Raw genomic sequence first — 288358 nt, 5'->3', positions numbered from 1 at the left:
CACAATGTTTTAAAAAGAATTTACCAGCTTTGATTGAAAGGGAAAGAGATGGTGAGAAATAAAAAGAGGTGTTTGGACTACTATAACCTATTTCTACAGATGATGTCACGGTTGTCCGGTTACACCTGTGGAAGTCCACCAATCCCTGAACTCCTTGCTTCAAAAAAGCCTATATAAGATCAGCAGGTGCAGTCTAAGTTTACTCAGCTATAAACACAGACAACTTCTTATAGAGAAGGAAGGATGATTCAAAAGGCAGAGGGAATGAAGCCATGACTCTAGGGGCAGAGCCAAGAGTCATGGAAAACAACTTCTAGGAAGTAGGACTGAGACCTATTCAAGGAATTCGTAACATGAGCCTGCTGGGTTTCAGGATTGCTAGGGAGCAGTGACTGTTGTGTGCTTTCTATTATATTTTCCTCCTTTACCTATAAGGGGTTCCCCTATGTCTATCCCACCACGGCATGTTGAGCATGTGGGGGATATATATAATCTCATTTACAGGTCTTCAGAGGGAACTACACCCAAGGAGCCTTATCTACACCTGGACCTGATTAGGTAGCAAGATCCTTTAGTGGCAAGATCCTTTCAAGCTGATGTTGTAGTGAAATAAAACCTGAGGAGATCCTAAGAGAGGGGATGAATAAGTGTTGCACATGGGAGGGATGTGAACTGTGACCAGAAGATGACCAGGGTGTGGACCTAGTGTTTCTCATGGATAAAATCACACACAAGTAAATTTGAAATTCATAATTCACATTAAGTTCAATTTGTTCCTTAGTATATCAATTGTATAAGCGTAAGTTCACATTTTCAAACCAGGTATTGTATCAGAATTGACTACCTGAAAGGAGAATTTGTAGTTTGAAAATTAATTGCTTAGCATGGTATTAGGGCAAAGAAAGGATTTATGCGAGGAACATAGTCTGATGAAATCTGATGAAGAGTTCCTGCCCTGTAGCAGAGAAAGACTCTAGAGACCTTGATGCTCATGTAATTCAGATTTTAAAACACTCTAGAAAATGCTGGATGCTCATTGCTATGTGTTTCTGTAAAGTCTGCTTTTTAATATGCTGGCTATATCCTTTTGGTAAGAGTTTTAAAATACACATTAATATCACTGATTAAGCAACAATCAAGTAAAGTAATTTTTCTCCATGGACCTAAGAGACATTTTGTAGTGCTCATAATGTGTTAGTTTGATTAGTTTAAATTTCAAAATAGTAAGCCTTATTTTCCTTAAGGCTTTGTACCAAGTATAATCTATACTGACACTTTATATTTTACAAGTTTATATGTAAATAAAACAAATAAGTAAAATGAGGTATATATATCTGACATATCACTCATCTAAAACTTAAGCCACTCCACTACAAAGCTTTTTAGCACTCCTCATTGCTGTCATCTGTAGACTTGCCACGCACCCCCTTATTAATGAAGATTATGAAATTTTAGTCACATTTTTTACCTGCCCTAACTTTTAGAATATTCCTACAACATCAACAGGAACAATTCATATAATGACCTTGTCATAAAATTGCTGGACCCTTAAATTGCAATAAGCTTAACTCTATTCCCAGGCTCTAAAGTGGATCTTGTCTTCAGTAGAACTTCCCCCCCTCAGGTACATTAAACTTTGACACTGCACTCTCTGACCACAACTTCCATCCTGCCACATCTCCTTCACTCCTGCTTCACCTAGTCTTTGGCCATGGAGAAATGTTGTTCCATTTTCTACCAGCCCAATCCTTTCCTGACCTCTCTTCCTTCCTAACCTCACCTAGACACTGCTGTTGATCATTTTGACCTCAGCTCTATTTGTTTATATACTACAATATGACCAAAAAGTTACAACACTGATTTCAAAAATAAAATTAATTTGGTTTTGCTTGCATGATTACAAAAGAAACACATGTGCATTGGGCAAATATTTAGGAAACAAAGAAAATGATAAAATTAAAATCACCATTAACCACATTAAAAAGAAATATCCAGTATTAACATTTTGATGTATATATCTTACCAGTTATTTCTATTCATATATATATAAATACAGATTTTTAAAAAAATATAGACTGGACTGTATATATTGGTTTCTTAAAGTCATGTGGGTTTTTCTTTAATTCCAATACTACTCCATAAATAATCAAGATTAAAAATTTTTACAAGATAATAGCATTTTTGAAAATATATTACAAAAGCCTTTAATATAGAGATTTAAGTTATAACTATGACATAATTTATGTAGCAGAGATCTTTTACGAATGTTATTACCAAAACTATTAAAATCTCACATTAGTTCCTGTGACATAATTTATGTAGCAGAGATCTTTTACGAATGTTATGACCAAATCTATTACAATCTCACATTAGTTCCTGTCACCCTTTAAAATTCTAATTGTGATTACATTTCTCTCTCTATTAAATATTTCTATATGTAGAGGTCATCTCTTATTTTAAACACTATTTGGCAGTAAGAATTTGACATAATTTTAAAACATAAATGTCTGTTTTCTTTTCAGTATTGCCATTTCTTCAAATAGAGTATATCACCATAAGTCCCTGTATACTAATTTTCAAGGGTACATATTTTCTTTTCATTATCACTACATTCCTATTTTTAAATACATATTATTATTATTAATTTTTTAAAAAACAGACATTGAAAGTATTTTATTTATTCTTAACAGAAAAACGGGAGTACAGGTTGTTCATATCCAAAATGGACTCCCTGGCCAAACACTATTTATGATTCTAGCCACCACTATTGAATTATATTTCTTTTTTTTTTTTTTAACATCTTTACTGGAATATAATTGCTTTACAATGGTGTGTTAGTTTCTGCTTTATAACAAATTGAATCAGTTATACATATACATATGTTTCCATATCTCTTCCCTCTTGCATCTCCCTCCCTCCCACCTTCCCCATCCCACCCCTCTAGTTGGTCACAAAGCACCGAGCTTATCTCCCTGTGCTATGCGGCTGCTTCCCACTAGCTATCTATTTTACGTTTGGTAGTGTATATATGTCCATGCCACTCTCTCACTTTGTCACAGATTACCCTTCCCCCTCCCCATATCCTCAAGTCCATTCTCTAGTAGGTCTGTGTCTTTATTCCCGTCTTATCCCTAGGTTCTTCATGACATTTTTTTCCATTAGATTCCATATATATGTGTTAGCATACGGTATTTGTCTTTCTCTTTCTGACTTACTTCATTCACTCTGTATGACAGACTCTAGGTCCATCCACCTCACTATAAATAACTCAATATCATTTCTTTTTATGGCTGAGTAATATTCCATTGTATATATGTGCCACATCTTCCTTATCCATTCATCCGATGATGGACACTTAGGTGGCTTCCATGTCCTGGCTATTGTAAATAGAGCTGCAATGAACATTTTGGTACATGACTCTTTTTGAATTATGGTTTTCTCAGGGTATATGCCCAGTAGTGGGATTGTTGGGTCATATGGTAGTTCTATTTGTAGTTTTATAAGGAACCTCCATAGTGTTCTCCATAGTGGCTATATCAACCTACATTCCCACCAGCAGTGCAAGAGTGTTCCCTTTTCTCCACACCCTATCCAGCATTTATTGTTTCTAGATTTTTTGATGATGGCCATTCTGACCGGTGTGAGATGATATCTCACTGTAGTTTTGATTTGCATTTCTCTAATGATTTATGACGTTGAGAATTTTTTCATGTGTTTCTTGGCAATCTGTATATATTCTTTGGAGAAATGTCTATTTAGGTCTTCTTCCCATTTTTGGATTGGGTTGTTTGTTTTTTTTGTTATTGAGCTGCATGGGCTACTTGTATACTTTGGTGATGAATCCTTTGTCAGTTGCTTCATTTGCAAATATTTTCTCCCATTCTTAGGGTTGTCTTTTGGTCTTGTTTATGGTTTCCTATGCTGTGCAAAAGCTTTTAAGTTTCATTAGGTCCCATTTGTTTATTTTTGTTTTTATTTCCATCTCTCTAGGAGGTGGGTCAAAAAGGATCTTGCTGTGATTTATGTCATAGAGTGTTCTGCCTATGTTTTCCTCTAAAAGTTTGATAGTTTCTGGCCTGGCATTTAGAGCTTATTTAATCCATTTAGCTGATAATCCATTTTGAGCTTATTTTTGTGTATGGTGTTAGGGAGTGTTCTAATCTCATACTTTTACATGTAGCTGTCCAGTTTTCCCAACACCACTTATTGAAGAGGCTTTCTTTTCTCCACTGTATATTCTTGCCTCCTTTATCAAAGATAAGGTGACAATATGTGCATGGGTTTATCTCTGGCCTTTCTATCCTGTTCCATTGATCTATCTTTCTGTTTTTGTGTCAGTACCATACTGTCTTGATTACTGTAGCTTTGTAGTATAGTCTGAAGTCAGGGAGCCTGATTCCTCCAGCTCCATTTTCTGTTCTCCAGATTGCTTTGGTTTTTTGGGGGTCTTTTGTGTTTCCATACAAATTGTGAAATTTTTTGTTCTAGCTCTGTGAACAATGCCAGTGGTAGTTTGATAGGGATTACATTGAATCTGTAGATTGCTTTGGGTAGTAGAGTCATTTTCACAATGTTAATTCTTCCAATCCAAGAACATAGTATATCTCTCCATCTATTTGTATCATCTTAAATTTCCTTCATCAGTGTCTTATAATTTTCTGCATACAGGTCTTTTGTTTCCTTAGGTAGGTTTATTCCTAGATATTTTATTCTTTTTGTTGCAGTGGTAAATGGGAGTGTTTTCTTGATTTCACTTTCAGATTTTTCATCAATAGTGTATAGGAATGCAAGAGATTTCTGTGCATTAATTTTGTATCCTGCTACTTTACCAAATTTATTGATTAGCTCTAGTAGTTTTCTGGTAGCATCTTTAGGATTCTCTATGTATAGTATCATGTCATCTGCAAACAGTGACAGCTTTACTTCTTCTTTTCTGATTTGGATTCCTTTTATTTCCTTTTCTTCTCTGATTGCTGTGGCTAATACTTCCAAAACTATGTTGAATAAGAGTGGTGAGAGTGGGCAACCTTGTCTTGTTCCTGATCTTAGTGGAAACGCTTTCAGTTTTTCACCATTGAGGATGATGTTGGCTGTGGGTTTGTCATATATGGCCTTTATTATGTTGAGGAAAGTTCCCTCTATGCCTACTTTCTGCAGGGGTTTTATCATAAATGGGTGTTGAATTTTGTCAAAAGCTTTCCCTGCATCTATTGAGATGATCATATGGTTTTTCTCCTTCAATTTGTTAATACGGTGTATCACGTTGATTGATTTGCATATATTGAAGAATCCTTGCATTCCTGGAATAAACCCCACTTGATCATGGTGTATGATCCTTTTAATGTGCTGTTGGATTCTGTTTGGTAGTATTTTGTTGAGGATTTTTGCGTCTATGTTCATCAGTGATATTGGCCTGTAGTTTTCTTTCTTTGTGACATCTTTGTCTGGTTTTGCATATTATTATTTTAAAAAGAAAAGTCTCCAGCCTAATAAAGCCATTTCAAAGCCCTCTCCCTGCATTTCATTTAAGTGGGTACAAAAAACAATAAAACTAATTCAGAAAAAGGAGAGGAAGGAAGAATCCAAAAAACCAACCTACTTTACAAGAGTTGAAAATATAAATGGTAGAATATTTTTAGATCCTGTTCTTTTTGCTTTAAAGTACAGTACAAGAGAACACTAGGCCAGTAGTTTTCAAATATTTTTAGCAGCATTTATTTTGCAAAAGGAAATGTTTATGCAAGAACAATACATAAAACACATGAAGTGGGCTGCTTCAGTTCAAGCCCGGGGGAGCAGGTCTGGACACACACTGGTTGGATGTGCCTCACCCTATGGGGGTCCTTGAAACACACCTACAACCCTCAGGGCTCTGGGGAAAAGCTGTAAACAAAAATTTATAATTAAACACCTATCAGCAACATGGTAACAGCAACAGAGAAGTCTCAGGAATTATTAACCTATGTGAATATATATCAAGTATAAATGTTCTGATTTACTTTGTAATGTTCAAACATCACTATATGGTAGTTCTAGTTTTAATTTTTTGAGGAACCTCTATACTATTTTCTGTAGTGGCAGCACCATTCTACATTACCACCAACAGTGTACAAGGGTTCTAATATCTCCACATCCTAGCCAACACTTAAAAAAATTTTTACAATAGCCATCCTAAAATGTATGAATGAGGTTATAAATTACTGTGGTCTTAATCTAGCAATCCCATTTTGGGTATATATCCAAAAGACTTGAAATCAGTATCTTGAAGAGGTATCTGCAACCCCATGTTCATATCCAAGTGGAAAATGAATCCAAGAAAACAACCAAAATATCCAAAAACAATGAATGAATAAAGAAAATGTAGTCTATATGTAAAATATTATTCAGCCTTAAAATGAAGGAAACCCTACCACTTATGACAACATGGATGAGTCTACAGGATATTATATTACATGAAGTAAGCCAGTCACAGAAGGACAAATACCACATGATTCCACTTACATGGCATATCTAAAATAGCTGATGGTGGTTTGCCAGGGGCTTGTGGGAGAGGAAATGGGAAATTGTTTTCAATGATATAAAGTTTCTGTTATGCAAAATGAGTAAGTTCTAGAAATCTGCTGTACAACATAGTACCTGTAGTTAACAGTATGGTATTATGCACTGTAAAATACATTAAGAGGATAGATGTCATGTAAGTGTTCTTACCGAAAAAAAGAACCAAGGAAATTTTTGGAGGTGATGAATATGTACAGTGCCTTGGTTTTGGTGATGGTATCATGGTTGTATGCATATGTCTAAACTCATCGGAATGTATAAATTAAATGTGTGACTTTTTTATATCAATCATACCTCACTAAAGCTAAAAATTCAATATAAAGACCTTTTACAATATAATTTTGTTTTCATGTAGAGAAATATGTGTTATTCTATATTTTTAGAAAGAATTTAACTTTTTAAAAAAGTTACTGGATAGAACTCTGTTCATCAACAAATACATAGCTCAAAATTTATATAAATTTTAGCACTTCCTTTCACTCTCAAATGTTTCCTGATCTGGATAAGAAAATAATATTTTATGGTTAAGAAATTTGAAGTGTTGACACCTTCAGTTGACTTTTTCTATAAGCCAAAATATTATCAATTGAAAAATTACTCTAAGGGTGCTGAAGTACCTGATAAGCTCAGAGCAAAAGCAAGTTACATATAAGTGAAGGATATTTTCAATTCTATGTTTTAAAATAAAATGTCGTGTGTTAGTCCCAGTTTTCTGAGAAGCAGATGCCAATATAGGATTAAATGTGGAAGGATTTTCTTAAGGGAATACTGTGAGAGGAAATGGGAAGGGATCTAGAGAAGGCTGGGAGAGTTGTCAGACTGCAATGGAAGTCTAACACTGAGTGAAGGAGGGAGGAAGGAACGTTGGGTGGAAGAGACATAAGCTGAGGTTGGAGTGCTGTCAGGCACATCTCACAGCCACCACAAATGTGTAAGTGTTTCAGCCCAAACATTTCCACAGAGCACTAGTTTTTGGCCACCATTCAGAGTACCTTTCTACAATTGTCAAAAAAGTTACCTATGGGACTTCCCTGGTGGTGCAGTGGTTAAGAATCCACCTGCCAATACAGGGGACACAGGTTTGAGCCCTAGTCCAGGAAGATCCCACATGCTGCGGAGCAACTAAGCCTGTGCACCACAACTACTGAGCCTGCATTCTAGAGCCCGCGAGCCACAACTACTGAGCCCTTGTGTCACAACTACTGAAGCCCACACACCTAGAACCCATGCTCCACAACGAGAGGCCACCTCAATGAGAAGCCCGTGCACCACAACTAAGAGTGGTCCCCACTCACCGCAACTAGAGAAAGCCCATGTGCAGCAACGAAGACCCAACGCAGCCAAAATTAAATAAATAAATAAATTTGTATTTTTTAAAAAGTCACCTGTTTCCTTTCAATGTTTCACCAAATTTAGATGCTGCAAATCTGTCTTCTAAATTTTATTCATTCCAGACATAATGTAAACGTATCCAGTTAAAAGTTCCTACAAATTGAATTTTACAAGGTGGAATTAGAGAATTTGGAAATCAAAGTTCATACACTTTATTCAATACTTCCTTGCTTGTGAGGATAAAGTTCAACATCTTCCGTTGTGTGAATTTTTATTTAATAATTGCAATTTTCTAAAAGCTTTAAAAACTGGAGGTGTTGGGTGTTCCATTCATTAAATATTTTCATTTAAGGTCTCAAACTGATTTTGAATAAATTCAACACAAATTTGGAGTACCTGTTTCTAAAAATAGCCCAATACCATTATGGTAGCTTAGGCTGATCTACAAAATACTTCTTCAAAGGCTCAAGTATTTCTACAGTCTGACTGGTTATGGATGAAGAGAGAAAGTGCATACTTTCTGAAATGTTTTATAATTCAACATAGGCTTCTTTGTTGAATTAACTGCAGTTAACTTTGTAAGTTAATTGTCCTATGTACATATGTATGTTTACATTTTGACAACCAAAGCTTCTATTTAGATTGGCTTCTATTTAAAATATCAGCTGTTTGGATTCAATTGCACATCATATGTGTTCCACAAACAATTCCTAGTACATTTCTATTCCATAGGTTTCTTAATTTACTAAGAACACTGTTTTTACCACAAGGCTGTGCTTCTTAATAAAATCTGTTTCATATTATCATTGTTAAACCCAATAATTTTCTTTTTAGTGAGAAACTTTATCACTGAACTTGTAATTACATTCAAAATATTAGCTGTTTCACTTTGACATAATAAATTCCCAAAAGTTTTACTTTGGTTCCATAAATTGGATGAAAAATTGAACCATCATTGGAATAAACTGACTTTATATTTGAATAATTTGATGACATTAATATAAAATTGGCAACATTTGACTATTTGTGAAGTTCTGCTGATGAAGCCAACATGTTCATATTCTTTAATAGTTTCTTACTTATCTGTCTCTAATGCTATTTATTCACTGGTAAAGTGAACTATCACTTCCCTTTCCTATCTATACATAAAAAGTTTGAATAAAAAATGAGCAAGAAATTACTTTTTAATTATTTTTTGATCTAGATGAAAAAAATCATGCTTTCCACTGTAATGTATAAATGTTTATTCTGAAAGTGCACTTATAAAATTATCAACTTTGGACACAGTCTTTTTCAGAAAACTGCTAATTTTGAAATAAATGATACTGCTTCTTCAGCAGATTTGTGTCTCTTGTTTTCCAAGTGACCAGATATGGCCCCCACGTGGGCTGCAGTATTGACAAATGTTTTGTGCAAAATACATTCTGCTCATCATCAGTTTCTTTGAGAAATGTAAATTCTGTATGAAATTTTTTACTAAATAAAGCATGCACTTTATTTAGATCATTACTGCTGAAAAAGTGTATTGGAAAACACAATACTGTTAATCAAATTATAAAGTAATTTCATTGTACAGTAAATAAAAAACAATTATAAGAAGAGTTTTTAATATATACGATGTGCTATAGAACAGGTGTGTTCAGCCTCTATTTTCTGCACATATTTCATGCACACTCAATCAATAATTTTCCTTGTTTCCCACTGACTCTGCCTACTAATGGCCTGGTAGCCTTGGGTGTCTTGAATGTTGTAGCACAAGCCACATCACAATGGCTGGAACAACAGGTGTTGTCAGGGACATCACCGTTGAATAAATCTACCACCACCTGCAGTCAGAGTTACCTGTTTCTAGGCTACAGGTAAATAAATTTAACCTCTGTGTTGAAATGCTTCATTTTACCAGTGAGCACCATTATGCTGTCTTTGAAAGGAAGGTATTGGTTTATTGCATCTGGGAGGGGTCAAGACACAGATTCAGGTTATCTTAAGGTCATCTTTCAGATCTCACCATGTGTCAAAGTGAGAAATCTGTTAACTGCACATACATTTCATATACTGCTAGATGAGACCATGGCAGTAGCTAGAAGTGAAAAGTGGAGATCTAATGTTACACAACAGGTTCCCCATAAAGCAGACTCAGAGATGGAGACTACACAAGAAGTTTGTAGGAGTGTGTCCTTGGATCAAAATATGTGGTAGGAGCAAAAGAAGTAGAACTGGGCAGAGGGAGAACTGAGTAGCAATGCAGTCACAACAAAGGCCCTTGCTGATCCCATGAGGAGCTCTGGAGCTGGGATGGTTCTTATAATTGCCCAAAATAGAAAGAGGATGGGACTTTAACTCCCTGCATTTATCAGTCATTAGATGAGACAATGTGGTTCTGAGGACAGGCTTTGGAATTAAATTAATAGACCATACATTTTAAGCATTTAGAGAAGAATTCAGTTGAGAGCTGTCTGCTGCCAGCCACTACCAGTAGCTGGAGAAATGAGTTCTTTGGTCTTTAGAAGAATCAGGGCAGCATACCTTGGCATCTACTATTTCTCCAAACACATCCCAGCTTATCTCAATGCAACTATTCATAACAACTTCTCATTAAAAGTGAAAAATCTGGAACAATGCTAAACTGGACAGGAGTCAGTATAGCAGCTGTAATTCAGTGCTGTCCTAGACAAACTAGCATGTATGACCAAGTACTTCCACTCTCTCTTAGTTCTACTCTTTGGAGAACCTTTGACCACCATTTGATTTCTCTTACCCAGTTTCATCCCCTGCCTACTTCTTAAATATTTATCTTTCCCTAAGAATCCAATCTTTGTCACCTTCTCTTATTACTCTATATTTAGATTAATCTTGTACATATTGATGACTTTATTCATTTAAAAACTTTTGAGTGGATTTTATATGATAAACACTGTGCTAGTGTCTGGGGGTTAAAAAAAAGATCTCATCTATGTTGTTGCACAGAGGTAAACACATAACCTAGGGGAGTATATAAAAGATTCATCAAGGGGCACCGAATCCAATCATCTGATTGCATTTTGGAAAATCAAACAGGCAGCAATGTGGAAATGGTTTGGACTGGACAAAATGTTATAATTAAAGAAGCTAGGAAGAAAATATGGGGCCTAATCTAAGTCAGTTCAAGTGATGCTGGAGAAAAGAGGACTAATTTGAAGACATTACAAAGATACATAATATATAGGAAATTGTATATGGAGGTAAAGAAAATGGAAGAGTTATGATGACGACTCTGAGGCTTCTCACTAGGGTAACTGGCTAGACAGTAGTGCCACTCACTAAGAAAGAAAATAATATAGGATAAGGAGTAATTTTAACTTGTTGCATCTGAAGTGCCTGTGAGACACCCAAGAGATAATGTGTAACAGGCAGCTGCATATACACTAGAGTTCAGAAAAGAAATATGGACTGAAGACATACATTCTGGGAGATCAGTATCATATAGTTGATGTGGAAGACATGCAAGGAGATAAGACTAACCACAAAAAGATTATACAGTAAGAAAAGAAAGATAAATTAATCCTAGGAGGACATCACAATTTATAAAGTAAGTAGAGGAAGAAAAGCCTTCCAAGAAGGCTAAGCACTCAGAGGAAACATCTGGAAAGTGAAATACCATGGAAATCAAGGGATTTGATTTGAAGGGTCTGGTTTGAAGAAGACGAGAGTGGCCAAAAAATTCCAGTGAGGCACTGAGTTTTAGAGTAGAAGAAATAAGATGTGTCCATCGATTTAACAACAAAGGGGGCACTGAAAATCTTGACAAGAGCAAGCAGTCTCAGTGGTGGGGCAGAAGCCAGACTTCAGTTGATTGAAGAGTGATTTGAAGAGAAGACATAGTAAATATGAATATAAGACACATGTTCAGGGATATAGGAAGGAGAAGGGATAGGAGGTAAAAAGAAATATAGGGTTGAGATAGGTAGGATTCATTGTTGCTTTTAAGATGAACATGACTTGAATATGTTTATATGATGATGAAACAGCCAGAAAAGAGATAAAGTTTGAAGATACACGAGAGGAAAATGATACCTAAAACAAGGTCACTAAGAAGAAAGAGGAGGACAAATCTGAGAGGAATATACTTAAACAGGAAGGCTATTGGGAGGTTGAAAAAATTAAAGGCAAGGATGGGTGCTATTGTGGGCTGAGTTGTATCCCTAAAAAAATATAGGGATACAAGTTCAAGTCCTAATCCTGGTACCTGTGAAAATGACCTTATTTGGAAATAGGGTCTTTACGGATGTAATCAAGTTAAAATGAGTCATATTGGATTAAGGGGGGCCCTAATCCAATGGCTGATATCCTTATAAGATAAAAATTTGGACATTAACACACAGATACAGAGGGGAGAAGACTGTGTGAATATGGAGATTATTTTAACAAAATATAATATTTTGGTTTGGAACTCAGTTTAGCTAAAGAAATTTTACATTTGTTTGAGGTGGGGGTAATATGCAATATTTGCTTTCAAGTCTCAGGTACTGATAGTGATTGGAAAGTTTGTTCTAGTGAATAGTTTAATCTTTCCTGTAAAATCTTATTGATTTCCATTGTAAATTATTTCATCCACTGTCTTTCATTCCCTATGCCTAGATGATCAGATATTCAAAAATAAGCGAGTTCAAATTAATAATGTTTTACTCTAGTCTTTCTTCAATATTTTTTGGTCAATTGCTTCATTCCCTTCAAACGATTTGTAATGCAAATGAAAGAATCTAATAAGTCACGAGTTAGATTCTGATTTCTTGAATTAACTTCATTTAATAGCTCCAACTACAGGAAAGAGCAGACCTTCTTGCTTTTCAGGTGAAAAGAGTCACAATTTGAAATGTCAGTTGCCTCAGGCAGGCACATCACATTGAGTTGTATTTAAACATAGCTTCACACTGAATTATAATAGAGAAGTCACTGAAGTCATCTCTTTTAATCTATAGCAGAAAAAGGATTTTAGTATTCCTTAACTTACGAAAAATGGTTCATATATATATATATAATAGTCCACTACAGTTACCTTATATAATGATAATTTTTCTCTGAAAAAATCTAAAAATGTGTACAGTTATCCAATAATTGATACAATTTGGTATAATATCAGCATATATATGAATTAATGTGATAAAAATATAGAGATAAAATATTAGTTCCATAATTATTTTAGTTGGCAACAGTGAAGATTTCCAGTTAATGATTATCTAAGGGAGATAGGACAAAAGCATTTTGAAGTCTAGAAGTATAACTTTGTGAAGAAAATAAAGCCATCCCAGACAGAACAGATTTTAAAAGAGGCTCTCTCCTATTTTAGGTAAATCCAGCTAAAGATCCACAAAACACTCCCAGGTTAGGCCAGCAATATCTTCTCACAATAAATTCTTTATAATACATATATTAACTTAAATTACTTGCTAAATATTTCTTAATCCAAAAAAGGAAATCAAGACTACAAATAGAAACAATTGAGAAAATAACAAAAATGCATCAAATTAAAAATTATTACAGCCTAAGTGATACTCAATAAAAAATGTATAACTTTAAATATTTTTAGTAAAATGAACTAAGAGATAATAGAGGAAAGAAAAATTAGCAGCTCTTTAAAAATGAAGAAAAAGGAATAATATTAATAAAAGCAGAAATTATTATTAGTGAAGGAAAACAATAGGACTTTGTTTATGCTTCAGCCATACTAGTGATTTTTAGTCTCCTTTTTCTGCCTCAGGGCATTTTCATAAGCTGTTTCCTCAAACTGCAATGATATCTGCCTCTTCTTCACCTAAATCACACGTACTAAATCAATAGAGATCTCAGTTTAAACATTATTTCTGCAGAGGTTTCCTTGACACCCATATGGGTTAACTCCTTCTTGTATATGCATCCACACACCCTAGCTCTTATCACAATTACATTACTTATTCACTGCTAGATTATAAGTATCACAAAGGCAAGGACCATATCTGATCATTTCACCACTGAATCTCTAGTGCCCAATACAGTGCTCTCCATATAAAGTGGGCTTGAAACATTTGTGTGAAATGAATGCATAAGTAAATAAATGAAAGAAAGATGTCTTGGGAGAAAATACAAACACACAATTTTCCAGAAATTTGAATCCACAAATAAAAAAGAACCACAAATACACAAAATTAAGCATGGGAAAAGGAAAGAACAGATATTAAGGAGACTTTAAACAGCCATATGGGTGTCAAGAAAACCTCTCTGAAGAAATGTTTAAACTGAAATCTCTATAAAGATTTAGTAAGTGTTATTAAGGTGAAAAGAAGAGGCAGTTTGAGGAAACAGCTTATGAAAATGCCCTGTGGCAGAAAAAGGAAGGTGGAGTGGGGAGAATCTGTGAGGCTGAAGCAGAAAAAAGTCCTCCTTGGTGCACCAGAAACATTTCCTTTAAAGACAATAACAAGGGACTTCCCTGTTGGCACAGTGGTTAAGACTCTGCGCTCCCAATACGGGAGGCGGGGGAGAGATCTAGATCCCACATGCATGCTGCAACTAAGTAAGCCTGCCTGTTGCAACTAAGACCTGGTGCAACCAAATAAATTTTTAAAAAAAGACATTATTTAAATAAATAAGTAAAGTCGGTAACAAGTCAGCAACAGTTATTAAACACTGACTAGAAATTTCAGTACAATAAATAGGTTAAGAAACAAAAATATGATGTACAGCTATTGTACCTGAAGGGTCAAAATTATTTTTATTTTCAGATGATACTGTTATCCAACTAATAATGTAAGAGAAGAAATGGAAAAAGCAAAGACTAAAACTAATAGGAGAGTTTAGTAAGATATCTAGTCACAAAACTACATACATTGTTTCATGTTAGTCTCAATCTACTGACAGCAATGCTATTGGCTAGGAATGCTTGGGGCACTGTACTACTTGTGGCAGCTCCCCAACACATTTCCTCCAACAGAGCCAATGTTGTGGCTGGATCTGCCCTTGTGGTTCTTATTATGATTGCAACACATACCTCAGCAACAACTATCAAGGAACATTGAAAAGACAAGGTTATTACTCACAGCTCTTAGAGAATACATGGCACACACCTGAGGGCCACGCAGGGAAGCTGCAGGTTGAGAGAGAGGGAGAAAGCGTGTATCTGGGGTTCTGCCTTTACTGGGGTCAAGGATGGGGTCCCTAGGGTTTCGTGGGCTTACTCTTTATTTAAAACATAAGAGCAGGAATTAGGGTGCAGGAAGGGAAAAGTTGGGTTACTGTTTTGCTAGCACCTGTGTCATATAGCTGATAATAAGTTGATTCGAGATGGATGTCTTTGAAACAGATGCCTCAGCAATCAAAAGTTAAATGTCAGGCATTTATATTACAATCAAAAAAGCTTACTGTCAGGCACTTATACTACATATATTTATATAGTATAATACTAATTTTTAAGAAGATATATATCCGATTACATTCAAACATTCATGAGTATCTATCTCTGGGTGGAAGAATTACAGATGATTTTCCTTTCCTTTACACCTTTCCTTTACACTTTGATAGAAACTAATTTTATAATCGAGTTATAAAGGTATAAAATAATTATAAACATACCTACTTGCCAAAAAGAGCCTACAAATATAATTATATTCATAAGTATCAGTTATTATACAGTATAAAATAGCCTCAAGTTCTAATATAATTGTGTTTTCCTCCAAAATAAACAACCCCAGCCTCTGTAATAACTGGAGACATTTACTTCATCTCTACCTGTATAAGGAGAACTTTCCAGTGGCACTTGCTTGGCTCCACCTTCTACTCCTTAATTTAATTTCCAATTTTGGGAAACACGTCAATCATGAGAGTTACCTGAGAAGAGCAAATAACCAATTTTAAGCCAATAGCCTTAACATTATGTATAAGAATTTATCTGGCCTTCCTCTATTTTAACGTACATCAGCTTTGTAAATGGCTCTTTTTTCCTTCTTTGATACTCAAAGACCTTTTTTTCATTTCATATTTGTGTTTTGGATTGGTCAGACTAGCAGCAGTTAAATAAGAATGAAAGGAAAGAGAGAGGAAAGAAGGAAGGGAGGGAGGGAGGGAGTGAGGGAGGAGAAAGAAATTCATGAACTTAAAATCAAAAGAATGATAATGGATTAAAGAATGAAAATTTAAACTACACACTTCCTCTGACTTACTGGAGTCTAAATCCCTCTCTATATGATGCATGTTCAAACTGAATATTCATATATTAAGACAGAACAGAGAGGTAAAATGATAATTCAAAAAGAGGGATAACGCTTTTAAAGGCATTTTAATACTTAAAATCAATTTTGTTACTGACACAGGAGTACAGAGGCTATAAAAAATGTTCTGAGTACTAAAGTAATTCTTAGCAACTGCCAATATTTCCAAGTTATTCAGTTTTATTGCCAAAACATATACTTGGATAATGTTGTCTAAGCTTGTTACAGACATGCCTTTATTACATTATTAATAAATATCATATCCTTTTCTTTTAGGGGATGAAGGGAATAGAATAATAGAAGAAATATCCAATAAAAGGTTTGGGGATTTTTATAAAACTCTAGCCAAAAACATGTTCATTATACTTTAAAAGAGTAAATATTATGGCATATGAATTATATCTCAATTTTTTAAAAAACATTGCTCATTTTGCTATTTAGTGTCCATTATCAAAAGGAGCAACATGACAGTGGCTTAACAAAAGATCTGTAAACTTTAATTCCTAATAATCTAATAATGCAGAAATAACATTAGCATAACCTAAAGAAATATATCATTAATTTGTCCCTTAGATTTTTCTCTCTTTTAAATATCAGCTCTCAACTGACCACTGATTAAGTGCAAGATTCCAATAATTTAATGCTTGAATTCTCTAAAATGCTTATTTATTATTATGAATGCTTGATATAAGACACAGAAGTAGGGGGTGATGAGCAAGACAGTAGAATAAGAAGCTCAAGACTCTCCCTCTCACACTGAGACACCAAATTAACTACAATACATAGACCAATTCCCTTTGTGAGAAAACCCAAAAGTTAAGAGGCTCCTGTGCCACAGGCAAGCATGAAACCAGCTGCATCAAAGCCAACAAGAAAATTCATGGCACCCACTCTCCAGAGCCTCCCTGCCCCAGGTATAGCATGATCAGGAGGAAACTCCCACTCGCCCCAGCTTCTTCCAGAGGAGGGGAAAAGTTGGAGCATGTGTCTAACATTCTGACTTTTCAGAGGCTGCCCGAGAGACTGGTTTCTGTCTGGTCTGTCTCAGAGGGCATACTTCCAATCTCATTTTATGAGGTCTACACTACCCTGATACCAAAGGCAAAGACAAGAAATAAGACTACAGGCCAGGCTTCCCTGGTGGCACAGTGGTTGAGAGTCTGCCTGCCGATGCAGGGGACACGGGTTCATGCCCCGGTCTGGGAAAATCCCACATGCCGTGGAGTGGCTGGGCTCGTGAGCCATGGCCGCTGAGCCTGCGCGTCCAGAGCCTGTGCTCCGCAACGGGAGAGGCCACAACAGTGAGAGGCCCGCGTACAGCAAAAAAAAAAAAAAAAAAAAAAAAGACTACAGGCCAATATCCCTGATGAATGTAGATGCAAAAATCCTCAGCAAAATACTAGCAAACTGGATCCAATAACACATTGAAAGGATTATACACCATGACCAAGTAGGACTCATCCTTGGGATGCAAGGATGTTTCAACATTAAAAAAAAAAAAATGATTCACCACATTAATAGAACAAAGTAGAAAAATATCGCATGATCATATTTGACAAAATTTAACACATTTCATGATAAAAACACTCAACAGACTAGAAATAAAAGGAAATTAATTCAACATAAAAGCCATGTATGACAAGCCCATAGTTAACATCATACTTAATGGTACAAAACTGAAAGCTTTTCCTCTAAGATCAGGAACAAGGCAAGAATGTCATGTTTGCCATTAATATTCAACATAATACTGTAGTCCTAGCTAGAGCAACTAGGAAAGAAAAAGAAAAGGCATCACAGTTTTAAAAAGGAAAAAGTAAAATTATCTCTGCTTGAAAATAACATAATCTTATATGTAGAAAACCCTAAAAGATTCCACCAAAAAGAAAATGTTAGAAATAATAAACAAGTTGAGTAAAGTTGCAGGATAAAAAAATCAGCGTACAAAAATCAGTAGTATTTCCATATATTAACAATGAAAAATCTTAGAAGGAAATTAAAAAAACAATCCCATTTAAATATATCATTAAAAAGAATAAAATACTTAGGAGGATCTCCCTGGTGGTGCAGTGGTTAAGAATCCGCCTGCCAATGCAGGGGACATGAGTTCGAGCCCTAGTCCAGGAAGATCCCACATGCCGTGGAGCAACTAAGCCCATGTGCCCCAACTATTGAGCCTGTGTTCTGGAGCCCACGAGCTACAACTACTGAGCCCACGTGCCACAACTACTGAAGCCCATGCACCTAGAGCCCAAGCTCCGCAACAAGAGAAGCCACCACCATGAGAAGCCTGTGCACCGCAACGAAGCGTAGCCCCTGCTTGCTGCAACTAGAGAAAGCCTGTGTGCAGCAACGAAGACCCAAAACAGCCAACAATACATAAATAAATAAATAAATAAATAAACAATTTAAAAAAAAATATTAAAATACTTAGGAATTAACTTAACCAAGGAAGTGAAAGACTTGTACATTGAAAACTATAAAACATTGCTGAAAGAAATTTAAAATAACACAAATAAATGGAAAGACATCTTGTGTTTATGGATTGGAAGACATAACATTGTTAAAGTATCTATACTACCAGAAGTAATTGACAGCTTCAATGCAATCCCTATCAAAATGCCAATGCCATTTTACATTATTCTGCCATTATTACAGAAATATAAAAACAAATCTGAAAATTCATATAGAACCACAGAGGACCTTGATTAGCCAAAACAATCTTGACAAAGAAGAACAAAGCTAGAAGCCTCATACGTCCTGATTTCAAAACATATTACAATATTACAGTATTCAAAACAGTATGGTACTGGCCTAAAGACAGACATATGGACCAATGGAACAGAATAGAGAGCCCAGAAATAAACCCATGCATACATGGTCAAATGGTCTTCAACAAGGGTGCCATGACTAAACAATGGGGAAAGGATAGTTTCTTCAACTAACAGTGCTGGGAAACCTGAATATCCACATGCAAAAAAAGAAAAAAAACTGGATCCTTATCTTATACCATACACAAAAATCAACTCAAAAGAGATCAAAGACTTAAATGTAAGACCTGAAACTATAAAACTTAGAAAAAACTATAGGGGAAAAGCTTCAAAACACTGACCTTGACAATGATTTCTTGGATTTAACACTGAAAAAACAGGCAACAAGAGCAAAAATAGACAAGTGGGACCACATCAAAATTGGAAGCTTCTGTGCAGCAAAGGAAACAATCACCAGAGTAAAAAGAAACCCTACAGAATGGAGAAAATATTTGCAAATCATATATCTGATAAGGAGTTAATATGCAAAGTATATAATGTACTCCTTACATACAACACAATAACATAAAAACAAATAAACTGATTTTTAAATGGGGCAAAGAACTTGAATAAACATTTATCTAAAGAAGGCATACAAATGGCCAACAGGTATATGAAAGGATGCTCAACATCATTAATTCTTAGGGAAATGCAAGACAAAACCACAGTGAGATATCTCACACCTGTTAGGATTGCCATTATCGAAACAATAGAAAACAACAAATGTTAGCAATGATGTGGAGAAACTGAAACTCTTGGGTGATGCTGGGAATGTAAAATGGTGCAACCACTGTGGAAAACAGTATGGAGGCTCCTCAAAAAATTAAGAAAGGAACTACCATGTAATCTAGCAATTCTACTTCTGGGTATTTATCCAAAAGAATTGAAAATAGTATCTCAAAGAGATATTCCATTCCTATAATCATTGCTGCATCATCCACAATAGCCAAGATGTGGAAACAATCTAATGGCCCATCCACAGACACATGGATAAAATGTGGTATGTACATACAGTTGAATGTTATTCAGCCCTAGAAAGGAAAGAAATCCTGCCACGTGTGACAATATGGATGAACCTTGAGGACATTAAGCTAAGAGAAATAAGCCAGTCACAGAAGAAAAACACTGTATGATTCCACTTATATGAGATAGCTAAAGTAGTTAAACCCATAGAAGTGGAAAATAAAATGGTGGTTGTCAGGGTCTGTGAGAAGGGGGAAATGGGAGTTGGCTGCTTCAATAGGCATAAAGTTTTAGTCATACAAGATGAAAAAGTTCTAGATATCTGTTGTACAACAATGTGTATATAATTAACAATACTGTACTGTATACTTAAAAGTTTGTTAAGAGGGCAAGTTTCATATTAAGTATATTCTTTTTTTTTTTTTTTTTGTGGTACGCGGGCCTCTCACTGCTGTGGCCTCTCCCGTTGTGGAGCACAGGCTCCGGACGCGCAGGCTCAGCGGCCACGGCTCACGGGCCCAGCTGCTCCACGGCATGTGGGATCCTCCCGGACCGGGGCACGAACCCATGTCCCCTGCATCGGCAGGCGCACTCGCAACCACTGCGCCACCAGGGAAGCCCTTAAGTATCTTTTTAATCACAATTAAAAAAAAAAACAGAGCCCATAAATGAGACCAAACTTAGAGGGGCAGTCCAAGACAAAGGAGGCAAGAATATACAATGGGGAAAAAACAGCCCCTTCAATGAATTGTGTTGAGAAAACTAGACAGCTACATGCAAAAGAATCAAATTGGACTACTTTTTCACACCATGCACAAAAATAAATTCAGAATGGATTAAAGACTTAAATTTAAAACCTGAAACCATAAATTTCTAGAATAAAATATAGGGAGCACACTCTTTGACATCGGTCTTAGTAACGTATTTTTGGATATGTCTCCTCAGGCAAGGGAAATAAAAGCAAAAATAAACAAATGGGACTACATCAAACTAAAAAGCTTTTGAACAGCAAAGGAAACTATCAACAAAATGAAAAGGCTGCCTACTGAATGGGAGAAGATTTTGCAAACAACATATCCAATAAGGGTTAATATACAAAATGTGCAAAAACTCATATAACTCAACATCAATAAAACAAAAAACCTGATTAAAAAATGGGCAGAGGATATGAATAGACATTCTTCCAAAGAAGATATACAGATGGCCAACAGGTACATGAAAAGATGCTCAATATCACAGAAATGCAAATCAAAACCACAATGAGATATCACCTCACACCTGTAAGAATGACTATTGTCAAAAAGACAACAAATAACAAGTGTTGGTAAGGATATGGAGAAAAGGGAAATCTTGTACACTATTGGTAGGGATATAAATTGGTGCAGCTACTACAGAAAACAGTATGAAGCTTCCTCAAAAAACTAAAAATAAAACTACCATACAATCTGGCAATTCCACTCCTGGTATTTGTCCAAAGAAAACAAATACACTAATTAGAAAAGATATATGCACCCCTATGTTCATTGCAGCATTATTTACAATAGCCAAGATATGAAACGAACCTAAGTGCCAATCAAAAGATGAATGAATAAGGAACATGTGGTATATGTATATATTTATACACAATGGAATATTAGTCATAAAAAAGAATGAAATCTTGCCATTTGCCACAGTGTGCATGAACCTAGAGGGAATTAAACCAAGTGAAATAAGTCAGACAGAGAAAGACAAATACTGTATGATTTCACTTACATGTGCAATCTAAAAAAACAAAACAAATGATCAAACATAACAAAACAGAAAGAGTTATAGATACGGAACAAACAGGTGGTTACCAGAGGGGAGGGAGGTGGGGGAAAGAAAGAAATAGGAAAGGGAGATTAAGAGGTACAAAATTCCACTTGCAAAATCAATGAGTCATGGGTACGAAATGTACAGCGTGGGGAACATAGTCAATAACTATGTAATATCTTTCTGTGGTGAGAGATCAAAACTAGACTTATTGTGGTGATCATTTTGAAATGCACTGAAATACTGCATCACTGTGCTGTGTAACAGGAACTGGCATAGCACTGTGGGTCAATTATACTTCAAAAACTAACTGACTCATAGAAAAAAAGATCAGATTTGTGGTTGCCAGAGGCAGCGGGTAAGAGAAGAAGGAATTGGATGAAGGCAGTCAAAAAGTACAAACTTTCAGTTATAAGATAAATATGTACTAGGAAAACAAACAAACAAACAGAAAGACACAGAAGTGGCAGAGGTGACATTCCATTGCAGAAGGGGAAGTTAAGAACCTTACCTGCATTCTTAGGAATGAAAGGCCAGGTGATTGCCGCACAGAAGAGTGAAGTCTGGATTTTAGGGTACTTTTGATTTTAATGTACTTCTGTTAGATATGTTCATCTGAAGGAGCCTTGCATAGCTGAACAGAAGAATGACAGATAAGAATCCCCTGGTAGCTCTCAGGTCCTAATCATTCTAGAACATCTATCATGGTGAAACTTTTAAGTATAAATTAGAGAGATTAGACATTACACGTTGGTTTTTAAATGTCTAAAAAATTTCATAGATGTGCTTACTATTCTTCTGTAAATAACTGTATTTCTAATATGCTTAATATAAATGACCTGTATGTTTATTTAAGATTTTTAATTGTAATACTAGATATTCTGTAGTGTCTGCCTCCCCTATAGCCACACCTGACTAGCCTGAGTGGGAGACGTTGTCCCAGGACAACTCACATACAAACTGGCCAGGGATCTACAACTTAAAATAACTTAGTTTAAAACTCAGGTTAAAAATTGAGTTAAGGGACTTCCCTGGTGGCGCAGTGGTTAAGAATCTGCCTGCCAATGCAGGGGACATGGGTCAGAGCCCTGGTCCGGGAAGATCCCACATGCCCCGGAGCATGTGGCATGCCCCGTGTGCCACAACTACTGAGACTGCGCTCTAGAGCCCATGCTCCGCAGCAAGAGAGCACACCACAAGGAGAAGCCTGCGAACCACAGCAAAGAGTAGTCCCTGCTCACCACAACTAGCGAAACCCTGCACTCAGCAATGAAGACCCAACACAGCCAAAAATAAATTAATTTTAAAAAATTGAGTCAAATTTTTGACTGGATGCCATGAGGTAGAGAGAAGTCTAACCAACTGTAGCTCTGTGCAAGCCAAAGTTCTGAGGGAACCAGAATTATGAGTCTAAGTGTTTCTGGAGGGTTGCCTCAGTCATAGATAGAAGAATAAAAAATTCAGTTTGCCATATCTTTTAGGATATCCCCTAAAACTGACATAGAGCTATTGTATTCACACTTAAGGCATCATACAATATATACACATACTTTTCATTCTTCTTTTGGAAATACATACAGTTCCTACCCATATTTAAAAGTCAGGAAAGCCCTCTTCTCTCAATTTTGCTTTTACTTTTAATTTTCTCTTAAATGTGTAAGTCAGTATTAAAGATCAATGGTACTGAGAATGGTAAAGCCTGGCAAAAGGGCTACTATAAACTTTATAGAGTAGATAGAATTTTTACAAACAGTAATTTAATATAATTATGTAGAAACTGTACTTTTAAAACCATCAAAAAGGCCATTCTCATCGAATGACATCTGTTTGACTGTTTACTGAGATTATACAAACATGTCCCTCACCAGTGACTTACCTGTAGAATTTATCTCTGGTGAAACTGCTTAGCAGGCCAAGTCTGTCCTTGGCGCCTTCCCTTACTCACCTCTCGGCCGTCCAGTACTGCTGTGCATCCTTTGTACTTCCCCAATCCTTAAGCCATTGCTCTAGGATTTTTCTAGATAAGCTTCCTCCTTAACAAAATGTAGCTGCCCTGAGCCCAGCCAGATTACAGACTTAGGCATCTAATAAAAATGAAATTACTTAAAAGATTTATGACTGATAATATCAGTAGTTTCAAGCGTAAGCCTTCCAGATAACACTTAGGCCTGAAATGCACAAACTTAAAGGAAAATCTGAGTGGGAATTTTAGGCAGCATTTGAGACCTATAAGCCTTTGGCCTACTCACAACACATAGAGGTCAACATGCAATCTATGTCTAGGGTACTATGTAGAGCAGTAAGATATTTATTTGAAACTCATACTTTTTCAATTATTAGTGTATAATGTATAGAACATTTTTCTTTAAATCGGGACATTTATAAAAGCTGTTGAATATATTTTCAGTGCCATTAGACTTCAAATGATTTTACTGAGGGATTTTCCATGAACATGAGAATGTATAAACTACACTCTGGCAAAGTTGTTACACTCAAGTCTGAAGGCAGCTGAGCACACAGACAAAGGATATGGACTGTGGATTCATCTTTGGTTCAAATCATTGCTACTCAGTAACTATATGACCTCTGGCAAGTGGCTTAACCAATCTAAACCTCAGGTTCCTCGACCATAAAACAGAGATTAAATAATAGAGAATTTTGAGGATTAAATGATAAAATGCATGTAAAGCACTCATCTAGTATAGTCGAAGTACATAAGAACTCAATATATATTAGTTATTATTATTAATCAGCAGATTGTGTACTGAATATGTTTTTAATGTTTACCATTCATAGTGGCTATAATTTAAAAATATTTTTTGAAACTAATGCAGCACCAATTTTGACTTAATATATTCTGGTTATTATATTCAAAATTAAAATGACTTTACTAGTTTTTTCGATTAAAAAACACCTAATCAGACATTCGAATCACAAAGAAAATTATAAAGGAAAAAATCACTCAAATTTATACATGTAGAGATATACCTCATTATTACTTTAATAATATTTTTTGCCAAAACAGGATTAATCTACCATCTGTTTCTGTTTTTGAGATATAATAGTAGAGCTCTTGTTTCTTGATTTCTATTCATAAACTAACCATGAAAATGGAAAGGTAGCCTCTCTTTTTGGAGACGCACAAGAGAGAAGTGAGGCCTCTGGTACCATCCTGCCTGGGTTCAAATTCCAGCTTTACTACTTACTAGACATAGCATTGTGGGTAAGTCACTTAAGTGCTGCATCTCAGCTTCCTTATCTGTGAAATGGAGTTATTGGAAGGATTAAAGGAGTTAATACAGAAAGTGCTTAAAATAGTGCCTGGTACATAGTAAGAAGTATATAGGAGTTAACTATTATTATATATGGTCGTTCAAAGGTACCTATGATATACTGTTATACAAATAAAAATCAGCTCATAGAACAAGTTGCATAAAATATTTCCCATTTGTATAAAAAGAACAAAGTATATAATAATACATCTATTTATATACATAAGCATAAAAATATTATAAAGTCTCTATATACAACTGCTAATGTGATTATCTTTTTTTTTTAGTTTTGTTTTATTTGACTATATCTTAAACTATTTTATTATATCTATTCAGGCACAATAATTATATAATTCTAAAACAAAACAAAACAAGTACTTTCTGAGAAATATAGTTTCCTCCTTTCTCCTCTATCCTCTTCCTTCTCCCCACGTCACAGTTGCCCACTTGTATAGTTTTAATTTTTCCATTAAGATATAAATGAATAAATATATAGAAGTGCATAAACTATATGAATTATATTCACTTACTTGCCAAAATAAAGCTAACTGCACGAAGTATTCTGATAGTCACTGACAATTTAGGTCTGCATAGTTAAAAGAAGTTACTCCTTATGTCACAGCTGCCCAGTGCTCTCTTAGGAGGATGCACTTGATTTATTCAATCCATGTCCTATTGACTGATGTTTCAATCTTATCACCAAAAATGCTGCAAAAATAGGTTTGTGTTTATGAAAAAATCTACTTTTAATCTTTATATAAAATTGGAATAATTATTAGGAAAGCAAACAAATTTCCCAGCCCTAATGACAGGTACTCAATATTTTATATTCTACAGAGTCCTCTGATTGCAATAATATCAAACTCCAACATTCCCTCTAAATTTAAAAATAATGCTTTTTACTAATCTAAATTTTTAATAGATCTTTATTGGACTATAATTTCTTCACCATACTATGTTAGTTTCTGTTGTACGACAAAATGAATCAGCCATATGCATACATATATCCCCATATCCCCTTGTTCCTAAGCCTCCCTCCCACCCTCCCTATCCCACGTCTCTAGGTCATTGCAAAGCACCAAGCTGACCTCCCTGTGCTATGCTGCTGCTTCCCACTAGCTATTTTATACTTGTTAGTGTATATATGTCCATGCTACTCTCACTTCACCCCAGCTTCCTACTCCACACCCTGGACCTTCAAGTCCATTCTTTATGTCTATGTCTTTATTCCTGTCCTGTCCCTAGGTTCTTCAGAACCACTTTTCTTTATTAGATTCCATATATATGCATTAGCATACGGTATTTTTTTTCTCTTTCTGACTTACTTCACTCTGTATGACAGACTCTAGGTCCATCCACCTCACTACAAATAACTCATTTTCGTTTCTTTTTATGGCTGAGTAATATTCCATTGTATACATGTGCCACATCTTCTTTATCCTTTCATCTGTCATTTGACATTTAGGTTGCTTCCATGTCTATGTCCTGGCTATTGTAAATAGTGGTGAAATGAACATTGTGGTACGTGTCTCTTTTTGAATTATGGTTTTATCAGGGTATATGCCCAGTAGTGGGATTGCTGGGTCATATGGTAGTTCTAATTTTAGTTTTTTAAGGAACCTCCATACTGTTCTCCATAGTGGTTGTACCAATTTACATTCCCACCAACAGTGCAAGAGGATTCCCTCTTGACCACACCCTTTCCAGCATTTATTGTTTCTAGAATTTTGATAATGGCCATTTTGACCAGTGTGAGGTGATACCTCACTGTAATTTTGATTTGCATTTCTCTAATAATTAGTGATGCTGAGCATCTTTTCATGTGCCTCTTGACCATCTGTATGTCTCCTTTGGAGAAATGTCTATTTAGGTCTTCTGCCCATTTTTTAATTGGATTGTTTGTTTTTTTGATATTGAACTCCATGAGCTGTTTGCATATTTTAGATATTAATCCTTTGTCCCTTGGTTCATTTGCAAATATTTTTTCCCATTCTGAGGATTGTCTTTTCATCTTGTTTATGGTTTCCTTTGCTGTGCAAAAGCTTTTAAGTTTCATTAGGTCCCATTTATTTTTTCTTCTATTTTCATTACTCTAGGAGGTGGGTCAAAAAAGATCTTGCTGTGGTTTATGTCAAAGAGTGTTTTTCCTATGTTTTCCTCTAAGAGTTTTATAGTATCTGGTCTTACATTTAGATCTTTAATCCATTTGGAGCTTATTTTTGTGTATGGTGTTAGGTAGTGTTCTAATTTCATTCTTTTACATGTAGCTGTCCAGTTTTCCCAGCACCACTTATTGAAGAGGCTGTCTTTCTCCATTGTATGTTCTCCTTCCTTTGTCATAAGTTAGGTGACCATATATGCGTGGGTCTATCTCTGGGCTTTCTATCCTGTACCATTGATCTATATTTCTATTTTTGTGCCAGTACCATACTGTCTTGATTACTGTAGCTTTGTAGTATAGTTTGATGTCTGAGAGCCTGTTCCTCCAGCTCCATTTTTCTTTTTGATTACTTTGGCTATTCAGGGTCTTTTGTGTTTCCATATGAATTGTAAATTTCTTGTTCTAATTCTGTGAAGAATGCCGTTGGTAGCTTGATAGGGATTGCATTGAAGCTGCAGATTGCTTTGGGTAGTATAGTCATTTTCACAATATTGATTCTTCCAATCTAAGAGCATGGCATATTTCCCCATCTGTTTATGCCATCTTTGATTTCTTTCATCAGTGTTTTATAGTTTTCTGGGTACAAGTCTTTTGCCTTTTTAGGTAGGTTTATTTGTAGGTATTTTATTCGTTTTTTTTGCAATGGTAAATGGGATTGTTTCCTTAATTTCTCTTTCTGATTTTTTGTTCCTAGTGTATAGGAATGCCAGAGATTTCTGTGCATTAATTTTGTATCCTGAAACCTTACCAAATTCATTGATTAGCTCTAGTAGTTTTCTGGTGGCATCTTTAGGATTTTCTATGTATAGGATCATGTCATTGGCAAACAGTGACAGTTTTACTTCTTCTTTTCCAATTTGTATTCCTTTTATTTCTTTTTCTCCTCTGATTGCCATGGCTAGGACTTCCAAAAGTATGTTGAATAAGAGTGGCTAGAGTGGACATCCTTGTCTTGTTCATGATCTTAGTGGAAATGCTTTCAGTTTTTCATCATTGAGTATGATGTTTGCTGTGGGTTTGTCATACATGGCCTTTATTATGTTGAGGTAGTTTCCCTCTATGCCCATTTTCTGTAGAGTTTTTATCATAAATGGGTGTTGAATTTTGCTTTTTCTGCATCTATTGAGATGATCATATGGGTTTTATTCCTTAATTTGTTGATATGGTGTATCACATTGATTGATTTGCATATATTGAAGAATCCTTGCATTCCTGGGATAAACCCCACTTGATCATGGTGTATGATCCTTTTAATATGTTGTTGGATTGTGTTTGCTAGTATTTTATTCAGGATTTTTGCATCTATGTTCATCAGTGTTATTGGTCTATAATGTTCTTTTTTTGTGATATCTTTTTTTGGTTTTGGTATCAGGGTGATGGTGACTTCATATAATGAATTTGGGAGTGTTCCTCCCTCTGCAACTTGTTTGAAGTTTGAGAAGGATCAGTGTTAGCTCTTCTCTAAATGTTTGATAGAATTCACCTCTGAAGCCATCCATTCCTGGACTTTTGTTTGTTGGAAGATTTTTTTTTTTTTTTTTTGCAGTATGCGGGCCTCTCACTGTTGTGGCCTCTCCCGTTGCGGAGCACAAGCTCCAGACGTGCAGGCTCAATGCCATGGCTCACGGGCCTAGCTGCTCCGCAGCATGTGGGATCTTCCCAGACCAGGGCACAAACCCGTATCCCCTGCATCAGCAGGCGGACTCTCAACCACTGCACCACCAGGGAAGCCCTGTTGGAAGATTTTTAATTACAGTCTCAATTTCATTACTTGTGATAGGTCTGTTTATATTTTCTAATTCTTCCTGATTCAGTCTTGGAAAATTGTACCTTTCCAAGAATTTGTCCATTTCTTCATGGTTGTCCATTTTATTAGTGTATAATTGTTTGTAGTAGTCTCTTATAATCCTTTGTATTTCTGTGGTGTTTGTTGTGATTTCTTCTTTTTCATTTCTAATTTTATTGATTTGCATCTGCTCCCTTCTTTTCTTGGTAAGTCTGGCTAAGGGTTTATCAATTTTGTTTATCTTCTTAAAGAAACGGTTTTAGTTTTATTGATCTTTGCTATTGTTTTCTTTGTTTCTATTTCATTTATTTCTGTTCTGATCTTTATGGTTACTTTCCTTCTACTGACTTTGGGTTTTCTTTGTTCTTTTTCTCTGGTTGCTTCAGGTGCAGGGTTAGATTGTTTATTTGAGATTTTCCTTGTTTCTTGAGGTGAGATTGAATTGCTATAAATTCCCCTCTTAGAACTGCTTTTGCTGCGTCCCATAGGATTTGGGGCGTCATGTTTTCGTTGTCACTTGTTTCTATGTATTTTTAAATTTCTTCTTTGATTTCTTCAGTGATATCTTGGTTAATTAGTAGAGCACCATTTAGCCTCCATGTATTTGTGTTTTTCTCAGTTTTTTTCCTGTAACTGATTACCATTCTCACAGCGTTGTGGTCAGAAAAGATGCTTGATACGATTTCAATTTTCTTAAATTTTCTGAGGCTTGATTTGTGACCCAAGATGTGATCTATCCTGAAGAATGTTCCATGTGCACTTGAGAAGAAAGTGTATTCTGCCACTTTCAGGTGGAATGTTCTATAAATATCAGTTAAATCTATCTGGCCTATTGTGTCATTTAAAGCTTGTGTTTCCTTATTGATTTTCTGTTTGAATGATCTGTCCATTGGTGTAAGTGGGGTGTTCAAGTCCCCTACTATTATTGTGTTACTGCCGATTTCCCCTTTCATGATTGTTAGCATTTGCCTTATGTATTTAGGTGCTCCTATGTTGGGTGCGTAAATATTTACAATTGTTATACCTTCTTCTTGGATTGATCCTTTGATCATTATGTAGTGTCCTTCCTTATCTGTTGTAACAGTCTTTATTTTAAAGTCTATTTTATCTGATACTAGTATTGCTATTCCAGCTTTCTTTTGATTTCCATTTGCATGGAATATCTTTTTCCATCCCTTCACTTTCAGTCTGTATGTGTCCCTAGGTCTGAAGTGGGTCTCTTGTAGACAGCATATATATGGGTCATGTTTTTGTATTCATTCACCGAGGCTGTGTCTTTTGCTTGGGACATTTAATCCATTTATATTCAAGGTTATTATCAATATGTATGTTCCTATCACCACTTTCTTAATTGTCTTGGGTTTGTTTTTGTGGGTCTTTTTCATCTCTTGTGTTTACCACCTAGAATAAGTTTCTTTAGCATTTGTTGTAAAGCTGCTTTGGTGGTGCTTAATTCTCTTAGCTTTTGCTTCTCTGAAAAACCTTTGATTTCTCAAATCAAATGAGATACTTGCTGGGTACAGTAATCTTGCTTGTAGGTTTTTCTCTTTCATCACTTTAAGTATATACTGCCACTCCCTTCTGGCCTGCAGTTTCTGCTGAAAAATCAGCTGATAACGTTATGGAGATTCCTTTATATGTTATTTTTTGTTTTTCCCTTAGTGCTTTTATATTTTTTCTTTGAATTTAATTTTTGTTAGTTTGATTAATATGTGTTGTGGATGTTTCTCCTAGGGTTTATCCTGTATGGGACTCTATGGGCTCCCTGGACTTGGGTGACTCTTTTCTTTCCCATGTTGGGGAAGTTTTACACTATAATCTCTTCAAATATTTTCTCAGACCATTTCTTTTTCTCTTCTTCTTCGGGGACCCTATACTTTGAATGTTGGTGTGTTTAGTGTTGCCCAGATGTCTCTGAGATTGCCTTCAATTATCTTCATTCTTTTTTCTTTATTCTGTTTCTTGGCAGTTATTTCCACCATTTCATCTTATAGCTCACTTATTCATTCTCCTGACTCAGTTATTCTGTTATTGCTTCCTTCTAGTGTATTTTTCATTTCAGTTATTGTGTTGTTCATCTCTGTTTGTTCTTTAGTTCTTCTAGATTTTTGTTAAACATTTCTTGTATTGTCTCAGTCCGTGCCTCCATGTTATTTTCGAGACTTTGGATCATCTCTACTATCATTACTCTGAATTATTTTTCAGGTAGATTGCCTATTTCCCCTTCATTTATTTGGTCTTGTAGGATTATACCTTGCTCCTTCATCTGTGAGATATGTTTTTGTCACCCCCCCTCTTTTTTTTTATGAGTGGGACTGTGTTCCTGTCTTACTGGTTGTTTGGCCTGAGGCTTCCAACAGTGGGGCTTGTAGGCTATTGGGTAGAGCTGGGTCTTGGTGCTGAGATGAAGACCTTCAGGAGACCTCACTCCAATGAATATTCCCTAGGGTCTGAGGTTCTCTGTTAGTCCAGTGGTTCGGACTCAGAGCTCCCACCACAGGAGCTTCAGCCTGACCCCTGGTTCATGAACCTAGATCCTGCAAGCTGTGCAGGGCAGCAAAAAAAAAAAAAAAAAAAAAGGAGAAAAATAACAAAGTAAAGAAAGAAAATTAGACTAGGTAATTAACAGATATGTTAGAAAGAATACAAAAATAAGGGCTTCCCTGGTGGCGCAGTGGTTGAGAGTCTGCCTGCCAATGCAGGGGACATGGGTTCATGCCCCAGTCTGGGAAGATCCCACATGCCGCGGAGCGGCTGGGTCTGTGAGCCATGGCCGCTGAGCCTGCGCATCCGGAGCCTGTGCTCGGCAACGGGAGAGGCCACAACAGTGAGAGGCCCGCGTACCAAAAAAAAAAGAATACAAAAATAAAAATATAGATGAAACAACAACCAGAAGGTAAAACAGAACCACAGTAGTTAAACAGAGGAGGAGGAAAAAAAAAAAAAAGGTGGACAGTCCTTGGCTGTGGAGGGCGTGGCCTAAGCAGGGGCGGGGTTTGGGCAGTGGGCATGGCCTATGCTTAGGACTAATGTGTTTATCTTAAGGAGGGAGTTTCACTGGTTCTATTATGTTTCAATTTTTTACAACCTTTATATTTGGTATTATTAAGAAATCAATAAAAATAGTTCAATTAAAAATGTGTTTTTTGAATTAGGGAAAAGAAGAAAAAGAAAGTAGAGGAAAACAACAAAATTCTTAGTTTTTACAAAGATGACAGTATTTATTAGGTTTTATGCTAAAAGAGAGTTTGGATTTTATAAAATACAATATTACTGGAAGTATATTACAGTAAACCTAAAGTTATAACTTCCCTTTACTAAAGAGACATCATTCATGTTATGTAAAGAAAAATATGCAAAAGGAAAAAGAAAATACTTAAATACCTTTAAAATTGCTAATAAATACACTCAAGGTTGTTAAATTTAACAAAGTTGGCTGAAGCATTAACTACAAAATAATGATAAAACAATCTTAACATATTTCTGCTTTATTTTACTGAGACAAGGATGCCATAATAAGCTTGAAGTACTTTTTAAAAAATTAATTAATTAATTAATTTTCAGCTGCATTAGGTTTTTGTTGCTGTGTGTGGGTTTTCTCTAGCTGCGGTGAGCAAGGGCTACTGTTCGTTGCAGTGCGTGGCCTTCTCATTGAGGTGGCTTCTCGTTGCAGAGCATGGGCTCTAGGCAAGTGGGCTTCAGTAGTTGTGGCACACAGGCTCAGTAGTTGTGGCTCGTGGGCTCTAGAGAGCAGGGTCAGTAGTTGTGGCGCACGGGCTTAGTTGCTCCATGGCATGTGGGATCTTGCCGGACCAGGGCTTGAACCTGTGTCCCCTGCATTGGCAGGCGGATTCTTAACCACTGCACCACCAGGGAAACCCCAGCTTGAAGTACTTTTAATGCCCCCACTGTATATATTCTGCCTTATATATAGAGGAATAATCTCTACAAAACTTACAATTCTAAAACAAAGTTTCCAAATTTTGTTTAATATTGTATGACATCTTTTCTCTCTGAGAATTAATACAGTGCCTATTGGCAGGTTTATTAACCCATCTAAGACTTAGTTTCCTCAACTATAACATAGGGAAAATATCCTATGAAGATTAAGTGAGAATGTGCAGTCCTCATGCAGAACATGAGAACAACAGTACTTGAATTTTTTCACTCTATCATTATCTCTTTGTTATATGATAGCCTAAGAAGAATAATCAGTCTGATTATTAATACTATTTTGTCTAATGTATAGACTGTACTTTTAGCACTTGATAAACATACATACTAGCTTGAGTTGAAGTCTTAGAAAGTTAAAAATATATCTTATTATATATATTATATATATAATATATTATATATATTATATATAATATACAATATATATTATATATATTATATATTAATATTATATAGCTCTCCCATGTACCATTTCTGTCCAATATGTCTTTCTCAAAGGTCACTAGTTACATATAATATCCCAAATTTCTGACCTATGCTGATGACAGATCTCCATCTATTGTGATGTCATCCAGTACTTGATGGTAATATTTCACATGATATTTATTTCTGGCTACAGTTTAAAGAGCACTTCCTGTTTGTAGAGTAACTCAAGGATTACAGTATGACTTCCTGTGATTTTATTTCTATATCGTTGCCTTAAGTAGCAATGAGTAAATCTTCTAAATTATGTCGAAAGACTTCTTGTCCACAAAGCAATATATTCTGAGATCTCATTGACAAAATTGTTGAAAGACCATCCTTGTAGTTTTTGGGTCAGTGGGGATATCACTGTTATGAACCCAGGATTTATAGAACACTGGCAAAAATTCTGAGGTACAGAGATTTGGATCGGTTTGACCTACTACTCACAGATTATATTGCATTTGTGGAAACATCAAGATACTGTTTTGAACTAAATTCTAATCTTGAATTTACTGAAATATGTGTGAATACAATTCTGTACTGGGTTTTCACCAGAAAAGGTAATCCTGACTTTGTGGAATTGCTCCTCAAGAGGGCAAAAGACTATGTTCAAGACAGAAGTTGTAACCTGGCACTGATATGGAGGTAATAATCTCATATGTTTTCAACATAAAAGGAGAAAATTTCTCTTTGGGAGGATATACTACTTCTTTTTTTCTAAAATGTATATGCATAGTGACTACATATGGATAAAGAATCCTGACTTGATTGCTCATTCATTTGTTCATTCCTTCATTATTTATTCAATAAAATTTTACCTATATGTAAATTATTATGTACCAATAAATTACTAGTGGTTTGCTCTATAAAACTTATATGTAAGTGTTCAAGGTAATGCAGTGTTACACAACCTAGATTTCTGTAACTAGTCAAGGACATTGTTTTTTGTAATACTGTGATCTCTTCTTTTTGAGAATACTGAGAATGTTTATCTATAAACTATCTAAATTGTCTTTCAAAGTATAATTCAGGATATACACACATATTCACTTAGTCATACTTGTTAAACATAATAATTCCCTATTTTTATGTTAAACATTATAAATTTGATTCCAAATTCTCCAGAATTGAACACAGTGAAAGTCAAATACCTGATTCAATCTGCTATAGAACGAAATTTTCACATTGTCTCAACATGTCAATCTAGCTAATGAATACTACTGAGGATCTTAGAATAAAATGTCCAATATGACCTCGTTGTAGTCTGTAATACAGATTTTAAAGTTACTTAGTTTGCACTAACTGCAATTTAGTCTTTGGTTTTAGGTATTAGTTTGATTAGAACAGTTGTGCATTTATTCATTCATTCAACAAAGTACTTATCACCTTACTATGCATGAGGCACTGTACTAGGCATGATGATAGAACCACGTATTCAATGAAAAACAAGACAGATAAGATCAGTTTAAGACTAAACCAATTTAGATTCTGCCTGAAGCAGAGTTGTTTTCTTGATTGTGTATCACTGTGGTGATGGAGAACCACTGGATTACTTTCCTTAATGATAACCCAAGTACAAAAACTGAGAGCTGAAGTCTTCAATATCAATAAATAAAACTCCAAGTAGTACTTTTTGGTTGTTTTACGACCATTATATTTGTAACTATAGCAGAGATCAGCAGCTTCTAACACTGAGTGTCACTAGCTGGGTTAATTAGTGCCTATGTGTATCCCTGGCAGGCCCATGGGAAAGAAAAATGAAGTAAAACAAAGGAAGAGAGGATAAGTTAAAAAAAAGATTAATGAGGGGCAAGAAGGGAAAACTGAAAGGAAAGAAAGGAAAATGAAAGAAAAACATATGGTGGGACATGATAGAGTGCCATTAACAACTGTCTTAATAAACTGTTTGAAGACTAACAGGTTTTGACTTAGATGCATCCACAAGGTAAAACACATTACAGGCCAATTCTAAGTACCACAATATCTTTAGGATCTTTCAGATTCACAGAATTTTAAATTCAGATGGAACCTAAGAATTCATCAGCAAACCTCCCCTAACCCCTCTTCCTGGGCAGCAACTCCCAGAGTGCATCTCTGGTTGGTGCTCACCTGGTCTCTGCTTGAACAACTCTAGTAGTAGTGAGTTAACTATTTCCTGAGGTAAATCATTCCTTTGCCAGGGACCCTTCTCTTTCCTAGCCACTCATTTTCCCTCAAAGATTTTACCCAGTCCCACGACTTTAAATATTACGATATGCCAATGACTCCCAAATCTTTATCTCCAGCCATGACCTCTCCTCTGAGCTCCAGACTCCTCCTATATGAGGCTGTCTGCTCAACATCTCCACAGTGCATCTCAAATTTAATAGAATCAAAACAGAATACTGATCTTACTCACACTATACCTGCCAACTTGCTCCTTCCCCTGAATTCTGCACTTGATTAATGGCCTCTGTTGCTCAGGCCAAAAATCTAGGATTTATGTTTGCTTCTTCTCTTTCTTTCACAACACATCAGCAAATCTTTTTTATTTTATCTCTAAAATATGTAACAATTAGTTATACTTTTCATCTTCTCTGTTTCCAACGTAGCTGAAGCCACCATTGTTCCTTGTCTAGACAACTCCAATAGACTCCTAAAGAGTCTTCCAGCTTCCACTCTTCCCTCTTACAATCCATTCTTGACTCAGAAGCCTGAGTGACCTTATAAAAATGTAAAATAGGCCATACTACCCACGCTTACAATCATCCAAAGTTTTCCTACTACAGGTGAAATAAAATTCAAACTCAATAACCATTTTTTAAAACTCCCATATGGGGACTTCTGTGATGGTGCAGTGGGTGAGAGTCTGCCTGCCAATGCAGGGGACACGGGTTCGAGTCCTGGTCCGGGAGGTCCCACGTGACACAGGGCAACTGGGCCCGTGGGCCACAGCTAACAAAGCCCACGTGCCTAGGGCCCATGCTCTGCAGCGGGAGAGGCCACCGCAGTGAGAGGCCCGCACACCCCAACGAGGAGTAGCCCTGGCTCGCCACAACTAGAGAAAGCCCACGCGCAGCAACTAAGACCCAACGCAGCCAAAAATTAAAAAAAAAACAAAAAAAACCTCCCATATGATATGTCCCCAAATCCAATCTCCCGAATTCTAATCTCACGTCATTCTCCCCCTTGAACACTATATTCCAACCACAACATTTGTTGTCCACTGTCTACTCTTGCTAAAAGTAAGCTCCATGAAAGGAGGAACTTTGACTATTGCTTCAGCTTTGAATCCTCATGTCTAGAACTATGCAGATACATAGTAAGTGGTTAATGAAGATTGTGTTGGATGAAAAAATGAATTTTTATACAGCTTTATTAGATTCTTCTTCCTCATAGTGCACTGAATTCTGTCTCCATTTCTCCAACTCTGCCCCCAGAGATATAGAATACAAAGTCTACTCATTCTCTGTCCTGTATGAAAACCTCTCAAATATTTGAACATAGCTATTATGTCCCCATAATAAATACCTTATGTTTCCTATTATCTGTTGTTCTTTATTTCCATAGCAGCATCATTCTTTGGTCACCTGCCCCTGTATACACTCCAGTTTGATAATTTCGCTAATCCAATAATGAGGTGTCTAAATAGGTCTCTGGAGGAGAAGAGACAGAATTAATGAGAGAAAGGAACTTAAGTTTGTTCATTTTTGCAATAAACCTGCAAAAATAAATGTCACAGTATGGAAGACTGTAAGTGGATAAAGAGAGATGACATCATTCAGTTAAAATAACAATAATCATTTATTAAGCATTTTCTAAATACCAGGCACTGTGTTATTTGCTGAGGATACAAAAACAAAGTAGACATATTTCCTGATTTTGGAGAGCTCACAGACTAGTACATAAGCCATAAAAAATTATAATTATACTATAAGTTCAAAAATAGAAGCATATAGAGGTAGAAAGAACAGAGGACGTCGTTAATATTGGGGAGGAGCTGGTATCGGAGAAGGCACTTTAGAAGAGGTGATGTCTTAAATTTATTTTTAAAATGTAAAAAGGAGTTTTCCCTGTCTTTCCCTTGAAGAAATGTAATCTAGGCAGAGAGAGGCTGACTAAAGCCAAGAGAAATACAAACATGTTGTATCCAGTGACTACAGGCAATTCAGCAATTGCTAGAGAGTGAGATGGAAATCAGGTAATAGTGACAGATAAGGCCTAAAAGAGAGCCCTTGAAGGACCTTTGTAGGCCATACCAAGGAATTTGAAATTTATACCATGGGTGATGCCCAATAAGTGAAGGTCTTTTCAGACTTGAAGTATGAAAAGATTCATCAGCTCCCATTTGAAGACTGGACTGTGGTAAGGGAGGGTGCAGCTAGAATTAGGGAGACTAGTTAGTAGACTGCTCAAACACTCCAGGTAGAATGGCAGGTCCAGAATTTCTGTAGAGGAAGGGTTGAGGGAAGCAATCTGATTGAAAAGAGGGAGGTGGTTAGAGGACGTGCTTGAAACTGAATTTGCATAGCATGCCCAGTGTGCTAACTAAGATTACATGTGTACTTATAATAGTTTTGGGGGAAGAACTAATCTGCTCTGCCACCATCCCCCACCCCAGTCCCTAGGTAAATCATAATGAGGACTTAAACTAAAAACAACAGCAATAGGGAAAAGAAGAGATATTACTAAATAGAATAACCAGGCATTACAGTAGGTGACTAGAAGTAGAAAATGCAAGAGAAGAGTTACTCTTCAAATTTCTAAATTTTGAGACTCGTTGATGATTGTATTAGCTTCCTTTTGCTGCTGTAACAAAGCTGCCACAAACTTAGTGGCTTAAAATAATATAAATTTATTATTTTATAGTTCTGAAGGTCAGAGTCCAAAATGAGGCTACAAGGGCTAAAATCAAGATGTCACAGGGTGGGTTCCTTCTGGAGGTTCTAAGGGAGAGCCTTAGAGGGCTCTAGCTAGATACTCTAGCTGCCTTTGCCAGCTTCTAGAGCTGCCTACATTCCTTGCTTCATGGTCTCTTCCTCCATCTTCAAAGCCAACACTGTAGTCCTATCTCCTTCACTGGCTCTGCTTCTGTCATTCTCTGACATCTCTTATAAGGACTCTTGTGATTATACTGGGCCCCCCTGGATAATCTCGCACCTCAAGATCCTTATCCTAATTATATCTGCAAAATCCCTTTTGCCATATTGAGAGGCTATTTCAGTCTACCACAATGGTCATGCCACAAATCTATCAAAATTATTACAAGAGGCTACAAAGTCAGTTTTGGATGCATGTCTTGCATTGCCTAAGGGATATCCAGGTAAAGATGTGCAGTAGGTAGCTATTATGTAGTGTCATCCTTGATGTCTCTCTTTTACATTGCACATCTTAGTCTGTCAGGACATCTGTTGAGTCTACCTTTAAACAATATACAGAATTTGATCATCTCCACTGTTATCACCTAAGTTAAGTGATTTCTCTCCTTCTATCCCATAACAAATTCTCAATAAAGGTGAGATCGTGCTGCTTTTTTTTACTCAAAATCTCCAGTGGCTCTTCCATTCCATTTAGAGTAAAAGATGAAGTTCTTACAGTGATCTGCAAGGCTTTACACGATGTGACATCCCATTATCTCTGTCCTCATTTCCTACTATCCCTCACCCTTTTCACACTTTTAGCTACACAGGCTCCCTTACTCTTCCTCCACCACCCCAGGCACACTCTCCTGCCTTAGGGTTCTTAAATGTCCAAATGGCTAACTTCTTCATCCCCTTCTTCTTTATCTAATGTCACATTTCAGTAGAGCCCTCTCCTATAATCCTATTTAAAATTGGAAAATGCCAAAAGTTCAGGACCAGACACTTTCATGAATTCTACCAAACATTCAAAAAGGACTTAATCCTTCTCAAACCATCCAAAAAACTGAAAAGGAAGGAATGCTCCCAAACTCATTCTATGAGGCCTACGTTAGCCTGATACCAAAAGTAGATAAACGCACTTTGAAAAAAATAATAAAATAAAGTAAAATAAAATTACAGGCCAATATCCCTGATGAACACAGATGCAAACATCCTCAACAAAAGAATAACAAACCAAATTCAACAATACATTAAAAGAATATACACCATGATCAAGTAGAATTTAGTCCAGGGATGCAAGAATGGTTCGATATGTGTAAATCAATCAACCTGATACACCACATTAACAAAACAAAGAATAACACCACATAATCATCTCAATAGAGGCAGAAAAAACATTTGACAAAATTCAACATCCATTTATGATATAAACTCTCAACAAAGTGGGTATAGAGGGAACATACCTCAACATAATAAAGGCTATATATGATAAACTCATTGTTAACATATTATTCAGTTGAAAACCTGCAAGCTTTTCCTCTAAGATCAGGAACAAGAAAAGGATGCCTACTATCACCACTTTTATTCAACATAGTATTGGAAGTCCTAGCCACAGCAAATCAAAAAAGAAAAAGAGACAAAATTGGAAAAATTGGAAAGAAAAAAGTAAAACCGTCAGTATTTGCAGATAACGTGATACTATACAGAGAAAACCCTAAAGAGTCCACAAAAAATTCATTAGAACTAATAAACAAATCCAGTAAAGTTGCAGGATAAAAAATCAATACAGAAATCTATTGCATTTCTAAATGTCACCAACTATTGAAAGAGAAATTAAGAAAACAATCCCATCTATAATTGTATCAAAAGAATAAAACATCTCGCAATAAATTTAACCAAGGAGGTGAAAGACCTGTACTCTGAAAACTATAAGATATTGGGACTTCCCTCGTGGTGCAGGGGTTAAGAATCCGCCTGCCAATGCAGGGAACATGGGTTTGAGCCCTGGTCTGGGAAGATCCCACATGCTGCGGAGCAACTAAGCCTGTGCGCCACAACTACTGAGCCCGCAAGCCACAACTACTGAAGCCCAAGCACCTAGAGCCCATGCTCCGCAACAAGAGAAGCCACTGCAATGAGAAGTCCGCACACTGCAACGAAGATTAGCTCCCTCTTGCTGCAACTAGAGAAAGCCTGTGTACAGCAACAAAGACCCAATGCAGCCAAAATAAATAAATAAACTTACCACAAAAAACCCTATAAAATATTGATGAAAGAAATTGAAGATATTGATGAAATAAATGGAAAGATATACCATGCTCATGGATTCAAAGAATTAACAGTTAAAATGTCCAAACTACGCAAAGCAATCTACAGATTCAATGCAACCCCTATCAGAATAACAATGGTATTCTTCATGAAACTGAAACCAATAATCCTAAAATTTGTATGGAATCTTGAAAGACCATAAACAGCCAAAGCAACCTTTATAAAGAAGAACAAAGCTGGAGGTATCATGCTCCCTGATTTCAAGCTATACTACAAAGCTATAGTCATCAAAAGTGTATAGTACTGGCACAAAAACAGACACATAGATCAATGGAACAGAATAGACAGTCCAAAAATAAACCCATGCTTATATTGTCAATCAATCTATAACAAAGGAGGCAAGAATATACAATGGGGAAAAAATAACATCTTCAATAAATGGTGTTGGGAAAACTGGACAGCTACACACAAGAGAATCAACCTGGACCACTTTCTTACACCATATACAAAAATACACTCAAAATGGTTACAGATCTAAATATAAGACCTGAAACCATAAAACTTCTAGATGAAAACATAGGCAGTATGCAATTTTACATCAGTCTTTGCAATATTTTTTTGGATATGTATCCTTAGGCAAGGGCAACAAAAGCAAAACTAAACGAATGGGACTACATCAAACTAAAAAGCTTTTGGATAGCAAAGGAAACCATCAAAACAATGAAAAGGCAACCTATTGAGTGGTGAGAGTTATGTGCAAACAATATATCCAACCAGTGGTTAATATCTAAAACATATAGGGCTTCCCTGGTGGCACAAGTGGTTGAGAGTCCGCCTGCCGATGCAGGGGACACAGGTTTGTGTCCCCGTCCGGGAAGATCCCACATGCCGCGGAGCAGCTGGGCCCATGAGCCATGGCTGCTGAGCCTGCGTGTTCGGAGCCTGTGCTCCGCAACGGGAGAGGCCACAACAGTGAGAGGCCTGCATACTGAAAAAAAAAAAAAAAAAAAAAAAATCTAAAACATATAAAGAACTCATACAACTCAATATTATAAAAATCAAATTTAAAGAGGTGCAGGGGACCTGAATAGGTATTTTTTTCCAAGGAAGATGTACAGATGGCCTATAGATATGTGAAAAGATGCTCAACATCACTAATCACCAGAGAACTGAAAATTAAAACCATAATGAGGGGGCTTCCCTGGTGGCGCAGCAGTTGAGAATCCTCCTGCCAATGCAAGGGACATGGGTTTGAGCCCTGGTCCGGGAAGGTCCCACATGCCGTGGAGCAACTAAGCCCCTGCACCACAACTACTGAGCCTGCGCTCTAGAGCCCACAAGCCACAACTACTGAGCATGTGTGCCACAACTACTAAAGCCCGCATGCCTAGAGCCTGCACTCCACAACAAGAGAAGCCACTGCAATGAGAAGCCTGTGCACCACAACCAAGAGTAGCCCCCGCTCACCACAACTAGAGAAAGCCCATGTGCAGCAACAAAGACCCAACTCAGCCATAAACAGATAAATAAATAAATAAATAAATAAATTTATAAAACCACAATGAGATATCACCTTCCCCCGTCAGAACACATATTATCATAAAGACCACCAATAAGTGTTAGTGAAGATATAGAGAAAAGGGAACCCTTGTGCACTGTTGGTGGGAATGTAAATTGGTGCAGCCACTATGGAAAATAGTATGTAGTTTCCTCAAAAAAATTAAAAATAGAGTTACCATATGATCCAGTAATTCTACTTCTGGGTATTTATGTGAAGAAAATGAAAATACTAATTAAAAAAGATACATGCACCCCTATGTTCCTTGCAGCATTATTTACAATAGCCAAGATATGGAAGCAACCTAAGTGTCCATCAATAGATGAATGGATAAAGAAGTGGTGTCTGTGCATATATACATATATACAATGTATTATTACTCAGCCATACAAAAAAATAAAATCTTGCTATTTGTGACAACATGGACAGATTTAGAGGGTATTATGCTAAGTGAAACAAGTCAGATAGAGAAAAACAAATACTGTATGATTTCACTTACATGTGGAATCTAAAAAACAAAACAAAAACCAAAAAGGAAACCGACTCATAGATACAAACTGTTGGTTTCACGGCAGGGGTAGTATGGAATTGGGAAAAATAGGTGAAGGAGATTAAGAGGTACAAACTTCTAGTTATAAAATAAATAGGTCATGGGGATGTAATTTACAGCATAGGGAATATAGTCAATAATATTGTAATAACTTTGTACGGTGATAGATTATTGTGGTGATCAATTCATATTGTGTATAAATATCAAGCCACTATGTTATACACCTGAAACCAATATAATATTGCATGTCAACTGAATTTAAATTAAAAAAATAAATAAAATAAAATTGAGAAATGCCCTCACTGCACCTTCCCAGCACTTCCACACTTCTAATCCTGCACTACTTTTTCTTTTTCCCAGAATACTTATCAAACCTTCTAACATATTATGAAATTGGTTTGTTTGCTATGTTCATTCTGTTATATATTGTCTGTTATCCCTCACTACTATATTAGCAAGAAGCGGCATCTTTGTTTTGTTCACTCATATATCCCAAGTACCCAAAAGGGTGCCTGGCATACAGTATGCATTCAGTAAGTATTTGTTGAATAAATTAACAGACAGTAGTTATCATGTTATGGTCATAGATGAAATTGCCTGAGAACAATTAATCAGATGAAAATTAGTCAAAACGCCAAATCTACTTTACCTAGATGTTGAGGGCAGAGGAAGAGGAATCAGTGAAAGAGGGTTGAGAATGAATAGTCAAAGAGGTAGATGCATAACTTGAAGAGAATGGTCCCACGGAGTCATGGGAAAACATCTCAAGAAAGTCAACTGTCAAATATCAAAGATAAAATTATTATGAAGAAAGGTCTATTAAATTGGCAGCTGGAAACCAGAAGAGAAATGCTAGGAAAATTTTTAGAAATAATTATTATAGCTACAAAATGGAATCATTCCCTGCATGTCTATATGGAAATATTATGTCCCATTTCATAAGTGCATATATGACAGGTTTTCAGATACAGAGGGTTCAGTTCATTAACCTCACATTTAAAAATTGATTCTTCCTTTGCTTGCCTCATTCCATCCATATAAGTACTGTAATAATTAACTGTCAGGACAGATTAAGCAAATTTTGGTTTACAATAACATGATCTTTAAACATGAGGATTAATTATATGTCATTTGGGTACAGACTAGACTTTTGAATCTCATTTTAAACCTATTTGAGTTTATACGTTTTCAACATTTTTGGTCCAAAATATCTTCTACAGTAATGTCAATCTTAATATCTTAAAATCAACTAATATCTCTAAATCTTAACAAGGGCCACTTACAGTATTTTTTTCCCCTAAGTCCCGTGAATTCCCATACTTGTAAGTCTCTTAAGGCAAATATCTTCTTAAGAGTTAGCAAGATGAATAAATTAGACTGCTTTTGAAAATGTTAAATGATTGTGCTTCACTAAAATTCTGACTAGGCCCGAAAGCTACAGAATAACTTTAAAATTAATAATAATTTTCAGGATAATGGTAAAAAAAAATCAATTAACATATATTTGAGTATGTACTATGGGCCAAGCATTGTTCTAGGCATTTAGGGATATAAAAGTGTATTAAACAGACAAAGAGTATTGCCCTGTAGAACTTAAAATTTTATAGTTTATCTTGCCCACGCATTGATTTTGAACATAAGAAAATGAAAGATTAGAGATATTAAGCAAGTTGTCCAAAATGATAAGAGCTTAATGGAGCTATGTACAAAATGCCATAGAGTTTATTAGACAGGGTCTTATATGATGAGCAAGACTTGTCCCAGAATTGAAAATGAAAGGGAAGAACATATACAAATCGAAGAAATGTAAAAGAGTTGAATGCAGTGGTGGTTTGGGAAAGTGAATACCAACAATCAGGAGAGGGAATGTAGAAGTAGTTTAGAAGTTCAATTTTGGATATGTGTTGGAAGTATTTGTGAAAAAGATGAGATGTTCAGGACAATAATGATCTGGAGATGACTCTAGGAGAGAGTGTATATATACTTTATACAGAGTTAGAAGGATATATATAGTGCCACTGGTAGAGTGATGACAAAAATCCCACTTCTTAATTTCTAAAACACTATTCTGCACTGCACCATACTATTTTTTTTTTAATCACAAAATCTTGGCATTTCAGAGCTCAGTGAAGCTTTGGAGATAAACTAGTTGGTCTAGTAATTTTCAAACTGTACTTTTTGGAGCTCCTGACAAGAGAATCACCATATGAGAGGTCTCTAGGACCCCAAATACACTTCAACCAAAGAACTCATCTAATACAAAAGATGTATTTTATATAGCTAGTTCTTGCATAACAATATTCCAGTGTTGGTTTATGTTTGTAAATGAAACATTCTTTCCAATCTTTTTATTGCCAAACACCTACTATGACCTTCAAGTATTAGATCCAGGATAACCTACAGGCAATGACTAACCCAGGTAGAGTTAGGTGTCCCTCCTTGGTGTTTCTACAGTTCCCCAAGCATGTTTCTATCGTAGCAATTATCACCTTGTAATGTATTTATTGAATTACTTGTTTGTTTCCCTTACTAGACTATAATAAGCATCTTGAGATCAAGGACTACATCTTCCATCTTTGCATATCTAGTACTCACTACACTCTGGACAAGCCAGTGTTAAATAAATTAGTTAATGAATGGATGAGCAAATGAATACATAAATGCATGAGGAAATGGAGACTCAAAGAAGCTGACTTATTAGTTAGGAGAACTAAAACCTAGAACCTAGAACCTTTAAATCTCTATTGTTTTTAACACTATACCATGTTGCTTCCCATCTTAATTATTTGAAATCTTAAAGTTCTTTTTGAATAATGCTTTTCTTGCTAGGCATAACTGTCCAAAACTAATATTTATAGTTTGTATATGCTGTTCTGCAGAATATATTAGTATTTTATTAGATCAATCAAGAGAATTCCAGAGACAAGGACCTTTAGTGCTAAAAGCCATGTCTACTTGGCCAAATCAAAGCTTGATAATTAATACAAAATTCCCTGTGGCTGATTCTATCATGTCCTATCTACATATAGTGACCAATTCAATAGCAAACATAAATGTCTATTAAATGAAACAATTGCAAGAACTATACACAATTAGAAAAAAATAACATTTTCATTTCTGTCATAAGGGAGGAGAAGTTTTCAAGTCCAGTCATCATATAGCACTCCAGGAAAAACAAGATTTCAGAGAACTCTCAAAACTCTACTGAAGAAGGCAAATTAAATTCTGTCCTTGAGGGACCTGATATGACCCTCATCATAATTTACATTTCTTCAACCTGAAAATACCAACTCTGATTTTATTAAAGTGAAAAAATAGAATTAAGGTAGTTGCACTTATTCCTTTTCAGTCTAATTTTCAAACTCAATTCAATCTCAAGCCTGATAAATGATCAAGAATAACAAAAACAAAAGGGTCACAGAATTCTGTTCTATTAATAAAGCGAAATAAAAAAGTCTGTCCCTCTTTTCCATTTTAGATTTTCCAGAGCTATATCAGTTTCCATATATCAATATTAGTTATTAGAACTATATCAATATTAGAACTATATCAATATTAGTTCTAATCACTATGGATTTCTCAAATGAGAAACAGAATTGCTATTACTAAAACTAAACACTTTCCACACATTGTAAATCTTTTTGTTTGTTTGTTTTTACAAGTGTAAACGGGATTTAAGTGTGTAGTACAGTTTTCTTATTTTTTGACCTTCAGGTTGGCCTAGGTTCGGAGTGGAAAACTCTTTTTAAGACATACTATATATAAAGGAGAAGTTACATTAATGTTATTTAAAATATTTACTATTTAAGATAATACTATTATTTTCCCTTTACTGTTAAGACAAAGTTTTTACCACATTTCTTAATTCTATATTCAATGAGGTTTTTCTTGTTTGTCTGATTCACAGAACTTTCACACCAGTATACTGTCCAAGCCCATTAAGTGGAATCACACCTCTACTTTACGTAGCTCAGATGAGACAATCCAGTATCTTAAAAATACTCCTGCAGTATGGAATCGTAGAAAGAGAAAAAAACCCTATCAACATTGTGTTAACAATATTGCTTTACTCCTCAAGAGTGAGAATAATGGTTGATCATGAACTGGTAGACGTCCAGGAAGATGCCAAAAAATGTTTAGTGATTTGTTCCAGAGTGCTTTCTGTCATTTCAACCAGGGAAATAGAGGTAAGCAAAGTACTGTACTTTGGGTGTGGGCTCAAATATTGATCAATTTTAAGATAAAATTGTGAGGCAAGAATAATTTTTCATCTATCAATCCAGTGAATCACTGAGTATATGCTTATAAATTAAAAATAGTCAAAATTCTAATTATCTTGAGCATTAGCTCCTTTATTTCATAATTTTATGTCTTCTAAATATGAAATAATTTTAAGTTAGTATAGTTTATTTTAGTAGTTATTAAGTAGATGTATGTTATTATATTCTAATTACATAATAACCTGTTTATTAGGATTTCTATGTCTCAAAAACAGAACAGTGCTTCCCTCGTGGCTCAGTGGTTAAGAATCTGCCTGCCAATGCAGGGGACACGGGTTTGAGCCCTGGTCCGGGAAGATCCCACATGCCGCGGAGCAACTAAGCCTGTGCACAACTACTGAGCCCGCGAGCCGCCACTACTGAGCCCACAAGCCTAGAGCCCATGCTCTGCAACAAGAGAAGCCACCGCGATGAGAAGTCCATGCACTGCAATGAAGAGTAGCCCTCACTCACCATAACTAGAGAAAGCCCACGCGCAGCAACAAAGACCCAACGCAGGCAAAAATAAATAAATTTAATTTAAAAACAAAAACAAAACAGAACAAATTAAACTTTTAACAGACTTCTTTTCCAATAGAATATTGTAAAATCAAAGTTACATTTCTCCCCACTATAATCACATACCAAGAAACATATTTTCCTTTTCAAAATTCCTGAACAATTTTAAGCATGAAAATATAAAGGCTTTAAATATTTGCTCAATTGAAAATATCTATCCCTCAGAAATGTGAAGAGTTTCTCCTTGATAAGGTTTAAAAAAAAAATCAAGCACATGAAGGGCATGTTTATCCTGTCAAAATGAACTGCAAGTTTCAGCATCAAATTGTATCATGTCTATTAGTATCAAGAAATAAGTCTAAGATAGACAACTGATGGGAACATACTGTACAGCACAGGGAACTCTACTTAATGCACTGTAGTGCCCTAAATGGAGGGGATATATGTATATGTATAACTGTTCCATTTTGCTGTGCAGTAGAAGCTAACACAACATTGTGAAGCAACTATACTCCAATAAAAATTAATTTTAAAAAAGAGAAATAAGTCTGCATAAGGTAAAGAAAGCTACCCCTATAAATTTAAACCAGTCAAAGTACCAAGGAATCTAGCAGTTCCCCTTATCTTTAAAGGTGTGACTTCAGAAATAAACTCCTAAGAAATATAGTTCTGTTGGGTCTTTAATTTTTTTAAGCTTTAACAATGCATATCAATCAACCATGCCTGGGCCAACTGTAAGGACAGCAAATTCGTCAAATTATTTTGGCAACCAATTTTTTTTTAAGCATTTTTTAAAAAAAATTATTTTATTTATCTATTTTTGTCTGCATTGGGTCTTCATTGCTGCGCATGGGCTTTCTCTAGTTGTGGCAAGCGGGGGCTACTCTTGGTTGTGGTCTGCGGACTTCTCATTGCGGTGGCTTCTCTTGTTGTGGAACACGGGCTCTAGGTGTGTGGGCTTCAATAATTGCAGCTCATGGGCTCAGTAGTTGTGACTCACAGGCTCTACAGCGCAGGCTCAGTAGTTGTGGCACACGGGCTTAGTTGCTCCACGGCATGTGGGATCTTCCCAGACCAGGGCTCGAAACTGTGTCCCCTGCATTGGCAGGCAGATTCTTAACCATTGTGCCACAAGGGAAGCCCTGGCACCAAATTTTGTGTTTTTGTTTTTATGGCTGCACCACATGGCATGTGGAATCTTAGTTTAGTTCGCTGACCAGGGATTGAACCCAGCCACCTGTACTGGAAGCACAGACTCTTAACCACTGGACTGCCAGAGAAGTCCTTGGCAACTAATTTTTAAAACAAAAAAATAAAAAAAATTTTTTTTGCTTCTTTACTTATACAATGGAATATTATTCAGCCATAAAAAGAAAAGAAATTGAGTTATTTGTAGTGAGGTGGATGGACCTAGAGTCTGTCATACAGAGTGAAGTAAGTCAGAAAGAGAAAAACAAATACCGTATGCTAACACATATATATGGAATCTAAAAAAAAAAGAAATGGTTCTGAAGAACCTAGGGGCAGGACAGGAATAAAGATGCAGACATAGAGAAGGGACTTGAGGACACGAGGAGGGGGAAGGGTAAGCTGGGACAAAGTGAGAGAGTGGCATGGACATATATAAACTACCAAATGTAAAACAGATAGCTAGTGGAAAGCAGCCACATAGCAGAGGGAGACCAGCTTGGTGCTTTGTGACCACCTAGATGGGTGGGATAGGGAGGGTGGGAGGGAGACACAAGAGGGAGGAGAAAGGGAGATGTACATACATGTATAGCTGATTCACTTTGTTATACAGCAGAAACTGACACACCATTGTAAAGCAATTATACTCCAATAAAAATGTTAAAAAATTTTTTTTGCTTCTTTAGTAATTTGCTTGTCCTTGTCCAGTGTTAGTCCTGCACATTTTTTATAGGACATATCGATTCTCAACCAGGTCCATGAATGCTATTGCTGAGGTACACTCAAAATAGCAGAGTACTAGGAGAGAATGAGTTGATCAAAATCACCTGAGTGGCAAAGAAGTTAAAGCTGGATTCCAATCAATTTCAGCTTAATAAGTGAAGTAGCATTGAGCAATAAGGTGAAAAATGGCATAAAAACCAGCTTAAAGAACTCTAAATAACCCTGCTTTTCATTTCCACATTTGCCAGTTTTATTGTAAATATATGTTTAGATATCTTTACTTCTAGACCACAGTTCTGTGATTGCAGAGGCTATGTCTATTTTGCGTAGCCTAGCAATTATCCCAAGCACCAAGGTCAATGCTGAGTATACATGAGATATTCTTTAAATAATTGTTTATTGAACAATGAAAAATTATATATCATTTAAGTTAAAGTGGCATGTAGTCTGTAGAGTGTAGGTTCTTCTGGAGAAGTACCTCTATAACACAGCAATGTCTTTTACTTCTAAATCAGCCTAATAACATTTGGCTTCTAGAACTAAATCTTTAAAAGGGTAGCTTAACTAAAACGTAAAAAGTTATCTTCGTGTGTTAGGTCTTCTCATGATTCAGCAGTATGTAGTTTTACTCTACAATGGTTGGAATCACCTGGTGGAACTTTTAGGATTTATGTTATCTGTGCCCAACCCCACACTAACTAAATCAGAAATTCTGGAGTAGAACCTCAGATTAATATTTTCTAAAGTCTCCTAGAAAATTCCAGTCAAACTGGTCAAATTGGCAACACTACTCTAGAAGAAGCTAATAAACCATAAGTGTATGATCTGTCTAAAATTAAAAACATACAGATTCATTGTTGTAAGAAATAATGTTTTGTGTCCTTAGACACATTAAACCTTATATATGATTGGGGGAATAAAATGGGAGTGAAAGTTCTTGCCTCGAGTGAAAATGTTTTAAAAAAATATTATAAGGGTTAAATAAATTTAAGATGCATCTTGTGAATTCAAATAAAACAATTAAAATGTTTATAATTTCCCTTTTCTTTAGACACAGCTAAGTTTAGGAAGACGTCCAATTATTTCAAATTGGCTGGACTACATTCCTTCAACAAGATACAAAGATCCATGTGAACCATTACATCTTTGCAGAATAACCATCAGGGCTCAACTACTGACCAACAGTATGCTCCCAAATGGAATATTTTCACTTCTAATTCCTGTTCGTCTACAGAACTACCTGAATTTAGAATGCTAATGCACGTCATTTTCTTCATTCTTTAAGGACGCTCACTGTTGTATGGTTTAGAAGTTAATAAACTATTAACTTCACACAAATTTTTACTGCATTGAACATTCCATTAGAAAATATATTTTCACATGACACCCTAAATGCATCACATTTAAATTAACATATGGCTCTACCCATTAACTTTCTATACAGTGTAACAAATTATATGCATTTAAAAAATATTTTAGATTTATGCTTTTATTCTGTTTTTAAAAGTTGTTTTCGGCCTTAGAGTATTCTTGTTACTTGTGGAAAATCTGGTCATATTAATATTCTGAACTCTGAAGCTCTTATTTTTAGTATGTCCTAAGTTAGGTAAATATTATTTTATATTTTGTATCCATAATAACAAATGTTTATTGAGTTATTTTGCAAATAAAACACTGTGTTTGGTAGTAGGGAATAATTAATGAAATTAAGAGGTGATCCCTTCCTTGAGAGAAGAATTTATAATTCTGTAGCATCTGTGGTCACAAATTACACAAGGGAATAGGATGACAGAAATGGATTATATTTGGACCTAATTAGCCTTAAGTTACAACGTGGAACTTGGGTGTTTTGGTATGTGATACCCCTAATACTAGCCCAGCAGTATTTTTTTAATGAGATATAATTGTGTAAACCAAAATAGTTTCAGGTATATAACAGAATGATTCAATAAATTTATATACCGTGAAATAATCACCACAATAAGTCTAGTTAACACCCATCATCACACATAGTTACAAGTTTTTTTTCTTGTGATGAGAACTCAAGATGTACTCCCTTAGTAACTTTCAAATATATAATAACAATATTATTAACTATAGTCACCATGCTGTACATTACATGCCCAGGACTTATGTATAACTGAAAGTTTGTATCTTTTGATCACCCATTTCATCTACCCCAAATTATATGTTTGTTTGTTTTTTTTCTGGTATGCGGGCCTCTCACTGCTGTGACCTCTCCCGTTGCAGAGCACAGGCTTTGGACGCACAGGCTCAGCGGCCATGGCTCACGGGCCCAACCGCTCCAAGGCACGCGGGATCTTCCCGGACCGGGGCATGAACCCGCGTCCCCTGCATCAGCAGGCGGACCCCCAACCACTGCGACACCAGGGAAGCCCTATATGTATTTTAATACAAAAAAAGAAACAGTTTTGACCCAACATCACATCAAAATGAAACTATTATCAGTTAAATCTGCATATCCTTTGGTTACAAAGAAATTTATCTTAAAAAAATTAGAATGTATTCTACAACAATTTTTTAGCTCTTTGCTTTTTGAATATCTAGGGTATTAGATTGTTCTCTATATAACTATGTGGTCAAACTGTTGCAACATAAAGATGAGAACTGGAAGATAATTCTCCATGGGTCTCTCATGTTTCCACCTGTCTTATGAGCAGAGGAACTGTCTTACTCTTGACTATCTTTTTAAGGATGTTTGTATAGTGAGCAGCCTTAGAAGATAGAGAGAGTGGCTCCCTCTGAGCAGAGGGCAGGTTTGCTCAATATCTAATATAATAAAGGCAATGTCTTCCTCTGGGGAAGTGGTCAAGGAGGTTTGCTTGAAGTTCATTTTAAAAGCCTGGAGTTTCCCAAGCTTGGGATTCTTCAGCTATAACACCAATCCACTGTGTGCACATCTACCTGGACAACTACACATCTTAGAGGATGGGAGTACGTGGAACCAACACAAACAAGAAGCTCATGTTGCATGCTGCGCCACTAGTAATAAAGTTCTTCGTTTCTGACCCAGTCTTTTGTCTTGACAGAAAACAGTATGGTAAGCTAAACTGCTAGTTTGCAAGTTAAGGTAAAAATCTTAGACACTTCACAGTCCTTGACAACGAGAATCTGTTCCCCACCTCATCACGGCATTTAGATTGATTTCAGTAGATTATGGTAGACAGTATCCATCCTCCCTATCTGCAATCTGGGGACTATCAAAATTTGACAATTCATATGAAAAGGGCATTCATTTTGGTCCTATAGTAAGACAATACAATTGTGTGATTTAACTTTCTAAAGAACAGAATGGAAATAGCCAAGTAACAATACAACTAGATCACTTGCTTTTCCTCTCCTTCCACATTCGTTCCCTTAACTGCATTACAGGGTTGGATTATAGAAATGCTTATTTATTACACTTAAACTACATTTAATTATGATTGAGCATATTTTAAGCTCATAAATAAGTATATAGGAAGTTCAAACAACATACAATGTATTAATATTTGAATATTTTACCAGTAGAATATGATAATTATTTTAGTTGGAAATATGTGTTAACATGAAGAAAGTTAAAAAAAAAAAACCTTAATCTAGCTTATAAAGAAAAACTAGATTGCTCATCCAGATGAAGTGATTCTTCTGGGCAAATATTTTAGCAAATCTTTTTACATATATTCCCTAATTTCCATCCACTCTAACAGAGCTTAATGAATTTTATCTAGTCATCACTTCTACTGAACATGGCTCATACCTATGCTAAAGAGTGGGCAACAAGCAGCACCTAAATTTCTGGAACTTCTTTCTTCTTCTTTTTTTTTTTTGGGGGGGGGGGCCATGTCACATGGTTTGTGGGATTTTAGTTCCCGGACCAGGGATCAAACCTGGGAACCTGGCAGTGAGAGTGCGGAGTCCTAACCACTGGACCGTCAGGGAATTCTTTGAAACTTCCTTCTACTGGAATTCTTATTATTTCCATATTTCTCAACATGGCTGATGGTATCACCACCTAGAATCATATTTAACTCTTCCCTTCTGTATTAATTTGCTAGGGCTGCCATAACAAAGTACAAAAATTAGGAGGCTAAAACAACAGTAATTTATTGTCTCACAGTTCTGGAGCCCAGAAGCCTAAAATTGAGGTGTTAGCGGAACCACACACCCTCTGAAAACTGTAGGGGAATCCTTCCTAATTTCTGGTGGTTTTCCAGCAATCTTTGGCATTCCTTGGCTTGTAGATGTATCACTCCAATCCTCTGTCTTCACATGGCATTCTCCCTGAGTCTCTGTGTCGTCACATGGCAATCTTCTTATAAGGACACCAGTCATATTGGATCGGGGCCCACCCTACTCCAGTATGACCTCATCTTAACTAATTATCAATACATTTGAAATGATCCTATTTCCAAATAAGGTCACATACTGAAGTACAGGGGGTTAGGACTTAACGAATCTTTTTCAAGGGGGCACAATTCAATCCATAACACCTTCCCCTCACTAAAAAATCGGATAAGTCATGAATCACTAAATCTGGTTAATCAGCACTAAATCTCCTTAATATCTTTCAAATCAATGTCTTCTCTCCTCCACCAGCCACTCCATCCTCTCCATTCTCCTCCTTTACACACACACACACACACACACACACGCACACACACACAACCCTGTTCCATTCTGTTTCTACCCTTAATCATCAATTCTCTTCTGCACTACTGAAAGAGTTTCTTAAACTATCTCGTCTCCTTGGTTTCAACCACACATCCCAAAACCATTTATGCTACCACCCAGATGATCTTTCTAAAATGTAAATCTTATCATGTTATTCCTCTACCACCACCACCACCCTCTTCCACTCTCCAGCAACAGACCTTAAAACTCTTCAGTCATCTAAAGGAGAAACTGATATAAAGCCCTTACTTCATCTTTTTGCCACTCTCTCATATGCACTCTATCCCCCAGCTAAACCAAGCTGCTTACTGTTTCACATCTCTTTGCTTTTACATACGCTGATCCTTATCTAAAATGCTCTTCCCTTCCTGAACACTTGACATATTTTACTACCTTTTAAACTCCCTTGACCCACAAAGAACTGTAAACATTTTTTGTGCTACTACCCTTCTTATGTTCCTCTATTATCATACTTATCACATGGTGTTCCAACCCTACTACATGCGTTTTTTTCTTAACTACACCTGAAAAGCCTACCTCAAGGTCAGACATCTTTTGTGCGCCTAGCACCTAGTACGTAGTCTGTTCCATAATAAATATTATTGAATTATATTTTTGGTAGTTTTTTACCAAACTCTGAAACTTTTGCTTGAAGTGAAAGATTTAAAAATGTGCTACCAGAGAGGTTAAACTAAAAAGCAGCTAAAAAATAATTTAGGAAAAAGAAAGATTTTTAAAAATCACTGCTTGCTAAAGAATGATCAGAATAGCTTTAAAGTATTTTAAATGCATTACTCACCACATATCTATTAGAATGGCTAAAAAAAATTTAAAAACTGACAATATACCAAGTACTAAAGAAGATGTGGGAAAACCGGACCTCTCATACATGGCTGACAGGAATGCAAAATGGTATAAGCCCTCTGGAAAAGAGTCTGCAGGCTTCTCATGAAGTTAAATATACACTTACAATATGACAGGGCCATTCCACTCCTATGTAACCTAGATAAATTAAAACTTAACACTCACACAAAAATCTGTACACAAATGTTTATAACAGCTTTATTCATAATCACCAAAAACTAGAAACCTAAATGTCCTTCGGTGAGTGAATGGATAAACTGTGGTACATACAAACAATGGAATACCAGGCAGTAATTAAAAGACTCAACCAAATGGATAAATTCTGAAGTACATTATGCTCAGTAAAAGAAGCCAGTCTCAAAAGGTTACATGCTATATGACTGGTAAAAACAAAACTATAGGGAAGGAATGCTTAACCATACTCAGTGATTGCTGGGTTAAAGTTAGGAGTCAGGGAAGAATTTGGCTACAAAGGGACAGTACTAAGGGAATCATCTGGTGGTGACAGAACTGTTCTGCATCTTGAATGTGGTAGTACCACGAATCCATAAATGTGCCAAAATTCATAAAATTGTAGACCAAAAAAGATTTAATTTTACTGTTATGCAAATTTTAAAATAAACAAATGTATTACTTCCTAGGCATGAGGATAAGCTGCCCTTTTCCTCTACTCCCATATACCTTACCCCTAGACTTAAAGATTACTTTATGTGAGGATAAAGGTGGAACAGACTAAAAGAATGGCTTTGAGATGGAAATTCAAGGAGTCTGCTAAAACATTATGGACATTTATCTTAAAAGACTGAATTATAAGATAATGATCTATAATTTTAGAGAAAGGCAAAGGCGAAGAGGTACTGAAGAGTAGAGCAAATAGACCTGAAAATTAAAGGATGGATTGTCTTCCTAGCATTCACCTCCATCCTATAGTACTACGACTTTATAATTATATCTGCATTTGATTTGCTTTTCCATATGTTTCAGCAACACACAAAATGACTGAAGAAAAAGTATTTAATTTTAAGAAGATATAAACCCATTTTTATCTCAGTATTCCAAATCTAAAATAAAAGGGATTAATTGGTTGGCTGCCATTTTTGCATCAAAAGCTGCAGAATGATGATGAAGAATTTCTTAAAAGTCTAGTGGAATTTAATATTAGGGTTAAATGTAAAGGGAAGTTAATACATTTGAGTAAATGATATTCAACATATTTAATACTTCACACCTGTCTCTGCTTGCCTGTTTTTCTTCCGCAGCCAGCTCCCCTTCTCCCTGGTATTGCTTTCTCCCTTTTCTTCCCTGCCCTCCCAAACAGTGTGCCATTCCCTTTTCCTCCTCAGTACCTTCTAGAAATTTGCCACAAACCTAAATTATCTAACTGCTTTTAGGAATGACTGCATAAAATATAATTCATTTCAAAGGCTGTGAATTTAAATGTGACTAATGGTCAAATTCAAATACTGTGGTGCTCTATTTCTAAAACATGAGAATAGGAAATAGAAGTAGTCTAATAAGACATTTAGTATATATCTAATGTAATTATTAACACTAATTTACAATTATTTTTCAAAAGAATTATGTGTGTCTTTCAAATTATAACTTTTTCAATATATCTGGCAACTAATGTGTACTTAGAATGCTGAATAAAGTAAAACATATTAGTATTACATTTTATAAAATAAAATATGTATATATTAACAAAAAATAGGGCCCTAATCAGTCTGTGAACAATTTTTTGTAACAGTAATTCACAGTAATACAAATAACTATGAATCTTACAGCTTACTGAATGTATACCCTGAGTTCCAGATACTTAAGTTTCCAAGAGTAATTTCCCTACCTTAGGCCTTTGGGCTGAGATTATGTGAGTAAGTCTTCTACTGAGACGTAACTATAGAAATAAGGTGTTTGAGAAGACAACAGCTCTTTGCAGTTACTGAACAACTGATGGTCTTCCATTTTCTTTTGTTCATTTATAAAACTAGAATAACCTTTGGGTTAACTCTAAAAGGTGGTGTGAGCCACATGCCTGTGGAAACACAATTTTATAAAATGCTCCCTTGTGAACCAAAAATTAAGGCAAACATATCAATATTACCTTTCTGCTGCCTTGTTTACTCACCTAAAAAAGATGGTCAAAAATGAAAATTTGGAAAAGGGAAAAGAGAAGAAGTTGGTGAGTAGAAAATGGAACACCTGGCTATTTGGTAACTACTCCTTGCAGAAACACTCTCTGTGTTACAAAATATCTATTTGTTGAATTTCACCTTTTAGAACTATACTGAATGCCAAAAAGAATACTTTAAAATTTTCGGTATCATTCTAACAAACTTCAGAAGCATCCAGTGTTGGAATTTGGGGGTATTAATTAAGAAATCATTGAGTCATAATAAGAATGTAAAAGAAATATTCCTTCTGAATAACAGTGTAAAAGAAAACCTCGCCTAAGTTTTCAGACCTGCAAAGAAAGATTTCTTTTAGCTAAACTATTTATGATAACATTTTAAACCATAACTTGTAAACATAAATAAACTTAACATGAAGTTTCATAAATGAGAAAAAAGCATCACGTTACACTTTTTTCTAACATAAAAATCAGTTCTTTAAATAGTTCTCATTTTTAAGTTATATAACAAATATTTTCTTATATAGAACATATAGATGATAATTCTGAGGTTAATATAATGTAATTTTCAATTAAAATACAAAATTTAGTAAATATTACTTTCTTTTGCTCTTGGGAAAAATGAATTCTAGGTTCCTCATATTAAGACATTATTTCATTAGTATAAGATGTGAGTTGTTATTATTCTTCAGTGTTTCCTGAAACTTGTTTAGCCCTGGGAAAATCTGCTTCATACTTCTTTTTGAGATTACTTAAATATGTTCGTAAACTGTCTGGATCCAATTGAGAGTTTCGAGCAGTTTGAACGAGCCTAGTAGCTAGATGGTACACAGCTCTCTGTCTTTCCATCTCAGGGGTACTCCTTTGGCTTTGCTGTTATTGAAAAAATATAGATAAAAATTAAAATATGAATACTATCATTTTTATTTTGGCAATATTCTATCTCCTTTCATAGAAATAAGAACTCAATGGTTAACCAATCCCTTTGGATAAGTCAGACCCATCCAACTAGCTAATCATGTACCAGAAGAAATATATGTTATTTTGGAGAATAACATTTCTCATGAGTATTTACTACTTTATGACAGATCCTTAATCCTTGAAAACCACTTCTCAATGAAAAAAAAATCTGCTAAATGGTCAAATATCTCAACACAACACCAAAGAGTAATAGAAAATCCACAGAGTTATGTTCTACAAACACTTTCTCATCAAAAAGGTATGGGAAAATAGCACTCTGCTCATTGCTATGCAGTATTCATAATTTTAAATGTCACTCAGAGTACTACTCTTTATCTCCTACTTTAATTCCCCAACAGATAAACTAGTGGACAGAATGGGTCATCAGTAAACTGCTTGTCCCTCAAAACAGTTCATATATAGGATTGCTAGAGCCTAAAAGAAAATACTGCCTGAGGGGTAAATTACATTTTTAAAATAAGCAACATAAATTGCTAGTTGAAATTATATCTTAATTATACTTACAAACTATACTTAAGGATACCTAAGAAATAATGTTTAAAATGGGAATCTTCTAATACTTTGGAAGACCTTTAGAATTCAGTCCTTGAATACCTGCCTTCAGGGCTGGGAGTATAGCTAGAAAATTCTTCATTCATTTCTTTGCCTGAGCTAGAAAGAGGAAGCAGCATTTTCAATCTTAACTATTTATGTAAAGACTTAGTTTCCATTCACTAAAGGAAATACAATCCCTTCAACTCCTCAATAGCCAAGAATTCCAGATATTTCTCTACTTTCACTATAGGAAAAATGAATACAACTCCGTGAGGTAGAATAAGATTATCATATATTGATCCATCCATCTATTTGATACACTGATTGATCAACTATCAGTTTATTATTTAAATGACAGTTATTGAATATCTATTATTATCTATATCCAGACCCTATAACTTGCATTCATGACTATGGGGGCATACAAAAATGTCATCCTGACATGATAATGGAAGTCAAAAAGCTCAGTCTTACAGTGAAACAGACATGTTTACAAGCAACTGATTAATCATGAAAAGTCCCATAAGAGGGATATAAAATGTTCAGAGGAAAGAAAGTTCACTTCCAGCTTGTGTCAAGAAAAGCTTAAATAGGATGGAGTACTTGAAATGAATCTTTTTGTTTTTTTTTTTGAAATGAATCTTGATGGACAGAAGAGCCTAGAAGGGAGGGCATTCCAGATGGAAGAAACAGAGACAGCAAACACATTAGAAAGTACGGTACACAAGCAGGTCAAAATGATGAAATGACAAGTAATTCAATGTGGCAGAAATGTACACTATAGTTAAATTGAGTAATGTTATATAACACTGAGGTAGTAAACAAAGGGAGATCATAAAGCAGTAGTTAACAAACTTTAGTTTGCTTAAAAATCATCTGAAGACTGGTTAAAAATGTAAATCCTTGAGCCACAGGAGACCCTTGAAAATCTGGGATGGTACCCAGTATCCCAGGTGATTCTAACGTAGGTAATCCTCAGATTACATTTTGAGAAATAATCATAGATGACTTTCAACATTAGGCTAAGGAGTTCAACTTTTATTTGGTAAGACACAACTGAAAATTTCCGAGCAGGAAACAACATAAGAACTATGCATTAGAAGACAATCTTGTAGAAGTATGTAGAATGGGTTGGAAAAGAGAGAGAACCTACTGCTTAGTCCTAATGAGAGGTAATTAAGAAGAAGGATTCATAGCTCTGATGGGTCACTGGGAGATCTGAAAGTGAAGAGATGAGAAGATTTTTCAAAAGATGATAAATTTAATTTTGAAACTACTGAAGAGTGAAAACATAAATTAAGATTTCAAGAAGAAATATGGATAAAAATATATAGATTCAGAGTCAAAAAGAAATGAAAGTGGAGGCTGAGGAAAGGTGAGATCAGCAAGAGTATAGAATTTTTTTTTTTTTTTTTTTTTTTGCGGTACGCGGGCCTCTTACTGTTGTGCCTCTCCCATTGCGGAGCACAGGCTCCGGACACACAGGCTCAGCGGCCATGGCTCACGGGCCCAGCCGCTCCGCGGCATGTGGGATCCTCCCAGATCGGGGCACGAACCCGTGTCCCCTGCATCGGCAAGCGGACTCTCAACCACTGCGTCACCAGGGAAGCCCAAGAGTATAGAATTTTAAACAAAGAAACAACGGTAAAATCTTAGGAATACTTCTGTTTGGTAGGTGGAATAATATAAAGCACTAGTGAAGAAAGGAAAGAAGTAATAATCAAAGGGGTAGGAGAATAAGAACATCCAGGAGAGGACAATTCCACAGTAGCCAAGACAGGGAAGAATTATGAAAAGGGAAAGAAGGGTAGTGGCAAATGCCGTAGAGGGAACAGGGAAGATGAGAAGTGAAAAAAAGGCCATACGATTTTATGAATAGTTAGTTTTTAAGAGGAAACTTTCTGTGGAGTGATGACAAGATCCAGTTTGCAAGTGGAAAATGGAAGAAGCAAGTATAGATTACTCTTGGGAAATTGGCAGTAAAAGGAAGAGAAATATAATTTGAGAAGGTAAAAAAAAAAAAAAGATTTATTGGGAAAAACCTAACCATATTCATAGGGAAAAACAAAAAGCCACTGAAAAAAACACTAAGAAGAAAAGAAACTGGTGAAGAAACTGATCTTAATCGAGATGGAAAGAAGGTAGAAAAGTTAACCTTAAAAAGGTTGAAAGGGGCTTCCCTGGTGGCGCAGTGGTTGAGCGTACGCCTGCTGATGCAGGGGATGCGGGTTCGTGCCCCGGTCCGGTAAGATCCCACATGCCGCGGAGCGGCTGGGCCCGTGAGTCATGGCCACTGAGCCTGCGCGTCCGGAGCCTGTGCTCCGCAACGGGAGAGGCCACAACAGTGAAAGGCCCGAGTACCGCAAAAAAAAAAAAAAAAAAAAAGGTTGAAAGGTAATCTCTTCCTCTGAAATAGGAAGGAAGAGAAATAGGTGAAAAACGGAAATTCCAAAATAGAATTCTGAAGGAGGAAAAGGTTCAAGGACTCACCAGGATGACCTCAAGTCTCTCAAAAAGTATAGGAGGTAAATTTTTTTGTAGAGAGTAAGGTTATTGAGGTCTCAGGAAGAGTAGAAACATTTTTAAAGAGTTACTATAAGAAACCACATAGATTAATGGGACAGAAGAAAAAACTATTCAGTAAAATATTCAACCAAAGTTAGTATATACAAATTTGCAGTGGCTAAAATTAGCCTGAATATATTTTGAGCAGCATCAGGAAATCCAAAACCTAGAAGGCTACTGGAGAGGTTGCCCATAATTGGAATTTGGCAAGAGGAATTCTGAAGAACTAGGTAATGAGAGGTTCTTTAGAAGTGAAGCACTGCCAAAATTACTGGCGAAGGAATTCCAATGGAGTAGTTAGGCAAGTAAAGTCATAAAAGCAGTCTAGGAGGTCAAAAGACTGAAGAATGCAAAAGAAAAATTGAAGGCAGGTTAAGAAAGAGTGAAAGACACAGGAAACTGTTAATACTGAGGAAAATTTCATACTGCACCTAGCATAGTTTACTGAACACACTGGATTCTTAAAACAATATAAGGCAACTTGATGTAAAAACCTGAAAAAGGATTTCCAAATTTTCAGTTAACAGATGTGAATTCAGTGTTGGATCTACTGCTTCCTAGCAAATCACTTAAGTTCTATGAACCTCAGCTGTAAAAATGCACATAAAAATAATACCTTTATTATTTATCTTTTATTAGACCTAACTGCTTCATGAAGAGTTATGAGGCTTATATATGATAATGGATAGAAGAGCTTTGAAAACTATTTAAAAAGACATGAAAATGTTGTGCATAGTGATTTTTATTTTTAATGCTTACTTTATAGAGATTTCTTTTCTTATCATAAAGTCAGTGTAGTAACAAGTAGGAACTGAACTGTTTAACTTTTGTTTCCTATCTTATTAGTAGGTATGCTGGGAAAAGTTATAATAGATCAAACCAAAAAAGTTTTGAGAAGTAAAAAGGATTTTCTTTAGGAATTAGGTTTTTGTTTTAAACATTTTAATTATTAATTATATATATTTAGATCCGAGGCCATAACAAAAATGTACACTAAAAGTATTTTCTTGAATTTGAAAAACAATTCTTATTGCTAAAGAGTTTCTTACCAAAATTTGTCTGGTTATTTGACTTGTGATTTCTTTGGCATCCAAGACAATTGATGGTGGGAGTGACGACACCTCTGCAGCTTTTAACCCTAAAATTATCAAGAATGGGGCTTCAATATTATTATTGCTGGTTTTGTTAAGTTTGTTTTAATCAGTATTAATCTTTTCTTCACAGATTTAAATTTCCTTTCTTAGGTATTTATGAACTACTTAATTCTCAAAATTAAGTTTCCCTAAGTTCTGGATGACAACTTACCAATTATGAGATTTAATTACTTGCTAAGACATGTAAGACAAATTAGAATATCAATTACCTCTGAAGATACCTCTGAGATAGCAGAAAACATGATAGGGAAAGGAAAAGAGGTAATAAAAAAATCAAATGGTAGTAATAACATTGAACTTCCAACTACAAATTCAGTTGGTTTATAGGTCAAAGGAAATAACAGGTTTTTCAGGGTAGAAGAAAGTGTAGTCAGAGATAAGCCTACAGCTGAATATTCATCTATCTAGCGGACCAACGAGGGAAGAATTTCTCTGAAGACATAATGGTAGGTGTTCATGCAAATTCAAATACCAACTAGTATTCTCATGTTCCCAGATTTTTATTGTGTAAATGCCTTATAGGCTTTCTACTATGTGCTAATAGTTTATTTATTGCTTTAGAGGCAACAGAAGCAACACTAACATTTATTTAGAAGTTACTAATTGCTAGGCACTATGCTAGGCAGTTTGTATTTGATAATTCATTTAATCTTCACAAATCCACATATATCACCATTTAATAGATGAAACTGAGGCTTATAAAGATTAAACATCTGATACAAATTAAGTTATCCATTTGATTTTCCCATTTCAAATAGCAAAACAAAGATGCTATTTTTACCCTCACAAATGTCACATTCATAGCTAAAATAAGTTTTGGAACTTTATGTGTAAAATTCAACTGAAAATTCCCTCAATCTGTGCCACTTTACATGTCACAAAATGATTTAGATAGAAAATATCTAACCAAGTTTATGAACACACATAATTTGGTAATACATTCCATTTTAAGACTTAAGATTTAGTTATCAAGTTCCCTGAATCTGAAGAAAACAGAGGGATGCTGTTACTGAAAGAGTGTCTAAGAAATACATAATTTTCAATTCATTATATAACTTGCAAATATAAACTAATTACATTTTTCTAAGGATAGAAACTATACTTCTGGGACTTTCATGTATTGTAATTCTACATAGTTACTGTTAATATGTTTTAAAATAAGCTTAATATATATAAAATGTGAGTTTGACATAGAAAATACAGTCTTAGATCATATAAGCACTCAAAAGAATGAAAAGGAAAGTTGCTTAGACTGACAGTCAGGTAAAGAGAAGAAAGTTTGTCTTACAAGAATATGTAGTGTTTCAGTGTATATATATAATTTCTATATGCAATACCATAATTTTTTTCTTCTGTAAGTCCCTTAGAAAGTTTGTAGGTATACAAGATTGCTTCTTTATTTCTTGAGGTGTTCTTTACATGTTGAACTTCAAAATGCACGTTTTCTACATTAGGATATAGAACATCTATATGGCATAGTTCCAGGAAATGTGTAGCGAACAGTGTAAATGCCTAGAATATACAACAATGAATATCAGTATTTTTAAATGAACTAGAAAATTTTATTTTAACTATTTAAACGTAAATTTTTAGTTTAACCTTCTAAGTAGCTTAGCAGAAATGTAGAAATGAAACTGATGAACTTTGACGCTAACATGGTCAATTCATCTTAAAATGTTTTGAAATTTTATATTCAATGAAGAAAAAATATTTATTATGATTACACACACACATATGTTATGCTATGGGAAAGAGAACAAATGCAAAAATCCTAAAAAAAGAAACCTGAAGATATTGAAAGGATGAAGCTTACCAGAAATAAAGCTACTAACTGAGGTAACCATTTATTAGAGAAGTAATCCACAAATGAAATAATAAAATTTCCCTCAACTTTTAAAAATCTTTACTTTAAAACTAGCTTCCTTCCATATAAGTAGTTTTGGGAAAGTGAAATCAATGGATTGTCTTAGGTATTTGAAATTGCAAAGGTTTTTGCTTTTATATTTGCATTGTGTTTGGGATGGGTGCTTAAGGGGAAAAAAGGTTGAGGACACTGCTTAGTACAATGATTCTTAAACTTTAGTAATCCCCTGGAGAGCTTGTTAAAGATGCAAATTCTTGGTGCTTATCCGGCTCACATTCTAACAATCAGCAGTGTAATTTAGGGCCCCAGGGAACTGCATTTTCCCTAAGTACTTTAGGTGATTTTGATGGAGGTGGTTCAAGTGACTTTTGACCAGCGCAGTGGCTTCCTGCCCAGAGTTACTGAAGCAGAAGGAGATATGACTCTAACTCGTTATGTTTTAAGATACAAGTGAGAAACTAAATAGGTGATTAGTGGAAATTTTAAATATTAAGACATTAAAAAGAAAATATCTGACTGGCAAATGGCTATCAACTATGGAAAGGGGGTAGTAAAGGGAGGAAAAATAATAAATCTCAAAAACTACTAAACAAACCAAAAGGTGGTATAAAACAAACCAAATTTACAAAGCAACAGGAAAATATTTAGAAACCCAGTAAACTATCAATATTTAGAAGCTAGAGACCATGTTCATAATAACAATAACATGCTCAAATTTTATATATCAAATCAATCTATTCTAGTAACTCTGTAAACTCTATTTCGGGTTAATTAGACTTAACGAATAATTATTCAGGACCTTTATATTGCAAGGATTGTGCTAGGCACTAAAGATACTAGATTAGAAATTAGGCTCCTTAAAACTCCTTAAAAGTAAGTAGCGGGCTTCCCTGGTGGCGCAGTGGTTGAGAGTCCGCCTGCCGATGCAGGGGACACGGTCTCGTGCCCAGGTCCAGGAAGATCCCACATGCCGCGGAGCGGCTGGGCCCGTGAGCCATGGCCGCTGAGCCTGCGCGTCCGGAGCCTGTGCTCCGCAGTGGGAGAGGCCACAACAGTGAGAGGCCCGCGTACCGAAAAAAAAAAAAGTAAGTAGCAATAATTATATTTTTACTATCAAGCCAGCTGCTTCAGGATGGTGGGGAACATGATAAGACAAGTGAATTCCATGAACATGGGCCCATTGCTGCATTGCATTTGTTAGGAAGTGAGTTCCTTAATCAAAAGCAATTCTGCAATTCTGTATGGAATACTGTGACGGTGGATAAAGCATTCTGTTAAGTTCATGGGTGGTAGTTTTTGCAGAAGCCACATATGCAGAAGCTACAAGGCAACTCTGTATCCACAGTAAGTATCTAGTCCAGTAAGAACAAGTTGCTGCCCTTTTCGTGATGGAAGTGGTCCAACATAATCAATCTGCCACCAGGCAGCTGGCTAGTCATCTTGGGGAATGGTGCTGTATCAAAGGCTCAGTGCAGACTGGGCACTCAGGGATGGCTGTGGCCAGGTTGGCCATGGTGAGTGGAAATTTATGTTGCTGAGCCCATACACAACCTCCATCCATGCTACCATGGCCACTTTGTTCATGAGCCCCATGGGTGATGGCAGGGGTGGCTGAGGAAAGAGGCCGACTGATATCCACAGAACAGGTCATCCTATCCAGTTGATTATTAAAATCCTCCTCTCCTGAGGCCACTCTTTGGTAAGCATTCACATGGGACACAAATATATTTACATTTTTTTGCTTATTCAGAGAGATTTATCCACATCCCTCTTCCCCAAACATCCTTGTCACCAATTTTCCAAAAATGTTCCTTCCAAGTCTCAGCCATACCATTGGCCACAGCCCATGAATTGATATATAATCACACAACCGGCCATTTCTCCTCACAAGCAAAATAACAACCAGGTACAATGCTTCAAGTTCTGCCCAGTCAGACAATTTTCCTTCACCAGTGTCCTTCAGGGACTATAAAGGGACTATAGTGCTAGAGCTGTCCACTTTTGGGTAGCACCTGAATATCATACAAAACGATCTGTAAACAAGGTAAGTCTTCTCTTCCCCTGTCAACTCTCTATAAGGCCACAGGTACAAGGTGAAAGAAAGTAGTTTAGTAGGAGTGGGGACCATGAGTACTTGGGCCATGCCTTCATGTAACTTACTTGTGCCTTCAGGGACTTCTCAGGTCCAATCATGTATATATCCCTTCCATTTGATGATGGAGTGCTGCTGTGCATGCCCAACGTTATGGCTGGTGGATCAGATAACACCCAGCTCATGATGGGCAGCTCAGGTCACATGAAAGCATGGTGGCCCGTGGTTAATCATTGTGTCTCTACTAAGGCACAGTAGCAGGCCATGAGCTGTTTCTCAGAAGGACAGTAGTTATCTACAGAGGATGGCAGGGCTTTGGGCTTTGCTCCAAAATCCTAATGCCCTGTGCTACAAGTCACCTACAAAGGGCCTGCCAAAGGGGCCAAATAGCATCTCTTATCTGTCACTGATACTTCAAACGCTATTGGACCTGCTTGATCATATGGCCTAAGTAGCAGAGCAGCTTGCAAGGCTGAACCTGTTGCAGAGCCTTCTCCTGCTCTGAGCCCCATGCAAAACTAGCAGTATTCAGGTCACTTGGTAAATGGGCTGGAGTAACACATCCAAATGAGAAATAGGTTGCTTCTAAAATCCAAAGAAGCCAACGATATATTTTGCCTCTTTTTAGCTGTAGGACAGGCCAGGTGTAACAACTTATATTTCACCTTAGAAGGGATAACTCAACATGCCCCATGTCACTGGACTCCTAGAAATTTCACTGAGGTAGAAGGCCCCTATACTTTTTCCCCTTTTTACATTTTTTAAAAATTGAAGTATAGTTAATTTACAAATATTGTGTTAGTTTTAATTGTATAGCAAAGTGATTGAGTTATACATATATGTATATTCTTTTCCAGATTATTTTCTATTATAGGTTATTATAAGATATTGAGTATACTTCCCTGTGCTATGTAAGAGGTCCTTGTTGTTTACCTATTTTATATACAGTAGCATATATATGTTAATCCTAAACTCCTGATTTATGTCTCCCCCAACCCCTGGTATCCCTTTGGTAACCATAAGTTTGTTTTCTATGTCTCTGAGTCTATTTCTGCTTTGTAAATAAGTTCATTTGTATCATTTTGTTTAGATTCTACAGGTGAGTGATATCATAGGATACTTGTCTTTCTCTGACTTACTTCACTTAATATGATAATCTCTAGGTCCATCCATGTTGCTGCAAATGGCATTATTTCATTCTTTTTTATGGTTGAGTAGTATTCCAGTGTGTGTGTGTGTGTGTGTGTGTGTGTGTGTGTGTGTGTGTGTGTGTGTGTGTGTGTATACACACACACACACATATACATACATCTTCTCTAGCCATTCATCTGTCTATGGACATTTAGCTTGCTCCCATGCCTTGGCTATTGTATATAGTGCTGCTATGAATACTGGGGTGCATGTATCTTTTCAAATTATAGTTTTCTCTGGATATATGCCCAGGAGTGGGATTTGGTGGATCATACAGTAGCTCTATTTTTGGTTTTTTAAGGAACCTCCATACTGTTCTCCAGAGTGGCCGCACCAATTTATATTCCCACCAACAGTGTAGGAGGGTTCCTTTTTCTCCACACCCTCTCTAGCATTTATTATTTGTAGACTTTTTAATGATGGACATCCTGACTGGTGAGAGGTAATACCTCATTGTAGTTTTGATTTGCATTTCTCTAATAATTGGCAATACTGAGCATCTTTTCATAGGAGCCTGTTGGCCATCTAGATGTCTTCTTTGGGGAAGTGTCTATTTAGATCTTCTGCCCGTTTTTTGATTGGGTTGTTTGTTTTTTTGATATTAAGCTGTATGAGCTGTTTGTGTATTTTGGAAATTAAGCCCTTGTATGTAGCATCATTTGCAAATATTTTCTCCCATTCTGTAGATTGTCTTTTTGTTTTGTTTACGATTTACTTTGCTGTGCAAAAGCTTTTAAATTTAATTAGGTCCCATTTGTTTATTTTTGGTTTTATTTCTATTACTCTAGGAGACAGATCCAAAAAGATATTGCTGCAATTTATGTCAGAGAGTATTCTGCCTATATTTTCCTCTAGGAGTTTTATAGTCTTACATTTATGTCTTTAATCCATTTTGAGTTTATTTTTGTTTATGGTGTTAGAGAATGGTCCAATTTCATTCTTTTACATGTAGCTGTCCAACTTTCCCAGTACCACTTATTGAAGAGACTGTCTTTTCTCCATTATATATTCTTGCCTCCTTTGTCATAGATTACTTGACCATAGGTGCGTGGGTTTATTTCTGGGCTTTCTATCCTGTTCCATTGATTGGTTTTTGTACCAGTACCATACTGTTTTAATTACTGTAGCTTTGTAGTATAGTCCAAAGTCAGGGAGGTTGATTCCTCCAGCTTCGTTCTCCTTTCTCAAGATTACTTTGGCTATTTGGGGTCTTTTGTGTTTCCATACAAATTAAAAAATTCTTTGTTCTACTTATGTAAAAAATGCAATTGGTAATTTGATAGGGATTGCACTGAATCTGTAGATTGCCTTGGAGTACAGTCATTTTAACAATATTGATTCATCCAATCCAAGAACAGGGTATATCTTTCAATCTGTTTGTGTTGTCTTCAATTTCTTTCATCATCTTCTAAGTTTTCAGAGTACAGGTCTTTAGGCCCCTGTACTCTTGTTGGATTTATCTCCCCTTTCTGACACACAGATGTCTTACCAATAAGTCTAGAGTAGTTGCTACTTTGTTCTCACTAGGTCCAATCAGCATAATGTTATCAATGTAATGGACCAGTGTGATATCCTGTTGAAAGGAAAGTAATCAAGATCCTTACAAACTAGATTATGACGGAGTTGGAGAGATGATATACCCTTGAAGATGATATACCCTTGATATACCCTTGAGAGATGATATACCCTTGAAGTTGGACAGTGAAGGGGTACTGCTGACCCTGCCAGCTGAAAGCAAACTGCTTCTGGTGATCTTTATTGACAGGTATGGAGAAAAATGCATTGGCTAGATCAATTAGCCACATACCAGGTACCAGGGGATATGTTAATATGCTCAAGCAATGAAATCTCATCTGGTACAAATAGCTGCAATTGCAGTCACCACCTGGTTAAGGTTACAATTATTCATTGTCATTCTCCAAGGTCCATCTGTCTTCTGCACAGGCAAAATAGATGAGTTAAATGGGAATGTGATGGGAATCACCACCCCTGCAACTTTCAAGTCCTTCATGGTGGCACTAATGTCTCCAATCTCTCTAGGAATGGGGTACTGCTTTGGGTTACTATTTTCCTACCAAGAAACAGTTCTAGTGGCTTCCATTTGCTCTCTCCTACCATAACAGTCCTCACTCCACAGGTCAGGGAACCAATGTGGGGATTTTACCAGCTGCTGAATACACATATCCCAATTATACATTCTAGAACTGGGAAAATAATCACAAGATGGGTTGCATACCCATTGGGCTCACTGTAAGATAGACCTGAGCTAAAACTCCACTGATCATCTGACTTCCATAAGCCCTACCCTGACTGGTAAACCACAGTGATGTTTTGGGTCTCTGTAATTAGAGTCAGTTCAGAGCCAGTGTCTAGTAGCCCTCAAAAAGCCTGATTATTTCCTCTTTCCCCAGTGCACAGTTACCCTGGTAAAAGGCTGTAGGTCCCTTTGGAGAAGGCTGGGAGAAAAATTAACATAATACATTTTTGGAGTGTACCAGAGTCCCTCCTCCTGGGGACCTGGCTTCCCCTTCATTTAAGAACTTCTAGATCTGTAAACTGGCTCAGATCTAGAAACTGGCTGAGGGGCCCTGACTCTCTTTTTTATGGTTCAGGCTAGACTTTTGTTCACCTGACCTAAAACTTTTCTGCTTATACAGATCACGTAAGAATTTAATAAGCTTCCTTTCTATTTCACTTCTAGGGACACCACAATCAACTAGCCAATGCCATATGACTGCCCAAGTCAAGACTATTCTGATTGCTGCTTGGACTGTGCTGTCTGTTTTGGTAACCACGCCTGTCTTGCCTTTGGTAGTAGAGTACCATCCATTGGTACATCCTGCTATGGCAAGATCCAATTACTCCCACTGTATTCAGGTTTCCTAATTCAGTGACTGCAGTTTCCACTGTAAGATATGACCTACAGAGAAGAGTGATCACAGAGCTCTTTAAGGATGCTGGGGCTCTCCTCACAAATTTATTTCTCACAGTCACGGTGAAAGGTATGTCTTCTGGACCCTTGCAGAGTAGGTGAGTAGCTCTTAAATGACAAATCCATAACATTCCAATCTCCCTAATCCTCTGAATCTTTTCCTTTACATTAAACCAAGGCAGATACAGCATTTGCAAGTCACTCACTATGGGCTACATTTTGGTTCATGTTTCAACTAACGAACCAAACATCCTGAGCTGCAACATGAAATTCAAAACCTCTGCTTAGTGAGTACATATCAATAAATTTGGCCTTATCCAACTTCATGTTCCTTCCATCATTATCCCACATCCTTAATATTCAGTTCCATACATGTTCCTCAGATTTCTATCTGTATTTATTAGAAAACTCAAGTAGTTCCTTTGAAGTGTAGTGTACCTCCTCATGGGCCACACTTCATACCTCACCTTTACGGGCCTGCTGGGACCTGAGTCTATTTATAGTTTAGAAGCATAGAAGGATGGTAAAGGTGGATCCTGAGGAGAATTAGCATTGTTTTACATGGCAACTGCCTTAGGGGAAGTCATTACAGTTTCTTCAGACAAAGCAGACTTAATCCCCTCATATGGGCTGGGGATGCTACTCACACTGAGAGTAGAGAAGCCTCTTCCACTGGCAAAGAAGACTCATTAGAACTTAGAGGTTCAATGTCCCCAGCTTTATTAGAGTCTTCCCACATGTCTCCACTCCAACCTTCAGGATCCCATTCCTTCCCAATCAATGTTTTGACTTTAAAAATAGAGTCGCTACTATGTGGCTGGGAGTTCAACTTGCATTGTAATTCAGCCAGTCAAAGAATGAGACTCTGGGTTTGATTTTCAGTAACCTCAGGCTATAGGAGATAAGAGTCTCCTTCATGACATACATAGAAGCTTTCAGGTCATTTAGGCACGGATTTACTCAGGAATTTGAATTCCTGAACTCATCTTTTTTTTCCCCACTTTGTTCAGCAAATTAGAAGCAACCAGCCAATTTCATTATATTTGTTAGTTTGCCCAAAACGTTTGAAAGTATCATATACACAGTTACCCAGCTCCTTGCTTCTTATAAGTGGTTGATTAAGAATATCCAATGGTGGGACTTTCGTGGTGGCACAGTAGTTAAGAATTCACCTGCAAATGCAGGTGACATGGGTTCGAGCCCTGGTCCAGGAAGATCCCACATGCCACGGAGCAACTAAGCCTGTGCACAACTACTAAGCCTGTGCTCTAGAGCCCGTGAGCCACAACTACCGAGCCTGCGTGCCACAACTACTGAAGCCCGTGCGCCTAAAGCCCATGCTCCGCAACAAGAGAAGCCATCGCAATGAGAAGCCCGCACACCACAGTGAAGAGTAGCCTCCACTTGCTGCAACTAGAGAAAGCCTGTGTGCAGCAACAAAGACCCAATGCAGCCAAAAATAAATTAATTAATAAATTATTAAAAAAATTAAAAAAAAAGAATATCCTATGGTGATATCTTGCATATTTCTATTGCTAGATCACACTATGGACTACCAGTGCTTTCTTTACTACTGGAAATAGAGTCATTAGTATCTTTAAATCTAATTAGCTTAGAAAATCGATTCTAGAAACTCCAAAACTAACTCAAAACATTCATCCTTAAAATTCTGTTCCCCTAGAACCACTCTTGATATTAAAATCTGTATTAGTCAGGGTTCTCCAGAGAAACCAAATTAACAGGATATATTTTTGTGCGTGTGTATGTGGGTGTGTGTCTGTGTCTCTGTCTGTCTGTAGAGAGAAAGAGAAAGATTTATTATAAGGAATTGGCTCACATGATTATGGAGACTGACAAGTCCCCAAATCTGCAATCATCAAGCTACAGACTCAGGAAAGCTAATGATGTAGTTCCACTCCAAGTCCAAAGGCCTGAGAACAACGAGGGTCAATGGTGTAGTTCTAGTCTAAATGTTAGCATGCTCAAGACCCAGAAAGAGCTGATGTTTCAGTTCCAGACTAAAGGCAGGAAAGAACCGATGTTCAAGACTGAAGGTAGTCAGGCAGGAGTTTCCTCCTACTCCAAGGGGTCAATCTTTTCATTCTATTCAGGCCTTCAACTGGGCCCCACTCAAAAGTGACTGGCTAAGGCTCCCCCACATTAGAAAGGGCAATCTGCTTTACTCATTCTACCAATTCAAATTCTAATCTCATTCAGAAACACCCTCACAGATACACTCAGAAAATGTCTGACCAAATGTCTGGGTACTCCATAGACCAGTCAAGCTGACATATAAAATTTAGCAACACTGTTACTAATTAGCCTTTAATCCCAATAAGTAATATATGCATCTTATTTATATGAGAAATTCTTATCGACTGAAAGAGATTCAGAATTACAAAGACTAATGTTATCTATTAACATTAGTTCTGATTCATCACATATCCTTCTTTAAGTATAAAATAAGATTTTTCTCAAAAAAGAAAAAAAACATGAAAATATTTTAAAAAAAAGAAAAAAAAGAAAAAAAGATTTTTCTCATTCTATATATAATAAATCACTGTGGACTCTTATTTAAGGTATAGAACCTCATCTTAGGGATATTTTAAGGTACTTTAAATATAGTAAAATATTTTTATTTGAGTTTCTTCATACCAGTATATATTTTGAGTGATTATCTAAAAAGATATTTTACAAGTTACCTTAATAATAGAGCAAAAATCATAGTTTAACATAGTTGATTTATGAAAAAAACATTTCCTTTAAAGAAGTGAAATCTCAGCTAAGTAGATTTTCCATAAAGTGACTTCAGACACATAGCTTACTTCATGTTGTGACATCACAGTCAATGTTATTACATATAGAGTCAATTATTGAAATGTTTTCATGTTTTGCTATTTAATTTGATTAAATTAAAGCCAAGTGACTAGTTTTGACATTATTTTTATTTCTTGATTTCCTCCTTTCCTTTTATACATCATGACTATCATATTAACTGTTCTTGCTTCCATCAGAAATGAAGAAAATATAAATGCTATGGTATGTTTTTATTAACTAAAATTGTTTAATGAGCCATTTTGTAGGTGCCTGTAAAATCCAATTGTGATGAATTTATAAAGGATACATCAAAAAAGGACTCAACGCATTTTATTTACAATAGCCAAGGTATGGAAGCAACCTAAGTGTCCATCAACAGGTATATGGAGGGCTTCCCTGGTGGCACAGTGGTTAAGAATCCACCGGCCAATGCAGGAGACACGGGTTCAAGCCCTGGTCCGGGAAGATCCCACATGCCATGGAGCAACTAAGCTCATGGACCACAACTACTGAGCCTGCACTCTAGAGCCTGTGGGCCACAACTACTGAGCATATGTGCCACAACTACTGAAGCCCACGCACCTAGAGCCTGTGCTCCCAACAAGGGAAGCCACCGCAATGAGAAGCCCGTGCACCACAGCCAAGAGTAGCCCCCGCTCACTGCAAGCACAGAAAAGCCCATGCAAAGCAACAAAGACCCAATGCAGCCAAAAACAAAATAAATAAAATAAAATAAATAAATTTATAAAAACAGATATGTGGATAAAGAAGATGTGGTGTGTATATATATATATATATATAAAATACATATATATATCACACATACACAGTGGAACACTACTCAGCCATTAATAAGAATGAAAATTCAATGTTTCAGATGTACAGCAAAAGAATATATATATATATATATATTATTTTTCAGATTCTTTTCCATTATAGGTTATTGCAAGATATTATAGTTCCCCGTGCTACGGTAGGTCCTTGTTGTTTATCTATTTTGTATACAGTAGTGTGTATCCGTTAATCCCTAGTTTACCCCTCCCCACTTTTCCTTGGTAACCTTAAGTTTGTTTTCCATGTCTGAAAAAAGAATGACATTTTGCCATTTGCAGCAACATGGATGGACTTGGAGGGCATTATGCTAAGTGAAATAAGTCAGACAGAGAAAGACAAATACTGTATGGTATCACTTTTATGTAGAATCTAAAACTACAACACAAAGTGAATAAAACAAAAAGAAACAGACTCACAGATATAGAGAACAAACTAGTGGCTACCAGTGGGGAGAGGGAAGGAGGCAGAGGCAATATATGGGCAGGGGAAAAAAGAAAAAGGGTTATTATGGGATTACATGAAATTATCTGGGTGAAACTTTTGAAAATTGTAAGGCACTGTACAATTTTTACATTTTTTCATTCAATAAAAGAAATTTTAAAAACGGGCTCAAAATTAATGTACTTAAAATAAATAGAGAAGAATACCTTTAATCTCAGCAGATATTCACAAACAGCGTAACAAATGCCAATACCTTCTTCTGTATTAGTACCTCTGCCAAGTTCATCAATTAATATGAGTGATTTGTCATTAGCATTATGTAGAATATATGCTATCTGAAAATATAATTTCAGTATTATTCATTGTGACCAAACAGCTGTCACTATTATAGGAAAAAATGAGGAAAAATCCAGTCTCATAATTAGTTCATTTGAAATATAGTTTTACAGAGAAATCCTGCTGAGCAGAAACTAACGCATTGCTTTTCTTTCTAAAAATCTCATTACTAGTAATTCCAATAGAATAAATGTATTAACAGAATATATTTTTGGAGTGGACATAGTCATATGCATATGTGTATGAGACAACAGGGTAATTAAACATTATCTAAAATATTGATATTTCAGATACAGTGAAATAAACCAATGAATTAAATGTTTAAATAAAGCACAAAGATGGTCGTTTTCTTCTCTACAAATGATTAATCAATTGTTGTCATAAAACGCTCGGAACTATCTCTCAAATTTATTTTACCATCTCTATAGCCAGTAAAAATGAAAAGAAAAATTTAGGGAAAAGCATCCAAGTCCATTGATTCCCAATTAAAGAAACTTAAACTCATGCCCAATAAAGACGTATGTCATGACACAATAGTAACCTTCGTGGCCATTTTACCTTTCCATAGGACTAAGCTTCTTGAGAGCTAGGACCACTTAAAAATACACCTCAAACACCTAGTATATTGCTATATTCTCCCATATATAGTCAACACATACTAAATAATTATATAAATATCATATACTGTGGGCAAATAACTTTATTCTCCCGCTATCTAAAGAAAAAAAGTTATCTGCATAGTGATCCAATAACTCCTACCTACTAAAGATAGCCCAAGAGCTATACTGAATTCCTTTAGCCATTCAAGCTTACTTGACATTTGCTCGGATCAAAAATAGGGCATGATACGTACTTTGTTAGAGGAAGTGAAAATTCTACAAGAGCACAGAAGAGGATGATTTTTAAAAGCCTTTTAACACAGTGATCTTTTATTTTAAAATCAAGCCTAACAGGAACAATAGATACTATGCAAAATGTTCCTGACTAGGTCATTGTTTTCTGAAGTCTTTTATATATTTCATACAGAAACATGAATGCGCATTTTTATCACTCAATAATACTAGCTTTTTCTTTAAAGCTGTATTTTTCATTAAAACATTTGGTTCCATTTCCACATAAGACAGAAATTAGGAAGCTGTCTTTGACTGCCCTCTGGCTCTTGTAGAGGAGTATAAACACATCTGCATGCTTTAGTATAAGAATACTTTCTTATGTTATAACTGACCATTAATAGGAGAATTCAATGATTTTAACAGAAGAAAAGTTGAGCTTGGGTACCTCTTTCATTTCCTTCATAAATGTTGATGAATTTGTTTCAATATCATCATCAGTACTTATTCTTGTAAAAATCTGTTCAGCAATTCTAAAAGAAGCATATTCTGCTGGAACATATGATCCTATAAAATATAAGGTCAAAGTAAACTGAGATGCTTTTATAAAACGTAAGTACTACTAACATTTTGCACTTTCCACCAACTCAGATTATTTACTAGGCTGTCTAAGAATTAATGTGGTGGAACGATCACTGGGTATGGAACTAGAAGATGTGGCCCCAGCTCTGTCATTTACTGTATAACCTTGGACAGCACTTAAGTCTCCCAGATTCATCTTCCTCACATAAAAAATGGAAATACTTACCCTACCTATTGTACAGTTATTTGGAAGTTGAAAATAGATAACATATATTCAAGTATATTAGAAAGATTTGTTATAAACTTGATAAAAATTTTATATAATATATTTAGATGATAAAGAATACTCAAAATACGTAAATCTGAAGGAAATGGTTATGAAGCTCAAGTTGATAAAATCATTATAGAAAGATATATTAGGAAATATCTCTTATTAGAAGAGTACAGAAATACCCACAATTAGAATGAATGCAAAACACTTAATTTTGTTTTTTAAGGTTAACAGCTGATCTTTATTTATTTTTTACATCATTATTGGAGTATAATTGCTTTACAATGGTGTGTTAGTTTCTGTATTATAGCAAAGTGAATCAGTTATACATATACATATGTTCCCATCTCTTCCCTCTTGTGTCTCCCTCCCTCCCACCCTCCCTATCCCACCCCTCTAGGTGGTCACAAAGCACCGAGCTGATCTCCCTGTGCAATGAGGCTGCTTCCCACTAGCTATTTTATGTTTGGTAGTGTATATATGTCCATGCCACTCTCTCACTTTGTCACAGCTTACCCTTTCCCCTCCCCATATCCTCAAGTCCATTCTCCAGTAGGTCTGTGTCTTTATTCCTGTCTTACCCCTAGGTTCTTCATGACATTTTTTTTTTCTTCGATTCCATATATATGTGTTAGCATACGGTATTTGTCTTTCTCCTTCTGACTTACTTCACTCTGTATAACAGACTCTAGGTCCATCCATCTCACTACAAATAACTCAATTTCGTTTCTTATTTTTTTTTTTTGCAGTACGCGGGCCCTCACTGTTGTGGCCTCTCCCGTTGCCGAGCACAGGCTCCGGACGCGCAGGCTCAGCGGCCATGGCTCACAGGCCCAGCCGCTCCGTGGCATGTGGGATCTTCCCGGACTCGTGCCCCCTACATCGGCAGGCAGACTCTCAACCACTGCGCCACCAGGGAAGCCCCAATTTCGTTTCCTTTTATGGCTGAGTAATATTCCATTGTATATATGTGACAAATCTTCTTTATCCATTCATCCGATGATGGGCTCTTAGGTTCTTTCCATCTCCTGGCTACTATAAATAGAGCTGCAATGAACATTTTGGTACATGGCTCTTATGAATTATGGTTTTCTCAGGGTATATGCCCAGTAGTGGGATTGTTGGGTCATATGGTAGTTCTATTTGTAGTTTTTTAAGGAACCTCCATACTGTTCTCCATAGTGGCTGTAACAACCTACATTCCCACCAGCAGTGCAAGAGTGTTCCCTTTTCTCCACACCCTCTCCAGCAATTATTGTTTCTAGATTTTTTGATGATGGACATTCTGACCAGTGTAAGATGATATGTCATTGTAGTTTTGATTTGCATTTTTCTAATGATTAATGATGTTGAGCATTCTTTCATGTGTTTGTTGGCACTCTGTATATCTTCTTTGCAGAAATGTCTATTTAGGTCTTCTGCCCATTTTTGGATTGGGTTGTTTGTTTTTTTGTTACTGAGCTGTATGAGCTGCTTGTAAATTTTGGAGATTAATCCTTTGCCAGGTGGTTCATTGGCAAATATTTTCTCCAAATCTCAGGCTTATCTTTCGGTCTTGTTTATGGTTTCCTTTGATGTGCAACAGCTTTGAAGTTTCATTAGGTCCCATTTGTTTATTTTTATTTCCATTTCTCTAGGAGGTGGGTCAAAAAGGATCTTGCTGTGATTTATGTCAGAGTGTTCTGCCTATGTTTTCCTCTAAGAGTTTGATAGTTTCTGGCCTTACATTTAGGTCTTTAATCTATTTTGAGCTTATTTTTGTGTATGGTGTTAGGGAGTGTTCTAAACTCATACTTTTACATGTATCTGTCCAGTTTTCCTAGCACCACTTACTGAAGAGGCTGTCCTTTTTCCACTGTACATTCCTGCCTCCTTTAGAAAAGATAAGGTGACCATATGTGTGTGGGTTCATCTCTGGGCTTTCTATCCTGTTCCATTGATCTATATTTCTGTTTTTATGCCAGTACCATACTGTCTTGATTACTGTAGCTTTGTAGTACAGGCTGAAGTCAGGGAGCCTGATTCCTCCAGCTCCGTTTTTCGTTCTCAAGATTACTTTGGCTATTCGGGGTCTTTTGTGTTTCCATATGAATTCTAAAATTTTTTGTTCTAGTTCTGTGAAAAATGCCAGTGGTAGTTTGATAGGGATTGCATTGAATCTGTAGATTGCTTTGGGTAGTAGAGTCATTTTCACAATATTGATTCTTCCAAGCCAAGAACATGGTATATCTCTCCATCTATTTGTATCATCTTTAATTTCTTTCATCAGTGTCTTATAATTTTCTGCATACAGGTCTTTTGTCTCCTTAGGTAGGTTTATTCTTAAATATTTTATTCTTTTTGTTGCAATGCTAAATGGGAGTGTTTCCTTAATTTCACTTTCAGATTTTTCATCATTAGTGTAAAGGAGTGCCAGAGACTTCTGTGCATTAATTTTGTATCCTGCTACTTTACCAAATATTGATTAGCTCTAGTAGTTTTCTGGTAGCATCTTTAGGATTCTCTATGTATAGTATCACGTCATCTGCAAACAGTAACAGCTTTACTTCTTCTTTCATGATTTGGATTCCTTTTTATTTCCTTTTCTTCTCTGATTGCTGTGGCTAAAACTTCCAAAACTATGTTGAATAAGAGTGGTGAGAGTGGGCAACCTTGTCTTGCTCCTGATCTTAGTGGAAATGCTTTCAGTTTTTCACCTTTGAGGACAATGTTGGCTGTGGGTTTGTCATATATGGCCTTTATTATGTTGAGGTAAGTTCCCTCTATGCCTACTTTCTGGAGGGTTTTTATCATAAATGGTGTTGAATTTTGTCAAAAGCTTTCTCTGCATCTAACGAGATGATATATGGTTTTTCTCCTTCAATTTGTTAATATGGTGTATCACATTGATTGATTTGCATATATTGAAGAATCCTTACATTCCTGGGGTAAACCCCACTTGATCACGGTGTATGATCCTTTTAATGTGCTGTTGGATTCTGTTTGCTAGTATTCTGTTGAGGATTTTTGTATCTATGTTCCTCAGCGATATTGGTCTGTAGTTTTCTTTCTTTATGACATCCTTGTCTGGTTTTGGTATCAGGGTGACGGTGGCCTCGTAGAATGAGTCTGGGAGTGTTCCTCCCTCTGCTATATTTTGGAAGAGTTTGAGAAAGATAGGTGTTACCTTTTCTCTAAATGTTTGATAGAATTCGCCTGTGAAGCCATCTGGTCCTGGACTTTTGTTTGTGGGAAGATTTTTAATCACATTTTCAATTTCAGTGCTCGTGATTGGTCTGTTCATATTTTCTATTTCTTCCTAATTCAGTCTTGGCAGGTTGTGCATTTCTAAGAATTTGTTCATTTCTCCCAGGTTGTCCATTTTATTGGCACATAGTTGCTTGTAGTAATCTCTCATGATCTTTTGTATTTCTGCAGTGTCAGTTGTTACTTCTCCTTTTTCATTTCTAATTCTATTGATTTCAGTCTTCTCCCTTTTTTTCTTGATGAGTCTGGCTAATGGTTTACCAATTATCTTCTCACAGAACCAGCTTTTAGTTTTATTGATCTTTGCTACTGTTTCCTTCATCTCTTTTTCATTTATTTCTGATCTGATCTTTATGATTTCTTTCCTTCTGCTAACTTTTCTTTTGTTCTTCTTTCTCTAATTGCTTTAGGTGCAAGGCTAGGTTGTTTATTCGAGATGTTTCCTGTTTCTTAAGGTAGGATTGTATTGCTATAAACTTCCCTCTTAGAACTGCTTTTGCTGCATTCCATAGGTTTTGGGTCATCGTGTCTCCATTGTCATTTGTTTCTAGGTATTTTTTGATTTCCTCTTTGATTTCTTCAGTGATCACTTCGTTATTAAGTAGTGTATTGTTTAGCCTCCATGTGTTTGTATTTTTTACATATCTTTTACTGTAATTGATATCTAGTCTCATAGCATTGTGGTAGGAAAAGATACTTGATAACATTTCAATTTTCTTAAATTTACCAAGGCTTAATTTGTTACCCAAGATATGATCTATCCTGGAGAATGTTCCATGAGCACTTGAGAAAAATGTGTATTCTGTTGTTTTTGGATGGAATGTCCTATAAATATCAAATAAGGACATCTTGTTTAATGTGTCATTTAAAGCTTGTGTTTCCTTATTTATTTTCATTTTGGATGATCTGTCCATGGGTGAAAGTGGGGTGTTAAAGTCCCCTACTATGAATGTGTTACTGTCGATTTCCCCTTTTATGGCTGTTAGTATTTGCCTTCTGTTTTGAGGTGCTCCTATGTTGGGTGCATAAATATTTACCATTGTTATATCTTCTTCTTGGATTGATCCCTTGATCATTATGTAGTGTCCTTCTTTGTCTCTTCAAATAGTCTTTATTTTACAGTCTATTTTGTCTGATATGAGAATTGCTACTGCAGCTTTCTTTTGGTTTCCATTTGCATGGAATATCTTTTTCCATCCCCTCACTTTCAGTCTGTATGTGTCTCTAGGTCTGAAGTGGGTCTCTTGTAGACAGCATATATATGGGTCTTGTTTTTGTATCCATTCAGCCAGTCTGTGTCTTTTGGTGGGAGCATTTAGTCCATTTACATTTAAGGTAATTATCGATATGTATGTTCCTATTCCCATTTTCTTAATTGTTTTGGGTTTGTTATTGTAGGTCTTTTCCTTCTCTTGTGTTTCTTGACTAGAGAAGATCCTTTAGCAGTTGTTGTAATCTGGTTTGGTGGTGCTGAACTCTCTCAGCTTTTGCTTGTCTGTAAAGGTTTTAGTTTTAATTTCTCCCTCAAATCTGAATCAGATCCTTGCTGGGTAGAGTAATCTTGGTTGTAGGTTTTTCTCCTTCATCACTTTAAATATGTCCTTTTTTTAATAAGGTAAATTTTCATCCACAAGACTTTCTGTCTGAGAAATTATCAGGCTAACTAATCTAAAATACTCATGTTTTGAAAACAAATCAATCTGATTAATGTACCTAACTCTACAAAATGGGATACAAAAGGCATTCTAAAACTATAGGAAGATAAAAATATACAAATAGTTGAATGGGAAAAGTATCAAGTATACAGAACTCTGTACAGACAAAATGGTGAAATAATGGGGGTGAAGAAACAAAGCCAGGTTAGTCCAGGATTTAAAACAAAGGCAGGGCTTCCCTGGTGGTGCAGTGGTTGAGGGTCCGCCTGCTGATGCAGAGGACACGGGTTCGTGCCCCGGTCTGGGAAGATCCCACATGCTGTGGAGCGGCTGGGCCCGTGAGCTATGGCCACTGAGCCTGCACGTCCGGAGCCTGTGCTCCGCAACGGGAGAGGCCACAACAGTGAGAGGCCCACGTACCGCAAAAAACCAAAAAACAAAAACAAACAAAATAAAATAAAATAAAACAAAGGCAAAGGTGAAGAACAGGATCTACCTCTGAATAATAAGGACTCACAGGAAGAGAAAGCAAAAGTCAGGATAATACTAATAAAAATAAAAGTAATGATAATAACAGTGGCAATTATAATTATTGCACCTCAGAAAGCAGATATCTTAAATACAACTTTCTCATAGGATTGCCAAAAGGATTAAATGGGAAAATAAATGTGAAAGTATCAAGTATAGAATATCGTGTATATGGTATATGTTAATATTTTCCCTTCTCTGTTATCTCCACCAAAAAGGCTCTCAACTTATCATCATATCAAAGAAATCTACTGGCTGGTATTTTGCTTCTAATCTGGCTCTCCTCTAACCATACATTAGCCAGAGTGAGCTAGCTAAAACTCAAATCCAATTATGCCATTCTCCTGCTTAAATTTCAATAGCTCTGTATAGATTTCTGGATAAAGTTCCAACTCTTCCATTAAGTACCTAAGGCCCTTCACAATCTGACTCCTGCCCATCTCTCCAGCTTTAAGCCTGCCACTTCTCACAGCCACTCTTTGTTCTACAAAGCAAAAGAACCACTAAGCCTCTGGATTCCTTGTGGTTCCTTGGGAACATCATACTGTTTTTTGCTTCTGTGCTTTGGAACATTCTCTTACCTCTATCTGGAAAGTCTCCTTCTTTCTCATACCCTTCCCTTAAGTCCACAGGATTTTATATATATTATCTCGCTTAATCTTTACAACACTTCTTAGATGTAGGTACTATTATAATTTTTATTTACAGATAGAAAAACTAAGGAGGTTAAATAATTTGCCTAAGATCATACAGCCAGTAACTAGACAAGCTAGGTCTAGCTCCAAAGCCTATATTCTTAACTTCGGTGCCTTTCAAGTCCTACTGTTTCCTTTATGATCAGATCATATATATACTTTTAGGTATTTCAGAGGCTGAAGATGGACAGTGACAAGAGAAGTAGAGTAATAGTAATTTTCTTCAAATATTTGAGAGGCTATTTTCAGGAGATACTAGATGATTCTGAAATGCATAGACAATAAGAATTAGGACTAATGAGTATAAGTTATAGGAAGTCAAATTTCAATTCAGTATAATGAATGTTCTAACAATTACAGCTATCCAACAATTAGATAGCCTGTTTTTTTAAAGGATAGAACTCCTTATAACAATTCAAACAGAAGTAAGATTATCACATAACATATGAATCAGTATTCTTATAAGGGGAGGGAAGTTATCTAAGATGGCCTTTTAAACTATAAACTCAATAAAATATTTACTCTTTATTCATTCATTCGTTCATCTCTAATTTTCTTTCCTGGTAATAAGGGTAAATTTGCACTGTATGATCAATATTGCTATTGCTGTATTTCTCTTACAATCCATTACACTAGACCAAGGTTTTTCAACCACATCTTGGGCTGGATAAATCTTTCTTGTGTATGTGTGTGGACTGGGGTGGGTGAAATGGAGAAGGTGGTTGTTCTGTGCATTGCAGGATATTTAGCAGCATCTCTGGATTTAATACTCCCCTCAGTTGTTACAATTAAAAATGTCTCCAGACATTGCCAAATTCCAGGGGATGAGGGGAACCAAAATCATCCCTGCTTGAGAACCACTGCATTAGGACCAATCATCTCATCTCTGATTCATATAGTCCTCAAGGAACCCAGTTTTCAGAGATAAGCAGTGAGTATGCCTCTATGATAAGAAATATGTAACAATGTTAGGCCAGTGATAGCCATTTACATGTGTGTACATACACACATGTGTGTAATATATCAGTTGCTGTAGCCAAGTTATTGGTACCCCTTAAATTAAGTAAGGGAAATGTTTCTGTGCCCAATGTTATAATTTTGGGAAAATCTTACTTGGGTTATTAGAATCAGCAGTTTATCCTACTTATTTCACTTTTCCTCCCAACAAACTTTTTGAATCTCAGATAATTATATGATTCAGTTTAGCAATAGTTGATGCAACATTAATAGCTATTGTAAGGAAATTTCTACTTTAGTTATATCCCACAAAATTTTCAGTACAATGTAATCCAAACTGGATGGAGCTTAATAAATACCAAATAGTAAAACTTATGGTGTGTGTGTGTGTGTATATATATATATATATATATATATATATTAGACACTATTATACTTTTAGGTAAGAAAATCTACTCCAAACTGTTCTTGGGTTAATTACGCACCTAGATCTAAAATACTGGACACAGGCGGAGTCAAGATGGTGGACTAGGAGGATGTAGAATTCGTGTCTCCGCACAACTAGGGCACCTACCAGGCACCACTGGGGGACCACGGACACCTAAGGGGATGGGAGGAACCCCCAGCGACCGGGTAGGATGTGGGGCATGTGGGGAGTGAAGGGGGAGGAGAAGTGGAGGTGGGATGGGACTGGTGCTCCTGAGGGGCAGCTGGGGGAGGGGAAGGGATCCCACACCTGAAGGGGGAAATTGGGGGACCATTGGGAGGGCAGAGAATCAAAAGGGAGTGTGGTCAGGTTTCCCCTGCCCACTTGGGCCCCTGGGACACTGCTGAGATCCAAGGCCTGATCCTCTGCCTACCAAGGCCCCCTCCAGCCTGGCGGGTCCTGAGGGAGTGGGAGGGAGGGAGGGGAGCAAAAGTAAAGGCCAGACCTCTGAGACTGGCACCCCTGAGGGGTGGCTGGGGGAGGAGAGGAATTCCTACACCCAATGGGACCCACCCACAGTTAGGAGTCCAGCAGGGATGGGGGAGACCCTGGAGGAGACACTGGAGGGGACGGTCGGGGGGGGCCGCAGGCAGAGGAGGAAGGGAACACGGCCAGTGCTTTCCCTGTCCACTTAGGCACCGGGGAGCCTGTTGGGTTCCCAGGACTAATCCTCTGCCTTCGGAGGCTCCCTCCTGACATGCAGAGCCCAAGCCCCGCCCCTACACTCCCACCCAGGGCCCTACCTCTACACTCAGAGACACCCTCCAATGCGCTGGGCATAAACCCCACCCACACACCCTCCCTCAGGGCCTTATCTCCAAACTCCAGAACCCCAGAGGCCCTCCTTTCCACGTGCTGCCTCTCCCCTTCAGCACAGGTCCTAAGTAGAGGCTCCACCCCACACTTGAATGTCACCGTACCTAGGCCCCACCACCAAGGCCTTTTCTGGCTGCATGGGTCCTCAGCCTAGTCACCGCCCCATGCTCAAACGTCACCCCCCCACTGGCCTAGGTGCTGTCCTGCCCTAAACTCCACCCCTTGCTAAGTTCCACCCCCCCACACCAAACTCCACCCTCAAAGCCAAGACATTTTTTTCCCCCTCTTTTAGATTTGGGTTCTGTTTTACCTTGTTGATTCATTGTTGTTGATTCATTTATATTTTTATTTTTCCTAATAAATATTTTATTTTTCTAATTTTCTTTTATTCTTTATACTTTGTTATTGTTCTCTCCTTTTGGCCTCTTCCCCCCGGAGGCCCTCCTTTTTTTTTTTTTTTTCTGTTGTGGTTTTATTTTACCTTGTTGCAGTTGTTTCAATTATATTTTTATTTTTCCTAATATATTTTTTATCTTTCTAACTTTATTTTATTATTCTTTGATATTGTACTGCTCCTTTCTTTTCTTTCTTTTTTTTCCGTGCCATGCAGCTTGCGGAATCTTGGTTCCTAGGCTGGAGGTCAGGCCCGAGCTCCTGTGGTGGGAGCTCCAAATCCAAATCACTGGACTAACAGAGAACCTCAGACCCCAGGGAATAATCAATTGGAGTGAGGCCTCCTGGAGGTCCTCATATCAGCACCAAGACCCAGCTCTATCCAACTGCCTGCGGAATTCTGGTGCTGGACGCCTCAGGCCAAAAAACCAGTAAGATAGGAATGCAGCACAACCCATCAAAAAAAAAAAAAAAGAAAAAGAAATGACAAAAAAGTATGTTACAGATGAAGGAGCAAAGTAAAAACCGACAAGACCAAATAAATGAAGCCAAAATACGCAAACTACCTGAAAAAGAATTCAGAGAAATGATAGTAAAGATGATCCAAACTCTTAGAAACAGAATGGAGAAAATACAAGAACATTTAAAAAGGATCTAGAAGAACTAAAGAGCAAACAAGCAGTGACGAACAACACAATAACTGAAATTAAAAATACTCTAGAAGGAATCAATAGCAGAATACCTGAGGCAGAAGTACATATAAGTGAGCTAGAAGATAAAATGGTGGAAATTGCCAGGGAGCAGAATAAAGAAAAAGAATGAGAAGAATTCAGGACAGGCTCAGAGGCCTCTGGGACATTAAACATGGGAACATTCGAATTACAGGGGTCCCAGAAGAAGACAAAAAGAAAGGGTCTGAGAAAATTTCTGAAGAGATTAGAGTCGAAAATTTCCATAACATGGTAAAGGAAATAATCAATCAAGTCCAGGAAGTGCAGAGAGTCCCATACAGGATAAACCCAAAGAGAAACACACCAAGACACATATTAATCAAACTATCAAAAATTAAATATAAAGAAAAAAATATTAAAAGCAGCAAGGGAAAAGCAACAAATAATATAGGGATTCCCCATCAGGTTAACAGCTGATCTTTCAGAAGAAACTCTGCAAGCCAGAAGGGAGTGGCAGGATGTATTTAAAGTGATGAAAGGGAAAAACCTACAACCAAGATTTCTCTACCCAGCAAGGATCTCATTCAGATTCGATGGAGAAATTAAAACCTTTACAGACAAGGGATTTCCCTGGTAGTGTACTGGTTAAGAATCCACCTGCCAAGGCAGGGGACATGGGTTTGAGCCCTGGTCTGGGAAGACCCACATGTTGTGGAGCAACTAAGCCAGTGTGCCACAACTACTGAGCCTGCGCTCTAGAGCCCATGAGCCACAACTACTGAACCCATGTGCCACAACTACTGAAGCTCACACACCTAGAGCCCGTGCTCACAACAATAGAAGCCACCACAATGAGAAGCCGCACACCACAATGAAGAGTAGCCCCCACACGCCATAATTAGAGAAACCCCTGCGTGCAGCAATGAAGATCCAACACAGCCAAAAATAAATAAATTTTAAAAATAATCTTTAAAATAAAACCTTTATAGATAGCAAAAGATAATAGAATTCAGCACCACCAAACCAGCTTTACAACAAATGCTAAAGGAACTTCTCTTGGCAGGAAACACAAGAGAAGGAAAAAACCTACAGAAACAAAGCCAAAACAATTAAGAAAATGGTAATAGGACCATACATATCTATAATATCCTTAAACGTAAATGGGTTAAGTGCTCCAACCAAAAGATACAGATTGGCTTAATAGATACAAAAACAAGACCTGTACATATGCTCTCGACAAGAGACCCACTTCAGATCTAGGGACACATACAGACTGAAAATGAGGGGATGGGAAAAAAGATACTGCATGCAGATGGAAAACAAAAGAAAGCTGGAGTAGCAATTCTCATATCAGAAAAATAGACTGTAAAATAAAGACTATTTGAAGAGACAAAGAAGGACACTACATAATGATCAAGGGATCAATCCAAGAAGAAGATATAACAATGGTAAATATTTATGCACCCAACATAGGAGCACCTCAAAACAGAAGGCAAATACTAACAGCCATAAAAGGGGAAATCGACAGTAACACATTCATAGTAGGGGACTTTAACACCCCACTTTCACCAATGGACAGATCATCCAAAATGAAAATAAATAAGGAAACACAAGCTTTAAATGACACATTAAACAAGATGGCCTTAATTGATATTTATAGGACATTTCATCCAAAAACAACAGAATACACATTTTTCTCAAGTGCTCATGGAACATTCTCCAGGATAGATCATATCTTGGGTCACAAATTAAGCCTTGGTAAATTTAAGAAAATTGAAATGTTATCAAGTATCTTTTCCTACCACAATGCTATGAGACTAGATATCAATTACAGTAAAAGATATGTAAAAAATACAAACACATGGAGGCTAAACAATACACTACTTAATAACGAAGTGATCACTGAAGAAATCAATGAGGAAATCAAAAAGTATCTAGAAACAAATGACAATGAAAACACGACAACCCAAAACCTATAGGATGCAGCAAAAGCAGTTCTAAGAGGGAAGTTTATAGCAATACAATCCTACCTCAAGAAACAAGAAAAATCTCAAATAAACAACCTAACTTTACACCTAACGCAATTACAGAAAGAAGAACAAAAAAACCCCAAAGTTAGCAGAAGGAAAGAAATCATAAAGATCAGATCAGAAATAAATGAAAAAGAAATGAAGGAAACAGTAGTAAAGATCAATAAAACTAAAAGCTGGTTCTGGGAGAAGATAAACAAAATTGATAAACCATTAGCCAGACTCAACAGGAAAAAAAGGGAGAAGACTCAAATCAACAGAATTAGAAATGAAAAAGGAGAAGTAACAACTGAAACTGCAGAAATACAAAGGATCATGAGAGACTACTACGAGCAACTATATGTCAATAAATGGGACAACCTAGAAGAAATGGACAAATTCTTAGAAATGCACAAACTTTCAAGACTGAACCAGGAAGAATTAGACAACATGAACAAGCCAATCACAAGCACTGAAATAGAAACTGTGATTAAAAATCTTCCAACAAACAAAAGTCCAGGACCAGATGGCTTCACAGGCGAATTCTATCAAACATTTAGAGAAAAGCTAACACCTATCTTTCTCAAACTCTTCCAAAATATAGCAGAGGGAGGAACACTCCCAAACTCATTCTACGAGGCCACCATCACCCTGATACCAAAACCAGAAAAAGATGTCACAAAGAGAGAAAACTACAGGCCAATATCACTGAGGAACACAGATGCAAAAATCCTCAACAAAATACTAGCAAACAGAATCCAACAGCACATTAAAAGGGTCATACACCATGATCAAGTGGGGTTTATCCCTGGAATGCAAGGATTCTTCAATATATGCAAATCAATCAATGTGATACACCATATTAACAAATTGAAGAAGAAAAACCATATGATAATCTCAATAGATGCAGGAAAAGCTTCTGAAAACATTCAGCACCCATTTACGATAAAAACTCTCCAGAAAGTGGGCATAGAGGGAACCTACCTCAACATGATAAAAGCCATATATGACAAACCTACAGCCAACATCATTCTCAATGGTGAAAAACTGAAAGCATTTCCTCTAAGATCAGGAAAAAGACAAGGTTGCCCACTCTCACCACTATTACTCAACATACTTTTGGAAGTTTTAGCCACTGCTGTCAGAGAAAAAAACAAAATGAAATGAATCTAAGGATAAGAAGAAGTAAAACTGTCACCGTTTACAGGTGACATGATACTATACATAGAAAATCCTAAAGATGCCACCAGAAAACTACTAGAGCTAATCAGTGAATTTGGTAAAGTAGCAGGATACAAAATTAATGCACAGAAATCTCTTGCATTCCTATACACTAACAACAAAAAAACAGAAAGAGAAATCAAGGAAACACTTGCATTTACCATAACAACAAAAACATAAAATACCTAGGAATAAACATACCTAAGGAGGCAAAAGACCTGTATGCAGAAAACTACAAGACACTGATGAAAGAAATCAAAGATGATACAAACAGATGGAAAGATATACCATGTTCTTGGATTGGAAGAATCAATATTGTGAAAGTGACTATATTACCCAAAGCAGCTACAGATTCAAAGTAATCCCCATCAAATTACCAGTGGCATTTTTCACAGAACTAGAACAAAAAATCTGACAATTTGTATGGAAACACAAAAGACCTCAAATAGCCAAAGCAATCTTGAGAAAGAAAAATCAAACTGGAGGAATCAGGCTCCCTGACTTCAGACATACTACAAAGCTATAGTAATCAAGACAGTATGGTACTGGCACAAAAACAGAAATATAGATCAATGGAACAGGACAGAAAGCCCAGAGATAAACCCATGCACATATAGTCACCTTATCTTTGACAAAGGAGGAAAGAATATACAATGTAGAAAACACAGCCTCTTCAATAAGTGGACCTGGGAAAACTGGACAGCTACAAGTAAAAGAATGAAATTAGAACACTCCCTAACACCATACACAAAAATAAACTTCAAATGGATTAAGTAAAATATTTGCAAACAAAGCAACTGACAAATGATTAACCTCCAGAATATACAAGCAGCTCATGCAGCTCAATATCAAAAAAACAAAGAACCCAATCCACAATGGCAGAAGACCTAAACAGACATTTCTCCAAAGAAGATATACAGAGTGCCAACAAACACATGAAAGGATGCTCAACATCAGTAATCATTAGAGAAATGCAAATCAAAACTACAGTGAGGTATTACCTCACTCTGGTCATAATGGCCATCATCAAAAAATGTACAAATAATAAATGCTGGAGAGGGTGTGGAGAAAAGGGAACCCTCCTACACCGTTTGTGGGCATGTAAATTGATACAGCCACTATGGAGAACAGTATGGAGGTTCCTTAAAAAACTAAAAAGAGAACTACCAAATGACCCAGCAATCCCACTACTGGGCACATACCCTGAGAAAACCATAATTCAAAAAGAGTCATGTACCACAATGTTCATTGCAGCACTATTTACAATAGCCAGGATATGGAAGCAACCTAAGTGTCCATTCACAGATGAATGGATAAAGAAGATGTGGCACATATATACAATGGAATATTATTGAGCCATAAAAAGAAATGAAATTGTGTTATTTGTAGTGAGGTGGATGAACCTAGAGTCTGTCATGCAGAGTGAAGTAATTCAGAAAGAGAAAAACGAATACTGTATGCTAACACATATATATGGAATCTAAAAAAAAAAAAAAATGGTTCTGATGAACCTAGGGGCAGGACAGGAAAAAAGATGCTGACGTAGAGAATGGACTTGAGGACACGGGAAGGGGGAAGGGTAAGCTGGGACAAAGTGAGAGAGCAGCACTGACATATACACACTAACAAATGTAAAACAGATAGCTAGTGGGAAGCAGCTGCATAGCACAGGAAGATCAGGTCGGTGCTTTGTGACCACCCAGAAGGGTGGATAGGGAGGGTGCAAGGGAGATGCAAGAGGGAGTGGATATGGAGATATATGTAAGCATATAGCTGATTCACTTTGTTATACAGCAGAAACTAACAGAACATTGTAAAGCAATTATACTCCAATAAAGATGTTAAAAAAAATAAAAATAAAACACTGGGCACAAAATGTTTTAAATAGGGAGCAGAATTGGTAATTATAAAGTAAATCTACAACTTACCAATCTGGGCCATAATCTGACAAAGAGCAATCTGTTTCAAATATGTGGATTTCCCACTCATATTTGGTCCAGTTATGATAAAAAAATTACTGCCTTCTGTAATATAGGTATTGTTGGCAACAGGTTTTTCCACAGATATTTTTTCAAGTATGGGGTGCCATCCATGTTTGATTGCTAAAGTATCAGTAAACTCTGGCCGAACTAAAGAGAAAAATGTTTTTGAAAGATTAATATATTTATACTTAAAGATTTTGTGGTATGTACATACTGTTTATACTTCAGTGATTTTACTTGGGTCAATTTGGAACAATATCATTAAGGTATTATTTTATCTCCAATCCTTCTAAATTATAATTTACATAGTCTAATCACATCACAACTTTTATTCATTTCCAGAAAAATCTAAGACTTAGCTCCCTGTCATTGTGCTGGGCTCCAAAAGAGTTCATAAGTTTTTCAGATTTGCATAAATTAAAATGAATCAACCAACCACTGATAACACTTTTAAAATAATTTACAAGTACTCTAAAATTGCACATTTACTTAATCCTTGTCTTAAGCATTATTTCAAATTTGATATACTTAGCTTTCTGAATGAGGTCTAAAAATAGAGTAAAACCAAATAAAAACATAATTTTATGTCCAAAGTTATAGAAGTTTTGTGTAAAAAGAAATCTCAGAGGGTAGAGAAAACAGACACAAAAGATTTGTTAATTTATAGCAAGAAACAACGATCAGGTCTGTATAGATAATTTCTGAGGTGAAGAGGGTGGGAGGACAAGTAAAAGTTAAAATGCTACATGCTTCTAGATGAAACACATGGATAAACTTGAAAGCATTCATTATAAAAGTGAGGCTGGGGCTTCCCTGGTGGCGCAGTGGTTGACAGTCTGCCTGCCAATGCAGGGGACACGGGTTCAAGCCCTGGTCTGGGAAGATCCCACGTGCCACGGAGCAGCTGGGCCCGTGAGCTACAAATACTGAGCTCTGCGCGTCTGGAGCCTGTGCTCCGCAGCAAAGAGAGGCCGCGACAGTGAGAGGCCCGCGCACCGCGATGAAGAGTGGCCCCCGCTTGCCACAACTAGAGAAAAGCCCTCGCACAGAAACGAAGACCCAACACAGCCAAAAATAAATAAATGAATAAATAAATTTATAAAAAAAAAAAAAAAAAAAAAAAAAAAAGTGAGGCTGATTAGAAAAAATTTGGTTTACTATTTTTAAATCATTTTTAACATAAAAAATTCACTATTTATAAGTTTTGAGTTTTAGAATGGTCCCTCTCAAAATGGAGCAACATCAAATATCTTAATAGTTAAGAAAACTACTATTAAAATAGCTGATCTCTAATGTAAGGTTTTAACCCCAAAAGAGACATAAAAGATTGAAGTTTTGGCCTATATAATACCAACTGAAAATTTTAACATTTCCATAAGAAATACAGAAATATCAAAAAGGAAAAAAATCTTTGTGAAATACCTTTTCCCATCATACAGTCTTTCTTATTTGGGGAAACTTTAAAGTTTCTTGCTGTTTTTTTTCTTTGTGATTTCTCAATTTCTCAGTAAATAATTTTCTGACTTTTAAAAGAAAATTTAAGGATAATTTCACTTCCTCTATTTTGAGTCTTAGTCTAGGACCATAAGCAAGACATTGTATTTCAGGTAAAAAAAAAAAATGTAAACCATTCATAATTGTTACATAAAATTGCTTGAACGGAATACAAATTTCAGTATGCAATGTATTTATCCCAAAGAAAATAACTTACCATAGTCAGAAAGAGTGCAGGCATGAGCAAATGACAGTAGCATATCCAGCATTGACACAGTGTCAGACAGTTTATGTAAGCAATGAATATGTTCATAAATCTCACTAAGCAGTTTGCACACTATCCTGAAAGTACATGTTTGGTAAGACAAGTAGTGCCTTTTACAGAGACACATACAATGCAATTGTAAAACAATATTAAATTCATTGTCTGAGGTAAAATAACATTCACATTTGAGTTGTACACTGCAGGTAAAGTCTATTGTTCTATTGCCTCATTTTAGAGATGAGGAAATTGAAGCTTATACTCAAGGTCACAGTTACTTAGTAGCAAAGAATCCATCTTCTAGTGTGTTAACACCAAGTTTTTAAAATAACTCCTTTTATTAAATATTAATACAATAAATTCTTATTAATAGAAATATTTTATATAGGTCAAAGCAAGCCCTCACTATACTTCAACAGGTCCCATCTGCTAATAATTTTGTTTTTGCAATGTTAAATTCAACACAAAAGCTATTATGTATTTTCTCTCACCCATTCTCTCTCTCCCTCTCTCTCTCTCTTCACACACACACACACACACACACACACACATATCCTAACAACATAATTATTTAAGCTTTTATGTTGCAGTTATCATATTGTGACATAATATAAAAGTTTTTCCCTTACATGGAGAAACATGTTCCCCAGCTTACTATATCTTATAATCTTTTTGGTCTATGCTCTGAAATTGTTTTGAAAGCCCAACATTTATCTTTATCATCTCAGCTTACCAATGTCCTAGTTCTTATTTCTAGACACATTGCTACTGTTTCATGAACAGCAAAAGATTGGCATTATTGTGATATTGTTATGTAAGTACTAAGGCATGAGAATTTGAGGGCTTACATACTAAAGAAAAAGAATAAACCTAATGAAACTTATCTGGGCCCAAGATAAGCGCAGATGTGCCAAGTTCTACATCATGGTGGAATATATACTACAAAAGTATCAGTGGTACTACAGGTATTTCAAGCTCATGTCATTATGACATTTCTTAAAACTTTATGGAAAGAATAAATGAAGTACTGCTGAAATGTAGAAATTTGGTTGGGTATCAAACTTTTTCTATAACACAGTATAATGTGTTTGTTTGGTTTGGTTTTGTAATTAAGATTTGCCCTGAATGTTCTGTGAGGCTCAGTGATCCCAATCACAATGACAGACTTTAAAGTTTTAAATGGTTTTCCAGAAAATGGTCTTTCCTTGCTAACATTTGTAACTATAATTTTCCACAACCAGACAAAAACTCAATTAATGAAACTTATAGTACCTCAAATTAAACAAATTTAATTCAGTATTCAAAAATTTCAAGTGCTCTTACATGTAAGTCATGTGATAGATTTCTCTCAAAGACTCTTGGCATCTTTCATTCATTTTAATTAAATCTGCTGATGTAAAGCTGTAAGAATTTTTCACTTTAGAAATCTGCTAGGAGATTAAAAAATAAATGTCAAGATACATATATACTCTTATGAAATAAAACATACAGATTTAAAACAATAGAAGTATAGGTACTTCGGTTAATCACTTTAATTTTTCAGGTAATAATCTCACAAAAAATCCCAAATAATGTTTGTGAAAGAGAAAAGGAAGATCACTTCTAAAGTTAAAGCAGAATTTTTTAACCTGGTCCATCTGACATGACTATTTTTACAGGCCTTAAAGTAGCAATGTAGAAATGTTAAAACACTACATCTTATTACCAAGTAATAATATGCATGGTAGATAGTAATCCGCACTCCCTCTCTGATCCCTCCCGTCTTAGCCCTTGGCCCATATCCAAACCTCACTCAATCTCTCAGCCCATTCTTTACTTCATCCATCCCTCATTACTTGGTAATACAATAGGTATTTTAAAGACCCAAAAGTTGAATGGTTTGTTTTTGTCAAAAGGTACTCCCTGGGGGCAGAGAAAACAAAGTGGGTTAGACGTTCCCAAACTGGTATATTGTGGAGGAGTTAACATGTATATAGAAAAAAATATCACCCTGGCCCAAAGGTTTGGCAATACGAGATTTTAAAAAATCAAGCAAATTTCTCTACTTTAGGACTTTCATTAAACCTTTAATAGGCAGATGTGCATTGAGAAGAGATAGTACAGTACTTTCCAAACTTCTTTGATCAAAACTTCCTTTTGGACTTTCTTCATTTTCCTTTTTTTAGCCATACCAAGCTCCCAGAGCTGTGGGAAACACTGTGTTTGGTATTTCTCTAAAAAAATCTTCTCAATCGCTTTTCGATTAGTAAAGCTATTAGGTGGGTGAGTAGTAGTAAGAGAAGCAATACACAAAACATTCAGAAATTTGTCATGTAATACTCAAGAAGTGCCTGAAAATATGTAAATGCAATTCTGTAAAATCAGAAACAATAATTTCCTAGCCAAAACTCTAGAATGAACCTTAATAAACTCTGAAGGAAGCTGATCATTGGGTAGGGCTGTACAATCTGTAGTCATCTGAATGAAAAATCCTCGAGCAGAGCTAAAACTTGTCCTTAAAGGAAGACTATATTTTTCTGCAAGCTGCGATATCATTCCTAGTGACCAGAAACAAGAAAAACAAAGAAATTTAATGAGAAAAAATACTCTTCATGTTTAAAAAAATCATATAACTTGTTCTTATTTTATATATAAGTAGGAAGGTCTTGTTACCTTTTTCTTTTTTTTTTGAAGTATAGTTGTTTTACAACATTGCATTTGTTTCATGTGTGCAACATAGTGATCCAGTGGGATTTTTTTGCACATTATATTCCATTATAGGTTATTACAAGATATTGAATATAATTCCATGTTATATAGTAAATCCTTATCACTTATCTATTTTATGTATACTAGTTTGTATCTGTTAATTCCATACTCTAAATTTGTCCCTCCCTCCCTCTCTCCTGTGGTAACCATGAGTTTGTGTTCTATGTGATTCTGTTCCCGTTTTGTATATAGATTCATTTGTATTATTTTTTATTTTTTTCAACTTTGAAGGCAGGAAAGATTTTTTTAATGACATTTTATACAAGAGACCCACTGTCTACTCCTGGATATCTCTGTGTCTCCTAAGAGAAGACACTTGTGAGTCCAATTAAAACTCAACTTAAGCAACTAACTTGTGGTCACAACTGTGTCATTCATCTGTGTTTGCCCCACCGTGGTGTCGAGCCCACTGCTCTGTTCAGGGCTGGTTGGTGTTCTACCAATGTCTGCCAATTTAATAAATGACTGAATAAATGAAAAAGTGAATGAGAAAAACTTAGAGCCTTAGCCAGGGTCTCCTTCTGATCATTTAGATGGTGCTTACTTCCAAATTAAATGAGAAGGACCTGGTGCTAGAATAAAAATAAATAGCTTACTAAAAAGTAAAAAAGTTTAAAAAAGTAAAAAGTAAAAACTAGTTTTTTTTTTTAAAAAGGCCAATAAAAACAAAACCAGAAAATCAAAGAAATTATAGAAGGTTCCACTTTCAGCTAGGATATTAAAAAGTCACAAAAAACCATCAGTGCCACTGTAACCATGAGAAAACAATAAATTTAGAAATCTTCTGTCATAAAAGATATTGCAAGAGATCCAGACACAAGTCTAAATGAATGGAATTCCAAAGAGAGACAAGCCCTAGATGACTGGGCATGAGTAAGTGGGAGGCAGCTGCTGTTGGTAAAGAAACTCTGATGGGATGAGGAGGAATGAGCCACATTTCAACCAGCCAGGCCTGGCTGCTTGGCAGACTGGAAAACAGAGAGACAGCCAGCTCTCACTGTAGCCCATTCTCCCTCCCAATATTTTTTTAAGTTAATTTTTATTGTAGTACAGTTGCTTTACAATGTTGTGTAAGTTTCTACTGTACAGCAAAATGAATCAGCTATACATACACATATATCCCCTTTCTTGGATTTCCTTCCCATTTAGGTCACCACAGTGCATTAAGTAGAGTTCCCTGTGCTACACAGTATGTTCTCATTAATTATCTATTTTACATATAGTATCAATAGTGTATAGTGTCAATCCCAATCTACTAATCATCCCACCACCCCCACTCTCCCTCTTGGTATCCCTACGTTCGTTCTCTACATCAGTGTCTCTATTTCTGCTTTACAAATAAAATCATCTATACCATTTTTCTAGATTCTATGTACATGCATTAATATACAATATTTGTTTCTCTCTTTCTGACTTACTCCACTCTAGGTCCATCCACATCTCTACAAATGACCCAATTTTGTTCCTTTTTATGGCTGAGTAATATTCCATTGTATATATGGACCACACCTTCTTTACCCATTCCTCTGTTGATGGACATTTCGGCTGCTTCCATGTCCTTGCTATTGTAAATAGTGCTGCAGTGAACATTGGGGTGCGTCTTTTTGAATTATTGTTTTCTCTGGGTATATGCCCTGTAGTGGGATTGCTGGGTCATACAGTAGCTCTATTTTTCATTTTTTAAGGAACAGACATACTGTTTTCCATAGTGGCTGTATCAATTTACATTCCCACCAACAGTGCAAGAGGGTTCCCTTTTCTCCACACCCTCTCCAGCATTTATTTTTTATAGATTTTTTGGTGATGGCCATTCTGACCTGTGTGAGGTGATCTCATTGTAGCTTTTTTTTTTTTTTTGCAGTACACGGGCCTCTCACTGTTGTGGCCTCTCCCGTTGCAGAGCACAGGCTCTGGACACACAGGCTTAGAGGCCGTGGCTCATGGGCCCAGCCGCTCCACGCACGTGGGATCTTCCCGGACCAGGGCATGAACCTGTGTCCCCTGCATCGGCAGGCGGACTCTCAACCACTGCGCCACCAGGGAAGGCCCTCATTGTAGTTTTGATTCACATTTCTCTAATAATTAGTGACGATGAGCATCTTTTCATGTGTCTCTTGGCCATCTGTATGTTCTCCTGGAGAAATGTCTGTTTAGGTCTTCTGCCCATTTTTTGTTTGGGTTGTTTGTTTCTTTGATATTGAGCAGCATGAGCTGCTTGCATATTTTGGAGATTAAATCTTTGTCAATTGCTTCATTTGCAAATATTTTCTCACATTCTGAGGGTTGTCTTTTCATCTTGTTTTTTGTTTCCTTTGCTATGCAAAGGCTTTTAAGTTTCATTAGGTCCCATTTGGTTTTGTTTTTATTTTCATTACTCTAAGAGGTGAGTCAAAAAAGATCTTGCTGTGATTTATGTCAAAGAATGTTCTGCCTATGTTTTCCTGTAAGAGTTTTATAGTGTCTGGCCTTACATTTAGGTCTTTAATCCATTTTGAGTTCAATGATTAACTCTTATCAATTCTTCCTTCAACCTCTGCATCTCTCTCTTCTCATATACACCCAAAATAATGCTTTGTTAACTTGTAATAGCTTAAAATAGTTCCTCTTTCCATTGCTCCACTCAAATTCACTCAACATATCTTCTTGATCAATTTCACTCCATAGAGCAAAAACATCTCAGTGCCTCTTCATTCTCCTTGGGAAACATCTCCAATCTGGCCTTCGAAAATTAAATTCTGATCCCCAGTCTACATTTCTGACCTTATCTCTTAGTAGCTCTGTAAGGAAATGCCCTATACCATCCTAACAAATTTCCTTAAGGTTTCCTCAGGCCATTGTGCTTAAGTGTATACCACTGCCAGAGGGCAGAATTCCTTTTTAGGCTATTCTACTAAAAATATTCCCATCCTCTATGCCTCCACACCCAGTCACACTCTGACCCCTCTGACCTACTATTTTTTTCTTCATATATCTTAAATCCATGTGAAATTATGTACTATATATGATTGATATACTTTATATATCAATATGAATATATATATCCATATATATCAATGGAGATATATATATATATATATATATACACACACACACATACATATGTGTGTATGTTTATTATCTGTCTCTACTACTATTATAGCTCCATGAGGACAGGGACTTTGTTCTGTTCACTATGTATTCCCAGTACCTAGGACAGTGTCTGTATTAACTAGGAGATTAGTAAATTCACAAAATGAATTACTGTACTAGCTGAAATGCTACCTCTTCTAGACAAAAATGATATCTCTTCCTCCAATGAAACCCTTTAGCACTGATAGCCAGTATTTTTCATGCAAGTTATACTCAACATTGTATGAAGGTAAACTACTCTCCTAGCCTTCATGTAACCCTATATTTAAATTTGAATGAACTCTAAATTTAAGTTTGTAGAAAAGAAGGGACACATTATAACACTGTGAGATCTTTTTTTTTTAAAGGCTCCTTAAATGATAGTATCTGTTAACATTATCTGTTATTTGTTTTGGTAACAAAAAATAAATTTAAAATATGCATCGTTAATATAATCAGCAAAAAAAGCATAACATGTCCTAAAAAAATTTGTTTTATTTCTAAAAAAACAGAATAAATATGTTCAAGTAATTACATTACCTGCTATGTCATCTACAATCTCTGTATATGTTCTTCTGGCTATGTCAAGAAATTCATTTATGTTAGACCTCACTGCATAGCACTTCTGAGTCCTCATGTTCAGGCATCCTTTCATGTATCTTGCATCATCATTAATTACTGTTTTAATCTTGTCAAGTATGATTACAAACCTAAAAAAGAACATTATAGGCAATAAGTCAAACAGTTATGTTAATTGATAATTTGAATAACAGTTAACGATAGCAAATAACATTTTCTTAAAATTATTGCTGAAAATTATTTTGCAAATAAATAAACAATATATATAAAATTACATAAATTAGGACTGTGACTACATCAATTGTAAACTATTTCATCAGTCATAACTACTCTCCTAAAATAACATGAGACCACCAAGAACAATCCTACAACTGATGATAAATAGATCTCCTAAATTACACATACTGTGTCTGTGAATATAAAATATATCCTTGAAGCACTTTATAAAAATTCTGGCTTCATGCTCATTGACTCAATAAACATTTACTTATACCATGTAGCAATCACTGTGTTAGGTGCAGGGATTCAAAGAAGGATTAACATATGGTCCTTGCCCTCAGCTGGTGCAAGGGAGATTAAGCATATTATGAGACAGTATAACAGGAACATTTCAATCATCAGTGTCTAAGTGCAGTGATCATGCAGACCAGGAGTCTGGTAACACCTATTTTCCTAACCTTTTATTTTACAGTATTCTGTTCTGTATTTATCTGTAATAATTCGGTTTTATTAACCTCATTTTGTGACCTCACATAAGGTGTGAATCTTGAATCAATAAAATAACAGCTTTTAAGTATCACAAGCCATTTTGTTCAAGAACCAAGGTGCCACTGCTAAAAGCAATACTAAAATTAAACTGTAATTAGATCTTATTCAGTATTCATATAGACTATTTTTCGGTTACATTAAGTCCTTCATGATTTAACACAAAAGAATAATATATTTTTATATTTGCAAGTCTTTCCATGGAGAATAATTAAAAAGAAATATTAAAATTTTTTATGATTTCAATTTTTAATGCTATTATAATTGTCCATTAACACAAACCCTCAATGTGCTGTTACCCTATTTATTGGTATTTATAAAATATAATATATAAATAAATTTTTAATGAACAGCTTAAAATTTCTGTTAACCAAAGCTCAATTAATTGTTCTATAGAATATAATTAGAGTTCTTAAAATCAGTTATGATCAGGAAGAAAGAAATAATATGCTATTTTATTAACAGTTGAATGACAAAGACCTCTTATCTTCCAAGGAACCATAGTAAGCTCTTAATAAAGGTGTGTTACAGTTCTTCAGAGTAATCTATTAAAGAATAAAGAAAAAGATAGTTAAGGATAATAAATTATGACATTATTCAAACAAAGCATTTTAGACTTGTTTGGTACTTTACATTTTACCAAGTATTTTCTTGCTTCATCTTCTCATTTATATACTCATAACAGAAATTTTAGGTATGCAGGTGAAGACAGATTGTATCTGGCCCATTTTTCAGATAAAGAGCACATGGCTAAACAGTGGCATCCACTGCTTTACTATTATGACTTTTATTTTTCTTGCTGCCCAACTAACATTAACATTAAACTACTTATTAATGTAGCTTAACTAGTTTAATTAACTACTTATTAATGCAGTTAAACAGTTATCATTGTACATTCAGAGTACTTTACATATAACTCCAAAATTTGGGTTAAATGTATTAATACATTAAACTAAAAAAGTGTTTTGTATATTTGTAAACAGAGCAACTTCTCCATTCTTATATGGCAAAAGTAGGGATTTTATTTTGCTTAATTGAAACTATGAGTGATCACTATTTGAATAAACAGAAAAGAGAGAAAACATAGGTAACCTGACTTTTACCTCCTATTTTAGTTTTGTTATGAGGCAATGGCAATAACTTTTTTGCTTATTAATAGAAAAATAATACTTACATACAAATAAAAACTAGAAATGCATAAGAGCATAAAGAAAAACATTTAAATCACTCATTATTCTACCACCCTTCCAAAGATAAATACTCTAAGTATTATGACATATTTCCTGTCCCTTTTTCAAATCAAAAAATTTATATGATTACATGCTCCTTTTCTCCCCCATCTATTTAAAAATAGATGAAAAAAATCACCATTCTGTAACCATTGGAGTTACTTCAGGTTAGTCATTAATAAATAACAAAATCAATGGGTGAAAATTTGACAAGAAACAGTATATTTACACAGTCTCATGGTATCTCTCCACAAATTACTTATAAATTTATAGTGAAGTAACTAATCGAAGTTATTATCACCAAGAAGGGAAAGAAAAATGACATCATGTGCCTCCTGATGTAATACACTGAGAAAGATACAACATTGCTCATAGAGTATTATTGCCAAATACGTGTAAGCAGAATTTAATCATGAGGAAACAATCATGCAAACTGAGGAATATCTTATTAAACAACTGACCCGGCACCTGTGGCCGCTGGTTTTCCTGCACATTTGGCACCGCCAGGGCTCTTGTGATCCAAGCAGTCATACCACCTCTGCACCTAGTCCTCACAGGGGCAGACCAAGAGCTCCAAGGCAGCCTCAGGAGCAGACTCCTGTAGGTGGACCACATGCAGAGGTGGGGATAAAACCAAAGCTGAACCCCAGGGATGGGGTGACTAAGGAAGAAGATCTAAAATCTTTCTACCAGTTGTACAAGCTGCAGATCAAACCCCCACGATCAGCTAGGAAGACCCTGTTTTTATGGAATATCTGAGTAGATAATGAGTGTTCCCACAAATGAAAACGGTCTAGCTCTGGCAGCTGTGGACTTTGGGGGCAAGCACACGCAGGAACTGGGCCAGATCAGAGATAGAGTGGTCCCCACAGGGCACACAGCAGGTCCAGAGACCAGCCCAGAGGCAGAGGAGGGCCTCTTGGGGAGGCAGAGGTGAGCTGTGGCTCACAGCATGTAAGGACACTAACAGCGGAGACTCCAGGAAAACATAATTATTACTATTAATTTTATTACATTTTGATTCATTCTGTTGTTGCCTCTAGCTTTTTTTTCTTTCTTTCATTTTGTTTGTTGTTGTTTTAGTTTTTTGTTTTTTAAATTCAGTCTTCTGGGATCTCCATGGTTTATAAAATATTTTTATTTTTTTATACATTTCTATTTTTACTTTGCTTTTATGTTGTTCTGTGTTCTTTTCCCTTATTTTCTTCCTTCCTCTTTTTCTTTAATATTTTTTTCTGTTTTTCTTTTTTTTATATTTCCATTTCTACTTTGTTTTTCTGTTGCCTGTGTTTTTTCCCTTTTTATTATTTTTAAATCATTTTTATCAGTTTATTCTGTTTCCTTGCTTTATTCTTCATTGGCACACTGTTTTGTTTTTGTTTTTAGGTTATGTATTTATGTTAGTTTTAATCCTAATTGTTTGATTTCATTTTTGAGTTCTTGTATTTCTCTGGTTGTTCTCTTGATTTTTGTTTTATTTGGCTCTGTTTTGTTTCTTGCACGTGTGTGTATGTGTTTCCTTGTTTCTGTTTTTGTTTGTTTGATTTTGTTTTTACAATTTCTCCAGGGTTCTGTTTGCCTTTTTTCTTTAATATATTTTCTATTTGTTAAAATATATTTTTATTTCTACATTGCTTTTCTGTTGTTCTGTCTTTTTTCCCTTTTCTCTTTTTCTTTTTTTTTTAATATCATTTTTGTCAGTTTGTTTTGTTTCTTTGCTTCATTCTTCAGTTAGAATTCTGCTTCAGTTTTATTTTTTGGTTTTGGGTTTTTGTCAGCTTTCCTCTTAATTGTTTGATTGCATTCTTTGGTTCTTCTGTTTGTCTGGTTGTTCTCTTGCTATTTGATTTATTTGGTTCTGTTTTTGTTTCTTTTCTGTGTGTGCAGCATGTTTCCTTGTTTCTGTTTCCATTTGTTTGATTTTACTTTTTACCATTTGTCTGGGATTTTGTTAGTCTTTTTTTTTTTTTTTTCATCCCCTTTATTGCCAGGACGAGATACTTGCAGTGTCCTGGTTCCTCAACCAGAAGATGGGCCTGAGGCTCTGGAGTAGCAGCACTGAGTCCAGGATGCTGGACCACCAGAGAATTCCCGGTCCCAGGGAAGATTAACTGCCCAGAGCTCTCACTGAGGCCTCTATCTGAATCCAAGACCCAGGTCCACCCAAGTGCCAGCAGCTCCCAGCACTGGACATGTCATACCAAACAACAAACAAGACAGGAACACAAACCCACCCAGCAGCACACAGACTACGTCAAGTCATACTAAGCTAACAGACAGCCCAAAACAAATCACCTGACGTGGCCCTGCTCATCAGAGGGAAAAGACGCAGCTCCACCCACTAGAATGCAAGCACCAGTCCCTCCCATCAGGAAGCCTACACAAGACACTGGACCAACACCACCACTGGGGACAGAGAACAGAAGTAAGAGGAACTGTGACCCTGTAGCCTAGGGAAAAGAGACCTTAAATACTGTATATTAGACAAAATAAGAAGACAGAGAAATATATTACAAAGGAGCAAGATAAATATGCACAAGACCAAGTAAATGAAGGGGAAGTAGGCAAACTAACTGAAAAAGAATTAAGAGTAATGATAGTAAACATGATCCAAAATCTTGAAAATAGAAGACAGAAAATACAAGAAACGTTTAACAAGGACCTAGAAGAACTAAAGAGCAAACAAACATTAATGAACAACACAAAAACTGAAATAAAATACACTCTAGAAGGAATCAATAACAGAATAACTGAGGGAGAAGAATGGACTAGAGAGCTGGAAGATAAAATGGTGGAAATAAATGTCGCAGAGCAGAGTAAAGAAAAAAGAATGAAAAGAATGGAGGACAGTCTCCAAGACCTCTGGGACAACATTAAGCACACCAACATTCAAATTATAGGCGTCCCAGAAGAAGAAGAAAAAAGAAATGGGGCTGAAAATATTTGAAGAGATTATAGTTGAAAAATTCCCCAACATGGGACAGGAAATAGCCACCCAAGTACAGGAACCACAGAGAGTCCCATACAGGATAAACAAGGAGAAACATGCCGAGACACATATTAATCGAGCTAACAAAACTTAAACACAAAGAAAAAATATTAAAAGCAACAAGGGAAAAGCAACAAAAAACATACAAGGGAATCCGCATAAGATTAACAGCTGATATTTCAGCAGAAATTCTACAGGCCAGAAGGCAGTGGGAAGATATATTTAAAGTGGTGAAAGGGAAAAACCTACAACCAAGATTACCCAGCAAGGATCACATTCAGAATCGATGGAGAAATCAAAAGCTTTACAGACAAGCAAGTTAAGAGAATTCAGCACCACCAAACCAGCTTTACAACAAATGCTAAAGGAACTTCTCTAGGCAAGAAACACAAGAGGAGGAAATGACTTACAAGAACAAACCCAGAACAATTAAGATAATGGTACTAGGAACAAACATTTCAATAATTACCTTAAATGTAAATGGATTAAATGCCCCAACCAAAGGACCCAGACTTGCTGAAAGGATACAAAAATGAGACCCATATAAATGCTGTCTACAAGAGACACACTTCAGAACAAGGGACACATACAGACTGAAAGTAAAGGGATGGAAAAAAGATATTCCATGAAAATGGAAATCAAAAGATAGCTGGAGTAGCAATACTCATATCAGACAAAATAAACTTTAAAATAAAGACTATTACAAGAGATAAGGAAGGACACTACATAATGATCAAGGGAACAATCCAAGAAGAAGATTTAACAATTGCAAATATCTAAGAACCCAACATAGGAGCACCTCGATACATAAAGCAAATGCTGACAGCCATAAAAGGGGAAATCAACAGTAACACAATCATAGTAGGTGACTTTAACACCCCACTTACACCAATCAACAGATCATCCAAACAGAAAATAAATAAGGAAAGAAAAGCTTTAAATGACACATTAAACAAGATGGACTTAATTGATATTTATAGGACATTCCATCCAAAAACAATAGAATACACTTTCTTCTCAAGTGCTCATGGAACATTCTCCAGGATAAACCGTATCTTGAGTCACAAATCAAGCCTTGGTAAATTTAAGAAAATTGAAATCGTATCAAGTGTCTTTTCCAACCACAATGCTATGAGACTAGATATCAATTATGGGAAAAAATTTGCAAAAAATACAAACACATGGAGGCTAAGCAATATGTTATTAAACGACCAAGAGATCACTGAAGAAATCAAAGAGGAAATCAAAAAATACCTGGAAACAAATGACAATGAAAACACGACGACCCAAAACCAATGGGATGCAGCAAAAGCTGTTCTAAGAGGGAAGTTTATAGCAATACAATCCTACCTCAAGAAACAAGAAAAATCTCAAACAAACAACCTAACCTTACACCTAAAGCAATCAGAGAAAGAAGAGCCAAAAAAACTCAAAGTTAGCAGAAGGAAAGAAATCATAAAGGTCAGATCAGATATAAATGAAAAAGAAATGAAGGAAACAATAGAAAGATCAATAAAACTAAAAGCCGGTTCTGGGAGAAGATAAACAAAATTGATAAACCATTAGCCAGACTCATCAGGAAAAAAAGGGAGAAGACTCAAATCAACAGAATTAGAAATGAAAAAGGAGAAGTAACAACTGAAACTGCAGAAATACAAAGGATCATGAGAGACTACTACGAGCAACTATATGTCAATAAATGGGACAACCTAGAAGAAATGGACAAATTCTTAGAAATGCACAAACTTTCAAGACTGAACCAGGAAGAATTAGACAACATGAACAGGCCAATCACAAGCACTGAAATAGAAACTGTGATTAAAAATCTTCCAACAAACAAAAGTCCAGGACCAGATGGCTTCACAGGCGAATTCTATCAAACATTTAGAGAAAAGCTAACACCTATCTTTCTCAAACTCTTCCAAAATATAGCAGAGGGAGGAACACTCCCAAACTCATTCTACGAGGCCACCATCACCCTGATACCAAAACCAGAAAAAGATGTCACAAAGAGAGAAAACTACAGGCCAATATCACTGAGGAACACAGATGCAAAAATCCTCAACAAAATACTAGCAAACAGAATCCAACAGCACATTAAAAGGGTCATACACCATGATCAAGTGGGGTTTATCCCTGGAATGCAAGGATTCTTCAATATATGCAAATCAATCAATGTGATATACCATATTAAGAAACTGAAGTATAAAAACCGTATGATAATCTCAATAGATGCAGGAAAAGCTTTTGACAACATTTAGCACCCATTTACGATAAAAACTCTCCAGAAAGTGGGCATAGAGGGAACCTACCTCAACATGATAAAAGCCATATATGACAAACCTACAGCCAACATCATTCTCAATGGTGAAAAACTGAAAGCATTTCCTCTAAGATCAGGAAAAAGACAAGGTTGCCCACTCTCACCACTATTACTCAAAATACTTTTGGAAGTTTTAGCCACAACAATCAGAGAAGAAAAAAAATGAAATGAATCCAAATAGGATAAGAAGTAAAACTGTCACTGTTTACAGATGACATGATACTATACATAGAAAATCCTAAAGATGCTACCAGAAAACTACTAGAGCTAATCAGTGAATTTGGTAAAGTAGCAGGATACAAAATTAATGCACAGAAATCTCTTGCATTCCTATACACTAACAACAAAAAATCAGAAAGAGAAATCAAGGAAACACTCCCATTTACCATTGCAAGAAAAACATAAATTACCAAGGAATAAACTTACCTAAGGAGGCCAAAGACTTGTATGTAGAAAACTATATGACACTGATGAATGAAATCAAAGATGATACAAACAGATGGAAAGATATACCATGTTCTTGGATTGGAAGAATCAATATTGTGAAAGTGACTATACTACCCAAAGCATCAACAGATTCAGTGCAATCCCTGTCAAATTACCAATGGCATTTTTCACAGAACTAGAACAAAAAATCTGACAATTTGTATGGAAACACAAAAGACCTCGAATAGCCAAAGCAATCTTGAGGAAGAAAAACAGAACTGTAGGAATCAGTCTCCTTGACTTCAGATATACTACAAAGCTATAGTAATCAAGACAGTATGGTACTGGTATGAAACAGAAATATAGATCAATGGAACAGGACCAAAAGCCCTGAGGTAAACCCACGGACATACAGTCACCTTATCTTTGGCAAAGGAGGCAAGAATATACAATGTAGAAAAGACAGGCTCTTCAATAAGTGGAGCTAGGAAAAGTGGACAGCTACATGTAAAAGAATGAAATTAGAACACTCCCTAACACCATACACAAAAATAAACTCAAAATGGATTAAAGACCTAAATGTAAGGCCAGACACTATAAAACTCTTAGAGGAAAACATAGGCAGAACACTCTATGACATAAATCACAGCAAGATCTTTTTTGACCCACCTCCTGGAGTAATGGAAATAAAATCAAAAGTAAACAAATGGGATCTAATTAAACTTCAAGCTTTGCACAGCAAAGGAAACCATAATAAGATGAAAAGATAACCCTCAGAATGGGAGAAAATATTTGCAAATGAAGCAAATGACAAAGGATTAATCTCCAAAATATACAAGCAGCTCTCTAGCTCAATGTCAAAAAAAGAAAGAACCCAATCCAAAAATGAGCAGAAGACTAAATAGACATTTCTCCAAGGAAGACATACAGATTGCCAAGAAACACATGAAAAGATGCTCAACATCACTAATCATTAGAGAAGTGCAAACAACCACAATGAGGTATCTCTTCACACTGGTCACAATGGTCATCATCAAAAAATGTACAAACAATAAATGCTAGAGCGGGTGTGGAGAAAAAGGTTTCCTCCTACACTGTTGGTGGGAATGTAAATTGATACAGCCACTATGGAGGACAATATGGAGGTCCCTTAGAAAGCTAAAAATAGAATTACCATATGACCCAGAAATCCCACTACTGGGCATATACCCTGAGAAAACCATAATTCAAAAAGATACACGCACCACAATGTTCACTGCAGCATTGTTTACAATTGCCAGGACATGGAAGCAAGCTAAATGTCCATCAACACATGAATGGATAAAGATGATGTGGCACATATACACAATGGAATATTACTCAGCCATAAAAAGGAGCAAAATTGAGTTATGTGTACTGAGGTGGATGGACCTAGAGTGTCATACAGAGTGAAGCAAGTTAGTAAGAAAACAAGAAATATCGTATGCTAACACACATATATGGGATCTAAATAAATGGTATTGATGAAACTAGAGGCAGGGCAGGAATAAAGGTGTAGAGAATGGACTTGAGGACAGAGAGGGGGAAGGGGAAGCTGAGACCAAGAGAGGGAGTAGCACTGACATATATACACTACCAAATGTATAATGGATGGCTAGTGGGAAGCTGCTGCATAGCACAGGGAGATCAGCTCGATGCTTTGTGACCACCTAGAGGGGTGAGATAGGGAGAGTGGGAGGGAGGCACAAGAGGGAGGGGGTATGGGGATATATGTACACTTATAGCTGATTCACTTTGTTGCACAACAGAAGCTAACACAACACTGGAAAGCAATTATATTCCAATAAAGATATTTTTTTAAAAAACTGACCCTTACTCTTCAAGATGTCAATATCACAAAAGGCAAAGAAAGGCTGAGAAACTTTTCACTTTAAAAAAGTGTAAAGGGGCTTCCCTGGTGGCGCAGTGGTTGACAGTCCGCCTGCCGATGCAGGGGACATGGGTTCGTGCCCCGGTCCAGGAAGATCCCATGCCGCGAAGCGGCTGGGCCCGTGAGCCATGGTCACTGAGCCTGCACGTCCGGAGCCTGTGCTCCGCAACGGGAGAAGCCACAACAGTGAGAGGCCCACATACCGCAAAAAAAAAAAAAAAAAAAAAGTGTAAAGAAACATGACGTTAAATACAATGCATGGTCCTTGACTGGATCATGTACCAGGAAAAAAAAAAAAATACCATAAAGAACAGTATTAGGACAACTGAAAAAATGTGAATATAGGCTATATATAATATGCAGTTGATCCTTGAACAACACGGGTTTGAACTGTGAGGGTCCAGTTATGGGTGGATTTTTTTCAATAGTACAATAAATACCACAGTACTACGTGATCTGCGGTTAGTTGAATCTGCAGATATGGAACTGCAGATGCAGAGGAACTGTGGATGTGGAGGAACTAAATATTCAAAGGGCCAACAATAAGTTATATGCAGAATTTCCACTACACGCAGTGTTGATGTTCCTGACCCTCATGTTGTTCAAGGGTCAACTTAATAGTATTTTACCAATGTTAAATATCCTGAATTTTTAAATCATATTGTGGTTATGCAAGAGAACATCTTTGTTCTTAGGAGATATGCACTTTAGTATTTAGGTACTGCAACTTATTCTCAAATAGTTCAGTAAGGTAATAATAAGGACAATAATATGTGTGTGTGCTGTGTGTGGAAAGAGAGAGAATATGAGAATTCACTATACTATTCTTGCAACTTACTGTGTGAAATTTTTTCAAAACAAAAAGTTTAAAAACCTGATGCTAGACATGTTTTAAACAACATATACACATAAAAATTACCTTTAAAGGATCCACGAGTTCCAAGGTATGTTTTAGGTATATTAAATTTGTTATCTTTGATTCAGCTGCATTAATCTATTAAGATAAAAATCCAAATGTGGACACCATAAATATTTAACACATTAATGGGTTTTCCTCTTGAACATTCTACACTTACATTTCCCATACATTTTTATTTATCAACCTAGGCAGGATAACAGCCTAGACAATGATTACAAATTACTGACCCATCATGATAAGCCTAATGCACTAGTCTCCTGTGAGTCTGACAGTGAGAAGAGTTCACCTCACTGTACCCAACTTTCATTTCTATATAAAACCCTTTGTGTCCAGCTTAACCCACAGTAGCAACAGGAGATACAATTCAATACTGACCAGCACTAAGAGACTAAGATTAATTTTAAAATGCAGAAAAGACACTGATAAATGGATGATACTTGAAAAACTGAATCCAAACCTCCCAGATAGTTATAGAACATGAATTTCCCTCATTGGTTCCTGTTTATGCAAGTAAAACAATTTTCATAATTCCAGTGGTCCAAACTAATTATAGTTTTTCAAAATAAAGCAACATCAACATTCTAAATTTTATAAATACATTTTTTGAAAATCAAATCATACCATCTCCAAAGCCAAACACTGGTACTAAACCTGGGGAAATGATGAATGTTTGTGAATGGACTAATTTACCAATACTGACAAGGAGTTTTAGGATATTACAATTATGATGTAATATGCTTGATATAGAGCTGTTTTATTTTTAATGAAATATAGTTGATTTATAAGGTTATACTAGTTTCAAGTATACAGCAAAGTGATTCAGTTTTACAAATATATAAATATATCAAGAATATATAAAGATTAAATAATATGTAATACATATTCTTTTTTTACATTCTCTTCCATTATAGGTTATTACAAGATATTGAGTATAGTTCCGTGTGCTATTATAAGTAGGCCCTTGCTGGTTTTCTATTTTATATATATTAATGTGTATATTTTAATACCAAACTCCTAATTTATCTCTCTCCCTCTCCCACTTAGTAACCACAATTTTGTTTTTTATGTTTGTGAGTCCATTTCTGTTTTGTAAATAAGTTCATTGTGTCATTCTTTAGATTCCACATAAGCGATATCATATGTATTTTTCTTTCTCTGTCTTGCTTACTTCACTTATCTTGATAATCTCTAGGTCCATCCATGTTGCAAATGGCGTAATTTCATTCTTTTTTATGGTTAATATTCCATTGTGTGTGTGTGTGTGTGTGTGTGTGTATGCGTGTGTATACATGACATCTTCTTTATCCATTCATCTGTCAATGGACACTTAGGTTGCTTCCATGTCTTGGCTACTGTTTTGTTTTTTTTTCTTTAAAATATTTATTTATTTATTTTTGGCTGCATTGGGTCTTCACTGCTGCACGTGGGCTCTCTCTAGCTGCAGCGAGTAGGGGTAACTCTGTTGCGGTGCATGGGCTTCTCATTGCAGTGGTTTATCTTGTTGCGGAGCACGGGCTCTAGGTGCGTGGGCTTCAGTAGTTGTGGCTTGCAGGCTCTAGAGCACAGGCTCAGTAGTTGTGGCGCACAGGCTTAGTTGCTCTGCGGCATGTGGGATCTTCCCGGACCAGGGCTCGAACCCATGTCCTCTGCACTGGCAGGTGGATTCTTAACCACTGTGCCACCAGGGAAGTCCCTTGGTGCATGTATCTTTTTTGAATTGTTTTTCTTCAGATATACGCCTAGTAGTGGGATTGCAGGATCATATGGTAGCTCTATTTTTAGTTTTTTAAGGAACCGCCATACTGTTCTCCATAGCGGCTGTACCAATTCACATTCCCACCAACTGTGTAGGAGGGTTCCCTTTCCTCCACACCCTCTCCAGCATTTATTATTTGTAGACTTTCAATCATGGCCATTCTGACTGGTGTGAGGTGATACCTCATTGAAGTTTTGATTTCCATTTCTCTAATTAGCAACGTAATTAGCAACGCTCACGTGCTTTTTGGCCATCTGTACGTCTTCTTTGAGAAAATGTCTTTTTAGATCTTCTGCCCATTTTTTAAAAATATATTTATTTATTTATTTAGTCTGTGTTGGGTGTTAGTTGCGGCATGCAGGATATTTCATTGCAGCATGCAGGTTCTTCATTGCAGTGCACAGGCTTCTCTCTAGTTGTGGCGTGTGGGCTCCAGAGCATGTGGGCTCTGTAGTTGTGGTGCATGGGCTCCAGAGAGCATGGGCTCTGTAGTTGCGGCACACGGGCTCTCTAGGTGTGGCGTGCAAGCCTAGCTGCCCTGCAGCGTGTGCGATCTTAGTTCCCTGACCAGGGATCAAACTGGCATCCCCTGCATTGTAAGGTGGATTCTTAACCACTGGACCACAAGGGAAGTCCCATTCTGCCCATTTTTTGATGGAGCTGTTTGTTTTTTGATATTGAGCTGTATGAGCTGTTTGTATATTTTGGAGATTAATCCCTTGTCAGTCGCATCATTTGCAAATATTTTTCTCCCATTCTGTAAGTTGTCTTTTTTTTCATGGTTCCCTTTACTGCACAAAAACTTTTAAATTTAATTAGGTCCCATTATTTATTTTTGGTTTTACTTCCATTACTCTAGGAGATGGATCCACAAAGATACTGCTGTGATTTATGTCAAAGTGTGTTCTGCCTATGTTTTCCTCTAAGAGTTTTATGGTACCTGGTCTTACATTTAGGTCTTTAATCCATTTTGAGTTTATTTTTCTATATGGTGTTAGAGAATATTCTAATTTCATTCTTTTACATGTAGGTGTCCAGTTTTCCCAGCACCACTTATTATTAAAAGACAGAAGAGACCGTCTTTTGTGCATTACATATTCCTGCCTCCTCTGTCATAGATTAATTGACCATAAGTGCGTGGGTTTATCTCTGGGCTTTCTATCCTGTTCCATTGATCTATATATCTCTATTTTTGTACCAGTACCACACTGTTTTGATTACTGTAGCTTTGTAGTACAGTCTGAAGTCAGGGAACCTGATTTCTCCAGCTCCACTTTTCTTTCTCAAGATTGCTTTGGCTATTCGGGGTCTTTTGTGTTTCCATACAAAATTTTAAAAATTTTGTTCTAGTTCTGTGAAAAATGCCATTGGTAATATGATAAGGATTGCACTGAATTTGCAGATTGCCTTGGGTAGTATAACTATTTTGACAATATTGATTTTTCCAATCCAAGAACATGGATATCTTTCCATCTGTTTGTGTCATCTTCAGTTTCTTTCATCAGTGTCTCATAGTTTTTGGAGTACAGGTCTGTTGCCTCCTTAGAAAGGTTTATTCCTGGTATTTTATCCTTTTTGATGTGATGGTAAATGGGACTGTTTCCTTAATTTCTCTTTCTGAACTTTCATTGTTAGTGTATAGAAATGCAACAGATTTCTGTGTATTACTTTTGTATACTACAACTTTAACAAATTCATTGATGAGCTCTAGTATCGTCAGGATTTTCTATGTCTGCTATCATGTCATCTGCAAACAGTGACAGTTTTACTTCTTCTTTTCCAATTTGGATTCCTTTTATTTCTTTTTCTTCTCTGATTGCCATGGCTAGGACTTCCAAAATGATGTTGAACAGAAGTGGTGAGAGTTGACATCCTTGTCTTGTTCCTGATCTTAGAGGAAATGCTTTCAGCTTTTCACCAGCTGTGGATTTGTCATATATGGCCTTTATAATATGTTGAGGTAGGTTCTCTCTATGCCCACTTTCTGGAGAATTTCTATCATAAATGGATGTTGAATTTTATCAAAAGCTTTTTGTGCATCTATTGAGATGATCACATGGTTTTTATTCTTCATTTTGTTAATGTGGTATCTCATACTGAATGACTTGTGGATACTGAAAAATTCTTGCATCCCTGGGATAAATCCTACTTGAATATGGTGTATGATCCTTTTAATGTATTGTTGGATTTGGTGTGCTAGAATTTTGTTGAGGATTTTTGCATCTATGTTCATAAGAGATACAGGCCTGTAATTTTCTTTCTTTATGGTATTGTTGTCTGGTTTTGATATCAGGGTGATGGTGGCTTTATAGAATGAGTTTGGAAGTGTTCCTTCCTCTGAAATTTTTTGGAATAGTTTCAGAAGGACAGCTGTTAACTCTTCTCTAAATGTTTGATAGAATTCCCCTGTGAAGCCATCTGGTCCTGGACTTTTGTTTGAGCGGAGTTTTTTAATCTCAGATTCAATTTCAGTACTTTTTGGGTTTTTTGGGGGTTTTTTTGTTTTTTGCGGTACGTGGGCCTCCCACCACTGCAGCCTCTCCCGCTGCGGAGCACAGGCTCTGGACGCACAGGCCCAGCGGCCATGGCCCATGGGCCCAGCCGCTCCACGGCATGTGGGATCTTCCCGGACCGGGGCACGAACCTGTGTCCCCTGCATCGGCAGGCAGACCCTCAACCACTGCGCCACCAGGGAAGCCCAATTTCAGTACTTGTAACTGGTCTGTTAATGTTTTCTACTTCTTGCTGGTACAGTCTTGGGAGATTGTATCTTTCTAAGAATGTGTCCATTTCTTATCTTTCTAAGAATTTGTCCATTTCTTCTAGGTTGTCCATTTTATTGGCATATAGTCGCTTGTAGTAGTCTCTTATTGCCCTTTGTATTTCTGTGGTGTCGGTTGTAACTTCTTTTTCATTTCTAATTTTATTGATTTGAGCCCTCTCCCTTTTTTTCTTGATGAGTCTGGCTAAAGATTTATCAATTTTGTTTATCTTTTCAAAGAACCAGCTTTTAGTTTGGTTGATCTTTTCTACTGTTTTTTTGGTCTCTATTTCATTTATTTCTGCTCTTCCATTAACTTTGGGTTTTGTTTGTTCTTCTTTCTCTAGTTGCTCTAGGTGTAATGTTAGGTTATTTATTTGAGATTTTTCTTGTTTCCTGAGGTAAGCTTGTATTGCTATGAGCGATTTCTCTTTGAAGCCTCCTAACCTATATCCCCATTGCACAATACCTGGACTTTTCCAAGACTATATGGATCAATTTAGAAGAAATACTCAAATGAATGTTGTTAGCCCCAAAACAAGTTATCTCATGCTCTCTTATAATGAATTTCTGAAACTAACTGGAATATTAAAAATAAATAAAATTCACCGAACATAAGACAATTATCATCACTATTACTAAAGGAGAACATCTTCCAAAAATAGCCAAGATACTCTTGAAGAAGAACAGCATGGAACGACTAACTCTAATGAATATCAACTTATAATAGAGTAATTAAGAAACTGTGGTATCAGCACAAGGGCAGACAGAGAGACCAATGGTATACAATAGAGTCTAGAAAGAAAATCATATATGGGCACTTGATTTATGACAAAGGTTGACTGTGGAGCAGTAGGCAAAGGAAAGTCTTCTCCATGAATGGTACCAATACGATTATGAATCCGTACAAGAAAAAATTAAATATGGCCCCTTCTTCACACCACATACAAATATCAATTCCAGGTGGACTGTAAATCTAAACATAAAACAATAAAGCATCTGGAATATAACAAAGAAGAGTATCTTCATTACCTTGGATATTCTAACCAAACCTTTATAAGTTTCATAATTGATGATTTAGCACACATTAATCACAGGTTCAAACTAATGGCCAAGTTGTTTACATCTCCCTCATGGTCTGGTTTTTGTGGGCACACAAAAATCACATTACAAATACTCCAACCACAAATCCCACCATCTGTGTTTTGCTTCTTACTAAATAGGGGACGTTTTCACCTAACAAGTTCCTACTACTGCAGTAATTTAGGGTTTTGAAATATTTTCCCCCCAGTCCTCCACCTCCTGAGTAATCCTGGTACCTCCCCATGTAATTCTGCATGACGTACTTCTTTCTCTCAGGAATTGTAAGTAATAAGAATATCCTTTGGACTTCCCTGGTGGTGCAGTGGTTAAGAACCCACCTGCCAACACAGAGGACATGGGTTCGAGCCCTGGTCCGGGAAGATCCCACATGCTGCGGAGCAACTAAGTCCATGTGCCACAACTACTGAGCCTGTGCTCCACAACAGGAGAAGCCACCGCAATGAGAAGGCCGCACACCACAACAAAGAGTAGCCTCCACTCACCGCAAGTAGAGAAAGCCTGCGCACAGCAACAAAGATGCAATGCAGCCAAAAATAAATATATAAATAAATTTAGATTAAAAAAAAATATATATATATATATACACATATAGCCTTTAAATGGCATTAGCCTCTCCATGTCATCACTCAGTGATCTCCATAAATTAAAGTCCCATGGGTACAATCAAGACACTGGGGTAGGTAAAGAATTCTTAAGCAGAATACAACAAACACTAACTATAAAGGAAAAAAATAAAGTAGACTACATTTAAATTAAAGACTTCTAATAAGTCAGACAGAGACAAATACCACATGATCTCACTTATACATGGATCTAAAAACAAACAAAAAACCAAACTCATAAATACAGGGAACAGATTGGTGGTTGCCAGAGTTAGGATGTGGGGGAGAGGCAAAATGGGAGAAGAAGGTCAAAAGGTACAAACTTCCAGCTATAAAATAAGTAAGTCATGGGGATGTAATATACAGCATGGTGACTATAGTTAATGACACTGTATTGCATATTTGAAAGTTACTAAGAGTGTAGATCTTAAAGTCCTCGTCACGAGAAAAATATTTAAAACTATGCATGGGGATGGATGTTAACTAGACTTACTGTGGTGATTGTTTCATAATATATACAAAATAATGAATCATAAAAAAAGAATTTCTATTCATCAAAAGACACCACTGATACAGGATAGGTTCTCCAAAAACCAATTTTTAGAAACCAAATAATTTATTTGAAAAGTAATTCCAGGAAGTATAGGCAAGAAGAGTGGGGAAGTAAGGAGGCAAGGGAAGAACATCAATATAGGATGTAATGATGATCCGGTTACCAGTGTATGGTTCCGTGGCTCAATCCTGCTGGAGACCTCTGAGAGATAGTGTAAAGTAAGCTTCAGAAACTACTTCCAGAGGTAAGGAAAATGGGGCATTTATTCACCAACTTCAGCTCAGTATTCATCAAGACCTATCACTGGGTCAGCAACTCCCTGATTACTCTCTAGTCTCTCCTGTGGCCAGAGAAAGTCCTCAGGCAGAAAGTTTCAGCTTGCTTGCTGTGAGATGCCATCCATACGCAAAAGTGAATGCCAAGGGGATGTGGGTGGCACACCAACAATGTCTACCCCACAATACTGAACAAAAAAAGTCAATTACAAAGTGGGAGAAGATATTCGTAACACAGAAGCAACAAAGGGCTTATATAAACAGCTCTACAAATCATAAAAGATAACTCAATAGAAAAATGGGCAAGATCTTCACAAAAGAAGATAGTCAAATGGTCAATATACATATGAAAGGGTGTTCAACCTCATTAACAGGAAAATGCAAATTAAAACCAAAATGAAATACTACTATCTACCAACCACTATGGCTAAGATATTTCAACTGACAATATCAGGTTTTGGATAAGAGCAATGGGACTTCTCATACCCTCCTGATGGGACTGTAAATTAGTACAATCATTTTGAAAAACATTTTGGCAAACATCATGTTTGCCAAAAGTTCAACTAAAGTTGAAGATACACCTCAAGACTCAGAAGTTCCATTCCTATGTACCCAATAAAAATATGTCCAAAATTTTATTAAGAAGCAGGTATAAAATGATTAAGCAGTATTATTTCTAATTGCCAAGACCTGCCCACAACTCAGAAGTCCAACAACAGTGAACTGAATAATGGCATACTCATACGGTGGAATATTATATAGCAATGGAAATAAATGAGCTACAGCTACATGCAACAACATGAATAATCTTACAAACACAATGTTGGATAGAAGAAGCCAGATATAAAAAATACACACTGAATGATTCCTTACATTTAAAGTTTTTAAAAGAACAAGTAAAACTAAGTTATAAAGAAAAACAAAAAAGTAATTAATAAAAAGTGGTTTCTTTTTGGAGGGAGGTAGAGAATAATGAACAGGAAGGAACAGAAGGGGAGTTCTGAAGTACTGGCAATATCTGTTCCTTTACCTGAGTGGTCATCACACGGGTGTTCACTGTTGTAATGCCTGAATACATTTCTGGCTGTAATAATTGGGTATAACAATTGGATTCTACTGGCATCTAGTGGGTAGAAGCTATGAATACTGCTAAACATTTTAGAATGCACAGAACAGTAAAAGAATTATCCATCCCAACATGTCAACAGTGCCAAGTTTGAGAAATCCTGCTGTGGAGGAGTTGTCTTACTATATTTACACAGGTACTCTCTTAACCTCTTATATCACTAGTGATTTCCTGTTTCTTCTTTCTCTGTCTCTCCTTCCAATCTCTTCCTACCTTAATGGCTTTGAAAAAGTAAATAGCAATGAATCTTACAGTTGCAAGGTACTAAGTGTTGCCCATACCACATGAGCAGAGAGGCAGACCCTTCCCTAGGTGAGTATTCCAGATGAGTATCCAGCCCTGAATGACACCTTAACTGCAGTTTGTAAGACCCTAAGCAGAGAACCAAGCTAAGATATGCATAGACTCCTAACTGACAGAAACTGTGAGATAATAAATATGTGTAGTTTTAAGCTGCTATAGTTGAGGTCATTTGTTATGCAGCAATAGAACACTAATACAGTCTCTTTACAGCTTGCTTCTTCAAAGCCAAGAAAAGGGTTTCTTCGTGGAGAACTGGGAGAAAATTCTCTACTGGCCTTTTGCATATCTTATAAGCAAAGGCACTGACTGCCTTTGTTCTGGACAGACTTTTCAAGGATGTTTATATAGTGAATAGCCTTGAAAGATATAGTGTCTCCTTCTACAGCAAAGGGCAGGTTTGCTTACAGTCTCAGAAGATAAAGATGGTGCCTCCCTGCATAATAGCAGGCAACTATGCTTACCGCCCATTATAAGAGATTCAGGTTCCCTAAGATCAGCAATTCTCTCCTGTAAAACTCTGTATGTGCAGGTACCACCTAGCCCTCTTCACATCGCCCTGTGGGAAAAGGAGTTTGGGGAATCAGTGCAAGAAAATGTTGATACTCTGGATATTGCTATTGTGGGTATAAAGTCCTTTCTCTCTGATCTAGGAGTCTGTGTCTTCTGTCAGCATTTATGAAACTGTGGCAGGCTAACTTGTTAGCTTGCAAGTAGGGTAGAATATCAGATACCTTACAGTTCCTGATAATACTATGCTGTAATTGCTTTTTTTTAACCAAAATCTCAAAATGAATTATAAATTCCTTTGGGTTAGAGATTCACTTCTTACTGTATCCCTAGCACTCATTACAATGCTTGGTAAAATAACTTGTTGAATTAATTAAAGAAGGAGCCATGTACTACATACTCTATATGGCAGTCTGAAATCAATTGGAAAAAATTAAAAGTTATTCAAAACAAAGCAAAGAAACTTGGGTAAAAACTAGAAAAAAATTCTTTGATATCAAAGTTTTCAAATGTTGCAGGAAGTATTTTGGATATTTATAATGGAAAACACAAACATTCTTAACGCAATACATTAAATTGTAAGGTTATAAACACTGCATAAAAAGAAAAGACATTTGGATTAATTAAAATAATAAATTTAAGTTTTATTCTCAATGAATACTTATGATCAGAAAATATGCATTTTATAAAATCAATATTCTTAAAGAAAAAAATTAGAATTCACCTTAGGCAAACAATTCCATACTGGAAATTTTCAGAGAACATTTAGTTCATTCAGAAGTTTAAGCAAATAATGCAATTTAACCAGCACAAGTCTGAACTAATTTAGTAAATATATTTAAGATATATATATATGCTTATATTAAATGAAGGAAAAGCCTCATTTAAAATATATCTCCAGATGGTTAAGGAAACAGCAACTGAGAAACAGTATAAGGAATACTGAAATTCATGAATTATGTTATCAAGTCAATATATTGTGCATCTCATCTGAAAAGTACTTTTTTTACTTTATATTTTTCCTTTTTTTAAAATGTTTTATTGGAGTATAGTTGATTTACAACATTGTGTTAGTTTCAGGTGTGGAAAGTATTTTTTAAAAAGCCTCCACAAAGGACAGATGTGCTGGTTAAGTAAAAAATGTACAGCTATGACTGATCCCTCCAAAACTAAAAAGGGTGGGAAGTAACACTGGCCCATAAAAACCTTATGGAGCTAGTTACAGATTGCCTTTTCTAGACTGGAAAAAAGATTCCAGATTCTCAGTTTACAGAATTACCTTACACTTAGCCCACTGGGCTTTTCTAAAATCTGACAGTCAAACTGATTACAGCAGCTGGTTATTTAATCACAGATACTTCCCAGAGAGCTAGTTGGCTAAATTGATATTCCTTTCTTAATATAACCAGAAACAGTCTAATGCAAAAACATGTACAGCTGATCCTTGAACAACACAGGTCTGAACTGCATGGGTCCACTTAAATGCAGATTTTTTTCAATAAATGCACATATGTACCGGAGATGTATTTTCTTTTCCTTATGATTTTCTTAATAATGTTTTCTTTTCTCTAGCTTACTTTATTGTACGAATACAGTATAAAAATATATAACATACAAAATATGTATTAATGAGCTGTTTATGTTATCAGTAAGGACTCCAGTCAACAGTAGGCTATCAATAGTTAAGTTTGGAGGAAGTCAAAAATTATATGAGGATTTTCAATTTGCAGGGGGTCAGCACCCTTCAGCCTCATGTTGTTCAAGGGTCAATGGTATATTACTAATTCTTATAGCCAGAGAAACTAAATCATGAATATGTATGACTGTGTAATACTACACATTACACAAGGTGACAACAAAGAGACTGCTCTCAGGTATAATCTGATAATTAATTCTTTCCTATAATAAAATATTACCTGAATCTAATGATGAGGAAACATCAGACAAACCCAAATTGAGCGAAAATACATACCCGTAATTTTCAAGTGTCATGGTCATGACTGAAGACTAAATAGATACAAAAACTAAAGGCAATGCTTGATTCTTAACTGAATCCTTTTTCTATAAAGGGCATTGTTGGCAGGACTTCCCTGGTGGTCTAGTTGTAAAGAATCCACCTTACAATGCAGGGGACGCCGGTTCGATCCCTGGTCAGGGAACTAAGATCCCACATGCCGCAGGGCAACTAAGCTCGTGCACGCCTCAACTAGAGAGCCTGCATGCTGTAAACTACAGAGCCCACACGCTCTGGAACCCGCGTGCCATAACTACAGAGCCCACATGCCCTGGAGCCTGCATGCCACAACTAGAGAGAAGCCTGTGCGTCGCAACAGCCTGTGTGCCACAACAAAAGATCCCGCATGCCTCAACAAAGATCCCACATGCCACAACTAAGACCCGATGCAGCCAAAAATTAAAAAAATAAATAAATAATAAATACATCTTAAAAAATAATAATAAGGGATATTATTGACAAAACTTGAATGAGGTCTGAGGATTAAATGTTATTAAATGGTATTATCGTTAATTTCCTTATTTTGAAGGTTTACTGTGGTTGAATAGGAAAATATCCTTGTTGTAAGAAATACTAATGTATTTGAGAGTGACAGAGCATCATGTCAGCAACTAACTCTTAAAATTTTCAGGAAAATAAGTTCTTTGTAATGTACTTGCAAATTTTCTGAAGATTTCAGATTTTATTTAATTTTTATTTTCACTTTCTAAAGATGCTGAAACCAAAAGGTCTTACATGCTTCCAGAGAATGGAGGGGGAAAATATGTCAGTCATATCCAAAATTCAGGAGTCTCAATGGTTTCAACTTCTCAATAGGAACATTATAAGCTACAAGACAGTGGGGAAATGCCTCCTAAATTCTGAAGAAAAATTACTTCCTGACAAATTCTAGTTTCAGCAAAACTATCAATCAATCATGAGGAAATGAGAAAACATTTTAGACATATAAAGTCTCACTCTTTCTCAAAGAGTTACTAAAAACTGTGCTCCATGAAAAGAAGAGAGTAAGTGAAAACAGAGGAAGACTTGGGATATAAAAAACAAGAGATCCAGGACTTCCCTGATGGTCCAGTGGTTAAGAATCCACCCTCCAATGCAGGGGATGTGAGTTGGATCCCTGGTCGGGGAACTAAGATCCCACATGCTGAGAGGCAACTAAGCCCATGCACCACAACTACTGACCATGTGGGCCACAACCAGAGAGAAGCCCATGTGCTGCAACAAGGAGCCCACGCGCCACAGTGGAGGATCCTGCGTGCTGCAGCTAAGACCCAATGTAGCCAAAAATAAAATAAATAAACAAACATTTTTCTAAAAAAAGAGAGATCCAACACAGGAAAGACAAACAATGATGATGAAGAGAAATCTGGGGTCATAGCTGTATTCTAGCGAAAGAGAGGTAACCAATCCAGATTGGAACAAGTTTGAAACCTGTGGGAGAGACATCTTCCAGAGGTTGAAATTGACTGAGTACCTGAAGTGAATGAATGAATACTGAGAGGATATTTAGAATATACTGAAAGGATATTTATATAATTGGTGAAAATGTCTATGCTTGAATTAGTGAAAGTACAAGGTAAACCACACACAAAAAAAGTTATTAATTCTGGGGGAAAAATGTAGAAAGTTGTGCATGCTCAGTTCTGTGTAGCATGGATAGTCATAATCATTTTGATCTAACTAAAATTATGTTATAACCTTACTGGGTGAGGGGAAGTAGGGAAGTGTCCATGTTTATAGAAGGAAAAGGAAAAAAAGCTAAATAGTCATCCTTCTGGAAGGGAATTAACATGTAATATCAAAGGATATATGAAGAAAATGAAAAGACAACCCAATAAATGGTAGAAAATATTTGTAAATCATATATACAATAAGGGACTTATATCCAGAATATATAAAGAACTCTTACAACTCAATAATAAAACGACAATCCAATCAAAAATTAGCAAAGGATATGAGTAAACATTTCTGCAAGGAAGATATACAAATGGCCAATAAGCACAAGAAAAGGTGCTCAACATCATTAGTCATATCAGTGAAATGCAAATAAAAACCACAAGAGACTACTTCATACCCACTAGGATGACTAGAATCAAAAAGTCAGATAATAACAAATGTTGGCAAGGATGTGGAGAAGTTGGGACCCTCATAGACTGCTGGTGGAAATGTAGAATGATAGTCACTTTGGAAAACAGTCTGGCAGTTTTTCAAACAATTAAACATAGAGTTACCATATGAGCCAGCAATTCCACTCTAGGTATAGATCCAAGATAAACAAAAACTTACATCCACACAAAAACTTGTATATAAATATTCATAGCAGCATTATCAATAATCAAAAGTGCGAACAACTCAAATGTTCATCAACTGATGAACAGATAAACAAAATGTGCTATATCTATACAATAGAATATTATTTATCAATAAAAAGAATCAGGGCTTCTCTGGTGGCACAGTGGTTGAGAGTCCGCCTGCCGATGCAGGGGACACGGGTTCGTGCCCCGGTCCAGGAAGATCCCACATGCCGTGGAGCGGCTGGGCCCGTGAGCCGTGGCCGCTGAGTCTGCGCGTCCGGAGCCTGTGCTCCGCAACAGGAGAGGCCACAACAGTGAGAGGCCCGTGTACCACAAAGAAAAAGAAAAAAAAAAAGAATCAAATATTGATGTATGCTACAATATGAATTAACCTGAAACATTATGCTAAGTGAAAAAAGCCAAACATAAGAGACTACATATTGTATGATTCTATTTATATGAAATGTCAAGAATAGGCAAATCTAAAGGAACAGATAGATTAGAAATGCCAAGCACTGGGGGGAAGAGGATTGGAAGGGATGGAAAGTGATTGCTAACAGGTACAGTGTTGCTTTTTGGGGTGATGAATACGTTCTAAAATTGACTGTAGTGTTTGTTGTACAACGATGAATATACAAAACATGGTTAACTTGTATACTTCAAATGGGTGAAGTGTATGCTTTGTGAATTCTACCTTGATAAAGCTGTTATATTTTAAAAAATAAACTGTGTGATATATGTAGAAATAAAATATATGACAATAGCCCAGTGGGAAGAATGGGGGGAATGGCAGCATACTACCATAAGGTTTTCTTTTTCAGCTTTACTGAGGTATAACTGACATATAAAATTGTAAGATATTTAAAGTGTACATTGTGGTGATTTGATGTACATACACATTGCAAAAGGATCCCCCCATCTAGTTAATTAATGCATCCATCACCTCACATATTTATCTTTCTTTTTGTATGTGAGAACATTTAAGATTTACTCTCTTGGCAAATTTCAATTATACAATACAGTGTTATAAACTATAGTCACATGTTTTATATTTGATCTGCAGATCTTATTCATCTTATAGTTGAAAGTTTGTACCCTTTAACCAACTTCTTCCTATTTCCCTGATCTGTAAGCCCTGGCAACAACTTTTCTACTCTTTCTGTGAGTTTGCTTTTTTTTTTAGATTTCTCATACACGAAACCATGCAGTATTTATCTTTTTCTGTCTGGCTTATTTCACTTAGCATAATGCCCTCAATGCTACCCCTGTTGCCACAAATGGAAGTATTTCCTTCTTTCTCATGACTGCATAATATTCCACTGTGTGTCTGTGTGTGTGTCTGTATCTTGGCTATTGTGAATAATGCTGCAATGAACATGGGAGTACAGATATCTCTTCGACATCCTGCTTCTATTTCATTTGGATATATACTTAGAAGTGGGATTGCTAGATCATATGGTAGTTCTATTTTTTTAATTTTTTGAGGAACTGCTATACTCTTTTCCATAAATTTAGCTGCACTAATTTACATTCCATCAATAATGTACAAGGGTTCCTTTTTCTCCACATTCTCACCAACACTTGCTATCTTACATCCTTTTGATGACAGGCATTCTAAAAAAGTGATATCTCATTGTGGTTTTGATTTGCATTTCCCTGATTATTAGTGATGCTGAACACCTTTTCACGCACCTGCTAGTCATTCATATGTCTTCTTTGGAAAAATATCTATTTGGTTCCTCTGACCATTTTTTAATCAGATTGTTTATTTTTTTGCTATTGAGTTATGAGTTCTTTATATATTTTGAATATTAACTCCTTATCAGATATATGATTTGCAAATATTTTCTCCAATTCTGGAGTTACATTTTAATTTTATTGGTTATTTCTTTTGCTGTGCCGAAGTTTTTTAGTTGGATATACTCCCAACTTGTATTATTTTTGCTTCTGTTGCCAGTACTCTATGGTTCTTATACCACGTGTGAAGTGACATAATATTATTTGAAGGTAGACTGAAGTCAGCTAAAGATGTAATCAATAAACCTGAAAGCAACCATTAAAATAACAAAACAATGAGTTCTATCCAATAAATCAACAGAGGAGTAAAATGGGATCATAAAAAATATTCAATTAATCCAAAAGAAGGCAGAAGAAAAGGAAAAGAAAGCAAATAGAAAAAAAGTACCATGATGGCAGATTTATGCTGTACGCGGGCCTCTCACTGTTGTGGCTTCTCCCGTTGCGGAGCACAGGCTCCGGACGCGCAGGCTCAGCGGCCATGGCTCACGGGCCCAGCCGCTCCGCGGCATGTGGGATCCTCCCCGACCGGGGCACGAACCCGCGTCCCCTGCATCGGCAGGCGGACTCGCAACCACTGCGCCACCAGGGAAGCCCCATGATGGCAGATTTAAATCAAAACATATCAATAATCTCATTAAGTACAAATGAAATAAACACCCTAATTAAAAGTAAGATATTCTGGGAATTCCCTGGTGGTTCAGTGGTTAGGACTCTGCACTTTCACTTCTGAGGTTGTAGGTTCAAATCCCTGGTCAGGGAACTAAGATCCCACAGGCTGCGTGGCCAAAAAAAAAAAAAAAAGAAGAAGAAGAAACAGGTAACCTGAATAGCATCATATCTATTAAATATTTAAGAAGTTGAATTTAGAGTCAAAAACATTCCTACAAAGAAAATTCCAAGTTTTAATGGCTTCATTTGTGAATTCTACCAATCATTTAAGGAAGAAATAGTACCAGTTCTACACAAACACTATGAGAAAATTGAAGAGGAAGGAATGCTTCTAACCTCATTGTATGAAACCAACTAATTTTGTTCCAGACATCAGTTGTTCTAGGTTACCTCTCATTTGCATATATTGAATTTTAAGGTGTTTCAATTATTTAAGGAAACTTCTAATTCTCTGCCTGCCCAACAGCCAAAACTTTTCCATATAATGTTTTTATTGTAAATGAACCTTAAGAGCAATTATCTCTACAATATGGAAAGGCTTCTTAAACATAGATAAGCCTTCAATGGATTTGCAAAGTAATCAAATTTTAAATCAAATATTACTGATGTACAAGACGTCTTTCCTTTTTAAGCACACAAGCAAAAATATACAGGTGACCCTTGAACAACATGGGTTTGAATGGTGCAGGTCCACTCATAGGTGGATTTTATTCAAAAAATACAGTATGACACAATCCAGTTGCAGAACCCTCCTATGCAGAGGGCTGACTGTAATGTTACACACCTGCGTGGGTTTTCAACTGTATGGGGGGCGGGGAGGGGGACACTCCAAACCCTGCATTGTTCAACAGTCAACTGTACATGTATTTCATTAAAGTAAATATTTTTCAATTCACCTTAAATGGAAGAATGAAAACCATCTATTACTTTCTTTATAGAATGTGCCTATAGGCACTAAGTATTTACTTATTATTTTTTAAATAGATCTTTATTGGAGTATAATTGCTTCATAATACTGTGTTAGTTTCTGTTGTACAATAAAGTGAATCAGCCATATGCATACATAAATCCCCATATCCCCTCCCTCTTGAGCCTCCCTCCCACCCTACCTATCCCATCCCTCTAGGTCATCGCAAAGCACCAAGCTGATCTCCCTGTGCTATGCAGCAGCTTCCCACTAGCTAACTATTTTACATTTGGTAGTGTATATATGTTGATGCTTCTCTCACTTCATCCCAGCTTACCCTTCCCCCACCATGTTCTCAAGTCCATTCTCTATGTCTACCTCTTAATTCCTACCCTGCCACTAGGTTCATCAGTACCACTTTTTTTTTTAGATTCCACATATATGTGTTCCACATATATGTGTTTCTCTCTTTCTGACTTACTTCACTCTGTATGACAGACTCTAGGTCCATCCACCTCACTACAAATAACTCAATTTCGTTTCTTTTTATGGCTGAGTAATATTCCATTGTATATATGGCACTAAGTATTTAAATTTGTAAAATATCCAAAGACTTTGTTTCATTCCTAAATGTTAAGCATATTTGAAAACTAATCAAACTTCACATAATGATCACCTTTTAAAGGACCTTTGGAACTAAAACAATTTTTCTCTATTTATTAAGCAAATTATTGTCATCTAAGGTTTTTGAAAACTATATCCAAATTCTTTAAGTAAATATTTGATAAATGAAAATATACCAATTCCTCACCTAAGAAACTTTTAATTTTAAATATATCATATATGATAATACATTGAGGAAAAAAGTTTCCTTTAAAAAGGTATAATACTCCAGATATTAATAATGATGTACATTTCCAAAAGATTTTCATATTTTCCAATTGTTACATCATATTAAGACAAGTTATATCACATAAGGTATAACAATATAACATATAATTTATACATAAACATACCGTGTCTTGCTTTGGAATTTGGACTAAAACAGAAAGAAGCTGCTCTGTATCAAGAAATCTTGCTAAAACTGAAACAAACAAACAGAAACTATGAGCAGTTAAACTTTGTTACATTTTAAAAATATACACTATGTAAAATATTATCCTCAAGTAATAGAACAGAACAGTTTTACCTGAAAATATTACTTGTTTGAATTATCTTCAACTATCTTACATTTACCAGGAGTAAACTAATAAATTCTAGTGGTCTTTTCCTAATTTTGATTACTCAGAACTTGTCTTCAAATTTTGCCACTGTTGATCACCCCTTCCTTCTTGAAACTCTACTTCTTTGACTTTTAGATGTTGCTTATCATAATTTTCTTCCCACCTTTTTGACTTCTAACTTTTCTACATGATACTTAAAAGATCAGAGAAGATTAGTTTAAAAGCATAGTTCAACCACTAACCATATAACCTTCCAAAAGTTACATAACTTCTCTGAACTTTAGTTGTTCTCATCTTTTAAATGTGGATAATAACATCTTCCTCCTAGGGTTGTAGTGAGGATTAAGTGCAATAACATGTGCATAGGGGTACCTTGCACATACCAGAGCTCAAAACTGTTATTTTATTCTTCTCAACTCATTTTCCAGCTTCAAGTACACTATAAAAGTATATGTATAGATAATTGGAATCTATCCCTTTTAAATGTCTCCAGGTTTTTTTTCTTTACCTTAAACTATAGTAACTATTTCTTAATGACTCATGGTTATTATCATCATTGTAATATGTGATCTCAAAAGTTTTTGTGTAAACGTATTGATACTTTCACAAAGTGGCCCCAAACTGTTATCCTTTAAAAAAAAGAACTAAATACAAAAATTTTATGTCACTTCTTTCTTGTTCAAATTTTTGATGTTCTTCAGTTTGCCTACCTCTAGAGCTGTGCCTCTTTCTAAATTACCACTTCTATGGTAATTATGTTAAAACTGTGGTTAAAAAATTAGAGTAAATAGGCTGAGTATACTATTATACTATTATATTATACTACCATGACATTTTATATGTGAGTCCACTAGTCAGACTCTCTTAAGCCCTCACATAGATTGGCCTTTCTCTTTTTCAGTCTCTTCCTTCTTCCTCTCCCCAAATCTACTGTAACAAACAAACAATGTTTCTAAAATAAGGATTTGACCATATATATTACTCTCTTGGTTTAGAATCATCACCTCCCTATTGATATCAGGATAAAATCCAAACTTCTTAGCATTATATAAAGGCTTTTCATAAACCAGCCTCAATTCTCATTTCCTGCCATTCCCCAAGGCTTCAAGTCATAAATAACTACTGGCCATGCCTTAAATACAGCAAGTTCTTTTATAACAATGTAAGTATAACTGCAGAAGCTTATGTTAACTCTATCTTTCTCAACTTCCCAGAAAAAGAAGTGTACCCTAGAAAGTAATGACTGCTCAGGATCACAGCAGCACCCATACCGGATCTTTATCCCAGCCACCGCATCCAAAACACATTTTTGTTACCCCTATGCACATCAACATACCTTGCTCAGGCATGTTCCCTTTGTCTTGAGTATCATTTCTAGAATTCTCCTGTTGTCAAAATCCTACTCATTCCCTTAAGACAGAGCTAAAATATTATCTCTGTGAATCCTGGATACTATATTTATCCCAGCTCCCTCCTCTATGTTTCCACAAAATATTAAATTATTACTGTGTTTTTCACACTGTATCATATTTATTTATTTAGAGTTCTGTGTCTCTAACATGAATGTAAGATCCCTGAGGACAAAAACTTATAACTTAATCTTCATGTTTTCATCCCTGTTGTAGAATGCCTACAAGAAAGTACGTACTGTACTTTTTATGAGGTTCACATTCTCATATTTTAATAAACTATAAAAATTACCCTTGTTCTGTATTCCTGCTCTCCTACTTTATTACATGTTAAGATAAATTATAAACTGTCAAGATAAAGAAAATATAGAAATATTTAACATTTGTAGATGCCAATTTAAAACTTTCTATTATAAGGAATTATAAAACTTAAAATATATGAAACTAAAGCTTCAAATAAAATCCAAGTTTTTCATTAAAATCTCATCATATTGAACATTATAATCTTTGGAACAACAGAATACAATTTTCAACATGTTTAATAATAAATCAATAGCTTAACAAATATGAACACCCATTATGTTCTAGACTCATATGGGAATCATCCAACAAAACATTCACTTACAATACTGTAAGATAAGTGCCATAACAAGATACTATAGACAACATATAGAAAAGATACCTAACATAGACTTGGGGAGTCAGAGAGGCTTCTAGAAGAAGTGACATCTAAACTAGGATGGTAAATTATGAACTGCAGTTGGCTAAAGAGTAGCTTGGGAGAAGAGGTTACAGAGAAGAAAGAGAAAAGATTCTAGACAAATATTACAGAGTACAAAAGCCAGAACATGATACACACTAAAACAGACACACAGATCAATGGAACAGAAATAAACCCATGCACATATGATCAATTAATCTATGACAAAGGAGGCAAGAATACACCATGGGGAAAAGACAGTCTCTTCAATAAATGGTGCTGGGAAAACTGGACAGCTACATGTAAAAGAATGAAATTAGAATATTTTCTCACACCATATACAAAAATAAACGCAAAATAGATTAAACACCTAAATGTAAGACCTGATACCATAGAACTCCTAGAAGATAGCATAGACAGAACACTCTTTGACATGAACGGTCAATATTTTTTTGGATCTGTTTTCTAAGGCAAAGGAAATAAAAATAAACAAATAAGACCTAATGAAACTTAAAAGCTTTTGCACAGCAAAGGAAACCACTGACAAAATGAAAAGACAGTCTACTGAATGGGAGAAAATATTTGCAAATGATATACTCGGGAAGGGGTTAATATCCAAAATATATAAACAGCTCAAATAATTCAATATCAAAAAAACAAATAATCCAATTAAAAAGTAGGCACAAGAACTGAATAGACATTTTTCCAAAGAAGACATACAGATGGCCAACAGGCACACGAAAAGATGCTCAACACTGCTAATCATCAGAGAAGCGCAAATCAAAACCATAATGAGATACCACCTGACACCTGTCAGAATGGCTATCATCAAAAAGACCACAAATAACAAATGTTGGCAAGGTTGTCAAGAAGAGGGAACCTTCATACACTGATGGTGGAAATGTAAATTGGTGCAGTCACTGTAGAAAACAATATGGAGGTTTCTCAAAAAACTAAAAATAGAACTACCATATGACTCAGCAATTCTACTCCTGGGTATATATCTGAAAAAAACAAAAACACTAATTTGAAAAGATGCATGCACCCCAATGTTCACAGCAGCATTACTGACAATTGCCAAGATATGGAAGCAACTTAAGTGTCCATCAACAGATGAGTGAATAAAGAAGATGTGGTATATGTGTGTGTACATATATATGGAATACTACTCAGCCATAAAAGAAGGATGAAATTTTGCCATTTGCGAAAACATGGATGGGTCCTGGAGGGTATTATGTTTAGTGAAATAAGTCAGGCAGAGAAAGACAAACACTTATACATGGAATCTAAAAAATAAAACAAACGAAAGAGTATAGCAAAACAGAAACAGACTCACAGATACAGAGAACCACCTAGTGGTTAACAATGAGGAGAGAGCAGGGAGGAGGGTCAAGAAAGGGGTAGGGGATTAAGCGGTACAAATTACTATGTATAAAATAAGTGAGCTACAAGGATATATTATACAGCATAAGGAATATAGTCATTATTTTGTAATAACTTTAAATGGAGTATAATCTATACAAATTTTGAATCATTATGTTGTACAACTGACGCTAATATTGTAAATCAACTATACCCCAATGGAAATAAATTAAATTAAAAAAATTTTAAAAGCCAGAACATGAGATAGGATATGTTCAAGTAACTAAAAGAAGTTCAATTATACTAGAAGGCAGAATGACAAGTGACGAGTAACAAGAGATGCTGTGGGAGATGATAAAGAAATAGCCATCCAGAAGAGTTTGGATTTTATCCTAAAAGTAATGAGAAGAGAATGAAGGATTTTATGCACGTGGATATGTGGTAGCCCCACAAAGATGTCCACATCTTAATCCCTGGAACCTTTGAATATGTTATCTGGTAAAGGGGACTTTGAAGATGGGATTAAGTTAAGCATCTTGAAATGGAGAGATTATTCTGGATTATTTGTTAGTCCCAAAGTAATCACAAGGGTCCTTATAAGAAGGAGGCAAGGAAATTCCCTGGCAGTCCAGTGGTTAGGGCTCTGTGCTCTCACAGCCAGGGGCCCAGGTTCTATCCCTGGTCAGGGAACTAAGATCCCACAAGCTGCGTGGCCAAAAAAGAAAAAAAAAAAAGAGGGAGGTAGGAGGATCAGTCAAAGAGAGAAGATATAAGGACAAAAGCAGAGGTCAGAAAGTAGAGAAGAAACTATTCTGCTGGCTTTGAAGATGGAGGAAGGGCCATAAGCCAAGGAATGTAGATGGCCTCTAGGAACTGGAAAGGCAAGGAAACAGTTTTGCCCCTAGAGCCTCCAGAAGAAACGGTGGACTTGCTAACACATTGATTTTAGCCCAGCAAAACTGATTTCTGACTTCCAGAACTGTAAGATAATAAATTCATGTTGTTTTAAGCCACTAAATTTGTGGTACTTTGTTACATCAACAACAAGAAACTAATGAAGAGTAATATGCTCAGATTTATATTTTCAAAAGATCTCTCAGGCTCTCATATAGAGAAGAGACTGTAAAGAACAAGATTGGAGGAGGAAGCCAAACAGAAGGCTGCTGCAATAAATCAGATTATAGATAAATGGTACCCCAGGCTGGAGCAGCAGCATTGGGAACAGAAGCTAAACATGCAAGAGATATATGGAAAAGAGACTTTGCAAAATTTGATGATTAATTTCAGGGAAGGGAAGTGTCGAGAATGACTTCCAGGTATCTGGTTTGGTAAACAGCTTGGATGTAGAGCTATTCTCTGAAATCAGAAGGGATTGATTTAGAAGGGAAGATGGCACAGTTTGGACACATTAAATGTGAGGTGATTAAGGAACATCTAATAAATGCTCAGTAGGCAATAAGATATATGGGGCTGAAGGTCTATAGAGATATCTGGACATAAGATGTAAATTTGGAAGTTACGAATACGTGAATGATAATTATAAGACCAAGATGGTGGGTAAATCATATAATAAGAATATACAGGGTAAAAAGACAACCCAGGACATACCTTTGAAGAGCCATAGCATTTAGGGAACGAGCAAAGGAAAACAAGCCTAAAAAGAAGACTCAGAAGTCATTCTCACTTCCATTTGAAAGAAAGGACTCTGGGGTTTTTACTGTGTTACCTGATCAATGACAGAGCTTTCTGAAGATATTCCAAGACAGTATACAGTCCTGTAGTCTATTTGGAAATAGTAAAGATAACATTACAAGGGAGATACCCCATTGGTTTTGACTGGATAGTCATAAACTCGTTAAAGAAATGAGTGACAGAGCTTAAAAAAAAGGAAACTCCAAAGAAATAGGAAGAAAACTAGGAACTGTATAATCACAGAAGCAAAGAAAGGCAGTAATTCAATAAGGAGAGATTTTTGGCAGCACCAAAGAAGCTGGATTTCAAATAGGAGAACTAATATGTGTCCATTAAATTTCAAAACAATGAGACTATGGGTGAACGTTTTAGGCTGGGTGCTCCAGAAGCAGAGGCTGAGATGAAGATTCATGTGCAAGTAATATATTAAGAATTTGCTTCCACGAGAAACCAATAAAGAAGACAAGAAGGACAGGAAAGAGAAAAAAAGCCAAACAAAAATATAATTTCAGGCAAACTCCTATGGAAGGTAACTTCAACCGATCCTGTAGAAGGCTTGTGGACTTTAAGTTACATTCGTGGTTTTTGCCAAAACAGTGTGAGACAGCTGGGCTTTCATACTCCCACAACATTCAATCATTTAAGGTCCACAAGGCACTTTTGGCACTCCGTGCCTGAGAGCAAAGCCCTCTAATAGCCTGAGGGCAGGCCTCTCAAGAGAGTCCAGGTATAGGCCATTAGAAGCAAAAGCACACATAGCAGGGAAAAGGGGCACAAAGAAAGGTAAAAGAGACCCAAGAAGATCTGGACAGAGAACCAACAATATCTGCTATAGTGACCCTGACAAGAGCAGTCTCAGTGCAGGAGTGAGCACAGAAACAAGACTGATTAAGATGTAGTGATGAACAGAAGATAGTGTGTGCAGAAAATTTGTTTTTCAACAAGATGTTTAATGGAACAAGAGAGATAAGGTGCTGCTGTGAACAAGGCTGACCAGTTAAAAAGTAGCCTTTTTGTACCTTTCCCAAAGCCTCACAAAATACACAGGAATATATAGAAAAAAATGAATATACAAAACAACATTGGAAATGCAGAGTCACAGTCAGTATAATGTCAGAATTTTGAAGAAATTATACTAATTAAAAGGTATTTAGAATTGGACTTAGGAAAACCTAAAGGCTGTAAAAGCCTTCTAGATTTTCAAGTACGACTTCCGTTTAGACCTCCAGAGCAACATGAGGGGAGGTTGGGGAAGTGAGGTTATGGAAGACAGATCAAGTTGCTAGAAACCAGGAATTGGACTCAGATCAGTGCATATAAACTGCCCCTCCACCTACAGATTTAAAAAGAAAATTGCACTGCCATGCCAGTGAACAGATGCCAAGGGCAATTCTCTTACCTCATGTTATGAGTTGGATTGTATCCTCCAAAAAGAAACTTTGAAATTCTAAACCCTAGTATCTGAATGTGATATTACTTGGAAATTGGACCTTTGCTGATGTCATCAAGTTAAGATAAGGTCATTAGGATGAGCCTTAATCCAACAGGACTGGTATCTTTTCAAGAAGACAATGTATTTTGTTAAAAAATTTGTATTTGGGCTTCCCTGGTGGCGCAGTGGTTGGGAGTCCACCTGCGGATGCAGGGGACAAGGGTTCGTGCCCCAGTCTGGGAGGATTCCACATGCCGCGGAGCGGCTGGGCCTGTGAGCCATGTCTGCTGAGCCTGCGTGTCCGGAGCCTGTGCTCCGCAACAGGAGAGGCCACAACAGTGAGAGGCCCGCGTACCGCAAAAAAAAAATTGTATTTGTAAAAGTAGATGATATTCATTTACCTGACTGAAGTCCAAAAAAGAGTTCCTCATCTTGAAGCAGTTCTTGAACACAATCTAACCTCATGTTAATGGTTTCAACATCAATTAGAGGTTCTAATATATTAGAACGAAGTCTTCTACTTCCTCCAGGAGTCTTAGTGTAATTTAGAACACCAAAGAGTGTGTGATTGCTCCTTTAAAAACACAAGTTAGGAAAATTTCATTAAGTATACTAAGGAAAATCCAATAAAACTGTAATTTAACTTTTAAAATAATCCTATAATCTACGGTAGTGATTCTCAAACTTTAATATGCATACAAATCACATGAGGATTCTGATTCAGTAGGTCTGGGATGAGGCTTGAGAATCTACGTTTCAAATACACTCTCAGGTATGCTGTCAGTCAGTGAAGCACACTTTAATTAACAAGATCGACAGAATCTTCCTGCATTTAGTTCATGGCTTTTTTCATAGATCAGTTAACAATACTCAGACTAATATAAAATATTCTAGTCCATGGCATTCCATCAATAATAGCAAGATATCAACAACACATCCTTAAGGGGAGAACTTTTACACTGATAAAATGAGTAATATAATCACTCTGTTCTAACTTAAGAAGTTAGAGAATTATAAGTAAAAGAGAAAGAAAGAAAATAATATCAGGTACAGAAACTGTTAAAAACAAACAAACAAACAAACAAACAGAACTGTACAGAGAATGACCAGGAGGGTTGATTTAGTTAGGCTGGTTGAGAAAGACCTGTATGTATATTCAGCAGTTGAGTTAAGAAGGCATCCAGGCCAAGATGATGATGAGATGGGAATACTGATGACAATTGATGGTGAGTATAGCTAACATATAGTGAACACAAAGTATGTGCCAGGCCTTATTCTAAGCACTTTACATATATTGACTTACTTAATTCTAACAATGATGGTATGAGATAGATACTATTATTAACATTTTACAAGGGAAGAAACTGAAACACAAAGAAATTAAGTAACTTGCCCAAGGTTTCCAAATAAGTGAACATGAAAAGAGTTACTGTTTAAAAGGGCAAAACAGAACAGCAATTTAAGCCCAGGTAGTCTTTCTGGCTCCAGAACCAGAAAGAAGACCAAAGTTGGTGGAGCACTGCAAGTGAGGATAAGAATTAAGGGAGATGAATGAAGAAGTTGAAAGAGACCAGAACACATAAGTCCTTGTAGGCCACGGTAAAGAGTCTGAATTATATTCTAAATATAATAGGAGCTCTGGAAGATTTTAAGCAGGAAAGTTCTAAGATCTAATTTCTGGTTTAAAAGGATCACACTCTGGCCACTAGGTTGAGAACAGACTAACTGTAGGAGGGGAAGAAAGCAGAGAGACGAGTTAGGGGCTATTACACTATACAGCAGTCTAGGCTAAAATGATGGAGGTATGGGTTAGGGTTGTAGCACCGGAAATGCTAAGAAGTGATCCAGAATATGTATGTACTCTAAAGGTTGAGTCAGGAGGATTTACTGACATACTGAATCTGGGTTAAGAGAGGAAAGGAAATAAAAATGACTCAAGTAATCAGACTGCCAAATTTTTGGTATATCAATTTAAACAAATTTTTGGGAACTATTCAAATCAAGTCCTGGCTGGGAGTGGGGGTCATCATAGGTAAGTCACAGGCACAATTTTGAGAACTTGTCTTCTGCAGGAACAAAGGAGGTGGGGAGCATACCTAAATCTGCCATTTGCTATAGAAATCAATGGGTGAAACAGTACGCTGAACAAGTAACAAATCCATAGAAGCATTAGAGCTATTCAGACAGTTCAGTAGATAGCATGCCCATCTTTTAACCTAATATTCTTTGGTTCAAGTCTGTGAAAAGACCTCAATTTCTTCTTTCAACTATAATATGAACTCTTGGAGATCAAATATCCTATCATTTAATATATAGCAGGAACTCAAGCAATGTTTGACAATGATAATGGTAAACAATGATTAACTATGAAATGTGACAAAGTAAAACTGAGTACAAAACCTTCTGTAATAATTACCAGCCTTGGTTATTGACTGTCTACGTTACCCCATGTTATTTTAATTTATAAAGTCAATGACAGAGTACTTTATCCAGATATTATTTTATCCCTTTTTTCCTAGCAATAGAAAAAATATTATTTATTCACTAAGCTGAAAAGGAATAATTACAATTAATTATAAACTCCTTTAAAACGTTATAATTTTAGACCATCATTATTCAGTGGAACTACAAAGGTGTTGAGGTCACTACACTGACAATGACAAATAGTATACACAGTACTATTCTTACCTTTACTAAAAGTAGTGCCAACAGTACCTAGATAGATCTAAACTGTTCTTGATGATTAAAGTAAATAATTTAAAAAATTAGATATTATAGGTTTCTAAGTTTGTAACTGTAAATAATGTCTGGAGATTTCACATAATTAAAAGTGAAGCCAAGATAAGAGCACACAAAGTGACAGAAATACTTAAACACTATGGCTCTGAAATTGGCAGTGAGCACCTTAAGGTTTCAATTGTATAAAGTACTCTTTATTCTGTTCAGTACTCTTAATACTAAAATTTATTATTATTTTAAGTTTATCCGTTTCATTGATATCCAAAGTTATATTTAAGTACTGAAAGCTGAGATTTTACTCCAAGCTTACTTACTCCCAACTTGTACTTTACCAAAGTAAATAGCTTATGGTTTCCTTGCACATACCATATTGCTATATTGAAAATCATGCTTTCAAGACTTTGTTATTCACTGTCTTACTATCTTTTCTACTTCTTAATCTGGATAACTTCTTTTTTTAAAAATTATTTATTTATTTTTGGCTGCATTGGGTCTTCGTTGCTGCGTGTGGGCTTTTCTCTAGTTGCGGAAAGCGGGGGCTACTCTTCGTTGTGGTGCACGGGCTTCTCGTTGCAGTGGCTTCTCTTGTTGTGGAGCATGGGCTCTAGGAATGTGGGCTTCAGTAGTTGTGGCTCGTGAGCTTTAGAGCACTGGCTCAGTAGTTGTGGCGCACGGGCTTAGTTGCTCCACAGCATGTGGGATCTTCCCGGGCCAGCGCTCGAACCTGTGTCCCCTGCATTGGCAGGTGGATTCTTAACCACTGCGCCACCAGGGAAGCCCATGGATAACTTCTATTTATACTTCAAATCTCATATCAGGGAAAAAAAACCCTCATGTCAGGTATTATCTTCTCTAGAAAGCCTTTTCTAATTACTTCCCTTTTACTCCTTAACTAAGCCCAGTTAACTTTCTTTCTCTGCTATGATCCCATCATTTTTTTATGCAAACTTTCATATCACTATACAGTTGTCCCTTGGTACCTGTAGGGGATTGATTCTAAGACCTCTAGCGGATACCAAAATCCGAGGATGCTTAAGTCCCTTATATAAAGTGGCCTACTACAGTGGGCCCTCCATATCCACAGGTTCCATATCTGTGGTTTCAACCAACTGTGGGTCGCTAGGCTACGGAGGGCCTGATGTACTTAGTACATGTTAATGATACTATGATACTATGCATCTCCTCCTTTAGACTGTAATTCCTCAAGGAGAAAAACCATTACTCACTAATTCTTTGTACCAAATTTAACTCATATTAAACTATATAGGTTTATGCCTACTATAAGCACCACCAAAGGTTGATTACATTATCTTCTAATAACATTTTGATTCTAGTTTAGGTATCCCAACCACTATGAAATCTTATAAACACTGTGTGTTTGTGTGTGTGTGTGCACACACATGGGCAATCTCCCATTCTCGCTCTTATTCATGCTTACCATAAATATTCCTCTAAAGCTAACAGTAAACCAATAAAACGAGCAATCTAGTTATACACAAAGACCAAGTTGATTCAACTATTTTCACCTTCTCAAATGATTATGTAGTCCCTTGAATTTCCTGTATTTAATGCTTTTAAAACTTGTTATTTTAACTTTGTAGTATTCTGCACACAACTTTTTTTATTATGGTAAAACATAAAACACAAACTTTAGCACTTTAACCATATTAAGCACACAAGTCAGTGTCATTAGGTATACTTGCAATATTGTGCAACCATTACCATCATTCATTTCTCATCATCCCAAACAGAAACTCTGAATCCATTAAACAATAACTCTCCCATTCCCCACTTCCCCCAGCCCTGGAAACCTGTCTACTTTCTGTCTCTATAAATTTGCCTATTCTAGGTACTTCATATAAATGGAATCATAAAATATTCTTCCTTTTGTGTCTGGCATATTTCACTTAACATGATGTTTTCAAGGTTCATACATCTCGTGGCATGTATCAGAATTTCATTCCTTTTTAAGGCCGAATGATATTCCACTGTATGTATACACCTTATCTGTAGACATCTTATTTTATCAGTCACTCATTGATGGTTTGTTTCCACATTTTGGCTACTATGAATAATGCTGCTATGAATATTTGTGTGCAAGTATCTGTTTGAGTCCCCATTCTCAATTCTTTCAGGTATATACCAAGAAGTAGAATGTCTGGATCATATGGTAATGTTATGTTTAACTTTTTGAGGAACCACCATGTGATTTTCCAAAGTGAATGCACCATTGTACATTCCCACCATAAATGAATTAGGATCCTAATTTCTCCATAGACTCACCAACAATTATTTTCCATTTACTTAATAATAACCATCCTAATGGGTGTGAAGTGGTAATTGTGGTTTTGATTTGCATTTCCCTAATGACTAGTGACGTTGAGCAACTTCTTAAGTGCTTATTGAACCTCTGTATATCTTCTTTGGAGAAATGTCTGTTCAAGTCTTCTACCTAGTTTTGAAATGGGTTGTTACTTTTTTTTTCTTGTTTAGTACAAATATATTTTTAAAACCTGATTTTGGTGAAACATCTGAGCAGCTTACCAACAATGGTGTAAGGGTTAAAAATATGTTTATTCAATATTTCTCCATCAAACGATTTAAAGAAATGTAAAGTAACTATTCATAGAAAAATATGACATAATATACTGATACATTTTCTAAGAAAAAAATAGATGATCTTACCTAGAGTCTTGATTATTAATTATTAATTCGAGGTTTTGGGTTGATGATGAATCTATCATAGCTGTCTGTTCACTACCCTGGAAACAAATCTTCAGCGATTTTGGTGCGTAAACTGAATTTTGAATAAATTCAACATATTTTAATAAAGCTGCAACAGCTGCAAGGCAGTAATACCTGTAAAGTGACCGAAGATACATCACTATAAATCTTTGGAATAAAAAAAAGTATTGCTATAAAAGAAAACATTTATTTCACTTTAATATTAGCAAAATTATAAATATTTGCATAGCATTGCTTAAAATCAAAGGGAAAAAGCACACCAAGTGTTCCTGATTTTTGATAACTAGTTAAATTACCTCTAAAACATAAAAGTTGATAAAAAGAGACAATTTTCTGAAGTCTGAGACTTAAGGGATATTAGACTCCCAATAGGTCACATGTTAGAAGTCAACATTCAATGGTAATTTGTGTCAATTTTTGATGTACCATTCTAAGTACACATTCAAATAATGTTGAAAAAGTCTGAGAGTTGTAAAGGTACAGTCAGGAGGTCCCAATGTATAGGAAAGCATGTTTTGATCTCCGTGACAGTAGTTGTCATGATTAACTGAGCGAACAAGTTGTCCAACCTGGATCAAAGTAAGTATCTGTTCAGCATGTTATAAGAAATATCCATTCCAAAAATATCATTCCCTGTCTCATTCGGAAGGAGTAAAGGTATGAAGTAACAGGAACACAGCTTTAACTGTGTTTCATTTCTGTACCCTCACATTTCTAGTTTGCAGTAGCTACTTGAGCTTTTCAATTCAAAGTAAAGTGAGCAGGAACCATTAAGGCAGTAGATTATGACTAATTTGGAGAAATTCCATAAAAGTTTAGTTAGCAAGATACGCCTTGTATATAAATTTTAGTTAACTATTTTACTATTTCAATAATTACTGAGTGTGTTTTATAAGCCAGGCACTTTTCTAAGTGGTAGGGAATATAGCAAAGAATAAAACACACAAAAGACCTTTCCGTCCTGGAATACACACCAGAGATTTACTACTTGCCCTAAATTTTAACTTACTTGGATTGAACCTCCATTAGGACACTGTTGAATTCTGTTATGCATAATTGTTCAATGTACTCTAATCCTTTTGTTTCATTGAAGTATTTCCTTTGGACAGTAGTGAAATTAACGTTCTGAAAAGAATTTTTAATTTCAAAATAAATTTTAAGTTTCATGCACTTGCCCAAAGCTGCTTTCTTAAATACATGCTCATACATGGGTAGATGACTTAAATATTGAATAAAGTTTATTTTTCATTATTTATTGTTTTCTAGAGTTAAATAAGAAGTTTTCTTAGTTATTTACAAAAAGAATGATGGTCTGTCTTGCTAAGTGAATTATAGCAGTCTGCAGCTCTTATTAAGCCATATTTACATGAAATTTAAGTAAATAAAAAATAAACATGAGAGTCTCTGACTCCTATTAATTTTATTCTACAGCAACAACAGCAACAAAGGTTTTATATTCAGCCTCATATACACTATCATAATTTAGAGAGGGTAAATCTTTGTAATACACTAGCTGGGGAAGCCAAAAATACCAATTCCAGCTATCAAATCTATGAAATGCTATCTATATAAGGTGAATTTAATTTATAGAATAAAGAAAAGCAGATAATGGAACTTTTTTTAAAAGAGAAAAAAAAATGCATGCAGCTGCAGAGTACAAGGTCTGCCTACTTTGAATAAAAGTAATAGGTAAGAAAGGTATTAATAATATAATAACAATGGACCGTGAAAGAGCTGCAAGGCTGCAAAAAAAAGTCATAATCGGGTAGGGAATTTGTTATGTGCCAAGATTGTTTGAAGAGTTATCTCATTCAATCTTCCCAATAACCCTATGATGTAAGTTTTGTATCAATATTAAGTACAATCTTCCTCTAAGTCAAATTCTGAGAAGTCAAGCAACTTTTCTAATATACAATTGATATGTTCCAGAGCTGAGACTTGAATTTGGATTTCTTTGACTAAAAAGTCCATGTTCCTTACATTTCATATTGCTTCTTATTTAATTGAGGTCTTTTTATGGTAAGTGTGATGATAATGATAACAATAACATTGATTTTCCCCCGTTTATAATGCTTTTATATCAAATATTTCTATGGCTCTCTCTCTCACTCCTATCAGGACTTTGCCCAAATGTAACCTCATCAGTGAGACCATTTCTGATTACCTTATATAAAATATCAATTCTCTAGGAGGTAGATACTATTATTGTCCCTATTTTACTGACGAATAAAAACTGAAGCTTAGAGAGGTTAACTTAATTTGCACACAGTCATTTAGAATCAGGATTTGAGACCACAACAGTATAGCTCCTCTATTCTTTTTCTTTTTTTAATTTATTTATTTATGTATTTATTTATTTTGGGCTGCGCTGGGTCTTCGTTGCCGCCCACGTGCTTCCCCTAGTTGTGGCGAGCGGGGGCTACTCTTCGTTGTGGTGCGCTGGCTTCTCATTGCGGTGGATTCTCTTACTGTGGAGCACGGGCAGTAGGCACACGGGCTTCAGTAGTTATGGCACGCGGCCTCAGCAGTTTCGACGTGCAGGCTCTAGAGCGCAGGTTCAGTAGTTGTGGGGCACGGGCTTAGCTGCTCCATGGCATGTGGGATGTTCCCAGACCAGGGCTCAAACCTGTGTCTCCTGCACTGGCAGGCGGATTCTTAACCACTGCGCCACCAGGGAAGTCCCTGGCTCCTTTACTCTTAAGCACTATGCTACATTGCCTTACATCTCAAGCGTAGTAAATGTAGGTTGTTTTCGCCTTTGGAGGATTCATCTATCCCACATTCTATGTTGGTCTGTCCATGTAGGACTGTCAATTACAGTACTCTGTGCCCCACAGCAAAAAGCAAATGACCTGGGATTAATCAATCATAGTGCTTTTACCCCCAGAAACAGTGATTAATCTAACATGTGGGAACACGAACAAAGCAGGAACAGTCGGGGTCCTTCTCTTGAATTCATATGTGGACACTGGAAGGAAGAAGTCAGTTTTTACTCTCAGTTGACTAAGCTGAGTTGACATCAGCCTGGAGCCATGAGCAATCATTTTATTAAACCTCATAGAAAGATGGCAGTAGAGATGAGAGTAAGGATAGGATCTATCCAACCATTTGGCTTCCCAGTTACATAAGCCAACAAATTTACTTTTTCACTTAAGCTACTTTAAGTTGAATTTCTGTTATTCACAACCAAAGGACTTAGAATGCTTAATCAGTACAAAATAATGAAGGTATATGGAAAGGTATACATAAATAAGGGTGATGAAAAGAAGTCTAAAGTCATGAATGAAAGAGATAAAGAGTCCTGTCTAATAGAGACAGTAGGTTTACAATAGGAACCATTTCTGGCAATGAGTCAAAGACAGCTGAGCTACATTGGATCTCTAAGAGCACAAGAAATCTTATATGACTGTAGATGCTGAATATATTAAGAACTATAAAGAACTCATTGGACCATAATCTCAACTTGGTTTCAAATGGTTAAAGATTAAGTCTACAATGAAATATAATATTCTGAAAATAATTTGCACTTCTCAAGAACTATTCTAACTGCAATGCTGCCTACTTGGTTCAGAACCACAGCCTCCATTCCACAAAGCAGGGAGATGTGCTAAAGGGAAGAAATAAACCAGATGGTAGACAGGCCCTTACTGAGAGGGAGAGCGTTGGCTGGATAAGGTTCCAGAGCACTTCCCTGTCACAGTCCCACAGACGGTGAGACAGTATGTGTTGCCAGGGGAAGCTGTAACAATTCTATAATATAAATCAAATTCTCCAAAAGAAAAAGTACTTGCTGATAGTTGCTATCCCCTAGAAGAATAAGAACTTCACTTTCAACCAGTCTGGCAGCACAATAACTACTTTCCAGGAAGCTATACCTAAGGAAATCCATGCTTTCTCTAAGTGTCTGCTTCCTGTATACTCTGGGAAACCTCCTTATTACCTAAAAGATTTTTCCTTTTTTGCAAAGTATATCAAGGGTACCAAATCAAATAAGTGAATTCCTTGTCATTTTTATTATATGTATTAATAGTCCCTAAGCTTAGGATTTGTACTTAGTGAGTACTTTAGGGTAAAGATACCCAAATTATTGTTCTTTAGGATGATATTATAAAATGGATTTTAAATAAGACAATCTTGAATGTTACTACTGAGAATAAAAATCACTTACCTTGAAATTTTCTGTGATGAGAGTAAACAACTTGGTTGACTTCCCCACAACACAAGCAGTATTTGACATTATTATTTCCAAAGGTGATAAAATTTTGAGTTTAGTGATCACCTAAAATTGTTTGAATAATTTCTTAAATGTAAGCTTAGGATTCTCTAAAACCAAAAAAGTTTCGTATTTTTCTGAGAGATAAAATTAAGTCAGAGACATACAAAATCACAACTGGTCTAATTATATGTTTCAATTAAATATACTTCTAATGGTAATATGTCAAACATACATCCTATAAAATTATCAATACAAAATATTATCATAAGCATAGGCTATATTTTACTCACAATAGTTTGTATCAGCTCTAAGCCCCCAAATAATTTGAACATATCAAATATGTATTCCTAAAAGAAATTTTTTTAAATAAATTCATCTACTCGGTATTTTATTCATCTCCATGAAAAACATAAACATTCAATAGCGTAACTATGGTGATTCAATCAATATGGCCACATGGGTACAGCTTAGAAGTTGAAAAGTACAGAAACACAGATGAGAAACATCTGCTTTATGACTGATGCTTTTCACAGTCTAAGATGCATTTCTTAGAACTATTCTAGACACAGAAATACTTTATCAATATACTGAACATTCCCATTTTTTAAAAAAACTTTTATCCTATTCTTTTTAAATTGCACAGAAATGTGAAATACCCAGATATGCAGTACTAATATCATTTAGATTGTTAGGTATATTAAAAAATTAATTATTAGGTAGGGAAAGGAAGTCTACATACTGGGAAACATAAAGGGGAATTAGGGAAAAAATAAAGAATAAAACATTAAAAATAACATAGCATTTAATATGTTTTAATAATAGTAATGGGGTCAAATAACTTTTTTGAATTAGGAGTAGAGTACCTCTACCTGATAAGTCACACAAATTCCCATAACAACAGGCCAGTGGCCCAAGTTAATGATGAGTGATAGGAAGTGAAGGCAAGAAGTTGAGAGACTTAAATTATGACTGGTCTAAGACACCAGTTTCCCTTATCTCTGGAAAATAAAATTCAAATACAGTTCAGTGGAAACAACCCTCTGGAGATAGCATTATTACATATGTTATCTTTGGAATGAGTCCAAGATTTATTAATTTGAAGCTATTAATTTTAGAAACTAATATTAATAGTAATTTGGAATATTTAAGTAACACCAAAATATGTTATTTTAGAACAAAATAATATTAAAAAATTAAAATCAGATGTAAAACTTTATTGTTATTCAGAGTAACCTACATTGGTGCAATAATGAATAACCATTATTCTACCAAAAAGTAAACCAATTAGGAAAGCACTGACTTGAAAATCTGCGAAGTGCCCTCTAGATGAACCATTTTCTAGGAGTATAAATACTTACCTTTGCATATGTTGTGTTGTCTGCAAACTGAGATAATATAATTTGTGGGCTTTTTAAATCAATACTTGCCATTCCTATTTCACCTCTGGCAAGTCCTCTCCCTTCTACAACAGCTACAATAACTGATGGAGAGTGTGCAGAAACTGCAGATGAGGATGTAGCTATTAAAAAAAATGTTTAAAGAAAATGTATAAACATTAACAATACTTTCTAGTTCTTTCTCATAAAATCTCAAAGCACCAAGTCTAGGACACAGCTATTACTAACCAAGAAAAAAAATCTCGTTTTGCTCATCAAAATATATCTTTCCATATATCCAGACCAAATAAAAATGTTAATTCTCTATTTTGCCAAAACTTAACTTCACATTTAGAAATAATAAACTTATACATTGTCTTATTTTGCATTTTATTGGAATGGAATGAAGTCATAAAGAAACACTAAATTTGCGATCAGAAAACATATTATTTATCTTACCTTGTCATTTGAGAGCTATATGAATTTGGGCAAATTATTTCATAATAAATAATCATATATCACAAAATATAATATTAATACCTGCCCTACCTAACTCAAGAGGTAGCTGAAACGCTCAAATGGGATAATAATATATATCAATGCATTTTATAAAGTATAAAACATTATATGACTATAAACTCCATTTATGAGATATCTGTGTAATGCTGGATATTTTATTAATGTGCCAAGAATGTTCCAAGTTCTTTACTTGAATTAACTTTACTTCTCATGATTCTATCAACAGACATCATTATTTTCTCCATTTGCTTTTCAGGAGACTGAAGCATGAATGGAACTGGTAGAACTTGTATACAGGCAGCCTGGTTCCAGACCTGGTGCTCTTAACCACTACATATATTAGTGATTTTGAGATCTATGCCTGACAAACCATAAATATTCAGGTAAGTAGTTTAACCTTTCTAAATTTACCATTTCTTTATCTGTAAAGTGGAAATACCAAACCTTTTTAATAAAGTTGTTATATAAGAATTAAACATAATATAGAAAGGTTTTATAAAGTATTTGAAATTATAAGGCATTATTCATGGATAACAAAAAGACTACTAAACATACCTAAAATTTTATTTTCAAAGAAGCAAAATTGTCTTTTATCCCCTTTGCAACCTTTCAATATACCTTTTCTCCCCTCCTCACCCTCCCTAACCTAGAATCCTTTTTTGTTTTCTATTCTGTTATAACACCTACAAAATTATTTTTACATTTATGCTATCTTAGTCAGTAGTCAACTTAAGAGTTCATTTAAAAATCTATTGTGTCTAGATCTCAGAACCTTTTTTGCCATTAAAGCCTTGTTATACATGGTGATTGAGTTTATATTAGATCTATAGAAGTCAATTTAAGTTCTGCAATTGAATATGACCTTCCCATTCTTAACTGGAAACTTAATATCAAGTTTCAGTACTTGGAAATTCAGTACACACAGAAGACATCTCCCTTAAACTTTAAAAGAACATTTACGCTGTTATCCCTCTGTTATAAGTAATACTAAAATAAGCATCATAGTACATAAAGCTTTTTTCTGGGTCTCTTATTATTTCCCTAAATTGGCTCCTTATAAGTCAAATTACTGAAAAAAGGAAAACCATCACTTTTAAAGGATCTCACATATATTGCCACATTTCTTTTCAGGATTGTACCAACTTTTAATTCCATCATTAGTATATGAGAAAAACCAATCTTACTGAATCCTTACCATTACTAACTTCTGCAATGTATTATTATTGTTGTTATTATTATTATTAGCTAGTTTAATGGACTGGTGCTTTAAATGTGTATTTTTTTTAATTACTATCAAAATTGAACTTCACTTAATATATCCATTTGTTTTCTATATTTTGAGATGTTTACATCCTTTTTGCACAATTTTTACTAGGTCTTAATGTTTTTCAACCTGTTTCTTTGAGAATCTTGTAAATCAATGACAACAACTTATAGTTGCTACCAATCTTGCTATTTTTGATGTCACAAAGATTTTTGTTTTTGTATAGAAAGTCTTTTCCTTTATAATTTCTTCCATTACTTTTCTGCTACGAAACTCCTCCTTCATTGAGACATTTGATATTCACTACTATTTTCTTCTAACTTTTTGAGTTGTTTAGTTCATTTTGATCTCTCATTTGGGCAGAACTTTGAGCAGTACATTTGGTTCTCCACCTTGTCTGGCTTGTCTGGAATGAAAGATAACCAGAAGTACAGACTTAGACTCATTCATAAGCAGTTGCTAATGGTTTAGCTGAATGGTCAGGGACTTGGAAGGAACGAAACTGGAAGATAGTGACAAGGAAAGTTGGGGAAGAGGTATGTGGATGGATCTCTTAGAACGGGCATAGACTTTGAAAATATTTGTCTCATGTGAATGCTCACCAAAGGGCATCCACTGTAAAGGAGACTCTTGATAACAGTGGACAAAATGATACACCCTATGATGTCAATTAGCCTCTTTTCCCAGCCACCAGTGTTTCCTTAATAGACCCATGAACAAATCGGCCATGGTGGCATGGTGGCCATGGTGGCAAGAATGGAAACTATGCATCAGCTCAACAACGTGAACTTCCTCTTACGAAGGCTGACCTGGTTAACCCCTCTGCTGGCCAGCAGCAGAGATCAACATAAATGCCCCATACAGTACCATTCCCCAGAGGAACAACATACCACCTGATGGTAGGTTGATTACACTGCATTTCTTCCATCAGGAGGGAGCAGATATTTGTCCCCACTGGAAAAAACACATATTTTAGATGCAGATTTGCCTTCCTTGCCCACAGTGCCTCTGCCAGCATCACAATCTATGAACTTACAGAGTGCCTTATCCACCATCATGGCATTTCACACAGTATTGCATCTGATCAAGGAACTCACTTCACAGCAAAAGAAAAAAATGCATCAATGGACTCTGGCCCATTGAAACAACTGGTTTTACCACATACCCCATCACATAGAAATGCCTGGCTTAGCTGAAAGGCAGAATGACTTACTGAAGACTTAATGCCAATTGGAAGACAATATCCTAAAAGAATGGGGCTCTGTCTTACAGGATGCAGTTTATACTTTGAATCACAGATGCTGTATTCCTCATAACCAGAATACACAGGTCCAAGAAACAAGAGGAGGAAATAGGAGTGACTATTCTCACTTCACTATTATCCTGATCAACCCACCCAAAGAATATTTGCTTCCCATTCTGGCAACTTTGAGCTCTGCTGATTTGGAGATCTTGGTCTCCACAAGGTTATTTGTTCCACCAAGTGACACAGCAATGATTCCACTGAATTGGAAGATGAGACTGCCAACTGTCCATTTTAGGCTCCTTATTTATGCTACTGAACCAATAGGCAAAAAAAGGGGGGGAGGGGTATCTATGGATGGGGTGGTTGCTCCTAACTGCCAAGGGGATATCATGTCGCTATACACAATGGAGGCAAAGTGGACTATATATGGAGCTCAGGGGGTTCTCTAAGGCAGCGGTCCCCAACCTCTTTTGGCACTGGGGACTGGTTTCGTGGAAGACAATTTTTCCATGGATGGGGGAGGGGGTAGGTTCAGGCGGTAATGCAAGCGATGGGGAGTGATGGGGAGCGGCTGTAAATATAAGTAAAGCTTCGCTTGCTCACTCGCCACTCACCTCCTGCTGTGCGGCCCAGTTCCTAACAGGCCATGGACAGGTACTGGTCCACGACCCGGGAGTTGGGAACCCCTGCTCTAAGGCACCCCTTAGTATTTCCAATAGTAAATGTTAATGGAAAACTACAGCAACCAATAAGAGGCAGAATGACCAAGGACTCAGACCCTTCAGGAATGAAGGTCTGGATCATTCCACCCGTATTGCTGCAGGTAAGGGAAATATAGAATGGGTAGTGGAAGGAAGCCATAGATATCAGCTATAACCTCGTGACCAATTACAGAAATACAAACTGCAGGGCTTCCCTGGTGGTGCAGTGGTTGAGAGTCCGCCTGCCAATGCGGGGGACACGGGTTCGTGCCCCAGTCCAGGAAGATCCCACGTGCCGTGGAGCGGCTGGGCCCGTGAGCCATGGCCGCTGAGCCTGCGCGTCCAGGGCCTGTGCTCCGCAGCGGGAGAGGCCACAACGGTGAGGGGCCCATGTACCCACCACCGCAAAAAAAAAAAAAAATACAAACTGCAGTAGCTTTGGATATTTTCTCTATGCTTTGTTATATGCATGTTTATTTGTATAAACTAACCATTTTTCTCTTTTCACTTTTAAAAATTTATACACAAGTTATTGGAGGTTAACTTTACAACTTAGTCTTTAAGTAACACAATATTCAGTGGGACCACGACTGAATTTGAGATAATTAATATGCAATGACTGTTGGGACTATGAATCTTCTCATTTTGGGAAAGAGTGAGAACCCCCTCACTTGTAAGTACAGATGTATACATCCTGTTAGGTAGAAACACAGAGTTATTTTGTTGTTGTAAAGGAATCCAAATGTGTGTAGAATGACATATATGGACATTGAATAGCCAAAGGAGTTATGCCAGTTATCAATTTATTGTCACTCGGCTCCAAATTCACACTTCAATGTAAGCTCTGCAACAGTGGACAGAATTGCTGTATATTTCTCCTTTAAAGTGTGCATAATGTATACTCCAATAAAGATGTTTAAAAGAAAAGTGTGCATAATGTTAAGTTTTCTCAATTGAGGGCACTGGAGGGACCTTGCATGATGAAGGGCTCTCTGGCAGTTTCCACTGGGTCAGCAGTGTAGGTATGAGGACATCTGGTGGTGATGTGCCCAGCTACATACCCAGAATGTGCTGTCCTCTGGCAATCACACAGCCGCAGCATGGCACGGTAACAATCATCTTACAGCCCTCTCAACAGAGATATCCTGCGTTCCAGGCCTCCTGCCCATACTAATTCCTTCAGCTCTTTCACTCTCTATTCAGTCTGTCTCCCATAGTCCTCTTGATGCCACCACTCCTCCTAACAGGGAGACTGTGCGCTCCAGGCCTCCAACCCACACCAGAGCCCACTCCCATTGTACAGCCATGTTCTAGCCACCAGCTATAGTTCACCCACCCTGCCCGCTTCCTGTTTGCCTGGCCTGGCAAATCTGCGGTCACTACTGAAATTGCCATTCAGTATTCACCTTCTCCAAAGAGGTCAGTACCCCAGCGTTGGAAATGGGACCCAAAAGGGGGCCACTTCCAAGTAGGACCTCTGAGGAGTCCCCTTAGCCCTAGGGTGCCTCATAGAGTTTCCTTATATACTATAGTTACTCTTTTATGAGTTTAATAATTCTTCATATTAAATCTTCCCTGTTTAAATTATTGTATGGTTCTACTTCAGATTGTATCTTCACTGCTACAGTCTCTGTCTTCATGGAGTTTATAGTCCAGCAAAAAAGATGGACAACTTAAAAAAGATAATCAACCTCATTTATAACCAGGAAAATGCAAATTCATACTATAGTTAGGTAGTATTTTACAACTGCTAGACTGGTAAATATTAAGGAGTTTGACAGCACCAAATACTGGATAGGATACAGAGCAACAAGAACGCTCATATATTGCTAGTAAGAGTGTATGTTGGTAGAACCACTCAGAAAAACAAGTTTTCATTATTTTGCAAATGTATACATTCATATATCTTTGAACCAAGAGATGTTTATACATGTAGACCTATTTCACCCATTTTCCCCTCAAGAAAATCTACATTTAGATAAATTCTAAAATTTAAGTATTAAAAAATCATTCAATAGTATTATCAGGATCAACTTTTAGATTTAAGCAAACGTATAGAAGGAAGGGCTTTCTTTCTTGTGCTTTTTTTGTCAGAATGATAAAATAATGTAGACCTGCATTTTTTAACAAACAATATCACAAACTATGTAGACTTATTAATCCAGCTTCAAATTGTAGATATGGCTAAATTGATGTATTTATCATTCAGTCTTCCATATTAGTTACAAGTAACTTCATATTAACTTAACTACTCTAATATATAATTTTTAAAAGTTTCAAAAGATCAATTAGGCCAATATTCCACTCACTTTACCTGAATATTCCATTTGCAGTGTCCAACTTTTATAACCTGGTCTCTGGGGATTTCCAGCAGATAATGGAGTTTTTAGTATTTGAGGATAATTACTATCTTGCGCAGAGGATGAGCTTGTACCGAGAGTAAAATGTGATGCAAGTGTGTTTTCTGCATAAGATCTTTTGTTTGTAAAGTATGAATCTAAATTCAAAAAAAATTAAATATCAGTTCTTAAAGATTCCAAATTATGCAATGTTGTACTAATTCTTATAATCTCTATAAAACTTCATCTGATGATTTTTTAGTGTAACAAATTATGACAAGTTTAACATTACTGATAAATAATCTTGTACTAAAGTATAATGAAAAGTGCTTGCTAATATGTCTTTTTCTTATACAAGTTGACTGAGACTATTCTTGCTAAAATCACAAACTACCTTCTAATCTTCAAATATACCAGATATATTTTCTTTGTATAGTAATTATAACACATCTTTTCCTCTGTTGACCTCTTCATTGAAACTGTCTCCTCCCAGGTAACTGGTGTAAAGAGTTTTAGGCTCACTTTGATTCAGTTCCTTGTTTAGTTACTTACCTGCTGATATAAGACATTACCTATTTTATAGGGTTGTCATAAAATATGAAGGAATGTACATAAACAGCCTAGCATAGTGACTTGGCACATAAGAGGTTTTTTTGTTTGTTTTTTACTTGAAGTATAGCTGATTTACAATGTTGTGGGCACACACAGAAGTTCTTAAAAGTATATATTGGGTCTCTTTTCTCCTCTTCCCCTTGATTTCCATGACAATTCTCTAACTTGATTCTCCTTAAACCACTTCTTTTTAGTTTCCTTTGCCAGGTCCTTTTTCCCTCTGTCTGACTCTTGACTGTTGGCTTCCCAAGGTTCCATACTTTTTCACTTTCTCTCAAAATCAAAATTATACATTTTCTCTGGGCATCTCATCTATTATTTTGGTTTCTATTAATATCTATTTCCTGACAATTCTCAAACCTTCATATACAGCCCTAACTCCTCTCCAACATTATAAACCATGGGGTGGCAAACTCCCTCTGTAAAATTGGGACAAAAGAAAAATCTACCTTGCAGAATTATTGTGAGGATCAGAGATACAAAATGCCAAGTAAGAAGCTAGAACAGAGTAGTGCTCGTTGATTAGTGGATGTTATTACTGTTGAAAAAGCATTTCACAAAGGGGGGATTATACTGACAACATAAACATGTATGTTGCCTTGGAGGAACTGCAAGTAGGTCAGTTAGGTTAGAAAGTAGGGTAATTATTAAGAAATGATAAGAGATAAGACTGCAAAAATTGAAAACAGATCCCAAATGGCCTTGGATGTCCTAATAAAGAATATGATTTAAAAAAAAAAAAAGTATGATTTTTTTAACTGCAAATACAGAGTCACGGACTGAAGTGCCAAGGGACATAAGATTTTCATTTTCTGGGACCTCCCTGGTGGTGCAGTGGTTAAGGATCCACCTGCCAAGGCAGGGGACACAGGTTCAAGCCCTGGTGCGGGAAGATCCCACATGCCGCGGAACAACTAAGCCCATGCACCACAACTACTGAGCCTGTGCTCTAGAGCCCATGAGCCGCAACTACTGAGCCCGCGTACTGCAACTACTGAAGCTTGTATGCCTAGAGCCCATGCTCCACAAGAGAAGCCACTGCAATGAGAAGCCTGCACACCTCAACGAAGAGTAGCCCCTGCTCGCCACAACTAGAGAAAATCCGGCGTGCAGCAACGAAGACCCAATGCAACCAAAAATAAATTAATTAATTTTAAAAAAGAGAGAATTAAAAAAAGATTTTCATTTTCCATATAACTCTAGTGACACTGTAAGTAAGCTTGAAAGAAAGAATACTTAGGAGTATGAGGCAATAACTCAGACATAAAATCGTAAGGGCCTGTAATGGCACAGAGATAGAAAAGTACATAATTATTTAAAAGATAAAGTCAGATGGAATTTAACTATTTGGATGTTATGAGTGAGGGAATACTCGAATTATTGGTCTCCTAGGTTTAAGATTTAGAAAACCCAATGACTGAGATAAGTAAGAGAAACAGGTTGAGGAGCTGCAGAGAGGTGAATTAAATTAATCATATAGAGAGTCTGAGGATTTCCACTGGTTCCTCACCAGAAACTTCAGAACAGACTGAAATAGGAATCTGGAGCACAGATGAGATCTGGGCTGTGGTGATAGTCACATCCAGACAGAAGTGGCATAGGAAAAAACCTCCAAGGACAAACCAATAATTTGGGAACTAACAAAGGTAAGCATAGTTCCCTGGAAGGCAGGAGAAAAACAGGGGAGAGTGGAATCAACGAAAGCAAATTAAGACGGTTTAAGAGAAGACCCGTCAAGAACATTAAACACAGTGGAAAGGTCACACAAGATGAACCGAAAAGTGACCACTGAATTTGGCATTTGTTACCTTATCATTGACTTGCAATGCTGTCTGGAAAAAAAAGGTGATTGTTTTGCCATGGAGAGTGACTGAGTATAAAGTAAACGAGTTGAACTCTCCTTGAAAGACATTTTTCAGACTAAACGTATCATTCACCTCAATTAGATAAAATGTTAAATCTGGTCTGTTTTCACGGCATCCTAGAAGGACTTGGTGAGTTAAGCTCAGGAGCCGAGAGGTTCACCACTTCTATCATCAAACTCATGCACAAATTCAGGCATCTGTCATCAGGGGCAGAGAGCTGGGACATCACACCGGACGTTAATGCAACCCGCCTCAGAACCAAGCCACCCGCCATCACAGCCTTGTAATGAAACTAATTTGAAGTAGAGTCCAGCCCTTTAGTCACTCAGAAACACTAAATTCCCGGAGCATCCCATTCTCATCTTCCAAACAAACCCCAACCGATACTTCTCTGTGGTAACCACCAACCACAGCTCCCTGAGCCTCCGGGAATTCACACAACCGCTCCTTACCTTGAGCTGGCCGCGCGCTGGGCGGGTGCCGAGGAAGGCTGCTGCTGCCGCTCCGGTCGCCCGCCGCTCCAGACGTGCCTGGAGGGGAGGACGAAGAGGCGGCCTGGGCTGAAGGACATCTCTGAGGAGTCTCCTGGAGTCCGAAATTGTAGCGGGGACCCTGGGACCGAGCCTCTACCAAGGAAGGGGAAACTGCAGGGGCAGAAGGCGAAGTTGGTGGGACCTCAGGACTCAGCATGCTCATAAGCCCTCTCAGAACACACCTCCGCAGGTCCCAAAGGCAGAAGCGACGCCGGGAAAAGTGCGAGTATGGTGCGCAGGCGCACGAAGCTGCACGGCGCAGGCGCAGAGCCCGCAAGGCACAGGCGCAGAGCCCGTGCAGCAACCGCCCACCTTCCCCGCCCCTCTCCCCCCATCCACACAGAGGAATGTACTTCCACGCGTTCCGGTCCCGTCACCTCCCACAGGATTTGGTCGAGCTAAATGTAAGGTACAGACCTCCTCAGCTGAAAGGAATTCTGGGCCCATCAATCCAACTTGGCAGACCCATTATTCGCACTGCACCTTATTTCCTTATCACAAGGTATTTGGGGCTAACATTCCGCACATACCTCCAAATACACTAGTTTCTTTTTAATCACATAAACTGTCACCACTGCACGCAGTGCCTGTGATAGTGGAAACAAATTTAATGCTCACACAGTAGTACAAACCATTTAACATTGGTTTCCTGGCTAAAGAGCCACTAACCCCTTACAGCTTAAATATTCACAGGGCTGTTATCACTGCAAGATTGCCCTTCACCCAGTAAGCATATGGCTGTGTGCACAGTATAGGAGGAACCAGGTTAAGAAGAGTTATTTCTTGGACAGTTTCCTCTCAATTTCTAGTACTGGGTTTTCACACATAGGTATGAACTGGTTAAGAGCAGACTACAAAAACTCAAACTAGCTTTACAACAAATGACCTTTGGGAAATTTTGTGCCTGCTTACTTTTCTTGAATACACAGTAATACCAACTTCGTAGAGATGCCAGGATTGAAAACAGAATACTCTGGATACTATTAGAAGAAATGCATTACTCAATTTGTGCAATTGTTAATATGTCAATAAATCAGGTATTCATAGAACAGTTCATCCACATGCAATGACTGCAGTCCTCAAAACTCCAACTTCCAATGACAACACTTAAATAAAATTATGTTCCATCCAATGACTTCCAAACCTTCAGAAACAAAATACTGGCAAATGCAACTCAAACCCTTTAAATTAGTGAACTGGTAAAAAAAACAATGCTAGGGCTTCCCTGGTGGCACAGTGGTTGAGAGTCCACCTGCCGATGCAGGGGACACGGGTTCGTGCCCCGGTCCACCCGGTCCGGGAAGATCCCACATGCCACGGAGCGGCTAGGCCCGTGAGCCATGGCCGCTGAGTCTACGTGTTTGGAGCCTGTGCTCCGCAATGGGAGAGGCCACAACAGTGAGAGGCCCGCGTACCACAAAAAACAAACAAACAAACAAAAAAACAACAATGCTAGACATTTCAATCTCACATTGGCCAAGTGTTGAGAATCATCACTACACACATGTAAGAAGATTCTCTAACTCTTACACAGGGTATTGCAAAGACACTCGAGCAAATTTCAACTTCCATCAAGAAAAATGTTCATTAAAATACTTCATTTTCACCAAGAACATAAAACTCTTATAAGAGATTAGCTGTGGTCTCATCTTTCTGAAAACACAGTTAACAAAAAAATACTGTGGCAACTATCAACTTGTGTTTCCTTACTCCGCAGGGAAAAAAGCCAACAATCTCCCTTGGCATTCTGACATAAAATATTAGAAAGTGAGAATATAGTCCAGATTGCAATCCTATTCCAAGATGGTGAATTGTCACTTACTTAAATCACTTTGTAACCAGCTCAGTAACCACAAACATATGAAATATTCCCAAATTTCAGCCATTTATTTTTTTTCATCTTTTAATTTCTATGGGGTTCATCAATTCTTTATCAGTTAACATTCTCATTGACAAAGACCAATTTATATTAACTATAGTTATATATAACATATCAAGGGAGTACATGGGAAAATCAGAACACAAGACTTCATCAGCTAGAGTTCAACTCAGTTTGCTGTTATGGAGACAAACAAGATAAATACACTGAAGCATAAACAAAATATTACGCTCAGAATAACAGCATTCCAGAAGAAAACGGAAAGCTGAAGGTACAATAAAGGTCTCTAATTTACAGTATGTATAATTATATAATTTATTAAAATCAACACAATTCATGTACAAAATATTAACATGGCAGCCATTAAGTTTGTTAAGCACTTCAAATACTGAAATGTTAAGACAGTAAAACTACACTAAGCAACTTTTGCATCAAGGGATCTAATCTAGCTCACTAGTTCAGGCTGAACATTCACTCTCCGAAGTATTTCTTCAGGCATGCAAAAAACAGGGCTAACAGGTTTAATCTGTTCTTCTCCCAAAAGTGACAATCCAGCAATTCCAAATAGAGTATGAAAAGGATCTACCTATTAAAAAAATAAGAATTTATAGAGTATTACAAAATGAAAACTTCTAAAACCCTGCTTCTGAACAATGATTATACTGGAGCCTACTGTATTCTCTTTATTTGAACATATGCTTAAAGTTTTCTGAAATAATGATGGTTTCAAATTGTGTTTTTAAACACAGAACCTGGTCCACACACTCATTTCTTGGCAATAAGTGACCAGAAATTTCTGTAAACTTGTTTTAGATCTTTCATATATTCTTAAATGACAATTATTTAAAAAGCATCCCTTCAAAGCAACACTTGGAAATACCATCCTTTCCCCCCACCCCCCTATTCCTAATTCTGGAAACTTAGAACCCTTAAAACACAAAGCAACACTGAAAATTTTAACTGTTACATAAACAGTCACAAATATACTTGCCATATCTCCTGGCCTGTCCGCAAATCCTCCCGTTTCTTCATCTTGACATGCTAAAATGAAACTGCGCAGTTTCTCTCTGTCAATCCAGTGAAGCCTTCCAATTATCTTTAGGGAAGCCAACACCCACCAAGAATAGCACACATCTGGTAACTAGGAGGAAAAAGCCACAAGTTGCCTCAATTTTACTTTCTGGCCCAAATATTGGGGGTGGGAAGGGAATCAAGGGATATATTGACAATGTAGTGTTTGAAACACTGAAGTCCATGAATACAATTGCTTAGAATTAAAGATAATCACTGTTAAAAAGAAGACCAAACACTCCATTCCATAGAAAACCATGCTGAATGTTTCAGTTTCAGTACTCAGTGATAACCATCCATCTACCTTATCTTCTATTTGCAATGAATACCTAAATAAGCCCCTTAATCCAAGAATCTGGTGGTAAGGCTCATGAGATCTATGGTACTATATGTTCCACTGCCTTAGGTAGAGCATTTTCAGTAAGTGCTGTCCAAGCAGTGCACAACATGCTTAAAAAAAAAAAAAAATCACCCTGGCTCCTCAAATAATGGTAACTTAAGAAATGCAGACGTTCCCACCTCAGACCGAATTTCAACAAGATCCTTAGGTGATTCACAGGCACATTAAAAGCTGTCCTAGGGCTTCCCTGGCGGCCCAGTGGTTGAGTCCGCCTGCTGATGCAGGGGACTGGGGTTCGCGCCCCGGTCCAGGAAGATCCCACATACCGCGGAGCGGCTGGGCCCGTGAGCCATGGCCACTGAGCCTGCGTGTCCGGAGCCTGTGCTCCGCAACAGGAGAGGCCACAGCAGTGAGAGGCCTGCGAACCGCAAAAAAAAAAAAAAAAAAAAAAAAAGCTGTCCTAGATTTTAAGTGCAATCCTCACCCCCAACCATCTTCTACTTATTGAAAAGCTGCCCAGGTTTTTCATTGGATCTTAACTAGAAACCACTTGTGGTTATTTTCCTACCCATTAACTTATTCAGAAATACTGAGCAAGCAAAATTAAACAAAAATACAATGACCCAGATAAAAGCATCACCATGCTCTATCATATTTTAGGTCAGGGGCTCAGCAGGCTACAGCCACTGAGTCAAATCTAGACCACAGGAATAGCTTTTAGTATGTGTAAATGATTTTTTAAAATAATAGTTTGGCGATGGGAAAATTATGAAATTCGTATGTGTAACAAGACCATAGGTCAAAGCTAAAAATATTTACTACCTGGTCGTTACAGACCCAATTCAGAGTGTGTGAAAGCTAAACAAATTTGGTTTTTCTTTAAAAATTAACAAAGATTTTAAATAAAAATGTTGTAATCCAATTTTTTAAAAAAATCTTTCATTTGGCAAATCCACTGTCCTTCCCCACCCCCCATAAGTAGGCATGGAGATTTCTGTACAAGATGCATGTGTTACTAGAAGCCTTTGACTCCCAGATATACATAATGCAAAGTAGTTAAGGTGAAAAGCTCATTATCAATTTACAAGAGCAATACTGAGATATATAAGACAAAAATTTAAGTGCTCAATCCAGGTTATAAAACTTAAAAAGTTAATCTTGGGCTTCCCTGGTGGCACAGTGGTTGAGAGTCCGGCTGGCGATGCAGGGTACACAGGTTCGCGCCCCAGTCCGGGAAGATCCCACACGCCGCGGAGCGGCTGGGCCTGTGAGCCATGGACACTGAGCCTGGGCGTCCGGAGCCTGTGCTCCGCAATGGGAGAGACCACAACACTGAGAGGCCCGCGTACCGCCAAAAAAAAAAAAAAAAAAAGTTAATCTTATGAAACGATAGATACCTTCTCTGGCCTTCCATTGAGTCCACCTGATGGAAGCTGTCGTTCACAAAGCCACCAACCAAGTAAATCAGAATTTACTCGATGCAACTGACTAGTAATAGCCAGGAATCCTGTGCAACAATAGATCTAAAATTACAGACATAAAGTACATGTGTATAATAGTTTTTCAACAGTAACATGGTGATAAAAACTACTTAAATTATTAAAGCTCCATTTTCTATCTAAAAATTTGCTGACAGTAAGAATTGCAAACAAGAACACAATTATTTGAACAAATTCAACACTACTAGGATGCAACTTTGCAATGCAAGACTACTGTCACAATTTCTTCATGGCTAAAAGCAAGCTTTATTTGACAACCATTTACATATACAACATCCTCTGGCACAAGCAAACAGGTCTTGGGGATAGGCAGGGAATGTTTTCACCTGGTTAAAAACTAATTGAAAATCAAAATATATTTTTGGTAATTACAAAACTACTTACGTTTACCTGGGTCAGAGGATTTCACCAACAGGGGACTGCATACAAAGTACACTACTGTAAAAAACGCCTTCCTTAATCAGCAATTAATTCTTATATAACATCCCACATTATATTACATTCAGTCAAATTAACTTGTTATTTTCCCAATTACACGGGTTATCCCTTCAAAACTGACACTACATTTTAATCTAGATTGATAAATTACCTGCCCAGCATGGGATTCAGAACCTGGCCTGCAACCAAATCCACCATCAAAGTTCATACATGATAAAACAAATTCGATTGCCTTTTCCACATTAATAGCATCCAGCTTCCCCTGTAAACAAAATATACCTATTAAATTCCAGAATAATCATGGAAGCTTAATCATTCCAATACAACATTTAAAACTTACCAATAGAGCCAAGGTTGCCACCGCACAAAAAGAGAATCTTGTGTCGATTTCTCCTACAAATAAAGGGATCAAGCCAAAACATTTTGTTGTCAGAGGCTTCTGATCATATTATGTAGTAAAAGTTAATTAAAAACATCATCTGTACAACTACCATGGTTAAATTTCCAAGAGTTCAGGCTTAGCATGTAAGTACATGTTAGTCACCAGGAGGAAAGCTAAATCTTTAAAAAGTGATCCATAATCACTTACTTTATTTCAAAGGAAACTAAGAACTAGAAAACTGCTTTGTGAAAAATATAAACAAATAAATTGCTTTCAAAGCCCCAGAAAGGTGACAGAAAGAAAGACTAGTCAATTTCTCAGAATAATAAACTTACCCTATTATATAAAAGTAGATTTTCACATCCCATGAAGCAGCTGGTCTCTCCTGCCTGCACTGTATTCAGCCCTAAAGCAGAGATTATCTACATTTATCAAGTCAAATACTATTCCCTCCCTCCACTCAAATATTCAGTAAGTTTGTAAAGTTTTTTGAATATTTTCCCCTTGCCAGAAAGTTTTTAAAAAACTTTACAAAGCCACCAAATATTGGGGAAAAAAGTTTCACCTACCTTATCTTTTAGACTGGCCCCCTCTGTTCCAGTACTCCTGTATGCTGATATAACTAGCACAGTGCATGCTGGAACTTCCAGCAGACCATTAACTCCAGTTAGACCAGCTGCTTAGTGGGACCTGAAAAGATGAAAAACTTAAAAATCTCCTGGTAAGTTATTAGCAAAGCCCCCAATTCGCTGAACTTTAAAATTTGCAACAAAGCTTATCACTACAATAAACACCAAAGCAGAACATTTTTGGATTGGTATTTTGGGTGCCATGGATTAAAGGGACATTACCCCAAATATCTCCAGCGAAAGAACCATCTTCTTTCTGTAGACTCTGAACATATTCCACAACTTTATTTACATCAATAACATTAATACTATCATAGAGAGTAAGAATCTGTAACAAAAACAAACCATGGTAAGTAAATACCTCTTCAACACTGGTAAGGTTGTCCTAACAATGTTCTTCCTCAACTACCTTTTAAGTTGTCAAGCAAGCATGTCCTTTTGTTTATGTACATTGTGAACTTTTCTCAAATGTTTACTTCTACTATGTATTCAAATTATAGATATTACCAACAAACAAACCTTTAACCACAAAGCATTATTTTTCCATTTATAAATTGTTAACTTAGCACCCTAAGAATCATATATACTAAACTTACATAGACTTTAAACCCTTATTTGTGGATTTTCACTAATATCAAAATCAAAGCTAACTCCAAGGAGGGAATTCCCTGATGGTCCAGTGGTTAGGACTTGGCGCTTTCACTGCCACGGGCCTGGGTTCAATCCCTGGTCTGGGAACTAAGATACCGCAAGCGCAGTTCGTCCAAAAATGTAAAAATAAATAAAAATTTTAAAACTCCACGGAAAACAGCAGAGTTGTGAAATGACAGAGTATAAACAGGGAACCACAAGCAGCTTGGTATTTCCAGATATTAGATGAAAAGCAAGATGAGACAAAAGGGAGGAAATGGCCAGGCCATGGAGAGAAGCAAATGCCATGCAGAAGTTTGACCGATACAAGAAACAGATGAAGGAGGCTTCTACACATGTGGTAAACAGGCTTTGAGCAGTTTATGTAATCCATTGTGCTATTTGCTGTTCTCTGAATAATGTTCCACATGACATTTCTATTATCAGACAAGACTTATGTAACGTAATCTATTGGGATAGGACAGGTCATGCTGTCTAATAAATAAAAGATTTCAGTGGCTTAACTTCAAAGGATTTTTCTTGCTCAGAACAAACCAACCTAACTCCACCAAGTGATTTTCAAATATTTACATATTCTGAAGATAAACATAATTACCATCCAAGGTCTCAGTGTAATTTTAGAATTTACATCAACTTTGGATTCTGCTAATACATGCCATCACATCATTGACCTTGTACAACATATACTTCATTTGAAAAGGTGAGTAACTTTTTAACATAGATACTGATTTTGTCACGTTCCTGATACCTAGTTTCAATTTCCCCACTCTCACGGAAGAGAATACATCACCAAGACTGCTGAATTTTTATTAGTATTTACCTGGACAGCACTAAGAGTGTACAAAAGATGAGGATCATGTCCAATACTAGCACTTATTCCACCACACTCGTGTTGACAAGACTTAATAAATGTCAGAATCTCTTCTCTATTCATGCGATGTAGCTGTCCCATGAGATCCATTACAGTCAGACCCCAATAGATGCCACTCATTCTCAAATATTCAGACATACAGTATTCCTAAAATACAGAATTACTTTAATGCGTCAGTTTGAATTGATGCCAGGTTAAAGATACTGAACACATGAAGCTAAATAGTCATGGTGTTACATGGCCCTAACTCCATAGCTACAAGGTTATGGGAATTCATCAGTACTAGATTATTTCCCAACATGGTAAATTTCAGCTCTTTGTATCCTACAGGGGAAAATATTTACTTCCAATTAAGTTGTTCATTTAATTTTTTCTAAGATTTTCCCACAGAGGAAAACTGGGAACACCATTCTTCAAGGTTAAACTTTTTCAAGGTCTCAGCGTAATTCTAGAGCTTAAGTGTTATCCCACATCACCGTAAACTCAGGTAATACATGCCAACACATCATTGACCTTGAAAGCATTACCTCAACTACAAAAGTAAATCTATTCCATGCCTCAAAATTCTTACCAATCTGGGCAGGAAGGGAAATCTACTTTGTCTGCCAAAGCCTCTAAATAAGTGTTGGTACGGACCATGGTTAATTCCATTGCCCCATAACCACAGATACCAGTCCTTGGCACACAGGAGTTGGATACCATTTTTAAGAAACATGGGCCATACTAACCTTATGCAGAATGGCCAACACCTTTAAAAATAAACTTTTCAACATAAAAGTATACATACGTAATCATCTTTCTTTGAGCCATAGGATGCTATATAATCTGCATGCTTCTCCACTAATAGGGTGTCGGGTGCATCTGACTTGATAATAACATCCTTCTGCGGTGTGCCCTTTCACACAAAAAGTGATTTCATACATTTTTATCTTTTAACGTTTGACCCCGGAGCATATAATCAATACACATTTGAATTCTGATTTCATCTTGCCATATAAAAACTTTCAATTTTAAAAGTATCTGACTAAAAAAGAACTAAAGCCCTCATAAAGATGCAGGTATTTTTCAGGTCTCAGGGTAATTCTAGAGCTAAAGCAGTAATAATCAACTTTAGATTCAGAATACATGCCAGCTCATCATCGACCCAAAAAATTACCTCCGTCTTCATCACTCTTTGCTTATCTTTCACCCAAACAGTTAGGTAAAATAAACATACACTATCAAACTTTACGAATTTAAGACAACATATGGCTTACATGTGGCAAAAAGTTGAAGCATTAAAATAAAAATCTTGCTAGCCCATAATTTTCAGTTAACTTCTTTAATGAGATTTTATTAATCCTAGAAACTCAGGTTTCAAAGCACCTTCCATGTTCCCCAAAAGTTATTTATCAAGCAAGCAGTCCCTTTAGCCTAATCTTCTCCAGCGTTAGTCTTAGTTTCTACAAGCCCCCAGGTGATGAGGATGCTGCTCTAGTTCTTATTTTAAGTAGGTCACGATCACTACCAATAAGAACAAAGCAGTTAATTTCCTTCACATCCCTTTAATATTTACTAGATCAAGACCACACTATTAATAATTATAAAGATTCTGAACCATATATTCATGGCCAAATGGAAGGAAATATATATGTGCGTGTATATATAGAAGAAAAAGAGAACTAGCCGGCTTTTTTGAGAGATTAAGTAACCGGGTCGTTGAACCCTGAGGCCCGCCGGATAGGAGGAAGTCTGGCCGCATGTGCAGCCGCGAGATCTGCAGAAAACGCTAAGTAATACTTCACCCTGTCTGACTCCTCAAAAAATCTTCCAAGGCCTGTGTCTTAACTCAACCATTCTCCAATACCTAGAAAATAACCCACTGGTGCCTGATCTGCTTAAACATTAGCCTACCCAGTCTCCTCCCGACCCATCTACACAGCAACCCAAAACACTACCACACTCACCATGTCTGAGACCGAAAAGAGAACTAGTCTTGTCGCTGGGCGGATTTAGGCGGCAAGCGCCTGCGCAGAGGCGTCCTTCTGGTCCCCCCCACCCCCACCCCGCACCCGACATAGCTGACCACACTCCCGCCTGAAGGAAGGAGCAGTTCCATGGCTGCCCTAGGACCCCACCGATTGCTCATAGCTGTCCTCGCTGCCTGCGCCTAAAGTCTCTGGCGCCAATTTTCTCGTCTCGTAAGGTCCGCGGTTTTGTCTACAAGGGTTTTAAGTAATGTGTAAATACCTGAATAACTTTTTTTTTTTAATGTATTTATTTATTTATTTATGGCCGTGTTGGGTCTTCGTTTCTGTGCAAGGGCTTTCTCTAGTTGTGGCAAGCGGGGGTCACTCTTCATCGCGGTGCGCGGGCCTCTCACTATCGCGGCCTCTGTTGTTGCGGAGCACAGGCTCCAGACGCGCAGGCTCAGTAATTGTCGCTCACGGGCCCAGTTGCCCCGCGGCATGTGGGATCTTCCTAGACCAGGGCTCGAACTCGTCCCTTGCATTGGCAGGCAGATTCTCAACCCCTGCGCCACCAGGGAAGCCCCTGAATAACGTTTAAGAAATCGTTTATTCTTGAGACTCTTTGAACTTCGAAGATCTGAAATGGCTGGTAATTAATAGAGTTGCACGTAGTTAAGTGTTCAATAAATGTTTTTGAGTGAATGTTAATGAAGTGTTCACATTCCCCTCTTGTTTGCCTTGGCCATTACGACCGACTCCCTCACCTACTCCCCCCACTTCTTTAGGAAGTACTAATATCTGAAATATTTGGAACTGAATTTTCAACAAAGAAACACCAATGTGCCTTTTATGAGCTTTCCACAGAAATCGGATTTACTAGGTGTGTTAACACAGCTGTTTTCAATTGTGCTTTCTTTAGGACTGTCATACTTAAGCATTTTTGAGCACGCATTAGAAAATAATGGCACCACACATCCTTGCATTCCGTAACGATTTGGAGAAGGGTTCCTGACACAGTGACTTATGTGGGTTATCAGTAATTGAGAGAATGTTGGATCTACTGTGATGATAGATTTCATTATTTCGCCCTGTAGTTCTGTTGATATTCGCATTTCTAGGTTGAGGCCACTTTATTAAATGCATGTAAGTTTAGAATTATCTATTTCTGCTGAGTTGAGCCTTTTATCATTACGTGATGATTGTCTCTAGCCCTAATAATTTTTATTTTAAAAAGTCTGCCTTGTTAAATAGTGTCGATGAAAAATTAATCCGTTGCTCCCAGAAAGAAATGGAAATTTTTATCCGAGCCAAATTTGAGGATTATAACCTGGGAAGAGCATCTCAGAAAGCTCTGAGGACTGTTCCGCGGGTTACAAGTGAAGGTACAGTTATATGTTTTTTGAGACAAAGGACTGTACATCAAATGACATATTATTGACAGTTTACATAATCCAGATATAAGTGTCATCGTGGTAGGTCGTGTGACCCCTTACAAGATCAGGAAAGAATGTTATCTTTTAAGGAGCTGTCTTGTTGATGCTGGGAGAATGTTGCTCTTTATGGTTGAGCAGGTATTCCTGCTGATGGGGGAGGTTTGGTTGATGCATAATGCAGATACACAATGCACAGTGGGGGCACAGCGGAGGCCAAAGGACAGAGAAGAATATCTTTATGTTTAAAATTTTCTTGTCTTGCCTTAAAATATGAATTTTATTTCACAATAGTAATGTAATTTCCCAGCTTTCTTTTGCCTCTAAATCAGATGGGAGAGGAGTGTTGTAGAGTGAGAAAAACCAAGGCAGAGAGAGAGAGGTCATGTCTCCTGGGAAAAGTAATACTCAAAATAAGAATAAGACAAGCATCCTATCCAAAATATAACATTCAGGTCGAGGCAATAACTGCTGAAGTAATGAAAAGTAAGCCTCTCTTCCTACTTTATTAATTCATTCATCAGATATGTATTGGATGCCAAATATTATTTATTCTAGGTTTTGGGGGTACGATGGTGAGCAAAATGGAAATATTTATAGGGAGTATCTGTTCTAGCAATTCTTGTAATCACATTCAGCAATTCTATTTCTAGCTATTTATCCTACAAATATATTCCCTTGGCTATGAAGTGACATGTGCCAGAATATTCATAGCAGCAGTCTTCATAATAGCAAAAAATAACAAATATTTTAACCATCAAAAGGTGAAATAGGGTTTCCCTGGTGGCACAGTGGTTGAGAGTCCGCCTGCCGATGCAGGGGACACGGGTTCGTGCCCCGGTCTGGGAAGATCCCACATGCCACGGAGCGGCTAGGCCCGTGAGCCATGGCCGCTGAGCCTGCGCGTTTGGAGCCTGTGGTCTGCAATGGGAGAGGCCACAACAGTGAGAGGCCCGCGTACCGCAAAAAAAAAAAAAAGGTGAAATAAACTACGGTGTATTCATTATGCAGCCATTAAAAAGAATGAGGAAACTCTGCAAACATTGTGTGGAAAGATTTACAAAATATGTTAAGTGAATACAAAAACAGAATGTACCAAACGATGTACCGATGTGCCATATGCTACTACTATTTGTGTGGGAAACAAAGGGAAAAAAATATATGGATATATTTGGGAATGCACAGAACCAAAGCAGTCACCTACTGGAGGAGAAATGGGTGGCTGTGGACAGGATTTAAGGAAAGCTTCTCACTGAGTACTCTGATACTTTTGAAACTTGGTATGTTTTACCTCTTCAAAAAAATAAAAATATCTCCCCTCCAAAGAAAAGTAGCTACATATATATATATATATATATAAAACAAGTTCATCTCTGCCTCTAGACCTCTGCTGTCCAATATAGCCACATGGAGCACTTGAAATGTGACCACTCTGATTTGAGATGTGTTGTAAGTATAAAATACACACACCCCATTTCAAAGACTTAGTAAGAAAAATAGAAATATCTCATTAATAATTTAAAAGTATTGATTGCTGAAATATTTTGGATATATTGGGTTAAAGTATTTTCTTAAACTTAATTTCATCTGTTACTTTTTACTTTTTTAATGTGACTATTAGAAAATTTTAAATTACACATGTAGATCACCTTATGTTTCCACTGGACAATGCTGCTGTAGTCTATAAGCTTTATGAGAGCTGTAGTGTCTGCTTTGTTCACCATTTCATATATTACACATATCATTTTGTAAATAAAAGGATTCCTCTTTACCTACAATTTTGTTCAAAGACCATATTGTGACTGACTACAACTATGAACGTAGTTTCATTAACATTCAGTATCTAAACTGTTTCTACTCTGGTTTAACATCTTTATTATGTCACGGAATAGCATTTCCAGGGGACAACAGTATCATATTTTACCTAAGATGCCACTAACTATAAGACACATCCCAATTGCAAAAACATCAAAAGTAGAAAAAAATAGCCAATGGCTATTAACATAAAACTTACCCAGATTTCTGAGATGTTAAATAAGAAGAAATATGCATTTTGGAATCAATGAAACATAGTAACTGAGTCATTTTTTTAAATGAAGTATATCTTATTTACAATGTTTCAAATTTACAGAAAAGTGTTTCAGTTTTATATATATATTATTTTTCAGATTATTTTCAATTATAGGTGATTACAAGATATTGAGTATAGTTCCCTATGCTATAAAGTAGGTCCTTTTTGTTTACCTATTTCATATATAGTAGTGTGTATTTGTTAATGCTGAACTCCTAATTTATCTCCACCCCCTCCCCCTGCTATAACCTTTGGTAACCATAAGTTTGTTTTCTATGTCTAATTCTGTTTTGTAAATAAGTTCATTTGTATCATCCTTTTAGATTCCACATATAAGTGATATCATATGACATTTGTCTTTGACTCACTTCACTTAATACGGTAATCTCTAGGTCCATCCATGTTGCTGCAAATAGCATTATTTCATTCTTTTTTATGGCTGAGTAATATTCCAGTGTGTGTGTGTGTGTGTGTACACACGCACACATATGCATTTTCTTGATCCATTCATCTGTCAATAGACATTTAGGTTGCTTCCATGTCTCCACTATGAGTCATTTATTTCTGAAATGGCAAATGTAGAAGCAGAATATTACATGCTCCATGCTGCATATTACACTTGTAAAATTATAACCTTCTATATATTTTATGACATCCCTGATTTTTTTTATTCCTCCATTTTTGTATTCACTTCAAGCAAATGAAATCTTGTCTAAAGTCTTAGAATTGCAGACCTTCTTAACTAAGTAGTTCCAATAATAAAAGGAACTCTGATAGGAAAGATGCGGGTATATAAGGACTGGAATTCTGGAGCGATTTAAGAGAAACTTTCTAAACAAAGTTGTAGATAAAAAACATTTTAAAATGTAAAATCCTGTCTAAGGGACTTCCCTGGTGGTCCAATGGCTAAGACTCCATGCTCCCAGTGCAGGGGACCCCGGTTCGATCCCTGATCAGGGAACTAGATCCCTCATGCCACACCTAAAAGGTCCCGCGTGCCACGTCTAATACCCCGTGCAGCCAAATAAATAAATATTTAAAACAAATAAATAAATAAAATGTAAAATCCTGTCCTTTAATTTTGAACTATAAAAAAGAGCTTGAAGCTTTAAAAAAAAAAAGATACATTGAGACATCTAGGTTTTAAGATTTAAATTGGTTGCTAGAAATTGGTTTTAATATATTGGTTCCCTCCTTTTATAATGAGTTAAATAAAACTTTTGACATGTATTCACTTTATATTTATATGCGTCATGATTTTACCATTTTGAAAAGTATACATTTCCTTAGATACCCAAGTACACTCAACAGATAGAGCTAAGTAAACTGCATTGCTTGAGAATGGCACCTCAAGATCTACCCAAGCCAAGGCAGGTCTTTTCTTGGCTCTCACAGCCACTCCACAGCCTTAACTTTTTTGGACTCTATTTATGTAGGTTTTGCCCTCCTTACTGATTTTTTTTTTTTCACCTCCTTACTGATTTTGTGTCTTGTTATTGTTTCTGCTTCAGGCACAGTTCATAATTTAATCTCATTGGTGGCAATGATTAAGACTATGTTTTTATGACCCACTTGGTGATCTCTGTCTGCTATAGAAGTCTATTTCTCTCATGGGTGAGAAATGACAGAAAATCTGGTTTATTCACTCTTGTCTATGTGTGAGAGCTCTAATCAGTTAAGAATTTAAAGCCCACTGAAAAGAAAAACAGCTTTGAGATCTGGACTGTTGAGTTTATTTTGGCCTGTGACTGAAGTTGTTGTAGATCTGAAACTTTTAAGTTCTCAGTGTGTCTGTTTGTCTATAATTGAGGACGGCTTTGCCCTCTTATTGCACATCTATGAAATACTTTCCCACTTCTGAGCAGTGTAAACTAATAAATCAGATTATGCTTCATATTAAGGAACTCTATTCTGATTAGTTTATAGAGATAAATAGGCACTTATATAAATGGGTTAGTCCCCAAATTAACAGAAAAATTGTAAAAATTAACTTCTAATACTTTGAATGAGCTAGACTTTAAAGGAAAACAGTCATTCTGATAAAAACTACTAGCTCAAAAAACATTTTTAAAAATTCAAGTTCACATAGTAAGATGAATCTGTGGACAAATTAGAGAGGTTTGTAATTTGGGTTAAAGAGAAAAACAGCTATGTGTCTTTTTCTCTAATTATCAGTATAATACAAGTATAGTACTATATGTTTAAGTGCAGTTTATTTTTAAATGAAGAGACTAATTAGTCTGGATTTCCTGAACTTTTTATAATGATTTATTGGTCAAATTAGCTAACCTAACACCTAAATGAAGTTTAAGATTTTTGAAAATGTAATTTTGGGTTCCACCATATTGAATCATAAGTCTAACAAAATTTGTTTATTCCAACAGTAATTATGTTTTGAATTATGTCAGATTATAGATAATTTCCATGATCTTTAGGAAATGTAAAACCTTGGACTGATATTGAATTAATTAATGAATAATCAAATATGCCTGGATTGTTTCTTGGATAGAATATTAAATCATTGATTACTGAACATAATTTTAAGCTTATATACTTTTGTTTCTTACTTTGATATGCTATGGAATAAGTTACATTTGGGTCAAGTTAATAAATATGTTTCTTTTTGCCACTTCAAGGTGTAAAGGGATATGCATAGATATATAAAGTTGTGTTAATATTCATGAGCTTTGCTAAAATGTTCGTGTGTGAAAAACAGTTCTCAATGACCTGCTTCCCAGCTTTCTCTGAAGCAGAAGTTAGTTTCTACAATTAAGTCATAATAATAAGGATTATTATATCACTAGAGTTGGACCAATAGTGATAGAGAAATACAACTATGTATGTGTTTTTATTTTTCAAGAGAAAATGAGTAGTTTTGTTCCAAGTATCGGCTTGTTCTAGAATATGAAAAAGCATTGTGAAGGACAAAACTTTAGGAAAGTGAATTTTATTTGCCTTGGTGTGTAATACCTGAATCTGAGAAAAACACTGGAAGGTGCTAAAATTTTGGCAAAGTTCACTCAGTTTTATGGGGCTTGCTTACTTGGTTTACTGATTGACCCCTTCACCAAAGGTAAAAGGTTACTCTTTACCGTCTGCCTACATACCAGAGATTTTGTCTTAACAGAATAAATTTTCTGTGTTCTATGTGTTGAAATTTTAATACCCTTAATTATTTTAAAAAAAGGAACAAAGTTTCCTCATTTGAGAAACAAAGTTCTGTATAATCATGTTATATTTTTCTGTGTTTATTTTTATTTATTGTCCCTTTAATTAAATAGGTAAACAAGTGTTCTTTCTCAGGTACCTATAATCCTATTTTAAGCAAGTGATCAGATCATCTGACATCTCTTGATTTTACCTTCTCAAGGTTAAATCTTGAATTTAGAAAAATAAAAATTTCAGGATATATTTTACATCTAAATATATCTTTGAAACTTCCTGGAGTAGAGGGATTGGGAGGCTGGAAAATAAAAAATCTATTCTTTCACCTCATAAAAAGAAAGATATTAGAAATAATTAAGTTTATTTCATGTGCCCCATATTTCTTATTTACCAACACTACTGTGGGAGCTTTATAGAAAAATTTAGTAAATATTTCAGATCAACTCAGCCTTCCATAGCTTAAATTTGTATAGGTAAAATATTATTAATATAAATATGTCCAAAATTGTATACTTTATGAGAAGGCCCTGGAGATTTGTCAATTCTCTTTGTTTCCCTCAGGGGAAATAATGGTTAAATTCTTATGAAATAATTATGCACTATGCTGTAATAGAGATTTGAACTCAATTCCATTCTGATATTATTGGGTATCTATACAACTTTCAGTCTTGGTCATTACAATGGACTGAATGTTTCTGTCCCCCCACAAATTCATATGTTGAAATCCGAATCCCCAGTGTGATGGTATTAGTAAGTGGGGCCTTTAGGAGGTAATTAGGTCATAAGGGTACAGTCCTCATGAATGGGATTAGTGCCCTTATAAAAGGGACCCCAGAGAGCTCTCTCACCCTATTTCTGCCATGTTAGTGTAAAAGAAGTTAGAAGTCTGCAACACAGAAGAGGGCAGGCATCTTGATCTTAGACTTCCTAGCCTCTAGAACCATGAGAAATACATTGTTGTTTAAACCACTCAGTCTATGGTGTCAACTGAAAAAAAACGTATGACAGAAAAACTGCGAGTTGTGTTTATTCAATGTCTCACTGAGGACTATAGCCCAGGAGACAGACTCTCAAATAGCTCTGAGAAACTGTTCTGAAGAGGTAACGGGGGAGGTCAGTATACATGTGATTGTGGTGAAGGGAGTATGTGCAACCCAGCACACATCTCTATAGAAGTTTGCTGCTAGACATGAAGAACAGATATCTTAATTAATGGTTTTAGTGCTTTTCTAAGTATGGGAAGATGCAAGAATCCAGGTTCATAAAAAATTTCTCCTGAAAATACCTATTTTTCCTGAAGGTCTGTTCTGTCAGTTTTCCCAGAGCATAGAATGCTTCATTCTACCCTGAATTCCTTTCAGGCTGTGTTGAAGGTCAGTGACTGCAGGGGCTAATAGCTTAATTCTTAACAGAACTGGATGGTAAGTAACATTCTTTAGTTGGCAGTGGTATTGTTGTAGCAGCCTGAACTAAAACGGTTATCTACAGATAGTTTCTGTTTTACTCTGATGCTAGCTTGAGGGCTCTGCCTATAGATCTACAGGCCAAAGTTTGTGCATTCAGGAACGGACAGTCGCAGAGCCTCATGGGAAGAATCAGGTGCTTTGAACTGTCAATAGAGACGTCAAAGAATAGTTTTGTGGGTACACATTTCCAAACTGACATAGCTTAGACACATTTCACACCATACCAATGGACTGAGTCAGGATTTCTAGAACTCTTTTGTCTAGAAGCAGACAGTTCTTTTTTTTTTTTTTTTAATCAATTTTGGTTCATCTTTCTATTATTTATTTACTTTTAAAATTTATTTTTTTTTGGCTGCGTTGGGTCTTTGTTGCTGTGCATGGGCTTTCTCTAGTTGTGGCCAGCAGGGGCTACTCTTCGTTGCAGTGCGCGGGCTTCTCACTGCGGTGGATTCTCTTGTTGCAGAGCACAGGCTCTAGGCACGTGGGCTTCAGTAGTTGTGGCATGCCGGCTCTAGAGCACAGGCTCAGTAGTTGTGGTGCATGGGCTTAGTTGCTCCATGGCATTTGGGATCTTCCTGGACCAGAGCTTGAACCTGTGTCCCTTGCATTGGCAGGCAGATTCTTAACCACTAGAAGCAGACAGCTTCTTGAAAGTAGTTTACTGATCCAAGATCCAACAGAGCAATTACAGAGAACTGAAGGGACCAACGAGGGAAATTTAATCATGGTTACTTGTTTGGAATATTATTTATGCAGTTGTTATGTTCTATTTTTATGGATATGTAAGGAAGCCCTTTTTAATTCTTAGGCTATCTCTAGTCTTCAATTTAGTAGATTCTGCTTTTGTAAACTGGAATTTTAAAATGGTATCTGATTCTCACTGTGTCCCCAGAATTTAGAAACATTTACTGAGTCTCCTTACATTTCATGGCAATAATCAAAAGGAATCTTTACTCGTGTTTACCAGCATATAATTGAACAAATTGATTGTGTAACCAAAGCCATACCTGGAGTGTCATAATTGAGACCAATTCACATTTACTCATGTATGACAAACCCATTATTAAAAAAACAAGTTGACTTTATACGTAGAGTCAGTGCCTACAGAGCTGCCCCAGTAAAACTGGAATGGTACCTGGCTTACAAGGTTCTAGTCTTACAGATGGTAAGGAAGGTCCCTTCTATAGTAAATTTTAGAGATGCTGAGGAAGAAATTTACCTAAAGTCTTAGGTACTACTGGAGAAATCTGGTAGAGAGTTTCTTGAGCTTGGTTCCAGAGGCTTTTAGAAGTCCAATTTCAGTGTCCTTATGAAAACTTTCATACAGAGGTTAATCCTGCAGCTTTAATAATTGTTCAGTATTGCACATCTCTGGATTTGCAAAGTAAATCTGAGGAGGCCTGCATAGTTAACACCCTTACTGTACAAAGGTAATCAGGCCAAACCTAATGAAACCTGTGTTTTTGTATCAAGAGTAATCTTGGCAGATTATTTATGCTCACACGAAAAGAGACTGTCAAAACACATTGTCAAAGACTTGGAAATGTATAAAAGAAATTACTGAGTGTCCTTTTAGTGGACTGCTAGGTATTATCTCATGGATCCTCTAAAGAGGTATATACCTGTGATTGTCTATTGGCTGGCTGAACTGTTTTACAACTCTGTTAAAAGTTAAATTATAGAAAATGGACAGTAATGAAAATGAGCCATGAACTACAAGTGGTTTCTCCTGTATAGAAAAGATGACCCCCCTGGGACTTCCCAGGCTGTCCAGTGGTTAAGACTCCGTGCTCCCAATGCAGAGGGCATGGGTTTGGTCCCTGGTCAGGGAAATATGATCCTGCATGCCACACAGTGTGGCCTAAAAAAAAAAAAGAGAAGATGACCCCCTCTTTAGGTTTTTTGCCCTACCAGGTTTACATCTATTAGCAAATTCTTTTAAGCATTTCTAACTGCCGATATGTCTGTTTTTCAAATTCTCCCTTATACTAGTTTTAACACCTTGTTAGTTCTCTCATTCATTAATTAGTTATATGAAACCTTTAAAAAAAAAAAAAACCTGTTGCCTATAGAGTTCAATCTTCAATCTCCAAAGAACTTTTGTATTATCTGGTTACAGGGTATATATTCAAATCAATGGGTGTCATTCTAGAAGCCATGTAAACAGCCTTTTTTTTTTTTTTAATTCAGAGGAGTCTTGGAATAAACTCTTCTCCCTATATGCAAATTGATGACTCTGGTAGATTCCTTAAACATTCAATAAATTTGCCATAAACATATCAGATCTTTTATAAAATTATGTCTTTTCCAGGAACCATCAAGTCACAGATGTAGGCAACTAACAATCATGTTTGTAGTCTGACTCTACCTATCCTCCTGGCTGTAATGGCCCCCACCAGTCAGCTTTTATAAGTGGCGGGAAATCTAATATATAAGTATTAGGTCTTATTCCATCATGGGATCAAAGAAGCAGAGGAAGAAGCTAGGCTATAGAACAAGAAAGAATGAAACATGACAGGGAAAATAGAAAGGTACTATTTCATGGGTTCCTAAAGACTATTTGGGTTCTAGATCCTTCCTAAAACTGACTCTGTTCCAGCCTTCAGATCCATGAGGCACTTCGATATACTTAAAATATATTTGTCCATATTTTGCCTAAGTAGCTTAAGTTCATTTGTGTTACTTGTGACTAAAAGCTCTTAACTGATAGTTATATAATTGCTTAATACTTATCAAAGGTACTTTAATATTCTCATTATGTAGCTTTGGAATACAGTTACATGTCTAGAAACTTTATATTTACAATATGTAGGTGAATTTTTGAACTTGTGTAAATTCAAATTTGCATTTGGAATGTATATATTCCATTTAACTTGTAATTTCTATGTAACATCCAATTTATTTAGAAATCTCCTACCAATCTTGAGCTGTACCATTAAAACACAGTTTCATAATTGAGCATGAAAAAGCCATTTAAACTTTCTTGGTAAAAGATTAGATTTTTATTTTCATAATTTAGTGAGGTGTAAGAGGAAATGGATTTAGTTTTTGTCCCCAGTCCCTGGGTGAGCCTGTAAGTGAAAGTGGGGTCTGGCTGCTCACCCCTCAAAAGCTAATAAAGAGGCAAGGTTGGTGGAAAAGAAAGTTTGCTTTATTTTGGATGCCGGCAACGGGGGGCGGGGGCAGGGGAAGAAGGGCAGATGCCTGTCCAAAGGCTGGCTCCCCCCCAAGCCTGACAGTCAGGAAGCAAGAGCTTTTATACAGAGGGAGGGGGCTACATGCAGAAATGGCATAGTCAGCTCTGACAGTCATCTTGAAATTGGTCATGTAGTGGTCTGACCAGTGTCATCCTGATTGTTTTAAGTACAGTTAATTTTCAGTTCCAGGGTCAGTTTGTTCCCATTTCCTTGAGGCCAGTTCTCAGAATTGTAGCAGCTTATGTCATGGCTACAGTCTGGTCATCATGTAGTTAACTTCTTCCACCTGGTGGGGCTTTCAGTGTCTGTAAGACAGCTCACATGATATGGCTCAGAATATTATCTATAGCCCTTGAGGAGGAGCTAAAGGTCCTTGGCTTTGCTTACTGCCTAAACTATTATTGTTTTGTCCTGTTTGACTTTTCTTTGCTTCTGCATTTTCTCACTTCTCTGATTAAACTTATGCTTTGGCTAAAGTTTTTCCACAGACAAAAGGCAGGTGAAGGACATGAGGTTGGGGAAGAAGGACCATAGGGTCCTGCTCCGTTTCAAGCTCATCCAATCCTTGGAATTTCCTGAGCAACAGGAGTATCTTTTATTATTTTTAAAAAATAAATTTTAGGGACTTCCCTGGTGGCACAGTGGTTAAGAATCCACCTGCCAATGCAGGGGACACGGGTTCAAGCCCTGGTCCGGGAAGATCCCACATGCCGTGGAGCAACTAAGCCCATGCACCACAACTACTGAGCCTGCACTCTAGAGCCTGCAAGCCACAACTACTGAGCCCACGCGCCACAACTGCTGAAGCCTGTGCACCTAGAAGCCCGTGCTCCACAACAAGAGAAGGCACTACAATAAGAAGCCGGCGCAGCACAACAAAGAGTAGCCCCCGACCGCCACAATGAGAGCGCAGCAACAAAGACCCAACGCAGCCAAAAAATAAATGAATAAATAAATAATAAAATAAAATTTTAAAAAATTTACTTATTTGGTTGCACCAGGTCTTAGTTGCAGCACACAGGATCTTCATTGCAGCATGCAGGATCTTTAGTTGCAGCGTGTGGGATTTTTTTTGTGCCATGTGGGATCAAGTTCCCTGACCAGGGATTGAACCCAGGCCTGCACTGGAAGCATGGAGTCTTAACTGCTGGACAACCAGGGAAGTCCCTCTTTTATTATTCATAATGAACCCCTTTCAAAAGATCATAGTAGAGTTTGTGCTAATGAGGTGACTTAGGGTGGAGCCCCTAAAGAGGCTCAGGGTGGGGCCAATCACCAGAAAGACCAAGTAATTAGAGGGTAGTGTTGTGGTCTAAACTGCCCCCCCACCCTCGCCCCAAATTCATATGTTGAAGCCCTAACCATTCCCATGTGACCATGTTTGAAGATAGGGACTTAAGAGAAGTAATTGAATTAAATGAGGTCATAAGGGTATGGCTCTAATCTAATAAAACTGGTGTCTTTGTAAGAAGAAGAGACACCGGAGCTCACTCTCTCCCTATGCATGTGCACAGACAAGAGGCCATGTGAGAACAGAGTGAGAATGTAGCTGTCTACAAGCCAGGATGAGAGGCCTCACCAGAAACCAACCCAGATGGTACCTTGATCTTGGGACTTCTAGCCTCCAGAACTATGAAAAAATAAATTTCTGTTGTTTAAGCCACCCAGTTTGTGGCATTTTCTTATGGCAACCTTAGCTGACTAATGCAGGTGGGAACTTAAACCCCACCCTTGACATCTGGGCAGGAGAGGGAGGCTGTAAATTCTCTACCGAAACTTGAACGATGAGATTCAGGAGTTTCCAGATTAGTGAACACACTGAGGTACTGGGAGGGTGGTACATTGGGAGAAGTTATGAAAGCTCGGTCTCTCTCCTTATACCTTGCCCTTTGCATCTCCTCCTTTGTAAAAAACCAGTAAATGTATTTTACCTGAGTTCTGTGAGCCATTCTAGCAAATTATCAAACCCAAGGGCAAGGTCATGGGAATACCCGAATTTGTAGCCAAAGTGGTCAGAAGTGTGGGTAGCCTGGGGATCCAGGACTTATAGTGGTGTTTCTGAAGTGAGATACCACTTCAGACGGAGTGGGCGGAGCCCTTACACCTGTGGAGTCTGATGCTAACTATTCTGAGTTACTGTCAGAATAGGATTGAACTATGGATTCCCAGTTGGTATCAGAATTGGAAAATCATAAGTGATGTCAGAAACACCATTTAGTATAACATATTTTAGCAGTATTTGATGTTTAGAATTACAAAGAAATAGTAAATTCACATTTGGTTCTTTCATTATTTCATACTGATATTTTCTGAAGTATCTAATAATGCAATCTAGTGAACAAATGGACAGGTAATTATGCAGTTCAAAATCAAAACATGAATTTTTTTCTATCACAGTAAATAAACCAAGTACACACTATTGCATGAAGTAATAAGACGTCTTGAAAAGAATACAGATACACAAATTGAACAGATACACAACACTGAACAATTTTAGTTAAGTTCATTTTTAGAATGTATATGCATGGAATGAGACTGTACAGTAGCCCAAACATTAACCAGAGACCAACAGAGTCATATAAAAATAATTTAAGGGAAAGTTTATTGATTTATTTTAAATAAGGCAAGTGAAATGTGGGCTCAGAATTAAACAAGATTTTCAAGTAACTTTTGGTCATTGTATAAAGGGAGAATATGAACATCAAATTTTTGGTTATTACTGTACAAAATGGAAAACAAATGCTTTCCAAATTGCAGTAAAATTAACTCCTCTAACACAAATACCACTAAGTCTACAAAGTCACTGGCAAGTTATTTAAATCCCAGAATATTTTCTCAATGTAAATTTTGGAACATTCTGAATACTTTTATAAACCTTCCTGTCATTGGAAAAACACTGAAATTCCAAGAAATTTCTGTTACTTTAATTATAAGAGGTCAAAACAACAAGCCAAATGTATCTTTCTAGGTTAATGTGATTCAGGTACAATGGAACTAAAGGACAACACATAATTTTAATAAAACCAAATCTATTATAGAAAAGGCAAGTCATAAAGCTAAACAAAAATAGAAAACTACTATTAGCATCAGTTGCATAGGTTTAGTATAAGAGTACTTATTTTAAAATTTTTACTGGAAAAAACCTTAAAGCCTGCTCTTTCTCTTTCCTGGAGTTTAAGTAGTAGATCATGTTCTAAATACTCAACAATTACTAACATGGTGATCTGGTTAATTTTTATACCTGCCAATGTGTTCACGGGCTATAATAATCCTTTGAATTTGTGCTGTACCTTCATAAATCTGCAAAAAATAAGAAAATACATGTAGGTTAAATATATTCCGTATGTAAACACCCAGTATTTTGGACAGTACTCTAAGCTCCACTGCAATACCAAACTGAATCAAACCACATATAAGGTCTGTAGTCTACAGTGATTCTGAAACTTGATTTTCTGAACCCCATGAAAACACATAAATTCTCTAAAGATTAGTTAAAATTATTATAAAAACTCATTTACCAAAATTTTGGAGGACAGTCTTAAAACATCAAAAAAAAGGATATTAACATTTCAAAAAGTGTTTGGGAAATCTAAGTTCAATGTTGCTAAAATATTTTAACCAACTTTTTTGAACTGTTTTTAGCTAGTTGTCGCCTTCAGTCATTTTCTGTTCTTACTCTTAAACCTGATTTCTATCTCTTGTTGCCTAAGGAACACAGTTGCTAAAGAAAAAGATGCTGAAAGGATTTGTTTTTGTTCATTTAGGTAGCCCTAGTAGCCAGCCCTCACTTCCAGTTTAAACTTCTAACCATTTATTAGTTCAGATGGCAGAGAAAAGCTAAAACGTAATAATTACAAGCTCCAGGGAAGGGAGAGTATTACCAGATAAACCCGTAACTTTGGATAAGGCACAAATTCTGGTTCTCAGTTTTTTCAAGTCTAAATTGAGGGGCTGCACTGTCTAAATTTCTTTCTCTAACATTCTATGATTCTACCTCTGGATTTCAAATGACTGGATTTGTCAAATAATTTGCTGGGGGTTGAGGAAAGCAAGGGAAGAGATATTGAGAATCATGGCTTATAATTACTTAAACTACATGTGGACATGAGCATTTATATCTTATTCACTAAATTACTCCTATCTCTAAGTTTTTCTAACCATCAATTTAATTTATAAGACAGAGTCATCTATATCACTTTCTCCTCATGTTTTTTTTATCTCCCAAATATGACTTTAAGAGTTGTCAGGTAAGAGTCAAAATAAAATAACTTAATTAATTTAAATGATACACATACTTTTAGGAGAGCAAAGAGTGAGTTACAATTAGCTAGGATGTTAAGAATCAAAGAAGGCTGATCCAGACATCCTGTACATGTCTGCACCATTTACTCTGTTAGCCTGTTCTCTCTCAAGGAATACACTTCAATGTAACATTCTTCCTTGTGTTAACTAGTTCCAAAAATTTAGGCTCACAGCCATTTATTATAATGATTTATTATTACCTGTGACATAAAAATCTATAATCAGAAATCTACTATGTCATTTATGAATATTATGTTCCTTAAAAATCATTTTTAACATTACCTGATAGATCTTGGCATCCCTCATTAGTTTTTCTACAGGATATTCTGTATTATATCCGTTGCCTCCGAAAATCTGAACAGCATCAGTAGCTACCTGATTTGCAATATCTCCAGCATATGCCTTTGCAATAGAGGCAAAATAGGTATTTCGGCGACCAGAATCAACCTCCCAAGCTGCTCTCTGGTAACTCAATCTAGCTAGTTCAACCTTCATTGCCATGTCAGCCAGCAAAAATGATATTCCTTGGTGCTAGAATTAAACAGAAAAAAGTTTAAGGATATTTATTGACTAAAAGTTTTTTCCCTGGAACTTTTTTTTTAACTTTTAAAACTAATTTTAGACTTAAAAAGTTACATTCTGCTTCCTCCAGTGGTAACATATTACAAAACCATAGTATAATAAACATTGGTAAAATGTTGTCAGCTAAACTATATATTTTATTCAAATTTGGCCAAGTTTTCCACCAATGTCCTTCTTCTGTTGAAAGATCCCATCCAGGATTCCAACTGAATTAAACTGCTATTTCTTCCTAGTCTTTCCTTCTGTTTCATGACCATGGTGCACTTTTGAATAATACTGATTGGTTATTTTTTTGTAGAATGTCCCTCAATTTGGGTTTGCCTGATGTTTTCTCAGGAGTGGAATGAGGTTATAATTTTTGACAAAAATACCACAAAAATTATATGGATCCTTCAGAGTATCTCCTGGGACTTTTTAAAGAAAATTGCCATAGATAGTGAAAAATAATGTGGCACTGTATCAGGTGCTGATGGGAAAGTGACAAAGACAAATAAAAGATGTTTCTTATCCTCTACAGGTTCATAATTAAATAGGAGACTTAGACAAATACTTTCAAGAGGAGACAGTAAGCTTTCTATGAGTTATATGGCCAAGATATGTTATAAGATGGAAATATGTTCACCATACCTTGTGAACATATTTCACATGTGTTTTGTGAAATATTTCACATTTGAAATATTTCACATATTTCACATGTGAAAATTTCAAATATGTAGTATGCTTACAGCTTTGAAAAAATATATTCATGACCACAAAAGAGCAGAACACACATTCTGTTCAAGAGCACATGGAACATTCTGCGGGATAGGTAACATGTTAGGCCACAAAAAAAAGTCTCAATAAATGTAACAGGGTTGAAATCATGTCAAACATCTTTTTTGACCACAATGGTAGAGACTATAAATCAACTACAAAAACAAAAAAATCCTGCAAAAACACCAACATGTGGAATCTAAACAACATGCTACTAAAAAACCCAATGGTTCACTGAAGAAATCAAAGAGGAAATTAAAAAATACCTGGAGACAAATGAAAATGGAAGCACAATGTTCTAAAATCTATGGGACATAACAAAGGCAGTTCTAAGAAGTTTATAGCAATACAGGCCTTCCTCAAGAAACAAGAAAAATCTCAAATAGACAATTAACCTTACACATAAAGAAACTAGAAAAGAAAAATAAGTCCAAAGTTAATAGAACAAAGGAAATAATACAGCTCAGAGTGGAAATAAATGAAATCAAGACAAAAAAATACAAAAGAGATCAATGAAACTAACAGCTGATTCTTTGAAAAGATTTTTAAAAATTGATAAATCTTTAGCCAGACTCATAAAAAGAAGTCAGGACCCAAACAAATAAAATCAGAAACAAAAGAGGACAAGATGCAACCAATATCACAGACACACAAAATATCATGAGAGATTACTACAAAAATTACATGCCAACAAATTAGACAACCTAGAAGAAATGGCTAAATTCATTTAGACATATAACCTAAGAAGACTAAATAAGGAAGAAAAATTTGAACAGACCAATTACTAGTAGTGAAATTGAATCAGTAATAAAAAACTCCCAAGAAACAAAAGTCCAGGACCAGACAGCTTCACAGGTGAATTCTACCAGACATTTAACAAAGACTTAGCACCTATCCTTCTCAAACTATTCCAAAAAATTGAGAAAGGAATGCTCCCAAACTCACTCTACAAAGACAGCATTCCTCTGATACCAAAAACAAATCACTACCAAAAACAAAAAGTAAAAATACATAAAAATTACAGGCCAATATCCCAGATGAACATAGATGCTAAAATCCTCAACAAATAATAGCAAACCAAATTTATTAATAGCTTAAAAAGATCATATACCATGAGATCAAAAGGGATTTATCCCAGGGATGCAAGGATGGTTAAATAGCCGCAAGTCAGTCAACGTGATAAACCACATTAACGAAATGAAGGATAAAAACCATATAAACATTTCAATAGATGCAGAAAAAGCTTTTGACAAAATTCAACACCCATTTATGATAAAAACACTCAACTAAGTGTGTGCAGAGGGAACATACCTCAACATAATTAAGGACATAAATGACAAAAACCACAGCTAACATCATACTCAATGGCAAAAAGCTGAAAGCATTTCCTCTAAGATCAGGAACAAGATAAGGATGCCCACTCCCACCACTTTTATTCAACATAGAATTGGGAGTCCTATCCACAACAATCGGACAAGAAAAAGAGGTAAAAAGCATCCACACTAGAAAGGAAGAAGTAAAACTGTCACTGTTTGCAGATGATGATATAGAAAACCCTATAGACTCCACAAAAAAGCTATCAGAATGCTGTAGCGTTTTCATACACTAATAATGATCTGTCAGAGAAAAGAAAACGATCCCATTTACAACTGCATCAAAAAGAATACCTAGGAATAAAAGTAATCAAGGAAGTAAAAGACCTGTACTCTGAAAACTGTGAGACATTGATGAAAGAAACAAAAGATGATACAAATAGAGAGTCCATGCTAATAGATTGGAAGAATTAATATTGTTAAAATACCCATACTATCCAAAGCAATCTACAGATTCATAACAATATGAATATCAAAATACCAACAGAATTTTTCACAGAACTAGAACAAATAATCCTATAATTTGTATGGAACCAAAAAGACGCTGAATAAACAAAGAAATCTTGAGAAAGAACAAAGCTGGAGGTATCATGCTTCCTGATTTCAAATTATACTACAAAGCCATAGGAATCAAAACAGTATGATAAAAAAAAAAAAAAAACAGTATGATACTGGCACAAAAACAGACACATAGATCAATGGAACAGAATAGAAAGCCCAGAAATAAATGCACACTTATATGATCAATTAATCTTCAACAAAGAAGGTAAGAATATACAATGGGGAAAAGACAGCCAGTTTAAAAAAAAGGTCAGCTACATGCAAAACACAAAACTGGACCATTTCTTTACACCATATACAAAAATAAACTCAAAATGGATGAAAGAATTAAAAGTAAGACCAGAAACCATAGAACTCCTAGAAGGAAACAGAGGCAGTATGCTTTTTTACATTGGTCTTATCAATATTTTTTGGATCTGTCTCCTCAGGCAAGGGCAACAAAAGCAAAAATAAACAAATGGGAGTAGATAAAAGTAAAAACTAAAAAGCTTTTGCACAGTGAAGGAAATCATCAACAAAATGAAAAAGTAACCTACTGAATGGGAGAAGATATTTGTAAATGATATATTTGATAAGGGTTAATATCCAAATTACATTAAAAAATGCAACTTATCAAAAAAAGAAATCCAATAAAAAATGGGCAGAGGACTTGATTAGATATTTTTCCAAAAACACAAAGATGGCCAGTAGACACATGAAAGATGCTCAAAGTCACTAATCATCAGGAAAATGCAAATCAAAACCACAATGAAATATTGCCTCACACCTGTCAGAAAGGCTGTTATCAAAAAGACAACAAATAACAAGTGTTGGCAACAATGTGGAGAAAATGAAACCCTCGTGTACTGCTGGTGGGAATGTAAATTGGTGCAGCCACTATGGAAAACAATACATAGGTTCCTCAAAAAATTAAAAATAGTACTATCATATGATCCAGCAATTCCACTTCTGGGTTTACCTGAAAAGAAAAACACTAATTCAAAAAGATATATGCACTCTGATGTTATATACAGCATAAGGAATATAGTCAATAATACTACAGTAATTTAGTATGCTGAAAGATGGTTACTAGACTTATAGTGATGATCATTTCTTTTTTTTTTTTTTTTTTTTTTGTGGTACGCGGGCTTCTCACTGTTGCAGCCTCTCCCACAACAGAGCACAGGCTCCGGTCGTGCAGGCCCAGTGGCCATGGCTCACGGGCCCAGCCGCTCCGTGGCATGTGGGATCCTCCCGGACCAGGACACGAACCCGTGTCCTCTGCATTGGCAGGCGGACTCTCAACCACTGTGCCACCAGGGAAGCCCAGATGATCATTTCTTAATGTGTTTGCCTGTCAATCACTATGTTGTACACCTGAAACCAATATATTGTATGTCAACTATACATCAATTAAAAAAACACAGACACATGCACTATATATATATATTTTTTTTTTTTTTTGATAAAGGGAATATAGAGCAAAATGAAAAAAATCACAGTAATTTTCTCTGGACAATGGGATTATGAATAACTTTTTAAACTTAATTTTACTTATATTGTATCACATAAATTATTCTACAATGGATGTGGAATGGAACATATCCTTTAATATACATTCAAAGAAGTCGTAAAGACATTCAGAAACAAGAATACTAAGATTATTAGAAAGGTGCTTTGTGTAGTATGCAACACCAAAATGGGTTTTGAAGACCGATTGGTTATAACAAAGACCCCACACATTCTATGACTGTGTACAAACTAATAGGAACTAAAGGTCACAAAAAATAAAACAAAAAACTGAGGTGTTCAATTTCATATATTTACTCTATTTAGTACTTTAGAACGTGACAAGTTGCTTGAGACTGGTGTGGTAATTAAGTCTTAGAGGAGGCATTATTAACCAATGTGAATAATTCCTATGTAGGATAAGGAAAGTAATAGCTTCCCTTATCACTATCTGCCTGAATTGTGTCCATTCTTCTAAGTCAATGATTCTTTCAGTTTTTTGTTTTTGGTTTCATTTTTGAATAGGTAATACAACCACCAGTTCAAAGTTCAAATTTTCTTCCTACTTGTATCATCCCTGCCCTTCCCCACCCCATTTAATTCCCCCTCCTGGAGGTAATCAGGTTAACAGTTTGTTTTTCATTCTCTCAGAGATATTATATACACACATAAGCAAATACATCTATTGTCTATCCCTCATTTTTTCCCCGCCCCCCCATTGTCTCTCCCTCTTTTACACATATGGTAGCCTACCATGTTGATGGGTTTTCATTTTGCTTTTCTTACTTATCAATAAATCTAAGCACTCTATATATCAATACATAGATAACTTCTTTATTCTTTTTTAGAACTGCAGGATATTCCACTGTATTGATGATCAAAATCTTGGCTGTTTCTAGTATTAGGCTGTTTCCACACAATGCTGAAATAAACAACGTATAAATATGTCATGCTGCACATAATGGGAATATATCTGAAAGATAAATATTATATGAAATATAGCTGAAGGATAACCATTGCAATGTGGGCCCAAAGGTAGGTACTTTAGATATATATTGCCAAAATGTGGTTCATAAAAGTTACACCAATTTATATTCCCATTGGCATTAGGCAGAATCACTTATTTCACTACAGCCTCAGCAACCTGGTATAACATGCCCATGTTTCTCTTGAAAGATTTTGATTTAAAAATCTAGGGTGGGGCTTCCCTGGTGGCGCAGTGGTTGGGAGTCTGCCTGCCGATGAGGGGGACACGGGTTCGTGCCCCGGTCTGGGAGGATCCCGCATGCTGCAGAGCGGCTGGGCCCGTGGGCCGTGGCTGCTGGGCCTGTGCGTCCAGAGCCTGTGCTCCGCAGCGGGGGAGGCCACAGCAGTGAGAGGCCCGCGTATCGCAAAAAACAAACAAACAAACAAAAAAAAAAAAATCTAGGGTGGTACCCAGTTTACGTTTTTAATTAATACTCCCAAAGAGTCTCATTCACTTCCATTTCAGCCCATGCTTTGAGAAACTCTGTTGTAAATCCAGCTCAGATACCCTGTAATGCATCTAGCCCAAGACAGTCTCTCCTTTTGGTTCTGTAACCTGTCTGTAGCTCTCATTTTGGGACTTAATGTTATACTGCTCTATATTATTTCTTAATATTTCTTTTCTGATATGTATCTTTTCTCCAAAGTCAAAGGCTCCTGAAGGCAGAGGCTATATCAAACTTCTTTTATATCTCTGGAAATAGCACATGTAGAGTATGCAAAGAGGACAGACTCTTTAATAAGTGACTACTTGGGTTCACATCTATTTTTTCTTTTTTTAAACATCATTATTGGAATATAATTGCTTCACAATGGTGTGTTAGTTTCTGCTTTATAACAAAGTGAACCAGTTATACATATGTGCCCATATCTCCTCCCTCTTGCATCTCCCTCCCACCCCCCCACCCCTCTAGGGGGTCAAAAAGCAACAAGCTGAACTCCCTGTGCTATGTGGCTGCTTCCCACTAGCTATCTATTTTACATTTGGTAGTATATATTAGTGATGCCACTCTCTCACTTCCTCCCAGCATACCCTTCCCCCTACCCCATGTCCTCAAGTCTGTTCTCTACACCTGCATCTTTATTCCTGTCCTGCCCCTAGATTCTTCAGAACCATTATTTTTATATATTCCATATATATATGTTAGCATACGGTATTTGTTTTTCTTTCTGACTTACTTCACTCTGTATGACAGACTCTAGGTCCATCCACCTCACTACGAATAACTCAAGTTCATTTCTTCTTATGGATGAGTAATATTCCACTGTATATATGCGCCACATCTTCTTTATCCATTCATCTGTCAGTGGACATTTAGGTTGCTTCCATGTCCTGCCTATTGTACATAAAGCTGCAATGTACATTGTGGTACATGACTCTTTTTGAATTATGGTTTTCTCAGTGTATATGCCCAGTAGTGACATTGCTGGGTTGTATGGAGGTTCTATTTTTACTTTTTTAAGGAACCTCCATACTGTTCTCCATAGTGGCTATATCAATTTACATTCCCACCAACAGTGCAAGAGGGTTCCCTTTTCGCCAAACCCTCTCCAGCATTTATTGTTTGTAGATTTTTTGATGAGGGCCATTCTGACTGGTGTGAGGTGACACCTCATTGTAGTTTTGATATGCATTTCTCTAATGATTAGTGATGTTGAGCAACCATTCAGGTGCTTGTTGGCAAACTGTATATTTTCTTTGAAGAAATGTTTATTTAGGGCTTCTGCCCATTTATGGATTGTGTTGTTTACTTTTTTGACATTGAGCTGAATGAGCTGCTTGTATATTTTGGAGATTAATCCTTTGTGAGTTGCTCCAATTGCAAATATTTTCTCCCATTCTGAGGGTTGTCTTTTCACCTTTTTTATGGTTTCCTTTGCTGTGCAAAGACATTTAAGTTCCATTAGGTCCATTTGTTTATTTTTGTTTTTATTTCCATTTCTCTAGGAGGTGGGTCCAAAAAGATCTTGCTGTGATTTATGTCATAGAATGTTCTGCCTATGTTTTCCTCTAAGAGTTTTATAGTGTCTGGATTTACATTTAGGTCTTTATTACATTTTGAGTTTATTGTTGTGTATGGTGTTAGGCAGTGTTCTAATTTCATTCTTTTACATGTAGCTGTACAGTTCTCCCAGCACCACGTATTCCAGAGGCTGTCTTTTCTCCATTGTATATTCTTGCATCCTTTATCAAAGATAACGTGACCATATGTGCATGGGTTTATCTCTGGGCATTCTATCCTGTACAACTGATATATATTTCCCTTTTTGTGCCAGTACCATAGTGTCTTGATTACTGTAGCTTTGTGGTAGACTCTGAAGTCAGTGAGCCTGATTCGTCCAACTTTGTTTGTCTTTCTCGAGATTGCTTTGGCTATTCAGGGTCTTTTGTGTCTCCATACGAATTTTAAGATGTTTTGTTCTAGTTCTGTAAAAAATTCCACTGGTAATTTGTTAGGGATTGCACTGAATTTGTAGATTGCTTTGGGTAGTAGAGTCATTTTCACAATGTTGATTCTTCCAATCCAAGAACATGGTATATCTCTCCATCTGTTTGTATCATCTTTAATTTCTTTCATCAGTGTCTTATAGTTTTCTGCATATAGGTCTTTCGTCTCCTTAGGTATTTTATTCCTTTTGTTGCAATGGTAAATGGGAGTGTTTCCTTAATTTCTCTTTCAGATTTTACATCATTAGTGTATAGGAATACAAGAGATTTCTGTGCATTAATTTGTATCCTGCTACTTTACCAAATTCATTGATTAGCTCTAGTAGTTTTCTGGTAGCATCTTTAGGATTCTCTATGTATAGTATCATGTCATTTGCAAACAGTGACAGCTTTACTTCTTCTTTTCCGATTTGGATTCCTTTTATTTCTTTTTCTTCTCTGATTGCTGTGGCTAAAACTTCCAAAACTATGTTGAATAAGAGTGCTGAGAGTGGGCAACCATGTCTTGTTCCTGATCTTAGTGGAAATGGTTTCAGTTTTTTAACATTGAGAACGATGTTGGCTATGGGTTTGTCATATATGGCCTTTATTATGTTGAGGTAAGTTCCCTCTATGCCTACTTTCTGGAGGGTTTTTAAGATAAATGGGTATTGAATTTTGTCGAAAGCTTTTTCTGCACCTGTTGAGATGATCATATGGTTTTTCTCCTTCAGTTTGTTAATATGGTGTATCACATTGATTGATTTGCATATATTGAAGAATCCTTGCATTCCTGGGATAAACCCCACTTGATCATGGTGTATGATCCTTTTAATTTGCTGTTGGATTCTGTTTACTAGTATTTTGTTGAGGATTTTTGCACCTATGTTCATCAGTGATATTGGCCTGTAGTTTTCTTTCTTTGTGACATCTTTGTCTGGTTTTGGTATCAGGATGATGGTGGTCTTGTAGAATGAGTTTCGGAGTGTTCCTCCCTCTGCTATATTTTGGAAGAGTTTGAGAAGGATAGGTGTTAGCTTTTCTCTAAATGTTTGACAGAATTTGCCTGTGAATCTATCTGGTCCTGGGCTTTGGTTGTTGGAAGGTTTTTAATCACAATTTCAATTTTAGTGCTTGTGATTGATCTGTTTATATTTTCTATTTCTTCCTGGTTCAGTCTCAGAAGGTTGTGCTTTTCTAAGAATTTGTCCATTTCTTCCAGGTTGTCCATTTTATTGTAATACAGCTGCTTGTAGTAATCTCTCATGATCCTTTGTATTTCTGCAGTGTCAGTAGTTACTTCTCCTTTTTCATTTCTTATTCTATTGATGACTCTTACCCTTTTTTTCTTGATGAGTCTGGCTAATGGCTTATCAATTTTGTTTATCTTCTCCAAGAACCAGCTTTTAGTTTCACTGATCTTTGCTACTGTTTCCTTATTTTTCATTTATTTCTGAACTGATCTTTATGAGTTCTTTCCTTCTACTAACTTTGGGGCTTTTTTATTCTTCTTTCTCTAATTGCTTTAGGTGTAAGGTTAGGTTGTTTATTTGAGATGTTTCTTGAGGTAGGACTGTATTGCTATAAACTTCCCTCTTAGAACTACTTTTGCTGCATCCCATAGGTTTTGGGTAGTTGTGTTTTCATTGTCATTTGTCTCTAGGTATTTTTTGATTTCTTATTTGATTTCTTCAGTGATCTCTTGGTTATTAAGTAGTGTATTGTTTAGCCTCCATGTATTTGTATTTTTTACAGATTTTTTCCCATGATTCATATCTAATCTCATAGCATTGTGGTAGGAAAAGATACCTGACATGATTTCAATTTTCTTAAATTTACCAAGGCTTGATTTGTGACCCAAGATATGATCTATCCTGGAGAATGTTCCATGAGCACATGAGAAGAAAGTATATTCTGTTGCTTTCTGGATGGAATGTCTTATAAATATCAGTTAAGTCCATCTTTAAATGTATCATTTAAAGCTTGTGTTTTCTTATTTATTTTCATTTTGGATGATCTGTCCATTGGTTAAAGTGGCGTGTTCAATTTCCCTACTATTATTGTGTTACTGTCAATTTCCCCTTTTATGGCTGTTAGCATTTGTGTTATGTATTGAGATGCTTCTATGTTGGGTGCATAAATATTTACAATTGTTATATTTTATTCTTGGATTGGTCCCTTGATCATTATGCAGTGTCTTTGTCTCTTGTAATAGTCTTTATTTTAAAGCCTATTTCGTCTGATATGAGAATTGCTACTGCAGCTTTCTTTTGATTTCCATTTGCATGGAATATCTTTTTCCATCCCCTCACTTTCAGTCCATATGTATCCCTAGGTCTGAAGTGGGTCTCTTGTATACAGCATATTTTAATGGGTCTTGTTTTTGTATCCATTCAGCCAGTCTGTCTTTTGTTTGGAGCATTTAATCCATTTACATTTAAGGTAATTATCGATATGTATGTTCCTATTACCATTTTCTTAATTGTTTCGGGTTTGTTAGTGTAACTCTTTTCCTTCTCTTGTGTCTCCTGCCTAGAGAAATTCCTTTAGCATTTGTTGTAAAGCTGGTTTGGTGGTGCTGAATTCTCTTAGCTCTTGCTTGTCTATAAAGGTTTTAATTTCTCTGTCGAATCTGAATGAGATCCTTCCTGGGTAGAGTAATCTTGGTTTTAAGTTTTTCCCTTTCATCACTTTAAATATGTCCTGCCACTCCCTTCTGGCTTGCAGAGTTTCTGCTGAAAGATCAGCTGTTAACCTTATGAGGATTCCCTTGTATTTTATTTGTTGCTTTTCCCTTGCGGCTTTTAATATATTTTCTTTGTATTAGATTTTCTTTTTTTCCAGTACGCGGGCCTCTCACTGTTGTGGCCTCTCCCGTTGTGGAGCACAGGCTCCAGACACGCAGGCTCAGCGGTCATGGCTCACGGGCCCAGCCGCTCCGCGGCATGTGGGATCTTCCTGGACCAGGGCACGAACCCGTGACCCCTGCATCGGCAGGTGGACTCTCAACCACTGCGCCACCAGGGAAGCCGTCTGTATTTGATTTTTGATTTTGATTAATATGTGTCTTGGTGTGTTTCTTCTTGGATTTTCCTGTATGGGACTCTCTGTGCTTTCTGGGCTTGATTAACTATTTCCTTTCCCATATTAGGGAAGTTTTCAACTATAATCTCTTCAAATATTTTCTCAGTCCCGTTCTTTTTCTCTTCTTCTTCTGGGACCCCTATAATTCAAATGTTGGTGCATTTAATGTTGTCCCAGAGGTCTCTAAGACTGTCCTAAATTCTTTTCATTCTTTTCTCTTTATTCTGCTCTGCAGTAGGCATTTCCACTATTTTATCTTCCAGGTCACTTATCCGTTCTTCTGCCTCAGTTATTCTGCTCTTGATTCCTTCTAGAGAAATTTTAATTTCATTTATTGTGTTGTTCATCACTGTTTGTTTGCTCTTTAGTTCTTCTAGGTCCTTGTTAAACGTTTCTTGTTTTCTCTCCATTCTATTTCCAAGATTTTGGATCATCTTTACTATTATTACTCTGAATTCTTTTTCAGGTAGACTGCCTATTTCCTCATTTGTTTGGTCTGGTGGGTTTTTGCCTTGCTCTTTCATCTGCTGTGTTTTTCTTTTCTTCTCATTTTGCTTAACTTACTGTGTTTGGGGTCTCCTTTTCGCAGGCTGTAGGTTCATAGTTTCTGTTGTTTGTGGTGTCTGCCCCCAGTGGCTAAGTCTGGTTCAGTGGGTTGTGTAGGCTTCCTTGTGGAGGGGACTGGTGCCTGTGTTCTGGAGGATGAGGCTGGATCTTGTCTTTCTGGTAGGCAGGACCGCATCCAGTGTGTGTTTTGGGGTGTCTGTGACTTTATTATGATTTTAGGCAGCATCTCTGCTAATGGGTGGGGTTGTATTCCTGTCTTGCTAGTTGTTTGGCATAGGGTTTCTAGCACTGCAGCTTGCTGGTTGTTGAGTGGAGCTGGGCCTTAGTGTTGAGATGGAGATCTCTGGGAGAGCTTTCACCATTTAATATTACATGGAACCGAGAGACCTCTGGTGGACCAATGTCCTGAACTCGGCTCTCCCACCTCAGAGGCACAAGCGTGACACCTGGCCAGAGCACCAAGACCCTGTCAGCCACACGGCTCAGATGAAAAGGGAGAAAAAAAGAAAGAAGGAAAGAAAGAAAAAATAAAATAAAGTTATTAAAATAAAAAATTAAAGTTATTATTAAAAATAAATTAAAAAGTGATAAGAAACAAAGAAAGAAGAGAGCAACCAAACCAAAAACAAATCCACTAATGATAACAGGCACTAAAAACTATACTAAAAAAAAAATAAATAAATAAATAAACCAGACAGACAGAACCCTAGGATAAATGGTAAAAGCAAAGCTATACAGACAAAGGCACACAAAGAAGCATACACATGCACACTCACAAAAAGAGAAAAAGTAAAAAAATATATATCATTGCTCCCAAAGTCTACCTCCTCAATTTTGGGATTATTCGTTGTCTATTCAGGTATTCCACAGATGCAGGGTACATCAAGTTGATTGTGGAGATTTAATCCACTGCTCCAGAGGCTACTGGGAGAGATTTCCCTTTCTCTTCTTTGTTCACACAGCTCCTGGGGTTCAGCTTTGGATTTGGCCCCGCCTCCACATGTAGGTCACCTGAGAGCGTCTGTTCTTCACTCAGACAGGAGGGGGTTAAAGTAGCAGCTGATTAGGGGGCTGTGGCTCACTCAGGGCGGGGGGAGGGAGGGGTACGGAATGAGGGGCGAGCCTGCATTGGCAGAGGCCGGCATGACATTGCAACAGCGTGAGGCATGCCATGTGTTCTCCTGGGGAAGGTGTCCCTGGATCACGGGACCCTGGCAGTGGTGGGCTGCACAGGCTCCCAGGAGGGGAGGTGTGGATAGTGACCTGTGCTTGCACACAGGCTTCTTGGTGGCTGCAGCAGCAGCCTTAGCATTTCAGCCCGTCTTGGTGTCCGCGCTAATAGCAGCGGCTCGTGCCCATCTCTGTAGCTCGTTTAGACGGTGCTCTGAATCTCCTCTCCTCGCGCACCCCGGAATAATGGTCTCTTGCCTCTTAGGCAGGTCCAGACATTTTCCCGGACTCCCTCTCGGCTAGCTGTGGCACACTAGCCCCCTTCAGGCTGTGTTCACTCAGCCGACCCCAGTCCTCTCCCTGGGATCCGACCGAAGCCGAGCCTCAGCTCTCAGCCCCCGCCTCAGCTCTCAGCCCCCGCCCACACCAGAGGGTGAGCAAACAAGCCTCTCAGGCTGGTGGGTGCTGGTTGGCACTGATGCTCTGTGCGGGAATCTCTCTGCTTTGTCCTCTGCACCCCGGTTGCTACACTCTCCTCCATGGCTCTGAAGCTTTCCCCGCCCCGCCACCCCTGTCTCCACCAGTGAAGGGGCTTCCTAGTGTATGGAAACCTTTCCTCCTTCACAGCTCCCTCCCAGAGGTGCAGGTCCCATCCCTGTCCTTTTGTCTCTGTTTCTTCTTTTTTCTTTTGCCCCACCCAGGTACGTGGGGAGTTTCTTGCCTTTTGGAAAGTCTGAGGTCTTCTGCAAGCATTCAGAAGGTGTTCTGTAGGAGTTGTTCCACATGTAGATGTATTTCTGATGTATTTGTGGGGAGGAAGGCAATCTCCACGTCTCACTCCTCCACCATCTTGAAGTTCCTCCCCGGGTTCAAATCTTGATTTCATCATTAACTGATGTTCTTACATATAATAAATAAGACTACCAGTACTTACTCTATAGTATTTTGTGGATTAAATTAATTAATACATGTAGAGCACTTAGGATAGTGCCTAGAACAAAGAAAGCAGCTATTTATTAATATTTTAATATAGTAGTAGTTCAATTACTACTATTTGTTGAGATGTTCACACTGCAAAACATACCATAAATGCTAGAAATCTAAAGGTTTCCAACACAGAAATTTACTACTTTTATGGATATTACATTCTAGTGAGGCAGTAAAGAAAGACAATAAACAAACACATACATGGTATAATGTTGGGCAGTGCTAAGACGAAGAAAAAAAGTGGGAATACTATATAGAATGTTGGAGGTGTTTTTTTACACAGGGTAATCAAGGGTACATTCTTTAGTGAAATGAATGAGCAAGTGGATATCTAGGGGGAAGAGTAAAGTTAAAAACAACAACAAAAGGTCACTGTGGATGACAGTTGACCATTTTAAGGACTCTGGATTTTAATTTGAGTATGATGAGAAGATATGAAAGAATTTTGAGCATAAAATGGTTACGTAACAGGGAGATATAAGTATATTTCTTTCTAAGTATATCTTATTTCAGTCTTAAGTCCCCAATAACATTTTCCCTCATCCATTTTCCCCTCAAGAAAAGTTACTGCTAACTAGCAATAATAATCAATACAAATGGGAATTATTCTCAACAGATTTTTTTCATATCATCCCAAACCACTCCAACTTCACCTGGATGGAGGGTTTTAACTAGACAAAGGAGTAGGCAGTTATTGCCATTAAGAGATTCTACCATCCCGTAATTTGTTATCAATGTTCCTAGTTCTACTCATTGGTTAAAAAAAGTACCATTCTCTGTTTTTGGCAGCTTTCTTTAGCCACATCAAGTTAAGCACTGTGAGGATAAGTAGTGACATAGTGTTCTCTTAAAGAGAGAAGTGATAATAACAACAATAATAAACATGGTAGTGAATAGGAGAGCTGTGATTAGAGTACTACACTCTATAATGTCTCTTAAGACAAAACAAAACAAAATCTATTCTTTCTTTTTGGAAATAACAGAACAAAGCTATATATAAATCAGCCCTTTAGTGTTACCTTTGTTTAGCCTAGAAAAGTAGTAAGCAAAAACAAAGATTTTTCTACACTTAACAGTAAGAGCCATGAGGAAAAAATATCAACTTCAGAGTCTGTAAGAAGTGGAACATAAAAGATTCCATATTGAGTTGAAAATAGCCAGAAGAGTTATCATCAGATACTTGGTGGGGAGGACCTGGAAATTATGTTATCTGTTTACAATTAAACTAAACTAATATTTAGTAATAAATATACATTCCACTAATCTGTATACATATAGTTCTGGCAACATAAATGAGCTAATGTAGAGTCTCTCTTTGGTGACAAACACAAAGAAATACTTGATTTAAAAACAGCTCTTAGGGGCTTCCCTGGTGGCGCAGTGGTTGAGAGTCCGCCTGCCGATGCAGGGGACACGGGTTCGTGCCCCGGTCTGGGAGGATCCCACATGCCGCGGAGCGGCTGGGCCCGTGGGCCATGGCTGCTGAGCCTGCGCGTCCGGAGCCTGTGCTCCGCAACGGGAGAGGCCACCACAGTGAGAGGCCCGCATACCTCAAAAAAAAAAAAACAGCTCTTAGAATGCTGAAACCTCTGGACTACCTGATAAAAGTACAAAAACCAATTCCCCTGGATGCTTCCACAATGCATTGAAGGAAAATAATACCTGCTGCAGATAAACTTACAAGCAAAAATTAAGAGAGGAAATAACTGGTCATGACAGAGAGAACACATGCAACAGACCAAAAAAATAATCACCCTAATAACTTGAGATAACAGAAAAATATCAGAAAATGACTATAACTTAAGTATTATATAATTAAGGAGATAAAAGGAGAATAAGAAGCTATGTTAAAAAAACAGGCTACCATAAAAGAAAGGGTGGAGATGAAAAAGAACCAAACATAAATTCTAGAAATGAAAAAAGTCATTAAACGGATTAAGTAGCAGATTAGACACAGGGTAAGAAAAACTGAAAAGCAAATCTGAGAAAATTATCTAGAATACAGCAAAGATAAATTACAAAATTGAGGTTAAGAGATACAGAGCAGTACTAATCCAAGTTTGATCTGTGGATCACTGCCAGTCCACAAATTGTTACTGGACTAGTTCATGATACAGAAAGTGAGAGTAAGCATTTGCAACAATTTGATATTATTGTGACATTCTTATATTTTACAAGAATAATGGTTCACAATTGATTGGAAATTAAAAACAATCTTTCACCACAGATAGTTTGAGAACCACTGACACACAGAGGTAGAAATAGGGAGTGTTCACTGTACAACCTGTAGTTAACAGGAGTTACAGGAGAGAATATAGACAATGGGGGAGCATCAACATTTGAAAAGATAAGATTAAAAATGTCCTGGGAATTCCCTGATGGTCCAGTGGTTAGGACTCTGAGCTTTCACTGCCCCAAGGGCCTGGGTTCAATCCCTGGTTGGGGAACTAAGATCCTATAGGCCGTGTGGTGCAGCCAAAAAATAATAATAATAAAAAAATAATAAATAGTACTAAAATTATTTGATACTCAAGAAGACATGAGAAGTAACATGAATTAAGAACATGAAATGGAATCCTGGACCTATGACTTCTAAATTGTGTGTCCTTGGAGAAATTATTTATTCTCTCTGAGTTGCTGTTTCCTGATCTTTAATAGAAATTATAGTACTACCAAAACAAGAGTGTAATGGGGGAAATGCATAATATATTTTAAATGTGTAGCACAGTGTCAGGTACACCACAGGCACTCAAATATTAGCTGTTCTTTTTCTTCTTAATTAACAGAATCCCCAAAGTGGACAATAGTTAGTAGCAGAGTCTAAAGAAAATCTATTCTTAAAACCCACCCTGGGGATTTCCCTGGTGGCCCAGTGGTTAACACTCCACGCTCCCAATACAGGGGGCCTGGGTTGGATCCCTGGTCTGGGAACTAGATCCCACATGCATGCCGCAACTAAGATTTCGCATGTCACAACTAAGGAGCCCACCTGCCGCAACTAAGGAGCCCGCCTGCCAGAATGAAGACCTGGCACAACCAAATAAATAAATAAATATTTAAAATAAATAAATAAACAAATAAATAAATTAAAACCCACCCTGACAGTTCACATTATCTTCTTGCTACCAAAGCAGAAATAAATTATTTTGTACTTAAAAGATAATTTTCAAATATTTAGATGAAAATCAATGTCTTTACATTTGAACAAAGCAAGTACAGTATTAAAATTACCTCTACAAGCAGCTTTCCAAAAGTCTTCCTCTCCAGGGCATACTTGGTAGCTTCATCCAAAGCTCTTTGTGCTAGTCCCACAGCACCAGCTGCTACCTAGTATTTTAACATTTTACAAAGCAAAAGTTCATGTTGTCTTTAAAACACACGTATAATGGCTATTTGCCTAAAATCTAAGTTAAGGATTATACAAAGAGAAGCTGACCTATACCTTAAGGCAATAAAGGGTGGGGGAGATAACAAGCATTTAAATTTATATTATTTATGAATTAAAGGTTAATGGAAGGTATTTGTAAGGCACAGGATCATAGCCTAGAGACAAGTCATTCTTTCTGTTTAACAAGGGAAAACTTCTGGGGGGGCGCGGAATACTCCTAATGAGTGAGGGAAGAGGAATGAGTACACATCAGCAGGAATGATTAAGTGTCAAATGCTTCTTTGTAAATCAAACAGCTATAGTAATTCTGTATTTACTAAAATAACTTCTGTAACAGCAAGAGTGTTGAAGAATTCTAAAACAAACAAAAAATAATATCCTTCCATCCTTATAAAAGAAGCAGATATTAAAAAAGAAATACAGACCAAGAATACAGTGTCAAAATAAAACTACTCAGTGTAATAAATGAAAAATCCTATAAAAGTTATTAAGTCATATTACTTACTAGAGGTCTGGTTTTATCAAAAGCTCCCATTGCAATTTTGAAACCAGCTCCCTCACCAATTAAAACATTTTCCTTAGGTATTCTCACATCTTCAAAGACAATTCCTCTTGTATCTGAACATCGCTGGCCCATATTTAATTCCTAATAAGGAAAACAAACAATATATATTAAGGAACATTTTTTGAGCTAGCATGTATTCTTGCTTTAACCACTGTTTTATGACTTTTCTGCAATTGTCTTAAACAGAGGTGGACAAACTATGGCCTGCAATGCCTGTTTTGTAAAGATAGCTTTATTGGACTACAGTTGTTACTGAGTCCAAGCACTCTGCTCGCCGCACGACAGGCCAATGAATCAGAGACGAGGTGTTGGTAGGAATGTAAATTGGTGCAGCCACTATAGAAAACAGTATGGAGGTTCCTCAAAAAACAAAAAAATAGGGTTACCATATGATCCAGCAATTCCACTCCTGGGCATGTACCCAGAAAAAACTATAATTCGAAAAGATACATGCACCCCTATGTTAAGAGCAGCACTATTCACAATAGCCAAGACATGGAAACAACCTAAATGTCCATTGACAGATGAATGGATAAAGATGTGTGTGTGTGTGTGTGTGAGTGTGTGTGTGTATTATATATACATATATATAATACACACAATGGAATATTACTCAGCCATAAAAAGAATGAAATAATGCCACTTTCAGTAACATGGATGGACCTAGAGATTATCATACTAAGTGAAGTAAGTCAGAAACAGAAAGGCAAATATGATATCACTTATATGTGGAATCTAAAATATATGACAAATGAACATATCTACTAAACAGAAACAGATTCACAGACATAGAGAACAAACCTGTGGTTGCCAAGGAGGGGGTGGAGGTGGGGGAGGGAAGGACTGGGAGTTTGGGATTAGCAGATGCAAACTCATATATATATATATATATATATATATATATGAGATGGATAAACAACAAGGTCCTACTGTATAGCACAGGGAACTATATTCAATATCCTGTGATAAAACATAATGGAAAAGAATATGAAAAAGAATATATATATGTATAACTGAATCACCTTTCTGTATAGCAGAAATTAACACACTATAAATCAACTACACTTCAGTAAAATATATATATGAAAAAAGAAATTGCCAAGGTAGCTATATCCCCTCAACATTTCATTAAAAAATTTTTCAAACCAACAGAAGAACTGCAAGAGTAGTAAAATGAATACCTCATCTTTACCTAGATTTGCCAATTTTGGCACATTTCCTTTATTTCTGTGTTTTGTGGGTGTGTATAACTATTAGCATTATTTGAGAGGAAGTTGCAGATACCATGACCCATCTTAACAATTTAATCTTGTTTTTAATAAGCAGCGTGAGAAGCAGGGGCAATGGGAACATAGAGCTGTAAACAAATTCTTTAATTTACTTGATTTAATATTAATAATCTGCTTCCAGGCTTGAAAAAATAGTGACAGTAATATATAGTTTGACTGAGAAAAAAACCAACATCTCTTTGTCTTTATAAGTTGATAAACTCTAGTACCTTAGACCCTCACTCAGACATAATGAGAAAACACTGGATTTACGAAAACAGTTTTACTCTATCCTGTTTCCCTGACTCATCCCAAACACCAGAACATTTAAAACCAAAATGCTTCCTGGACTCATCTCAAGCCATATAATTTCTAAAACACAAAACATTTTGAAAAACATCAGATTTCACAAATTTGTAAAATTCTGATAATTTCAAAAAAGACTTAAGGAGATTTAAATATATATAATATAACTATCTATCTCTCTCACTAGAAAATTAGATCCTCAAGGGCAGGATCTAATTTTTTCTGTTTTGATCAATACAGTATCCTCAATACCTTGAATAATGCCTAGCATATAGTATGAACTCAATAATAAATATTTATTGAATCAGAGATTTTTTTTTAAAGTTAGAATATGGGAAAAAGGAAAGGGAGACTAGACATAGCAAGATAAAATCAGAAATCGGTTTACTATGTAATAAAATATAATCTGGGGCTTCCCTGGTGGTGCAGTGGTTGAGAGTCTGCCTGCCGATGCAGGGGACACGGGTTCGTGCCCCGGTCTGGGAGGGTCCCGCATGCCGCGGAGCGGCTGGGCCCGTGAGCCATGGCCGCTGAGCCTGCGTGTCTGGAGCCTGTGCTCCGCAACGGGAGAGGCCACAACGGTGAGAGGCCTGCGTACCGCCAAAAAAAAAAAAAAAAAAAAAAAAAAAAAAACTGTCAGGACCTTTACGTTTTCTAGAGACGGCCATAAATTTGGCCCTGAGTTTTCTAGCCACCATCCCTAAAAAGGAACAACAAATAAAACATGAATAAAAACAAACTAATTGCTTGGAAGAAGCACAACCATTCTTAGTACTTCTATTTTGTTATATACAATAATCTCATTATATTTTTATTTGTAAAGTGCAGTCTACCTTTAATATCTATCTTAAAAGAAAGTATAGAATAATACAGTGTAGGAAACTGCACTAGCCAAGTTTCTAGGACACGTTAGCACTGATCTCAACTCTGCCTCTTAAGTATGTAACCTTGAGTAAATCATTTCACTTGGATTTCAGTTTCAGTGTTCAGCAAACAGACCATAAAAAATGTGTAGGGTATCTTCCACTTTTAACATTCTACAGCCTAAAGGGGAAAGTACCCCTCTTACATACATTAGCAACATGGTTCCATTTTGAAGAGGCTTTGGTACAAAAGAGAGATTCTCATGGCTTTTAATAAAACATACAAATACATATGATTGGTTTAGAAGTTTGCATAACTTGGTCAACTCAAAGTAGCCTTTCCAGTTCAGGTTATGTCACCCTTAGTCTAATATCTGACAAGATAATCAGAACCTTTACCCATTTGGAAGAAAATTCATGTAACTCTTAATTAACTTCCATAATCCCTCCTTTGCCTTAGATATAGACATCATTTAGTCATTAATAGGTTTTCTTTTTTACAAATTCACTTTGAAAAAAAAGAGCTTTACATTTGTAAAACTGCATCTCCTCTTCCTTTTCTCAGAGTTATAATCTTAAATCATGCTTCCTTAGCTCTCACTAGGACTACTTTAATGACTTCATTTCTTTCCTTCTTTGATTTACTAAATTTTAAACTCTTTTCTCTTTAATCTACTTTAAATGCTACTGCTTAATTATATCCACGCATTCAGGTTACTATGCTTTTGTTTCTCTTTTTTTAAAATATATTATTTTTATTTTTGGCTGTGTTGGGTCTTCATTGCTGCACGCAGACTTTCTCTAGTTGTAGCGAGCAGGGGCCACTCTTCGTTGCGGTGCATAGGCTTCTCATTGTGGTGGCTTCTCTTGCTGCGCAGCATGGGCTCTAGGCGCACTGGCTTCAGTAGGTACAGCACATGGGCTCAGTAGTTGCAGCACGCGGGCCCTAGAGCATGTGGGCTCAGTAGTTCCAGCGCGTGGGCTCTAGAGCGCAGGCTCAGTAGTTGTGGCACACGGGCTTAGTTGCTCCGTGGCACGTGGGATCTTCCTGGACCAGGGATCGAACCCGTGTCTCCTGCATTGGCAGGTGGATTCTTAAGCACTGCGCCACCAGGGAAGTTCCCCATATTACTATCCTTTTCAAATATGTTAAATTACCTTTTCTTGTTCAAATAAAATTTTTCTTGCCTTCTCACATTCAAGGCTCTTTGCCATTTCTAAACTTTCTCAGGAACAGCTTTTTATCTTAGTGTTGTATGAACCTGGGTAATCAACTTATGTCACACTGTTTTAATCCATAAAATGGGCATAATGCTACTTATCCTACATGAAAGGTTGCTGTGAGCAAAGAAAAAGAATGGCGAAGTGTTTTGAAATATCTAAAACTCTATTACTGGGCAGGCCATACAAATGATAGTTTGATTTCTGCTTCATTATCCCTCACAGCTGTTATTGGCATTCTCCATAGACTGGCACCAAGAATGGCTACTCTTTCAAATAATTACTTGACACAACTATTCTCAACTTAAAAATCTTTAACAAGGACTATTTCACCCAATAATATCAAAAGCAGATTTATTTTTATTGCAACTTAATACAACCAAAATGTTTTCAATAAAGGAAACTGAAATTAGTAATTTTGAAATTTATAGTTAAAATAATATTGGAGGCCTTAATCACTGATAAATACACACTTTACCTTTCTTCCAATCTGTACTCCTGGGGTGTCTGCTTCCACAATAAATCCAGTAAAGGCTTTACTAGCAGGAGCCTTAGGATCCAGATCAGAACGAGCCAATAAAAAATACCTAATACACATATACATACATGATGATAGATAATAGTATCAGCAGATAACATATGGTGACTCCCATCTCAGTTAATCCTCCCAACAATCCCAATTATTATTACTCCCATTTTATAGATGAAGAAATGAAGAATCAGAGAGGTTTAAAAGTTCACCCAGGCCACATACTTACAACACGGCAGAGCTAGTATTTCACCCCACATTTACTTCTTAACTAATATGGTATCTAACTTTTTTGTAGTTTGATTGACAAGTAAAAATTCCTTGTATCAAGATGACATAAAATAAAGTATGTGTGTGTTGGAACTGTCACTTTTTCTTTCCCAAAACTAGTTTAAGTATTTAAGGGACAAGTTATCTGGAAAAGGAGGATAAATGGGGCTGCCTGTGAAAAGAAATGAGATAGTGACCCCTATGTTCTGACTACTGTCCTCTTCATGCAGCAAAATCAGAGTTTGTGTTACAGCTGAATTATGAATATCTCCTGGGTTTTCTCTCCAGAAGAATTCTTCCCAGGAAGATTTAAAAATAAAACATGAGGAAAAAAGGCAAAACATCCAAATATCCATGTAACCCATGTTCTAAATAGCCTGATATAGGAGAAATTTTTTTTAAATTTCTTAAACAACTAATTTATTTTCTATGCTTAAAACTAATAAACTGGGCTTCTCTGGTGGCACAGTGGTTGAGAGTCCGTCTGCCGATGCAGGGGACACAGGTTCGTGCCCTGGTCCGGGAGGATCCCACATGCTGCTGAGCGGCTGGGCCTGTGCGTCCAGAGCCTGTGCTCCGCAACGGGAGAGGCCACAACAGCGAGAGGCCCGTGTACCGAAAAAAAAAAAAAAAAAAAAAACGAATAAACTATCATCTACTCTACAGTTTCACTTAATAGTTTAAAAAATAGTAAAAATTGTTTTCTAGTTTCATATATTACCTAATTTGTCTTACTACATGATGCGTTGTACTTAATTCTTAAAATTGTGAAAGCTTCTACTTGCATTGTTGGATTTCCCTCAACTTGTTACATTTTAATCATTTCTTCACTTTTTTTATTACTTGTGATATTATGATAACTTACTTAAAGATAATGATATAGCACTCCATAATACTGGACACTCATAAAGTGATTGACATATTTAAAATAAACAGTAAACTCACTCTCAGGAATAATGCTTTTCTTGCCAAAAAATAGCACCGAAGAGCACACATATATAATCAGAATTTTTGCAGACAAGGAAAGATAGCCCATTTTTAGTTCATTATACCAATCACCAGGTCCTTCTTCTGTAAGTTTCTATTTATATACTTGTAGTGATGAGTAAATACATTTTACCCATGACCACTTAACACACACTAGATAGAACTGTTGTTGAAATTCTTGTGTTTATGTTGAGCTATACATTTTTCTCACTTTAACACACTTATTCTAAACTGACTTTTGAAGCAAACATACAAGCCTACTCTTCCATGTATGAGACATTATTTTAAAAATTTTTAAATTCTTCCTACACAACCAAATCTAATTCCTTTACTCTTCATAGGACATGTTTTCTGTGCTCACCCTAATGAAGGACATTTACTTGCTTCTGAATTTATTTCATTTTGTCAATGCATGTCTTAAAAAGTGTCACCCAGAACTGTTACCATTTTTTTCCTACTTGTTTGATGCTATACTTCTATTACTTCAGCAAGAAATTACATTTGCTTCTTAAAGGCAGATACATCACACTGTTGATTCCTATAGAACCTTTCTTCATCTTTTGTGGATTTTTTTTTTTTTTTTTTTGCGGTACGCGGGCCTGTCACTGCTGTGGCCTCTCCCGTTGCAGAGCACAGGCTCCGGACACGCAGGCTCAGCAGCCACAGCTCACGGGCCCAGCCGCTCCGCGGCATGTGGGATCCTCCCGGACCGGGGCACGAACCCCCGTCCCCTGCATCGGGAGGCAGACTCCCAACCACTGCGCCACAAGGGAAGCCCCCTTTCTTCATCTTTTTTCCACAAATAATGCTATCAAATATGTTTTCCTTCAACATTTTATATTAATACAAAGGATTTTATGATCCTTTGTTGAACTTCATGTCATTATTTTTGGACCTATATATTTGGACCTTTTAGATTTTATTAAAGTAAAATTCTGTCCTCTCTAAACTTATTGCTCAGAAGCAGAGAAATGTGCTATACCAATGGCTTTCCTTTTTCCTCAGAATCTTAGGGGAATGGTTCCAAGAAGATCCTGGTATGGGCTAGGGAGAGTGGGGGTAGTAAGCCAAGTAGAGGGAACTCTAGCTTTCCTAATCAGATTCAACCAGAGCAGGTGTTTTTGTTTTATTTTATTTTACAAATTAAACTTCTGATACAATTTGAAGGAATAGTTTAGAACTTAAGAATAGTTTGTGAAAATCACTGAACTATTTATAATCCTTTATGGACCCTCCAGTTCCATGAATAAAACTTGTCTTAATTGTGGTAGTTTAATAATAAAGGAAGGAGAGAGGGGGAGATTCTGAATATAAAGCATTTAAGAATCAATATAGAGAGGTTTTAAGCAACATACCAATTAGCTTTTCCTCCATTGGTTATCCACATCTTCTGACCATTAATAATATACTCATCTCCTTTTTTTTCTGCTTTGGTCTTTATAGCAGCTACATCAGAGCCTGCTCCAGGTTCTGTTACACAGTAGGCCTTGAATATATGGAAACAAGAGAAAATAATTATATGTTAATTATTAAATTATGAACATTTAGAACCAGGAGGGTATTTTATTTTTTAAGTCAGTATTTTAAATACTTTAAAATACTTAACAATAAAATGTTCTTACAGAACCAAACTACTCAAATGTAAAAACATTTAATATGTAATTTAAAACTAGATGTAGGATACCAATAAACCATATCAAAAATTACAATGTTAGGTATCTTCAACAAAGTTAAATAAATTTCACACGAACTCATTCATCCAAACATTTATTGAGTAGTATCTACCATTTACCAGGTTATGAAGGAGGTGATGGAAAAGCCAGAGATGAAAGACATCCTGTCTTCAAGATTTTTACAATGTAGCAGTGGAGATGAATATTATATTGTAATTATATATCTAAGTATTAAAGTCACACACAATGGGCTTAAGAAACTATCTTAGCTTTAGGGTGTCAGAAAGTTTCCCAGAGGTGATGTTTAAATTAGGTCTCAAAAAGGAAAAGGAATTCTTAGGGGGTAAGGAAAAGGGGGAATGTGTATTCCAGGAAGAAGTAATACATATGCAATGATGCCGAGATAAGAAGCAGGGTTACTCAGTGTTTGTGATACAAAAGTACCAGATTCTATGCATTCTGTGCATGTAAGGGAATGGTAGAAATTAGTCTGGAAAGAAAAGAAGGGAACAGATGACAAAGAACACTTTATATTACACTAAGAAGTTAAATTTTTATCTGGTGGAAAAAGGGAAGCCTCTTAAGGCTCTTCAACAGATGTGTGACAAGATGTAAGCAGAATGGATAAAGGGAGTGGTGGAAGGCAAGCAATGGGTAGCTGAAGTTCATTCAAGTTTACTGAGTGACAGGTACTGGGAATACAAGGCCTAAAGACACAAGTTCCTTACCCTTAAGGTACTTATAGTCCAAAGAGAGAAACCTTAACAGTTAATTTTAATTCAAAGTAGTAAGGGTACATAGCGACATTAGAAATGACCACTTAGACCTGTAGGGGGTGGGAGGTGATGAGTGGTAAGGAAGATGAAAAGAAGAATAATAAGTAATACTCGTTGAAGGAGATAAGTCTTGAAGGACAAATAAGTGAGGCAAGCAGATCTAGGCATGGAAGAATGAAACAGCAGTTGTACAAGGCAAAGTACTAGCAGTTCAGTACTAGAATGTAAAGTATGAAACTGAAAGCCATGAAAACAGGCTAAAAAGGCAGGCAGGGACCTGGTCCTGGAGGCTGAGGTGTATGCCATGCTAAGGAGAGCAGACTTTTATGCATTCAACAAAAGTTTATCAAACACTTGCTATTGTGCCACAGAACCTGGGCTTCAGGGAAATCCAGAGCAGCCTAGTGCGCAAAAGTGAGGAATATACATGCATTTTTCTGAGGATGTCAGATTCTAAAACGGGTTCACAAACTAAAAAAAATATATTAGATACCACTGCTATTGATGAAATGGAAACACAATGTTTTTGTAAATGCAGGAAAGTGACAGATTTACATTTTAGATAGTTTATTACTACAGAAGTATAAAGGACAGATTTAAGGGGAGATAATAATAATAACTTTTTACTATCTTCCAGGTGCTGTTCTGAGTGCTTGACTCATTTAAACCTCACAATAATCCTTATGACACAAGTACTAGGTATCTACATTTTATAAATAAGGAAACTGAGACAGTGAGGTTAAGTAATTTTCCCAAGTTCACAGATCTAGTAAGTGGCATAAATACCTACATAAGACTGGAGTTAGGGACACAAATTATGCAAGAAAGAAAGCTTAAACTAAGAAGCAAGATAAGGCAAGAAGATAAGATGAAGTTTAGAATTGTGGTGTGAAATCCACAGGACACAATGACTGAATAGGATGTTGGGGAGCTAAAGAGGATGTTATGACTCAATTTTTTAGTTTAGGAAGCTTCCAATTAGGGATAATCTCTAAGAGAAGCAGTACTATAGAGTGGGAAGAAAATAATTTGGTTTGGGACACACTACGCTTAAGATATTTGAGTCTAGGGCTTCCCTGGTGGCGCAGTGGTTGAGAATCTGCCTGCCAATGCAGGGGACATGGGTTCGAGCCCTGGTCTGGGAAGATCCCACTTGCCGCGGAGCAACTAGGGCCGTGAGCCACACTACTGAGCCTGCGCGTCTGGAGCCTGTGCTCTGCAATGAGAGTCCGTGACAGTGAGAGACCCACACACCGCGATGAAGAGTGGCCCCCACTCACTGCAACTGGAGGAAGCCCTCGCATAGAAACGAAGACCCAACACAGCCAAAAATAAGTAAAATAAATAAATAAATAAAAATACAAGTTGAAAAAAAACCATATTTGAGTCTAGCTAGGAAGAAATGTCTAATAGATAAGTTCATATAGGAGGGTAAAGGTCAGGGGAGAGATAAGGGCTGGAACTGGAGACTTAATAGACTACTCAGTGAATATACCAAAACTTAACACGAGACAGGGAGACTGATTGGCCAATTTAAGTCAAGAGTAAGCTTTATGTAAATCAACAGTGCTAATGCTATAAGATATATTTACAAAAGAATAGTATCTACCTCTTCCTATCTTTGTGCTCTTTACACAATTCTTGGATGACACCTTTGGTCCAGAAGACCTTAATTAAGAAGAAAATACAGATTTATGGGAAAGAGACCTGGAAAATCTCAAAGAGACACATCTTTATTGCAACCCTCTGGATCTGTGAGAGAGAACAGGGCCCAGAAGGATCCGCTCTGGACTTGCTCCAACCCGAGGCTTTCAGTAACTCCCTTCTCTTCAAGCTCCCCACTCAGCCCAACATTTTAATCTTTCAGTCTTTCTCCCTCCTTCATCATCCTCTGTTTATTCACCTTTTCCATTCCCTTGTCTCATTTTCTCATGATTTCTTTCTGATTGCCCTGCTCTCTCACACTCATATCCCCTTGCAGATCATCTTTCTGTTGGAGACTATACTGATGGCCTACTTCCAAGAGCAGCAGGTTTGAATCAGCTCCAGTTTAAAATGAAGGTGGGAGGTGGGGGCAAGGCCAGGAGGGGATATTATAAAAAAAAAAAAAAAGTATCTAAAATAAGAGTGATGGAACCATGCTACTCTGTACTCATCAGACCATACTAGAGTACTATATTTAGCTCTATAATAATATTTTTGAGTCAATGATTACTAAGAAGGCGGTGGGACTTTACTGTGTTGTATGAAGAAAAGATGAAAAAATTGGGGCTAGTTTGCTTAGAAAAAAGTAAGATCCACATGACACCCATATTAAAATACCTGAAGGGCTATACAGCCAAGGGAGAGGATTTGAATTGATAGGAGAAAACTAGTGTGAAATTATTCAAACTTATTGAACACCTATTATGGTATCAGGTGGTGAAGTTATAAAAGGAAATGACACAATCCTTTCCCTCAGGAGCATGCAATCTAGAAGAGCTTTCTAACAGTCAGGGACACTCCCAAATGGAGCTGCTTCAGGAAGTTGAGACTCCTAGACATGAAAACATGAGCTAGACGGCCTTTTCACAGGTGTGCTATAGAGGAGATTCAGGTGTCATGTAGGTTAACTGCATTACTCTTCTACCTAGATGTTCAAAGATGTTTTCAGCATCACAACAAAAAAAGTATTATACAAATGAACTGCCCAGAAAAGATAACTCTTTAAAGTACCAAAATTTTATTTTAAGTAACTTTGGGAATTTCTTTTCCTCTGAAATATGCTATTAGACATTCCTCTGCTTTATAATAAGGCATAGTTTTTATTTTTTTTTTAACTTTTTCATAAATTTATTTTATTCTTACTTATTTTGGGCTGTGTTGGGTCTTTGTTGCTGCACGCGGGCTTTCTCTAGTTGCGGCAAGCGGGGGCTACTCTTCGCTGCAGTGCGTGGGCTTCTCATTGCGGTGGCTTCTCTTGTTGCGGAGCACGGGCTCTAGGCACGAGGGCTTCAGTAGTCGTGGCTCGCAGGCTCGAGAGTGCAGGCTCAGTAGTTGCGGCGCACGGGCTTAATTGTTCCACGGCATGTGGGATCTTCCCAGACCACGGCTCAAACTCCTGTCCCCTGCGTTGGCAGGTGGATTCTTAACCAACGTGCCACCAGTGAAGCCCAAGGCATAGTTTTTAGAACTTATGAAGTGTATGAGTTTGTGTGTTTCTATGCACAATGGCTGGCTCTTCAGAGTTGTTCTTGTCTTATTTGATTGTTTCCTAGTAAGTAAAATTAATTTTATAATGCTCTTTCAGCAGAAGCCATTTTTGTTTCCAGTGCAACTTGTTCTCTTAAGTCAAGCAAATTAATAACATTCTTTTATGCATAATTATTTATGAAGAATTTATTAATTTGCATAATTCTATGAATTCTATAATTCTATGAATAATACATTTTGGGTAAGGATCTAAGGGTCTACCAGATTGTTAACCTATGAGCAGGAACCCAGTTGTGGTGGGTTTTTTATTTATTTTTTTTTTTTTTTGTGGGGGGCTGTGTTGGGTCTTCGTTGCTGTGCATGGGCTTTCTCCAGTTGCAGCGAGCGGGGGCTACTCTTTGTTGCAGTGTGCGGGCTTCTCATTGCAGTGGCTTCTCTTTCTTGTGGAGCACAGGCCCTAGGCACATGGGCTGCAGTAGTTGTGGCATGCGGGCTCAGTAGTTGTGGCTCACTGGCTCTAGAGCGCAGGCTCAGTAGTTGTGGCACACAGGCTTAGCTGCTCCGCGGCATGTGGGATCTTCCCAGACCAGGGCTCGAACCCGTGTCCCCTGCATTGGCAGGCAGATTCTTAACCACTGTGCTACCAGGGAAGTCCCAAGAGCCCAGATTTATTCATTGTTTTATTCCAAGTCCACCTGGTACACAGTATTCAAATATTTAAAAGAATGAGTAGAACATTATACTTTTCTTTATTAGTGATGATACCACCACCTTATCTTAAACAATTTTGCATTCATTCTCTACTAATTTTTTCTTTTTTGCCTTACACTCTAAAGTGACTGGAGGTAGTTCATATAACGCATGCTTTTTAAAAAGTCAGGAATGAAGTGAAAATAAAGATAAACCGGAAATAATAATATACTACAACACACGCTTCGAGGTTCAAATAATTACTAATGGAGGACTATAAAACTGTCTCTGTGCTTCCTACTTACCAAGACAAACTGCCTATAAGCTGAAGTCTGGCATATAGCAGGGAATTCAGATATTGAGTAAATGAATGGATGAATGAATGACAGTTAAGGAAAACAAAGTATCCCCTGGCCATGAGGTATGAAAGAAATTACTATATTTTTGCAAAAGGGACACTATGTGAAGATATTCTTATAAAAACTTAAGCATTTTGTTTTATGTTTACTATATACTTTTTAGATGTTATATGACCAAAATAGGTGTGTATAACAATACAGAAGAAAATACAGAAGAGACTTTGAGGCTAAGTAACTATATAAGATCATATTGCTATTATATGGCTTGAAGCCAGGTCTTAGGACCCCAAGTTCAATGTTCAGTTACATTTCAGCTACTTCTCAGTTCCACTGGAAATACATGGTTTTATGACAAGAGTTTTCTTTACCACTGTTACGCTTTTTCAGACACTTATGAGTTCTTAGACCAAGTAAGTTTACTGAATGTCTTGCCCATAACAAGCTTGTCCTAGTAGTCTAATACTTGTTTCCAGTTGTCTAATACTGCATATATTTTAGGTATATACTTTTTAAAATATATACTATATTTTAGGTATATACTTTTTGAAAGATTTAATCTAATCTTTGAAAAATAAATATGGTTTCTAACTTATTATTGATATTTTAATACTATATGTGTAATATATATGCAATAATACAATTAGTTTTGATTTTTAGAAAATGTTTTTGCACTAAGTGGTATTAAAAAATAATTATAGTATCATCCTGATTTATTTCTGTACTCACTTTCCTCCGCAAGAGTATAACTGATCACATGATCTGGTAAGAGATTAAGTCTTACGAACATGCACTAACACTGTAACTGTAAATTAAATCCAAAAACTTATCATCTTTTTCTGTATCAATTTTTACCATGACATTATTATTATTATTATTTTTTTTTTTTATTGGCTGCTTCAGGTCTTAGTTGTGGTATGTGGGATCTTCGTTGAGGCATGCAGGATCTTTCATTATGGCACATGGGCTTCTCTCTTGTTGTGGCGTACAGGTTTTCTCTTCTCCAGTTGTGGAGCACAGGCCCCAGGACGTCTGGGCTCTGTCGTTGAGGCACGTGGGTTCCAGAGCACATGGGCTCTGTAGTTTGCAGCACGCAGGCTCTCTAGTTGAGGCACACGAGCTCAGTAGTTATGTCGCACGGGCTCAGTGGCCCTGCGGCACATGGGATCTTAGTTCCCTGACCAGGGATCAAACCCACGTTCCCTGCATTGTAAGGTGGATTCTTTACCACTGGACCACCAGGGAAGTCCCTTACCATGACATTATTATTATTTTTTTAATAAATTTATTTATTTATTTTTGGCTGCGTTGGGTCTTCGTTGCTACGTGTGGGCTTTTCTCTAGTTGCGTCGAGGAGGGGCTACTCTTCGTTGCAGTGCATGGGCTTCTCATCGCAGTGGCTTCTCTTGCTGCGGAGCATGGGCTCTAGGCACGTGGGCTTCAGTAGTTGTGATGCACGGGCTCAGTAGTTGGCTCGTGGGCTCTAGAGCGCAGGTTCAGTAGTTGTGGCGCACGGGCTTAGCTGTACCGCAGCATGTGGAATCTTCCCAAACCAGGGCTTGAACCCATGTCCCCTGCACTGGCAGGTGGATTCCTAACCACTGCACCACCAGGGAAGTCTGACATTATTTTTAAAAGCAAAAATATAAGGTATTTAAATATTCAACAATAGGGAATAGTGAAATAATATATAGTACATCAATTAGATAGCATATTATGTAGTCATAAATATCACAGTATTTAAAAAGTAGAACATAAGAAAATGCTCGTTATGTTAAAAAGGATGTAAAACTGCATATATAATATGACATTAATTGTGAAAAATACATCTATATGTATTAAAAAATCTAATAGAGTATACAATAAGACAGTTATAGCAGTTAACTTCATATCTGAGGGATTACAGATGTTTTTGTTCTTCTTCATACTTTTCTAAATCTTCTATACTATTTTAACAATCTGAAAGTTTTTAAAATATTAATTCTAAAAAGTTTAAATAAAACATATTATATGTAGTATAATTTTATAAATATTATTGAGAGTCAACTGACTCTCAGTAGAAATTAATCAATATTTTTCATTAATATACTTATTGACTATTTTCATTTTTACCCTTGGCTTCATATTTTGAGTACATCAATTGCACTAGATACATATTTGAATAATATTATGCACTAGAAGGGGGAAAATGTACAGTAAACCTTTATTAATTCAGAAGTTAGAATAATTTAGGGACTAGAGTGAATGTATTTTTACATATACTGAAGATATTAATAACAAAACTGCCAAAGAAATGTTTAAAATACTTGAACTACTTTTAAAGACTCTAATATTTTAGAAATACCTATTTATAAACAGTAAGATAATTACAAATATTCATATCAGTGTATAAGTTAGGTTCTCCAAAGCATCTCTATGCTACAATTTTTTAGCCTATTTCTAATATTATATACATTACAAGAAAAGAATCGGATGTTTCACACAATTCTTAGACAATATTGAGAATTAGCCTACTAAGTAACTCCCACCTGTTAAAACAAATTGACAACTAAGTAGGAAATACATATAAATGTCTTCATAAGTTTACCTGAAATTTAGGTACCTGAAATAAATAAAAAACATTTATTTTCAAATACTACTTTCTACTCTTTCAGACCAATTCTCAGTTAGCTCAAAATGATAACAATTTACTATATTTTGGTATCACAATCACACCCTAGACTGAAATCTATTTGACTAATAACCAAAAGAAAGAAAAATCCTATGTAAAGTCACTTTCAGTATAGAACTGCAGCATGCATGTGTGTAAAATGTATAAGAATATCTTACATAAAAAAATCCAATTTAGGGACTTCCCTGGCAGTCCAGTGGTTAAGACTCTGTGCTTCTACTGCAAGGGGCACAGATTTGATCCCTGGTTGGGGAACTAAGATCCCGCATGCCTCACGGCACAGCCAAAATTAATTACAATTTAAAAATTTGTTGAAGGCTTCCCTGGTGGTGCAGTGGTTGAGAGTCCACCTGCCGATGCAGGGGACATGGGTTCATGCCCCGGTCCGGGAAGATCCCACATGCTGCGGAGCGTCTGGGCCCGTGAGCCATGGCCGCTGAGCCTGCGCGTCCTGACCCTGTGCTCCGCAACGGGAGAGGCCACAACAGTGAGAGGCCCACGTACTGCAAAAGGAAAAAAAAATTGTTGAGTAGTTCTCAGAAAATTAAATAAAATCTATAAATATCCTCCTGAAGTCACTCAGTGATTCAACAAACTAAACTGCTATCTTTTCAGTCATATTAATTTCTTATTAGTTCAAGAAACTACTAGTTCAAACACCTACTGCCATGTATTCCATCTGAACTTCCTGACACAACTGCTCAGTTCTAGAGCTCTGGAGTGCTCCATTAAGTAGCTATTACTCTCCTGGAAATAAGCAAGAGGATTATTTTATGACACTTTCTGGCATCCCAGAAACATCATTGTACCTAAATATGTTGCTTTTGCCTTAATGTGCTGTAGCCCAGTGTATACATACAGACTGAAAAGGAAAAAGAGCACACTTATTCACTTCTTTAAATGTGAAATAAAGCAGCAGCTACACATACTCACACACATCATTGGCTCCTCAGTCAGTCTCCCCAAATATTTCTTTTGTTGTTGATCATTTCCAGCAATAATAACAGGCATTTGCTATCAACCAAAGAAAAGTGATATTAAAAAAGCAAGATATTTTAAAATTAGGTATGTAAATTGAAATACTTAATTCAAAACATGAGAACTATTTTTCCCCAAGGGTAAGTCCAAAGAATTGGCCTTTATTCTGCCTCTAAGTTAGAGAGCTAAAACCACAAGGATATAAATCTATTAATCCAAGTATTTTCATAAAACAAAGTTATACAGAACTTGTTGGTAATATAATATATAAAAATCTACTGTAATAAGATACACAAGTAGAGAATTAAATTTACGGACTTCCCTGGTGGCACAGTGGATAAGAATCCACCTGCCAATGCAGGGGACACGGGTTCGAGCCCTGGTCCGGGAAGATCTGACATGCCGCGGAGCAACTAAGCCCGTGTGCCACAACTACTGACCCTGCGCTCTAGAGCTCGTGAGTCATAACTACTGAGCCCATGCACCACAACTACTGAAGCCCACGTGCCTAGAGCCCATGCTCCACAACAAGAGAAGCCACGCAATGAGAAGCCTGCGTGCTGCAATGAAGAGCAGCCCCCACTCGCTGCAACTAGAGAAAGCCTGCACGCAGCAACGAAGACCCAATGCAGACAAAAATAAACAAACAAAAAAAGAATTAAATTTACAATAAATGACATGGTATATATGATCAGATGTCCTAAGAATTACTCACTAAATTTCAGCATTGCCAGCAGTGGCAGCAAGCCATTCCAATCCTTCTCCTGAATGCCCTTACATAAGAATTGCCACTGAAGCCACAGCCAAAGTGTACAGTTTCCCACAGAGACAGCTAGGACTCCAAGTACTAAATACAACAGCCAAAATGATCAACTCATGGAAAAGAACTCCAGGCTTCACTGCAGAATCTTGTGTTCCTTTTTAAAGAAAACTGTGTTCCACCAGCTAACCTAACTTAGCAGTACTGTTTCATTAACAACAGCTCAGTTAAGCAATTCATTTTCTAGGTAACTTACCCCCAGAGAATTTCCTTCAATAGCAGTCTGAACCCCTGTACATCCATAAGCCATTTCTTCAGTAATTAGACAGCTATCAAAAGTTCCAAGTCCAAGACCTCCTACAGTATCAAAATGTTTTAAGAGCCCATTATAATATATAGCACACCTCAACAGAAATAAGGGTCAACTATTTAAATTACTTCCAATATAACCTAATTGATTTTAACAGCAAATTTGCAAAAACAGTATCTATAACACTAGAAACTAGAAGTTTTCTGGCTAGTACAGTAACAAAGTATACTTCTCTAAAATAAGTTTTAAAATTTCAAAAAATTCTCTTACTATTTGTAATCTGGACCTGTCTTCCTGTTTCAGCTTGATTTTGTAAAAACTTGATTCAACTCTGCTAAAATTTTAACCTTTTGACTGACGAAAGGAGTGAAAGGAAAGTCTCAATAAAATGTAAAATCAAAGGTAGAATTAAAATGCAACAAATCAACTAACTGTAGAGGTAGACGTTACCAAGGATTAGGATCAAGTTAACATCGGAACCAGTTATAAAGAAGGAAGAATGCCTCTAAGTGTTGAGTACAAGGCTTCTAAAAGCTGACAAATACTGAAGTCTGAACAGTGGCACAAAGGTAGAAAACCATTTAATGGCAACAAATATCTGAAAGAATGACTGAATAGAATTTCAAAATTCTTCTTGTACATAGGCATTCTAGAATTAAAAATGTAAAGAAAGCTTACCACAACTTTCTGGAATGTGTGTATTCAATAAACCAAGTTCCCAGGCTCTTTTAATTAGTGGGACAGGGTACTGAAAGAAAAAAAAAATAATAAAGATAAAAGCCAGTTACATTTAAAATCTATTTATATTTAAAATCTTGTAAAATATGTCAAAGACTTTTCTCTCCTTAAAATGCATAAACCTACCTCGCCAGTCTTATCGTATTCTGCAGCAACTGGGATTATTTCCTCCCTGGCAAATTTACGAGCAGTAGCTTGAAATTCTTTCTGCTGTTCAGTGAACGCTAAGGGAAAGTTATTTAGAAAACATTAAAATAGGACAATGAGTTGAGGGAAATGAAGTATGTGGAAATTTATATTTATAATGGAGACTTTAAACCTTGATAACAAGAAAGTCAGACTACAATGTGCCTTCAGACTAATCAAGATTTCACTGTGCTATGTGAATAAATCTATATCGATACTCATGCCAAAAAAGTAGGTAAGATTTCTAGCTTTTACAAATGAGTAACAGATATAAACTTGAGTTTTCCTCTTCCAAGTGTTAAGGTAAAAACAATTTTTCTTACTTATTATTAGTTCCAAAGCAGACTCATCAAACTTTGACTAACACTGAAATAAAACTAATACATATGACAATGCCCTGATCTCAAGAATCAATCTAATTAGGGAGATAAGATATGACCAGTGACCATAAACCAATAAAACTTGTTCCAAAATGTCATATAATACTAATATCATAATTTCAATTTTACTCCTCCTTTAAACTCAGATAATTTAAGCTTATAAATTAGCACAAAGCAACTGGCAAAAGTGGTGGGAAAGCTTCTCAAATTAATGAAGTGAATAGGGTGACTGGACCGAGGACAGAAGCCAACTACCACCATACTTTTAAAAATCCATACTATCAAAGGATAGGTAAAATTTTAAAAAGATACAGGGTATTTCAGGTAAGAAGAATGAGAAAAAAGGCAGAAAGGCAAGAATGAGCAAGAATGTTTAGGAGTATAGTAATCATTTCTATAGGGATATATGAAATAAAATGTAAAAGACATTAGAAATTCGGTGTTGAATCTCTCATCGTATAAATAAGGAAACAAAAGCCCAGACTAAGGAAACGATAGCTCCAGAGCCTTACAATGAATTAGCAATAAAAGTATACTTAGCGTTTCAGTCTAGTGTTCTCTACATCACAACTTTACTTCTAAAATTGGGGCCAATTCATATCAAAATTGTGAGTGGGTAAAGAGGAGGGAAGGCAAGGATCTATTACGTATTATTTGAGAACCTACTTTGATCCAGTTACTATGTGCTAGGACTTCACATATGTCATATAATTTAATCTTCAAATAAATCCTCTGTTGTAGATATTATCCCCATTTTATAGCTAAACAACCAGGTGCAACTGGTCATAGGTGTTATCCCTATTCCTTTTCTTGAGCTCCACAATCTCCCTCCTAAACACTTGTATCCATCTCATCTTCTGTCAGTCAGCGAACAACCATAGATTTCTCCTGCTAGTCTCTTACTATTGAGTATGAATCTGTACGTGACAAACTGAAACTAAGGAGCAACCATACCAAACCTATGCTAACATCTCAATAAGAAAATAAGATCCAGTGTCCCAAACTGCTATCCTCAGGCTGTTTCAAATTTTTCACTTAATTCTGTTAAAAAAACTTTATAAAGATGTTAACAATCTTAAAAAATAAAACAAAAACCAAAAATGATAACCTTAGGGAGTTTTGAGTTTGTTATTTCTACCTGGGTGTGAGTTAATTATCTCAGCTGCCTTTTAACTATTTTCTGAGACCAAGTGAACTGAGAAAATGGGTTTTCAACTAGAGGAAAGGTAATAATTTTGAAGCAAAAAGCACTTTAGGGGGCAAAGGATGCTGAAGAAAGGGATTATTTTTCAAATTTTTTGCCTGGGTGGGGCTCTTCATTTTAGAGAGAAAAGGGAAGCAAAATCTTATTCCTTTTCCCTCCGACACCACATGGCTCCCTGATCCCAAAACTGAGAACCACATGTACTAGCACCAAACTGCAGTTCAGATATATTATGGACAAACCAGGCTCTGGCTTATTAGCAGGCACCTAGCACCTTGTAACTAATAAGTGTTTAAGAAGTATTTGTTGCATTCATTTCTAAGTTGAAGACTAGTCATATGTAGCAGTGAATTTGTTATTTATTTGGGGATATATACTTAAGAAAAATGGCAGAAATATATATGTATGCTGCTAATACAGATTTATGTATAGAGTATTATGATGGAGAAGAAAACAAGATCAGGAAGAATGGGTATGACTAACTGTGAACAACCTGTGGATGGTGATTGGTTCTATTCACTTACAGACATTACTAAGTTTGTTTACAAACATGTTTCAGATAAATACATATAAAAAGCTGCAAACATACAACAAACAAAAGTTTAAAATCAAAACACAGAACAAAACATATACCAAAACTAAATCCTGATCCAGGTTCACGGTGTTGGACAGCTTTCGTATGTTGTGATCTCCAGTCAAAGCGAGAAAGACTTCTCAGTACCTACAAAGAACAATTTTATTACAATAAATTTGATAAATTAAACATGAGTCAAGTAGAATACTGACAACACAAGTGAGTAGAACAGCTTCTTTGACCATATTCAAGAAAACAGTTTAAGTCATTACTTAAATGCCCTCAACAATAATTTGACTTCTGTATTAAGCCAATTATCAGATATTTGAACACCTATCATAAAGGAAATTCTTTTTTAAAAAAATGCAATGTGGAGAGATTGGTTCAAGATGGCAGAGTAGAAGGATGTGCGCTTACTCCCTCTTGTGAGAGCACCAGAATCACAACTGCTGAACAATCATCGACAGGAAGACACTGGAACTCACCAAAAAAGATAGCCCACTACCAAAGACAAAGGAGAAGCCGCAATAAGATGGGAGGAGGGGCGCAAGTACAATAAAATCAAATCCCATAACCACTGGGTGGGTGACTCACAAACTGGAGAAAAATTATACCTCAGAAGTCCACCTACTGGAGTGAAGGTTCTGAGCCCCATGTCAGGCTTCCCAACCTGGGGGTCCAGCAATGGGAGGAGGAATTCCCAGAGAATCAGACTTTGAAGGCTAGTGGGATTTGATTGCAAGATTTCAACAGGACTGGGTGAAACAGAGACTCCACTCTTGGAGGGCACAAAGTAGTGTGCACATCAGGAACCGGTGAAGGAGCAGTGACCCTGTAGCAGACTGAACCAGACCTACCTGCTAGTGTTGGAGGGTCTCCTGCAGAGGTGGGGGGTGGTTGTGGCTCACCACGGGGACAAGGACACTGGCAGCAGTTCTGGGAAGTACACCTTGGTGTGAGCCCTCCTGGAGTCCTCATTAGCCCCACCAAAGAGCCAGGTAGGTGCAAGTGCTGAGTCGCCTCAGGCCAAACACCCAACGGGGAGGGAACTCAGCCACACCCATCAGCAGACAAGTGGATTAAAGTTTTACTGAGCTCTGCCCAACAGAGCAACAGCCAGCTCTACCCACCACCAGTCCCTCCCATCAGAAAGCTGGCACAGCTTAGATAGACTCATCCATCAGAGGGCAGACAGCAGAAGCAAGAAAAACTACAATTCTGTAGCCTGTGGAACAAAAACCACATTCACAGAAAGACAGACAAAATGAAAAGGCAGAAGACTATGTACCAGATGAAGGAACAAGACAAAACCCCAGAAAAACAACTAAATGAAGTGGAGATAGGCAACCTTCCAGAAAAAGAATTCAGAATAATGATAGTGAAGATGATCTAGGACCTTGGAAAAATAATGGCAGCAAAGATCAAGAAGATGCAAGAAATGTTTAGCAAAGACCTAAAAGAATTAAAAAACAAACACCTAGGAGAAATAAAGAACAAACAAACAGAGATGAACAATACAATAACTGAAATGAAGACTACACTAGAAGGAATCAATAGCAGAATAACTGAGGCAGAAGAACGGATAAGTGACCTGAAAAACAGAATGGTGGAATTCACTGCAGCAGAAAGAATTAAAAAAAAGAATGAAAAGAAATGAAGACAGCCTTAGAGACCTCTGGGACAACATTAAACGCAACAACATTCATGTTATAGGGGTATGAGAAGGAGAAGAGAGAGAGAAAGGACCCAAGAAAATATTTGAAGAGATTATAGTCGAAAACTTCCCTAACATGGGAAAGGAAATAGCCACCCAAGTCCAGGAAGCCACCCAAGTCCAGGAAATAGCCACCCAAGTCCAGGGAGCACCCAAGTCCCAGGCAGGATAAACCTAAGGAGAAACACACCAAGACACACAGTAATCAAACTGACAAAAATTAAAGACAAAGAAAAATTATTAAAAGGAACAAGGGAAAAAGGACAAACAATATACAAGGGAACTCCCATAAGCTTAACAGCTGATTTCTTAGCATAAACTCTACAAGCCAAAAGGGAGTGGCATGATATATTTAAAGTGATGAAAGGGAAGCACCTATAACCAAGATTACTCTACCCAGCAAGGATCTCATTCAGATTCGATGGAGAAAACAAAAGCTTCAGACAAGCAAAAGCTAAGAGAATTCAGCAGCACCAAACCAGCTCTACAACAAATGCTAAAGGAACTTCTCTAAGTGGGAAACACACAAAAGAAAAGGTACTACAAAAACAAACTCAAAACAATTAAGAAAATGGTGATAGGAACATACATTTCAATAATCACCTTAAATGTGAATGGATTTAATGCTCCAACCAAAAGACACAGGCTTGTTGAATGGATACAAAAACAAGGCCCATGTACATGCTGTCTGCAAGAGAGCCAGTTCAGAACTAGGGATGCATACAGACTGAAAGTGAGGGGATGGAAAAAGATATTCCATGCAAATGGAAATCAAAAGAAAGCTGGAGTAGCAACAATCATATCAGATAAAATAGACTTTAAAACAAAGAATGTTACAAGAGACAAGGAAGGACACTACATAATGATCAAGGGATCAATCCAAGAAGAAGATATAACAATTATAAATATATATGCACCCAACATAGGAGCACCTCAACACATAAGGCAAATGCTAACACCTATAAAAGAGAAAATCCACAGTAACACAATAATAGTGGGGGACTTTAACACCTCACTTACACAAATGGACAGATCATCCAGAAAATTAATAAGGAAACACAAGATTTAAAAGACACCATAGACCAGATAGATTCAATTGATATTTACAGGACCATCTGAAAACAGCAGATTACACTTTCTTCTCAAGTGCACATGAAACATTCTCCAGGACAGATCACATCCTGGGTCACAAATCAAGCCTCAGTAAATTTAAGAAAACTGAAATCATATCAAGCATCTTTTCCGACCACAACACTATGAAATTAGAAATAAATTACAGGGGAAAAGAAAAGTAAAAAACACAAACACATGGAGGCTAAACAATACATTACTAAATAACCAAGAGATCACTGAAGAAATCAAATAGGAAATCAAAAAACACCTAGAGACAAATGACAATGAACACATGACGAAACAAAACCTATGGGATGCAGCAAAAGCAGTTCTAAGAGGGAAGTTTTTTTTTTTTTTTTTTTCTAAGAGGGAAGTTTATAGCAATACAATCCTACCTCAAGAAACAAGAAAAAATTTCAAATAAACAATCTAACCTTACACCTAAAGAAACTAGAGAAAGAAGAACAAAGAAAACCCAAAGTTAATAGAAGGAAAGAAATCATAGATCAGAGCAGAAATAAATGAAATAGAAACAAAGAAAACAATAGCAAAGATCAATAAAACTAAAAGCTGGTTCTTTGAGAAGATAAACAAAATTGATAAACCTTTAGCCAGACTCATCAAGAAAAAGATGACACAAACAGATAGAGAGATATACCATGTTCTTAGATTGGAAGAATCAATATTGTGAAAATAACTCTACTACCCAAAGGAATCTACAGATTCAATGCAATCCCTATCAAATTACCAATGGCATTTTTTACAGAACTAGAACAAAAATCGTAAAATTTGTATGGAGACACAAAAGACCCCCAAGAGCCAAAGTACTCTTAAGGGAAAAAAAATGGAGCTGGAGGAATCAGACTCCCTGACTTCAGACTATACTACAAAGCTCTAGTAATCAAGACAGTATGATACTGGCACAAAAACAGAAATACAGATCAATGGAACAGGATACAAAGCCCAGAGGTAGACACACAAATATGGTCAACTAATCTATGACAATGGAGGCAAGGATATACAATGGAGAAAAGACAGTCTCTTCAGTAAGTGGTGCTGGGAAAACTGGACAGCTACATGTAGCAGAATAAAATTAGAACACTCCCTAACACCATACACAAAAATAAACTCAAAATGGATTAAAGACCTAAATGTAAGACCGAACACTATAAAACTCTTAGAGGAAAACATAGGAAGAACACTCTGACATAAATCACAGCAAGATGTTTTTTGACCCTCCTCCTAGAGTAATGGAAATAAAAACAAAAATAAACAAATGGGACCTAATGAAACTTAAAAACGTTTGCACAGCAAAGGAAACTATAAACAAGACAAAAAGACAGCCCTCAGAATGGGAGAAAATATTTGCAAATGAATCAATAGGCAAAGGATTAATCTCCAAAATATATACACAGCTCATGCAGCTCAATATTAAAAAAACAAACAACCCAATCCAAAAATGGGCAGAAGGCCTAAATAGACATTTCTCCAAAGAAGACATACAGATGGCCAAGAGGCACATGAAAAGCTGCTTAACATCACTAATTATTAGAGAAATGAAAATCAAAACTACAATGAGGTATCACCTCACACCCGTTAGAATGGGCATCATCTGAAAATCTACAAACAACAAATGCTGGAGAGGGTGTGGAGAAAAGGGAACCCTCTTGCACTGCTGGTGGGAATGCAAACTGATACAGCCACTATGGAGAGCAGTATGGAGGTTCCTTAAAAAAACTAAAAATAGAATTACCACATGACCCAGCAACCCCACTGCTGGGCACACAGCCAGAGAAAACAATAATTCAAAAAGACACATGCACCCCAATGTTCACTGCAGCACTATTTACAATAGCCAGGTCATGGAAGCAACCTAAATGCTCACTGACAGATTAATGAATAAAGAAGATGTGGTACATATATACAATGGAATATTACTCGGCCATAAAAAGGAACAAAATTGGGTCATTTGTAGAGACATGGATGGACCTAGAGACTGTCATACAGAGTGAAGTCAGAAAGAGAAAAACAAATATCGTATATTAACACATATATGGAGAACCCAGAAAAATGGTACAGATGAACCATTTGCAAGGCAGAAATAGAGACACAGACGTAGAGAACAAATGTATGGACACCAAGGGGGGGAATGCTGTGGAGGGGGGGATGAATTGTGAGATTGGGATTGACATGTATACACTAATATGTATGAAATAGATAACTAATAAGAACCTGCTGTATAAAAAATAAATAAATAAAATAAAATTTTTTAAAAATGTAATGCAGGGCTTCCCTGGTGGCGCAGTGGTTGAGAGTCCGCCAGCCGATGCGGGGGACGCGGGTTCGTGCCCCAGTCCGGGAAGATCCCACATGCCACGGAGTGGCTGGGCCCGTGAGCCATGGCCGCTGAGCCTGCACGTCTGGAGGCTGTGCTCCGCAACCGGAGAGGTCACAACAGTGAGAGGCCCGCGTACCGCAAAAAAAAAAAAAAGAAAAAGAAAAAAAAATGCAATGCAACTAAAACTGATTAGTAGTATTTGCACTACTAACATGGAGTGTTTCCAAGACAAATACCAATCAGGGGTAGTGGTAGACTTAGAACCACTATTCGAGAAATCTCATCTACAAGTTCTAGAACATTTGTGATTGGGGAGTTGGAACCGGGGTGGGGGGGGCAACAATAGGATGGTACCATACATTCAAGAGTTGCCTAGTCCATCAACTTTGATACCCTGTCTCTGGAGAGCCTCCCAGGAATGCCTCTGGGAATCTTCCCCTTGGAGGATCCCATTTTCTACGATACCTCACTTTATTTAATAAAACAAATTAGCCTAAAACAATTTTCTATATTTTCTGCTGTTGTCTGTAAGTATTCTTAGAATATTCTAAGCGAAGGGTAAGCACACTATAGTACCCACCAGTTTTGTAAATAAAATTCTGTTGGAACACAGCCATACCATATTGTCTATTGCTGCTTTCACAGCAGAGTTGTGAAACCATATGGTCCACAAAGCCAAAAATATTTACTGTCTCTTTACAGTTTGTCAACCCTATTCTAAACCATTAATATACTACTTGTCTTAATACCTGAAATACATGCATATTTCTTCAAAAAATATATATAAAAAATATAAGCAGATATTATTCCTTTGCAATCCATTTTTATACTCACAACAGTTCAATGTACACAAAAAGTAACCACTCGCATTTATTAAAGTTATCAAACTGGAAATCATACTGGAACTCCTAAGTAAATGTTTGAGGACAGCCAAAATTACACAATTTATACTTCAAGGAATTTGATGGAACTAAATTCTAGTAAGCTAGACATTGAAAGAAAAGAGCAACTCAACAATATACTAAAAGATCAAGAACTGAACTTGCTTATGTTTTTCAAAATCTGTGAAAAGAAAGTGTCCACTTTGTAGATGACAACTTGAACTTGTAAACAGAATTATCTACATTTAAAGTGACAATGAAGACTGTCAAATATCTTAATTTAAATAACCCTTTCAAAGTGATAACATACTTTATACTACAATTTTGAAAAAAATAGAGTACAAAAATTCATATCTTTTTTGCAATTTTCATTAATTTTATTTTGGAAGTAAAACATGGTTTCTCTGATACTCATTGTCCAGTCATCATAGACCAAACCTATTCTTCTTTAGTCACATTCCACGTATTAATGCACTGAATCTTTCGGTCAATCCCAAGATTAAGGAACTATTTTTATTCTTATTTTGCATATGTAGAAACTGAGGCTTGGAAAAGTCAAGTAAAATTGGCCAAGGTCACTCTACTTACTATTAGGAACCAGGATTATTATTCTAACATTTACTATCATGAACTCATGCCATCAACCACCTTGCTATACTGCTCTTTCAATTTAAGTATCCTAATTGGTTATTAGATTCCAACAAACAAACAAAAAAAAAACCCCACAAAAATCAGACCAAAAAACTTGACCCTTCTAAATGTGTGTTTTGACAGCATTGCACAAAATTAGACCTCACAATACAGGTAAAATGGTCTGCTGGGAGACTTTAAATAGGGAATTATTAGTGTATCTAAAATAATTTACAAGAAGTTTACATATGATTTTTCAGGAAAACATGTTATGTAAAACAAAGTACAAAGGTAGCTACAGCCAGGGAACAATGCCCAAAGCCCTGTTAATTAACTTTTCAAACCTGGAAAATGAGGCTAATCTTACTGGGTAATTGCAGAGATGATTAAAATAAGATAATATCTTGGAAGCGTAATGCTATATAAATATTGGTTACTACTGTGAGCTCTCTGATCAGAACAATGGAATTCCAAACCTCCAAAAGGCAGCAACTTTAATCAAGCATTAACTCTGCAATAACAGCACAGATATAATTAAAGACTTTTGCATATTTCTTAGGAATTAGTCTTAGTTTTATGGGAGTGTCAAAGAAGAGATACAGGGGTATAAGTTTTCTGGATAGGTTTTTCTATTTCCTTTTTTTGCAAGATTGAGAAATCCCTCTTTTTTTCTGGTGTCAGAGTTTAAAATCATTTTTTAAATCCCCCAATCTCTGCCTTCAGAGTCCATTAACCTGCATAACAATGACAAATATTGGGCAAAAATCCATTCGAATTACTCGAAATTCTAAATCTGCTACTATTTTGGTACTGGGCATAACGTTCTTAATTATAAATGACATTTAAATGGCAGTCTTGTGTGACTATATAAATAATAAAGCACAAAATATATCTAGTGACTGAGACAATTTAAAATCTGTGAGACAACACTAGAATATACAAACAAGCTTCAAAGAAAATTGTGCCGTATGATTTACTTTCCTCTTTTTTTTTAACGTACACAACGTGGAGGCGTCTCTCTCCATATTACGAAAACAAAAGCATATTAAACTTTTTAAGTATCCTAATGAGCAGCTGCTCCGTTTTCCTTTTCCCCGTGACTTGGCAGGCTGCACTTTGTAGTACAGGGGTCCCCAACCCCCGGGGCCGCAGGATACCAGGCCGCAGCCTCTTAGGAACCAAGACGCACAACAGGTGGTGCGTGGTGGGCTAGCGAGCGAATCTTCTTCACCTGGACTCCGCATCGCTCGCATTACCTCGTGAACCATCCCCCCACCCCCATGGAAAAAATTCGTCTTCCATGAAACCGGTCCCTTGTGCGAAAAAAAGCTTGGGGACCGCTGTTGTAGTATACATCAATTGCAGAATAAAATTTACTTTATGACCTTCTTCTTAGGCTGGGGATAGAAAGCTAGTAGAGCGTTTTCCCCAAGACATACTAGTTCAGCAAAAACTAGTTAGTTCAGGGTTGTAATTCTGAGGCACCGGCCAATTCAGAGATGGATTTACTTCGAGATAGAATGGGACTCCTCCGGAAAACCTTTGGAAGGGTCTCGGACCAGAGAAAGATAAGCGATATTCTCAAAAGTGGACGCCGCCTATACCGGGGGCAGTTGCCGAGGGTATAGAGGAAAGTGAAAACGCAGGAAGCATTCCGTCCCACAAGGAGAGGAGGGGGTGGGCGTGAAAGTCAGGGTCCGGAATCCAGGCTTTCTAGAGGTGGGGTAAGGAGGGCTAAGGCGCCCCGAAGCGGACTCCTTCCTTATCACCGCTTTCCACACCGCACCCCCCGCCACACCTATTTCCGGTCCAGGTCCCCCTCGCCAAACACCACAAGCTCCATTTCCCACCCGCGCCGAGCCCTGCTCTTCCTCTCACCCCGCAGCTTCGCCTAAACAGCGCTGCCATGTTGACTCTCCGTCCGGCTACTCAGTCTCTAATCTACCAGCTTGTGCCAAGACCGCTGACACGCAGGACGCTGGACCCGTCTGGAACCGCCCGGACCCGCCCATGTCTGGCACAGACCACCCTCCAGGGTGTGGGCGGGGCCCAGGGGGCGGGGCCCCCGAACGCTCGCTAGGTGACCTCGCCTGCGCCTTCAGCGCCATCTTGGCGGCCTTGGTGCCTGAAGAGCCGCGAGGGGTGGTCCCTGAAAAGGCTTCGCTTCCCGCTTGTCCTTTGAGTTTAGACGATGCGCCCTCTTGGGGGGAAGCTGAGGCTGACAGCGGTGCGGAGAAGGAACCGGGAGGGCGGCAATGGCGAGGGAGGCGGGAAGTGGGCGGGCTGCTGGCGCCAAGCGGGGAACTGGCGGGGCACCGGGCTGGCGGAGAATCTGGGTGAGAGGGCGAGGTGAGGAGCCTGGCGAAAAGACGTCTCCCTGGCTTTCGACCTTGACTTTTAACGCGGAGAAACCTATCAAACCCAAATCATTTCTGCCTTGACGATTCAAAGTATACTTTACTCTCAAACGCTGGACACAAAGCTAAACGATGTTCTGTGTTGAAGAAAACTTAAACAAAGGGAATTTAATCAACGAAGTAAATTTGATCTTCCGGCATATTCCCACGGCTACTTATTACTGTACACGTGTGTAGAAATAAGGGTGCAAGGTGAGCCTATCTAAAGCTTCTGGCTCAGCGAATGAATGTTGGAAGTCAATGTCTGCCTGAAGAATTATATTTAAAGTCACCCTTTTCAGTTAGACCCTGAGTTCTGAGATAACTGTGGTGTTTCAAAGCCGGGGGATTTTTAAAGCTGTCAAGGTTTGGTGGCTCTTTGTGAAAGCTAGTAAAAGCCCAGTGCAAGTCGGGAGTATAAATGTTTCCCGTAATTCCCAGGACTTTTCATTTTTATTGTACCATCCTAATTTTAGGCCCTCAGCACTCACCCTTAAATCTTGTCACTAACTTAACTTTTCTTGCGTAGTAGAGGCTGACCATAATCTAATTCTAAGTCAATTGTTTACCTTCTATATCCTGTTACTGTACTCCCCCTACAAGAACCTTCCACTTTGTCTTCTGGAAATTTAAGATGTATTTATTGCAGACTGAGTCCAAGACAGAACGTTAATTAAGAGCTAAATTTAAAGTACCAGGGAAATTCAGTAAAGGGAGAATGCAGTTTGTCCTGGAATCAGCAAGGAAGCTCTCGAAGAGGTAGGTAAAACACAAAATGGACTGTTAAAGATGGGTAGGATTTGACTTCTTTTTTCCAATTTCTTATTGTGAGCATTTTAAACACAGAAAAGATGAACAAAAAATACAAAATCACACATATGCCCATCACTACATTTAAAAATTGTTATTATATGTCACGTTTTATTTATATGTTTGTATGTACATATATGTGTGTGTGTGTTTGCTGGTTGTTTTTGTTTTTGTGAGAACCATAAGCTGTAGACATTAAGGCACTTCACCTCTGAATATTTTTGCTATATATCTTCTATGAGGACATTGTCCTACATAACCACAAAACCTTTATCATGTGGAAGAAAATTAATAGTTATTCTCTAAGTTAATATCCAGTTAATATTTAGATTTCCTGGTTGTCTGCAAAATGACTTTTGTATGCTGTTTGTTTTTGAACTAAGATTATATCAGTGATTGCCTGTTGCAGTTAGGTTTTAACTTTCTTTGATTTCTTTTAACCAAAAACTTGTAATCCAGTAATTTTGATTTTTTCCTTAAGAAACCAACCAGTTGTCTTGAAGAATGGCCTAATTCTGAGTTGTCTGATTGTACTTATTTTTGCTTCTAGACCTTGTATTTCCTATAAACTGCTAGTTATGAGAGGCTCGAGTAGTTAAGATTAAATATATTTGGCAAGGATACTTTTTGTCATACCATGTAATTCATGTTGTATCACATTAGGAGGTGTTTAATGTTAGGTTTGTCCCATTATTTGTGATGGTAAGTTTGACTGATTAACGTGCTGACCAATTAAGGTCATTTCTTTCTATGGTAAAGGTATATTTTTCCCTTTGTAATTAAGAAGCAATCTATAGGGTGATGTTATTGAACCCAAGTTCATGTGCCCAAGACACAGTGAGGCCAAACAAACCAAAACGTCATCATAGTTTGGAACAGAGAAAGGCTCATTGCAGGGCTGAGCAAGGAAAATGGGTGGCTCGTGCTCAAAAGGCCTGAACTCCCCAATGGTTTTTGGGGAAGAGTTTTTATAGGCAAAGTTTGAGGGGAGGTCTGCACTATGTGTGATCTTCCTCTGATTGGTTGGTGGTGAGGTAACAGGGTGGTGTTCCAGGAATCTCAATTATCAGCCTTTTGGTTTCAGCCAGTCTGGGGTCCATGTGCTTGTGCTAAGCATGAGGTTACCATCTTCCACCTGGGCGAGGGCACTTAGTTCCCCTAGAAGAACTCAGAGTTTGTATCAGATTGCTATATATATCGCTTGAACAGGAACCAGGACCCTGCTCCATCTCTGCAGTGTTTCTTAACTGCCTTTCTTTTGTTTCTTCATTCTCTCACTCTTATAATTAGTAACTGTTTGAATCTGCCTTTTGGAATTCAGGGAAGGGCTAGGAGCTGAAACCTTTTTCCTACAAACAAGAAGTGGGGGACATGGAAAGTCTTTTGTATCAGAGTCCTCAGTTTCAGTGATATGTGGTGTTATGCTAAACAATCTTTCTACTAAATTTTGCCCCTTGGTAGACATGGAATTGAAACAGGAGGGAAGAGGCAGGGCACAACCTTTAAAAGAATGACATAGCCTGAGGACATGACATAAACTGATTAGAACCAAATAGGTCCAAGATGACAGACTAATCGACTTCCACTAGACCTTGAGCCTCAGTATAACACATCAGCAAGCTAAATGACACACCCACAGGCACCATGAGAGTTCCAAGGCCAACTATAAAAGTCAAAAAGTGGACAGTGGCCCAGTTCCTGGAAATCCCCACCCCTTCCCCCAAATAGCTGGAATACTCCTCCCACTCATTAGCCTATGAAACTACCCACCCCTATAAAAACTGACAACCCCATACCCAGAGGTCCACTCTTGCCTTCTGAGATGACCCACACTCTGTCTGTGGAGTGTGGTTCTCTAGATAAATCCACTTCTTGCTTATCCCTTTGTCTGTCACTGAATTCCTCTCTGTGATGAGACATCAAGAACCTGAGCTTCGGGCTTCCCTGGTGGCGCAGTGGTTGAGAGTCCGCCTGCTGATGCAGGGGACACGGGTTCATGCCCCGGTCCGGGAAGATCCCACATGCCGCAGAGCAGCTGGGCCCATGAGCCATGGCCGCTGAGCCTGTGCATCCGGAACCTGTGCTCTGCAACGGGAGAGGCCACAACAGTGAGAGGCCTGTGTACCACACACACAAAAAAGAACCTGAGCTTCATTAGGTCCTGAGACCAGGTGTGTGATCTCAATTAAAAGACTGTGGGTTCAAGTCCCAGTCTGGGTTTTGGCTGGGTTCGAGTCCCAGCACGTGGGTTCAAGTCCCATTCTTGGTTTTGGCTGGGTTTGAGTCCCAGCACGTGGGTTCAAGTCCCAATCTGGGTTGTGTGGTTCCAGAATCGGCTCTTAATAAATACCTTTATATTAACTGGGCACTGTTCCACAAACCTTTTACTACATTTTTAGGTATAACAGTTCAAATATCTCTCCCCAATGTTCCTTTGTTCCCTGCCATCTCCCCCTAACTCATGGGAATATGACATAAATGACAGGCCATTCTTTGGGTTAGTGGTTCTTAACCTGGGGCCCTTGAATTAGCTGAAGGTAGACCAGAGATTCCTTTGGAGTTGAGGGAAAAATTTTTATGTTCCTTCATACATTTCTGAGGAAAAGATACTCACACAGGTAAGAAAGTAAGAGTATGTAAGTTCAGGTGCTTTGGTAGATGTGATGGAGGGAATAGTTGGAGATTTTCTGCTGATTGTTTCTATTTCCCAATGAAATAGGAAGTAAGATTATCAACAGAGAGTGAGGGAATATTGGAAATTTGAGGAAAGAATGAAAAATTATTTTGTAAGTATGTTATCCCAAAACTGAGTTCGCCTTTTGGTGGGTGTTGAGCCAAAAGACACAACCAAGCCAAAGCTCAGGAGAAGGAATGATTTATTACCTGCAGCAAGTAGGGGAACACCAGAGATCTTTCCCACAGCAGTGTCTCCCCAAACAGCAAAATTGGGGAATTTTTAAGCTAAGAGTACATGCATATACATGAAGGGGATTGGGTGGTCAACAGAGTCCAAGCTTTCGTTGGTTAAAGTCACAGGGGTCAGAAAAGGTCAACATCATCATCCCTTAGGTTCCAGTTGATCTGTTGTTGAGCTCTTCAGGCTAATCTTTACCACTGAAACAGAAATGGGAGTCTTTGCAACTGATATATTGTCTTTGCTAGGGTTACTTCTTTTGCCCAATAAGTCATTTGCTTCTGCATTCTTTTGTTCCCTTAAGATCATTAATTACTGAGATCTGTTCAAGGATAAGTATTGTAATCAGGCTTAGGTCACAAAATGGCTTAGGCCAAAAATGGCTTCTCTATGTCAAGAAAGCCATGCCTGGTTCTCTTTCTCTAGGAATCCCCTACCCTATCTCTTACAAGTATAGAATATTTTCTTTCTTTCTTTCTTTTTTAATATTTGTTTATTTTTTTTTCTTAGTTGCGGCAGGCAGGCTCCTTAGTTGTGGCATGCAGACTCTTAGTTGTGACATGCATGTGGGATCTAGTTCCCTGACCAGGGATCGAACCCAGGCCCCCTGTGTTGGGAGCGTGGAGTCTTAACCACTGCACCACCAGGGAAGAACATAGACTGTTTTCTTTTTTCTCAAACTTCCTGGGAGTGAGATTGTGAAGGTATGAGGGACCCTGCAGAGGTACTAGTTCTAATGCGTTGGCATATCTAGTGAGTTTGAAAAATTAATGGAACTAGAATATTGGAAAGAATGAGCCAAAAAGAGAGTAGTAGTCAGGTGGAAGAATGTAGGAAAATAAAGACAAGCTCTAGAGCATCATCATGGGAATAAGCACTTGAAGCAGAGTGGAAGACAATATTATTGTGGGGAAGGAAGACAAAGACTGAGAGGCCAGGTTAATGGAAGGATCATTTCTGTGGATATTGAGGTTACTAAGAATCATGACCATAGTTTGAGATAAAGTAACTTTGAGTCAAGTTCAAAACTCTTGGTAGCATCCATATTTTTCTCTCAGTTAAATAGGGGAAAAAATGATGATAGAATTGTAATTATAAGCGGATAAATTTGGTACAAAACAACATTAACCTTTTTGGTACCTGATTTTTTTTTCTTCCACTCCTTTTTCAAATAGTACTCTAGTTCTGTCTTCTCTAGCATTAGTAATAGAGCCAGGAATACTACATTACATTATTATGAAAAATGATTCATAGAAAATGATTTTATGAAACCTAAATTTACACCTCAAGGAGCTGGAAAAAGAACAAATGAAGCCCAAAATTAGTAGAAAGAAGGAAATAACAAAAATGAGTGGAGAAATAAGTGAAATGAAGACTAAAAAGACAACAGAAGAGGTCTGGAAAACTCAAAACTGGTTCTCTGAAAAGATAAACAAGATTGGCAAATCTTTAGCTAGACTTACCAAGAAAAAAACAGGACTCAACTAAATAAAATCATAAATGAAAGAACCATAAACGACGAAAAGACAGCCCTCAGAATGGGAGAAAATATTTGCAAATGAAGCAACTGACAAAGGATTAATCTCCAAAATATACAAGCAGCTCATGCAGCTCAAAATCAAAAAAGCAACCCAATTCAAAAATGGGCAGAAGACCTAAATAGACATTTCTCCAGAGAAGATATACAGATTGCCAACAAACACATGAAAAATGCTCAACATCACTAATCATTAGAGAAATGCAAATCAAAACTGCAATGAGGTATCACCTCACACCAGTCAGAATGGCCATCATCAAAAAATCTACAAACAATAACTGCTGGAGAGGGTGTGTAGAAAAGGGAACCCTCCTACACTGTTGGGAATGTAAATTGATATAGCCACTATGGAGAACAGTATGGGGGTTCCTTATAAAAATAAAAATAAAACTACTAAATGACCCAGCAGTCCCCCTACTGGGCATATACCCTGAGAAAACCATAATTCAAAAAGAGTCATGTACTGCAATGTTCATTGCAGCACTATTTACAATAGCCAGGACATGGACAACGTAAGTGTCCATCAACAGATGAATGGATAAAGAAGATGTGGCACATATATACAATGGATTATTACTCAGCCATAAAGAGAAGCGAAACTGAGTTATTTGTAGTGAGGTGGATGGACCTAGACTCTGTCATACAGAGTGAAGTAAGTCAGACAGAGAAAAGCAAATACCGTATGCTAGCACATATATATGGAATCTAAAAAAAAAAAAGGTTCTGAAGAACCTAGGGGCAGGACAGGAATAAAGACCCAGACGTAGAGAATGGACTTGAGGACATGGGGAGGGGGAAGGGTAAGCTGAGACAAAGTGAGAGAGTGGCATTGACGTATATACACTACCAAATGTAAAATAGATAGCTAGTGGGAAGCAGTCGCATAGCACAGGGAGATCAGCTCTGTGCTTTGTGACCACCTAGAAGGGTGGATACGGAGGTTGGGAGGGAGATGCAAGAGGGAGGGGATATGGGGATATATGTATACATATAGCTGATTCACGTTGTTGTACATCGGAAGCTAACACAACACTGTAAAGCAATTATACTCCCATAAAGATGCTAAAAATAAGACCACACTATATGCTGCCTACAAGGGGTTCACTTCAGCTTTAAGGACACATGTACATTGAAAGTGAAGGGATGGAATAAGATATTCTATGCAAATAGAACCAAAAGAAAGCAGGGATAGCTATACTTATATCAGACAACATAATTTTAAACCAAAGACTGTAATGAGACAAATAAGGTCATTATATAATGATAAAGTAGTCAATTCATCAAGAGGATATATCATTTGTAAATATTTATGCGTACGACATAGGAGCACCCAAAAATATAAAGCAAATAAAACTTCTGAATGGAGAAATAGACAGCAATATAATAATAGCTGGATAATTCAATACTCACTTTCAACAATGGATAGATCATCTAGGCAGAAAATCAATAAGAAAGTATTCAACTTAAACTGCATGTTAGATCAGATGGAATTAACAGACTTAATAGACTTTTACAGAACATTGCATACAACAGCAAGAATATACATTCTTTTCAAGTGCACATGGAACATTCTCCAGGGTTGATCACATACTGGGCCACAAAAGTTTTGATAAATTTAAGAAGATTAAAATATCAAGCATCTTTTCTGACTATTACAATGGTATAAAACTAGAAATTAATCACAAGAAGAAAGCTGGAAAATTCACAAATATGTGGATATTAAATAACATGCTACTGAACAACCAATGGGTCAAAGAAGAAATCAAAAGAGAAAAAAATATCTTGATATAAATGACAATGGAAACACAACATACCAAAGCTTATGGAATGCAACATAAGCAGTTGTAAGAGGGAAGTTCAGAGCAATAGATACCTACATTAAGAAAAAATGAAGGGGCTTCCCTGGTGGCGCAGTGGTTGAGAGTCCGCCTGCCGATGCAGGGGACGTGGGTTTGTGCCCCAGTCCAGGAAGATCCCACATGCCGCGGAGCGGCTGGGCCCGTGAGCCATGGCTGCTGAGCCTGTGCATCCGGAGCCTGTGCTCAGCAACAGGAGAGGCTGCAACAGTGAGAGGCCCACGTACCGCAAAAAAAAAAAAAAAAAAAAAAAAAAGAAAAAATGAAGATCTCAACCTGACTTTACACCTCAAGGGAAAGAAAATGAAAAACCTAAACCTGAAGTCAGAAAAGGGAAGAAAAAAACCAAGACCAGAGTGAAAATAAATGAAATATATACTAAAAAGACAATTTTTAAAACTGAGAAAGAGGACTCAAATAAAATTATAAATGAAAGAAGAGGAGATATCACAAATGATACCACAGAAATTCATGGGATCATAAGAAATAACTGTGAACAATTATATGCCAATAATTTGGACAACCTAGAAGAAATGGATACATTTCTAGAAACATGCAACCTGCCAAGACTGAATCATGAAGACATAGAAAATCTGAACAGACCAATTACTTGTAAGGAGACTGCATCAGTATCAAAAGCCTCCTAACAAAATTCCAAGACCAGATGGCTTCACTGGTGAATGCTAAAAACATTTAAAAGAGAATTAATACCTATTTTTCTCAAACTCTCCCAAAAGATAAAGAGGAGGGGACACTTCCATGATCATTTTACAAATCTAGCATTACCTTGATACCAAAACCAGGCAAGGAGTCTGCAAGAAGAGAAAATTACAGGCCAATATCCCTGATTAACATAGGTGCAAAAATCCTCAACAAAATTTTAGCAAACTGAATTCAACAGTATGCTAAAAGGCTCATGTACTGCGATCGAGCAGGATTTATCCCTGATATGTATGAATGGTTCACCATCTGTAAACCAATCATTGTAATATACCACATAGCAAAATGAAAGATAAAAATCATGTGATTATTGCAATCGGTGCAGAAAACGCATTTGACTAAATTCGACATCTTTTCATGATAAAATCTCTCAACAAACTGTGTATAGAGGGAATGTACCTCATCATAAAGGCCTTGTTTACCTTTCTAAAATGAAAATCTGATTATATCTCATTTTAACACATTCCCTGGCTTATTATTTATAGGATAAAGTTAAAACTTCATTGCATAATAGAAAAGAACTTTTACTTCCTTGCCCCATGCAATTTCTCTACCTCATTTCCCTCATATTTCTGTGCTATGCTATGCTTTTTCACATGAACTGATCCCTCAGCACATAATACCCTGCCTCTTGGATCTCCATCTGATTTTTATTTGTCCTATGAGAGGCAGCTCAAATGTCACCTTTGGTGAAATTCCTGAAGCTATCTGTCAAATCAAGTAATTTCTCTTGAGTGTTCTTTGTACAAACCTCTTTTATAATATAATGTTAATAAAGGGTTAGGCCCTACATGGCCCAGTCTCTACAGAGCTGTATACACATAGTATAAAAATATTAAATAAAAGGAATTGTAATCTTTTACTATCCCTCCAGAAAAACTGTAGACATTCAATTTATAATCCATGGTTGTGGTCTATTAAATCCCTTTCTCTTTGTTCTATTGATTTATTATCTTCCATTCCCAAACCACAACCAAATCTCTCTCTATCCCTTCCTTTATTCTTCATTTCTTATTGAGGAGAAAACCCACAACAGCAGCTCTTGCTTTTCTCATTTTTTCATCTTCTTTCCTCTCCTCTTTTCGACACTACCTTTCTCTCTTCCGTTCCCTTTCTTCCCCTACCCTTCTCTCTCTTTCTTTTTTTTTCTTTGTGGCTTCACTGAGATATAATTCATACACGTTAAAATTCACACTTTTAAAGTGCACAATGTAATGGTTTTCTAGTATACTCACAGGATTATGTGACGGTCACAACCACCTAATGTTAAAGCATTTCAACATCCCCAAAAGAAGCCCCATACCCATTAGCAGTCATTCCACATTTCTACCTTCTCCCATTTACTTTCTGTTTCCAAAGATTTCCCTAATCTAGAGATTTCATATGAATGGAATCAGGGAATACGTGGTCTTTTGTGACTGGTTTCTTTCACTTAGCATCATGATTTCAAGGTTTACCCACGTTGCATGTGTCAGTACTTCATTGTTCTTTACGGCTGAATAATATTCCATTGTGTGGTTGTATATCACATTTTACTTATGCATTCATCAGTTGATGGACATTTCGGTTTTTTCGACTTTTTTGGCTATTAGGAATAATGCTGCTATGAACATTTAGGTACACATTTATGTACATGTGGATGTATGTGTTTATTTCTCTTGGGTATATAACTAGGAGTGGAATTGTTGGATCATATGGTAACTCTATGTTTAGCATCTGAGGAGCTGTCAAACTGTTGTCCAAAGAAGCTGCATCATTTTACATTTCCACCAGCAACGTATGAAGGTTCCAATTTCTTTATATCATCCTCAACATTTATTATCTGTCCTTTTGATTACAGCCATTCTAGGGGATGTGAAATGGCATTTCACTGTGGTTTTGATTTGCATTTCCCTGGTGTCTAAGGTTATCCAGCACCTGTTCATGTGCTTACTGATCATTTGTATATCTTCTTTGGAGAAATGGCAACTCAAATCCTTTGCTCAGTTTAAAATTTGGTTATCTTTTTATTATTGATTTGAAAGAATTTATATATAAATCCCACGTTAGATATATTATTTACAAATATTTTCTCCCATTCTGTGGGCTAGTTTTTCTCTTTTTGGATGGGTGTCTTTTTTTTTTTTTGCGTTACGCGGGCCTCTCACTGTTGTGGCCTCTCCCGCAGCAGAGCACAGGCTCCAGATGTGCAGGCTCAGCGGCCATGGCTCATGGGCCCAGCCGCAGCATGTGAGATCCTCCCGGACCGGGGCACGAACCCATGTACCCTGCATCGGCAGGCAGACTCTCAACCACTGCACCACCAGGGAAGCCCAGATGGGTGTCTTCTGAATAAAAATGTTTTTAATTTTGGTGAAGTCCAACTTCTCTGTTTTTCTTTTGTCACTTGTGTTTTTGTTATATCTAAGAAGGTTTTGCCTAACCCAAGGTCATGAAAGTTTAATGTTTTCTTCTAAGAGTTTTATAGTTTCACTTCTTACATTTAGGTCTATGACCCATTTTGAGTTAATTTTTGTGTACAGTGTGAAATAGTCCAACTTCATTCTTTTGCATGTGGATTTCCATTTGTAACTGTCTCATATTGCATATCTAATCTAAAGCCAAGGAAAAGTGTTTGCAATTTTTAAACATTTGAATCCATGGTATTTGATACTGTTTGAAAGGTCTTGCATTCTGGAAACAATTGTTTGGTGGCTTAATTGTAGATCTTTTACTTTTTCTGACATTTCATTTTTAGTCTTTTTCTCAAAAATTCCCAGTTTCCATGACTAAAATAATTATTATTTTATCATCTCTCCACATAATTTTACTTGTGTATGAGCAAAAATCCAAGCTAATTTATGACCAGCCAAAGTTATAAGCTCAGATCCTGTTATAAATCTTTAAAACCATATTTGTTGGACACTTGATTCTAAGTGGTTGATTTCATAGATTTTTTTTTTCTTGAGAGGAAATTTTTTTTCCAAATTCTTTATATAATTACTGAAATTATGCCCTAAAATGGTCTACTTTATTGTTTATAGATTTTCTTACACAAAGAACAGCTTTTAAATTTTGCTCTGCTGCAGCAAATTTCAATTACCAGTTATGGTGATATTTGCAATATACCTTCTTCCAGTCTGTTTTTTCTTTACCATTCCAGTAATATTACTAGTTTCTTTATCTCTATTTGATTCTACATTGTATTATGCCTTCAAACAAAATTTAAAATGTGTCCATTCTTATGTTTTTAAATTATAAAGTAACATAATTACAGTATAATTTCAAAATTATAAGTATTTCAATTTATTTACCAATTATGATTTATTTAGGTATCACTATAACTTGTGCTGTATGCATAATATAATCAGATAGACACATTATGGTGTTATGTTGACACCTAGAAAAAACTTATTGAACCAAATCAATCCATTGATACTGACTAAATGGGTAGTCTATATATATTTATATATATATATTATATATATATCATAAATATGGAGAGAGGGAGAGAGACTGATTCACTCTAAGGAATTGTATAAGGAATTGGCTCATTTGATTATGGAGGCTGTTAAGTACCAAGATCTGCAGTTTGCAAGCTGGAGACCCAGGAGAGCTGATGGTATAGTTCCAGACCGAGTTGAAAGCCCTGAGAACCAGAAGAGTTGATGGTGTAAATTCCAATCTAAGTCTGAGGCCAATGTCCCAGCTTAAACAGTCAGGTAGAAGGAATTTTATTCAACCTTTATGATCTAGTCAGGTCTTTAGTGGGTTGGATAAAGCCCACATTCAGGAGGGCAATCTGTTTTACTTAATTTACCAATTCAAATGTTAATCTTATCTAGAAACCCTCACAGACATAACCAGAATAATATTTCACCAAATGTTTGATCCATGGCCCAGTCAAGTTGATACATAAAATTAACCATCACAATTGGTGATATATTTATATATGAAACCGAGCAGAACCCTATGGGGCTCCTGGGCACAAGAGCTTTTCTGTGTCCCCTTCCCTGAGTTCCAAAGGGCAGGTTCAAACAGTTACTAGTCAGGGAAGGGAGGGGATGTGGAAACAAGGGAGGAACAGTCAAGAAGCAATAGTGCGGCCTTGGGGCAGGGTCCTGGTTCCTCCTTGAGAGTTATACATAATATCTTTGAGCTCTTCTGCAGAACTAAAACTCCCACCAAATGGAAGGTGATCCAGAAAGAAGGTCACAGTTCAATAACCTCAAGAACCACAGATCATGGGACCACCTGACACCAGAAGATCTCTAGATTGAAGGAATGCAGGCCCTGCACACACACTGATCCCTATCAGCAACACCCGCCCCCCCCCCCCTCCAGACTATAAGACTCCTTACAGGTTTCCCTGGGTTAGGACATACAGTTTTGAGGGCATTAGCCCTCTGTGGCCCCTTTGCCTGGCAAAGCAATAAAGCTGTTCTTTTATACTTCACCCAAAACTCTGTCTTTGAGATTTAATTCCATGTTGGGGTACAGAGGCCAGATTCGGCATCATGTATAACACTAGAAATTATACATGTGCTTGGTCCACACACTATCATACAGCAATAACATCGTACACAATGTAGCAAAAACTGGATTTTGGATTTTGCAGAATCCAAACCCCCTTGAGCACTCAACCACCAGACTAACTAGTGACTAAGAAAAGATGATGTTGACCTTGGCTCACCCTCGTGACTTCAGTTCACTAGAGCCTGCCAACATTTGCCCCAATTTTATGCTGAATTCTCCTTTGCTTAAGCTCCTTCACATGCACCCTTAGCTTAAAACTTCCCCAGTTTTGCTGTTCCTGGAGACACGGCTTTGGGAACTATCCCTGGTGTTCTCCTTACTTGTTGCAAGTGATGCTGACAACTCGGGCAGTGTGCACCAGTGCTGAATTGAATCTCAGAGACAGAGTTTTGGGTAAAGTAGAAAAAGAATAGCTTTATTTCTTTGTTGGGCAAAGCGGGACACAGCAGGCTCATGACTCTCAAAACTGTGTGTCCCAACCAGGGAGGATTTGGTGAGGGGTTTTATAGCAATGGTTCAAGGGCAGAGTTGCTGATAAGGATCAGGGTGTGTGCAGCACCTGCATTCCTTTAATCTGGCTTCAGGTGGTCTCCTAATGAGCTTCTCTGGTTCCTTTAATCTTGCCTCAAGTGGTCTCCTCATGAGTTTCTCGAGGTTATCAAACTGTGACCTTCTCTGGAATGAAGAACGCTAACATCTTCCATTTGGTGTGGGTTTTAGTTCTGCAGAAGAGCTTAAAGATATAGTTATGTGTATCCCTTCAGGTGGAACTAAAGCAGGAGGTAGATGGGCCCCCACTAGCAATTAGAAATTCATTCCCTGTGGACAGATACTCCAAGATGAGAATAGCAGGACAATTGAGAGAGGAGGCTGGGCCCTGCCCAGATAGAGTATAAGAGACCACATATTTCTCATTCTCAAAGTCAAGGAGACCTTCCCAACTAGAAAGCTCCTTGGAAGTCAAAAGGGGAGTGATGCCAAGCTACCCATAGGACTCTTTGGTGGAATCCATCTTGGCTGAGATATATGCACACACACGGGAGGATCCTGAGATATACCAAATACAGACTCTGAACCAGTCAAATCAAAATGACTGGCCAAAGGAAACCTGGAAGAAATGCCCCATATAAGTGATTTAAACTACTATGAGGGAGTAACTCTGTCTCTGAGTTCACCTGTGTGTCTAGCCACACATACTGTACTCTTTTGCCTCCTAATAAACACTTAACTTGTTTCACTACTTTCTGTCTTTGTGGGAATTCTTTTCTGCAAAGCTGAAGGGCCAGAGCCTTGTCACTGACCACTGGTCTAGTGGCTAGGATTTGGTGCTCTCACTGCCATGACCCAACCTCAATCTCTAGCTGGGAACTGAAATCCTGCTTCAAGCCACTGCAGGCCAAGGCCACCCTAGATCAGAACCAGGACCCTGCCCCAAGGCTGCACTATTGTTTCTCTTTTTCTTCTTAATTAAAAAAAAATTAATTTATTTGTTTTTTTATTTTTGGCTACGTTGGGTCTTCGTTGCTGCGTGCAGTCTTTCTCTAGTTGCAGCGAGCAGGGGCTACTCTTCATTGTGGTGCCCAGGCTTCTCATTGCAGTGACTTCTCTTGTTGCGGAGCACAGGCTCTAGGCTCACATGCTCAGTAGTTGTGGCACGCAGGCTCAGTAGCTGTGGCTCATGGGCTCTAGAGTGCAGGCTCAGTAGTTGTGGTGCACAGGCTTAGTTGCTCCGTGGCACGTGGGATCTTCCCAGACCAGGGCTCGAACCCATGTCCCCTGCATTGGCAGGTGGATTCTTAACCACTGTGCCACCAGGGAAGCCTGCACTATTGTTTCTTGACTGCTCCTCCCTTGTCTTTGTATCCCCTCCCTTCTCCAATTAGCAACTGTTCGAATCTGCCCTTTGGAACTCAAGGAAGGTCATGGAGGCTGGGCTCTATTCCCTACAAACAAGAAATGGGGGACACACAGAAAGACTTCTGTGCCCAGGAGCCCCACAGGGTCCTGCTAGGTTTCACAAGTAATAAATCCTTCCTTCTCCTGATCTTTGGCTAGGTTGTGTCTTTGGCTCAACACCCACCAAGAGGCAAACCCAGTTTTCGGGTGACACGACCAATTGTGCCTCTCTCTACTGCTTTAATAAGCCTTGTGTTTACTGCTCTTGTGCTTTTGTTCACCTTTCCTTGTGTGGTAATTCTTTTTGCCTGGAGTATCCACCTATTTCCTATTTTTTTCCTTATGGAAATTTTATTTTCTTAGGGAGGAAGAAATTTTCCTCTATGCTTTTAGGTTCTTCTGACTAGTCTAGGAACCAAATTCACATGAGGCAGATTAACAGGAGAAAATCAAATGAAGCTTAATAACATGTATACATGATGACTTCCCTGGTGGCACAGTGGTTAAGAATCCACCTGCCAATGCTCAAACCTCAACACAGGTTTGAGCCCTGGTCTGGGAAGATCCCACATGCCAAAGAGCTACTAAGCCCATGCACCACAACTACTGAGCCTGCGCTCTAGAGCCCATGTGCCACAACTACTGAGCCCACGTGCCACAACTACTGAAGCTCACATGCCTAGAGCCTGTGCTCCACAACAAGAGAAGCTACCGCAATGAGAAGCTCATGCACTGCAATGAAGAGTAGCTCCCTCTCGCCACAACTAGAGAAAGCCCGCATGCAGCAATGAAGACCCAACTCAGCCAAAAATAAATAAATAAAAAAATTTAAAAAAAGTATACATGAGGGGCTTCCCTGGTGGCGCAGTGGTTGAGAGTCTGCCTGCCGATGCAGGGGACACGGGTTCGTGCCCCGGTCTGGGAAGATCCCACATGCCGCGGAGCAGCTGGGCCCGTGAGCCATGGCCGCTGAGCCTGCACGTCCAGAGCCTGTGCTTCGCAACGGGAGAGGCCCGCGTACCGCAAAAAAAAAAAAAAAAAAAAAAGTATACATGAGAGAGACCCAGAAAACTAATGCACTCTCCAAAATGGCTGATGTCCTCACCTTAAATACCATCCTCAGCACAAGACAAAAGAGGATGCTGAGTGAGGGGAGAGTCAGTTATGGGAGATTACCAGGGAAAGCACAGTAAACAAGGATGATTGTTATGCAGAGTTACATTCTTGCCTTCTCCATTGATACAAGTTTCTAGAGATTTGGTCATCCTCCTCTTACAGGTACTGGGAGGCAGATACCCTTACAAATGGAGATTTCTTTTACAAATGTACATGTTTCTTACAAAAAGGCAACTCCTACTTGGTTTTCAGGTTCCTTCCCCTGTCTGCTGTTACTCAGAAAATAACCAGCTTAAAACAATTAATATGCCAAAGAGACATATTTTAGGGTGGCAAATTCTGCTCCCCTACAATCTCTTTCAGGAAGTGTTGTTGCTGTAGCCCACATTGATCTCTTCTACTCAAATCATCAAAGCATTTGTTACCAAACCAAACTTCGGTCTGCTCGCCTGCCAATCAGAAAAGCCAGCTTACTGACACTGGGTTGTGGTGAAGGAAAGTACGGTGTTATTGAAGGACCCAGCAAGGAGTGCAATACAACTCATGCTCAGAAGACTTGAACTCCCAGATGGTTGGTTGGTGGTGAGATAACAAGGTGGTCTTCCAGGAATCTTGTGCTCAGCCTGAAGTTACCAGCTTCCACCTGTGTGGGGCCTTAGTTCCTATAGAAGAACTCAAAGATACATTGTTGTGTATCTCCCTTGAGGAGTAACTAGGACTCTGCTTTACTGCTGCACTATCCTTTCTTGACTGCTTTTTCTTTGTTTCTGCATCCCCTCCCTTCCTTGATTAGTAATTATTTGAATCTGCCTTTTGGAATTCAGGAAAGGTCTAGGAGGTTGAAGACTTTTTCTACAAATAAGAAACAGGGGACAAGGAAGGGCTTTTGTACCCAGGAGGGCTCTGGAGGCCCCTGCTTGCTTTCACATTTGTTAACTTTTAATTTCTACTACATTTACTTTGCATATAGTTATTTATATATACATATTTCTTAGTTTCTTATCTAGATTTTAAATTCCTTAGTGTCAAAGATATTAATAATAGAAACAAGAATTATATCAGCAAAATAAAGCAAGCCATTTATTATATGATTACAATGCCTCAGGCACAGTGTAAGTCATTTTACCCACTCCATTTCATTTAATCCTTACAACCAACCTAGGAAAGGAGGTAATATCTGAATTCTAGATCAGGACATAGGGCTTAGAAGCTAAGTAATGTGTTCAAGACCATATTTCTAATGAATCAGAATTCAAACTCAGGTCTGTCAAATGCTCTTATGTGTCTGCTTATATTACTTTATGAACAAAACTGTCGACTAAAAAAAGAAAGCACAACCTAACATTGAGGATTATGTTTTATTCAGGGCATTACTGAGGATTATAGCCCGGAAACAGCCTCACAGCTCTGAGGAACTGTTTCGAAGAGGTAAAGGAAGAGCCCGGATATACAGGAGTTTTTGCACAAAAAACAAAAAAAACAACAGGTGGGCTTCCCTGGTGGTGCAGTGGTTGAAAATCTGCCTGCTAATTGATATTTATAGGACATTCCATCCAAAACCAACAGAATACACTTACTCTCAAGTGCTCATGGAACATTCTCCAGGATAGACCATATCTTGGGTCACAAATCAAGCCTTGGTAAATTTAAGAAAACTGAAATTGTATCAAGCATCTTTTCTGACCACAACACTATAATACTAGATGTCAATTACAGGAAAAAAAAAAACTGTAAAAAATACAAACACATGGAGGCTAAACAATACGCTACAAAATAACCAAGAGATCACTGAAGAAATCAAAGAAGAAATTAAAAAGTACCTAGAAACAAATGACAATGAAAACACAATGACCCAAAACCTATGGGATGCAGCAAAAGCAGTTCTAAGAGGGAGTTTTACAGCAATACAATCCTACATCAAGAAAGAAGAAAAATCTCAAATAAACAACCTAACCTTACACCTAAAGCAATTAGAGAAAGAAGAACAAAAAAACCTCAAAGTTAGCAGAAGGAAAGAAATCATAAAGATCAGATAAGAAATAAATAAAAACATGGGCTTCCCTGGTGGTGCAGTGGTTGAGAATCTGCCTGCTAATGCAGGGGACATGGGTTTGAGCCCTGGTCTGGGAGGATCCCACATGCTGCGGAGCAACTAGGCCCATGAGCCACAGCTACTGGAGCCTGTGCTCCGCAACAAGAGAGGCCACAATAGTGAGAGGCCCGCGCACCGCAATGAAGAGTGGCCCCCGCTTGCCACAACTAGAGAAAGCCCTCGCACAGAAACGAAGACGCAACACAGCAAAAATAAATAAATAAATAAACTCCTACCCCCCAACATCTTAAAAAACAACAACAACAGGTAGTTGAATATCAAAAGATTACTGATAATTACAGAAAAAAAACCCCAGACATCTCAGGTTAATGACTTTTGTGCTTTTCTATGTATGGGAAGATGAAAGAGTCTGGGCTTTTTGAAATGATTCCTTTGATATGCACATTAACTTTCTAGGACCAATATGGTGTTTTTCCATCCTGAATCTCCTCAGGGTGCACCAGGAGGGCTGCAGTGCCTGACAGCTTTATGACTGCAACATTCTTTGGTTACTGAAATGGCAGGTGACATTCTTTGTGCACATTACTTTGGGAAACCTTTACGAATAGGATTATCTAACATTTATGGATTATTTACAGTGTGTCAGAGCTTAATGTGTTTTCCATGAATACAATAATTTAATTCTTGCAACCGTCTTATGAAGAAGGAGCTGTAATCACCATCATTTTGTGTATGTGATAATAGTACAGAAAGTTCAGTCTCAACTGGCAGAGCTAGAATTTGAACTCAAGTAGTTTGAGTCCAAATGATCTTGAGTGGCCTCGGCCTGCAGCAGCTAGAAGCAGGATTTCGGTTCCTGGCCGGAGACTGAGGTTGGGTCGTGGCAGTGAGAGCACCAAATCCTAGCCACCAGACCAGTGGTCAGTGACAAGGCCCTGGCCCTTCGGCTTTGCAGAAAAGAATTCCCACAAAGACACAAAGTAGTGAAACAAGTGAAGTGTTTATTAGGAGAAAAAAAAGAGTAGAGTATGTGTGGCTAGACACTCAGGGGAACTCAGATAGAGAGTCGTGCCCTCATGGTAGTTTAAATCACTTATATGAGGCATTTCTTCCAGGTTTCCTTTGGCCAGTCATTTTGATTTGCCTGGTTCAGAGTCTGTATTTGGTTTATCTCAGGATCCTCCTGTGTGTGCACATGCATCTCCCAGCCAAGATGGATTCCACCGAAGAGGCCTAAGGGTAGTTGGCATCACTTACTATGGGGTGGCGCCCCCTCCCTTTTTGACCTCCAAGGAGCTGTTAGTTGGGAAGGTCTCCTTGACTTTGAGAATGACTAATATGTGGTCTCTTATCTTCTATCTGGCCAGGACCCAGCCTCCTCTCTCAATTGTCCTGCTATTCTTGTCTTGGAATATCGGTCCACAGGGAACGAATCTCCAGTTGCTTACTCTGAGGGGGGACTCATCTACCTCCTGCCTCACAAAGCCTGTATTCTTAATATTCATATTATTTATACATTGCATTTAACAAACATTTGCTGAGTGATTACTAAGTGCCAAGCACAGTGCTAGGGATTTAAAGATAGAGAAGTGTGTGTGTCTTTTTTAGGAACTTAGTGTACTAGAATAAACAAATAAGAAACTTTTGTCTTTGGCATGAAAGTTATTAAACACAACTACCGCCACTACAAAACAATAAGAATAATGAGAACTTGTTTTTTCCCAGGTAGTGTTCTAAGTATTTTGCTGGCATTAATTCACTTAGCCTCACAACAATCTTGCATGGTCATTATTCTTCTTCTTCTCATTTATTTATTTATTTACTTATTTAATTTTTGGCTGCGTTGAGTCTTCATTGCTGCGTGTGGGCTTTCTCTAGTTGCAGTGAGCGGGGGCTACTCTTTGTTGCGGTGCACAGGCTTCTCATTGCAGTGGCTTCTCTTGTTGCAGAGTACGGGCTCTAGGCACGAGGGCTTCAGTAGTTTTGGCTCGTGGGCTCTAGAGCGCAGGCTCAGTAGTTGTGGCGCACTGGCTTAGTTGCTCCATGATGTGAGATCTTCCTGGACCAGGGCTTGAACCCATGTCCCCTGCACTGGCAGGTGGATTCTTAACCACCGTGCCACCAGGGATGTTCTCTTCTCATTTTTTTAGATCAGGAAGCTGGGACCAGAGATGTTAGGATGTTAAATCTAAGCAATGAAGTGGAAGAACTGACTTATGAACACAGGCAACCTGGCTCCAGAACCAAAGTGACTAAATGAACATTCCCTATGAGTAATAGAATTTCAATTTTTCTGGAGTATAAACAAGTGGTATTATATATAGTAGAATTAAAAACGGGCTTTAGACAATTTCAGGAACTTAGAGAAATGATGGTCAGTCTGAAATGAGATTCAAGAAGGTGCAGTTACTAGAATGGTCAGCAGAGGGTGAAGGAAGGCAGCTTCTGTAATGTACTGTTACATTACAACAGGGTACACTGTGCAGAACTGGGACTCTCTGAAGTCCCTCTTGCTCTAACATTCTCTGATGATACTTGTCTGAATTTCATTAGATCAGTGCAATGTAAAACACAAGCAAAAAAAGGAGTGGTCTCTTCTCAAATATATGTAGGGAAGATGATATTTATCTGATTTAACATGGTATTTATTTGAATATTTGTTAAATGTTAGTTAAGACCTTCTCTAAAGAAATGTCAGATGATCCATATCCTTGAGGAGCTCAGGGTCTCACTGAAGAAGTAAGATAAACAAAAATTTGAATGGTGATATCAAACATCATATTAACAAAGTTTTAGAGGAGTCCAGAGACAAGGAGAAATTAATGGGACTGAAATGGAACTGAACTACTTCATGGAAAAAGTAGTCTTGTTCCTGTACTGAAATGTGATTAGTATGTGCATAGGTAGAAAGGAGGACGGGAGAAATTTTTTAATTCCTTAAAATTAAATTCAATCTCTCAAGCATTTATGAGCTGTCTTCAGTGAGTGAGACACCATTCCTAGGCACTGCAGAGAAGGTAAGAATGGGTGATACAGTCTCTGCCTGAAGGAAATCACGAATACACCATCAGTAATAATGTAAGTCAGGATAATGTAGACAAATAATAGGCTGTGGTAGACAAATAACAAGATGCTCTATTGGAGGCCCCCAAAGCTGACAACAAAATGGTATGTGCCTCTCATTTTAAAGATAGGTACCAGACCATTCATGTAGAACATTCTAAGTGTATGGTCCTAAACTAGTTCTGCCAGTTTTAGTTGTTTACTCACCTCCAGCCTACGTACAAAGCTGAGGTTGTATAACAAGGAAGAACAAAATCTGACTCCATGTTGGATCTGTTACTTTTACTTTAAACTTTGCTCTCTGTTGCTTTTTATTACTATAATCACTAAAACAATGTTGTCTATAGCTATTGGCATACATAATGGCCTCCCTCGGGGAACCCTGCCCCTCTGCCTAAATGTTATACTAAAGTGCCTTTGTTCAGCTCACAGGGAAACATTCTGACCCTGCCCACCTGTGAATGGCTGCAAGAAAGAAGAAGTTAACACATGCCCTCCCTGAGGCTGGCCTAACCAGGAGATGTTTTGCAAGACTTATGGCTTTTGTACTTTACTTCCTCACCTCCTCCCCCTCTCTGTCCTATAAAAGAAACTAGCATCCAGACCCCTATAAGATGGTACTCTAGGATGCTAGTCTGCCATCTTCTTGGATGCCTGGCTTCCCCGATAAAGGCACTATTTTTTGCCTCAACACCTCGTCTCCTGATTTATTGGCCTGTTGTGCGGCAAGCAGAGAGAGCTTGGACTCGGTAACAGCTGAAGAGAAAGAGATTTCTTTGGAGAGGAGGTGACAGAATACTTTGCATTTCACTCACCTTACTACTCTCTTCTGAAGGGGAAGGAGAAGAATGTGTTCCTCTAAGGTAGAAATCCCCTAAATAGACACAAATGGAAACTTCTAGGCACTGCAGAGCTTGCTCAGAGAAGAGGAGTTTGCCCAGCACTGGTACAGCAAGAATTTCAGAGCCTGGAGAATATGGCTGCCTGCACAGCAGAGTTATTGCCTTCTGTTGGTGTTCTAAGTTGTTTCTGGGTGTTAATGTAGCTGGTTTGAAGTCCATATCCTTCTCTGACCTGGAAAATTGGTAGGCTGCCACTTCCAATGAACTTTGGATGGGCTTCTGTGGAATGTACTTAAAGCATGGGGAGATGTATCCACTGACCTTATTTTATTTTCATCAACGGCAGTGTATTTACTGCTTTGGGAGTAAACAGAAGTAAAAGAAACCTTTAATAACAAAAAAGAAAGAAACCTTGAATAGAGGTCAAGCTGTCTTTTCACCTGTCCTTGAACTTGGACCTGACAAACTGCCCAGTATGATTGCTGCTGCTGCTGCTGCTACTACTACTACTATTAAAAAAAGGAACAGAATAGGGGCTTCCCTGGTGGCGCAGTGGTTGGGAGTCCGCCTGCCGATGCAGGGGACACGGGTTCGTGCCCTGGTCCGGGAAGATCCCACATGCCGTGGAGCGGCTGGACCCGTGAGCCATGGCCGCTGAGGCCTGCACGCCCGGAGCCTGTGCTCCGCAACGGGAGAGGCCACGACAGTGAGAGGCCTGTGTACTGCAAAAAAAAAAAAAAAAAGGTACAGAATATGATAGTACCTCCTCTTCTCAAGTCAAGGAGAGGTTTCTCCTGGGGGCTACTTGGAGAGCTTTATGCATGTGTCTAGGAACATGAGGGTCTTACCGAGGACTATTCTAAGTGAGATGCTGTGGCTGGAACTGCCCCATCTGGTGGCTGAACACACATGTGACTACTTTGAGACTGGGCTGTCCTTCCTCCCATGCCAGGGTAAAGGTGCATGTTTTTGAGGCTTGATAAGGACCCTGTGGAAATAATCTTAACCAGGCATGCTGCCTGAGGAGCAGATACAGAGGGTGGATCCCAGAAATCCAGGAGCCAGACAGAAAAAAGACAGACCAGCCAACCATGGTATTCATGAGGAACCCACAGAGATACCTCATAGAATCAGCAATTGACTACTGCCACCTAGAGGGCCCTGCGGTGGATTACAACTGTACCTGCCACAAAAACTGTACCCCACTTGCCCAATACCTACCCTCCTACCCTCCAGATATTAGAAACAGTGACTAGCAAATTGGGGAGATGGAGCCAGGAAAGAAGATAAGCTAATTTTGGCCCCCTACTCCACATAGGTTAGAGGATAGAAGGAATTTAAATTAGAATGGGTTTGGAGTTTTAAATTACATTCAATAGAGCTGTTTCTATGCTTTCTAATTTTTTAGCTCTAAATAGTGTTGTATGGTTCTCAGAATGAAAAAGAGAGAAGAAAGCCTGCGTAATCTATGGGACATCACTAAATGTACAAATATTAGAATAATTGAAGTTCCATTTGGAGAAGAGGGGAGAAAGGGGCAGAAAGTCTATTTAAAGAAAAAAATAGCTGAGAATTTCCCAAGCCTGGGGAGAGACTTAGACATACAAGTTCACAAAGTGAATAGATTACTCCATTATCTCAATGCAAAAAGACTTTCTCCAGGACACATTATAAAGAAACTGTCAAAAATCAAAGACAAGTAGAAACCTAAAAGCAGCAAGAGAAAAAATTATTGTAACCTCCAAAGGAATATCCATTAGACTATCAGTGAATTTCTCAGCAGAAACCCTATAGGCCAGGAGAAAGTGGAGTGATATATTCAAAGTTTTAAAAGAAAAAAACTGACAGCCAAGAATACTTTATCCAGCAAAGATATCCTTCAGACATGAAAGAGAAAAATAACTTTTCCAGACAAAAAAATGCTGAGAGAATTTATCATTAGACATGCCTTGCAAGAAATGCTGAAAGGAGTTCTTCAAGCAGAAATGAAAAGATTTTAATTAGTAACATGAAAACATACAAAAATACATAGCATACTGGTGGATAAGTATAGAGTCAGATTTAGAAGACTAATTCTGTAATATGGGTGTGTTAGCCATTTAACTGTAGTATAAATGTTAAACACAAGTATTAAAAATAACTATAGCCACTGTAACTTAACAAATACACAATATAAAAAGAGGTAAATTGTGACATCAAAATCATAAAAGAGGGGAAGTAAAAGAGTGGAGTTTCTCTATGCAATCAAAGTTAAGTTGCTATCAGGTTAAAATGGGTTGTTTTATCTATAGGATGTTTTGGGTAAGCCTCATGGTAAACAAAAGGGAAAAACCTATAGTGAATTCATACAAGATAGAGAGAGGAGAATTAGACATACCGCCATGGCAAATCACCAAATCACAAAGGTAGGGAGAAAAAAAAAAAAAAGAAGAAATACAAAATAGTCAGAAAGTGGCCTCTCGTCTTCTGAGATGGCCCACACTCTGTCTGTGGAGTGTGTTTCTCCCAGGGCTGCTCTCATTTTCTGAGATGGACCTCATTCTGTCTATGGAATGTGTATCTCTCTGAATAAACCTGCTTTCACTTTACTGTGGCTCGCTCTTGAATTCTTTCCTGCGTGAAGCCAAGAACCCACACTTGGTGGCCTTCCCAGGGACTCACCTGAGACCTGGGATATGAACATCCTCTCACACCCCGCTCTTTCCTGCAACAGTTCCATCTGTTTTTCTGTTTGTTTGTTTGTAACTTCCTTTCTCATCTCTGGACCCTTTAACTTAAAGATTTATGTTCACTCCAGCTAAAGCTGGGGGTTAACAGGTTTTGAGCAAAGACCTGGACAGCACTGGCAACACATGCTTTGTCCTCAGCATCTCACCTCCCTGGTACAACACTATGTTCGTGGGGTTGTGAGTGAAAAATGTTGCTGCTTTAACCGTAAACAGGGGATGTTGTGGCCATCCAGCCACTGCAGCCACCCAGAAGGTAAGGCCTGAGGGGACTCAGGATGGAGACAAATGGGCTGCAGCCACCCCCAACAGTGCACCCAGAGGGAGACTCAGGATGAGAAAATACAGGATACTGGCCCCAGATAGCTGAGGTGCATATCAAAGGAATGATTTCAGTGCGTTCAGACTCTTGCATCTTCCCATACATAAAAAAGCGCTAAATTCCTTAACTTGAGATGTCTGGTTTTCTTTAACTGACAGTAATCTTTTGATGTTCCTACTGCCTGGTTTTTGTTGCAAAAACTCCTATATATCCTGGCTCCTCCCTTACCTCTTAGGAGCAGTCTCTCAGAGCTATCTGAGAGGCTGTGTCCTGGGCTTGAGCCCTTAGCAAGTCTGCCCTGTAAAACATAATTCTCAGTCCATTTATCTCCATCCTGAGTTCCCTCAGGGCTCACTGTGGGGACATACGGGCGGCTTTAGTGGTTGGATGGCTGTAACATCCTTTGAAAAAAAACAAAAACCAAGAAACAAAATAGTGAGAAAGCAATTAATAAGACAGCATGAGTGAGTCCTTAAATATCAATAATTACTCTAAAAGTAAATGGATTGAACTCACCAATCAAAAAGCACAGAGCAGGGACGTCCCTGGTGGTCCAGTGGCTAAGACTCCATGCTCCTGATGCAGGGGGCCCAGGTTCGATCCCTGGTCAGGGAGCTGGATCCCACATGCTGCAACTAAGAGTTTGCATGCCACAACCAAAGATTCTGCATGCTGCAACAAAGGTCCCATGTGCCGCAATGAAGACCTGGTGCAGCTAAATAAATAAATAAATATATATATATATTAAAAAAGCACAGAGTGGCTGGATGCTAAAAACCCCCCAAGACCTGAATATATGCTGCCTACAAGAGACTCACTTAAGCTTTAAGGACAGACATGGGCTCGAAGTAGAGGGATGCAAAAAGATACTCCAGGTAAGTGGAAACCAAAAAAAGGTGAGAGTAGCTATACTTATATCAGACAAAATAGACTTTAAGCCAAAAATGGTAATAAGAGACAAAGAAGATCATTGTATAATGACAAAGGGGTCAATTCATCAAGAAGATGTAACAATCACAAATATATACACATGTAACCTATTTGCAGGGCAAGAATAGAGATGCAGATGTAGAGAACAGATGTGTGGACATGGAGAGGGGGTGAGGGGGGTGGGATGAATTGCGAGATTGGGATTGACATATATGCACTACCATGTGTAAAACAGATAGCTAGTGGGAACCTGCTGTACAGCACAGGGAGCTCAGTTCAATGCTCTGTGGTGACCTAGATGGGTGGAATGGGGGTGGGTGGGAGGCAGGTCCAAGGGGGAGGGGATATATGTATACATATCACTGATTCACTTCGTTGTACAGCAGAAATTAACACATTTGAAAGCAACTATACCCCAATAAAAATATATATATACATACACATCTTATATTGGTGCACACATATTGCTAGATATATTAAGCAAATACTAACACATCTGAAGGGAGAAATAGATAACAATACAACAATAATAGGGGTTGATCTATCAATATGGATAGATCATCCAGTAAGAAAATAAACAATGAAACATTGGACTTGAACCATACCTTAACAAATGGACCTAACAGACATATACTAGACATTCTATTGAACAGCAGCAGAATACACATTCTTCTTAAGTGCACATAGAATATTCTCAAGGGTAGATCATATGAAAGGCCACAAAATAAGTCTCATCAAATTTAAGAAGATTGAAGTCATATCAAGTATCTTTTCCAACCACAATTGGTATGAAACTAAAAACAAGAGGAAAGCTGGAAAATCTACAATCAGGCAGAAACTACACACACTCCCAAAAAAACAAGTGGGTCAAAAAAGAATCAAAAGGGAAATAAAAAATCTTGATATATAAAAATGGAAACAACACATCAAAACCTATGAGACACTGCAAAAGTAGTTGTGAGAAAGAAGTTCATAATAATAAATGAGTATGTTAACAAAATATATTTCAAATAACATAATTTTACACCTCAAGGAACTAGAAAAAAAAGATCTAAACCTAAAGTTAACGGAAGGAAGGAAACAACAAAGATCAGAGTGGAAATACATGAAATAAAGATGATAAAAAAATAGAAAAGATCAAGAAGAGTAAGAGCTGTTGTTTGTTTTTTGAAAAGATAAAGAAAATTGACAAATCATTGGCTAAACTAAGAAAAAAAGTGAAGAATCAAAATCAGAAATGAAAGAGGAGACATTACAACTGATACCACACAGGTACACAGGATCGTAAGAGACTACTATAAAATTATAAGCCAACAAATTAGATAACCTAGAATAAATGAATAAATTCCTAGAAACCTACAACCTACTAAGACTGAATCATGAAGAAACAGAAAATCTGAACAGAACAATTAGTAGTAAGGAGATTGAATCAATAATCAAAAACCTCCCAATACAGAATACCCAGGACCAGATGGCTTCACTGGTGAATTCTACCAAACACATAAACAAGGCTTAATACCAACTCTTCTCACTCTTCCAAAATACTGAATAGGAGGGAACACTCCCAAACTCATTTTATGATGCCAGAATTACCCTGATACCAAAGCCAGATAAGGACACTACAAGAGAAGAAAACTATAGACCAATATCCCTGATGAAATTCTCAACAATATAGTAGCAATCCAAATTCAGCAACACATTAAAAACATCATACAACACGATCAAGTGGGATTTATCCCTGGGCTGCAGAGATGGTTCAACATGTGCAAATCAGTGAATCACATTAATAAAATGAAAGATAAAAATCATATAATCTCCTAAATACATGGAGGAGAGTAAAAAACCACTCGACAAAGTACAACATTGTTTCATGATAAAAACCCTCAACAGATTTGGTATAGAAGGAACATACCTCAACATAATAAAGGCCATATATGACAAACCCACAGCTAACATCATACTCAATGGTCAAAGGCTGAAAGCTTTTCCTCTAAGATCAGGAACAAGACAAGGTTGCTCACTCTCACCACTCTTATTCAACATAGTAGACACTCAAGAAAAATTAAATAAATGAATGATATTCTAAAGAATAAAGGAAAACTTTCCTTTTCTGTGCAAATGGGAAAACCTGTTAGAATCTGTCAAATGAAAAGGAAGTTAGGTGGGTTATTAACAATCCTTCAATTAAAAAGCATTTATTAAATGTCTATTATATACTAATGTAATTTCTTCTTCATAAGTGTCTTCAGGGTCTCCCTATTCTAGTCCCCTATCTCTGAGGCTAGATACTAGAGAATTTCGCATGACCTAGGGAGCGTGTACTTTATTATATAAGCTTTTGGAGTAGAAGAATAATACGCTTTGCTCTGTGTAAGAGGAAGATAACCAAGGCATTTGTGAATGTGCAGATGAATTAGAGAGATGAGAGAATGGAGGCAGAGAGACCAATTAAGCTTCAAGCAGAAGACAAGAAAAGAAGAAAAATTAGCTCTGTTGCTAGTAACAGAGAAAAGGGGCCTGGTTAATGAAAAATAAGCTTACAGAAGCCAAAAAGATTTGACTATAAAGCCAGGCAGAGGGGATGCACATGGGAAGGGGATACAATTCATTGAAAAGTATACACTTGGATTACTTTCTTCTGGCCCACTTTGTGCAGGGCCTCAGTGTAGAGAGCAAAGGGAAGAGCGACACCAGAGGAGGCTGGGAATGGTCATGGGTCAGATCATTCCCATGTAGGCATGTTGAGGATTTGGGATGTTTTTCTATAAGCAGTGGAAGCCCATTGCAAGGATTTTAGCAGGAGAGTGAGATGATCAGTCTCCTCCCTTCATCCTATCCATCTCTATTCTGGCTAGATTCCATAATACATTACTTTCTCTTCAACTTGCTATCCTTCTCTCAAATCCTTCCCACAAAGCATCCACTAACCGGTCCTATGCACTGACTGAGTAAAATAAAGTAATTACCAGCTTGATTCTCCCATAAATCCATTGTCTTCAACACCATCTTGCTGTAACAATGCTCAGGATTCTTTCAGTGTTTTCTTTGTTACCTCTTTCTCTTATTCTCCACAATGCATATGTCAAATTATTCTATTCTTCTCAGATGTTCTTCCCCACAATTTACTCCTTCAAACTAAGCAGATAACTTTATCTCTTACTTCAAAGAGAAAAATAGAAACCGTTAGACAGAAACTTTCTCAACTTTCTGCCACCACTATCTACAAACTTACCTGCACCCACACCAACTTGTATCAGTTAAGAAACTGCAAATGCCAGAAAGCACAACAGCAGTTTAAACTATAAGAGTTTGTATTTTCTCACATAAAAATCTTGGGGCCAGAGACTAGAGGTGAATGATGAGGATTCAGTACAGTAATTGGGAGGCTGGGACAAGAGTACAGAAAATAAATAAATAAAAGCTTCACTGGCCATCATAACAGGAGCTCAGTAGTTGCTGCTGCTATTATTATTATTATTTTTATCATCGGAGTAGTCCAAAGTCATAAAGTATCAGTAGACAAGTTGTGACTAGAACTCAGATTTCCTGATCTAATATGCTTTGACAACCCTAATGAGGATAATGTTTTTGGCTTAGGAAACCAGTGAATATTTAATTCCTCATAAACCATTTTCCCTGTGGCTCCTTGCACATTGAATCAGTGGCAATCATTGCTTCTGGGAAGGCATAACCGGCCTAGAGAAAAGGATCTTCGCTCAGTTTGGAATCTCACAGTGAACTTTCTTGGGTCCCTTGTAAGACGACGGTCTTGAAATTCAGGCTTTTTGAAAGGGAAAGGAGGCATCTAAATTTCAAAAGTGGGGACTTCCCTGGTGTCCAGTGGTAAAAAAATCTGCCTTACAATGCAGGAGATGCGGGTTCCATCCCTGGTCAGGGAACTAAGATCTCACATGCCACGGGGCAGCTGATCCTGCATGCTACAACTACTGAGCTCGCCTGCCTCAACTAGAGCCCACGTGCTGCAAACTACAGAACCTACGCGCCCTGGAGCCTGCACGCCACAACTAGAGAGAGAAAATCCGCATGCCACAGCTAGAGAGAAGCCCGTGCACCACAACGAAGAGCCCACCTGCTGCAATGAGAGATCCCGCGTGCTGCAACTAACACCCGACGCAGACAAAAAAAAAAAATCTTAAAAAAAAAAGTTTCAAAAGTGTCCCTTTATAAACCAAGGGGAAATTTTAGTTATTTGAAAATAAAGTTAATCCTCTATTAAAAAAGGAACATAATGGAGAAAGGATGGAGGATATGATCCAAGAGAAGTCCCATTGTATGAAAAGTAGAAAGTGCTGGGGAAAGAGTTAAGGGGTGTGTGTGAGAAAGTGAGCAAGAGATGAGACAGTGTCATTTACTCACAGCGCAACTCTGTGGCTTTATAGTTTAGGAGAAATTTGGGAACTTCACTGGCCAAGAGGTTGAGAACCTCTGAGAAAAACCCTGTGCTAACAGGGGGTGGCCACAGAAGCATAAAAATTGTCTCATGGTGTTTTAGGCAGAATAGTAGCTGGTGCATATGGTAGAAGAGATATAGAAGTTCCTGAGCAACTCTGAGGAGATGAAAGGGTAATTTAGAGATAAGCATTAATATATTGATACTTGCCAGGAAGTCACAGCGGAGGAGATCTCAGTAGAGGTCTCTGTTCAAAGGAACATAATAGTGGTAGCTGTGAGTGGGCAACTCCAAGTCAAGATCCAGATGGAGGATATTGCTAAAGTTCAGAGGATTTGCAGCATCAGTGAAAATCAGTGTAGGTAGCCTGGTCAGCAGAAGGAGATGGCTGAGCTTCTTGAGAGCCATCATCCTGCATTGCCCGTGCCAAGAGATCAGACAAAAAACACCAGTTTTAACAGTGATCACAGTAAACATATGGACCAATGCCCAGTGCTCAGGTGAGGCAATTTATGCGTCAACCACACATTATGTGGGTGCCAGGAAAGAAGGACAATGTGTAGACCAGATGGTACCCACACTGTGCTATTGCTGAGATATTATATAGACTTCTGTGCCCAGATCTCGAAAGATGAGAGGGGAAGAGAAAGAATAAGAGGAGAAAAACCTTGAACAATTGAGCATTAATCTCCCAAGAGACTGGGTTTATCTTAAACTGTTTTACCATTAATTGGGAAAACCTGAGTTTTTCACTTCTCCCCCCCCCCGCCCCTTTTTCTATTTTGTATTTTGAAAAATCTCAAACCAGCAAAGAGGTTGAAAGATTTTTACAATGAACATTCCTATTCTTTCGCCAACATTTATCAATTTTTAACATTTTGTCTTAATTGATTGATCTACCTACGTACCTACATACTTATCTATTATGTATTAATTATTTTGCCTAAGCATTTGGAAGCAAGTTGCAGACATCATGGCGTTCATATCTAAATATTAGGTGTAACCTTATGAAATTCCTAATACTTAGTCATTTTTGTATTTTCAACTTAATACTTCAGTATGCATCTCCTAAGAATAAGGACGTTCTCCTATATAACAATACTAGCAACACACATAAGCAAATCACATTAATTCAGTAATATCTAATATATAGTCCATATTTAACTATTTAGTTGTCCAAAATGTCTGTTATAGGTGATTCACTTTCCCCACCCTGATCCAGGATCCAGTTGCATTTGGTATTTATGCCTCTTTAGTCCCCTTGTCTTTTCATGACATTGACTTTTATATTAAAAAAAAAAAAAGTCCAGGACAATGTCTTATAGAATTGCACATTTTGGTTTTATCGGACTTGTTTCCTTATGATTAGATTTAGGTTAAACATTTTTTACAAGAAAACTACATAGGTGATGTTGTGTACTTCTTATTGAGTCCCATCAGGAGGCACATGACACATAGTTCAACTATGTGATGCTAAGTTTGATTATTTCGTTGATTAATGTGGTGACCACACAAACTCTCCATTATAAAGATACATTTTCCCCTTTTCAATCAGTAACTAATATACAGGATAATATATAAGAATATCATGTTCCCAACAAACTTTTATGCAAAGGCTTTAGCGTCCGTCGATGATCCTTAGTTATTATATGGGAAGTTTGCCAAATGATGATTTTCTAATTCTATCATTTCTTCTACACTCACTAGCTCAATTCTTCTGGAAAAAAAAAAAAAAGCTAAAATTCTCTCTCTTTTGGATATCACTATGGATTCCCAAATTTTATTCTATTTTATTCAATGTATTATAATCCATTATCTTCCTTATATATATATTTTGAAGCTCAAATTTTCATGTATTTAAGCAGTAGGCAACCACTTCAAGCTGGCTCATTTGTCCTTTTGTCATGATCTCACTGGTTTCTGAGCACTTCCTTGCTTTCTGGCACATCAAGATGTTCCAGGTTCACCTAGAACTTTGTCTGCTACAGACCTGGAGTTGTTTCTCCAAAGATCTCTGTCTCTGTCTTGTGGACAATGGTATTTAGAAACCAAGATCTGGGTGACAATTGTGTGCATTGCTATAGAATGCACAGCTTCTAGGCCCCATAAAGAATTCCAGAACATGTCTGAGTGTTGGTGTGAAAATTTAACGCTCACCCAACCCAATAGCCATATAATTAACTTATTAGACTTATTCCAATTACCCACACAGGAATAAGAGTGTTATTTTAAAGGGTAAATTAGATCATATTTTCCCTGGCTTAAATTGATCTTCCTTTAGTTCCTCTAATGCAGTAGTGTCTGGAGGTGATCAAGATGGGCCATTTTCAAAAATCCTACCCTTTAAAACTTTCAAAATTTTGTGTATATTTTATAATGTATATATGTATTATTACAATAGTACACACAATGTAAATATAACCCAATAATATGGTTGGAGGTGGGCGAGCAATTATTTTTAATCAATAATTGATGAGATGCCTATCAGTTTGGAATTTGGGAACCACTGCTGTAATCCAGAATTTCCTACTGGCGTCTTTGGATGTGCTGTTTCCATGAGGAATTTACGGGTTAATTCTGTCTCCTCTGTAAAACTGTAAATACCATGAATGCATGGACCATGTTGTTTTATTTCTCCATTGTATACCCAATCACCTAGAACATGACTGGCATATAATGTTACTCAATACATATACAAACGTCAGAGAGAATAAACAGAAATAGAAAAGAATGGAAAATACAATTTGGTTCATTGTCAAAAATCTATCTAAAACATTTATTTATTTTGTATGCCATTTATTTTGCATGCAAACTGCTCACTTGCATATGGAGGAATCCGTTGGTAGACTGGTAGACTCAGTAAAGGAAAAATGTTATAAACAGAATTATAATGGAGGGGGTTACTGCAGACAACTTGAGAACATTTTGGGGGTAAAGTGATTACTTGGAAGCTAGCAGAGGTCAAACTGAACATTCTGTCCTTGAACAGGCCAACTGGAGTATCAAAGAAAACAATTTTAGTTGTTTATATATATTGCATAAAATCTTGAGAGTTTGAGTGTGGATCATACATAGCAGACTATTTTTACGTCATGTCTGACTATCCTGCCATCCATGCACTGCTTTACTCAGGCCAGGTCTGTGCCATTTCCCCCAGAGGAACTTCTGGGTAATTTGGGCAGAGAACTAGCTTTAGGATTTCTTAGCCTTCCCAAATGCCTTCTTTTGTTTCTTGTGGTTTTCTGTGGGGTTGAACTCTCTTAAGTATACACTTCATTGTGGGTACAATAAAGCTCCCTGTTAATTAACTCCCTTTCAGAAGGACATAGTTCTAGTGGTTAGGTGACAATTGGGAAATTGAACTTAGCAAAATTAAATTTTCTTCTGCATAGATAGAGCATGATATCTTCAATTGCTAGTTGTGACAGCAGTATCATGGGTAAGGCAGGTATCTCTGTCGGACAGGTTTGGTATGAAAGTAGTAAAGTGTTAAGGGATCTTTTTGAGAAGGTTTTGTCTGAGAAACCTAGAATTTCCATTTAAGTGCCAAAATGATGTCTCTGAATTTCATGTCTTTCTGTGCAATTCAAACATGCATAAGTGAAATCACATTTCTTAAGGTCAGGGTCATCAATGGAAGAATTAGAATGAGGTAAAGGGACAAAGATTCTATAGACTCTCACTTCGGGACTCTCCATCTAAATTCAGGTGAAATTTCATTTAATGAATATCTATATATCTATTTTATATATATAGTGAATATCATATATATCTATTATAATGATCAGAGAGAAAGGGAAGAAGTGTTATTTAATCTCACGTATCCATAATGGTATGTGAGATGGGGTAGGAAGCCAGCCTCAGTTTTCCCACTCCTTCACATGTTGATTTTGAGTATATAAGCACTATAGGAATTTTTTTTAGTGCACCATTTGGACTATCCCCCTCTCTTCCCCACCATCTTTTCTCTTTTTACCTTTCTTTAGCTCTAGTCATGTAATGGCAGCTTCCCTTAAAACCTCAGCTGAGGTGAGTATTATGATTCTTTTTTGGTATGTAAAGTTTTAAAATACTAGTTTTTTTTTTTTTTTCAATAATGGGGCAAGTTTGGATTCTTTTGATATTCTTTGGTGTTAACATGATTAAAACCCATGGGGCTTTTGTTTCCCCTTTTCATTTTCCCTAAACTACAGTAGTTAATTTATGGATAGGCATTCAGTATAAAATATTTCAGCCAAAAATACTCTTCTGAGGGTTATAATTCCAACCTTTTTACTGCAATTGCAGTAACACACAATTAATGACAATCATACTTTTGTAGTATGAATTATATTTTCCCTTTGGTCTTTAGTATAATTTGCATGACAAGTTCATTTTCCCTGTTGAGCTCACTTGATACTTCCACACAAGGAACATGTATTCCTTACCTCCATTCTGATTATCTTAATCTATAAGCAGTCTAGACAGGGCTGGAATAATCTAAGAAGAATGATTATACTACATATAACTAAAGTTACCATTTTAGCACCGTGACGAATTTTTGAAAGGATTCATTCAAAACCTTCCTATAAAGGGAAATAGAGTTTAGGCCAGTTTTGTCCTTGTCACCATCATCATCATCAATACTTTGTCATCATCATCAAATAAAATGTATAAATTTCCTCATGCCCAGCAGAATCACATGTGACTTAAAAATTACTTGATTTGCTGTGGTCATTCTCATTGATGGCTCTAAGGACAGACAGAAATTTAGAAACACCAGTCTCTGCAATCTATCTTTAGAAATCATGATTAAGTGGACAAAAAGCCTTGATAACCTCTAATTCTAAGGGTATGTAGACACCAACAGAATCAGATTAGATCCAAGGATTCGGTTCAGTACCTGTTCTTTGGTGATAAAAGTCGGTTGATGGGATGTGAAAACAGATACACAGCCCATAAGCTGTATATCACTGGCAGTTTTGTTCTGTTAAGCCTGCCTTGTTTTGCTTTGTTTTATGTTAACCAATATCAGAAAGGACATTTTACCTGGGAATATGGATTCCTGACTCCTCTTAAAAAATCAGAATCCTTATAACCTGAGGTTTCCATTCCCACAAGGCAACCTGCAGCTCTCATGTGCTCTCAACTCCCCGAAGTCCCTACCCCTCACTCAATAAAGCCTACATATTTATACTGGTTGTGTGATGTATTTTGCCTTACTGATCCCTACAGGCATTCTATTTGAATCCTTAAACAAAAGCATGCACTGTGGGCTACCCAGGGCCTGAGTAGTTGTGACTGCAGTGTCTCTGGGTTGGTTTCCTCATCTGTTCCGTTGGGCTCAATAAATCTCTTTTGACGGTCTTCTGTGATAGTTGTGACCTTCAATTAAGAAAATGCACATAAAAATACTTTGAAGTTCTACAAGTTAATCATATCCATGTACAAAAAATAGACATAGTTTGTCAACTAAAATTTTGAGTTCCCTCTGCTGAGAATAGTATTGGCATCATGGAAAGAATAAATAGAAGAAAGGAAACTATCTCTGGCCTGAGGCAGAAATATTCCATTTCATAGGCAGCTGGTGTCATGGGATGAGGCTGGTGTTGAGTTAGAAGAGCTGCACAGAAGTCCTGTAAGCTGTGCACAAATAATTGCACCTCCAGGAACCTCATGTCCCCATCTATAAAACGTGGAAGACAGGACCTGCCCTCTGAACTCACAGGTTTGTGGTCAGGATCAAATGAAATAAAGTATGTGAAAGTAATGAATAAACTGTAAGACATTATCTTAATATAGGCAATAATTAGTACTTAGTGATAAAATATGAACGCATAAAATAAACTAAGAATGTTTACAAGCCTACTATTTACACATCTTAAGAGTTTGAAAAGGTTTTGAATTAAATCAGAGACAGATTTTCAGAAGAGGAAATTGAGTCTTATTTCTAGCTATGCAACTGAGAATGGGCCTATTTTGCTAATTAAAATAAGCTTGCTACTTGCACACCTTTGTTGTAAGAGGATTTGGGTATTTCACATTTTCTTCAGATTACTTACTTCAATATAATACATTGTATAAAGTTAAATTTAGAAAGAGTGCAAAAAATAACGTGATGATTTTGTGACTAAAAAAATCTCAGGATATTTATTAGAGTTGGAAGGAATCTTCGAGATGATATTTTACAAATCAGGAAGCAGAAAAACAGAGGGATTAAATGACTTGTGTAAGTTCTCAGAGCTATGAAGATGCAGGGCTAGAACTCAAGCCCAGGGCTTTGGACTCCAGTGTTCTTACTGGGGCACCGCATCAACGTGGGGGCAATTTCTGGCTAATGATACTGAATTGAATCACTGGATGTTTAGATAATCAGATTAGGTTGGGAACGTAGGCGGAGGAAAGGAGACGTGTTGATAAGATCGCTGTGAATTAGAAAGCGGGTTTTGGGGAAACCTCAGCTCCTGTAAAGAAAAAAAATCAATTGGCACCTTCCCGCATACATACTGGTAACCTCCTCCCCACACTACCCCTTCCGCCTTTCTTTTAAAGCCCGGTTACTACCTTTACATTCTCAGACGGGTCAAACTTTTGCATGACCTTGCTGTCCCGGGACACTGGTGAGATTCCTTCTCTGATCAGCACGCTAGAGGAGGACAGCTCCTCCCGGATAATGAAAACTTTCCAAACTCACAATCAGAGCGAGAAAGAACGCGGCCACTGGAACAAAAGTTTCTACAGGAGGCCAAGAAGTCACTCCTCCCCCTCCTAATTCCTCCGACTTGAACTTTCTTTCCTGTTTTTCCACAGCCCCAAGGGACCTGTCCTGAGTCTTCTCTATTAAGAGGTTTAGGGCCTGGGACTTCCCTGGTAGCACAGTGGTTAAGAGTCCGCCTGCCAGTACAGGGGACACGCGTTTGATCCCTAGTCTGGGAGGATCCCACATGCCACGGAGCAACTAAGCCCCAGCGCCACAGCTTACTGAGCCTGCGCTCTGGAGCCTGCGAGCCACACTACTGAAGCCCTCGCACTGTAGGGCCTGTGCTTGGCAACAAGAGAAGCCACCGCAATGAGAAGCGCGAGCACCGCAGCCAGTAGTGCCCCCCCCACCCCCAATCGCCACAACCAGAGAAAGCCCACGTGCAGCAACCAAGACCCAATTGCAGCCACAAATAAATAAATAAAATAAGTAAATAAATAAGAGGTTTAGGGCCTGAACTAGGTCATTCTTCCAGGTGACTATCGCTGGGCTGCCTGTGGAACTTAATTTCTCTCCTCTCTACCAGTATCCAGTTTCCCTTTTCCCTTCTCGGTTCCGGAGGGGCAGAGGCATCGGCGCGTCCCGGGGCTTATCGCCCGCTTGGAATTCGGGCTCTGTGCACGAGACCAGCTTTGAGTGGAGGACGGCGGCGGGGCCGGGTCGCGCGTGCGGGCGCCGGCACTCCTGCAGTTGGCCTGAGTTCTCGTTGGCTTACGGAGACTGGTGTCTTTGGCCGGCCCACGCAGCCGCCCACAGCGCGCCCTCCCGCCTGGGGTGGGGGTGGGGGTGGGGGTGGGGGCGGGGGCGGGGCGGGGGCTTCGGAGGCCTGGAGGCAGGCAGAATGCGGGCGCCGTTAAGAGTCAGGCTGCCTGGCTTTCTCCTCCCGGACCGCAGATGGCTGCGGGCCCCCCACTTCCTCCAGCAGCCCCCCGCTGCCGCCACAGCCGCCTTCCCCAGCAGCGGCTGCCGGATGACAGCGCCGTCACTGGTTGGATTGGAGCTGGCGGCTCAGACGGGACACCCGGGGTAGGGAGTGGGGGAGGGAGGGTGCAGGAAAGAGGGAGGTCAGCGCTGGGCGGGCACTCGGGGAGCCCAGCGCTGCCCCCCTCTAGCAGCAGGGGCAGCACAGCAGCATCCACAGCCGCCGCTGCCGCCGCCACAGCGGCCGCAGCAGCGCGAGCGCGAGCCTCGCAGCGCGGTGCGGCGCGGCAGAGAGCAGAGGGGCGGCGGCGCCGGCCCCAGCCGAGCCGAGCCGAGCCGAGAGCGCAGCCGGGCCGCCGCCGCCGCCGCTTCGCAGATGCCATCACAGCAACAAAGAGCTTGCTGATCTGAGAGCCGCGGCGAGAGCTCGCCTGGAAGCCACGGCGCCGGCTCCCGGAGCTGGGCGGCAGCAGGAGGAAAGGCTCCGGGGGAGGGGAGGGGGCAGAAGATGGCCAAGAAGAGAAAGCCCCCCAGCATTAAGGGTGAGTTCTGCTCCATCCTCGCCTCGCCCCATCCCGCGGTCCGCTCCTCTGGCTGGCCTGTTTACACTCAGGCTCGGCCAAGTGAAAAGCTGCCTGCTGGGGAAGAGTTTTCCTTCTCCGGGAGGTGGGGAGACCTCAACACTGCTGCACCTCCCTTTGCCTCCGGGGAGACTCCGATAGGAGTTTGTCCCCTTTCTGTAACCCGGGGAAACCAGAAGACTCTCTCACCCCACCGCTTTCCTACTCCACAAGCTTGGGTATCTGTTGCACCTTACTCCCTCAGGGCAGTGCGGAGAGAGGCGACTCTCGGCTTCTAAGGTCTTAACCTTTTCGGAATCTGGCCGTGTGTGTGTAGAGAGAGAGAGTTAGTTTTTCATGGTCTCTGCTATTCCTTCCTTCCACCCTCCGTCCTTTCATCCCAGGGTGACAAGTTCTGCATCCATTTTCCCAACCTCCATCCTCAGGAGGAGAGAGGAGCTGTCTGGCTCTCCTTTTCCCCAATGGTCAAGGGGACTCGCTACGGGCTGGGTCCCCGCAGGCTATTTCCCCCTTCCCGACCTGTCGAGGCGGGCAGTGACTCATGCTGAGCAGGGCCCCTGTTGCTCCTTTGGAACCAGGGCTTCTAAAGTTGGAAAGTTCCGGCGGGGGGGGGGGGGCGGGAGAGGCGCTGGCAGGGAGAACGAGGAAGGGCTTGTTGCTGGGGTGACTTAAGGCGTCGCGGCGTTGTCGGGAGCTGGACTCGGGAGGGAGCCTCCTGGGCGGCGTCGGGCGGGGGGCGGGGGGGTGCGGGCGTCCCCAGGACTCGCGTAGCGCAGCGCGGCGCGCGGGGAGCAGGTGCAGCGGCCGCCGGCGGTCGCAGCGCGGACTCGCAGAGGTCGACGCTCGCCGGCTTCCTAGCGCTTCGGCTCTCCAGCTGGGGAGCCAGCAGTGGCCGAGAGGCTGTTTGCAGCACTGCAGAGAGGTGGAAGCCAGCTCGACACCATGCGCGGTGAGAAAGGCTGTGCCGGGGAACTGGACCTGAGCTTGGTGGGGAGGAGGAATGAGCGGCGTTTGAAGTTGGATTTCGACCCAATGGGCCTCATGGCCCGAGAGGCGGAGATTTATTGCGCCTTGGGGTTATATAAAATAGGACCACACTCTGAGATCCGAGGGGGTGTACTATTGAAAATATCGTCTTGGTTTACAGAGCGCGCCAGGCTTTGGCTTGCTTCTTGGTTTTTTCCCCGAAGTCTTGCTTGTGGGAGCTTAGCTCCACTCTAGAGGTCACTAGGGGGACACAACTTTATCTTGGTGCTTCAGCTTGCTTTTTAATTGCCCCGGAGTACTCAGATCACCTATTGAAAAGGGTTTCAAACCATGATCCTCAATCTTTTGGAAGATGTTACTACGAAACACCCGGGATTTTCTGCTAGAAACTATAATATATATATATAATAATTTTATTACAGTGTATTTCCTTCAAAATAATACATCTCCTGTAAAATAGAAGAGACCTTAAACCTGATTTTTTTCTCTCCCAATGAATTAGTACATGTTTATAGTGGTAGACGACTAAAGAAAGAATGAGAGAATATATTCATCTACCAACAGTTTCCTTATCATAATATCAAAGAATCAGTGTGAATCCAGATTGACAGGGTGCATTAGCTGCACTTTTGGTTCGCTCCTTTTTTATGGAACCATATGGCACCATGAATGAAACAGGAGGATTGGTTTTCAGCACTGCTGATGTGGCTGTCCATTGGCAGAAATACATTACATACCCACCCCAAACCTTGCAGATTGTAAATCGTCCGTGAAGAGTGGAAAAAAATTTTCCAGTTTTACAGTACATGCTACCTGAGACATTCTTAACCTGAGATTAATCTTGGTAGAAGTGCCCAAAGATACAAACGAGACCAAATTAATGAGACGTGAACTAGTATAACAGTTTGATGAAACATATCTCATTACTAAACACACCACCCCCCAAAAAAACACTAAGAAGTTTTTGATTTGTAAGCTAAGACAGGATTGTGTGTATTTTCTTAAACTTAACTTGACAGTGAAATAATTGAAGAACAGCAATTAATAGAGTTTTGTCATTTAAGTGTTAAGAGTTCTTCTGGAGGAATTAATAACCAAGCTTTCCTAGGAAGTGGGGTCTTGAGAAATTTTATTGTAGTTCTTTAAAAATAAAGTTTTCTCATACTACGTGTTTTACTTAAAAGTAATGTTATTTGGTTCTTATTGACTTATGTTTTTTTCTCTCTCAACTAATGTTGAGTTTCTTTCTTTTTTTAACCAGATTACTTAATATTTCTTAGACGGAAAGATACCTTTAAAAAAATCCTTGGAGTTTCCCTTTAGCAAAGCACAATTAACTGTGATATTTTATAGATAACAAAAGCAAGCCCAGGAAGTTGGAAGCCATTAACTTGTCTCAATTTTACCTTTTAAGAGGAGAGCTCTACAAAAGCATCCAACTGCAGCCTTGCTGAACTGCTCTCAGATGCCTGCTTCTGAGCTACAACCAACTAATCTGGGACTGCCTGGTAGAAAACAAAATTGCTAAGTGTTCGGGGTTTTTTGTTTGTTTGTTTTGTTTTTCTTTGGTGGGCTGGGGTGAACTTTGCTCTATAATAAACTATAGGTTTAGCAACATTCCAGCCTGTGTTGGTTATCCTTTTATGAGAGCTGTTTCTCTGCTTAGCTACATTGCATGCGGGGCGAGATCATTTGTTAGACCCCGTGACAGGCAAGTTGCTCATTGGCTTCTGAAATCCTAACAATAGATCCTACATATCTAGAACAGCTAGAAATTGGCCAAAGGGAAATGCAGTTTCTTAACATTGACAGAAGAATAAGATGAGTTGGCAGTATTTCTCAAGGGATACTAGCTTTCATTTGTGACACCTCATTAAAGGACAGCTTTTCAAAAAGGCAAATAGAATATTTATCAATCCAATATTTATAATGTTTTAATGAAAAGAAATGCTGTAGTCCATTATCAATAAATGTTATAGAAACACAGGTTAGTTACATTGGTTATAGTGCTATTAACACCCCTGCCCCCCCGACTTCCAGTATTAGTCCAACAAGGATTTCTCACTCAATTACTTAAGTTTAAAGGTTAAGTTATGCTTGGATTCATCTATTCATGCATTCATTCAGCAATATTTATTGGCCACTGAATATGTACTAGGTTCTGTGCAAAATATTAGGGATGCAGTGATGAACATGATAGACAATGAAGGGGACATTGAAAGAGGGGGCTGGAAAGGCCAGGTAAACAAATACATAAATAAGAAAATTTCACAGTGATTAATGTGATGAATAAAATGCAACAGGATGGGCTTCCCTGGTGGCGCAGTGGTTGAGAGTCCTCCTGCCAGTGCAGGGGACACGGGTTCGTGCCCCGGTGCGGGAGGATCCCACGTGCCGCGGAGCGGCTGGGCCCACGCGCCATGGCCTCTGAGCCTGCGCGTCCGGAGCCTGTGCTCCGCAACGGGAGAGGCCACAACAGTGAGAGGCCTGCGTACCGCAAAAAAAAAAAAAAAAAAAAAAAAAATGCAACAGGATGATATGCTAGAAAGTGTGAGGTTACTTTAGGTTGTCTGAAGAGATGACATTTTAGTTGGGAACCAAACGATGAAGAGTAATTTGCATGCCAAGGACTGGAAGATGGCACTGCAGGCCTTAAGGCAGGAATGAGGTTGTAGCTTGTCACGTTCAAATACAGAAGGATGGCCAGTTAGGCTGGAGTGTAGTGGGTGAGGTAGAGACAGGTAGGGAGAGGCCAGGGTTTTTTCTGACCCTAAACAGGAGTGTAGATTTTATTTTAAGTTCAGTGAGAAGCCAATTGGATACTCATTAGATGTTTAGGGTTACATTCCTCTCCTTGAGGATGATTTCAGGGAGAGCAGCTTTCCTACATCAACTCCCTAGGCCAAGTAAAGCTACCTAATGGACTTCATTTTTCTAAAAGGTCTAGTTATATTGAAGCATTCCCTCATATTATTCACCAAAATGCCTGCAATATTTTGGGCTGGGATGTTGATAGCATTTCTAGGAATCTCTGCTTAAGAAAACAATTCTAAAGAGAATGAGGACTAATTCAACATTTTAGTAAAGATTATTAGGGTAGTCATCCTCCCCATTCCCCCTGCCAGCAAGCCTCTCAAAGCAAGCAAATCTTAGGAAAAACATATTGTAATGGTAGAAGGGAGGAGTATAAAGAGTCTGGAACATTACTGTGCAGTAGGCGGAATGTGGAAGGCAGCATGAGGGGTTCCTAGGTAACGGAAAGGGGTCCATGAAAGAGGAGTGATGCTGGGAAAGGGGATGTGAGAAAGCCTGTAAGACAACATCAGCCAATTCATGGTTTTGCCAAGAGAAGCGGAAGCCTGATGTGAGAGTGTTCTAAGAGAAACACTAATTCAAACACAAAGGAAGTTCAAATCAGGGTACCTTTATGCTTTTGACTGATTTTTACTTGTGAAGCATTTATAACAATGAAAGCACACAGGCTTTTAAAAGATCTCTTTGATTTTACTCATTCATTATTAGGTTGTTCTTATGGATTATAAACCTCGCAGATGAAAACGCATGAAAAAATTTAATGATAAAAACTGCCATTTGTTGGAGGTAGCTGCTTGACATCTAGTTAGCAGGGAAATTACACGCTTGAGTTTCTGTCTTGCCGTGGAGATGTTGGCAGGGGGCGAAACGGGGTCTGTGGGCTGATTTTCTGCCCCCCTAAGCATTTGTGCCTAGAAGGTGCCATGATATTTAGGGGAGATGTAAATAATAATTTTAAAGCCCTCCACTGCCTCTCCCACCTCCAAACTGTCTACTTCTTTGCCAGCGATTAATAATAAAAAAATATATTAAGAATTTTTGTAGCTTCAGGACTTTGTGTAGTCCCCTCCCCCTCCTTCTTTGTACTCCAAGGGACTCTGTTGAGGCTAGCAAGAATGGTAGTACTTCAGGGATTATGTGACTAAAAATGGATCTGGTCCTTAGTGATACTGTAACACAGTGTGTTTATGACATCAGAGTTTTTTCATAGCACTGAGAATCATAGTATGTTAGAAGGAGGGTTCAATGTTCATAGAGTTTGTGGAGCAATGCTATAGGAAGAGGTGAGTAATGCTGCGAAATACGAATAGTCTATATCTAAGGAATTTGGTCAAGTTTATTATTTGTAAATATATATTATATATAAGTCAAGATATGTCTATATATATAGACTTATATGTAGAGAGAGACACATATATAGACATATCTTGATATATATTTAAACTAGAGCTCAGTTCCCAATTTATATTCAGATTTCACTATACATGTGAGTGTGATCATATCTGCATTTTACATATAAGGAAACTGAGACACAAAGACATTAGGTACTTTCTTGAGGTCTAAGAATAAATTATGTACTGTGGATAAAGGCATAACCAAGCTCCATGACTGTCTCCCCTTTGCCTACATTCAGCGTTTTAATATCTGTTCACTTTCCTCAAGGTCTATCAAGTCTACTGTGGAAAGGTAGATAAACTTTTTTCTCCTGCTGAATCAAGAGGATGAGATACTTTCCTCAGAAGTGTCACAACTTTATTGTTTGTGATCCACTTTTAAAATTAGAAATACATTGCTAACAAAAAGTAGGCTAGCTGCTCACAGATGCTAAGATGATATTGTACAGAGGTTTTAGGGCTTTCTAGAGATGGGGAGGCAAGACAAGGTGAACGAAATGTTCTCATTTTTTGAAGTGGTGTAAGTGGGAAAAGATGCCTCTGGGTCACCTCTGAGGTAGATTCAAATTATTTTGCCGTTCACATGGTAAGCCATTTGACTGCTGTGGTAGCCTGCCTTTAAGATGGCTTCAATGTTCTTTGCCTACTGGTGTTCACACCCTTACATACTCCCCTCCCACACTGAACTGGGGCTGACCTGTGTGACCTGTAGAGTATGGTGGAAGGCTATGTTGTACGTAAAGGCATTGTGGCTTCTGCCTTGCTCTTGTATATCTGGTGCTCTCTTATATTGCTTACTTTTGGGAAAACACTCAAGCATTCCTGTGGAGAGGCCCATGTGGGAAGGAACTGAGGCCTCCGGCTAAGAGCCAGCTTCAGCTTGCCAGCCTTGTGTGTGATCTACCTTAGAAACAGACCCTCTAACCCAGCTAAGCCTTCAGGTTGCTGAAGACCTTGACAAGGGCAGTTGGAATAGGTTAAAGAGAGAATGGGAGGAGGAGAATTAGAGACAGCAGAGTCAACTCTTTTGAGGGTTTTTTTTCCAAAGGGAGCAAAGTGATGGTGCTGTGGCTGCGAGCAGGCGTAGTCATTGAAAAAAAAATAAAGGCAGTTTTCATTCCTTGTTTTTGGTCACCATTTGCTTCGTGAGGTGGTCTTTAACCTCTCTTTCACTATTTTAGATTTTGGCTGCTTTCTAGAACAGTTTCCTGAGGAGGTAAGGAGGAATTAGTGTACAATGATTTTAAGTCACTTAGTTATAAGGATGTTTCTTTTTTGTCTTTATTTTATTTCTCTAAATATATTCTCTTTAATGGATTTCCTGACAAAATATTTAATAAAATATACCACAATAGGAGAAAGTTCCCACGAGAGGAAATTTTGCCAGTCATCATGTTGCTGACTATAGCAGTGCATTCTGTCAGCTAGAAAGCTCAGAAGGGACTAAAGAAAAGTTTAAAATATTTTGTATAGGGGCTGGCCTAGTGGTTCTTGACCAGAGGCAATTTTGCAGTGTCTGAAGACATTTTTGATTGTCATTACTGGGGTGATGCTATTGGTTTCTAGAGGGTGCTGGTAAACATTCTATAGTGTTCAGGATGGCCCACACAACAAAGAATTATCTGGTTCAAATTGTCAGTAGTGCCAAGGTTGAGAAATTTGGGCTAGCCCCATCATTTTTTTATTCTTCCAGAGAGAAGCTAGGAAGCTACTTCTGAAAAAGGAACCCAAAAGAGGCTGCTTTATCTATCCCATTGTTCTACGTTTAGACGAGGCACAGCTTTCTAACAAATAATTAGGGTTCAAAATAAAGACAGTTCCTTTGTTTGCCTTTGCTTTCTCTCCCCACTCCCTTCTGTTGGTTCTCATCGTATGTTCCTGTGTTTATAAACTTGGGTTGTTTCCCATGAGGGCAACATGACATTAGAGGCACATTAAAGTCATGGTAAAAAATCCCTAGTTCAATTGGCGAACCACAATGTCACTTTGCTGATTCCTATTCTACATCTGTCTGACAATTTTGTGAAAGAAAAGATCAAGAATAGGATGATTTGTTATGCTCTGGCTCTTTAATGAGAAAGGATGGGTAGCCTCCCAGCCATCTTTTCTGTGGCTTCTCTTGGCCATTAGGGCTTCAGAGGAGAGCTGCACTCTTAATAGCTCTACTGTCAAGATGTGTGTTACCTGACAAAGAAGACTCCGAACAAAGTCAGGAATGGTTCTAAGTACTTGTTGAGTGACACTTTTCCTGTAGGGTGAAAAATTTTAAATCCAGTTTTACAAAAAGCAATTCAAAATTTATGTATTTAAAAAACTTGAAGGACAGGTTCTTTATGTACATTTTGTAGTTCACTGGATTGTGTTTCACTGTCCAAATCCAGAGACAAAAATAAGATTTTTAAATTGACATTAAAATTTTATAAAAAATGTATTATCACTCTAGGTTTGCCCTACAAAAAACTTCAAAAGCCATTTTCAAATTAGCCTATGATTATATACATTTTGTAAGTATTAGTTTAAAAATATCGAGTTATAGAATGAGCAAAAACTGCAAAAGCTACTTAATAGACATTCATACTTCACAAATTCTGGTATTAACAGTATCTTTCACTTTGAGTTAAGCTCTTTTTTTCTTTTTAGCCACTGTTCTCATCCTTTTATTCACACTTATTTTGTTTGGCTGCACAAAAATGTCATCACATTCTTTTCCCATGGCAGTGACGTTGATTCTGCTGATTTAACACCTTTACTGTAGTGAAAGAACATTTGTGACCTAACAAGAACCATTATGTTGTTTAAAAGAATCTTTGGTCGTAAATAAATGTGTCCAGGGATATCTTAGCTATGTGAGGTAGGACAGACTTGAAGTTATAAAGAATAGAATTGGAATCCATCCCTTCCCTTATTCTTGTTAACCATTAAGAAAGTCTTACATTAAAAGGTATACTTTGTAAAACTTTATGGTAATTCTGCATTGAATAATTATCACACTTATCACACATAAACTTTATTTAGTCATCTATAGAAACAACACAAAGACAAAAAGACAGGCTTCACATGCCTAATTCTAAGGTCAAGATTGGTTATGTTTTAACCTCTGTAAGTTCTCACTGCCTGATTGTGAATCAATGCCTTAAGTATGATAAAGAATAAGCAAATTAATAGATTATACATACATTTATATGGGTCAAGAGAGGCATGTAACCTATTTAAACTATTTGGTAAACAAACCATTTTCAAGTTTTTGGCAGCATTAAATGGTAGAAAAGTATATTAATTAAAAATAACTAACTAAAACAAGCCTTTGAGGAATTCTAATGGTAATATTTTTTAGCTCATTGCTTATATTGTATTAAAGGACTGGAATATCTTTTGAATATTTAGAACATTCATGAATCTAGACTTCCTTTCATTCAGTTGGTCCTATTTAGTGTTGTCTTATGCTGCATCTTGTATTTCTGAAAACTGGGTTTTTTGTCTGTATTGAGGCTGAAGAACCTTGAGAACTGCTACTGGCAAACCCGTGGCTCAGTAATCATCAAGAAGACCATTGGGGTGGGAAGGAGGTTAGACTGTGTCCTTGAGTAACTTTAGGTGGGGTGCTCTTTATGAGGGATTTCCTGAATAAACACGTAGTCTTTTCATTCCTTTAGATATGCTAAAATTTTTCTTGTAATCAAGAAAAAGCTATCTTGAGATAGCTCTTTATCTAGGTCTTTATTTTGGCCACGTAGAAGTGCTTTTGCTGATTTGTATTTGGCCGTCTAACGCTGACTGGCATTGAGAAACTTGACATCATATTAAGTTCAAGGATGTTATTTCTCATGCTGATCACTGTTTTATGACGTACATGCATTATGAGTACCTGATGAAGATGTTTCTCTGAAATGTCACTAGCTAACAATAGACAAAGTAAGTCATGAAACTCACTGAGTTTCCCATATGGGTAGACAGTTAGGAAGCTCAAAATTGGAATGAGCCCACTTCTTGCATAAGACTATGGGATCATAAATTATGCATCTATGGATTAATTTTGTTTTTCATATCCTTATTCTTCTTTCCTCTCATTGTCTCTCTTTATACACGTTGTTTTGTTGAATTGTATGTAGTTTTATAAACTACTTTAAATCTTCTTTGAAACAAGATGAATTGTAAACAAATTAATATAGTCTAAGACTAAATTTATAGAAATTAAATAATCTACTCAAAGGTATAAACTAGTAATTTGCAGAGCGTGCATTTAAACCTAGATGTAGCCCCAATCGTTCTTTTTTTTTTAACATACAATAGAACATTGAAACAAAGGATCCTATTTTCCTAACCCAACTTCTCATTTGCAGGTTACCACTACTTTTTGTTCATATGTAATTTTCCATAGTTGAGATTTTATTTAACGTCACCTTTATCCACCTGTTGCACAAGCGGAGAATCTGGAGTTATCCTTGACTCTCTTACAGGCCTCTGCTCAACCCTGAATAAGTCGGTCATTACTATTGATCCTAATCTTTACCTCCACTGCCACAGATATAATTCAGCGCTCATCATGTCTAGTATGGATTAGAACCACCTATACACTAAAGGGTCTCTTTGCATTAGGCCTAAATCACCTCTAATTTATTTTTCACACTGTTGCAAATATGATACTCCCGACAGGCAAATCTGATCATTTCACAATCCTAAAATAAAGTAATGGCTCTCCATTAACTCTACCCAGGATAAAAATCAAAATTCCATAGCAAGGTGTACCAGACTCTTTAGGATCTGACCCATGGTTACCCTTCCTGCTTTGTCTCTCACCCCTTCTCACATCCATCCTAAACTTAATGACCCTACCATTCCGATACTGGGAACCACACACATTCTTTTATGCTCCTCTGCCTTTGTGATGCTGTGTGTGTGTGTGTGTGTGTGTGTGTGTGTGTGTGTGTGTGTAGTGCTGAAAATTCCTTTTTATCCTTCAAACCTCAGCACAAATGTCCCTACTTTCTTTTTTAAACTTTCATCACCATCTTCCCCTCTGACACTCCCTACGAGCACAGTTAAGCTCTTCCTCTTTGATGCTTCCGTTACATCTTCAACATACATCTATTAGTGCCCCTATATTGATTTAAAATGTTGAGTTTACTTGTCCATCTCGTTTCTCAGTCCTCCTGTGGGTCTTTAGTCCTACCATTGCCCTGAAGCAAAAGGAGCGAAAAGCCTGACAGGAAATCAGTCAGTGGCTTAACATCCCAGGGTCAAAGTATCACTGTAGTTTACTCCGCCTCCCATTGTTCTGGTGAATTATAGTTCAGCTTTAGGACAGCCAGTCTATGCTTCTTGCCTGAGAGAACAGTGCCCTATGCCCAAGCCAGTCTGCTAGAAACTTTCTGTTTTTTCCTAGGACTGCTTCCAATCTTTCTGCATCCTGGATTAATTTTCCTGGATCAAACCTGGCTCTGTGTAGGTTGTCATGTGTCTGGAGTTGGACCTGGGTTTTATGGGATTGAGGCAAGGAGGGGTTTGCCATGTGCCTATTTGTTGTCCTGTCCTGTAGGTCTCTTCATAGATACCTACCACTAGGCTATGAGCGCCTTAAGGGTCCTGATTGTGTGATATTTATCCTTTAATCCAAAATGTCTAGTATAAATGAATATATTATTGAATGAATCAAGCATATATATTTCTCTATATTTTTATTCATTCTCTATAATTTTAATGTTTGATAATATTTAATTGCATTGCTTTAATATAACTAGCATAATTGAATTTTCTAGGTTTTCTTTGCAAATATAATGGTCTAATGAGCATTTGTGTGTATATGTTTACTGTGTTGAACTATCTCTTTATGTTAAAGAGCCTCAGTAGCATCTGAGTCTAAAAGTTAAGTGTGGCCCATGAAAGAGAAAGTAAATTTGTTACTAGTACATCCAGGGATTTGTACTGATTGGATATTAGAAGATTTGAGGTTAGCTGTAACTCATAATAGTACTGTCTTGTAATAATATTATAAACTCTCAGAAAGTTAGCTATAAAGTTAAATCTCGGGTCAGATATGTAATAGTTGCTCGAGTTCTAGGAAAAAAGGTACCGAGTGATACTAAATTATCTTCCTTTAACTGGAAATCCTAAGGTCTATAATTTTTCACATGAATATGAAATTAAGCTGTAAACATCTTGAAAGTAGAGACTACTAAATCTTTCACTTGGTGCCTAGCACTTAGTAAGTGTTCAATAATAATTTGTCAAATGAATATATGGGTGAAATTTAAGATGCAGTTCTTCTAAAATTATGCACGAGTAGGAGAGAGTACTGGTGCGCCCCCCTGAACTGAAACCCATAGATACAGCTTAGAGCAGGTATTGCTTCTTCCTATAGTAGGAAGAATTCCCAGACCATATCTTAGTAATCTATAACATGAATATATTTCTGGATAATCAGGAATTGACTATTACTGTTTGTCTTACTTCAAAATTTCAAGTAGGGAAAGGCTCAACTCATTGAATGTATTTTATTATAGAAAAAAGTTGGTTCCATGATCCACAGGGAATAAGTAACTTATGGGTCAGAGCCTTTGAGATGCTTTTGAAATATTGACATCTGGTATGCTTGGACAGGAAAATTGTGATTGAAAAATATAGACAATGGGATGGGTGGTGAATAAAGTTTGAAAGGCTGCCCTTAGGCAGGGTCTTTTCCAGAGGATACATCACTCTCACCTAGAAATAGTCTTTAGTTAGTTCCTAATAAATGACTTTTCTACATTCAGAATCTTTAAATCTCATTACTCTAGAATTATATACCTGGAAAGATATTTTCTCTTTCCTCCCTCTCTTCTTCCCTCCCTCCCTTCCTTCCTTTGTTATAAGTATTTTCTGATTTTGGGTGAGTCTTGTTTAACAAAAAGTAATTTATTAAAGATGATTTTATTAAAAACTGCTGATATTTAATATCAGATATAATTGTAAGGATTGGCAAATGAATTTATATATTTGTGTTCACTTTATATGTTTCACTGAAATTTGGGGCCAAATATTGTACCTTGAAAAACCAACTAGTTAGGGCTTCCCTGGTGGCACAGTGGTTGAGAGTGCGCCTGCCGATGCAGGGGACACGGGTTCGTGCCCCGGTCCGGGAGGATCCCATATGCCGCGGAGCGGCTGGGCCCATGAGCCATGGCCGCTGAGCCTGCGCGTCCAGAGCCTGTGCCCCGCAACGGGAGAGGCCACGACAGTGAGAGGCCCGCGTACCGCAAAAAAAAAAAAAAAAAAAAAAAAAAAAAAACCAACTTGTTAGGTTATTATTAAAATTGTGAGTTTAATCATCTTTTTTACTAAAATGATTTAAAAGAAAAAGGTACCACAGTCCCTCTACCTGTTTCTGCTGCATTACAACTTTCTTCCAAGGTATAAAACCTTTATAATTGTTAACTCAGTAATCTTCAAGAGGTAGGGAAGGTTTGCAGATGTAATTTTTCTCATTTCTAAAGATGAGGAAGCATAGAGTCTTTGTTGCTTACTGTCAGTTTATATATCACTTGATCATTTCATTATAATTTTTTGGCTGCGCTGAGCAGCTTGCGGGATCTCAGTTCCCCCACCAGGGATTGAACCCAGACCAGGGCAGTGAAAGTGCTGGATCCTAACCACTAGACCACCAGGGAACTCCCATTTCATTATAATTTTGAATGTCATTTTACATTTGACATACGGACACTTTTAAAAGATTGACCTATGAATGAAATACTATTAAGACTGAAGTTCAGCTTTTCTAACCTTTAGTCCTATTATTTTTCTACCCTGGGCAGTCAGGTATTATGCTACAAGATGAGAAAAATTCTATCTTTTAACATTTCTTTTCGTTTGGAGACACTAATGACATTTGGATATGGTTTAGAAGACTCTAATGCTGTATTTAAACATGTTGTTTTTTTCCCCTTTTGGAACTTTATTGTATTTCAATTTCTCAAAAGCTGATATATTTCCATCTATGATGTCAGTTTTTCTTACCTTTCACATTGATTGTGAAATTTGTGCAACTGGGGTTCAGTTTAAAAAAAAATAATGTAACTTGAAATAGTCATCCTTATAAAAGTCTAAAATGCTGAGATATTGAATGGTTTCCAACCAATTTCTGATTAGCAAGCTGTGATATGTAGTTAGAAGTCATTAGAGTTAAAACTATGAGTTAAAGCTGTATGTTATATATGTTAAAAGTGGGAGAGACTTTAGAAATGGTTTAGCTTAATTCCTTTTGCAGATGAGTAAACTTAGGCTCAGAGAGGTTAAATTACTTTTCCACAGTTACACAGCCAGAAATTGGGCAAGGTTGGATTGAAATTCGGATCTGGCTTTTAGTCCGATGTTGTTTTTCAACACATGCTCTGAAATTGGCTCTGTTGTCTATGGATGGCATGGCAGATGGAGCAACAGAGGTCTTCCATTTATGACCTGGAATTAGAGTATTGTTTTGAGTGTGAGTGGTGTATCTGTGTGCACACATGTGCAGTTCCTTCAAACTTAGTGTTAATAGAAGAAAGTGCTTTAATTTTTCTTACTTATGCCTTGAGTCTCAACTTGAAACTGTGTCTGACAGTCTTCCTTGTCAGTACTTACATGTTCTTATACCTCCTTGGGGTTTCACTTGTTATAGTATTTATCAAACTCTATTTTAATTGCACGTATATTTGTCTTTCTTCCCCACTAGACAGTAACTAGCATGCCTTGTTCACAGGTGTACCTCTGATGGCGATTAGCACAATGCCTTGCTCGCACTTAGTGCTCCACAATTATTTGTTGAGGAAGTTAATGAATAAATATTTTAAAAAAAGGAAACATTATGGAGTAGGTATAGGGATTGGATATCCTACTGTAGAAAGTACAACCTCATATCTCAATTCAGTTTCCTATCATGCCTGGTCACATGTTCGCAAAATGAATATTCTTAACATTTTTAACAATATCTTCCCAGACCTACCCCCTTTCTTTTTTTCTGGACTTTGAGGCCAGAAATATGTGTTCAAATCCCAGCTCTGTGATCTTGGGCAGGTTACTTAACCTTTTTGAACTTCACTTTCCTTATCTGAAAAACAGAGACAATATCTTACCTTATAAGTAAGTACCTTACAGGACTACTGTGAGGATTAAATAACATAACAAATGGCAAAATATATAGCATCATGTTTGTGTAGTAGTTACTGAATAAATGCTCATTTCATTCCCCTTTCCCTTTTCCTTCTTCACACTCTCCTTCCTTCCTTCCTCTCTCCTTCCTTCCCTCCCTTCCTTCTTTCTCCTACTTTCCCTTTTCTGGAACTGAGAACTACAGAAAGTTAGAAGCATGGTCAAAGCTAGCTTTTTCTTACAGCAAAGGTGCTCTACCCAGTAAATTACCCTCAGCCTCAAGCTTGCCTCCAGGTCAGCCTCTGTTTTCTCACACTTCTTTTTCTCTGCCGCATTTGTATCTACAGCTGACCAGGTTTACCTTCTGTTTCCCACGTTGGCGTGCCTGAAATCAATTATTCTGCCATATTGGTCAAATGCATTCAGTAGCAAGGTAGCAGAAAAGAGAGTGGGTACAGACAGGGAAATCTGGGAGTGCCCGAGGCAGTAAAAACACCAAGAGTTTGTGCTGATTGCAGATGGTTCTTCCAGGAGCAGAGTCTTTGGAATGACATTCAGGCCTCCTTTAAAAAGAAGGGGAAGGTCACAGCTGTTTATTTTTCTTGCTCCCAACTGTTAAGGATGCTGCTTCATTATCTTCCCATCAGGTTATTTTGCAAAATATTTCTAACCAAGATTAGAATTAATATTTAAACAGGCCTAGTCTGAAAAAGAAGAGCTGAGTCACATAACTGAATGAAGGAAAATGATAAAAATAAGTTAAATTATTATCAAAACAATATCTGAAGGAAAGAGTTATCCTGACACAGGCAATGTTGTGTAGGCACAGAAAGTGAGCTATCAGGAGCAATCAGTGGTTGAATAGCTACTGGTGAGGTTCAGATTAGATAATGGATCGGCTGGCCCAGAGTCAAGAAGGTCTTCAAGAGTGGTTCAGAGTGAGACTGTATGTTATTTCTAATCTCACTAACTAGCTGAGTGACCTTGAGCCCTAGGTTGCAAAATGCTGTCTGTAAAACAGTTATCTCCTTGTAAATTGTTGCTATTGATACTCTTTCTTTGGTTTAAGGCCAAACTTTTGTTTAGGAGGGTGGTGGGAGAATTTAGGACCCCTGCTTAATCAGCTCACTTGGATTTCTCTAATGCTGAGTTTCTCAATGTAGTCACTTTTGACATTTTGGGCTGGATAATTCGTTGTTATGGAGGCTGTCCTGAGCACTGTAGGATGTTTAGCAGCATCCTGAACCCTACCCACTAAAGGATAGTAGGATTTTCTCCAGTTGTGATAGACAAAAATGTCTCCTAACATAGCCAAATGTCGTCTGGAGGTACTTCCTCCCCCTTTTTGAGAACCACTGCTCTGATGAAAGAGAGGTGAAGAGGAGATGGTTGTCTATATACCTCTAGACTTTCCCACGAAAGTCCATGGAATTACAATGAAAGTTAAAAAAAAATAATAAAATTTATTCCAAACTGAGTTTTTGACCATTTTGTTGAATGTCTGCCAGCACTGTGCCAGGCTCTGTGGGTACATAGATAAGTAAGTCTTGATCTCTAACTTCGTGTAGCTTGCTTTCTACTAAAGGGAGGAAGTAATGCCTTACCAGTTCATTTCCATACAAAACTGTTAAGTGCAGTGATACATCTCAACTCAATATAAGGTGCAATAGGACTATACCTTCCCATCCCCCCTGCCACCGCCCCCCCCCCCCCCACCAGGGGAAAGTTGTCAGTTAAGGCTTCATTGAGAAAGTAGTAACCATATGAGACTATATTTCAAGTCATCCAACAAAATCAATCTCACTGACATCTAAACTATAAAATTTTGACACTGTATTTTCTGCCTATTGTTTCTTTTTATTTTATATGTACATCATTTTTAAGATATGATTAATGTTTTTCTAATGCAGTGTTTCCTGGAGTTTTATCCTTGGACCAGCATCATCAGCATCACCTAGGAATTTGCTAGAAATGCGAATTCTTTGGCTCTGCCTCAGACCTACTGAATCAGAAATTCTGGGGATAGGGCCCAGCAATCTGTTTTTACAAGTTTTCCACCCCTCATTAAAATCATGCTGAAGTTTGAGAACCACCACTTTAATAATTCACTGATTATTATTATTGTTATTATTTATTTGGCTGCGCCATGCGGCTTGTGAAATCTTAGTTCCCCGACCAGGGATAGAACCCGGGGCCCGGTAGTGAAAGTGCCAAGTCCTAAACACTGGCCCTCCAGGGAATTCCCCATTGATTATTTCTTAAATGTGTCTTATAAACTAACTTTTATAAATATATATAAGATAATATTTTAAACAAGCAGGATATAATCTACATACTTATATGAATTAAGCATGTACTCAGTACCTTTAGACATGATCTCATTTAATCCCAATAACAGCCCTAAGAGGGAGCTTAGTATATAGTTCTCAGACCTGGGGTAGTTTCCAAATACCTGTGAAGCTTAAATGCATTTGTTCAGGTCTTGTCTCAGACCTACTGAATCAGAAATTACTGTACAGGGTTTCTAATATGTACTGCGATTGAGAAGCACTGAAGTATTTGTATATTTTACATACATGACTGGGGGTTCTGACATAGGAAGAGGCTGAACAAATATTTCATTATTTGCTCAGCAAATACATAGTGACATTTAATGATTTCTGAGACTGTCTGACTTCAAGGACTGTGCTCCTAATCATTCAGCTGAATTCTATTTATGGGATCTATCAGAAAAAAATGCTTTTTTAAAGAGAGAGAAAGCTAATATTTGCAAGGTGATTTACAGTTGCTTTACTAAGCATACAACTTTGCTATGTTATTATCATTGCTGTTCTACAAATTAGGAAACCAAGGCTGAGTAAGATTAAGCGATTTGCCAAAAATTACTCAGCCAGCAAGACCTAGGGCCAAGAGTGTGGATCTAGGTTTTTCGACTCTGAACGTTAACTTTTCTCATGATTACTTAACTGTATATTTATGAATAGAATTAGAATATGGAAGCTAGTTATGTGACATTGCAGGATTAATTACCTTACTGATAATTAAATTTACTTAGAAATTGTATTTAGGAATTTAAGTAAATTAAGTAAAACTAAGTTTTACTTAATTAAGTAAAGTAAACTAGTAAATTAAGTAAGTAAACTAAGTAAAATTAAATTTACTTAGAAAAAAAACAAAGCTAACATAGTATCTATGGTTGGATCTCATTTTCCTAAAGCTTAAAGAAAGTGTCAATGAATTATCCATCTTCTAAATATGAGGACTCTAGCTTTTCTAATTAATAGATATACTGATAGTGTCCTAATTCATTCCTAATTCAGAATACACTTACCAATTTTACTATGATACGGGTTTTATATTCTAGTGTAATCTGGTACCTGGACTAGTTTGCTAGCATGGCAACTGAAGCAGATAGATTTATTTAGACCAGGAAGAATGCAATTAGGATAATATTGCTGCTCTTGCTGTCATAACCCTTTTAATTACCTTTGCTTATGCCCTTTCCACCTAGGCTTTCCACCTAGGCTGGACCACAGGTGAAGCTCAATAAAAGAACAGTTTCATTCTAAAGGAACAGAGCCATTAGGGTGAGGGCCTTCGGCTCTTTATTTTGGATTTCTCCTTTGGGGTAGTTGGATGGCAATACAGAAAGACAAATTCTCATTAAAAGAGCTTTATTCAAAAGTCACCTTACATCTGTAACAACATATGGAATGGAAGATGTCCTGTTGTCTTAAAATCTGAGACCTCAAAGCTTAGGACATTAGGTGACAATTACTTCTACACTTCAAAGAGAGGTGCTAGACTCGGCCCCACAGGAATTACTGAAAGTTGGTCAGATCACCAGTACTGTCCTCTGCCTCTGGTCTATTTAGGGGAGGTGAGATTCGTTTAAGATTCTTTGAAAGGAATTCATAGGGGTAGAAAGCAATGTGGCATTTCTTTGTCTTCTTTTACGGGGAAGGAAGAGAGATGCTTCCCTCACCCTTAACTCAATTGTTGGGGAGCCCACAGGTACTGCTTATAAAAGTTAGAGTTGTCTATGAAATGGTGAATTTGCATCTCAGCCACGGACCAGTTGCTTTTGCAAAATGTCAGAATCTAGCAGACTTTTCTCAGGCCTCTCCGGAAGCAGAGTGTGAGCATTTTCTTGAGAGAACCTAATGTGTGGACCCCCATAATTTGGAGCAAAGTGTGATAAGAGCCCGTCTCCTCTGCTCCTCTGGGGAAGACAAAAAAGAAGCAGCTAAGCAGAGCTGCCCTTGACAGCAGGGCAAGGAGGAATGGGTCAGCAGTTTGTGAAGCTGCACTTCCATTGTAATTCCTGGGAACCACGTGGACCCTATGAAAAAGGGCTGCCTACTAGAGCCTGAGAGCCAGTAATGATAATTACACCTGGTTAGTTGAAGCGTTTACTGTCTGTTGCAGGAAACACGTAGGTCATAGGACCTTGCTGAAGGGCTCCCCCAGATCCACAGATACGTCTTGTGAGGTCCAATATTTGGAAGCCCACCATGCAGAGTGCATTTAATAGTCAAATGAGAATTATAAAGAAGACTTCCTTTTTTTTTTTTTCTTTGCGGTACGCGGGCCTCTCACTGTTGTGGCCCCTCCCGTTGCGGAGCACAGGCTCCAGACGCGCAGGCTCAGCGGCCATGGCTCACGGGCGCAGCCGCTCCGCGGCATGTGGGATCTACCCAGACCAGGGCACGAACCCGCGTCCTCTGTATCGGCAGGCGGACTCTCAACCACTGCGCCACCAGGGAAGACCAAGACTTCCGTTTTTTGATACCTGCCATTTCCCAGGATCCAGAAATGCGAAGGGCAAATATGGGGGTGGGGAGGGAAGAAAGGAGCATAAAAGAACAAAGCAGAGCCCTCCTGCATATCTTGCTATTGCTTCTCCTCTTCCCACACACCAGGAATCATTCCTGAACTGGCGGGAGGGGAAAAGCTCTAAATCGAATGTAAGATTAATGCTTTGATTTAGACGAGACTGAACGTTTTAATACCTGATGGCAAAACTGTTTTGAGAAGAAATCTGAAAGAGATGCTGTCAATGATAGAGGAGGGGAGACCTGACAGAATTTTTAATGAAGTGATAGGAGAAAAATGAAACTCTTTCCTGATTGTCACTGAGTCCAGTTCAAGCAATAATGAATAATAAAGCTTCCAGTTTCTTTAACAGATAAATTGTGAGGAAAAGAAGAAGATGGAAGCAGATTCTGCTTTCTGAATTATAAACGATTTAGAATACTGTATAGGAATGCTTTTTTATATAAACAAGGCTAAATTAGATCATTTTTATGATACCTTCAAACATTAAAAATCTATACCTTTTGGGGGGGAATCTGTGCCTTTTTAGTAAGCTGTGGCCAAGGATAATTTGTCAGCTCTCAATATGCTTTTGTACATAACTGGGGCTCAAATATTATTTTTGGAATACTGTCTAAATTTCCCACACCACCATATCCATATATATCATTTTTACGAGTTTATGATAGGAGAGTTTTCATTATAATTCTGAAATTACATTCTTCACTGCTGACAGTGCAGCTTTTAAATCGTTGGTCCTAATAGTGGTATTAACTAGCTGGCATTTTTATTATTTTATGCCAGTAGATCAAGCCTTTTGAATGTAGGCCAGTTCAGTTAGCTCCATCATTTCTTTAAAGCCAAGATACAATGTGGAACAATTTTAACAGGTAGACTCCATGATCAGTTTTTAGACAATGAGCTTTTAGTTTTTTATAAAGCTTGATTATATATTGTAATATAAGTGCTAGATCTTCCACCATTTCTATTTATTTATTTATAAAAATTTTAATTTTATATTGGAGTATAGTCGATTTACAATGTTGTATTAGTTTCAGGTGTACAGCAAAGTGATTTCTCCCACCATTTAAAAAAAAGCCTTTGTCTACTAAGGCTAATGGTCCTTGACTCTCTTTAGGTAATGAAAGAATTATATCACTGGAGTCATTATGTGTTGAATTTGGCTGTTTTCATCAGCCTTCAGGGGCTGGCCTGTATGGGATTTTTTAAGATTAAAAAAAAACTATTTTATTTATTTATTTTTGGCTGTGTTGGGTCTTCGTTGCTGCACGCGGGCTTTCTCTAGTTGCGGCGAGCGGGGGCTACTCTTTGTTGTGGTGCGCGGGCTTCTCATTTCGGTGGCTCTTCTTGTTGTGGAGCGCGGGCTCTAGGCGTGCGGGCTTCAGTAGTTGTGGCACACGGGCTCAGTAGTTGTGGCTCGCGGGCTCTAGAATGCAGGCTCAGTAGTTATGGCGCACGGGCTTAGTTGCTCCGCGGCACGTGAGATCTTCCCGGACCAGGGCTTGAACCTGTGTCGCCTGCATCAGCAGGCGGATTCTCAACCACTGTGCCACCAGGGAAGCCCCTGGCCTGTATGGGTTTTAAATGGGCAAAATTGAATAATGCCATTTGTTTAAAAAACTTTCATTGCCTTAGGCTATTTCTAACTTTTTGACAAGTACTTGGGCATGATGGACATCACGGATAGTAGGTATCTAAGAAAGATTCTTTCCTCTCCACAGGCACTAATCCTATCGTGCAGGTTTTGATTAAAAAAAATTCTTTGTGCAATGTTCTAAATGTGCTGGTCCTAACTCATTATTCTCTCTAGGTCCTACAAACCCTCTAACAGAACTAACTTTAGTTAGTGTCATGGCCCTTTCTGATTATAAGCCTGGTTATCTAGTGCTTAGTTTATTTCCTCTCCATGAACAAAGAACTATGCACCGTGTGGTTGAGACAACATAAGAAAACACAAATATTTGCATATGGCCCTCAAATCACAAGTTTTAGAGCTAATCATAAGAGAAGCTCACCTTTTCTGTTTTAGAGGGTGGCAATTCACTATTCAGGATGCTGCAAATTTTGCTTCTTACTGCCGGGGCTTATAGATCCTACAACTGTCCGTAAATGTTCTTCAAAGCTTAACTTAGGATTTCACCTTTTTGTTTTATTTTTTGCTTCTTATAATGTTAGTGTTGTAGCTGGGACATAGATTTGCATCTTTTGACCCTAGAAATGTTGTCTTTTTACTTCATGCTATAGATGGGTTTTTTTTGTTTGTTTGTTTGTTTTGGGAAGTGCCTGAATAAGAGACTCCCTGTTTTTAATGTTTTACTGATAGATGCTTACATAATGTGAGTACAACCATAGAGACATGCTCAAAAGATTGTTTTCAATGTTCAACAAATAAAAATTTGTTTTGTTAAAAAAATTTTTTTTTAATATTTATTTTTATTCTAAAGTTCAATGGTAATATAAGAAAAAGTAAAGATTTGGGGAAATATATTCCACCTGGCTGTGTTCGGCAGTAGAGTATTGTTTATCTACTGGTTTTTTAATTGAAGTATAATTGATTTGCATTGTTTTAGGTGTACAGCAAAGTGATTCAGTTATATATATACATATATAATTATATTACATATGTATACATATTCTTTTTCAGATTCTTTTACGTTATAGTTCAACCAATAAAGATAGACATGCAAAAATATACATGCTGTACTCACCCCTTACAGGGTGAAATATTAAAACATATTGTACAGGGGGCTTCCCTAGTGGTGCATTGGTTAAGAATCCGCCTGCCAATGCAGGGCACACGGGTTCGAGCCCTGGTCTGGGAAGATCCCACATGCCGTGGAGCAACTGGGCCCCCGTGCGCCACAACTACTGAGCCTGCGCTCTAGAGCCCGCATGCCACAACTACTGAAGCCCGTGCACCTACAACCTGTGCTCCTCAACAAGAGAAGCCACCCCAATGAGAAGCCCAGGCACTGCAACAAAGAGTAGCCCCTGCTCACCACAACTAGAGAAAGCCCGCTAGCAGCAATGAAGACCCAAAGCAGCCAAAAATAAATGAATAAAAAAAGCATATTGTACAAAAGCTTGAGCTGAGATCTTAAAAGCTAGCCTTTTGAGTAATCTCCCTGAATTCCTCCCTTTTTTCCCCTTCTTGGTTGGCAGATTGAGATAGGTTGGCTACTCTTTTTTTTTTTTTAGTGTAGGTAATTGAATTTTGGCTTCTCAAAATTTTCTTTCTTTGTTAAAGGAAAGTCTATAGAGTCAATTCAGATTTTTTTCTCATATATTCTGCCTTCTCCAAACGCTATCTACTGAGAAACTATTTTTATCTTGTCATTTCAAAAGCATTTCTAGGTCTTAACCCGCTATTTATGACTCTTGACAAGAAGTGTCATTAGTAGGAAACACATCTCTTAAATGTGTTGGGTCAATGAAAAAAGGGTATCTATTTAGAATTCATGATGAAGAGGAATATATTAGTGTAGGGAAGTGAGTGAAGGAGATTCTTTTAAAAGTTTTGTTTAGGGACCTAGAATTTATTCTTATCCTATAGCCTCTGACTTAAATTTATGTATTCTGGCCAAATCCAGCTGATTATTCGAGGCATTTTCCTGTATTCTGATTTGCCTTCAGTAGTCATCTAAATGTTTAACACTTTCCTGATTACAACCAACCCTTTTTCCTGGTGAATTAATGGTCATAATTCAGAGTCCGTTTCATTTCCTGACTGAAACCCCTGCCTTCAGGAAATTTAACTGGGTGTTTTAATTCTTTGGTTTATAAGGAACATTTGAAGCCCAAAGATCCCAGTTTTTAATCAATACTACTATTATCGATTAGAATATTTATAATAATATGTACTATTTTAATTCATATGATAGATTTTGTATGCTAATATTTTTATATTTTAAATGCTGAAATTTGGCAACATAGATGATTTTTTTTTTCTTGGAAACCTAAAGTACTGTACAAAAACATGTGTGGCACAATATACCTACATTATTGGTTAGGTAGAAGAATGAGGCATTTGGTAAATAAAATATTTGTGTTAATTGAAGATTATTACATATACATTGTAAATTAATAACTGATTTAGCAAAGATTATAATACAATAAGATGCCTACAACTCTAAAACTATGCAAAACAATCAAGGCTTTCTAACAGTAAGTCAGAATAATTACTATGAACATTTGCTATCATTGTGCCATAGATAATAGAGAAGTGCTAATTAAGAAGAGCCCTACTTGTGTTGGATTCCAGAGAGCCACCTGAGTACTGCTCATTTTTTTGACTTATGATCCTATTATGTATGGAATTTAAAAAGAGGTAAAGAGAATGGTAGAGGAAACTCATGGTATGCTAGATTTTTTTCTTTGCCATTTGAGTAATTTACTAGATTGAGTAAAATTGTTTTTTTTTTTTTTTTTAAAGTTTTATTTATTTATTTATGGCTGTGTTGGGTCTTCGTTTCTGTGCGAGGGCTTTCTCTAGTTGCGGCAAGTGGGGGCCACTCCTCATTGCGGTGCGCGGGCCTCCCATTATTGCGGCCTCTCTTGTTGCGGAGCACAGGCTCCAGACATGCAGGCTCAGTAGTTGT

At 37.4% G+C, this 288358-nt stretch overlaps 4 protein-coding genes and 3 non-coding genes across 11 annotated transcripts; 1 reads left to right on the top strand and 6 right to left on the bottom strand.

Annotated features, from left to right (window-relative positions):
* The first annotated feature begins 33552 nt into the window (after positions 1–33552).
* Positions 33553–50472, top strand: ASB17 (ankyrin repeat and SOCS box containing 17). The gene is given in 3 exon segments (XM_032641199.1): positions 33553–33953; positions 46433–46712; positions 50266–50472. Coding segments are annotated over 3 exon segments (888 nt in total).
* A 6732-nt stretch (positions 50473–57204) lies between these two features.
* MSH4 (mutS homolog 4) lies at positions 57205–154640 on the bottom strand. Its single transcript, XM_032640502.1, has 20 exons — positions 154279–154640; positions 151325–151507; positions 145263–145423; positions 143857–143967; positions 140698–140813; positions 139629–139802; positions 134606–134778; positions 127403–127470; positions 109716–109790; positions 100401–100465; positions 99117–99286; positions 95121–95257; positions 94044–94147; positions 92676–92800; positions 90911–91111; positions 75900–76018; positions 74492–74620; positions 63452–63626; positions 62010–62098; positions 57205–57753 (listed from the first exon to the last, which is right to left on the bottom strand). Exons 1-20 carry the CDS (start codon positions 154520–154522, stop codon positions 57562–57564), a joined length of 2811 nt encoding a protein of 936 aa, XP_032496393.1. The 5' UTR covers positions 154523–154640; the 3' UTR covers positions 57205–57561.
* A 1585-nt stretch (positions 154641–156225) lies between these two features.
* Positions 156226–164112, bottom strand: RABGGTB (Rab geranylgeranyltransferase subunit beta). Of its 2 annotated transcripts, XM_032652269.1 has the most exons (9): positions 164066–164112; positions 162907–163014; positions 162069–162266; positions 160820–160925; positions 159927–159979; positions 159738–159848; positions 159047–159172; positions 157230–157379; positions 156226–156824 (listed from the first exon to the last, which is right to left on the bottom strand). In XM_032652269.1, exons 1-9 carry the CDS (start codon positions 164066–164068, stop codon positions 156684–156686), a joined length of 996 nt encoding a protein of 331 aa, XP_032508160.1. In that variant the 5' UTR covers positions 164069–164112; the 3' UTR covers positions 156226–156683. The 2 variants fall into 2 exon arrangements, with proteins under 2 accessions (XP_032508160.1, XP_032508167.1); XM_032652276.1 differs by lacking the exon at positions 162069–162266 and having other exon boundaries at positions 156228–156824; positions 164066–164083.
* On the bottom strand, positions 161849–161920 carry LOC116745448. Its single transcript, XR_004347432.1, has one exon. It is a non-coding gene; the product is annotated as a small nucleolar RNA SNORD45 (small nucleolar RNA).
* On the bottom strand, positions 162551–162633 carry LOC116745460. Its single transcript, XR_004347434.1, has one exon. It is a non-coding gene; the product is annotated as a small nucleolar RNA SNORD45 (small nucleolar RNA).
* On the bottom strand, positions 163186–163264 carry LOC116745454. The gene has a single exon (XR_004347433.1). It is a non-coding gene; the product is annotated as a small nucleolar RNA SNORD45 (small nucleolar RNA).
* Positions 164113–167589: 3477 nt separating the features above from the next.
* Positions 167590–226299, bottom strand: ACADM (acyl-CoA dehydrogenase medium chain). 4 transcript variants are annotated; one of them, XM_032604155.1, is made up of 13 exons: positions 226158–226299; positions 217663–217750; positions 215386–215483; positions 215200–215269; positions 214468–214568; positions 213407–213487; positions 204471–204601; positions 201808–201916; positions 197612–197752; positions 196950–197045; positions 179982–180230; positions 178639–178697; positions 167590–168133 (listed from the first exon to the last, which is right to left on the bottom strand). In XM_032604155.1, exons 1-13 carry the CDS (start codon positions 226185–226187, stop codon positions 168124–168126), a joined length of 1263 nt encoding a protein of 420 aa, XP_032460046.1. In that variant the 5' UTR covers positions 226188–226299; the 3' UTR covers positions 167590–168123. The 4 variants fall into 4 exon arrangements, with proteins under 4 accessions (XP_032460046.1, XP_032460037.1, XP_032460065.1 ...); XM_032604146.1 differs by lacking the exon at positions 167590–168133 and having other exon boundaries at positions 177975–178697; XM_032604164.1 differs by lacking the exons at positions 167590–168133; positions 178639–178697; positions 179982–180230 and adding an exon at positions 193693–195268.
* Positions 226300–288358: the final 62059 nt, after the last annotated feature.

Source organism: Phocoena sinus, chromosome 1 (genome assembly GCF_008692025.1).
Source record: "Phocoena sinus isolate mPhoSin1 chromosome 1, mPhoSin1.pri, whole genome shotgun sequence".
In the NCBI taxonomy this organism is placed as follows: domain Eukaryota; kingdom Metazoa; phylum Chordata; class Mammalia; order Artiodactyla; family Phocoenidae; genus Phocoena; species Phocoena sinus.
This window is presented reverse-complemented; position numbering and strand designations above follow the sequence as displayed.

Excerpts from the sequence above, each read along its gene's own strand:
- MSH4 (XM_032640502.1), bottom strand. The coding sequence starts at position 154,522 with ATGAGCATGCTGAGTCCTGAGGTCCCACCAACTTCGCCTTCTGCCCCT. Across the intron at positions 151,508-154,278 it reads CAGCGCGCGGCCAGCTCAAG|ATTCATACTTTACAAACAAA; the intron begins GTAAGGAGCGGT and ends TTTTGAATTTAG. Across the intron at positions 100,466-109,715 it reads AACTCGTGGATCCTTTAAAG|ATTACTCTGAAGAACTGTAA; the intron begins GTAATTTTTATG and ends ATTCTTTAATAG.
- RABGGTB (XM_032652269.1), bottom strand. Across the intron at positions 159,980-160,819 it reads TTTCGCTGGAGATATTTGGG|GAGAAATCGACACAAGATTC; the intron begins GTAATGTCCCTT and ends CTTTATTTGTAG. Across the intron at positions 156,825-157,229 it reads CGGACAGGCCAGGAGATATG|GTAGATCCTTTTCATACTCT; the intron begins GCAAGTATATTT and ends TTTTTTTAATAG.
- ACADM (XM_032604146.1), bottom strand. The coding sequence starts at position 226,187 with ATGGCAGCGCTGTTTAGGCGAAGCTGCGGG. Across the intron at positions 217,751-226,157 it reads TGTTTAGGCGAAGCTGCGGG|GTACTGAGAAGTCTTTCTCG; the intron begins GTGAGAGGAAGA and ends TGTTCTTTGTAG. Across the intron at positions 178,698-179,981 it reads GGGATGCCAAGATCTATCAG|ATTTATGAAGGTACAGCACA; the intron begins GTAATGTTAAAA and ends TATTTTTTGCAG.